This window comes from Phytophthora cinnamomi (genome assembly GCF_018691715.1).
Source record: "Phytophthora cinnamomi strain GKB4 chromosome Unknown Contig99, whole genome shotgun sequence".
Lineage (NCBI taxonomy): Eukaryota > Oomycota > Peronosporomycetes > Peronosporales > Peronosporaceae > Phytophthora > Phytophthora cinnamomi.
This window is the reverse complement of record NW_027151032.1, coordinates 585,652-856,682: the sequence shown is the minus strand read 5'-3', so window position 1 is coordinate 856,682 and position 271,031 is coordinate 585,652. Positions and strand designations below refer to the sequence as shown.

At 54.8% G+C, this 271,031-nt stretch overlaps 73 protein-coding genes across 76 annotated transcripts; 38 read left to right on the top strand and 35 right to left on the bottom strand.

The window, feature by feature from the left end:
• Positions 1-64,417: 64,417 nt before the first annotated feature.
• IUM83_08557 (Glycoside-Pentoside-Hexuronide (GPH):Cation Symporter Family) lies at positions 64,418-65,851 on the bottom strand (the record flags this gene model as incomplete). Its single annotated transcript, XM_067932937.1, has 1 exon — positions 64,418-65,851. The coding sequence occupies one exon, from the start codon at positions 65,849-65,851 to the stop codon at positions 64,418-64,420; it is 1,434 nt and encodes a 477-aa protein (XP_067783335.1).
• Positions 65,852-67,230: 1,379 nt separating this feature from the next.
• On the bottom strand, positions 67,231-68,775 carry IUM83_08556 (Glycoside-Pentoside-Hexuronide (GPH):Cation Symporter Family; the record flags this gene model as incomplete). Its single annotated transcript, XM_067932936.1, has 1 exon — positions 67,231-68,775. The coding sequence occupies one exon, from the start codon at positions 68,773-68,775 to the stop codon at positions 67,231-67,233; it is 1,545 nt and encodes a 514-aa protein (XP_067783311.1).
• Positions 68,776-69,299: 524 nt separating this feature from the next.
• Positions 69,300-72,777, top strand: IUM83_08555 (Ankyrin repeat-containing domain; the record flags this gene model as incomplete). The annotated part of the gene is made up of 10 exons (XM_067932935.1): positions 69,300-69,473; positions 69,541-69,876; positions 69,958-69,997; positions 70,834-70,892; positions 70,954-71,007; positions 71,087-71,207; positions 71,271-71,830; positions 71,909-72,022; positions 72,088-72,657; positions 72,733-72,777. The coding sequence occupies 10 exons, from the start codon at positions 69,300-69,302 to the stop codon at positions 72,775-72,777; spliced, it is 2,073 nt and encodes a 690-aa protein (XP_067783334.1).
• Positions 72,778-73,085: 308 nt separating this feature from the next.
• Positions 73,086-73,565, top strand: IUM83_08554 (nuclear transcription factor Y subunit C-9-like; the record flags this gene model as incomplete). The annotated part of the gene is made up of 2 exons (XM_067932934.1): positions 73,086-73,218; positions 73,312-73,565. 2 exons carry the CDS (start codon positions 73,086-73,088, stop codon positions 73,563-73,565), a joined length of 387 nt encoding a protein of 128 aa, XP_067783333.1.
• A 1,875-nt stretch (positions 73,566-75,440) lies between these two features.
• On the top strand, positions 75,441-76,587 carry IUM83_08553 (3-hydroxyisobutyrate dehydrogenase; the record flags this gene model as incomplete). Its single annotated transcript, XM_067932933.1, has 3 exons — positions 75,441-76,008; positions 76,105-76,264; positions 76,350-76,587. The coding sequence occupies 3 exons, from the start codon at positions 75,441-75,443 to the stop codon at positions 76,585-76,587; spliced, it is 966 nt and encodes a 321-aa protein (XP_067783310.1).
• Positions 76,588-76,735: 148 nt separating this feature from the next.
• IUM83_08552 (dynein light chain 1) lies at positions 76,736-77,509 on the bottom strand (the record flags this gene model as incomplete). The annotated part of the gene is made up of 4 exons (XM_067932932.1): positions 76,736-77,159; positions 77,224-77,333; positions 77,407-77,436; positions 77,507-77,509. The coding sequence occupies 4 exons, from the start codon at positions 77,507-77,509 to the stop codon at positions 76,736-76,738; spliced, it is 567 nt and encodes a 188-aa protein (XP_067783332.1).
• Positions 77,510-77,602: 93 nt separating this feature from the next.
• On the bottom strand, positions 77,603-79,732 carry IUM83_08551 (uncharacterized protein; the record flags this gene model as incomplete). Its single annotated transcript, XM_067932931.1, has 1 exon — positions 77,603-79,732. The coding sequence occupies one exon, from the start codon at positions 79,730-79,732 to the stop codon at positions 77,603-77,605; it is 2,130 nt and encodes a 709-aa protein (XP_067783331.1).
• Positions 79,733-82,675: 2,943 nt separating this feature from the next.
• IUM83_08550 (ef-1 guanine nucleotide exchange domain-containing) lies at positions 82,676-83,263 on the bottom strand (the record flags this gene model as incomplete). Its single annotated transcript, XM_067932930.1, has 1 exon — positions 82,676-83,263. One exon carries the CDS (start codon positions 83,261-83,263, stop codon positions 82,676-82,678), a length of 588 nt encoding a protein of 195 aa, XP_067783330.1.
• A 161-nt stretch (positions 83,264-83,424) lies between these two features.
• IUM83_08549 (putative methyltransferase) lies at positions 83,425-87,213 on the top strand (the record flags this gene model as incomplete). Its single annotated transcript, XM_067932929.1, has 4 exons — positions 83,425-83,553; positions 83,628-83,724; positions 83,869-84,597; positions 86,753-87,213. 4 exons carry the CDS (start codon positions 83,425-83,427, stop codon positions 87,211-87,213), a joined length of 1,416 nt encoding a protein of 471 aa, XP_067783343.1.
• A 54-nt stretch (positions 87,214-87,267) lies between these two features.
• Positions 87,268-87,993, bottom strand: IUM83_08548 (Homeobox protein Wariai; the record flags this gene model as incomplete). The annotated part of the gene is made up of 2 exons (XM_067932928.1): positions 87,268-87,335; positions 87,408-87,993. 2 exons carry the CDS (start codon positions 87,991-87,993, stop codon positions 87,268-87,270), a joined length of 654 nt encoding a protein of 217 aa, XP_067783443.1.
• Positions 87,994-91,206: 3,213 nt separating this feature from the next.
• On the bottom strand, positions 91,207-92,105 carry IUM83_08547 (Prefoldin subunit 3; the record flags this gene model as incomplete). The annotated part of the gene is made up of 3 exons (XM_067932927.1): positions 91,207-91,350; positions 91,432-91,806; positions 91,989-92,105. The coding sequence occupies 3 exons, from the start codon at positions 92,103-92,105 to the stop codon at positions 91,207-91,209; spliced, it is 636 nt and encodes a 211-aa protein (XP_067783563.1).
• Positions 92,106-93,296: 1,191 nt separating this feature from the next.
• IUM83_08546 (Carbohydrate-binding protein) lies at positions 93,297-94,564 on the top strand (the record flags this gene model as incomplete). The annotated part of the gene is made up of 2 exons (XM_067932926.1): positions 93,297-93,513; positions 93,627-94,564. 2 exons carry the CDS (start codon positions 93,297-93,299, stop codon positions 94,562-94,564), a joined length of 1,155 nt encoding a protein of 384 aa, XP_067783564.1.
• A 291-nt stretch (positions 94,565-94,855) lies between these two features.
• IUM83_08545 (Protein phosphatase 1, regulatory subunit) lies at positions 94,856-96,327 on the top strand (the record flags this gene model as incomplete). The annotated part of the gene is made up of 4 exons (XM_067932925.1): positions 94,856-95,116; positions 95,191-95,718; positions 95,807-96,120; positions 96,219-96,327. 4 exons carry the CDS (start codon positions 94,856-94,858, stop codon positions 96,325-96,327), a joined length of 1,212 nt encoding a protein of 403 aa, XP_067783445.1.
• Positions 96,328-97,559: 1,232 nt separating this feature from the next.
• On the top strand, positions 97,560-99,471 carry IUM83_08544 (putative phosphatidylinositol4phosphate5kinase (PiPIPKD2); the record flags this gene model as incomplete). Its single annotated transcript, XM_067932924.1, has 2 exons — positions 97,560-99,161; positions 99,370-99,471. 2 exons carry the CDS (start codon positions 97,560-97,562, stop codon positions 99,469-99,471), a joined length of 1,704 nt encoding a protein of 567 aa, XP_067783565.1.
• An 860-nt stretch (positions 99,472-100,331) lies between these two features.
• On the top strand, positions 100,332-101,294 carry IUM83_08543 (Phosphatidylinositol-4-phosphate-5-Kinase (Pi-PIPK-D2); the record flags this gene model as incomplete). The annotated part of the gene is made up of 1 exon (XM_067932923.1): positions 100,332-101,294. The coding sequence occupies one exon, from the start codon at positions 100,332-100,334 to the stop codon at positions 101,292-101,294; it is 963 nt and encodes a 320-aa protein (XP_067783444.1).
• Positions 101,295-101,696: 402 nt separating this feature from the next.
• IUM83_08542 (uncharacterized protein) lies at positions 101,697-103,185 on the bottom strand (the record flags this gene model as incomplete). The annotated part of the gene is made up of 3 exons (XM_067932922.1): positions 101,697-102,713; positions 102,803-102,873; positions 102,966-103,185. The coding sequence occupies 3 exons, from the start codon at positions 103,183-103,185 to the stop codon at positions 101,697-101,699; spliced, it is 1,308 nt and encodes a 435-aa protein (XP_067783560.1).
• A 1,979-nt stretch (positions 103,186-105,164) lies between these two features.
• IUM83_08541 (Thaumatin protein) lies at positions 105,165-106,455 on the top strand (the record flags this gene model as incomplete). Its single annotated transcript, XM_067932921.1, has 3 exons — positions 105,165-105,375; positions 105,451-105,521; positions 105,601-106,455. The coding sequence occupies 3 exons, from the start codon at positions 105,165-105,167 to the stop codon at positions 106,453-106,455; spliced, it is 1,137 nt and encodes a 378-aa protein (XP_067783561.1).
• Positions 106,456-106,870: 415 nt separating this feature from the next.
• On the top strand, positions 106,871-108,558 carry IUM83_08540 (Thaumatin protein; the record flags this gene model as incomplete). Its single annotated transcript, XM_067932920.1, has 3 exons — positions 106,871-107,081; positions 107,156-107,226; positions 107,302-108,558. The coding sequence occupies 3 exons, from the start codon at positions 106,871-106,873 to the stop codon at positions 108,556-108,558; spliced, it is 1,539 nt and encodes a 512-aa protein (XP_067783562.1).
• Positions 108,559-109,012: 454 nt separating this feature from the next.
• IUM83_08539 (Carbohydrate-binding protein) lies at positions 109,013-112,461 on the top strand (the record flags this gene model as incomplete). Its single annotated transcript, XM_067932919.1, has 6 exons — positions 109,013-109,223; positions 109,289-109,359; positions 109,426-109,633; positions 111,405-111,572; positions 111,666-111,736; positions 111,814-112,461. The coding sequence occupies 6 exons, from the start codon at positions 109,013-109,015 to the stop codon at positions 112,459-112,461; spliced, it is 1,377 nt and encodes a 458-aa protein (XP_067783397.1).
• Positions 112,462-114,398: 1,937 nt separating this feature from the next.
• IUM83_08538 (uncharacterized protein) lies at positions 114,399-117,149 on the bottom strand (the record flags this gene model as incomplete). Its single annotated transcript, XM_067932918.1, has 5 exons — positions 114,399-114,566; positions 114,632-114,673; positions 114,740-114,967; positions 115,050-115,323; positions 116,581-117,149. 5 exons carry the CDS (start codon positions 117,147-117,149, stop codon positions 114,399-114,401), a joined length of 1,281 nt encoding a protein of 426 aa, XP_067783475.1.
• A 429-nt stretch (positions 117,150-117,578) lies between these two features.
• On the top strand, positions 117,579-121,173 carry IUM83_08537 (PIH1D3 protein; the record flags this gene model as incomplete). The annotated part of the gene is made up of 7 exons (XM_067932917.1): positions 117,579-117,659; positions 117,744-117,807; positions 117,900-118,014; positions 118,089-118,271; positions 118,348-118,458; positions 118,557-118,721; positions 118,818-121,173. 7 exons carry the CDS (start codon positions 117,579-117,581, stop codon positions 121,171-121,173), a joined length of 3,075 nt encoding a protein of 1,024 aa, XP_067783398.1.
• Positions 121,174-121,328: 155 nt separating this feature from the next.
• On the bottom strand, positions 121,329-121,775 carry IUM83_08536 (cell division topological specificity factor MinE; the record flags this gene model as incomplete). Its single annotated transcript, XM_067932916.1, has 2 exons — positions 121,329-121,417; positions 121,523-121,775. 2 exons carry the CDS (start codon positions 121,773-121,775, stop codon positions 121,329-121,331), a joined length of 342 nt encoding a protein of 113 aa, XP_067783476.1.
• Positions 121,776-123,133: 1,358 nt separating this feature from the next.
• IUM83_08535 (RxLR-like protein) lies at positions 123,134-123,765 on the bottom strand (the record flags this gene model as incomplete). The annotated part of the gene is made up of 3 exons (XM_067932915.1): positions 123,134-123,376; positions 123,443-123,513; positions 123,579-123,765. 3 exons carry the CDS (start codon positions 123,763-123,765, stop codon positions 123,134-123,136), a joined length of 501 nt encoding a protein of 166 aa, XP_067783345.1.
• A 4,424-nt stretch (positions 123,766-128,189) lies between these two features.
• IUM83_08534 (ABC transporter A family member 4) lies at positions 128,190-134,304 on the bottom strand (the record flags this gene model as incomplete). Its single annotated transcript, XM_067932914.1, has 2 exons — positions 128,190-133,740; positions 133,832-134,304. The coding sequence occupies 2 exons, from the start codon at positions 134,302-134,304 to the stop codon at positions 128,190-128,192; spliced, it is 6,024 nt and encodes a 2,007-aa protein (XP_067783344.1).
• Positions 134,305-134,669: 365 nt separating this feature from the next.
• Positions 134,670-135,711, top strand: IUM83_08533 (2OG-Fe(II) oxygenase superfamily protein; the record flags this gene model as incomplete). Its single annotated transcript, XM_067932913.1, has 2 exons — positions 134,670-135,230; positions 135,355-135,711. The coding sequence occupies 2 exons, from the start codon at positions 134,670-134,672 to the stop codon at positions 135,709-135,711; spliced, it is 918 nt and encodes a 305-aa protein (XP_067783400.1).
• Positions 135,712-135,870: 159 nt separating this feature from the next.
• On the bottom strand, positions 135,871-136,917 carry IUM83_08532 (2OG-Fe(II) oxygenase superfamily protein; the record flags this gene model as incomplete). The annotated part of the gene is made up of 1 exon (XM_067932912.1): positions 135,871-136,917. One exon carries the CDS (start codon positions 136,915-136,917, stop codon positions 135,871-135,873), a length of 1,047 nt encoding a protein of 348 aa, XP_067783346.1.
• A 385-nt stretch (positions 136,918-137,302) lies between these two features.
• On the bottom strand, positions 137,303-138,349 carry IUM83_08531 (2OG-Fe(II) oxygenase superfamily protein; the record flags this gene model as incomplete). The annotated part of the gene is made up of 1 exon (XM_067932911.1): positions 137,303-138,349. The coding sequence occupies one exon, from the start codon at positions 138,347-138,349 to the stop codon at positions 137,303-137,305; it is 1,047 nt and encodes a 348-aa protein (XP_067783477.1).
• Positions 138,350-138,528: 179 nt separating this feature from the next.
• On the bottom strand, positions 138,529-139,572 carry IUM83_08530 (2OG-Fe(II) oxygenase superfamily protein; the record flags this gene model as incomplete). The annotated part of the gene is made up of 1 exon (XM_067932910.1): positions 138,529-139,572. The coding sequence occupies one exon, from the start codon at positions 139,570-139,572 to the stop codon at positions 138,529-138,531; it is 1,044 nt and encodes a 347-aa protein (XP_067783399.1).
• A 5,297-nt stretch (positions 139,573-144,869) lies between these two features.
• Positions 144,870-146,654, bottom strand: IUM83_08529 (putative GPI anchor protein; the record flags this gene model as incomplete). The annotated part of the gene is made up of 1 exon (XM_067932909.1): positions 144,870-146,654. One exon carries the CDS (start codon positions 146,652-146,654, stop codon positions 144,870-144,872), a length of 1,785 nt encoding a protein of 594 aa, XP_067783464.1.
• A 2,073-nt stretch (positions 146,655-148,727) lies between these two features.
• Positions 148,728-150,593, bottom strand: IUM83_08528 (putative GPI anchor protein; the record flags this gene model as incomplete). Its single annotated transcript, XM_067932908.1, has 1 exon — positions 148,728-150,593. The coding sequence occupies one exon, from the start codon at positions 150,591-150,593 to the stop codon at positions 148,728-148,730; it is 1,866 nt and encodes a 621-aa protein (XP_067783465.1).
• Positions 150,594-153,183: 2,590 nt separating this feature from the next.
• IUM83_08527 (2OG-Fe(II) oxygenase superfamily protein) lies at positions 153,184-154,227 on the bottom strand (the record flags this gene model as incomplete). Its single annotated transcript, XM_067932907.1, has 1 exon — positions 153,184-154,227. The coding sequence occupies one exon, from the start codon at positions 154,225-154,227 to the stop codon at positions 153,184-153,186; it is 1,044 nt and encodes a 347-aa protein (XP_067783525.1).
• Positions 154,228-154,483: 256 nt separating this feature from the next.
• On the bottom strand, positions 154,484-155,502 carry IUM83_08526 (2OG-Fe(II) oxygenase superfamily protein; the record flags this gene model as incomplete). The annotated part of the gene is made up of 3 exons (XM_067932906.1): positions 154,484-154,491; positions 154,725-155,361; positions 155,422-155,502. 3 exons carry the CDS (start codon positions 155,500-155,502, stop codon positions 154,484-154,486), a joined length of 726 nt encoding a protein of 241 aa, XP_067783526.1.
• A 235-nt stretch (positions 155,503-155,737) lies between these two features.
• On the bottom strand, positions 155,738-156,926 carry IUM83_08525 (2OG-Fe(II) oxygenase superfamily protein; the record flags this gene model as incomplete). The annotated part of the gene is made up of 2 exons (XM_067932905.1): positions 155,738-155,786; positions 155,887-156,926. The coding sequence occupies 2 exons, from the start codon at positions 156,924-156,926 to the stop codon at positions 155,738-155,740; spliced, it is 1,089 nt and encodes a 362-aa protein (XP_067783524.1).
• Positions 156,927-157,165: 239 nt separating this feature from the next.
• On the bottom strand, positions 157,166-159,583 carry IUM83_08524 (uncharacterized protein; the record flags this gene model as incomplete). Of its 2 annotated transcripts, none has more annotated exons than XM_067932903.1 (1): positions 157,166-159,583. In XM_067932903.1, the coding sequence occupies one exon, from the start codon at positions 159,581-159,583 to the stop codon at positions 157,166-157,168; it is 2,418 nt and encodes an 805-aa protein (XP_067783536.1). The 2 variants fall into 2 exon arrangements, with proteins under 2 accessions (XP_067783536.1, XP_067783535.1); XM_067932904.1 differs by having other exon boundaries at positions 157,166-158,893.
• Positions 159,584-160,090: 507 nt separating this feature from the next.
• IUM83_08523 (Coiled-coil domain-containing protein 42) lies at positions 160,091-161,418 on the top strand (the record flags this gene model as incomplete). Of its 2 annotated transcripts, XM_067932901.1 has the most annotated exons (3): positions 160,091-160,170; positions 160,255-161,163; positions 161,268-161,418. In XM_067932901.1, the coding sequence occupies 3 exons, from the start codon at positions 160,091-160,093 to the stop codon at positions 161,416-161,418; spliced, it is 1,140 nt and encodes a 379-aa protein (XP_067783468.1). The 2 variants fall into 2 exon arrangements, with proteins under 2 accessions (XP_067783468.1, XP_067783467.1); XM_067932902.1 differs by lacking the exon at positions 161,268-161,418 and having other exon boundaries at positions 160,255-161,185.
• Positions 161,419-162,352: 934 nt separating this feature from the next.
• Positions 162,353-164,624, top strand: IUM83_08522 (la-related protein 6-like; the record flags this gene model as incomplete). Its single annotated transcript, XM_067932900.1, has 3 exons — positions 162,353-162,380; positions 162,528-162,549; positions 162,647-164,624. The coding sequence occupies 3 exons, from the start codon at positions 162,353-162,355 to the stop codon at positions 164,622-164,624; spliced, it is 2,028 nt and encodes a 675-aa protein (XP_067783463.1).
• Positions 164,625-165,349: 725 nt separating this feature from the next.
• Positions 165,350-166,609, top strand: IUM83_08521 (DEAD-box ATP-dependent RNA helicase 8; the record flags this gene model as incomplete). Its single annotated transcript, XM_067932899.1, has 1 exon — positions 165,350-166,609. The coding sequence occupies one exon, from the start codon at positions 165,350-165,352 to the stop codon at positions 166,607-166,609; it is 1,260 nt and encodes a 419-aa protein (XP_067783523.1).
• Positions 166,610-168,224: 1,615 nt separating this feature from the next.
• On the bottom strand, positions 168,225-168,905 carry IUM83_08520 (uncharacterized protein; the record flags this gene model as incomplete). The annotated part of the gene is made up of 1 exon (XM_067932898.1): positions 168,225-168,905. One exon carries the CDS (start codon positions 168,903-168,905, stop codon positions 168,225-168,227), a length of 681 nt encoding a protein of 226 aa, XP_067783466.1.
• Positions 168,906-170,786: 1,881 nt separating this feature from the next.
• On the top strand, positions 170,787-187,818 carry IUM83_08519 (uncharacterized protein; the record flags this gene model as incomplete). The annotated part of the gene is made up of 3 exons (XM_067932897.1): positions 170,787-170,867; positions 171,018-171,138; positions 187,373-187,818. 3 exons carry the CDS (start codon positions 170,787-170,789, stop codon positions 187,816-187,818), a joined length of 648 nt encoding a protein of 215 aa, XP_067783446.1.
• Positions 187,819-188,235: 417 nt separating this feature from the next.
• IUM83_08518 (uncharacterized protein) lies at positions 188,236-188,517 on the top strand (the record flags this gene model as incomplete). The annotated part of the gene is made up of 1 exon (XM_067932896.1): positions 188,236-188,517. The coding sequence occupies one exon, from the start codon at positions 188,236-188,238 to the stop codon at positions 188,515-188,517; it is 282 nt and encodes a 93-aa protein (XP_067783364.1).
• Positions 188,518-188,538: 21 nt separating this feature from the next.
• IUM83_08517 (uncharacterized protein) lies at positions 188,539-188,971 on the bottom strand (the record flags this gene model as incomplete). Its single annotated transcript, XM_067932895.1, has 2 exons — positions 188,539-188,770; positions 188,880-188,971. 2 exons carry the CDS (start codon positions 188,969-188,971, stop codon positions 188,539-188,541), a joined length of 324 nt encoding a protein of 107 aa, XP_067783338.1.
• Positions 188,972-189,072: 101 nt separating this feature from the next.
• On the top strand, positions 189,073-191,316 carry IUM83_08516 (Kinesin protein KIF6; the record flags this gene model as incomplete). Its single annotated transcript, XM_067932894.1, has 2 exons — positions 189,073-189,460; positions 190,382-191,316. The coding sequence occupies 2 exons, from the start codon at positions 189,073-189,075 to the stop codon at positions 191,314-191,316; spliced, it is 1,323 nt and encodes a 440-aa protein (XP_067783337.1).
• Positions 191,317-191,733: 417 nt separating this feature from the next.
• IUM83_08515 (uncharacterized protein) lies at positions 191,734-192,015 on the top strand (the record flags this gene model as incomplete). Its single annotated transcript, XM_067932893.1, has 1 exon — positions 191,734-192,015. The coding sequence occupies one exon, from the start codon at positions 191,734-191,736 to the stop codon at positions 192,013-192,015; it is 282 nt and encodes a 93-aa protein (XP_067783441.1).
• A 21-nt stretch (positions 192,016-192,036) lies between these two features.
• Positions 192,037-192,349, bottom strand: IUM83_08514 (uncharacterized protein; the record flags this gene model as incomplete). Its single annotated transcript, XM_067932892.1, has 2 exons — positions 192,037-192,128; positions 192,187-192,349. The coding sequence occupies 2 exons, from the start codon at positions 192,347-192,349 to the stop codon at positions 192,037-192,039; spliced, it is 255 nt and encodes an 84-aa protein (XP_067783336.1).
• A 357-nt stretch (positions 192,350-192,706) lies between these two features.
• Positions 192,707-194,932, top strand: IUM83_08513 (uncharacterized protein; the record flags this gene model as incomplete). The annotated part of the gene is made up of 2 exons (XM_067932891.1): positions 192,707-193,067; positions 193,152-194,932. The coding sequence occupies 2 exons, from the start codon at positions 192,707-192,709 to the stop codon at positions 194,930-194,932; spliced, it is 2,142 nt and encodes a 713-aa protein (XP_067783340.1).
• A 417-nt stretch (positions 194,933-195,349) lies between these two features.
• IUM83_08512 (uncharacterized protein) lies at positions 195,350-195,631 on the top strand (the record flags this gene model as incomplete). The annotated part of the gene is made up of 1 exon (XM_067932890.1): positions 195,350-195,631. One exon carries the CDS (start codon positions 195,350-195,352, stop codon positions 195,629-195,631), a length of 282 nt encoding a protein of 93 aa, XP_067783442.1.
• Positions 195,632-195,652: 21 nt separating this feature from the next.
• Positions 195,653-195,965, bottom strand: IUM83_08511 (uncharacterized protein; the record flags this gene model as incomplete). The annotated part of the gene is made up of 2 exons (XM_067932889.1): positions 195,653-195,744; positions 195,803-195,965. 2 exons carry the CDS (start codon positions 195,963-195,965, stop codon positions 195,653-195,655), a joined length of 255 nt encoding a protein of 84 aa, XP_067783339.1.
• Positions 195,966-196,322: 357 nt separating this feature from the next.
• Positions 196,323-207,200, top strand: IUM83_08510 (uncharacterized protein; the record flags this gene model as incomplete). Its single annotated transcript, XM_067932888.1, has 3 exons — positions 196,323-196,710; positions 196,768-198,446; positions 206,913-207,200. The coding sequence occupies 3 exons, from the start codon at positions 196,323-196,325 to the stop codon at positions 207,198-207,200; spliced, it is 2,355 nt and encodes a 784-aa protein (XP_067783412.1).
• Positions 207,201-207,226: 26 nt separating this feature from the next.
• On the bottom strand, positions 207,227-207,644 carry IUM83_08509 (uncharacterized protein; the record flags this gene model as incomplete). Its single annotated transcript, XM_067932887.1, has 2 exons — positions 207,227-207,443; positions 207,523-207,644. 2 exons carry the CDS (start codon positions 207,642-207,644, stop codon positions 207,227-207,229), a joined length of 339 nt encoding a protein of 112 aa, XP_067783458.1.
• A 101-nt stretch (positions 207,645-207,745) lies between these two features.
• On the top strand, positions 207,746-209,960 carry IUM83_08508 (Kinesin protein KIF6; the record flags this gene model as incomplete). Its single annotated transcript, XM_067932886.1, has 2 exons — positions 207,746-208,133; positions 209,056-209,960. The coding sequence occupies 2 exons, from the start codon at positions 207,746-207,748 to the stop codon at positions 209,958-209,960; spliced, it is 1,293 nt and encodes a 430-aa protein (XP_067783418.1).
• A 704-nt stretch (positions 209,961-210,664) lies between these two features.
• On the bottom strand, positions 210,665-211,061 carry IUM83_08507 (uncharacterized protein; the record flags this gene model as incomplete). The annotated part of the gene is made up of 2 exons (XM_067932885.1): positions 210,665-210,881; positions 210,961-211,061. 2 exons carry the CDS (start codon positions 211,059-211,061, stop codon positions 210,665-210,667), a joined length of 318 nt encoding a protein of 105 aa, XP_067783456.1.
• A 30-nt stretch (positions 211,062-211,091) lies between these two features.
• On the top strand, positions 211,092-213,241 carry IUM83_08506 (Kinesin protein KIF6; the record flags this gene model as incomplete). The annotated part of the gene is made up of 2 exons (XM_067932884.1): positions 211,092-211,425; positions 212,343-213,241. The coding sequence occupies 2 exons, from the start codon at positions 211,092-211,094 to the stop codon at positions 213,239-213,241; spliced, it is 1,233 nt and encodes a 410-aa protein (XP_067783312.1).
• A 721-nt stretch (positions 213,242-213,962) lies between these two features.
• On the bottom strand, positions 213,963-214,380 carry IUM83_08505 (uncharacterized protein; the record flags this gene model as incomplete). The annotated part of the gene is made up of 2 exons (XM_067932883.1): positions 213,963-214,179; positions 214,259-214,380. The coding sequence occupies 2 exons, from the start codon at positions 214,378-214,380 to the stop codon at positions 213,963-213,965; spliced, it is 339 nt and encodes a 112-aa protein (XP_067783413.1).
• Positions 214,381-215,846: 1,466 nt separating this feature from the next.
• On the top strand, positions 215,847-216,548 carry IUM83_08504 (Kinesin protein KIF6; the record flags this gene model as incomplete). The annotated part of the gene is made up of 1 exon (XM_067932882.1): positions 215,847-216,548. One exon carries the CDS (start codon positions 215,847-215,849, stop codon positions 216,546-216,548), a length of 702 nt encoding a protein of 233 aa, XP_067783414.1.
• A 704-nt stretch (positions 216,549-217,252) lies between these two features.
• IUM83_08503 (uncharacterized protein) lies at positions 217,253-217,649 on the bottom strand (the record flags this gene model as incomplete). The annotated part of the gene is made up of 2 exons (XM_067932881.1): positions 217,253-217,469; positions 217,549-217,649. 2 exons carry the CDS (start codon positions 217,647-217,649, stop codon positions 217,253-217,255), a joined length of 318 nt encoding a protein of 105 aa, XP_067783457.1.
• Positions 217,650-217,679: 30 nt separating this feature from the next.
• Positions 217,680-219,806, top strand: IUM83_08502 (uncharacterized protein; the record flags this gene model as incomplete). Its single annotated transcript, XM_067932880.1, has 2 exons — positions 217,680-217,987; positions 219,386-219,806. 2 exons carry the CDS (start codon positions 217,680-217,682, stop codon positions 219,804-219,806), a joined length of 729 nt encoding a protein of 242 aa, XP_067783415.1.
• Positions 219,807-220,222: 416 nt separating this feature from the next.
• Positions 220,223-223,810, top strand: IUM83_08501 (uncharacterized protein; the record flags this gene model as incomplete). The annotated part of the gene is made up of 5 exons (XM_067932879.1): positions 220,223-220,450; positions 220,856-220,933; positions 221,001-221,292; positions 222,664-223,112; positions 223,523-223,810. The coding sequence occupies 5 exons, from the start codon at positions 220,223-220,225 to the stop codon at positions 223,808-223,810; spliced, it is 1,335 nt and encodes a 444-aa protein (XP_067783416.1).
• Positions 223,811-223,836: 26 nt separating this feature from the next.
• IUM83_08500 (uncharacterized protein) lies at positions 223,837-224,254 on the bottom strand (the record flags this gene model as incomplete). Its single annotated transcript, XM_067932878.1, has 2 exons — positions 223,837-224,053; positions 224,133-224,254. 2 exons carry the CDS (start codon positions 224,252-224,254, stop codon positions 223,837-223,839), a joined length of 339 nt encoding a protein of 112 aa, XP_067783417.1.
• A 101-nt stretch (positions 224,255-224,355) lies between these two features.
• Positions 224,356-226,543, top strand: IUM83_08499 (Kinesin protein KIF6; the record flags this gene model as incomplete). The annotated part of the gene is made up of 2 exons (XM_067932877.1): positions 224,356-224,743; positions 225,657-226,543. 2 exons carry the CDS (start codon positions 224,356-224,358, stop codon positions 226,541-226,543), a joined length of 1,275 nt encoding a protein of 424 aa, XP_067783432.1.
• A 416-nt stretch (positions 226,544-226,959) lies between these two features.
• Positions 226,960-227,241, top strand: IUM83_08498 (uncharacterized protein; the record flags this gene model as incomplete). The annotated part of the gene is made up of 1 exon (XM_067932876.1): positions 226,960-227,241. One exon carries the CDS (start codon positions 226,960-226,962, stop codon positions 227,239-227,241), a length of 282 nt encoding a protein of 93 aa, XP_067783353.1.
• A 26-nt stretch (positions 227,242-227,267) lies between these two features.
• IUM83_08497 (uncharacterized protein) lies at positions 227,268-227,685 on the bottom strand (the record flags this gene model as incomplete). The annotated part of the gene is made up of 2 exons (XM_067932875.1): positions 227,268-227,484; positions 227,564-227,685. The coding sequence occupies 2 exons, from the start codon at positions 227,683-227,685 to the stop codon at positions 227,268-227,270; spliced, it is 339 nt and encodes a 112-aa protein (XP_067783430.1).
• Positions 227,686-227,786: 101 nt separating this feature from the next.
• Positions 227,787-230,008, top strand: IUM83_08496 (uncharacterized protein; the record flags this gene model as incomplete). Its single annotated transcript, XM_067932874.1, has 3 exons — positions 227,787-228,174; positions 229,089-229,822; positions 229,928-230,008. The coding sequence occupies 3 exons, from the start codon at positions 227,787-227,789 to the stop codon at positions 230,006-230,008; spliced, it is 1,203 nt and encodes a 400-aa protein (XP_067783431.1).
• A 460-nt stretch (positions 230,009-230,468) lies between these two features.
• IUM83_08495 (Kinesin-like protein) lies at positions 230,469-232,520 on the top strand (the record flags this gene model as incomplete). The annotated part of the gene is made up of 3 exons (XM_067932873.1): positions 230,469-232,292; positions 232,358-232,429; positions 232,491-232,520. 3 exons carry the CDS (start codon positions 230,469-230,471, stop codon positions 232,518-232,520), a joined length of 1,926 nt encoding a protein of 641 aa, XP_067783427.1.
• Positions 232,521-233,603: 1,083 nt separating this feature from the next.
• On the bottom strand, positions 233,604-236,595 carry IUM83_08494 (CAMK/CAMKL protein kinase; the record flags this gene model as incomplete). 2 transcript variants are annotated; one of them, XM_067932872.1, is made up of 3 exons in its annotated part: positions 233,604-233,735; positions 233,805-236,370; positions 236,468-236,595. In XM_067932872.1, the coding sequence occupies 3 exons, from the start codon at positions 236,593-236,595 to the stop codon at positions 233,604-233,606; spliced, it is 2,826 nt and encodes a 941-aa protein (XP_067783429.1). The 2 variants fall into 2 exon arrangements, with proteins under 2 accessions (XP_067783429.1, XP_067783428.1); XM_067932871.1 differs by lacking the exon at positions 233,604-233,735 and having other exon boundaries at positions 235,228-235,235; positions 235,298-236,370.
• A 965-nt stretch (positions 236,596-237,560) lies between these two features.
• Positions 237,561-238,031, top strand: IUM83_08493 (Nucleoredoxin protein 1; the record flags this gene model as incomplete). The annotated part of the gene is made up of 1 exon (XM_067932870.1): positions 237,561-238,031. One exon carries the CDS (start codon positions 237,561-237,563, stop codon positions 238,029-238,031), a length of 471 nt encoding a protein of 156 aa, XP_067783425.1.
• Positions 238,032-238,219: 188 nt separating this feature from the next.
• IUM83_08492 (Nucleoredoxin protein 2) lies at positions 238,220-238,854 on the top strand (the record flags this gene model as incomplete). The annotated part of the gene is made up of 3 exons (XM_067932869.1): positions 238,220-238,324; positions 238,404-238,610; positions 238,675-238,854. 3 exons carry the CDS (start codon positions 238,220-238,222, stop codon positions 238,852-238,854), a joined length of 492 nt encoding a protein of 163 aa, XP_067783426.1.
• Positions 238,855-238,997: 143 nt separating this feature from the next.
• IUM83_08491 (uncharacterized protein) lies at positions 238,998-239,708 on the bottom strand (the record flags this gene model as incomplete). The annotated part of the gene is made up of 1 exon (XM_067932868.1): positions 238,998-239,708. One exon carries the CDS (start codon positions 239,706-239,708, stop codon positions 238,998-239,000), a length of 711 nt encoding a protein of 236 aa, XP_067783423.1.
• Positions 239,709-240,221: 513 nt separating this feature from the next.
• Positions 240,222-240,500, top strand: IUM83_08490 (uncharacterized protein; the record flags this gene model as incomplete). The annotated part of the gene is made up of 1 exon (XM_067932867.1): positions 240,222-240,500. The coding sequence occupies one exon, from the start codon at positions 240,222-240,224 to the stop codon at positions 240,498-240,500; it is 279 nt and encodes a 92-aa protein (XP_067783424.1).
• Positions 240,501-240,946: 446 nt separating this feature from the next.
• IUM83_08489 (Vacuolar protein sorting-associated protein 27) lies at positions 240,947-243,166 on the top strand (the record flags this gene model as incomplete). Its single annotated transcript, XM_067932866.1, has 1 exon — positions 240,947-243,166. One exon carries the CDS (start codon positions 240,947-240,949, stop codon positions 243,164-243,166), a length of 2,220 nt encoding a protein of 739 aa, XP_067783474.1.
• A 301-nt stretch (positions 243,167-243,467) lies between these two features.
• Positions 243,468-243,713, bottom strand: IUM83_08488 (NADH dehydrogenase [ubiquinone] 1 beta subcomplex subunit 3-B-like; the record flags this gene model as incomplete). The annotated part of the gene is made up of 1 exon (XM_067932865.1): positions 243,468-243,713. One exon carries the CDS (start codon positions 243,711-243,713, stop codon positions 243,468-243,470), a length of 246 nt encoding a protein of 81 aa, XP_067783556.1.
• Positions 243,714-243,900: 187 nt separating this feature from the next.
• Positions 243,901-244,969, top strand: IUM83_08487 (zinc finger matrin-type protein 2; the record flags this gene model as incomplete). Its single annotated transcript, XM_067932864.1, has 5 exons — positions 243,901-243,906; positions 243,988-244,101; positions 244,192-244,441; positions 244,525-244,653; positions 244,725-244,969. 5 exons carry the CDS (start codon positions 243,901-243,903, stop codon positions 244,967-244,969), a joined length of 744 nt encoding a protein of 247 aa, XP_067783549.1.
• A 143-nt stretch (positions 244,970-245,112) lies between these two features.
• On the top strand, positions 245,113-248,220 carry IUM83_08486 (RNA-binding protein 10; the record flags this gene model as incomplete). Its single annotated transcript, XM_067932863.1, has 9 exons — positions 245,113-245,250; positions 245,383-245,439; positions 245,535-245,613; positions 245,705-245,898; positions 245,968-246,228; positions 246,299-246,409; positions 246,511-246,732; positions 246,873-247,637; positions 247,708-248,220. The coding sequence occupies 9 exons, from the start codon at positions 245,113-245,115 to the stop codon at positions 248,218-248,220; spliced, it is 2,340 nt and encodes a 779-aa protein (XP_067783548.1).
• Positions 248,221-248,382: 162 nt separating this feature from the next.
• IUM83_08485 (Thioredoxin-dependent peroxide reductase) lies at positions 248,383-249,534 on the bottom strand (the record flags this gene model as incomplete). Its single annotated transcript, XM_067932862.1, has 1 exon — positions 248,383-249,534. One exon carries the CDS (start codon positions 249,532-249,534, stop codon positions 248,383-248,385), a length of 1,152 nt encoding a protein of 383 aa, XP_067783551.1.
• Positions 249,535-271,031: the final 21,497 nt, after the last annotated feature.

Below are 271,031 nucleotides of genomic sequence, written 5' to 3'. Positions count from 1 at the left end.
TATCCGAATGGCCTGGACAGCCCAGTGGTCCGCTCTCGGTCCGTACCTTGGCACCATGATGCCCAAGTACGCGGTTCAACTCGCGCAGATCATCGGTCCGGTCACGGGTATCCTCGTAGCCCCGATTGTTGGTGCCTTCAGTGATCATAGCACCAACAAGTGGGGTCGCCGTCGACCGTTCCTGCTGTATGGTGCTGTCGCCAGTGCTATTTGCTGGACTGCCATGGGATACACTCGACAGATTGGCGACGCGCTCGGCGACTATGGGACTGGCAAGAAGGGCGAGCCAACCGACCGAACGTGGACGGTGTTCTTCACGATCTTCTTCTACATGTGGATGGACATCACTGTCAACGTCGTGCAGACCCCCCTTAACCTCTTGGTCGCGGATTTCGCTGGCGAACGCCAGACGCTCGGTGCTGCGCTCGGGCAAGGATGGTCAGCCTTGGGCGCTGTGATGGTATCAAGTTACATCTACGCATTTGGCGCAGCCCATTTGACGCTACGCTGGTTTCTCTTCATGCTGTCAGTTGTCATGGTAGTGTCCGTCTCGGTTGCCTGCTTCTTCAGTCAGGAGAAACCACGTGAAAAGCTTGAACAGCAAAGTGAGTCGGCGAGGGTGTTTGTCAAGAAGGCCTTTGAGTCCATCTACATTGGCTTCAAGACGTTGCCAGGAGAACTACTCAAGTACTGCATCGTGATCTTCTGCGTCATGTACGGCTACACAGCCTACAATGGCAACAAAGGACAGTTCTTCGGAATTGAAGTGTATGGTGGAAGTGCCGAAGGCGCCAACATTTGCAAACCTGATTGCACAGAGGCTCAAGACGCGTATAACCATGGCGTTCGCGTCGCGGGGGGATACACGGACCTCATTTTCAGCCTCCTAGGCTACGTCTACTCGTGGGCTTTGCCGTGGCTGGTCAAGCGATTTGGCGCCAAGTGGGTGCTTGTGGGCTCTCTAGTTCCTCTGTCGCTGCTGATGGTCATGGCTTATTCCACAAATGTGGAGCTTAACGTGGGCATTATAATCTTCACTGCAGTCAGCCTCACAACCATCATGGCACTAAATGTGCCGGTAATTGTCCATGTGGTTGGCGGCAACGCTGATATCGGTGTTCTTGTGGGAGTATTCAACGCGGCCAATTGCCTCGGCCAGCTACTCAACTTTTCGATTGGGGCAGGAATCGTCGGTACCTCGATGGGCTACAAGTTACCTGTCTTCTTAGGTGGTGTCATGAGTTTCGTCGGCATGATCTTCACAATTATCTTTTCAAAGTCAAGTTGTATTCCCTGTAAATAATGATAGTAGCTTTGGAGTCTCGATCGTGAAGCTGCTTCTGGTAGTGTAGCCCTGTGTATTGAATAATAATAAATCGAAACATGACACAAAGCTTGGTATTTGCTTGAGTCTATTTGTTCTGGTGATGCAGCCACTTGCTCCTCTTTCTACGAGCTTTTCGTTGAGCACCGATCAAGTTTCGCATAGAACAAGTCAAGCAAGGCAGGGTGGAAAAGGCGGTACTGTTCGAGTAAACTCCGCTTTCGCAGCCAATACTCGAGATCTTGTCGAGCCATGGGCTCCTGATTGCAGATAGCAGTTGTTCCAACAGGATCAAAATCCTGAGGACCAGGAGCTTCATGTCCGAGTTGCATGCGTATACGTCATCCCAGAAACGTACCAACACGTATTGTTTAGTTCGTGGGTCTCGAAATGCCCATTTCTGTCGGCGGTACAACGCGTCCAGTTCGTCGCTGTGTGTTTCCGGCAAACTTCTCGGCAATGGGTTTGTCTCGCGCGTACGTAGATACTCCTCGAGGTCGTCTCGGGAAAGACGCGCGTTGTTATACACATAGTACCAGAATTCATCACTCAGAGGTGCATTTTGATTCTCGTGAACTTCAGCAAGGCCGTGGCGGTAATCTTGATGTCGCTTGTATAACTTCCCCAGACCAGGTTCCCACACCGAACGTGTGCTATCGATGATATCATGCAATTGGCTGTTTTCCTCCAGCGACGGTTTGAGGCCAATATGATCAGCATTCACTGCAGCCTTGCGAGGATCATTAACCCTCTTGGTTGGAAGATGCCAAGAGGCTTTAATTTGCAAGCTGTAGGCTGTTTCTAGTATCGACGATATGTGGTTTATGTCAGGTGCTCCTAGCCTCTAACAGTCCTCGCCTCGCAGCACTTCAGTGGTTCGAATCAAGCGTTCAGTGAATACGTACCGCTGCTAGATGAACGCGGTCATTTCACCCCAGTACCCGAGGTAGCGGAGTCATTTCTACGGTTACGCACTCGTGTGCTGCCAGCATCTCTGATCGAGTGTGTTGAGGCTCGGCGCAGGGCTGTTCCGGCCAGAGCACAGTGATAACTCGATGGCCTGTCCCTTAGGGGCCTGGGCGCTGAACTAATTGCAGCGAACGGCAGGCTCTCGTCGCCAACGATCCCGTTGAAACGGCGGGTAAGGGGCAAGAGCATCGCAAAGACGTTAGTTATCGCCGATCGCCAAACAGGTCCGCTTGATTTCACGGTCGGCATCGGCGGTAGTGTATTGAACGCGGACGGATTCTCTTTCCCATGTGTTTCGTGACTTCCGTTCCTCATTGCGCAGCACCAGCAAAACTCTAGGGTGGAAGAGCACCTTACCTGCCACTGGCCTCAATGCCGCTTCCCGTTTTGCAGACGCTCGTCCTTCTTCGTTTTTCTCTCCCTTCACGATGCAACTGTTTGCTTGAAGCACCTTGTTACGACACGAAGCCTTCCGGTCTCCTTGATGCGCCGTCATGATGGACAACACCCCCAAGGAGCCCGAGGCTGGAAACTACGACAACCACGTTTCGCCAACTTTGAAAGGCGAACGCAAGTCCATCGTCGGTGCCTCGATCCCTCACCTCCTCATGATCTCCATGCCTCGGATGGCTATCCGAATGGCCTGGACAGCCCAGTGGTCCGCTCTCGGTCCGTACCTTGGCACCATGATGCCCAAGTACGCGGTTCAACTCGCGCAGATCATCGGTCCGGTCACGGGTATCCTCGTAGCCCCGATTGTTGGTGCCTTCAGTGATCATAGCACCAGCAAGTGGGGTCGCCGTCGACCGTTCCTGCTGTATGGTGCTGTCGCCAGTGCTATTTGCTGGACTGCCATGGGATACACTCGACAGATTGGCGACGCGCTCGGCGACTATGGGACTGGCAAGAAGGGCGAGCCAACCGACCGAACGTGGACGGTGTTCTTCACGATCTTCTTCTACATGTGGATGGACATCACTGTCAACGTCGTGCAGACCCCCCTTAACCTCTTGGTCGCGGATTTCGCTGGCGAACGCCAGACGCTCGGTGCTGCGCTCGGGCAAGGATGGTCAGCCTTGGGCGCTGTGATGGTATCAAGTTACATCTACGCATTTGGCGCAGCCCATTTGACGCTACGCTGGTTTCTCTTCATGCTGTCAGTTGTCATGGTAGTGTCCGTCTCGGTTGCCTGCTTCTTCAGTCAGGAGAAACCACGTGAAAAGCTTGAACAGCAAAGTGAGTCGGCGAGGGTGTTTGTCAAGAAGGCCTTTGAGTCCATCTACATTGGCTTCAAGACGTTGCCAGGAGAACTACTCAAGTACTGCATCGTGATCTTCTGCGTCATGTACGGCTACACAGCCTACAATGGCAACAAAGGACAGTTCTTCGGAATTGAAGTGTATGGTGGAAGTGCCGAAGGCGCCAACATTTGCAAACCTGATTGCACAGAGGCTCAAGACGCGTATAACCATGGCGTTCGCGTCGCGGGGGGATACACGGACCTCATTTTCAGCCTCCTAGGCTACGTCTACTCGTGGGCTTTGCCGTGGCTGGTCAAGCGATTTGGCGCCAAGTGGGTGCTTGTGGGCTCTCTAGTTCCTCTGTCGCTGCTGATGGTCATGGCTTATTCCACAAATGTGGAGCTTAACGTGGGCATTATAATCTTCACTGCAGTCAGCCTCACAACCATCATGGCACTAAATGTGCCGGTAATTGTCCATGTGGTTGGCGGCAACGCTGATATCGGTGTTCTTGTGGGAGTATTCAACGCGGCCAATTGCCTCGGCCAGCTACTCAACTTTTCGATTGGGGCAGGAATCGTCGGTACCTCGATGGGCTACAAGTTACCTGTCTTCTTAGGTGGTGTCATGAGTTTCGTCGGCATGATCTTCACAATTATCTTTTTCAAAGTCAAGTTGTATTCCCTGTAAATAATGATAGTAGCTTTGGAGTCTCGATCGTGAAGCTGCTTCTGGTAGTGTAGCCCTGTGTATTGAATAATAATAAATCGAAACATGACACAAAGCTTGGTATTTGCTTGAGTCTATTTGTTCTGGTGATGCAGCCACTTGCTCCTCTTTCTACGAGCTTTTCGTTGAGCACCGATCAAGTTTCGCATAGAACAAGTCAAGCAAGGCAGGGTGGAAAAGGCGGTACTGTTCGAGTAAACTCCGCTTTCGCAGCCAATACTCGAGATCTTGTCGAGCCATGGGCTCCTGATTGCAGATAGCAGTTGTTCCAACAGGATCAAAATCCTGAGGACCAGGAGCTTCATGTCCGAGTTGCATGCGTATACGTCATCCCAGAAACGTACCAACACGTATTGTTTAGTTCGTGGGTCTCGAAATGCCCATTTCTGTCGGCGGTACAACGCGTCCAGTTCGTCGCTGTGTGTTTCCGGCAAACTTCTCGGCAATGGGTTTGTCTCGCGCGTACGTAGATACTCCTCGAGGTCGTCTCGGGAAAGGCGCGCGTTGTTATACACATAGTACCAGAATTCATCACTCAGAGGTGCATTTTGATTCTCGTGAACTTCAGCAAGGCCGTGGCGGTAATCTTGATGTCGCTTGTATAACTTCCCCAGACCAGGTTCCCACACCGAACGTGTGCTATCGATGATATCATGCAATTGGCTGTTTTCCTCCAGCGACGGTTTGAGGCCAATATGATCAGCATTCACTGCAGCCTTGCGAGGATCATTAACCCTCTTGGTTGGAAGATGTCAAGAGGCTTTAATTTGCAAGCTGTAGGCTGTTTCTAGTATCGACGATATGTGGTTTATGTCAGGTGCTCCTAGCCTCTAACAGTCCTCGCCTCGCAGCACTTCAGTGGTTCGAATCAAGCGTTCAGTGAATACGTACCGCTGCTAGATGAACGCGGTCATTTCACCCCAGTACCCGAGGTAGCGGAGTCATTTCTACGGTTACGCACTCGTGTGCTGCCAGCATCTCTGATCGAGTGTGTTGAGGCTCGGCGCAGGGCTGTTCCGGCCAGAGCACAGTGATAACTCGATGGCCTGTCCCTTAGGGGCCTGGGCGCTGAACTAATTGCAGCGAACGGCAGGCTCTCGTCGCACACGATCCCGTTGAAACGACGGGCAAAGGGGCAAGAGCACCGCAAAGACGTTAGTTAGTGCCGATCGCCAAGCAGGTCCGTCTTGGTTTCACGGTCGGCATCGGCGGTAGTGTATTGAACGCGGACGGATTCTCTTTCCCATGCGTTTCGTGACGCATTGGCCCTTCCGTTCCTCATTGCGCAGCACCGGCAAAGCGCTAGGGTGGAAGAGTACCTGCCACTGGCCTCAGAGCCGCTTCCCGTTTTGCAGACTCTCGGCTTTCTTCGTTTTTCTCTCACTTCTCGATTCGACTGCTCGCCCCAAGCACCTTGTTCCGACACGAAGCCTTCCGGTCTCCTTGACGCGTGCCGTCATGATGGACAACACCCCCAAAGAGCTCGAGGCTGGCAACTACGACAATCAGGTTTCGCCAACTTTGAAAGGCGAACGCAAGTCCATCGTCGGTGCCTCGATCCCTCACCTCCTCATGATCTCCATGCCTCGGATGGCTATCCGAATGGCCTGGACAGCCCAGTGGTCCGCTCTCGGTCCGTACCTTGGCACCATGATGCCCAAGTACGCGGTTCAACTCGCGCAGATCATCGGTCCGGTCACGGGTATCCTCGTAGCCCCGATTGTTGGTGCCTTCAGTGATCATAGCACCAGCAAGTGGGGTCGCCGTCGACCATTCCTGCTGTATGGTGCTGTCGCCAGTGCTATTTGCTGGACTGCCATGGGATACACTCGACAGATTGGCGACGCGCTCGGCGACTATGGGACTGGCAAGAAGGGCGAGCCAACCGACCGAACGTGGACGGTGTTCTTCACGATCTTCTTCTACATGTGGATGGACATCACTGTCAACGTCGTGCAGACCCCCCTTAACCTCTTGGTCGCGGATTTCGCTGGCGAACGCCAGACGCTCGGTGCTGCGCTCGGGCAAGGATGGTCAGCCTTGGGCGCTGTGATGGTATCAAGTTACATCTACGCATTTGGCGCAGCCCATTTGACGCTACGCTGGTTTCTCTTCATGCTGTCAGTTGTCATGGTAGTGTCCGTCTCGGTTGCCTGCTTCTTCAGTCAGGAGAAACCACGTGAAAAGCTTGAACAGCAAAGTGAGTCGGCGAGGGTGTTTGTCAAGAAGGCCTTTGAGTCCATCTACATTGGCTTCAAGACGTTGCCAGGAGAACTACTCAAGTACTGCATCGTGATCTTCTGCGTCATGTACGGCTACACAGCCTACAATGGCAACAAAGGACAGTTCTTCGGAATTGAAGTGTATGGTGGAAGTGCCGAAGGCGCCAACATTTGCAAACCTGATTGCACAGAGGCTCAAGACGCGTATAACCATGGCGTTCGCGTCGCGGGGGGATACACGGACCTCATTTTCAGCCTCCTAGGCTACGTCTACTCGTGGGCTTTGCCGTGGCTGGTCAAGCGATTTGGCGCCAAGTGGGTGCTTGTGGGCTCTCTAGTTCCTCTGTCGCTGCTGATGGTCATGGCTTATTCCACGAATGTGGAGCTTAACGTGGGCATTATAATCTTCACTGCAGTCAGCCTCACAACCATCATGGCACTAAATGTGCCGGTAATTGTCCATGTGGTTGGCGGCAACGCTGATATCGGTGTTCTTGTGGGAGTATTCAACGCGGCCAATTGCCTCGGCCAGCTACTCAACTTTTCGATTGGGGCAGGAATCGTCGGTACCTCGATGGGCTACAAGTTACCTGTCTTCTTAGGTGGTGTCATGAGTTTCGTCGGCATGATCTTCACAATTATCTTTTTCAAAGTCAAGTTGTATTCCCTGTAAATAATGATAGTAGCTTTGGAGTCTCGATCGTGAAGCTGCTTCTGGTAGTGTAGCCCTGTGTATTGAATAATAATAAATCGAAACATGACACAAAGCTTGGTATTTGCTTGAGTCTATTTGTTCTGGTGATGCAGCCACTTGCTCCTCTTTTCTACGAGCTTTTCGTTGAGCACCGATCAAGTTTCGCATAGAACAAGTCAAGCAAGGCAGGGTGGAAAAGGCGGTACTGTTCGAGTAAACTCCGCTTTCGCAGCCAATACTCGAGATCTTGTCGAGCCATGGGCTCCTGATTGCAGATAGCAGTTGTTCCAACAGGATCAAAATCCTGAGGACCAGGAGCTTCATGTCCGAGTTGCATGCGTATACGTCATCCCAGAAACGTACCAACACGTATTGTTTAGTTCGTGGGTCTCGAAATGCCCATTTCTGTCGGCGGTACAACGCGTCCAGTTCGTCGCTGTGTGTTTCCGGCAAACTTCTCGGCAATGGGTTTGTCTCGCGCGTACGTAGATACTCCTCGAGGTCGTCTCGGGAAAGACGCGCGTTGTTATACACATAGTACCAGAATTCATCACTCAGAGGTGCATTTTGATTCTCGTGAACTTCAGCAAGGCCGTGGCGGTAATCTTGATGTCGCTTGTATAACTTCCCCAGACCAGGTTCCCACACCGAACGTGTGCTATCGATGATATCATGCAATTGGCTGTTTTCCTCCAGCGACGGTTTGAGACCAATATGATCAGCCTTCGTTACGGCCTTGCGTGGATGATTAACCGGGAATTCATGGATAAGGTCTTAATCACCCTCTTCACCACTAACTAAAACCACACAACGGTCTCCGTGTACTCCATAGTCACATTAAAGCCATCCGCCATGATACGTTCTGTGCCCGTAGTTCGACTAGGCGAATCCAGATCTTCCATGTCGGCCAGTCTTAATACCTGATTCTTCACGCGTTCCACATTCTTGCTTTGGAAAACCTTTTTTTTTTGTTTTTTCATCTTTACCACCACTTTCTCGCACACAGATGTGAACGGTTCAGCGAACCGCGGTCCGCAAGGGCGCGGGGGAGGAACCGGCTGTTTCAGGCTTGGAGAAGAAACCACGGCATTCGTGGTTTCGCCGGAGAACAGGACAAGCGCTACGAGTACAGTGCTCAGGACTCGGAGTCCCCGCGCTCCGGAGAAGAAAAGGCCGTGCCTTCATGTCTGCTAACCCTCCGATGGCGCTCACGCGCGCCGAGAGCCTGCGCAACAACGTCATGCGCCTTGAATGCTCTTCCGAACTGGACGATGGCGTGTGGGACGGTCCCATATACCCACGGCTCCTGGAGCCCCGCCACATCCAGCCAGGCCACCCCAGTATGTTCGTGGTCGATGACTCGTTGCGCCGCCCCCGGGTTGCTGTCTGCTAATTTTCTACACGTCCGACTACGACGAGGAGCTGTCACGACTCGGCCCCCTGGCTACTCTGGCCCAGATGCCCGTGGTTATCCCGTACGCACGACTAACGCGGCCGTCCGAGGATCTCAGCAGCGAGCTGCGCGACCGCCCACTGCTGACGCTGCTTCGTTTTGTGCGCTTTTGCGCACGTTTTCTTACGTGTGGACCCCGAGCTTACATGGAAGTACAGCTCGATGTGTTTCTCGTCGGCCAAGTCGCGGCATATTTCCCCAGTCGTGAGGCATCCTTTCGTACCGAGACCGGCGCCATGTTACAGCCAGCCTGCGACCACGTATGCGTCGTGGCGATTCGAGCGTCCATAGACTCACATCCCCGGCATGTCGTCATCCCGAGCGCCACCGCGTGGTCCCAACAAATTTCCCACGACGAATTTATGATGGGGTGGTGCCATGGCGTTGCGGCCTCGTCTCAGCCCGTTCTGCGTATTTCTCGCTTCCGTTCACGGTGGACGGGGCTCGTGCTTCCTGTCAGCTCGGACAGCGACATCGGTAAGCTGTTGCAGGACACATTCGTCCCGCCGGGCTCGGACTCAACTATCGATCCAGCACCTAATTCAATTCACGTAGTATCAGAGTACGGACGTATCCTTAACGTCATTCCCCTTACGTACGTACGCACTTGCATTGGTCCTGCGTGACCTACTACTCGAATGGGCTCCGATATCGATAGTGACCTTGAGTCACCTTCTGATTTAGTGGCGATTGGGTTTTCACGTGGTCGTCCATTGCCACCGCGAATTCCTGGTGTTATTCGCTACGAGGATCGACTGTCCACAGCGCAGTTGTTATGGAGAATTCCGAACCAAGCCATCGCCCGACACGCGACGGAACTTCCTCCGGACACAGATCCAAGGGACCGCGTCGTGGCGTCGCACGACGCTCCAACCACCGCGTTTTCCCAAGCAGTTGCGCAGCCGCCGTTGGCCACACAGCTCCCAGCGACAACGGCTCCAGCTACTACACCACCACCAACATCTTCCGCCATGCCAGATAACGAGCTCGCGGTGATCGCTGAACTGGCCCGGTCAACGCAAGCAACGCTTGCTCAACAAGCAGCAGCGCAGCAGTCCTTCCAAGAACAACTACTGCTACGTTTAGCGCCGCCAACACCAGCGTTTCGGCGTGACTTGCACGAGCGCGCCTCTCGGGAGGTCCGGCACGGCGCCGAGGGCAATACCACCAGCCACGTCGATATTGAACGCAGACCTCGGCGAGATCGGAGCGCCAGCCCACCTCCTCGCCCACGTGGCACGGACCGTAGATCGCACAGCCGTACCCGTCCTGATCAACGTGACCAAAATCGCAGTCGATCTCGAGGCCGGGGCCGCAGTAGATGTCGTGGCGGGGATCGCAGCCGATCGAGCGGCTGAGGCGAGCCAAGAGGCAGCGAGCTTCTTACGCCTCGACGACAATCGCAACATTCACCGGGACCCCGACACCGTTACGCCGGGCACGGTGTCGCCTCAAGAGATCCAAGTGCTTCGGTGGCCCCACGGACTCGCGCGACCATTGCCAGCGGTGGCGTTGAACGAGAACTCCTCAGCCCTCGCGGACACGAGCGACACCGTACTGACTATGGCTACGGTAGCCCATGGTCCACCATCCACGGCAGTCGTCAAGGCACCCGTAGGACTCAGCAGCATCACCACGCTCACGGAACCCGACAATCAGCAAGTGGTTATCCATATTTTCTCGACAAGAGTCAGCATCAAGAACTACCGTTGGACTTAACCGGAGCGGTTCAGGCTATCGCCAGCAGAGGTACGCGTGCACCAAACCGCGCGGGTCGCACCCCGCCCGAACGGTGAGTTTGTTGATTCGAACCTGTTTTCGTTCTGGCAGTTGTCTTTGCTCGACCGGGTCTCATTCATCCTCCACGAGAGGATGCGTCGCAGTCAATACCGCGTGACAAAAGTGACCTCAAAGATGATCTTCGCCATTGATTTCGGCACAAGACCTATTGATCACTTTCTAACGCCATCCGCACAGAGCGATGGCGGCCGTACAGTAGTGCCTGGTTCATCGACGTGGACGTCCGGCGATACGGTCCCCGGTGGAACCATAGCACCAATTGCTTATCTTTGGGCGACACTGCAATGCATCCGTGAAGTAGCCACCGAGTGGTACCCCGTCGAAGCCGTGAACGTGTTTGCCGAGGTGTATGCCGATGCATCAGCCAGCGCGCTCAACGACGCACCACTGAGTCTTGTCCATGCAATGGTCAACTTGTACACGCACGTGTTCTCAAGGCGCTTCATGTCCATCAACCAGAACACTATTCCGGCCTCTCTAGTAGACCGGGCACGAGCGATCCTGGCCCAAGATTCGCCTGACTACACCCGAATCGTGTGTCAGGTGATTAACCGCGGGTTGTTCTCTACCTGGGCGCAGGTCCAGGCCGTGGACACTCGCCGTTCAGAACCGTTTCATGGCCGACCTATTCAGAGCCGTTCCCGCACAGGCGTGCAGTCGACTCCTCGCCAACGTCGCAAGCAGCGGTCTCCAGTGCCGGACCACATTGCACGACAGATTCCCACGCGCGAGAGCAAAACCGTGTGCCTCAAGTTTCAAACGCCGGCCAGCTGCACCTTTCGCAGTTGCAAGTTTCTTCCGGGCTCGAGCGACTTCCGAGCGAGGTGGTGACATACACCACGGACAAGTATGGGCCACTGGCAACCGGCCATCCCAACGTTTCTGCGTGACACCCCGGAGGCGAACCCCAGGCAGTTAGCATGGTTACCAACACGACATCTGCATTTGAGCCTCGTTCGCATCTGTATCTTTACGGCCAACCGACATCGGACGTTGGTCGCTCATCGCCGGACACAGAATCCACAGCGATACCGCGCGTTCCGGCCGAGCCGAAGATGCTCACTCTATCATTTGACGGAGGAGCTCGAAGTTCTCCCTCGCTTAGCGCATTAGCGTGGTGCGTCTGGCACAAGCCCGGGAAGCCACTGTGGTGGGCGGCAACTTCGTTGGCTCGAGGAGGCACGAACAACGAAATGGAGGCCCACGCACTATTAGCAGGCCTTCCGTGGATTCTTGCTTATCATCGGTCATGTCCAGTACGTAACGCTGGCGACTCAGCCATCATTGTCGGAATGGCCTCGGCTTCGATGCGCGTAGGATCGCCTAATTTGGTGCCTCTACTCCGCGAGATTCGACACACCATCAACCGACTCCACCGCGTCGCCATTGTGGCTGTTCCGCGAGCCTTTAATGTTGCATCAGACGGTCTGTAACGGGGTTACACGCACAAGTGGCTTGTAGCCACTTGTGATTTTTAACCCTTTCGTTCTAATAACAATACATTAAGTCCCATTTAGCAAAAGTGGGTAGGCGACCGGGAGAGCTCATACTGAAGCCAATATTATCTGCTTCAACCCACCAGCTTTTGCTAAGTTGGATTTCTTTGCGACAACAGCCTTTTGTTTAAATTTTCAACCAATCAAAATGCAACCAAGTATCAAGTGGTGGTACAGGTAGTACTACCACTTCCGACACCTCCTAGAAAAAATATCCTTAATAATACGTTATCAGCTTAAACAGGGATGCTTAGCGCGCGTCCACCACTCGCCGCAGACTGGCTTCTGAGCGCTGTGGCCCCCTTCCGAGGGAGCAATGGGCTGACGATCGAGAACAAGCGCGAGCTGATTGACAAGAGCGCAGCGGAGCCTGGCATGACCCATTCAGAGCTAGCGCGGTGGTCCAAGCGAGCATTCCGCTTGCGCAAAGCCCCAGCCCGCAACACAGTATCTGACATACTAAAGAACGCAAGCACTATCAAGAAACCAGAGTACGGTGATGGCAAACGGCGTAAGCCGCTAAAGGTAAAGGCGCCTGCTTTAGAAAAGAATTTAGAGGAGGGGGTGGGTAGCGTAGAAGCGAGGGGGCTCTCGGCGACATGGTGCTGACGAACATCAAAGTTCAGAAGCTGCCGGCCAATACTACCACCTATCTGCAGCCTCTGGACGCCGGTGTTATTGCGTCCTTCAAGGCACGCTTTAGGTCGTTACAGATTGACCACGGGATCGAAAGGTTTGAGGCTGATGCAAATGTTAATGGGCAGTCTGCATACAAAATAGACCAGCTTCAGGCGACGCAATGGAGCTCGCTGTTGTGGTCGTCTACGGAGGCCAAGACGGTGGCGCACTGTTAGCAAAAGACTGGTCTTGCGACTCCCCTTCGTGGAAACGACGAGCCGGACGAAGACGGCGAGGACGAGGGCGTTGAAGAGGGCGATGCCGACGGCGAGATTGTCGATCTGATGCTCAAAGTGGCGTCAATTAGTCTGTAGTGGCTAAATCCTGCAATAATTTTTCATGTACATGAAAAATACACAACAGCTGGTGTCGGAAGTGGTAGTACTACCTGTACATCTATTGTGTCTCGGCGCCTCCAGTCTAGCAGGAGCTAGCACGAGCGTCATCCCAGACAAGTTGCGAGCAGCGCAGCGCACCTCCGTGAAGGTCTGGCCGATGGTGACCCACAACTCGCTCACGATGGCGGACTGGTGGGAAGGGAGAGACGGAGAAGGAGAACTGCTCGTCCGCGAGGGACGCAGAGAACTAGCAGACGCACGTGCAGGATGGGGTAGACGACAGCCATCGAGATGCTGAAGACGCCCTGGACACCGGCGAACAGAACGTCGTGAGCGAGCTTGGCGTTGTCGCGGAGCTTGGCATTGTCGTGGAGCTTGGTGAAGAGCTCCGGCTCGGTCTTCATGATACGGATGGCCTCCGAACAGCAAGCGGCTGGGATGAGGCAGAGAACAGGTCGACAGCGCTGTTGATACGCTGGTAGTCCACAACCTCCTGCGTGCCCGTGCTGAAGCCGCCCACACTGGCGGTGGATCAGGCCAGGGAGCTACAGATGATGGCCACCTCCGAGTCGTCCATGCTAGCCAAGGGTGCCTTGTGGTCGCAGCGTGTGGGGGATCTCCCCGAACTCCCAAGCAGCGGTGTGGTTTAGCGTGCTTGCACCGATGCCCCGACAGGCGTCGAAGTGGTGCCTTCGTCTCCTTCCTGCAGCTGGTTCACACTAACGACAAATCCCTCGAACACGTCCGCCGACTGCCAATGTGCTCCGTGAGCGCACGACCAGCCTTGCCGAGCACACCGAACGATAATCTCTCGTCCAGGAAGATGCGGAAGAAGTACTTGTTGCACAATTCCACCACCTTGAGCAGCTCGACCATGTCGCCGTGGTTGCGAACAGAGCCTTTGTCACGGCGCTGGCAGTCCGAACCGCGGTTCTTGTGCTTGTCCTCGTCGCGCACGCGCTTCAGCACGTGCTCCAGGTCCTCCATGTCGTTGTGCTCGTGGTAAATCACCATGCAGCGGGCCAGGATGGCGCCCACCAGGACCGAGTCGTTACAGCCCTCATCCATGACAATGTGGTCGCCACGTTTGGCAAACGCCGCCAGAGGACGAAGTGGCCTCCGTGCCCGAGAAGGTGATCGAGTCGGTGGTCCCCATCACCTGCGCGATGGCCTACTCGAGGATCTCGTGCGTGTCATCGACCTCGTACGTGTATTCAGCGTCCTTGTCGGTGAGCGCCAGCGCATCAAGGCGCGGGGGAGAGACCTGCGAGGACGACTCGGAAGTCATTGACGTCGCTCCCGTGGATTTGCGGCGAACCCCCTAGGGGGACGGCGGGGGTGTCTCGCACGGCGATTCTGACGCAGGGCTGGCCGGGCCAGGAGAGCCAATGACGTCTCCGCTGGAGCTCGTCGGGGACATGTCCGACTCGGTGTCCTCGTCCTTGAGACCCTCCTTCATGGCGAAGGGGGACTTCTGATCCTTGTCAGTGGCCACCCAGATACGGGTGGTCTCCATCTGGAGCTGCACACCGGGCATGTCCATGTTGTCGGCGTCCTAGTTCATCGTCAATACACCGGCAACCGCACAACAAATCAGTCACAAGATTCTGAGAACAATACGAGAAGCACGAAATAAAAAACTCCGGACGTACGGGGCAGAACCACTCCACGCACACCTCCAGGTCCGTGCGGTCAGCCAGCATGGGGGTCAGCAGCTGCACGAGCGTGCCGCGTGTCTCGGCGTCCAGGTGCGGGATCTCGATGCCGCGCACCTCGAGCGTGTTGATGGGCTGGAATAGCACGACGGCCGCGATCCACTTGGCCAGGAAGTTGAACTAGTCCACCTCGCCGCGGCACACCGTCTTGAGCAGCACCGTGAAGACTTCCTCGGGCACCTTGTTCTTGGACACGTCCATGACCTTGCGCAGCGCGAAGTCCTCGCACACCTCGAGCAGCAGCTTGGACTCCTCGAAGCCGTGGATGCCCAGCTGGTAGCAGCTCTCGCACTGGTGGTAGTTGACGCACTTGGAGCACGAGTACATGTTCCCCACGATGGGGTCCATGCCGCAGTCGTCGCAGAACGAGTCCTCGTTCACGTGCGAGGGCGGGAACTTCATCGACTGTAGACGCCGCGTGGGAATTGGACTTGTAGAAGATGGAGGTAGAGCACTGATGTTCATTGGGTTCTCGTATACCGTTCTCAAAAACTTAGTGAAGAATTGCCAGCACCAACCATTTAGCACGTTGCATGTCGCTGGAAACTATCATTCTTCATGTATGCAATAGTATGAGTCGCAGTTATGACCAAAGACGAGCCTAACAGTCGTCGTCAGGGATCATTCTTATTGGTCATAATTTTGCATGCACATCCCTTGCAAAATCGCTCAGTCAGATTTTGTAAATCGACAAAACCGCCAGGCCGAAACTTGTTTTTTGCGTTTCTGGCGCTTCCAGAGAGCCTACGGCTAATCCGAGACCGGATTTGAGCTCTCCTCGTGAGGGGGGTCAGCTGGTCGGTTTGCCGATCGGGCCAAGTGTGTACGACTCGGCAAATTCTCAAATGAGGCCGTTTGCAAAAAATCTATTAGTTCTTAGAGTCATTAGTTTTTGGAGTGGATGTCCCGTCAATTCATGGGTACCCAGACGGGATACTTTCTGTGATCTGCAAGGGATTGGTTCGGGCCGCACGGTGCGGTCCGCTTTTGATCGTTACTGGCTCATTTAGCAACTTGCCACCCAGAGCTTAAGCAGAAATATACTGTTTTTGCTTACTTCTTGCTTTTGATGCGTGTCCTAGTTGTTTTTGACTAAGAATTTTGGTAGCTCTCTGCAAAATGGCTCGCACGAAGCAGACAGCAAAGATATCCGTGGGTGGCAGGCCTCCGAAGCGGCAGCTGGCAGTGCGAGCTGGCTATGCCGAGGCAAGTATGGCCAGGGCCATGGCGAGGAAGTGGAAGGTTGCATACCTCCGCGACCGTGTCGGAACAGGCCCCGATATCAAGTACACCGTGGTGTGGAAGACTCGTGTGGGAGGACAGCGCCCCGAAACGGATGAACCTGCCGCCAAGCTTCGTGAGGATGGGTTTGGCGACGCCATGGCCATCGTGGACGAGTGGGTCGATGCCGGGCGTGAGGGCGACTTTCTCGTCTCGGCACGAACGCATCACGAAGCTGTGCTGGGCGCCAACATCAATGGCACGTGCATGTTTGAAGCTTTGGCGAAGGCTGTCGTCCTTGAGGGTTCTCCGTCGGCAGTGCCAAGTGAAGAAGTTGAGCGTTTCCAGGAGGGTGCTGCGGCTCGCGGCGTGGACATTTCGCGTGGCATCAGCTGGAAACAGACGTGTGCCTTCCTCAACCAGCTACAACGTGCCGGTTCACCCTTATCGGTTCCCGACTTCAAGTTCAATTAACAGCAGTCCGGGCACCGAGGTGTTGCAGCAATCCGGCGTCTCAAGCTCAAGAATGGGGTCTACGTCGTTGGAGCTCAAAGTACTATGGGCGTCGGACATGCATTTGCTCTTCACGTAAGCGGACGGAAGCTAACTGTGCACGACGGCGATGCCAAGAAGACCTTGGGACGTAATGGCGAGTGGATTGACGCGGTGATGTTCGTGCGCAAGGTTGTCATTCAGGCTTAAGCAGATAATAAATTTGCTTCATTGACTCTGTCACTCATGTTCACTATTTATTGTTGTATATTCGGTGGGTGTGTGCCAGAGAAACCTCGATGAGGGTAAAACCTTATAGGACGCTACGAGTAAATCTATTGTTAGGGGAAACCTCAAGCTGTCCTGTGACTCATAAAATAATTGTCGTGAAATGATGAATTCACTTGTGTTAGTGTGTTGACCTATCTATTTGCAAGCGAATTAATGGATCTCATTCCTAGCTTATTGTTTACCGTTCTGAAATGATTCTAGTCAAGTGATTTGGTAAAAGAACATAACTTATTGCATGCAATGGCATAAAGCAATGTATTCAGCTTCTGTAGTCGAGAGCACTGCGGTGTGGTGCTTTCTCGACAGCCACGACACTGGACTTGTTCTGCTCGTCGTAACGTATCCGCCAATCGACCTTCTAGTGTCAGGACAATTAGCATAGTCTGAGTCTTGTATGCTGTCAGATGATCAGCAAAGTTGTTGGTATCAGCAGATAGTGATCCACCGAGTAGTAGACCTTGCTCTATTGTACCCGAAAGGTTTTTAAGACCTCTTACCGCTGCCTTCCAGTGTTTCTTTCCAGGATTGGACAAGAATTGGCTGACTCGCGCATATATAAAATACCAGATCGGGGCGAATGCCAACCATCAGGTACATGATACGACCAACGACGTCTTGGTAGGGAACTTCTTTCATCGCTTCCCTCTATTCTTGAGTGGTAGGCGCTATGGCTTTCGTGTGTTTAGCGCTGCGGTCTGATGGCGTCGCAGTTGGGTATGTGACAAGGTGTTTGAATTTGTTGAGGACATTAGTTGTATATTTGTGTTGATGAATGAATATCGTTCTGACCTAACGATGGGAAATTGTTTTCATTAAAAAACACGTCGCAACTGTAGACAATTGCATGGGAGTTAACATTCATCAGGCGATAACGTTTCTTGTGCTCGGGGACGACCAGATATATGATACTAGCAACAGACAGGGGTCCATAAATGTCAGAATGAACTTAATGTAAAGGCGTCGTAGTCCGTTCAACGTGTCAATAAGACGGAAATGCATTGCAGTGTGACTTCTCGTAAATGCATACAGAGCAAAAGATATTGTCTCGGGGAAATACGGTGTGACATCGAGTCCCGTCAACGCTTGGCTTTATTAAGAGCCTGTTAAACACGGATACAGCAGTCTTTAGCGCTTGGGAAAAGGACTTGTAGAGGAAGGAGGTAAAAAGAAAAGGTAAGCTTAATAAGCTTAGGAGAACTTAGGTTCATTGGGTTCTAGTATACCATTCTCAACAACTTAGTGAAGAATTGCCAGGCACCCACGATTTAGCATGTTGCCTGCCAATTGGAACTATCATTCTTCATATATGCAATAGTATGAGTCACATTTATGTCCAAAGACGAGCCTAAATCCAACAACGCCCACCACGGCGCTGGGCGGGATGATGGTCTCGGGCGTCCACTCGTCGCACACGGCGTCGATCTCGCGCTCCGAGAGCTTGATGGCTGTGCCCTTGGGCTTGTCGCGCTTGACAAACGTGATGTAGATGACGAAGACGGTGAGGGGCGTCTCGCTGAGCACATGCTCAACGCTGCGCTCGTAGATGGAGCGGATATATGTGTAGTACGAGCAGGGTGCGTTGGCAAACGCCGCCCTGATCTTGACGGTGTCCAGACTCAGCAGGGTCGCCATCGTATTACAAAGATCGATGCTGGACAAGGCGTGCGTCAACGCCGTTGTGCTCTCAAGTAGAAGGTCGCCATCGTGCCGTCAAGATCAATACCACCGTGGCGAATACTACGCAGACATCAAGAACAAGCGTTGTGCGCAGCAGTACCGGATACTGCTGCAGCTTTGAAAGAGCTGGAAGAGGAAGGCAGTGACCAGTTCGATGTGGACAGTTGGGTGAGGCAAGTGTAGGGATTTTGTGCAGCTCTCGAGTTCGAGCGGCGGCGCTATTCGAGTAAGTATGCAGATGAAGAGATCCAAATGATTGAAGGTGCGGTGTCCGGAGTCGAATATACAATTTCAGGTCCTACAAGGACGCCACTGATTCTACCTGTGTGGTTATTACATCCGCATGAAGTAGAGTTGCGAACCAGCGATACGGTTCTAGGCCGTGGCGCCTTCGGGCCGGCGCATCGAGGGACCTGGCTCGACTCATCACTGGTGATCAAGAGGGTGCTCCGACCTGGCTCAAGTCGAGACGATAAAAAAGTTTCGAGTTGAGGCGAGGCCATCTTTAAACATGAGACGGATGGCTGGTTTCGTCTGAATCACTCTCACGTGGTAGCTCTGTACGGCGCCTGCCACGTGGGGTTGTCATTTTGTTGTTTGAGAATACGCTGCCAGGGGCACACTGACCAATTTCCGGAATGCTACGGTGGCTTCCACAAACGCAGGGAATCCGAGTAAACATATCTTGGCATGGGTAAAGCTTTACGAGGCTGCGCTTGGGCTCGGATTGCTTTATGAATACACGCGCATCTAATATTTTTAATTGGAGGCGACAGCCGTGCAAAGATCGCTGATTTTTGGTCGTAGTTCTGTCGTATCTAACTGGAGCACCTCATCATCTGACAGCCCTGTCAGAGCTCTTCGCTGGAAAGCCCCCGAGTGCATGGAAGTAAATGGATAACCTTCTACTTTTGCCTCGGAAAATTTCTCGCTGGGGATGTGCGTCATAGAAGCCGTAACTAGTGATTTTCCTTGGGGCCCCAATTGCCTGATGCTGCAGTGAGCTTTCACGTTCAGCACGGTTCGCTGCTACGTTGTTCGCGTGCGTTTACGTCTAGCCTTTGGGCTCTCGTGCTACATATGTGCCGTCTCCACCCTGACGATCGACCAGATATTTGATTCGTCGTTCGTGCCCTTCGGTTTGCAGCATGGCACCAAGAGCTAAAGAAACTCGTTGCCAGGAAATCAAATCATTTCACGTAACAACGATCCTTTTTAGCGGTGAGAGAAAGCATACTTCTTCGTCATAGGCAAATCTTCGCGAATTCGAAACTCATCTTGAAAAGACGCAATCGTTGTCAGGAGATAAGGTGCCCGCGAGTTTGAATCTATCATTTCGTCTGGGACGTTTGTGTCAGAAAACTCAGCAAGAAGTGCTGGCAGCAAATACTGGAGCAAATCGGCTCCGTTTGCTCCCATGAAATGTTTGTTTGCTCCTGGACTAGTTTGCTCCTTGCGGTGGAGAGAGTTGGAGGTAATTTATTCGAAATTCTCTGCTGTTATAGCAATTTGCTCCCGCGGTGGAGATGCTCTTATCCATCTTAGAGATGAAACAAACAAAAAATATCACAGCACAACCGTATCAACATGTATTGCAGCGCCATTACCAACGGCTTACCAGTTTGTAAACTTGGTTGAGCGGTAGAGCTTCGTACGCCAGTTCCGACGGTTGCTCTTGCTGCCATGCAGGTGTGCGATAATACGTGCACTTTGTGCATGAACACGGCCCCCAAGTCAATTCAAACCGCCACTGATCCGCGATGATGTCCACTTCGTTCGTCGCCGTCCATAGGTGTTGTATGCCATTGAACTTGTTCTCATAAATAAGGCCTTGAAGCCGGTACTTTGACATAACGTTCTCGCCATTCGAAGGGTTTAGCGCCATCTTGATTCCACGCTCAATACGCGCATCAGGAAACTTTCCTTTGCGCACAAGAAAATCTTTGAGAAATTCGAGGCGGTCACGAATCATCTGGCGAGTTATCTGTAACACGAAAGGGCTTTATGAGCGTTCTTGTTTCTGAAAGTGCGATCCATACTAAAACGCTTACCTCTGAAACATCCATGGATAATTGAAGCCAGTGCATCATCCACAAGAAGTCATGCAAGCGCTTCTCGTTTCCTGAGCAGACTGCTTTATAGACAGAGTGCATCTCTTTCACCGGTAACATGTCGATAAAGTCGTCAATGTCTTCAGTGGATCCGAACGCTGATTCGAAAACTTACAACAGACATCTTCTGTTAGTCTACAAGCGTTTACAACCCATTCAATTGTACGGATTCGGCTATACTCGATCTTTAGCCGGCACAAACACAGGGAGCAACGAGTCGAAGTTCACTTTGGTTGGACTGCAATAGTAGAAAAGCGCTACCGAGAGTGTTGAGTTTACGTAGATTCGCCGTCCATTGGATGCTGAGGCGCCTGCTATAAAAGGTAACTGCGACATTGCCCATCAGAAATCTAGATATACCAACACAACCACACTGGAGTGACTAACGCGAATCTTGTCCATTCGGTCGTCCATGGTTGATCTCAGAATTCAGGTGGAGTATGTCGCTCTTGATGTTGATCTGACGTCGACGGGGTAAATTGCAGAATGAGTGGCTCCTGCGGTCGCTCCGATCATGAACAGTCAGGGGAGGACTACATATCTCGTATTTTGTGTGTCAGCCTTCGTGCGGTGGGCTGAGGGCTTCCGAAGATCTTCATGGGTTCATGAAGATGGTTCATGGAAAGAAACCCACTCAACCCCACGGAACTGAATATGGCTCGTTACATGAATTCAACTATGAGTACGTTTATTTACGTGATTGCCTAAAGGCTCAAAATCGAGCTGGCGTGCAAGGCGACCGGCTTCGTCTTTACCTCGGAACGACTTACATGGCGTCACGCCTTGCCACCAGCACCTCTTGTCGGCGCGCCTTGACGTCGCTATCGAGGAGCAAGTGCTGCATGGGCAAGCTTGAAGTCGAGCAACTCCCCATCAGCCCCCGAACCCGGTGAGGAACATCTTCAGATAATCACACGCCTCAAGTGTGAAAACGACTCCCAGCGCTTGTCCAACCGCCACAAAGGCCGCATGTGACGAATCTCGTCCAGCGAAGGCACCAATCGAGTCGGAAACCCGACGGCGTACCCTCATCCCCGAAGTCCAATCGTTGGATAATGGCAGCGAACGCGATCAGACCCGGGTGGGATGAAAGCCATCGCAGCACGAGAAACGGCGTCCGGCGCTGGGTAAACATGGCCGCTTGGTCCACGCGCGGTGTCATGTAGCGCGGCAGCGCGGTCGGTCCAGTGTGGCGCTCCTTCCCTGGGTTATGGCACTCGTTGTCACGCGGCGTCGTCCAACCCAGTCGTCAGTGTGTTGTGGTGGATAGGATCCAATGTGCGGGTGGGCGTAGGAACCAGCATTGTGAGTTTTAGGAACCGGCACGTCGATCGGAGTCTAGCATGTCGCCATCCAACCTGCGTAGGCTTGGTGTAGAGCATCGCAACGTTAGCAACCCAAGTGTAGTGCTTACAACGCCATCGCGGATCCGTCATCCGGGCACTCACCATCGAGTACGGGGCTGTCCACGTAGATGTATCCAGCAAAAGGCACCACAAACGACGGAATCTGGGGCACGGCGCTCGTCGCTGAGTGTGGAATCGCCTAAGAAGATAATGCTCGGTGTCGTGCAGTACGACACGACAGAGCGAGCAATCCGGAGTAGTGTTGGTAGATTCGCCGTTGGTCCGACATCCGGGTCACTGTACACAGCTTCGAGCACGGCGCTGTCCAGTACAGCGACCTCGGCGTCGAGTATGACGTCGTCAAGGGGCGCTTGCATAGTCCGCAAATGATGTACGGGATCAGCATACGCGGACCGACAGCGTGGGAGTGGCGAAGTCGTACGAGCGCATGATGCAGGCGTGCCGCATCAGCCGTATGGAGTCGACGCGGCAGCATACGGGCACCATGCTTGGTACAGCTTGGAGGCGACACGGATGTTGTGGAGTTGTGGGTGAAGCCGCACGGTAAAGAGCGTTCGTTGCAGCGGTCTCTTGGACAATGTGTGCAGGCCGAGGTAAATTGGAAACTGAGAGTCGATTAGCAATTGGAAATCTTTTCGCGCCACAGAGCATCAGGGCCATCGAGTGCCCGTTTAGATCTGGCGCGCGTGGTTCCGTCAATCACAGTCTTTCATTCAAATATGAAAGATGTTGATTGGCGGAATCGGACCAAAGCGAACCCAAGGAAAAACTTGTGGCAAGATGATTGGTGGAATTTGCCAACGCAAACCCCAAGACGAAACTCAGCACCGATCTTTTGTCAACTTCAACTTCGCGTCACAGCTTTACTGCGTGCGCTAGTATAGATAGGGCCGATACGCTAATTGTTAGACTTCCGGTAGTAATTTCACCCTATATTTCCTAACTCATTTCATACAATGAAATATACAAATGGTCTGAAAGTATAGGGTCTTGGTAAATTACATCGTGCGGAACGTCTACACTAACCACAACTGCCTCCGGCCCGCGATCCGCAGTTGACACTGCTATCGGAACAAGCTGGGGAAATAGTTACGCAGTTGACACTGCTATCGGAACCAGCTGGAGAAATAGTTACCCAAGGAGGAAACGCTACTCAGATGCTCGTACAACTACAGTAGTCGTCGGTTGGCAATACCACCAAACCGACCTCGCACTGAGCTACATCAACAGCTGCCGCAGCTCGCACACCTAATTGAATATTGTAATATCGGCATAGAGAAGGTTTACTGAACGACCTATGTTTAATGAAAACGAAGCGGAATCTATTCACACTGAACAATTGAAATGGAGGAGACGGCGATACACATGTGGCGATGCGGGCTCCAAAATCAGGGAATAGCCTCGCGGCTAGACCTCGATCTCAGACCACTCAACTCAGAATCTGAGATTAGATCTCAGATCCCAAGCTGGGTGAGGCGTGTGTTCCTCACTCTTGCAATCCCTTGACTTGGTTCTTCCTAAGGCTACGCTGTGGGCCCAGACTTGCGTCGGCCACACCAGCTGCCTCCGAACTCGACAGTTCCCAGATGCCCCCAGACGAAGCTTGCTCCTTGCTTGGAAGGCCCTTGTACGCACGTGCTGAGTCCGCTGTGCCCCGTTTTCTTGAATATAAACACGTTCACTCCACACACACTTAGTCCACTTCTCTTCTCAGGCCCTTGGACTCTGGGCCTTAACAGCCTCCTCCTTGCTCAGCGACTCCGGCTTCGAGTCGCTTCCAGTCACAACACTTCCTCCGGCGGCTCAGACTGAGAGCCGCACAACGGTCTTCACTCGCCCCTCAGACCAGAGTGGCCCCGAGAGTTGGCTCGGTCTGAGCCTGCCTTGATCCAGGGTTCTCGCTCTGCACCCTGGGACTTCCGCGCACCACGCCTTGATGTAGGCGACACAGCGAAGCTGGGAACCACTATCCCAGACTATTCGCGCCACACGGATACCACCAGCAACCCCAGAAACCACTATCCCAGGTGTTGCTCTGCCGAAACCTCAGAGCGGAGCACCTTCCGCCCGAAAATATGAAGCACCGCCAGGAAACCAGCCAACCAGCACGAAAAACCAGCAAAACCAATGTCCCGCGTGTGGAAATACAACAACGAAGGCAAACCGGGCCGAAACACGAAAAGGCTTGGTTGTTGAACTTGAATTTATTTGGAGTTAGCTGAGCTTGACCGTAGAACACTCGTAGCGACTCCACTTGACCTTGCGCGCGCCACCGGGGGCAGGGACTTGGTCCCTGTGTAGCAACACGCCCGTTGGCGCAAGACGAACTCCGCAGCTTGCGGTCTTCGGGGCAAAACAAACTCTGATTATTATCATGCACATGCACATACAAAGGGCCTATCAAGTAAGGGTGCAAACATCTCCTGGGTACACCTTGAACAAGGGTGAGACACCCACTAAACTACTGGCTTGGCGGCGCCCGTGAATGCGTGTCGCTGCCTTGGCGTCCTTCCGCTGGCCTGTCTGGGTCAGTCATCACTTGATTACACTGATTACACCTGGGTGCAAATCAGTGATATCCTGATTACGCCAGGATCTTGTGGCCGGGATTGGGTGGACTTGGTCTGTCATCACCTGATTACACTGATTACTCTGGGTACAAATCAGTGTGTAATCAGGATGACGCCAAGATTCTGCGGCTCCCGTCGACCCAAATCCATAGGCGACTGGTCAGGCCGAATCTTATGTGCCCGACACCAGGGGCCGAAAAGCCACAACGGGGCGACCCTTCAGAGCGACCTTCCAAGCGGCAACCGCCAACTCCGAGGAGCAACTACCGCAGCTCCCAGACCGGCAATGTAGCCATCGCTGTGTACCCACTTCATAGGCGAGACCACGAAGTCGCACTTCAGGCCCTGCAGGCACGCCGTAGGCTTTTAGTCACGTCCTAAGCTTGGAGCGTCAGCTGTCTTTCACCAGTTGCCACTTATCCTCACGAACATCGTGCATCTTGACACCAACTTGCGCCCACAATCACCGTGTCTCAGTTTTGGCACAAGTGGAGGGACTGCCGGGCTGAAAACCTGAGCTGGGGGCAAAAATACGATGTTGATTCCATACCCCGGCTGTCCAACCGATTTGACATGTCTCAATTCTGGCTCGAATTCTGGGACTCTGAGGCCGGGAATCTGAGCTGGGGGCAAAAATACGATGTTGATTCCATACCCCGGCTGTCCAACCAATTTGACGAGTCTCAGTTTTGGTGCAACTTCTGGGACTCTGAGTCTGGGAATCTGAGCTGGGGGCAAAATTACGATGTTGACTCCATATCTCAGTTGTGGCACCCCAAAGCCGAGATGAAATCAGACGCCGCACGCCACGCCCTCTTCCCAGACCCCAGACTGCATATCTCAGGGTCTGGTCCACAGGCAAACCTCAGACCGAACTCCAAATCACCATGTCTCAGACTTTTGCCACCACTCTCAGGTCTCAGAACTCCGGGCATTCCAAACTGTGAGATCACCAATCTGAGACCTGAGGTCTGAGACTTAAGCAACCATGGGACTTCAAATCACAGACCCAGAAGGCCAGGGCTCAATTCGTCACCCAGAGCCCGATCCAAGGCCTGGAACCTCAGATCTGTGGCCTCTAGAGCGATTCTCAGACCTCAGACTCCAGACCGAATTCAAATCTCAGACCTGGGGATCTGGGGTCGCCGCAACTCAACGTTCGCAGAGCTCAGTTTCCAGAGGTAGCCAGCACAACTTGAAGTATGTACAAAAACCAGACTTGGGTCAAGAAATATCCACGTTTCAAGTGACATGTGGCCGGTACGTGGTAGGGTTTGGGCTTCTGACTGATGGGTCCTGGCCAAGAATTGGCTCGGACCTCGTCACAACCGTCCCTTATGTGCGCTGGGTCCAAAGAGATCATTCTCGAGTTGGCCCCAGCGCACATAACCGGAAGATGCCCACACTCGCCCCGTCCCGGCCGCGAAATCTCTTGCCGCGGCTCCCGGGTCTCGGGCCCAGCCATTTCGTGAACAGTCCGGAGTCACAGAACTTCACATTGCAGCGCTGGCACGCGCAGCACATTTTTCGGATGGCCGACGACCACGCGGACGACCAGCGGCTCCCCGCGCCATCGCAAGGTGGCGGCGGACAAGACGCGGGGTCGCGGGGCGCTCCTGCGGCTCCCACAACCTCCGGCAGCGTGTCCACGTCCACAAGCAGCACGTTCACGGCCTCTGGCAGCACTCCCACGGCTTCCGCCTCCGTGTTCACGGCGACGGCGACCTCCACAAGCGCGTTTGCGTCGTCGGCGACCTCCACGAGGGCGCACACGGGCTCCACGACATCTTCGGCAGCTTCCAGCATGTCTCCAGTGACTCCAGCATCCGCCTCGACGGTCCCGCGCTCTGCACCGGCACTGCCAGCTTCGCAGCCACCGTCCGGCAGCACCACGAGCTCCTGCACGTCGATCACACCGCCATCCGCATCCACGACGCTCGCATCAGTGAGCACGGCAGCTTTGACGCCACCGCCAGCGTTGCAAACGCCTTCGGCGACGTCTCCGGCGGGTCCACGGCGGTCGTTCACGCTCTTCAGTCCCTCGCAACGACACCCGTCGCCCGTGCCGTCCACCATTCGGGTCCCCGCGACGCTTGACGACGTGGAGGACCGCGCAAACCTCGTTGATGGGTTGGATGGGGTCGCGCGCATTGAAGACGTCGCGCGCTTCTCGAGCAACGAGTTGGCATGGTTGAGCAGGATGGCACACGTCACCGCTTCGCAGGACGTGATCCAGCCAGTCGCTTCCGTGCCGCTGAACTTCTCGGATCCAAGATCGCGTATCCGCTTCGAGCGAGAGACCGTCCCTCTGGTGCAATGTTTCGGCGTGGAGCACTTCGCGCGCCGCGTTGTCGGCACGGCCCAGTGCTTGCAGCGCGTGCTGAACTACGCTCAAGCACTCGAGCGTCCCAGTCCCGGTGGTGCGGCCCACATTCAAGTCGGGCAGCTCTCGGCCGAGATCAATCGGCTGACCGTGGAGCTGAAGCGCGAGCGCGAGCGCCACGCTCAGGAAATGCGCGACTATCAAGGCTCTCACCAGTACGACGCTGCCGCAGCCGGGCGAGAACAGGTGGTCCGTGGTGAGCTCCAGGCCGCTGAGGCTCAGCTCAATTTCCAGCTGTCCGAGAACAAGAAGCTTCGGGCTCAGCTCAGGGCACAGCCACCAGCCCCACCTCCGGCCAGCAGTCCGGATCGGCTACTTCGAGCTGAAGTTCAAGCGCTAACCAAGAGGCTGGACGACGTGCAAGCTGAGAACCAAGCGCTTTGCGGGCAGCTGAAGAAGTGCGGCAGCGACCTCGCCGCCTGCCAGAGCACCCTGCACGCCAGCGACGTCTACACCACGCAACTCAAGCACCAGCTACTGAGCGCGGTCCCGTTCTCAGCTGAGGCGCTGATGAACTTCCTGATGGCGAACTGCAGCGCTTCGGGGCACTGGGCGCGCCTGTATGAGCTGTTTCAGCGTTTCCAGAGCCAGACGGACGTCCCAGCCAGCTTCAGGACGACGCTTCAAATCTCGGCGCGGGACCAGACTTCGGATGACTGTGGGCCCTACGTTCCGCTCAACACCGCCGACCCAGTTCCAAGCCCAGCGTCCGCGATCGTTCTCAGCGCTGCGGCTTCGACGTTGACGTCTCTCCTGGGTTCGGCTGTGCCTCCGGCGGCGTCAGCGACATCGGCTCAGGTTCCCACTTCGGTCCCGGTCCAAGCTCAAGCCTCAGCTCAGCCCAGCAGCACGTTAGCTCAGCCCAAGGCCACGTCGACAGCAAAGCCGAGCAAGAAGAAGAACAAGAAGCCAAGCTCCGCCCGGACTCCTTCGCTGAGCAGCGCTCGAAAGGCTGGTGGCAAGGTAGCCAAAGCTCCAGCCCAGCCAAGCAAGTCTTCAGGTCTTCTCGCCGCTTCCAGCACAAGTCCATCCAAGCACCTCAGGATCAAGCGTATCAACGATCGGATGAGTCTGCCCGGCTATCCTTCGTCCCATTCGCCCCAGAAGGTTCGCGCCTCCAAGGAATCTCCGTCCCGGGTCTCAGATCGTCTGGCAGCGCTCAAACTCCCCCGACATCTGCCGTGGGAGCATGTCCGTGGTGACGTCAGGGAGTTGATGCGCGCCGGCGTCGACTTCTGGGACGCCGTGGACCAAGCCGGGAAGTCGCAACTCCTGCATGACCAATTTGGGAAGAAGGCCCTCGTGAGCATGCTGGTCTCGGCGATCTACTGGGAGCAATTGGACTCCACGCCTTGGCTGGCGTACGTGCCGTCAGCGTACTACGAGGCAGCGATCAAGCGGGTCCGCGACGTGCACTTGAGTCAACGGCCGCCCAACTGGGATCCCTTGCCTGAGAAGCCCAGCCCGGAGGACGAGGACGACGACTCTTCAATCGACACTGACTTCTCAGATGTCGACGACGATGCCGATGACGATGATGATGAGCTGGGCAGTGGCGGGCACTACCAAGTCAAGAGCTCCAAGTCAGGTGCCGCTTCAGGGAGAAGCTCCAGTGGGGGCAAAAGGATACGCGACCCAACTTCGTCCGCCGTTGGCTCAACTTCCAAGCGCGGCAAGACTTCGTCCCGTACAACTTCGCATGGTAGGTCCAGTCCTGTTGATCTGCAGGTTCCAGTGTCTGACCAAGCGATTGACCCAGCTCGTACATTGGCTCCGCAGCAGATCTCAGCTCGCTCGAGTGGACGCTCTAAGGCAGGACTCGCAGCGCGCCCAGATGATGGAGTCATCGAAGAACCGCAACCGGGCCAAGGTAGCTGGCTGCATTATGGCATCAGAGTCCAAGACCTTCCCCGGGAGACGTTTGGCTTCCCCAGATACGCGCCGTGCAAGAGCCATATTCAGCACCTGCACCAGCGCTGGGAACCGGTCGAGTACTTGGAACTTCTCAAGACAAAGCCCTGGGATGCCATGTGGAATCAGCGAATCCAGACTCTGGTATTCTTTCGATGTCGCGACTTGGGCCCGGTTATGGTTCGCGCTCTGAAGCGCGTGGTCAACTTCATGAGCCTCTGGCGGCGAGCTTACTGGGAACGCTTGCACTGGGTCACGATGGATACACGTTTTGATTATGAAGCCATGGCTGCACTTTTGGGCATTCCTGAGCTTGTGGATCTCTACCGTGACCGCAAGGAGCGCAGTGCCGAGTTCGAGGTTCGACGTCGGGAGCTCATGGATGATCTGGGACGCGTCAAAGGCTACACGGATGATATCTGGTACGAGCCTGGACTCTGGGTCGTCCCTCACGATCCTTGTCATTGGATCCTTCGCGACCCAAGTCGCCAGATCTCGCTCCCGGATCAGCTCGAGACTTTGGACGATGCTGAGCCGGCTCGCACACAATTCGCCACTCGCAGCTCGGACGACGCGTTTCTGGACCTGGCCCCGGCCGAGCTCCAAAGAGACCTACTGGACGATGAAAAGCGAGCCCAGAATCCGATCGACCCAAGCATCATTTACGATCAAGCTGAGTTGGAGAGAGTTTTGGAGAGCCTTCGGCGCCACCGAGGAGAGGAGGATGAGTAGTTCACAGAGATGTAGCGTTTTTAACTTAATATGACGTCCTCACAATTTTGCATTGCGTGTGTCACTTGAGTTCTTATCCCTCTCAGCTTGTTTTCACTTCCTCAGCTAGGAACCGCTTCGGCTCACTCCAGGCATCTTCAGAATAGGGTAAACATGTAAAACTTCAACAAATTTCAAACACGAAGCAACACTAACACATGCACGGTTTAGGCTGAATACCTCTACTGAGCCTCAGGCTCAGGAGGTTCATCGCCACCCTGCATAGCTTTAAACCGTGCCTGCGCTCGCGTGCTCTTGTTGAATTCGTAAAGTAAAGCTCCACAATTCAGCTGCGACATCGACAGCCACTCCAACTCCGAATAACCCTTCCACTTTACCAAATACTCTCGGACTTTTCTCGCCGTCCGGGTTCTCTTGACCCAGCGGACATCTCGGATGGCCTCAACCTCATAAACATCCTGAGTTTCATCGGGCTCGTCAATATCCTCGGGCAGTAAGGCTGAATCTAGATCATCTTCCTCAGAAACTTCAATCTCAGCTGTGGGTCGGTCTGGGAACAGCGCTCGTGGCTTGAGTCGACTCAGGTGGACCCACGGGTAGAGCTTGTACCCAGTCCCCTCGATTTTCAGCTTGCACCGATAGTCATCTGAGACTTCCAAGATCCGGAACGGCCCATGCCAGAGATGAGCAAATTTCTTGCTCAGTCCAGGTTGCACTCGGGCCAGGTATAACCAAACAGCATCACCGACAGCAAACCCTGACTTCAGCCTCTCAGAGAGTTCAGCCCAGACCTTAGTCTGAGCTTTCGAACGTTTCTCTTTGGCTTTAGCTTGGAGGTCCTTAGCCCAAGCTTGGGCGTACTCATATTGCCTCTGCACGTTCCGTCGCCACTCATAAGCGGTCCTTTGATCCAGCCCAGTTGGGGGAGATCCCAGCATGGCTGAGACTGTGCTTTTCGGGTCCCAACCGTGAACCAAATAAAATGGAGTGTCGAGACGAGTAGCGTCGAAGGACGTGTTCAGAGCCCGCATCAACTTCTCCACTTGGTCGTCCCAGTCGCTTTGGCCAGGCTCGGAGACGTAAGCTCGGATAGCTCGGACTGCGGTTTGCACAGAGCGTTCTTGCTGGCCATTGGCCTGAGGGCGGTAGGCTAGGGTCGCACGCTGTCGACTTCCCAGCATTTCCCGGAACTTGGTGAAAACCTCACTCATAAACCGAGGATCTCGGTCATGACGCAGCATTTCACTCGCTCCAAACCTCTGAAAGTCATATTGCATGTAAACCTCAGCCACATCCTGAGCTGTAGTAGAACTCATAGGCCGCCCAATAACATACCCTGAGAAAGCACACTGGAAAAGCAGCAGGAATACATTGCCACGGTCTGGCTTAGGAAGATGTGTCACAAAGTCCATAGAGACCACCTCAAAGGGCCGAGACGCCAGAATATTTCCGGGTGAAGGCCCTGGATTGGGCGGAGCTCCTTTAGCAGTGACACAATCCACACATTCCTTGACATAGCGTTCCATATCTGCATACATCCCAGGCCAATAGTATTCTTGGCGAAGTCTCTCGAAGGTGCGAGTAATTCCCTGATGGCCGCCTTGATAATCTTCATGGCTCAGCTGCAACAGATCGTCCCTGAGAGCGGAAGGTACTACCAATCTCAGATTCCCAGCAGCGTCCCTGGGTCGACCTGGGGTAGGACGGCTCAGATAATACAGGATATCCCGAGAGTCTAGCACGTAACGATCCACAACCTTCGCCACATCTTTAGCTTCGGCCGCGGACATGTCTTCAAGTTCACCTTTAAGATAAGCTCTGAGCTGTTTTGTCCAGGGCTCAGCTTCTTGCTGCACGAGGATTCGTCGCCACCTTTCGGCTATTGATGCGGCGGGTGTCGTCGTCTCAGGTACATACCTGGGCTCTGTTTCAGCCTGGATTTCTGAAGTCTCAGTTGGGGGTTCCTTGTCTGCATCAGCGCCCGCTTCTTGGCGCCGGGCTTGATTACGAGTGACCACAAAAATCTTTGCGTCGAGAGTCAATGGTTCAGCCGCAGCTTCGAGAGAAGTTGGTTCTGTCTTGGGTCCGGGCGCAGTTTTTGTGACAACTGAGTGTTCTGCCGAGGTGTTAGCAGGTTCAGGTGCCTCAGATTTCACCAATTTCTCAGGGATCCGATTCATCTGTCTGAGCTGACTCAGCTCCACCGGGTCATCAACCACTACTGGACACTTAGCAAGGAGTGTCTTTGAGGTCAAATAATCTGCGGCAGCATTGAATTCTCGCTTGACATGTACTAGTCTCAGCGATTTAAACTTGAGGCGGGTAGACTCGAACTGAGCCAGCAATAATTGAAGCCCAGGGTTCAAACATTGAATCAAACCCTGTGCCTGCTGAATAGCAATTCGAGAATCTCCAACTACAACCAAATCTGAGATTCCACGTTCCAAAGCCATGCGAGTGCCCTCGATTAGACCATGATACTCGGCTTCATTCACCGTGACACCTTCGAAATGAAAACCTCGAGCTTCTACAACGTCCCAGGACGGCAACTTCCACAGGATGCACCCAGAACTGCCTTGCCGATCTGAAAGTTTAGCTGCTCCGTCAAAACTAAGCAGCCATCCCTCGTAATCAGCTTCAAGCATCTCCAGACTGATGGGTGGAGCTCGGACTACACGTCCCTTAGCCGGGATCAGGTTCTCAGCGATTTTATCAAGCTGCTCCCGGGGGGTAATCCCAGCTCCTAGAATTGCAGCGAGTCCGTCTTCATCACGCTGTACTCTGTGAACCTCCAAGGGCCATGGAGCCAAGCGAGCAGCCCACTGCTCACAGCGACCTTCCAGGGACTGAGACCTGAACAACCACTTCAGAACTGAATACCGGGTGTAGACTTTCAGCAATTTGCATCCAACCAGCATTGTGTAGAAAACTCTGAGAACCCTGAGTAGGGCTACGACCTCTTTCTCAGCTGGGTGGTATCTGAGCTCCTGATCGTGAAGCACCCTTCCGGTGTAACGCACCGGATGAATTACTCCATCGTACTCTTGTCCCAGCACGGCACAGACAGCCCAGGGATTAGCGTGAACTATGATCACAAACGGCTTTTCCCTGTCTGGGTGTCTGAGCAACGGCGTCGAAACAATTTTCTCTTTCGGGATCCCAAACGCCTCCTTAGCTCGACTGAGATCTCGGCCTTCCCGGACTTGATCGTCGGTCAACTCGTAGAGGACAGAGGCTACAACTGGGAGGTCTTCAATAAACTTGTTGTAATAATTGAGACTTCCCAGAAAAGACTGAACTCCCTTCAAAGTCGACGGGAACGGCAAATCTCGGACTCCCTTGGCGATTTTCGGCTTAGCTCGGATCCCCTCAGCCCCAATTTCGTGGGACAAGTACGAGATCGTCTTTTTACCGAATTCACTCTTGGGTAGGCTCACAGAAATTCCCCAGTATCGCAGTCGGTACAACAATCGATTCAGGTCGACACACAGTTGATCCCAGGTCTCAGCTCCATAAGCGATGTCATCGATGTACGAACTTCGTCCCAGAACTGGGTTCAGCTGAGGAGGGGCTGGTATGTTTCTCCGAAACACCGTCAGCTCTGCACACAACACCGGCAATTCATTCTCAACTCCATCTGAGCCCTTTGGCTTAATCCCCAGAAACCTCAGCACATCTGGGTCCACCTGAGCCTCTTCCGAGGCTGGAAGGCGGACAAATCCCCACAGACTATTGTCCGACATTTGTTGGTAGATCAGCGGGGCATTTTTCAAGCCAAACGGCATGCGGGTCCACTGGTAATGGCCTAACGGGAAAATAAAAGCTGATATGAGCTTAGCTCTGATCGTCATAGGCACAGCCCAGAATCCACTAGCCATGTCCAAGCTGAGAAACCACATCGCACTCTCAAACCCGATCAATAAGTCATCGATCAAAGGCAGAGGGTAATGCATTAGCTTGATCAGCTGGTTCACCAGTCTGTAGTCAATGCAAAGTCGAATATCAACTCCATTCTTCTTCATCACAATGACAATGGGTGATGCCCAATCTGACTGTGAAGTCTCGATCAGTCCAGTTTCCAGTAACTTCTTGAGAAGATCGTACACCTTCGGCAACAGATGCGGAGGAATCGATCTCGAGCGCTGAGCTATAGGCTTGGCGTCACCAACATCTAAGTCACAGACAACACCTCGCGCAGGGGCTGGGACTGCATTCCCATCTCCCAGAAAACTTGCGTGATGTCTTTCCAAGATCTCCCGGATCTGGGAGTCCATCTCAGGTGTAGTTTCACCAACTTCGCCGATGTCAGCTGAGTTCAGGTCCGCTTTGGGGTTCAAGTCCTTCAGTTCAGGGAGAGCCGCTAGTTGATCTCGGAGATCGCTCAGCAGCGCGCTTCCTTCGTGATAAAACACCGTAGCTTCTTCATCTATTTCAGCCTCCATTCTCAGACATCGAGAAAACGTCTCGTCCAACTGAGATCTGGGGTTGCTCACAAAAGTCTCCGATTGTCTCGAAAAAACTCTCTTCAGTTCCTGATCAGCATTCTCAGAGGTCTCTGGCTCAGATTTTCGCGCAAATCTCGGGTTCGTTAGGATCTTCTGAGGCCAAGGATAAGAATGCTTCTCAACGGCAGGGGGTTCGTTCAACTCCCGAAGTTTCTCAGCTTCTTCTTCTCGCCTCAGAAAATCCTCAGAGGGCTCAGCTTCAAAAATCAACTGTGCCCATTCTCGATACTTCCGAGATCGCGGCCGCACAAAAAGGTCTCCATGTGGCAGGTAATCCTTCTCCACCAAACAAGCAACCACAGTGTGTTGATATACTGGGGTCAACCGGTCTGAGATATTGACAGTCTTGACTGCTTTCGGTTTCCGCCCAGCTCCATAGATGAATTGTGTCACCCATTGCTTGCCCCTCCCAGCCCATTCCTGGACTTTCTGAGGGTCGGCACGGTCATACTTCACAGGGCGAATCACAGATTCTCCTGGTTGTAGCCAGGCGGTCTCCAACATTCTGACTCCGATTTCCAAACCAATATGATCCACCTCAGGTCCTCCAACTAAGAAAAGACTTTCCTCATCTGGGAGTTGAACCATGCCTTCGCGTGCACAGAGGCGAACCCCAGCAGCAATCATGAAGTCCATTCCCAGAAGACAGTCGACACCTTCTCCAACATTACCAACCCAGATATCCATGATGTAAACAACCCGAGTTCCGAGCGTCAACTTGATCCTAGCTTGAGCTGAAACATAGGTGGGAACGTCCCCGACCCCAGTTACTTTGAGTCTGTAACCACGTCTGAGCTTGAGCCTTAACCTGCGTGCAAGGTCTAAGCTCATAAAACTCGTAGTAGCCCCAGAATCCAACATAATCTGTAATCTGTGATCGAAAATCGCTCCATGCACCTTTGCCACCGCCCGTTTTTCACCAAGTAAAGTGTGATTGCTCCACCAGCCATATCTCTGACCTGGGACTAGGGCAAACTCGAGATGGTTCTCAAGCTCAGCCTCAGAGTCTGGGTCTTCGAGGTCAGCTCCAACGGAATAGACACATCCTTGCTCAGATGAAGACATACATTTGGGGTTATTACTGCGCCAACATGGAAGGGCAGAGCCCACATATGCATATGCGCAGCATGCTTGGGACTTCGGCTCGTCACGCACTGGTTCCCAGACCAGCGAGCCTAGTGGTTTAACGGCATCCCAGACTCCGGGCCATCCAATAGAGTTTGGACTACCTCAGGAGCGAGGCCCTCGATGGAACCCCCAGCACGGATGACATCCTGTACTGCTTTTAGAGCCGACCACATGTCGCATAAACCCCGGCGATGGTATTCGCCGCACTTGGAACATGGTTGGCGTCGACAGAACTGAGTCGGGTGACCCTCTTCGTGACAACGTCCACAGATGAGCTTGCTCCAGCATTTCTCCGTAGTATGGCGGCTGCTGCCGCATTCTCCACAAGTCTCAGCATGCTGGTACTCATCACTTCTGGGCTGGGATCTGGGCTTCCAAGCCAATTTCTCAGCAACTCGGTAAATCTCCTCATCCAGCAGGGCTGTTGTACAGCTTAGCTCAGATGGTTCTGTGATCTCCTTCCCGGACATCTGTGCCTCTTTGGGGCTCAGATTCTCAGCTCCGGTCTCAGCTTTATTATCTGAGGGAATCTCCGAGTCATCCTTGAAATGGACATGTCGTCTCAGATCTGAGTCGAAATTTCCTCCATCAGCCAAGAACGCCCGGCCCTCAGCTCGTCGTTGCTGAGGCTTAAACCTGCCAAACTGCACAGTCTGGGATGGGCTTCGCTTTTGCTGAGCATCCCGGCTTTCATCTCGCTGCAGAGCTTCAGTACGTTTCAAAGTCTCCTCCAACTCGCTCAGCGTGTCAAACTTCTGACCTTGCAGAGTGGTTCTCAGCCTAGAATCACCCACAGCTTTGATGAAGCGCCTAATATGCGCTTCACGGTCTGGGGTTGGCTTCAGATAAGCGATGTTGGCCTTCTTTGCAGCACGGTTGAGGCGGTAGAAGAACATTCTGGGGGTCTCTCGGTCTCTGATCCTCATCTCGTAGTACCGCTCAGCCTTGGAACCAATGCTTCGGCACCATTCCTTCTTGAAAACGTGTGAAAGCTGTTTCCAGTCTGAGCGGACATCATCTGAGAGCTGAGTACACCAGTCTTTCAGAGAACCTGAGAGTCTCATACGAAGCTGGACAATCCGAGTTCGTTCATCCCAGGGTGCCATGGTAGCATAGTACATGAAACGCTCCCACCAGTTGACTCGGTCCTCCAGGGGTGCATATTCATTGAACTTTTCCAGAGCATCATGGGGAATCATCGCTTGGACTACCACTCGAGTCCCAGAGCTGGGATCAGCACTCTTGGACTGGGCCACAGCTCCAAACTGATTTTCGAGCTCATCCTGAGAAGAGTCACTTGAGCTGGAATCATCTGACTCAGATCCGCTATCATCTGGGCCTTCTGGCGGCGACGTCCGCGATTTCTGACTTCGGCGAGACGCTGAGCCTGACTTCATCTCAGACCTGGTCTCAGATTTGGTCTCAGAAGTCTTGGTCCTGGTTGAAGCCTGGGCTTTCCCAGCTGAACTTGGCTTGCTTTGACTGGCTTTTACCAATTGTTGCACAATACTCGTCAGCTGAGCAAGCTGGGCCGTCACAGAGTCTCCAGGAGTCTGAGATGTAACCGGGATGGCTGGGATAATCTGAGCTGGGGTCTCAGGCTGAGATCGAGAAACAGCAGTTTGGCGAAGTTGGTCTTGAGCCGCTTGGAAGCGGCGGAGTTTCTCTTCTTGGATCGCCACTGCCTTCTTGTGGTCGATCTGAGCTTGGGCATATTTCTCATTCATCATTCTCAGCTCAGATTCGTATTCGGCTCGAATGCGGCTCGCTTCAGCTTCCTCAGCTTTCTTCCGCTCAGCCTGCCGAGCTCGATCCTCAGCTTCTCTGAGACTTTTTGCACACCCAAGAGATACCGAGCTCGGGTTTCGTCTTCCTTGCGTTTTTGAGACTCCTCCTCAGCCCTCTGCTTGGCCAACCGCTCGAGTGCTTCCAACTGAAGTTGTTGCTCTGACTTCTGAGATCTGGGAGCTGAGTTTAAACTTGTTTGGGGAATGTACTGCTGAGAGCGGTGATCAATCGTCTCGGCTCCTTGCTCCACAAGTAAAGTTCTAGCTCAGCCTCGAGCTCAGCTCGTCTTGCCTGAGCCGCAGCAATTCTGGCTTCCGCCTCAGCTCGGACTCGGGCTATCTCGCGTTGATACACACTCTCCAGTTCAGTGTCAGTCACAGGAGGCTGAGAAATTTTCGGAAAAACATATTGCGGGGTCTGACGAATTTCCCAGGTCGGCTTCACAGATGGGGTCACAGTTCTCTGAGGTTCCGCATCATTCATGCCGCTGAGAGCGTCCTTCTCAGATTCTGGTGTGCCAGGCAATGGCACTTGCGAGGGGTTCACGTCCCTGGCCGTCCCAGTCTCAGACCGAGCTGAGGCTGAAGTAGTCTGGGGTGTAACTGAGACCATTACAGCTGGGAAATTACTCCGCGCGGCTGAGGTCACAGATCCCATCATCACCGTTGCACTTGAAGTGGGTCCAAACGTTCCAGCTCCAACACCATAATCTGAGAAAGACATCAGAGACGATCCCGAGGAACTTAATCCAGACAGGTCCGTCCCTTGGTCATTCCCAGCCATGGAGGCATCAGAACCAGCTTTTGCACCAACCACACTTGGAACTGTGCCCGATCTTGCACTTCGCATAGCATCCGAATCACTCCCAGACCCGTGCCAGGATAGCAGAGATGTTGAGGGGATCGAAGGATCTGAGCGTAACGAGGGCAGCGGAATCTCAGCCGGTTCATGGCTCAGCTGGGGTTTCTTGCGAATTGGTTCTTCATCCAAGCTCGAAGCTGGGCTTCTCGGCCGAAGACCAGTCAGCTGAAGACGCATTACCACTTCTGGGCCAAGGAAAAGCTGGGCATCCTCACCCATAGCCACATCTCCATCTCGATCAACTGGAAATCCGAGTTGGGTCTCAGATCTCTGAGCGGCAGACTGGGTCTGAAGAGAATCTGAGGTTTGTCGAACATAGTATGCTGTAGTACCAACCACAGATTTCCAAGTTGCCAGCTCAATGCCGAGGAAATGAGCGATTCGCTCGATCTCAACTCGGACCCGAGAATCTGGGACCCCAGACACTTCATTCAAGCTGGGCCAAGCTGGGACTCGGTTCACAAATTCATACCCAGCTTCCCAGAGCATAGTCTGCAACAGCGCCACGCAGGCAATCGGTGGAAGCAATTTCAGCGAAACTTTCACAGCTCTCAGGTCTGAGATGACCGGGAGTCGACGTCGCTCAGCTCGAAACACGTTCAACCACCTAGCGGCAGGCGACCGGGTCACAGAAAACAAGTGTCGACCGGTCGACTCAGCAGCTTTGATGAATCCCCACAGGTCGTAACCACCGTGACACGGGTTGTACGCGATGTCGACCGGGTGAACAGTCTCAGCTGGGACTCCCATCCACATCTCAAACTGGGATCGTGCATAGCTCAGCATTTCTTCGTCAGTCATCTTTGGGAGTGGGGCTAGAGCCCAAGTCTCAGCTTCTCCCTCAGGCACACCTTGCAATCTGCGAGTGGTTCTCTGCTCAGGCCACAGAGTACTTGACCAAGCACCGCCACCACTTGCATAGCTGGGAAGTGTGACACCAGGCGCATAACTCAGCCTTGTAGGGGTCGTCCCAGCCCCAGAAACACTTTTCGTTCTCAGATGTAGCTCGCGCTTACCCAAAAGGCTGAGCGCACCACCCTCGGCTTGGATACCAGGATTACTCTCAGTAGTTGGCTCTGGGCTGAGACTCGGCGCTTGAGCAGTGGTCATCTCAGCTGAGAAACTTCCTCGATGTGTCGAACTGTGACTCGCTGGTGGTAATCCCAGACTCGGACCATCATTTCTCGGAACATCTTGTCTTGGATCCGAATCTCGACCAGTCTCAGCTTCCTTCTTCACAGGCGAGCTGGGCGGCGGCTCGGCATCCTCAGTTTTGGGCGCAGCTTCAGGTTCAGCACTCATTTCAGCTTCTTCCTCAGCAGATACGCTCAGATCATCACTTTCTGGGACCCTTTCCGACTTCCTAGACTTGGGCGTCCCAGCATTTTCCGTCATCACTTCAGCCGGCAAACCAGCAACTCTGAGACTTCGCCGAAGCGAAGACTCAGACATCTCACCACTTGTCTTCGAAACTTTCGAGTCGGGAGCAGTCGACATGACTTGCACACGTCCGTCACCAAAGTCGTTTCCTGATCCGGGCACGCGCACCAGCTGTGGCGATGCGGGCTCCAAAATCAGGGAATAGCCTCGCGGCTAGACCTCGATCTCAGACCACTCAACTCAGAATCTGAGATTAGATCTCAGATCCCAAGCTGGGTGAGGCGTGTGTTCCTCACTCTTGCAATCCCTTGACTTGGTTCTTCCTAAGGCTACGCTGTGGGCCCAGACTTGCGTCGGCCACACCAGCTGCCTCCGAACTCGACAGTTCCCAGATGCCCCCAGACGAAGCTTGCTCCTTGCTTGGAAGGCCCTTGTACGCACGTGCTGAGTCCGCTGTGCCCCGTTTTCTTGAATATAAACACGTTCACTCCACACACACTTAGTCCACTTCTCTTCTCAGGCCCTTGGACTCTGGGCCTTAACAGCCTCCTCCTTGCTCAGCGACTCCGGCTTCGAGTCGCTTCCAGTCACAACACTTCCTCCGGCGGCTCAGACTGAGAGCCGCACAACGGTCTTCACTCGCCCCTCAGACCAGAGTGGCCCCGAGAGTTGGCTCGGTCTGAGCCTGCCTTGATCCAGGGTTCTCGCTCTGCACCCTGGGACTTCCGCGCACCACGCCTTGATGTAGGTGACACAGCGAAGCTGGGAACCACTATCCCAGACTATTCGCGCCACACGGATACCACCAGCAACCCCAGAAACCACTATCCCAGGTGTTGCTCTGCCGAAACCTCAGAGCGGAGCACCTTCCGCCCGAAAATATGAAGCACCGCCAGGAAACCAGCCAACCAGCACGAAAAACCAGCAAAACCAATGTCCCGCGTGTGGAAATACAACAACGAAGGCAAACCGGCCGAAACACGAAAAGGCTTGGTTGTTGAACTTGAATTTATTTGGAGTTAGCTGAGCTTGACCGTAGAACACTCGTAGCGACTCCACTTGACCTTGCGCGCGCCACCGGGGGCAGGGACTTGGTCCCTGTGTAGCAACACGCCCGTTGGCGCAAGACGAACTCCGCAGCTTGCGGTCTTCGGGGCAAAACAAACTCTGATTATTATCATGCACATGCACATACAAAGGGCCTATCAAGTAAGGGTGCAAACATCTCCTGGGTACACCTTGAACAAGGGTGAGACACCCACTAAACTACTGGCTTGGCGGCGCCCGTGAATGCGTGTCGCTGCCTTGGCGTCCTTCCGCTGGCCTGTCTGGGTCAGTCATCACTTGATTACACTGATTACACCTGGGTGCAAATCAGTGATATCCTGATTACGCCAGGATCTTGTGGCCGGGATTGGGCGGACTTGGTCTGTCATCACCTGATTACACTGATTACTCTGGGTACAAATCAGTGTGTAATCAGGATGACGCCAAGATTCTGCGGCTCCCGTCGACCCAAATCCATAGGCGACTGGTCAGGCCGAATCTTATGTGCCCGACACCAGGGGCCGAAAAGCCACAACGGGGCGACCCTTCAGAGCGACCTTCCAAGCGGCAACCGCCAACTCCAAGGAGCAACTACCGCAGCTCCCAGACCGGCAATGTAGCCATCGCTGTGTACCCACTTCATAGGCGAGACCACGAAGTCGCACTTCAGGCCCTGCAGGCACGCCGTAGGCTTTTAGTCACGTCCTAAGCTTGGAGCGTCAGCTGTCTTTCACCAGTTGCCACTTATCCTCACGAACATCGTGCATCTTGACACCAACTTGCGCCCACAATCACCGTGTCTCAGTTTTGGCACAAGTGGAGGGACTGCCGGGCTGAAAACCTGAGCTGGGGGCAAAAATACGATGTTGATTCCATACCCCGGCTGTCCAACCGATTTGACATGTCTCAATTCTGGCTCGAATTCTGGGACTCTGAGGCCGGGAATCTGAGCTGGGGGCAAAAATACGATGTTGATTCCATACCCCGGCTGTCCAACCAATTTGACGAGTCTCAGTTTTGGTGCAACTTCTGGGACTCTGAGTCTGGGAATCTGAGCTGGGGGCAAAATTACGATGTTGACTCCATATCTCAGTTGTGGCACCCCAAAGCCGAGATGAAATCAGACGCCGCACGCCACGCCCTCTTCCCAGACCCCAGACTGCACATCTCAGGGTCTGGTCCACAGGCAAACCTCAGACCGAACTCCAAATCACCATGTCTCAGACTTTTGCCACCACTCTCAGGTCTCAGAACTCCGGGCATTCCAAACTGTGAGATCACCAATCTGAGACTTAAGCAACCATGGGACTTCAAATCACAGACCCAGAAGGCCAGGGCTCAATTCGTCACCCAGAGCCCGATCCAAGGCCTGGAACCTCAGATCTGTGGCCTCTAGAGCGATTCTCAGACCTCAGACTCCAGACCGAATTCAAATCTCAGACCTGGGGATCTGGGGTCGCCGCAACTCAACGTTCGCAGAGCTCAGTTTCCAGATGTAGCCAGCACAACTTGAAGTATGTACAAAAACCAGACTTGGGTCAAGAAATATCCACGTTTCAAGTGACATGTGGCCGGTACGTGGTAGGGTTTGGGCTTCTGACTGATGGGTCCTGGCCAAGAATTGGCTCGGACCTCGTCACACACATACGCCCTATGAGGTTCAGTAGACTATGATACTGTTACCGAAGTGACTTGTTCCAGCATTCACATTGAGCAGAAACCCCGCCGGCATGCTGGTTGGTGTCTTGGGCGCGTTCTGCATCAAATTCGCTTCCAGCCAATTTTGGGACCTTCGTCCTGCTGGGCTATCGCAAGGCAAAATAATGCTTGGATTCCTCGTCGGAGAAGTCAGTCTTTACGAATTGAATAATACCGATTCAAACAGAAGCCACACAGTTCCTGTATTCTAACTTCACATATCATCAATTTATTTAATAGTGTAAAATGTACATTAGGGTCAACTACGCCAACGAATGGCGTTGGTACGAAGTTGAAGTTGATAAAAGATCGGTGCTGAGTTTCGTCTTGGGGTTCGCGTTGGCAAATTCCGCCAATCATCTTGCCACAAGTTTTTCCTTGGGTTCGCTTTGGTCCGATTCCGCCCATCAACATCTTTCATATTTGAATGAAAGACTGTGATTGACGGAACCACGCGCGCCAGATCTAAACGGGCACTCGATGGCCCTGATGCTCTGTGGCGCGAAAAGATTTCCAGTTGCTAATCGACTCTTAGTTTCCAATTTACCTCGGCCTGCACACATTGTCCAAGAGACCGCTGCAACGAACGCTCTTTACCGTGCGGCTTCACCCACAACTCCACAACATCCGTGTCGCCTCCAAGCTGTACCAAGCATGGTGCCCGTATGCTGCCGCGTCGACTCCATACGGCTGATGCGGCACGCCTGCATCATGCGCTCGTACGACTTCGCCACTCCCACGCTGTCGGTCCGCGTATGCTGATCCCGTACATCATTTGCGGACTATGCAAGCGCCCCTTGACGACGTCATACTCGACGCCGAGGTCGCTGTACTGGACAGCGCCGTGCTCGAAGCTGTGTGCAGTGACCCGGATGTCGGACCAACGGCGAATCTACCAACACTACTCCGGATTGCTCGCTCTGTCGTGTCGTACTGCACGACACCGAGCATTATCTTCTTAGGCGATTCCACACTCAGCGACGAGCGCCGTGCCCCAGATTCCGTCGTTTGTGGTGCCTTTTGCTGGATACATCTACGTGGACAGCCCCGTACTCGATGGTGAGTGCCCGGATGACGGATCCGCGATGGCGTTGTAAGCACTACACTTGGGTTGCTAACGTTGCGATGCTCTACACCAAGCCTACGCAGGTTGGATGGCGACATGCTAGACTCCGATCGACGTGCCGGTTCCTGAAACTCACAATGCTGGTTCCTACGCCCACCCGCACATTGGATCCTATCCACCACAACACACTGACGACTGGGTTGGACGACGCCGCGTGACAACGAGTGCCATAACCCAGGGAAGGAGCGCCACACTGGACCGACCGCGCTGCCGCGCTACATGACACCGCGCGTGGACCAAGCGGCCATGTTTACCCAGCGCCGGACGCCGTTTCTCGTGCTGCGATGGCTTTCATCCCACCCGGGTCTGATCGCGTTCGCTGCCATTATCCAACGATTGGACTTCGGGGATGAGGGTACGCCGTCGGGTTTCCGACTCGATTGGTGCCTTCGCTGGACGAGATTCGTCACATGCGGCCTTTGTGGCGGTTGGACAAGCGCTGGGAGTCGTTTTCACACTTGAGGCGTGTGATTATCTGAAGATGTTCCTCACCGGGTTCGGGGGCTGATGGGGAGTTGCTCGACTTCAAGCTTGCCCATGCAGCACTTGCTCCTCGATAGCGACGTCAAGGCGCGCCGACAAGAGGTGCTGGTGGCAAGGCGTGACGCCATGTAAGTCGTTCCGAGGTAAAGACGAAGCCGGTCGCCTTGCACGCCAGCTCGATTTTGAGCCTTTAGGCAATCACGTAAATAAACGTACTCATAGTTGAATTCATGTAACGAGCCATATTCAGTTCCGTGGGGTTGAGTGGGTTTCTTTCCATGAACCATCTTCATGAACCCATGAAGATCTTCGGAAGCCCTCAGCCCACCACACGAAGGCTGACATACAAAATACGAGATATGTAGTTCTCCCCTGACTGTTCATGATCGGAGCGACCGCAGGAGCCACTCATATCTCAACAAACCGTCTAGACAGCGTATATTGTACACGGATTGGCCTTCGCCAAACGATGGAGAATGATACGTCTCGTCGAATTACTCGAGGTCAATCGCAACCTGTCGTTATATCGGGCAGACGAGGTATTGCGACATATCCTGACGACGACTAAGTTGGTGTCTCCTAATCTACATTCGTGCTCTTTTAAATGTAGTCGATGCAGCGAGGTTCAAGGACGTGTGGCGAATTTTACATCGCGCGGGATGGGATTCGAAGCCACCTCAACGTCGGAGCCTAGACAACCGTTACAGATATATTCCTCCCGGTGGAAATGTCAATGGCAAAGAAGGCCAGGATTTTTTTTCTTGGCGAGGAGAGCCTTGTCGAGCACTACGAATCGTTGAGTGGAGAAAAGCCGCCACGTGATGGAGACACGGAGGCTATGGATATCGCGACAGCTGGTGCTACACGTGAACGCGACCAATCTACCAATCTGAGTGTGCCTAAATCGCAAGTCAGTGATAATCGAAGTCTCTTTGCGTGTGCAGCTAGTGGGTCGATTCCAGCTCCGTGTAATACGCGCGAAGCGATTCCACAGAGCGAACATGATTTGGAGGAACAAAAGGATGCTGAAGTTCATAGTGACGCGTGGAGTAACGTTTAACGCAGTGTAGCGCAAAGTATTTCTGCTACAGTATGCGTTGTTTGTCAGATGGAGTGCTATATCGAGCGTTCGTGTTCAAATTGTGGTGCATTCATGCACCACCTCTGCTCGCATGATGTGTGCGCTAGACTTGATCTTCACGACAGCAACGGTGAAGCGATTGTTGACGTTGGAGAGTCATGCTATTGTAGTGAAACATGTTACATGGCGGCTACAGCAAACCGAAGCGAAGTTATTTGGACCCATCATTCGTATACTGCAAGGAGGGACTCACAACCGAGTTTGGATGGTCATGCGGCAGACCTAGTTCCTGTGTCGGCGCTAAGCAATACAACAGTACCGATGCCACTCACGAAATGCAAGACAACTTCGATTGCGGTGGTCAAAGCGTGTGATCGCGCAGCAACGATAACAGAGCATACCAAGCGAAAACGGCAAAAAACAAAGCCCTCTCCGTTGATGAGGACAAGAGCTACGTCTTCAGAGAAAACTTCGTCACCCACTAAGAAAAATACAAGAAAGCCTGGCTCAAATTCATCTGTGTTCAAGGCAAAAAAGAAAGGAAAGAAATCCACCAGCAACGTGGATGCCACTTTCAGATCCGAGCTCCTGCGCAGAATCCAAATTTCAGCGGATCGGTTTATCAACGCAAAGGTTTCGTTTTCGCCTGCCGAAGAATCGTGGATGCCAGCTAAATCCTACCGTGATGTAGGAGCAGCATATCTCACCGGTATCATAACTCGTTATGTAATTGAAGAAATGGAAAGTGGTGAACGTGTTAAGGTTCCAACACCAATGTTCAAATTGCAATGGACAAACACAGCCTTCCAATCGAAAGACCACGTTCAAGGAATATCTGAAGACGTTGTAGTTCGTGGCGTCGCCCAGTTCGTTCGTTTGCATCGAGGTCAGATAGAGTTTATGGAGTCGTGGAGTTCACTGTGCAGTATGGTGCCCAAGTACTCCAACATTCCGGCTCTTACCGAGGAGTATGAGGAACTAGATGAAGCAGGCTACCGAGAATTGAGTGCATTTCGCGGTAGGAAAGAACTTCAAATCGCGCTGAGCCCCGATGAAGTTGAAGCTATCGAATCTATGACATTTGTACCAACTGGATCACTCGAACAGCCAGTGGGCTTGTTTACCCATGCCGACGGGTCTACTAAGACTAAGGTGCATGAAAGTAGTCGCAAGTACTTTGGTCACTCAGCGACCTCAAGTTTTTTTGCGTTTCTTCCGATTTCGTTCTGGAAACAAGTTGTCGAATTCAGTAATGCTTATGCAGTTGAACGAGGCGATGCTTCCCGTCAGCCCATTACATTGGATGAGCTCATGATTTTTTTGGGTATCCTTTGGTACATGTCTCTTCACGATAAAGGCGAAATGAAGAACTATTGGAGAGACAACGAAGAATCAAGAATATTTCCCGGGTCGGGTTCAACCAATATGGCGGGTGTTATGGTGTGGAATCGATTCATATACATCAGAAAAAATTTGGCTTTTCGCGCAGAGGTGACGCCGCGAGAAATGGAGCGGGATCCGGCTGCTAGAATCCGCCCCCTACTTACAATCCTGAAAACACGTTGCAAGCGCCACGTTGTTGTGGGCCGTAACGTGGCGGTCGATGAGGCCAGCGTGGCTTGCAGATCCAAGTATGCAGGCATATAATTGTGTATAATCCACGAAAACCAACAGGTAAGTACCACTTCAAATTTTACATGTGCTGCTGTTCGACGACCTGGTTTGTGGTAGACTTCAAGCTACATTGTGACAGTGAGCTTCACGACCGTCTGGAAGGTGTACTAGAGACTTCTGAAATTGTTCGGTTGGCAGAGGCTACAAAACAATCGTCAGAAATACGACGACACGTACTGGAAGTAACGAATTCACTGAAGGGGTCACGTCGAATTGTAAACACGGACAATTTTTATACTTCTTGTTTGCTTCTCGAGAGTTTGCGTTCAGTTGGGTTACATGGTCGGGGAACAGTTCGCTCGTCCAGTAAGCATTTCCCGCACTTCACCATGCTCGACCCAAAAGTGGATAAGGACCGAGGGAGTATGAAACAAGGTGTGTGTTTGGACAAGCATATTGTAGTGGCAAGTTGGATGAACGGGTCGATAGTCAACATTATATCGAACGCGGATGACTCCAGCACTACTACCGTTCTGCGTAGAATCAAACAGGATCGTGTGGGCTTTGAAGCTCCAACGTGTGTCAGCGAATATAACGCTGCCATGCAGGGTGCTGATCGCCACGACCAGCTTCGTGGTAGATTTTCTATCGCTGACGGGCATTCATTAAAAAAATGGCACAAAAAGGTGGCCATGTCTGCTATCGATATTGCACGCTGCAACGCGTACACTTGTCACGCACTTGCAGCTGGTGGGTTGAACAATGATGGTGGTAGTGATAGCACGCATTGCGAAGACAGTAACGTGCCCCAAGGACGTGATCCACATCGTGTGTTTGTCGCTGAGCTCGTTCGCCTACTTTTTGATGGATCTTGGAAAAAGTGGTTGAGTCCTGCAGAGGGTATTGCATACGCCGGAGAAGATCCCACATCTACTCAAGTCATTCAGTCACTCAGCGAAAGCAATAGAAGCAGCGTAACGGAAAGCGCAGTACCTATTTGTGTCGCTAAAAAATCTTCAGTGATTTTGAAGAACAGGAGCAGGGCGAAGCGTGAGTGCACCGTGTGTAGATTTGAGGGGAGAGTCCCTACTCAAAAAACCGATTTTTGCGAGACCCACCACGTCGCGCTATGTAAGCGCTCCTATTCGGTTGATAGAACGAAATCACACCTGTGTCAAGAAGTATCTTGGACTTGCTGGCAAAAGTTTCATCACTACTACTTGCCTCGAAAAGTATACAGTCTTGGTGGGAATTTGCTTCGAAGTTCAGCGATTTATAAAGCCCAAGCTCAATTTATCAGAAGGCGGAACAAGGATTGTTCCCGATGTGCTACCAACGAAACCAGCTGCCCGGAGAGCACAGAGGAAACTGATAGCTTTGCTACATCGTGTACCTGTTAGAATATGCACTCATAAAATAATTCATGCTTTGAAAACTCATCCATTTGGCGTCAAAAGTATTCACAAAAACTCATGCACTGACGTGTTCCTACATACGGGCATCACTCATATTCAAAGGCCATTACCGACTGAATCTGAATGTACAGGCTGAGAGCTAGTAGTGAGACTATAGAGTAGAGGGCTAACGTTGTGAACTACCGCATCGACAGTTAGATTCTCCTGTGGAATCGAATTGCACCAGTGCCGTACCAAACGCCACTGGCCGCTGATAAAGTTCTGGGGCTGTTGCAGGCAGCACTTTTTTCCACTGCACTTCGTGGCCGTCCACCAGCTCCACAATACACAAACCCAACGCGAAAATATCGATGGCAAACCATTCATCGCCACGTCCATCCTCCCGCGGAACCCCAGTGTCACCAAACCCAGCATGTTTTACAATGCTGTTCCATCCACCAGCATATTTTTAATTTTCAGATTTCCGCGCTCGAGTCCGCGTTCGGGAAGATAATGCAATCCTTGGGTCACTTCGAGTAGTTTTCTCCACACCAGTTTCAAGGGGTCGCCCACAGATCCGTTCCATTGATGGTTGAGATAGCTACTCAATTGACCGTGAGCCGCGTATTCGTAGACATAGTAGCGATCGGCACCAAAGTCGCAGACGCCGTAGAGTTTGAGGAGGTTGGGGTGGAAATTAGAAGCACATTGACATTACCGGGTCTCTCATTCAAGGCCGCTCTCCTGGGAGATGTAGCTTTAGTGAAAATGCACGTGTCCAGCAGAATTCCTATCACTCGATGTAAACGCGAAGCGGTGAATAGCTTTGACGTGTCTTCTATATGTTCCAGCTGCGATAATTTGTTTGTTGAATCGTCCTCTCGTTAGGTTCAAGCTACAGCCTGTAGTCACAGCAGCAACGGCTCACACACTAGCAGCATAAAGAATCCAGCAGAAAATTGTCCCTCCAGTCTTCTTTGATACATATCACATGAACATACATTGGGTGCTCTTGATAGGGCACCTCTTTCTGGGCACGAAATGCGCGAATCCAATCCGTCAATTCAGGTACTAGCAGAAAGCTGACAAATTGATGGTGTAAAACACACGTAGTCATTGACACGTATGAGAACGATACCCCCAGCCAACACGTTACGATTTAGTACACAGTCGCAGCGATATATCTTGAGTTGAAACACCCGTATGGTAGATGCACCCTGGTGTAGTGAAATACCCCACACTTAGTAAGTACAATAAACAAACGATTTAGTAGATGGGAACAAGCTTGGGCACATACCGCTACCAGATTAGAATCGCACCCAACGAACAAGTGTTGTGCTGATTTAGGTTCGAATTACAGTAGCATGTTACATCTCTTGATGCCGAAGCAGTTTTTTTCTTTTCGAGATTGCTCTCGAAGTGTAACTGCACACGAAGCCCGTGCGGTTGTCGCCCTTGGTGTTCAAGAGGGCGGCGCTGTGTTCGCGATCATGACCGCCTGTAACGTGGTCTTGAAGCTGCTATAACGGCACACCGACACCGAGAATGACGGACAGCGAGTCGCGTCCAGAGAACTGGTGCTGAAGACCAGCAGCTGTATGTTCGAAGGCGGCTGCATCACTGCGTCGAGGCGAGAAGGCAGATAGCTCCAATCCTGGCTATCACCGTGGAGCTCACCACGAGGATGGCACGCCGCTTGTGTTTCTGCTACGCGATTGGCGGTAGGAAAGCAGTTTTCTCGTTCTGAATGTTGGCGTTCCGCACGGTACTACCAAAACGGTGAGATGTGCTTGGTTTTTGACGAATAGCAATCATGCTAGCCTTATTTCGGCAAATCGATGCGTCGTATGCAGAACCATAGTCAATGCCCCATTTTGTTGAAGGGTCGCCAAAACACTTGCACTTCTTATAAGGAATCCTGTTATAACTCGATTTACTTAGCAAAACCTCTACGAATAGATTAGTAAGAACCAGACATAATGTCCCTTTTTACAGATTTGACTTGATTTCACTATAGATCAGCTTAATATAGAAGTGTATGGCCGAACGAAAGGGTTAACAGATAGGATATCTGTTAAAAGTTTTAGATACTTCCTCACGTTGGTGTAAGTCACACCAATGGATACATTGAAGTGGGCCACCACAATGAGTGGTCCACACCTACCCAAAGATCCTATTGGTAGAAAGCAGCATCTTTCTACCAATTAGTGACGTGCATATTAGCGGGGCTCTGACAGCCAGCCGCTGTCAACCCCTTTCATAGATGATAAACAGTTTTAGCATATTTAGGAGGAAGATCAATTTACAAACAATACACTTCTCATTTTACCAACTCTAAGTCACTTGGAGTCTTTATTTGATTTATATTATACTTGTGTACTCAAGTTATTACTAATACCTACGCTTCCTCCTACACGTAGCGCAACGTGTAAGCTAAAGTAGTGAGTCAAGTTAGACCCACTACACCTGGTAGCACTTAGTAGTCCGTCCAACGACCGACTGCTTGACGTTCGTACGCGGTGTACGAACGCGGAGCCGAGAACCACATGAGCACGGAGGTGCCCATGGAGAGCTCCAACACGCCTGCAACGCATGTTGCACGCGCTGACTGCCCCCACCTGTCTGATCCAAAGTGGGAGGCCCTCCAACGACTGTCAACAGTCAGTGGGGGGGGGGCGATAGCTACGATGCTGCGTACGCTATCGCCGACAGAGCGACATGGTGTTGCTCTAGGATTCATCATGTAGGAGCAGCGTGGTGCAGCTTCCTCAGTGACGGCGTCGTCAGGGACGACACCGCGTGCTCAATCATTGAAATTGAGCGTAAGCAATTACGTGGGAAGTGAGGGCGTGCCTCTCCTCCGGTGGCTTGTCGAACTCGACACAGCCATAGCGGCTCGACGCATCGTCGACCCGCTGTCGAAGGTCGCATTCGCCATGTCCTGCCTTGGCGGACGCGCAAGGAGTTGGGCGTATGGGCGCCGACTCTCCGATCCTACGTGCTTCAGCACGTACGAGATATTCAAAGAGGAGCTCAGACAAGCGTTTGAGCCCCCGCAAAACGAGTTCCGGTCGAGAGCGGAGTTCCTCGACCTTCAGCAGGGTAAGCATGACGTCCATGCTTACGCGCAGCGCGCACGATATTTGGTATCAAATATCGTGACTAACCCGATTGACGAGGCGACCAAGGTCGTCACGTTCATGAAAGGACTTAGAGATGGGCCCGTGAAGACCTATCTCTTCCGAGAGTACCAGAGTACTCTCGAAGGTGCAATCGCCCTTGCCAACCTCCATGCAAACGTACCAAGGCTGCAACCGCGCCCGGTAGTGAGCACGGGAGGTCCGGAACCAATGGGCCTCTCGAATGCAACGGCTGCTGGTCACCAGTAGCACGGAAGTAATGTGGGATGCTTCCGTTGCAGAAGGATCGGTCACTTTGCCAGAGAGTGCACGGCTCCCATGCCCCCTGGAGATTCCGTCGTGGCGATGCTAGGCATCGCCGCGGACCAACGAAAACGCGAACATCCAGTAGGCGCGGGGCGCCCTACTGGTAAAGCAGTCACGCGTGCCGACATCGAGCACGCGACACTGAGGACTGCAGCCCTCAGTGAGACTAGCTCTCGCTGCAAGAAACAAGATGACAGGCCGAACCTAGTCATCCTGAAGGTTTACTCGAAGAGAGCGAGTGACTCTCTTCGAGATTTGGTAGATTCAGGCGCGGCGAACAACTTTGTTCGACTACGGAGCCTACCGAGACTTGACTTCGAGGAGGTAAATGTACCTCGAAGTCTTCTGGAGGTACGATTGGCAACAGGTGCCATCGTGAAGACCGAGAAGCGCGTCGTGAACGTGCGCTTCTCGTACAAACAACAAGTGTTTGTCGAACACTTTATCGTCCTGGACCTGGACGATAAGTTCGACGTAGTAATGGGCATGCCGTGGCTTGCATGGCATGATCCGGTAATAGACTGAAAGAAGCGCACGCACCAGCAGGTGCGCGCGGCTCACCAGTCGAGACAGCGCTTAATGCCGCTGTCCCGGAGTGCCCAAGTGGTGCGCGAGGGCGGGCACAAGCGAGACCAACGTCGGCAATGCTGCCGACGTCAGAAGAAAAAGATGTGTTGGTTCCGGGAACCAACACCCACGTTCAAGTGTGTAAGGGACAGTCCCTGACCCGAAGAGGTCAGGTCGACGTCGACGCGTCAGCTCTGGGGAGCCGACGCACCCTCGGTCATGAGGGGCTCCGCCAATGAATGGCGTCGAGGCGACAAAGGCGTGTCAACTCGGGGAGTTGACGCTGCAACAGTGCGGACGGTTGCAAACGTACCGCACTGACGCAATTTGCATGCTGTCGTGCAGCCGGGCTGCACGACGAAGCGCCATGCGATCAAGCCGGGCTTGATATCGCGCGCCCGCAGGCAGGGTCTGCCGGCGAAGAGACACATTCCCGTGCAACCGGGCTGCACGAAGGAACATGCGGTCAGGCCGGGTTTGATACCGCGCACCCGCGGACAGGGTCCGCCGGCGAACAACTGTCCACGGCCGGGCCTGTACCAGAAGAACAACTGTGTGGAGCCGGGCTCCGCACAACAAGAAGACGGCGCATGCAAAGAACGCTGCGCAAGTCTCGGTCCGGGACCGAGACGCCACGAGAACCGTAGGTTGGGCAGACTGAGGCGGTGACGCCGAATGTCGAGACACTAAGCGTCTTGACGCGCACCGATACTGGATTCCAGTATCGTGAAATGGAACTCGCTAGTCCTCCGACGACGGTGTCGGAGTTGACGTCGCTTCCAGTCATCAGCTGGAAGCGCTTCACGCGCGACTTGCACGATGGACGCATCGAGCACGTCTGCGTTCTTTCGAACAGCGAAAGAACGGAGAGCGAGAGCGAAGAGCTGAGACAGCTCTTCATGGGAAGTACCACTGAGAGTGAAGACACTCTCAGTGCGAAGACGAAGCGAGAGCACTTCGAGGAACAAGGTTCGGACTCGCTGAAGTCGAGTCCCTATTACGAATTATTGAGGGAGTACAAAGACGTACTCCCGGAAGAAATTCCTGCGGAGCTTCCGCAGATAAGGGCATTCAGTACGAGATTGATCTCGTGCCGGGCACGAAGTACTGTGTCACGCGGCAGTGGCCACTGCCGCGAGAGCAAGTAAAAGCGATCGACGACTTCTTGAAAGTCGTCGCAAAGCAGGACAAGTGCGGGAATCAAAGTCCCCGCACAGTGATCCGACGTTCTGTGTCAAAAAGCCACAGGGCGCATCGTTCATGCCTACAACAAGCTGAACGATGCGACGGTACCGGCGCAGACGCCGATACCACGAAAAAATGTTATCATCGATTCGATGGCCGGGAGCACCGTTTACAGTGCTCTCGACTTGCGAGATGGATTCTATCAGATCCTGATGCGTGAGAGTGATATCCCTCTCACGGCAGTGAGCACGCCAAGCGGCATGCTCTGGGAGTGGCTAGTGATGCAGCAGGGACTCCAGAACGCCCCTGCAACCTTCAACAGGTGCGTGACGCACTTGTTGCGCTCGGTGCGCGACTTCGCACCGAGCTACTTCGACGATGTGTTCATCCACAGCCGAGCTGTGGACGGGAAGACCGACGTAGAGATGCACAGGGTGCATCTCCGAAAGCTACTTGAGCTTATACGAAAGCATAAGCTCTACGCGAACCTGAAGAAGTGTGTCTTCGGGGCGAGCGAGATACCCATCCTCGGGTGTCTCGTAGGGAAAAATGGTGTTCGCCCTGACCCGGAAAAGGTCAGAGTGATTAACGAATGGCCAACGCCTTCAAGTGTCAAGGAACTGAGGCAGTTCCTTGGCTTGGCCACGTACTTGTGCAAGTACGTGAAGGATTGCGCGGGCAAGATCCGCCCGCTGTCACAACTTCTTAAGAAAGAAGCTGTGTGGAATTAGACAGCCGATTGCCAAAAGGCATTCGATGCAGTCAAGCGGGGCTTGACTGAGGCGCCGATCTTGGCAGTGGCCGACTAAGATCGCCCATTTCACGTAGTGTGTGACGCATCCGATTTCGTGATCGGATGCGCGTTGATGCAGCACGATCACGAGGGCCGTGATCGTGTCGTCTACTACCAATCGCGTCAGCTGAAGCCAGCTGAGCGCAACTATCCGGTACGTGACAAGGAACTCCTTGCCATGAAATACGCACTCGCAAAATTCCGAGTGTATTTGCTTGGAAGTAGACCGTTTGTGGTCTACACCGACGATGCATCACTGCGCACTGCAGTGAAGTCACCACACATATCACAAAGAATGGCGAGATGGCTGTCATTCTTTGCGGAGTATAACTTCCGGGTCGAATAGAAACCCGGAAGATAGAATGTGGTGGCCGACGCGTTATCACGTCGGCCGGACTACGCAGAAGCTGCTGACGTCAATGCCATTGACGCCATGCGATCGAGCAAACCCACATCGTGTCTGTTGGACGACGTGAAAGCCGCGTACGCGCACGACGCGGACACGAAACGCTTGCTGGTCTATGGCACAACACCTTCGTGCGCGTGCACACCGCTTTCAAGTGCACGACGGAATACTGCTTTATAATGTAGTCGACAACAACGCGGACCGCGTTGTCGTACCGAATGACCATGACCTGCGACTCAGGATCATGTACGAATACCATGGTGCCCCGACTGCGGGACATCTCGGACGTGAGAAGACATACGTCCTTCTCACGCGCGACTTCTACTGGCACCACCAGTATAAGTGGGTGCGCAAGTACATCCGTGCTTGCGAAGTATGCCAACGCGTAAAGCCTGCGCCATTCGCGCAGGCTCCTTTGCAATCACTACCGACTCCGTCGGAGTGCTGGAAGTCCATGTCTTTGGACTTCATCTTTGGTCTTCCCCTGGACAGCGGAGGGAATACCGGTGTTGTGGTCTTCGTCGACCGCTTCAGCTAGATGGTACATCTTGCCGCAGTGCCGGCAGAGGTGACCGCGAAACAGACGGCCCGTCTGTTCGTCGACATGGTGTTCAAACACCATGGCATGCCGACCGACATCGTGTCGGACAGAGACCCGCACTTCACAGCGCACCTGTGGCAAGAAGTGTTCACACTTCTTGGGAGCCAGCTTTCAATGTCGACTGCAGATCATCCGCAGACGGACGGCCAAACCGACGGTGTGAATCGCGTGCTTGTCGACATTTTGAAGAGCTACGCTCGCTCGTTCCAATACTGGAGCGAGTGCTTGTCGATGGCGGAGTTCGCCACCAACTACTCGATACATGCCTCAACCGGGCATACACCGTTCTGCATGAATGCCATGTGGTATACACGCCTGCCGAGCTTGCTCGAAGTGATGGCTCCCATTTTAAGTGGGGGAGGACCTACGTCTGCAACATAACAGCCAAAGACGCTGACACTTGCAGTGCGTCAGCCGCAATGACAAGAGGACAAGCAGCGACTCGCTCGAAACCCCCGATCGCGACTGAAGACAACGTGTCTGCGCAGATCGCAGGCACCGCAAGGAACAAGGCGCACAGGTCTGTGCAGGGCATAGACCTCACCTTGGCGAAGACCAATGAATCTACACAGGGTGCAGACGCCTTAAGCAACAAGACAACGAGGGTCTACAACCCTCGCAGACCTCGGAAGGAAGACCCAACGGTCGGCGCAAGGCGCCGACACCAAGAACAAGAAGGACGAGTCTGTGAAGGACACAGACTTCATACAGAACAAGAATCACGGGTCTGCGCAGGGGCAGACATCGTAAAGAACCGCACAGATACCGGCCCTCTGTCGCAGAGCGAGCTGAATGACTTCAGCTCAGATGCGATCGATTTCATCCATCGCAGACCAGACAGGCCACGCTTCGGTTTGGCCAGGACGGAATAGCAGCCAATGTGGGCAGAGGCAACACAAATGAATTCAAAGTTAGTTCATTGGTTTTGTTAGCTACTCAAAACCTGCCTAAACATGCAGGTTCGGATTTCGGAGCAAGTAAGCTTGTTCCGCGCTTAATCGGGCCGTTCACTGTGTTGGCACGGCACGGGAACGCTTACACGCTAGACATACCGTCTAGCATGCGCCCCCATCCGACCTTTTACGCCGGGCAGCTGAAGCCGTACCTGCAGCACGAGCCACCTAGCTCGGCTGACCCGAAGCCGAGGCAGAAGCGGAAGCATTTGCCTCGGCGACGAGCAGCCCCTCCTCCAGCGCGTCCGCGGGCTGGAGCAACTCCTTCATCCGGGTCCCCAACTCGACCTGGATATTCGAGGCGGTGTGCGAGTCCACCGCGACCGGAGCCTTCTGGTTCGCCAGTTCTTGTTTCAGGGCGGCGAACTCAGCGCCCTGCAGACGCTCCACGGCGGTCACCCGGTCGTGGAGAGGCGCGAATTGATCAGCCCGGGGCTGATCGTACCCGGGACGTGTACCCACCCCCGCCACCGCCGATCCGTGACGCCCGCGACTCAACCCGCTCGATTGTTGAGCGGATTGTTGACCATAGTATCCCGAAAACGAACCCTCACGGGGCTCGTTTTCGTATTCGTTGGAGAGGATTTCCTCCCCCATCAAGATACATGGGAGCTGCGGAACGTCTTGCTGGAGGACCTTCCGGAAATGGTGAGGGCGTACGAAGAGCAGTACGCGCTGGCGCAGCGGAAGTAACACGAGCGCTGCGGTCATCACCAGCGCCCGAACCCTCACGTGCTAAGAACTTAGCACGGAGCTCTTTGAGACTCTCGGGCACACAGAATGACATGTAACAGTTCAGGTTGCGGTCGCTCAAGCGACCGCGCCTGGTAAGCACTTCGCGCACTGAAAGCCCTCGGGCACAGCGCACGGCACGTTAGCCTCCTCCGCAGCAACGTGGAGTTGCTTCAACTTTCCACGCTTCGAGTACGTCTCGAAACGATCACGCGCTTGCTTAATCCGATCACGGTAAGCATTCGGCTTCTTGTTGAAGTTCTCAACAAAAGCATTCCACCTTTGACAAAGTGCCTGCCACCCGGGCACTTTGCTGCGAGAAGATGTCTTCTTGCTTTGAAACCATCGGAGCTCATGGAAGAGTCCGTTGTAATAATCGCGCCTTTGATGCGTTTCCGCATCAAAGTGCAGCTCGGCAGCCACGGCGTCATCTTTGATGGCGCTGCATACGTATAGCGGCACCTCATTCGGAGGTACCGAGTTCCCATACCGGTCCGAGATCTCGGACGCGGACGGCATCCACGGATCGCGCGCTGCAGGCGCACCGCGCGGAGAGCCTTGAGCTTTGGAATCACGCGCTGCAGTTGCAGCGCGCGGAGAACTGAGAGCCCCAGCGGAAGCGAGTGGGGTATCACTCTCAGTTCGCGAACGCTTCGAACTCGAAGCGTCCGATTCGTCCCCTTCACGCGGGCGAATGTTCTTAGCGTGGGGGTCGAGCAACTCGCTCGACACTGAGTCTTTGCGCTTTGAGGACGAATCCTTCTCGTAGTCCATGTCTTCATCGTCGTCGACTTCGGCGACGACGTCGCCATACTTCGCCTTCTGGCGCTCGAAGTCATACATGGAGAGATGACTCTCCACCGGCTTCGGGTTCTTCGTCTCTTGGGACGCGCTCATCGCTGAATGAGCGCGGGTTTCTTCTCCAAACGCGGAGAATTGACGAATGGTCAATTCAGAGATTGACGTGCAGGGACCTCGCGCGTCTAACCTTAAGGGGGGATGGTGTAACGGGGTTACAGGCACAAGTGGCTTGTAGCCACTTGTGATTTTTAACAGATAGGATATCTGTTAAAAGTTTTAAATACTTCCTCACGTTGGTGTAAGTCACACCAATGGATACATTGAAGTGGGCCACCACAATGAGTGGTCCACACCTACCCAAAGATCCTATTGGTAGAAAGCAGTATCTTTCTACCAATTAGTGACGTGCATATTAGCGGGGCTCTGACAGCCAGCCGCTGTCAACCCCTTTCATAGATGATAAACAGTTTTAGCATATTTAGGAGGAAGATCAATTTACAAACAATACACTTCTCATTTTACCAACTCTAAGTCACTTGGAGTCTTTATTTGATTTATATTATACTTGTGTACTCAATTATAATTAACTCAAATAATTACTAAGTACTTACGCTTTTTCATACACGTAGCGCAACGTGTAAGCTAAAGTAGTGAGTCAAGTTAGACCCACTACACGGTCGCTGCCACTGGATTATGGACAGGGGTGCTCCGGCATGGCACATGAGCGCAGTTGACACCGAGTGGCCTGTGCCCGAACTTCTTTGGACCTTCACCCGAGGCTGTAAGCCAGTGACTTGAGAATCCCCATCCGCCTGTGACCGTGTTCAGTTGCAAGCGCAGTGGTCACTGGTGTTGTTGGATTTTGCAAGAGTAAAACATCTCGAGGAGAATCGTTTTCTCCGGCGCCACATTACCGTGGTCCCACGCCCCCTATCGTCCGATGGGGCCGATCCACGGTGGATACCCCGGCCAGAGCTGAAGCTTCTCCGTTTGACACCTCCATTCAGAGAGAGTGTAGTATCAACGGTATTGCACGGTGCGTTCCGTTGAGTGTGTTTCGTTCGTTCCAAGCCGTGGCAGCCTCGTACCATCTACCGTTCCCTATCGACCGATTATTCCGGAAGCCTACTGAGGATCGACTCACACTCCCGTTCGAGGATGTTCGCTTTCTAATGGCGGTCGTTCGGCTGCCACATATGGGTATCGAAGGCACTCTACGAATATTTCAAGGCCAAACCTCACGCGACGGTCGCCCCAACAAAGCTCTTCGGTCTCGGTTGTATCGGCGCCACCTCGTTTCCTACGCGGAGCTCGAGCTCCTCTGCCGCACTGCAGATCACGGGGTGGTCCCACCTTGGCATCACTCGGAAATGAGACTTGGCGTGCGGTCCGTGCCGCACAACTACCCCAGCGCGATAACCGGTGCCGACATCGTTACTCATCGTTTGCTGAAGTACTACTACGCAGGGCGTTGTATTCTTGTCACGGTGGTCGCTCTGTCGACGGATCCTGCGTTCCATTCGAGCGCGTTCGCTCTAGTTCCCAAGCAGGACATTCCTTTGTCACTCGACGGGAAAATTATCCACGATCTGTCCGCACCCCGAGGGATCTCCGTCAACGATGCGACCGACTCGACACAGACACCTGACGCCAGGTGTTATCAATTCTCCTGTATAGCGCTCCGCATCTTGGAGCTGCGTACTCGGTACCCGGGATGCCGTATATTTGCCCTCGTTGCGGATATTGCGGAAGGCTTCCATCACGTGCCGGTGCACGCCCGTCACTCTTCCGCGTTTGGGGGGACATTCCCGCGATCGCATATCGGCATCGTATCCGGGATGGCGGTGTTCGGCTGGACAGCCTCGCCAGGTTTCTTCGCCATTGTGGGTAAGGCGACAAGGCACTACCGACGTACGGGTGTATCGTATATCCACGGATATCCAGAACCGTTTTGGATATTCGAGTGGGTGGACGACATAGTTCTTATCGAAGTCGATCTCGGAGACCGACTCCTTCAAGCCGAGCGACGACTGCGAGACGCCGTCAAGCTCGTATTTGGTTCCGACGGATGGCATGAAGGGAAGTTCAGCACGTGGTCTCAGGGCGTTCATGGTGTTGGCATCGATTGGAATATCCCGGACTGCACTGTAACCATCCCACAGAGGAAGATCGACAAGATCAAACGCGTGGTGTCCGAGGAACTGACCATGTTCTTCGTGCCCCAAAAGGGCCTGGACAGCATCATCGGTGTACTACGTCACATTCTCACGTTTATACCAATCGCTAAACCGTTTATACAACGATTGGTATCCGTACAGCTGGCAACCAAATGGTCCGGTCGCACAGGCACACCGATGGCGGCAGAACTGAAAGCTGACTTGCTGTGGTGGAAAGACCTGGTTTTCGAAAATCAATTCGCAGGAATCCCGATGAGCATGTTCGACCCCGAACCTACGGGTGGGTGATCCGCCACAACAGTAACCAGATCACAGTGTTCGGAATCACTCCAAGACGCAGACAGCAGTTCCACATCGGAAAGCCTGCACGGGAATCGGATATCGCTTGGACGGTGCTACAGCTAGTTGAACTTTGGGTGGCCACCGGAACGGAACAACAGTGCTGGAGTCACATCAAGCTATACGTGGAAAACGGATGGGAGATCAGACTCCTTGACACGATGAATAGTAGAGACCCGGAGGCGTAACAACACCTAAGAAGCCTAGCTTTCGCACAGGCGAGAAGAACGCTGAAGCTCACTGTCAACCGGGCTCTGGCTCGGTCAACCGAGACGAAATCTTGCGATGTTCATCAACCGTCCCACACCTGTGACTGCCTTTGTTTCCGGACAGAATAGACCAGATCGTGGAATCAACATCAAGACTCAAGCGAGCTTCCATCAACACCGGATCCCTGTATACGAAAAGCGATTCCGGCACTGGGAAGACTTCTGCAACGAGTTTAACTTTCCAATATGGATTGATACCCTCTCACAAGAGAGGCAAGCGAGAATCGTCGGCTTGTTCTCCGGGCTCTGTGCCCTCGAAGGGCACAACAGCCGAAGACAAGGAAACAAGTACCAGACGTTTGATGGGAAAATGGCCGCCGTTGCCTTTGCCCACAAGAGTGTGCGAAATGCAAGGATCAATTACAAGACTCCGGAATTTGAGCTCATTGTTCGCGGCTTTAAGCGCACCAACAGTAGTGTGGTCAGGAAACAGACATCACCGCACCCTTGCTGCTCGAGGTGCATCGACAACTTCAGAGTCAACGATATCAAGATCAAGATGCAGCCGACCTGCTATGGGGATCAATCGTTATCGGGTTCTTCTTTCTTGACCGAAGCTTGGAGCTTTGGGGACCCATCACGAAGGACGAGCGTGACGGAGGAACCTCACACTGCCGAAAGGCATCTGATGTCATACTTCGTAACAGATACGGATATCGAATGGAGCCGGGCTCCGAATTCGCGGCCTCAGTGGACATCATATACAGGTCTCACAAAGGTGATCCGACACGTCAAGGCAGCACAATACGTCATTACCGTTCTTGATTACGTGGCCTCTACCCCGTTGAGGCAGCCGAATTATGTCTGATCACAAGGAGGAAGTGGCTAGATCGCCGGAAGCCGTTGGGCGACTATTTGACATCAGTGAATAGATCAAAGACAATCAGCAAGGCAACCGTAGCCAAGGCAATCAAGAATGCGGCAAAGGCAACAGACGCCGACCCGAAGGAATACTCATCGCACTCACTACGTATCGGAGGGGCTTGCGCTTTGTTGGCAGCTGGAAAGAGCGAGCTTGTCATCAAACTCATGGGCAGGTGGTCAAGTTAGTGCTTTTCCGTCAATACGAGGCTAAAACCCGGCATGCTGAAGGATGTTGCAAAGCAGATGATTCATGGATCGGCTTGGAGTGCTCCGATCAAATTGACGAAGCACAGGGGGGCTCAGGAAGCCAAATCTCTCTAACAAATCAAGCACTTGCCCCGACACAACTGCCGTGATCGTATGCAAGTAAGGAAAGTGAACGGTTCAGCGAACCGGTTGTTTCCGGCTTGGAGAAGAAACCATGGCATTCTTGGTTTCGCCGGAGAACAGGACAAGGGCTACGAGCACAGTGCTCGGGACTCGGAGACCCCGCGCTCCGGAGAAGAAAAGGCCGTGCCTTCATTTTTTTTTTCTTCTCAAAGTGGGCTTGCGCCAGATTGGAATTAGTATTTTGTCCCAAGTTGGGTTGGGTGAAAATCCCACAAAACCTTTGGTTTCCCAGCGGGTTTATAGACTGTTTTCCAAGGGCCAAGTCTACTCGAAATACTAGGTAGGAAAAGAGGAGTTGATTAGTTAGATCAGGAAGCCAAGCCTCTCTAACAAATCAAGCACTTACCCCGACTCAACTGCCGTGATCGTATGCAACTAAGGAAATTGCCATCTACAGCTTAGTGGTTACTATTTACCACTCCTAGCCATACCCCGGATATATCACTATCTCATATGCACCGAATCATTCCTTGTGTGTATTTGCAGTCGAATTTGTAGTTTCCGAGCATCAAAAGCACAGGCCTGTATAACCAACTTCACATTCTTTTCCACCCTCGAAACTTGAACCCAAGAAACACTTTCTCGGTCCGCCAAAACGGAAGATTCACTTTCGTTTCGGTGTCACTTAGCACGTGCAATTTTTGCCTTAGTTCCTATTTGGCCAAGATTTCATGCGAAAAATTGATGGAGAGGAATTTATATGGCTACCCGAAAGGGTCGAGCACCACATAAATACCGGCAATGCAGCGCCAATCATGCTCCGACGTCGGCGGCAAGCTGTAGTTGAGAATGAAACTATTGACAAAGAAGTGGACGACGCGCTGCAAGCATGGCGTTATCGAAGAAAGGCAAGATGCATGGGATTCCCGGTCGTGCTGGTTAAGAAGAAAGATGGAACTGTACGACTTTGTGTTGACTATCGGGCGCCACATGCTGTTACGGTCAAGGACGTATACCCGTTACCCCGAATAGATGAAAAACTCGAAGCTTTGCATGGCAGCGAGCGCTATACGTAACTTGATTTGTACTCTGGGTATTGGTAGCTAGCCGTTGCAGCTGAAAGACAGGATTTATCACGAGGCGGAGTTTTCGTCGCAGCTATCCCTCACAACGGCTTCGTCGTCTGCATCATCATAGGCAACAACGCACTGAAAGGATACAGCACAACGTACACGACCCAATCCAGAAGCGTTGACACTGAGTCTTCTAACTGTGCAAGTCGCTCAGTACTTTTGACTCTTTCTGTTTCGTCCATTCGAGCGTCGGTCTCTTCGTGATCCTCCTCAGCCATGCTTTCATCTTGTGCAGCCATCTCTAGGAGAGAAGAACGACAAAACGTCTGCCATACACGATGCTTTGCTTCATTTTCAACATTCCATTTCATGATCACGTCTTCCGCAGGAACCTCTGCTATCCCACGTGTTGTATCGCTGAACGAGAGCCGTCCAAGTGTTTGTTTAGTGCGAATCCGGAACGACTCGTCTCCACGAAGCCCCATCAGTATCGCTAGCGCCATGACAAGTACTAGAAGTAAGTTCGTACCGTGGACAACAACGACAAATCCCATGAAACGAAGAGAGCGGTCTGGATTCAATATCCAGTTGTTCTTTTTCGCGTAGTCAACCGCGTTATCAACGCTGTGAATTTCGACAACAGCTCCATTTTGTCGTTAAATGCACTAATAAAGGGCTGGTTGTATTGTGATAGTATCACAACTCCAAAGTAAAAGTACTTATACCCACCTTCCACGGACTGTCCTGCGGAAAACGACAGTTGTGGCTATCACGATCTTCGCGACTATCTGCATTACCTTGTAAGTGCTCCAATTTCGCTCAAAGCCTGTGTAGAGATCGGTATGGGCAGTCAAGCAGGTTTGGATCATTTGAGATAAGCTTGATGTAAATAAATGGTGTAAATTTTATCGTCGAACTTGACCGGGTCACCGTCCAAATTGTCCGTAACATCCTCGTTCTCGATCTATCCAGTAGGCTGATTCTTTCGAATTGACCAAACTAATAGCACCGGCAGTGAAAGTGAAAAAGTTGTGAGGATCAATACGGCCTCAAACGGGAACAAGAACCACCAAGGACTATCGCAGAATTGCTGCACAAACTTGGTCAACTTGACCCCGTCTTCATCACTTTGCTTGTTGGCCACCACCAGCACCTTATAGGCTAGCTGAGTCAGTGGTAGGTACACAGCGAGGCAGTACGTGATAAATAGAGTCGCCATTTTGGCTGCTCGAGGGCTTTGCGTAGCTAACATCGACCAAGTATTGTCCACCAATATCTGACGACCACCATGCTGAAGAGCCCGTGCACAAGCAGTATACCTCCAAGGAAAAATCCCGTGCCTACCATCGCCACTTCATCGCTGAGGTAGTGTAATAGCTCTGAGGCTTCCAGCGCCACAATGTTGTAGATGTTTTTTTTTTTAGCCATGTCAGAGTCGCCAATATCCAATTTGACGGACGAAAACGGTGAATAGATTCGAAAACAGGGCGTACATGTCGGAGAAGAATAAGCCCGTGATTTGGAGAAAGCTACGCAGCAGCAGAGGTGGGAGGTACCATCGCGGCAATGGCGCAACCACCAGCGAGAATGCTTTGGCAATCCCGCATCGCTTATAACGCCGCATCCACTTTACGCCGGTCCATTCTCACTCTCTTCAGCACACCTCTCAACTCTTTACTCGCAAGGTTTCGCGAGGTAATCTTGGCTTTCGATGCATCAACGCTGTCACCACCGTCGCTGTCGTTGTCTCCATCTTCATCACCGCTTTCATTTTGTTTGACATTCCCGGTTGCCAAAAGTAAAGGGGGTATCACTGCTGTGTTCGTCTGCGAAAAGAATGTTTTTCGCTGCATGGAATTGTTCACTCAACTGTATCTGCTGGACCTTGACAACTTATGAAATTGTGAATCTATTCCGACAAAGGTAGTCATTCGTGCACAGTTGATAACTCTGAGTTTGCGAGCGTACAATCGATTATCGCAGCTCGGACGAGCGTCGATAATTGTGCTACAGATGTGGTGTAGTCTTGGTAGTTGACTGGGGGGTTGAGCAGAACTCCAGGGTTCGCGACATTTCGAGTTCCTTCAGTATATTCATAACACGTGATGCGGCATCAAGCACACTTCAAGGCGAGGACGAACTCGGTGCGTTGATACCTTGACCCCACATAGCCGTTGAACCTTCCTGCTCGTAAACGATAATTGGGAGTGCCCTCCCGCAAGGTCTCCGTCCGTTTCTCCATCAGTTGAGAGTACGTCGTGAGCCTTCCAACTCCGTCGTGGTAGTACAGAGGATGTATTTACACAAGGTGATATTTAATAAGGAAAGAGGTGGGCATTGGGATAGTCGCGTCTGGACGCAACTACATCGAGTACATCTTCATCTTGAAGAAGAGTAGCGCGGTGATGAAACCAAGAGCGCTCATGACGCCGCCGAGGAACACCGGGAGCTTGTAGCCCAGCGACGTCTCCACCAGGCCGGACCCGATCGCAAAGTTCAGCAGCTGGCCGAAGCAATTGGCCGAGTTGAGTGCGCCGACGTAGATGCCGATCTCTCCTTCGTCGCCGAAGACGTGGATGATGACCGGCACAATGAGCGCGAACCAGACGGACTGGGTGATGCTGGTGATGGCGACGACGAACACGTTGAAGCTGACGCTGCTGGTCCAGGCCATGATCATCAGGAACATCTGCGGGATCGTCGAAAGGGTCAGGACCCACTTGACACCGAACTGGTGCACCAGGTACGGCAGCGTCCACGAGTAAATGTAGCCCACGATGTTGAACAGCAAGTCCGCTCGTCCGCCAGCGACGCCGACTCCGTCATTGTACGCGTTCTGCGCGGCGGTGCACGGGCTGCAAGTGTCGGCGTTTTCAGCCGAGCCGTTGTATACCTCAAGGCCGAAGAACTGACCCTTGTTGCCATTGTACGCCGTGTAGCCGTACTCGACGAAGAACAAGCACACGCCGTAGATTGCGAGCACACCGGGCAGCGTGCGGATGCCGCGGTAGACGGAGGCGAAGGCGTGGCCGATACGCTTCCAGGTCGAGACGGCGTCCACCTTGCTGGGGTCCAGCGGGGTCTCCTGGGCGAACACCACGGCGACGGCGATGCAGGTGAACATGGTGCCTGACAGCATCCACATGAACTCGTGCAGAGTCTTGTGGGCGGCTCCGAAGAACTCGATGTAGCCGGCGACGAGGATCGATCCGAGCGTGGACCAGGCCTGGCCGAGAGCAGCGCCGGTGGTCTGGCGATCTCCGGCAAAGTCGGCGACGAGCAGCATGGCCGGAGTCTGCACGACGTTGACGGTGATGTCCATCCAGAGGTAGAAGAACACGGTGAAGACCGACGTCCATGTGCGGTCAGTCTTCTGGCCGTCGGTGCCGTCGCCGTGGTCGCCCAGAGCTTCGCCCATGTTTCGGGTGTAGCTCATGGCGATCCAGCAAATGATGCTGAGGATGCCGGCGACGATGAGAAAAGGTCTGCGGCGACCCATTTTGGCGGTGCTGCGGTCACTGAGCACGCCAATGCTGGGGCCGACCAGGACGCCGACAATGGGGCCGATGAACTGCGTCACTTGCACGGCGAAGTTGGGCAGCATCGTCGACAGGTACGGGCCCAGCGCAGCCCATTGGGCCGACCAGGCCATGTTGATCGCCATGCGCGGCATCGAGACCGCGAGCAGCAGCCAGATCGGCGGGTGCGACAGCGAGGTCTGGTCACTGCCGCCTTCTTTCATGGTCCCGGGTTTGGGGGAGTTCTGCAGGTCGTAGCCTTTCTCAACGTCTGCCATCTCTCGAGTTGGAACCTTGAGATGTGGGGTCGAGTCGATCCAAGAGAGCGAATTGGAGAATGACGACGAGCTGGACAGACGCTGCGGGTTGCTGTAATGTAGCAGCGCCAGTCCCTGCAGTGGTGCCTGTTGTTGACTATTCTGCGTCGATAGCCACCCACGGTGTATTAGCAGCACACGCACAACCCCACAAACTGCAAAGCCTCTGCTGTTGTGCGCAAGCAGATGGGAAACTGGGTCGTCATTACCGCCGCACCTGGAACTTGCGGCGGGAGGAACGGATTGAACAAGTGGAACGGCGGTGGCAGGGGTGGATGACCAGCCAGCTTGTACTGCGCAGTAACTCGGTTAACGCTCGTGCCTGCTTGCGCTGCCGAGGACGTGTTGCCAGCGTCTCGATGGACAAGAAACATTACATGTACCTATAGTACCACCAACACATTGCAATGATGCTCCGTCAAATCGACGGAGGCCACGGGTGGAACTTCCACCACTAGAAACGGTGCCCTCCCGATAAACTTGCAGCTGGTGATGACCTGCGCACTGTCCGGACAGGAAGTAATCCCAGCCGATTTGATCACTTCGCCCCCTCTGTCCCCGTTCAGTGAACTGTGCGGCGGCACGCGGCCAGGTGTCTCGTTGTACAATACATTTTTGAGCCAATACGTTCGTTTGGCTAGCTGACGGAGCTTTTACTTTTACCACCCGCAATTTTTCGGGGTCGAAAAGCTATGCGGGAGCTGAATATGCATCATCGCTGTAGTGGTCACATGTACATGTAGTTAGCCTCGAGTGTGCACGTGCTCACGTGTAGATACATACATGTGCATGTATCATCTGATTCGTCTCGATTGAAGTCGAAAGTTGGAAGAGATTAAAATCGCGGTGGTGCACCTTCGGGATTGCGTTTCCTTGCGGCTGGCATGAGAATCCCGTGGTGTGAATCGCGCAAAACCCCAGGTCTCTCTGTTCAGGCTTGTCCTCGTGCGAACAACTTAAGGACTCGTTCCATTGGCCCCTGTGTGCGTATGGCGCGGCGCCAAAGGCTTTCGATAGTCCGCTTGCGTTGGGTCAGCTGAAGGCTTCCACCTCCGCCTGAAGCAGGTGCCGACTATGGCTTCTTTCGCGCGTCGAGAGCGGTAGAAACTTCACCGGCAACAACATACATTACCAACCACACATCAATGATGTGCTTGATTAAAAGGCTGTTGAAGCATCACGACGGCATCACCAAGGTGAAAGGTGATTCAGTTTACCTATCGATAGTCTCAAGAAACTACCCAACCTTGGCTAGATCAACACCTGCAACATCAACTGATTGAATATTCTTTTTACAGTGCATACCCTGGGCAAGAAGTCGCGCTTCTCGGTGGCAATTACTACATGCTGTACATTTTCATCTTTAAGAAGATCAAGATGGTCAAGATACTCATGACACTCGCAATGCCTCCGACAAAAACCGGTAGCTTGTATCCGAGAGACGTTTGGACCAGCCCTGTGCCGATCGCAAAGTTGAGCAATTGACCAAAGCAGTTGGCAGAACTTAGGGATCCAACGAAGATTCCGATATCTTTCTCCTCGCCGAAGACGTGAATGATGACGGGTACAACAAGTGCAAACCAAGCTGTGTGCGTGACGCCTGCCATGGCGACAAGGAAGATGTCGAACCCTGCATTGTCGACCCACGCCATGACCGAGAACAACACTTGGGGCACTGTGGAAATCGTAAGAACCCACTTCACACCAATCTTGTGAACCATGAACGGCATGGCCCATGCGCACACGTACCCCACGACGTTGTAAAGAAGGTCGGCGCGACCTCCGGCGACACTAACGCCATGGTTGTACGCCTCCTGCTCGGCGCTGCATGGATCGCAGCTATCGGCGTTTTCAGACTCGCCGCCGTAGACCTCCAAGCCGAAGAACTGTCCCTTATTGCCATTGTAAGCTGCGTATCCGTACTGCGTGAAGAAGAATGCCACCCAGTAGACTGCAAGTACTGCGGGGAGTGTTCGGATGCCGTAGTATACTGAGGCAAACGCGTGCTTGGCTCGAGCACACGACGACACAGCATTCACTGCGTTTGGTGATAGCGTGGTCTCTTTCGCGAAAACCACGGCGACGCTAACGCAAATGAACATGGTCACCGACATCATCCCCATAAACGAATGAAGCGTCTTGTAGGCAGCTCCGAAGAATTCAATGTAAGCTGCAATGAGAATCGAACCCAGGGTTGCCCACGCCTGCCCCAGAGCTGCACCCGTGGTCTGGCGATCGCCCGCAAAATCGGCGACGAGGAGCATGGCAGGAGTTTGAACGGTGTTCACGGTGATGTCCATCCAAAGGTAGCACAACACCGTGAAGATTATCGTCCATGTGCGATCAGTCTCCTCGCCGTCGGTTCCGTCGCCGTGGTCACCAAGAGCTTCGCCCAATTCACGCGTGTAGCCCATCGTGATCCAGCAAATAATGCTGAGGGCCCCGGCAACGATCAGAAAAGGTCGACGTCTGCCCATTTTCATGGAGCACTGGTCGCTGAAAGCGCCAGCGCTTGGTCCAACGATCACACCAACGGTAGGTCCGATGAACTGCGTGACCTGGACGGCATATCGCGGTAGCATAGTTGACAGGTAGGGTCCAAGTGCGGCCCATTGCGCCGACCACGTCATTTGAATCACCATTCGAGGCATGGAGATCGCCAGAAGCAGCCACAACGAAGGGTGCCGCTTGTCATCACCGCCTTGAACACTACCCGGCTTGGGTGAATTGTATGAGTCGTAACCTTGCTCGTAGTCCTTCATCCTTGTTGAAGCTGGCAGTGGCGCTTGCGCTGACCAAAGGGAAAACGAAAATGGCTCCGACCATCCTTCCACCTGCTCTCCGTCCTTGGATGGTAGCAGGACGATGTTGAAGTTGACGAGCATTTCCCGGGGGTACCGCTCGAATCTATGGACTCTTCACGTCGCGAATCGCGGAACTCAACACCGTTGCGACCATGTGCTGTACATGGTGTAGCATGGTGTCCCCTGTCGGCGAGAGGGACCACGGGCTAACCGATCACCAACACCCGTCGAATCGACGGCGTCGATGAGGCAGCCCAAGAGAGCTAGCGAGCGAGCGCAGGCGCTCGACAAACCAGTTGCAGAACTGTACAATTGGTTTTTACAAACCTGGTTTAACCACATGGAAGACACCGGACCAGTGCTCCACCCACAGCAGTTCAACAAGCCGGGCGGTTCTAGTGGAACCACTCATCAACATGATGCATTTAACACGAATCCTCGTCTGAGGTGTCAAAAAAAAATACTACAGTTTGGCCAAACCTTGGCTGAGTTCACGACGACTACATGTACCAGGCCTAGTTCAAGTCCAGACGACTTATCATGCATCGCTCCAACCTGTGTCAGCGACTGCTTGAACAGACGCTTCACAGAATCCAAGCTTTGCCATGACATTCCGCTGCGTCGGAAGCCCGCTGGACGAGATGAAGCGGCTGGAGACGTTGCGGGAGCGAGACCCCGAGTCTGCTATCAACCTGGTGGCCAACGGGAAGCTGCTCGTCGATTTTGTGCGTGATGGGAATTTACGTGCTCTGCAGTGTGCAGCTGAGCACCTCGAGGAGGTTTGTTGCTCATTATTCCATCGCTAGATCAACGGAGGGGGTCAAACGATGTTCTGGCTGTTGGCAGGGTCAGATGCTGATCTTTTATGCCGTGCGGATGTTCCGGGAGGCCTGCGCTTCGAGGCGACTAGATATCCTGCGCTTCGTGTTGCTCAACGGCTTCGATCTTCAGCAAAACTACATGCGAGATGTACTGCACGGGGTCATTGAGAGCATTGACAGCCCTCAGAGTGCTGATGCAGTGCAGCCACTTGTTCGTTTCCTACTGGATGCTGGGGTCGATGTGAATTGGCAACGGAAGTCGGATCTGTACACCGCTCTCCACGTGGCTTGCTGCAAGAACTTGTATCCCATCGTGTACTTGCTCGTTCTATTTGGTGCCGACGTGAATGCCATTGCTGCGGTGGGTTTCGTAATCCCGAGACCAAGTGCATATATTATTCTGTTTGTATTGACACCACCACTCTGCTTTGCTATTTTGCAGGATGATTCCATGCCGCTTTCATGCGCAAATGATGTCGGGCGTTCAAATGCCTTGTCGAAAGCTGAGCAGACACAGAAGGAACTACTCGTGTCATTTCTGCTGGAAAATCGAGCTCGGGCAACGTGGAGAAGACAGCCACATCGAGAACCCATCCATACTGCGGATACAACTGCCTCAACGAAACTCGCCGACGCATCGAGCCTGGGGGGCGAGGAAACTCCAGCAAAGCAATCGAAAGGACCGATCCTGAGCTTCTCAAGCACATTCGGAATTCACTGCAGCATTGACGGGTCAACGGACAACCAGCACCACGAAGGCATCATGTTCAACACGTCAGATCCTTCAGAGTATTGAGGTGGGTCGCTTATTGAAATCGGGGAGGTGTTTTCACGCCAGTGATGTGGGATCGAACAGGAACAAAAATACCGATCTGGTTCGTTCAGCACGTTTTCCTTGGCGTTTCTGCATATATAGATTATCTTCTTGTACCTACGCAGCTTCATCATCAGAATTTCTTACAAGACGAGGCATCCAACATGTCGTGCAGCTTGATCGAGGCGAAGTTTCAAGCGTTGGATCGCACCATCAAGATGATGTCGAGGTCGAAAAGCCTTCGCACTTCTCGTGTGGCGTCATCCGAACATCTTCGTGAGATTGTGGAAACGCAGAAGCCAACCGCTCTTTTGCCTACACTGAAGCCAGCCGGGGGAGCTGTGGTAACGGGACCCCACCAAAGCCATGCCCATTCTACCAAGACAAGTCGATCGCAGCCAAACACTTCTCGCGAAGAGAAGGGTCTCAAAGCAGAGCAGTCTCCACCGCGTCCTAGCACTGGGCGAAGAGACTATTACGATAGATCAACAGAGTACCTTCCAGAGAAATGGGTCGATCCGAAACAGCAGCGAGCAGAAGAGCTTTTACAAGACACGTGGCATGTAAGTTTTCGTTGCATTTGTGCTTCCAAAGTGATCGGTAGTCAAAGAGTCTGCATTACAGGAGATCGGAGCCGCAACAAATTGGAGCAGAGCTTTAGATTCTCCTACTCGAGAGGTATTCGCGCAGACGGATAGATTATTTGGTTTGTAGTTTTGAGGTACTGACATGGTCGATCTAATGTCTGATCTCACAGGTGCTTCGATCCAAGTTGCTCGACGAACGCCTGCCGTACGAACGTCTGGAGTGTCACCTGATATCAAGCAACATCGAAGAGCAAGCTCAATTTGAGGATAACCAAGCGTACGAAGATCCAGGTAATCCACATTGGCTGTTACAACGCACCGTTTGTTTTCTCACTTTGTTGGCATTGCTCGCAGACCCGTCCGGCACTGCCGTACACGATGCTATGCCTCCGCCAAAACGGCCATTGACCTCAGCAAGCTTGCAGCCAAAGAAAAGCAAGGCGCACTTGAGCGTTCGGTGCCGTTCCGCGTCGTTCAACAATTCCGACTACCAGTCGAAAAATTGGTTTGTTCGTTCCGCACTTGAGTTGAACGAACATTCGCAACGAGCTCCAAAACCGAGGCGGAAGGCCCCTCGTCAACACTCAGTGATAACGAGCAGGAACCACCTAAACCGGCAAGCAAGGAAGAACAAGCCGTCCCCACCTGCGCGAGTAAAAGAGCAACCCAAAGCGAAACCACACGAGGTTGAAATTGCTGGCGAGTCAATAACGAAGCGGCAAGCTCGCGCACCAAAACTCGAAGAACCAGTAAGCGAGTGCCCACTTCCCGTGCCAAAAGTCAATGATCTGTCTTTCTACATGTTGGAGCTTCGATTAGTGCACCCGGAACCTCTGGCGGAGTGGCGATTTCAAGCATCTTTTTCCGACATGTCTGTTGTCCCCTCCAAGACAGTCATCCTCGACGACCTCACCGTGAGACTTGAACGCGAACTAGTTTGACCATCCATTCTCGACACTAACGATATCTTACATCTTGGGGTCACTTTCCAGGTGGATGACGACAACTTTTTGCTGTTCGACTCATCGCAAGCAACAGACGTCCCGGTCTCATCCCGATATTTTAACCCGTTCTTGTATTTCCCGGGACTAAGGCGACCTAGTGATGTGCGTGCTGGTTGATAGTTGATTTTTTTTATACAGCGCATTGCTAACTTTTTGCTTTTGTATAGCTGTACGGGCACGTGTTGCGTATCATCGTGACGTCAATCAGCCCTGTCACGCGCATCGTGATCAACACCTCGGTGCAGTTCACCCGTTCTCCCGACGAAGCTGTGGTGGAGCCATCCGCCGAATCCATCCGCAGACACTCGGAGGCCGTCGCGAGGCAAGAAGCCAGTCTCTTGAGAGTTTTGGCCCGACGCAACAGCTCAACCACCTCAATCCAGATCGCACGGAGGAAGAAGAAGACGCATACGGCAAGGCTCCAGGAAGTCCCCTGGAGGAAGCCGTCGGGGACAGACCTCGAAGCTGACAACGTCGCGAGCACCGCCAGCCTCGCGATAGACCAGTGCAGTCCCTGGAGCGCCGGCGACCAGGACGACCCCACCAGCAACGATATTCCCACGTCAATGCTAGAGAAAATGTTCGCCCTGCAATTAGAGGAGCCTCGGTATCCATCGCCCGTTGCATCTCCTCGAAAGGGGCCAACAGCGGAGCACCTCGGGAAATCTCCTCGACCGCCCATGACCACCATCGACAAAAAGAAGATGCAGCTGCAGCACCTGCGCGCCAATATGCGAGTACGTCACCAGCTTTTGTATTGCCTTATTGCATGGGTCTGCTAACTACACTCGACTGGTCCGCTGTCTGCGCAGAGGGGAATGCGTGAGGAGAACTGCAACATGGAAGACCCGGTGTAGCCATGTAGTACATGGCTACATGGCACGTCCGATAGTCCGAACAACACACCTCGTTTAACTATACTATATGTCTTCTCTAAGTATTCATCGAATGCTTCTACCCTTCCTAAGTATCCTCTAAAACCGCCCCATAGTTGCCACAACACTATCGGAAGAGTCGAGTAGAGTCGAGCTGTCCCAGTCGTCGCTGCCTCTCCGCTCCGCCCGCCCGCAGCTCGCCTCCTTCGCTGCGCTCGCTCTAGCCCAGACACCGGCCGACCTCTCCTCGCTGCCAGAAGCCGCTCTTCGACGCCGTTGCGCCTAGAACCATGGAGGGCCAAGTGGTGGAACTCACGGAGGCCGAGCAGGCCCAGCACCAGCTGCAGATGGAGCAGCAGCTCAAGTCTTTCTGGGCCAAGCAGCTCCTGGAGATGGAGCAGCTCGAGGTCGGCAGCGAACAAGGTGCCGTGCCGCGCCGCGCCGTGGAGAGAGATGAGATAGTTGAGGGTGAGAGGTGCACTGACTAGTTGGATGTTGTTGCTTGCTGTTGTGTAGACTTCAAGAACCACAACGACCTGCCGCTGGCGCGCATCAAGCGCATCATGAAGTCGGACGAGGACGTGCGCATGATCAGCGCCGAGGCGCCCGTGCTGTTCGCCAAGGCCTGCGAGATGTTCATCCTGGAGCTGACGCTGCGCTCGTGGGGCTACTCGGAGAAGAACAAGCGGCGGACGCTGCAGAAGGAGGACATCCAGACGGCCATCCGGAACACGGACATCTTCGACTTCCTCGTGGACGTCATCAACTAAGAGAAGCACCGCCGACTGACTGGCTGGCTGGGTGACTTGCTTGACTGGTTCTGTCACGGCGAGTCGAGTCGAGTCGAGTGCACGATCGTTGTTTTTAGACGGGTCCACACAGACAGAGAAGGGAGGGATTTGTGCGCGTACGAGGCCGAGAGAGCTGCCAACGCGCTAGCAAGGCTCGTGAAGGCGCAGGTAGGCTTCAATGGAACTTCATGTTCAGACCTAGTGAATGTTACGCGAAGGTTGTGTCTACTGTTTCACATTCGCGCAACCTTCCTGCCACGTCACCAAATGTAGCCATTCCCACATTGAAGTTGGGTGAGGAGCTCCTGTCATTCCCTGCTTGCCGTCATTGCGCGTCCCGCTTGCTGCACTCTGGCCCCGCTCCTACAGCGGCCTCGATCATCACATGAAATGCATCAGCTGCGTGCATTGTCTAGCCGTGCCAAAGCACACGTGGGCGTCATTGGCGTGGGCGTCATTGGCCTGGGCCAAATGGGCGGCCGCATGGCCGACAACCTCCGCAAGAACGGACACAAGCTCGTCGTGTGCGACCCCGTGCCCGCCAACGTGCAGAAGCAGGTGGACCAGGGCGGAGCCGTCGCCGTCGCCACGCCCGCAGAGGTTGCCGAGCAGTGCGACACCATCATCACCATGCTGCCGTCCACCGCCATCGTCGAGAGCGTCTACCTGGGCGACAGCGGCGTGCACGAGGCGCTGCGCAGCGAGCACCTGCTGCTGGACTCGAGCACCATCGACCCCATCTTCACCAAGAAGCTGTCCACGGAGCTGCACGCTCGCGGGGCCACGTTCGTGGACGCGCCGGTGTCTGGCGGCGTGGCGGGCGCTCAGAACGGCACGCTGACGTTCATGGTGGGCGGCGAGCCGGAGGAGTTCGAGCGCGTCAAGCCGCTGCTCAAGGCCATGGGCAGGAACTTGGTTTATTGTGGAAGGAGCAGTATGATTTCAACGCTTATTGACGGTTTGAGTGGCTATGAGCTAATTGGTGCGTCCGTCTTTGATCATAGCTACTGGCCAGGTCGCCAAGCTGTGCAACAACCTCGCTGCTGCAATTCAGCTCACGTCGGTAGCGGAAGCCACAAACCTGGGAGTGGCATTGGGCATCGATCCGAAGGTGCTGGCTAGGTAAATTACGTTGGATTCATGGATTCTTGCTCGGATTTGGGGTGTCTGCGTGTGACTGACTGAAGTCCTTGAACGTATCGGTCTGCTGCTTCACTTCAAGCGTCATGAACGCGTCAACCTCTCGCTGCTGGTCCTCAGTAGCGTACGTTGTGTGTGGACTAATCGTCAGCTCCCGATCAATGTCAAGTTGACCTAACTATCGTGTATGTTGACCTAAACTACGGCGTGTGCAGGAACCACCCTTACCCAGGCGTAATGCCGAGCGTGCCCGCGTCAAACGGATACGAAGGAGGCTTCGCGGTGCAGCTCATGCGCAAGGACCTCGGTCTCGCCTCCTCCTGCGCAATGCAGGCTGAAGTGTCGGTGCCGCTTACGAACTCCGTCCTGCAGCTGTTCAACATGATGGTGAACCAAGGCAACGGCCGCAAGGACTTCGCCTACATCCTGCCCTTCCTCAAAGGAGGCAACGCCGACCCATAGCACCGGAACAACTACAATACACAACAACATGCCCAATGCAAACCCAGCAATAATACATGTACAAGTATGCGGTTCTGCCCATCAGCGAGACGAGCGTCCTGCATCAAGCCGAGCGCGCTGATGCAGTCGTACTTAGCGGCGCGGTCCCCAACTTGAAGTTGCGAGGAGCTCCATCGATCGAGTCAACTGCCCTGCGCCATTCCCCATTCCGTCCGCTGTCCTCCAAGCCTCCCGGTACATATCCCATTGCCAATGCTGCGCACGACCTTCCTCCGCTCCTCGCAGGCGCTTCGCTGCTCGCGCGCGCTGTCCACCGTGGCGTCCAAGGACCAGGTGGGCGTCATCGGCCTGGGCCAAATGGGCGGCCGCATGGCCGACAACCTCCGCAAGAACGGACACAAGCTCGTCGTGTGCGACCCCGTGCCCGCCAACGTGCAGAAGCAGGTGGACCAGGGCGGAGCCGTCGCCGCCGCCACGCCCGCAGAGGTCGCCGAGCAGTGCGACACCATCATCACCATGCTGCCGTCCACCGCCATCGTCGAGAGCGTCTACCTGGGCGACAGCGGCGTGCACGAGGCGCTGCGCAGCGAGCACCTGCTGCTGGACTCGAGCACCATCGACCCCATCTTCACCAAGAAGCTGTCCACGGAGCTGCATGCTCGCGGGGCCACGTTCGTGGACGCGCCGGTGTCTGGCGGCGTGGCGGGCGCTCAGAACGGCACGCTGACGTTCATGGTGGGCGGCGAGCCGGAGGAGTTCGAGCGCGTCAAGCCGCTGCTCAAGGCCATGGGCAAGAACTTGGTGTACTGCGGTGGCAGCTGTGAGTACTCGGAGTAGTGGTTTTCATTGTGAATTGGTGAGGTTTGATGTACTTACGTGGTTTGGTGGTGTGGTCGTTGTTTTGGTAACTGTGCAGCTACTGGACAGGTCGCCAAGCTGTGCAACAACCTGGCGCTGGCCATTCAGATGGCGTCGGTGGCGGAGGCCATGAACCTCGGCACGACGCTGGGCATTGACCCCAAGATCCTCAAGAACATCATGGACACGTCGACGTCCTCGTGCTGGTCCACTCTTGTGTAAGTTGAAGTGAGGTGTGGATTTGGTGCAAATCTCCATTGGGGTAAAGCTGACTTGTCTGTGTGTGTTGCTTGTATATGATAGCAACCACCCGTACCCGGGCATGATGGAGAACGTGCCGTCGTCGAACAACTACGAGGGAGGCTTTGCTGTCGCACTGCACCGGAAGGACCTGGGACTGGCCATGGACTGCGCCAAGCAGGCCGAAGTGTCCATCCCGCTGACGTGCCAGGTGCACCAGATCTACAACATGATGGTCTCGAGCGGTCACGGCAAGAAGGACTTCAGCTACCTGCTCCCGTACCTCAAGAACGGCAAGTAAGATGGGAGTAGCTAGGCAGTACTTGGCTGCCGGAGTCTGTGTGGTGTCGACACGTGCAGTTGATCCTTCACGAGAAAGAAAAAAGCACAATGAATTACGCCGTGAAGGTCATACCCGCGAAAGTAGTTCATTCTTGGCGCGGTCTTAGTTACTGTCCTAGAGCAGCATCACGCTCGGTTTGCTTCACCATATCACCATCGATCTTGGCCACCTTGGGGATCCGCTTGAGCACGTTGAGTCGTGCATCTTCCTTGCTCAGGGTCTCGTAGATGGGGTTGCCAGTGAACAGCACATCGCGTAGCTTGGGAAGGCTGGCCAGCTTGTCGAGCTCGTCCCAGCTCTTGATCAGGTTGTTGGACAGATAGAGAGTGGTGAGATTGGTGAGCCCTGAAAGTCCGTCCAGCGTTGCGATGACGTTGTAGGACAGCCAGAGTTCCTCTAACGTGTCGGACACATCATCCAGCTTCTCGATTTTCTTGATCTGGTTCCGACCAAGTGACAGGATCCGCAGCTTCTTCATCCCGGACAGCGGAATGAGACGATCAATACCGTTCGTGGACAGCGACAACTGCCTGCAACGAATCCAACAACTTTAGATGCTTTGCAAAGCCGTCAAACCTACAAAGTCAGTCGTACTCGCAGTTCTTGAGGGTGTTGAGCGAGTTATCAAGCTTTGCGATCGGGGGCATCTGACAGTACAGCTTGATCACAGCCGATTCTTCTGCCGAAGCCGAGTTCTTGGCTTCCTGCATTAATTAACCCAGAGCAACAGTCAGCATTTACAATCACATAAAGCCAAGGAGTTGCGGTGCTACTTACCCACGCCTTGATCGCTTGCGCACACGTAGTCTACAACGCACACCAGTCAGAACGCTAGCGTGCTTACTGTACGTTCTCAAGCAGAGTCATCTAGTCGTACCATTGTTGTCTGGTTAAAAAAATAGGTGGAGCTTTCTATCTTGTCTTGTGCAGGAGGATCGTGACTTGCGGGTCGCGACGCTTCAAGAGCAGCGCTTCATTCGTCTTCACCTCCATCCTGGGACTCGTCCTTAATTGGATCCATCAAGGAGACGTCGATGACTGTGGGGGCAGGCGCCGGAGCAGGAGGCTTCCGGGCATCCAACCATTTCTGGCGCTCTTCTCGAAGAAAGTTGGAGTGGACTTCCGATCGCTGGAAGTGGTAGATCAAGCTCCGCATGCGTCTGTCAAGCTCATGCACCACTACCAGTACGAGAGCAATTGGCGCGTTGATCTTTCGGCATAGCAGTTCCAGCACGTGCTCGTACGCTGGATGCAATGCAGTGCGAAGAGAGTGGTGGCGGAAAGATGGGTAGAAGAACGTGTCCTGATCGCTTCCATTGTTGGCGCTGGGGGGCGAGTAGGGATTGGCTTCTTGAGATCGCAATAGCTGCATCCGCTTCTCAATATCCTCGTCAGTCTCAGCTAGAATCCCGTCGGCGTGAATGGCAGGGTAGGCGTAGAGGTCATTCGGCTTGAGTTTACCCTGACCAGGCTCCGTTAGCTCGTCTGTTTTCTCGATCTTCCTTAAATGGTCGATGTGCTCCAGGAGTTCTTCGGGGATACCAGGACGATCAAGGTCCACAAAAACTTGTCTAGCGAATTGAGTGAATGCCTCTAGTTCTCGTCGAGGAAGGGACTGAGCATCGTGAACGGAGGCAACCGGTGGGGTCCTGCGCTTTGTTTCTTCATCGTCATCGTCATCGTCACCCTTTTCTTCTTCCTCGACTTCGTTGTGTTGCCGCTCGTAGATCCACTCGTGCCAATTCGCGCACATCTTGATCGCCACCACCAGGTGTGCTGCGATGCCGACCTCAGAGTGGATAATCGCCTCTACTCTCACTTTGTCTTGCTCTGTTGGACTACTGAATTTGGGTTTGCCCGTGGGCTCGGCCTGAAGCAAAAGCGGCGGCTCAGGCAGGTCCCCGTTCACTGTCATGTAGCCCGTGATCCACTGGAAGTTGCGGAAGACTTCTCCCGGAAACCCAAACGTAGCGCAAATGCGGTGAGCAGCTAACGGCACATTCAGTGGCGGGAGGCGCAACCCCATGTGATACTGCAGGTGGTGAGCGGAGTAGGCGATCCGAGGGGCTTGTGCGTTGTGGCGCTTCATCAACGACTGGAAGAAGTAGGAGACAAACTTCACCGAGGCGCGCACATCCGGTGCGTCGGCACAGCAAGTGGCTAACGCGTTGTGATACGGGATCACTCCGGTCTTGACCCAGTCTGCAAAGTCGCTCGGCAGCACGCCGAGGTTAAGCACGCGGGAGGCGAGCATCAGTATCCCCAGGAAATCCGTGATCGAGAACTTGTTCAGCAAGTCCTGCCTCCGCTCACGTATCCAAACATGGAATTCACTCCTCACCTTCGGCTTCTTCTCTCCGTCGTCGTCGGAGTCCTCTTCCTCCTCCTCCTCGTTCTTCTTCTTCTTTGTCTTCTTGCTTTTGCCCTTCCTCCTCTTCGTCTTCCTCGTACCTTTCTCTTCCTGCTCCTCCTTCTGCTGCTCCTGCGCCTGCTTCGGCTCTTGTTCCTCAGCCTCCTCCTCCACCTCTTTCTTCTTCTCCCACTCGGCGTCCCACTGCGCCAGCAAGTCGAAGGTCACCGCGGGGTCCACCTTCTCAGCGTCCTCCTTGCTCACGTACAGGAAGAACTCGTTGTAGCAGCGCAGCAGCGGCTTGGAGCCCTTGACGCCCCACGTGTGCAGGAACTTGAACCAGAGCTCCTTCACCGCCCGCGGGTACTCGTCCGCGGGGAACACGTGCGCGCCCACGCGCTGCACGAGCGCGCGCGCCATGGCGTCCAGCACCATCTGCGAGGCCACGACGCAGTCCAGCAGCGGCGGCAGCGTCGGGTTCTCGCGCGTCTTGGGCGGCTGCTTTGACGCGCGCGTGCGGCGCGGCTGCTCGATGACGTTGCCGTCCGCGTCACGCTTCTTGCGGCGCACCACGCGGCGCTTGAGCGTCTTGAGGACGGTGGAGAAGTCGATGCCCATGTCCTCCACGTCCTGAGTCTCGTTGCGCGCCTGCAGGAAGCTCTGCGTGCCGCACAGCTCGCACACCATCTCGCCGAAGTAGTTCTCGCTGAAGAACGAGTCGCCCACGGCGCCGCAGTTCTGGCACTCCAGCATGGCTGCAGCCAGAGAGAGAGAGAGAGAGAGAGATGCACACGCAGAGGCAGCAGCAGGCTTGAGCCTTGGGTCGTTGACTGTTGGCTCGGGAGGTGCGCTGTTATTGTAACGGGGAAGGTTAAATAGCGTTCGAATCTGAGTCTCTGATCCAGCGGTCTGATTCTAGGCTGAGTCTGTCGCCGAATAGTAGTTCATACTGGGTCGCTCCTGAAAACCCAAATTGCTAGTACCAAATTTAGTGCATAGCTTGGGCGGTTTTGCTCTTACCAAATCTGCGTTGTCTCCTGAAAACCCAATTGCGTACTTCCCACTCGCGGTCCAAGGACACAATGATCGCTCCCGCATTGCTGCTTCTCTCCATCATTCAGCGCCGCCACCGGTCTCACCGCCGCCAGTCGTATCGCTCGACGCGAGCGCGACCGTCGCATTGCTCGTATTGCACTTCAGCCGCCAGCAACTTCGTCTTTCTCCGTGCTGTTTGGCTCTGGTGACGATCCAGCGTTGATCACAGTCACGGGGTTAGACCACCCCGCGTTTCACTACGTGCTACAGCATGTTGAGGTGCTCTACGAACGATTTACTCCCTACGGACCGGCTGGCTCAGCAATTGCATCGCTAAGTGGCTCAAGGCATGGTCGGCCTCGAAGCTTGGACGCATATCAATGCCTCGCCCTCGTCTTGGCATGGACACGGACAAGAGGCTCTGAATTTACTCTCTGCATGATGTTTGGTATAACGGCATCCGTCTGCTCCTTGTACATTCGGTTTGGACGAAGAATTTTAATCCGCGTACTTGCTTCGGATCAGCGTGCTGCTATCAAGATGCCTAGTCTACCCGATGTTCGGCGTTATCAACGAGCAATCCACAAAAAGTATCCCCAGGTGAACGATGTATTCGGGGTCGCCGATAGTCTCAAACTATATCTACAGCAGAGCGGTGATTGCATCATGCAAACATGTTCTACAACGGCTGGAAGCATGACCACTACGTCGGAAATGTATTTGTCTTTGTCCCCGATGGAACGATTGCAGCGTGCGCGCTAAATGCACCTGGATCGCTTCATGACTCTCAGATAGCTGAGTGGGATGGCATATACCACCAGCTTCAGAGAATCTATGAGCAGTGTGGAGCAAGATGTGTTGTAGATCCCGCGTTTTCTGCAGGAGACTATCCCTTTTTAATTAAATCGAGCCAAGATTATCATTGAGTGGCAGCGACACCTGCAGATGTCGTCATGCTGCGCCAAGCAACTTCGGCAAGACAAGCGGCTGAATGGGGAATGAGGGCCTTCCAGAGTTCTTTTCCGAGACTGAAGGATCGAATGGAATATGAAGAGCGAGGTGAACGACGACTTATCCTGGACACATGTGCGCTGCTTTTTAACCTTCGAGCTAGATTAGTAGGCTTTAACCAACTCCGATCTGTTTACATGCCCGACTTGCAAAGAGACGTAGAAGACTTACTGTGATAATCTACTTTTTTCTTGCAGGGATTTTGCTGCACCTACCAGGGCAATAGTCAACAACTCGAACAGACGATTGCTTCTCTCTCTTTCGTCGGCACGATCCGCGTCACGTTGACAGCGGTCCTCTTCACGCTGGCGGCGGTCTTCTTCGCGCCACAAACGCTGTTGTTCACGATCAACTTCGCGTTGATGTTGCTCTTGCAGCATCATCGCTCGAGCTACGGTTAATAAGTCATCGTCACCGTCGTGGGTACCTGCACGTTGTACACGAGGAAGCACTAAAGGGCGCGCAGTAGGAACGCCTGCTGAAGTCTCAGCTTCGGGATGCACGCCCTCAATCTCGGCGCCTTCATCGTCTACGTTGTCATTGTCAAATAGACCGTTAGCATCATCCTCAATGTCATCATCCTGAGCGATATCCGCACGGTCCGTGATGGCAGCAGCTAGTGCAATAGCTCTCTCAACTTCCTCGGGGATATAAGGGTTGCCTGTGCCCATATTCGTCCTGTATAACTTGGCAAACTTCCTACGAAGACTTTCTGTGGTGCGGCGAACGCCAGGAAAGTTTGCATTGTGCTCCCGCGTAACGGTGTCCCATTCATCTCGCCCAATTGGCTTGTAGTGATCAATAAGATCGAGAAGATCACGGACTTCAGCTGGCGAGAAGCCAGCACCACGGGTCGCAGTTGGTGCTGTGCGGCGACGTCTTCCACGGCGGCCCTCACTTCTTGTCGATGCAGTTGCAGGCGGTGCTGAGTCAGGCGCTTGTTGATCAGATGCTGGTGGAGTGCTAGTAGTAGTAGGGGCTGTTGGTGGCGAGGCATTACCGATCGGAGCTTCTGCGGGCGAAACTTCTGGCGGCGTCACTTGCGATAAAGCGAAATCGAAGCTAGCTGCAGGCGTGGGAACAGGAGTAGACGCTTGAGTCGCTGCAGACGGTGTTTGTTGCGTTAACGGGAAGTCATAGCTAGGGGGCGGCGGCGCATCTTCACTAGATGAGTTAGGCAAGACCATGCTAAACCAAGTTCGAGAATGAAAGGCATTTGACATGCGTATCTTTGACGCATGGTACGGGCACCCAATTTGTACGCCCGTGACACGACCCCGTACAAATCGACCCTCCTTGGGCCAAAATGGTACGATCAGCAAGCACGCGACGAACCTTCTAGGTCTGGTTTAGTACACGCAAAATGGGTTTTGAGTTTTCAGGAGCGACCCAGTAGTTCATACTAATCTGCCAAATACTAACGGTACTACAGTACTAAACAAATATTATTTGAGTCTCCAAATCTATGAACGTCCCCACCTAACAATACAGCATTGGAAGCAAGAGGAAATGATGCAACACGGCGGTGTACAATGTAATTTAGTGGGCGGCGTTGCGCGCCGCTGGGGCGAGCGAGGCGCAGGTCACCGCCGAGTGTTTTCATTGATGGGCAAGGTCTGTATTGAACCACATTGACACGGCGCGGCGTGCTTAGAGCTTGTTCATGGAGGCGATGTCCACCGACTGCACGTAGTCCTCGAAGCCCTCGATGGCCTCCGTGATGTCGTCCAGCAGCACGAGGTCGTCCACGATGACGCACTGCACCAGCAGCTTCTTGATGCCGAAGGCCACGGGCACCAGCTTGTGGCCCTCGCCCCAGGTCAGGCCCTCCACGGGCAGCGCCTTGATCTTGGCGGCCAGCTCCTCCAGGTCCGTCTCGGCCTCCCAGGGCTTCACCTCGATCACCACCTGCGAGCGCTCCACGGGCTTCTTCTTCTCCTTCTTGGCGGCCTTGGCGGCCTCGGCGCGCTTGGCAGCGAGGGCCTTGGCGGCCTCGTCCTCCTCCTCGTCGTCGTCGCCGAACAGGTCGTCGTCATCGTCGTCGTCCTCCTCCTCGACCTTCTTGGGGGCGGGGGCGGCCTTCTTGGGGGCCTCCTTCTTGGGCGTGGCGGCCTTCTTGGCCGGGGCGGCCTTCTTGGGGGCGGCGATGGCCTTCATGGGCTTGGCGCCCTTGGTCGGGTGCAGCACCGAGAACTTGGCGGTCTTCACCAGCTGGAACTTGCTCATGTCGGTCGGCATCTTGACGTACGTGGGGTGGGAGGTAGAGAGTCGATTCGCTACTGAGCCGACAGGAGGGGATGGATGGATTGCTTGGATCGCGGGCCATCCGTTTCTATTGCGAAATTTCGGGTGGGAATGTTGCGGTTGGGGGAATGTGACAGTAGAAAACATTGACAAGCATGGAGCTCGAGCTCGAGCTGCGGCGCGTGCTGGAGGCCTACCGCGCGATGGAGCCCGTGCGGGACGTCGTGGCCATGATCAAGACGCAGTTCGAGGACGATCAGCGCTGGGCGTCGCTGGAGCTGCAGGTGCGCAGCGAAAACGTTCATATGTTGGGTGGTGGTGACAGTGGTCGCTGATGTGTCAATCGACTGCTGCCCAGGCTCAAGTGATGCGGACGGTGGTGAACGACCCCGTGTGCGACGAGTTCGCGCCACAGAGGAAGTACACGTACAGGTTCCTCAAGAGCTACGTGGACGGTAGGCCGTTACTGCCTCACTTGTGCTGTTGACTTTCGGGAACTCGCCATTTGAGCGGAAACCGTGGATCGATCGTGTCGACTACCGGTTCGACTTCAGGTTGTGCAATGCGCTGACAAATGACGACGCTGTGGGTGTTGGCAGAGATTGAGGCAGTTTGTGCGGATGTGGACGACGGGCTCGTGGAAGCGTTGATGGAGTTTGTGCTGAACGCCAAACTGGTCGACGACTCGCTCAACTCGGAGGCCATGCACCACGTGTCGTACACGGTGCCTACAGCCGACTCGTCCGTCGTCGTGACCTGCCGCGTGGCGTCGGTGTTCAACGAGGTGGGGCTCAAGCTCTGGGAGGCGGGCTGGTTGCTGGCGGAGTACGCCATCGCCCACGAAAGCGACTTCCGCGGCAGGACAGTGTTGGAGCTGGGTGCTGGCGTTGGCTTTTCGGGGATGGTGCTGGCCTGCGTGTGCCGCTCAAGCCGCATTGTCTTGACGGATTATGCGCCCAATGTGATGCAAAATCTGCGTTACAACGTCGAGATCAACGCGAGCAAGTTCCTTTGCCCGGTTGAGGTGCAGACGCTGGACTGGGAAACCTGGCAACCTACAGACCATGAAGACGAACGGCCGGATGTCTTGCTAGCAGGAGACTGCGTCTACGACGTCGCAGCGTTCCCGCCTTTGATGCACGTGCTTCAGTCATTCCTTGGCCACGACCAAGGCTATACAGCGCAGCATCCACAGCGCGTGGCGATCTTCGCGGCGACAATTCGCAACCAGAAGACTTTTCAGACATTTCTGGATCAACTCGCAGCTCACCGCATCGACTACGTCGATATCACAGCTTCGTCGCTCGAAAAGATGGGCGAGCCAATCTGTTCGTACCCGAACCGAGACCAAATCCGCCTTTGTCGGCTGTCGAGATCTGTCCTAGCTGCGTCTGCCGAAACGAAATAGAAGCTGAGAAGCTATTCATACTGCTGTGCATTTCGTGTTACATGGAGTTCATCTTGATTCTAAAGAAGAAAACGCAGACTAGGAACGCTAGCAGGCTGACTACACCACCAACAAAGACCGGTAATCTGTAGCCCATCGACGTCTCCACCAGCGCCGAACCAACGATGAAGTTGAGCAGTTGGCCGAAAGAGTTTGCAGAGTTCACAACGCCAACGTACACGCCGATCTCAGCGGTGTGGCCAAATACGTGCACAATAAGAGGAACAACGAGCGCGAAGAATGTGCTGATAGTGATCGATGTGAGAGCCACGATGATCACGTCCAAGGCTACGACGTCGCAGAATGCCATGATCATCAGCAGCACCTGAGGAATCGTTGAGAGCGTTGCAATGTTTTGCGCTCCAAATCGGCGCACCAATGGCGGGAGTATCCACGCATACAGGTACCCGACAACACAGAACATCATGTCAGCGAGACCGCCAGCAAGCCGTACACCACGTGTGTAGTCTAGCTGAGCCTCCGAGCACGCGTTGCCGCACGTCGCTGAATTGGTGGCATCTCCGTCGAAAACCTCGAGACCGAAGAACATTCCCTTGTTGCCGTTGTACGCTGCGAAAGCGTACTGGTTGAGAAAAATGACGAAACAGTACACCGTCAGCACCCCAGGGAGAGTTCTGACAGCCGAGAAAATTGATCCAAACGCGTACGTCACGTTCTGGCAGCAAGTTTTCTTCTCCATCATCCTCCAGTCCAGTGGCGTCTCCTTCGCCACGTAGCAAGCTGCTCCGATACAAACTGCCATGAAGATAGACAGCATTCCCAGAAACCAATGCATCGAGTTGTAAGCCGCACCGAAAAACTCCGTGTACGCTGCTACGACAATCGCTCCTAGAGTCGACCATCCTTGCCCCATTGCAGCACCGATAGTCTGTCGGCTACCAGCGAAGTCCGAGATCAGCAGCTGCGCTGGAGTTTGTGCGACGTTGACGGTGATGTCCATCCAGAGGTAGAAGAAGATCGTTAGCAGTGCTGTCCATTTCCGGTCAGTAATTTCTCCATGCTTTCCGGAGCCCACATCACCTAGGGCGTCTCCAAGCTCTCGTGTGTATCCCATGAGCACCCAGCAGATAATGCTCCCCACTGCAGCTACTACGAGGAACGGCCGACGGCGACCAAACCGCGAATAGTGCTGGTCTGAATACACGCCGACAATAGGCGCCATCAAGACACCACAAAGTGGCCCGGAGAGCTGGGTCAACTGCACAGCATAGCTTGGTAGCATAGTCTGCAGATACGGCCCCAATGCCGCCCATTGCGCTGCCCACGCCATTCGGATGGCCATCCGAGGCATCGAAATGACAAGCAAAACCCCGAACGAAGCGCTCTCCGGGACTGTCTCTTCTTCGAGCATCGGAGACTTGAAACCATCCTTCGGCGTCTCCGGAGTCGCGAGCGAGTCGAAATCGACGCGCGACGCCCTGATCTCGATGCCTTCGAGCAACTTAGTGCTCATTCCTGTGGCCCGTCAGACTTGCGGTCGAAGGTGGAATGCCAATCACGTTGTGGCGGAGCTCTATTCCCGTGAGCGCTATCTCGAGCGTCGATCGTCGTGTGGATGCCCGAGTGATTGATTACAAGTCTCTCGTTGCATGAAAAGTAAAGGTAGGGCACGAAAACACAAACTCGGCAGATGTCTGCACATCAGGGCGTGGCTTGCACACCGACTCCATTATTGATTAATTAATGAAAAGTGCTGCATCTCGGATTAAAATACAACGCAAAGCTGCGAAGAAAGCATTGTGACGATGCTTTCTTCGTACATACGACGTAGGTGGCTTCATCGAGCGCAAGCACCCACGCAGTTTCTCCGTCACCGTCCTAACGATGGGGGTTGTCGAGCGCGCGGTATGTTAAAGAGCACGGGGTCTGTAAGAATGTGCTGTTGATCAGCTCCGCTAAAAGCACGTGAGTCCGCTGGTACACAGCTGTGGAACTGTTCACGGTTGCTATGTAATTCATATCATCCCTACGTTATCCAGTGTCCCGTGGTACATCATCATCCTCCCTTGATGTAGTGAGAGTGCCACGAGCACCACCACAGCTTTCAGTCTTCAATTTCATCCGTCGAGACGAGAACAAGAGACTACCGGCTTCAACCAGTGATAGCGACGACGATCGAGCTCCAGCCGACACGACTAGATGCAGCATCTCGCTGGCCATCGACAGGCAGTTCTTCGCACTCGACGCGTTCGGCGCCCGAGCCAATGTGCTCTCCGACGCAGCCCCGTCCTGGTTGACGTCGGCGCCGCCCAACATCACGGGGGGATCTCTCGCCAGGGATGTCATCGCGCACCTGGAGCTGACTGATCACGTCGGCAAAGCCCTGCTGATCGCCCACGACACCGTCCAATACGGCAACATCGTGTCGCGCCTCAGCACCGTGGAGGTCCACCCGTTCCTCCAGCCGGCTGCATCGGAAGCTGGCCCCACCGCCAAGCTCTCCTGGGGGTCGAGGACGACAGCCACGTCTCTGTGAGGCGGCCGCCCACCGACATGCACCAGTTCTTCGCCTAAGAGGACGCCGGTTTCTTCAACTCCTGCCGTGTTTGTGCTTGCCTCCATTACTCTGCTGAGCTCCGTTCAACTGGTAGTCGTAGTCTAAAGACACACACACAACGCAGTCTTCAGTCAGCAGTGGTGCCACTAACCCCACAACCACGAGCCACTCACTCTCGAGCTCCTCCACCAGCGACGGCAGCGTCGCCACCTCCATCGCGCGCCGCCCTTTGCCGTTGCGGAGGTTAAAGAAGTCCTCCAGAGTCAGCGAGTGCTGATCAGCATCGTCCCCGAGGTCGTTTGCGGCCATGAGCAAGATGCGCACGACGCGAGTCCAGCCTCCTCGACACGCGACGTGCAGCGGCGAGTCACCACTGACGTCCACCGCGCTCAGACGAGCGCCGGAACGAAGCAGCAGCTCCACGACCCGCGCGTGTCCAGCTCGACAGGCTTCGTGCAGTGGCGTCCTGTGACTAGCGCTCGAGTCCACCGCGTTGACGTCTGCGCCTTCGTCAGCGAGCAGGCGAACGTGCTCCTCCCAGCCATTCCACGCTGCTACGTGCAACAACGAGTCGCCACCGACTGCTCCGCGCCACGCGCTCAACACGTAGTGGCGTCGGGTTTCCTCGTCCGTGAAGGCTGCCGAGGACGGATCATATCGGGACTTGATGGCGTCCCAGTACCTGCTCGTAGAACCATTTTCCTTGCTGGCCTCCCACTCATCGAGTACGCGCTGCCACGACTGCACCATGTTGATCATGCTTTCGAGACGGCGACGGAGGTTCGCAGCGTATTTCGCTTGCAATGGACGTTGGTGGCTAGTGAGGGGGTGCAGTTCGGAGAGCAGTCCGAGCTCGACGGACTCCAGTTGCGAATCCAGCGCCCAACTTGTTCGATGCAACCGATCAATGCGCTCGTGCAGCTCTCGAGCTCGCTCAGCGCACATTTTGTTTGGGAATTCCGCGGCATCGAGCGCTTGTGATAGCGCGCTGCGGAACTGAGCCACGCGCTGCTCAGTTGGACGACCTTGAGTCTTCAGGTGTTCCCATACCAGCCGATCTCCTTCGCTACCTGGTATGTTGCCGCGTGAGCGTTTGGCGTCTCGTTCACGTTGAGCCTGAATCCGTGTACGCTTCTCCTCTGCGATGTTGTGGTTGCGCTGATTATCACGCTCCAGCTTTTCGGCCAGCAAACGCTGCTTCTCCGCTTCGAAGGCTCTCCTACTTTCTTGCCAAATCCGTTGATACTCGACGACCTGGGCGCGCTGAACGCGCTCTTCCTCCTTGCGTCGAGCCTCCAACTCCGCTTGCAATTTTTCTGCTTCTTGGTGAGATGATCGGCGACGTCGAGGTGGCGATCCATGCTCGACCTTCTTTCGGGTAATTGCTACGGGTTCTGTCGGGTCCGCTGAATTACCCGCTGGGGTGCGAGAGGAAGGATGATTGCATCGTGGAGGAAAATACCTCGCCACATCCAGCACGGAAGGCAATCGCGTCGATATTGATGCTGGATCTCGGCGGGGGCGTTGCTCTTGAGCTGGAGAAGTAATGTTTTTCCTACTGCTTTGCACAGACATCACCGTGGAGCGAGCACTAGCTTGCGGCTCGAAAGAACCTCCGAATTCTCGACCTTCGGTTGGTAGAGTTGGGAGTGGGGCCTCCCGATCAGCGTTCAGTGAGGGCACTATTGGGGAGTTATCAACCTTGCGTAGTGTTTTCTCTGCTTTAAGTGGCGGACTTGGATCAGCATCTTTAGGGGGGTCCTTCTCTTCTGCTTGCGCACGGGATGTGAGGGGCACTAGTGCGTTCTCATGTTCCTCTTCTAACATCGGACCGACAACTACACCATCCATAGTTGTCTCTGGAAGAAGCCCTAGCGTATCAGGCGGGGCAGGATTATGCTGTTCTGCTCGTCTGCGTTTAACCCGCTGTCGCGCGATAAAGCACCGTGCCATGCACTGAAGCGTCAATGCAGCAAACTCTGTGGCGTTTACCTTTTGTGAATACGCGTCCATAGCTTCTTCTTCGGCTGCTTCGGTATCCACCGCGACTCCAGTAGTCGAGTTTACTTCTTCTGTCACGTCACTCAAAGCTTGGGAGTCAGCAGCGGGGTCATTTGCTGCTTCAAAACCTCCAGCTTCATTGTCCAAGGTAATCTCTGCGGTCACAGGTTCGGGTTGGTTGTCAGATTCATTGTCGAAGGGGGCTTCCATAGCCGCTAGTGATCCGTCCGGGGGATCATCAGCCTCATTGCCCAAGGCGACTTCCGCCTCCGCTGTCTCAAGTTGGACACCAAGTTCAGTTATGAGGACTGTTTTCTCACTAAACAGAGATCTGCTGTCAGCTTCAATGGTGATTGTTTCAGCCTCATCCGTGATCCACGTGCTGACAGTTGGCTGCTCGTAATTGTCGACTTCTGCACCATATTCTTCAGCAGGGACTTCGGTGCCGTGGCGAAATTGGTCCTCAGTGGCGTCTTCTTCGTTTGCAAAAGGTGAGTTCTCCCCAGGGCCCACTGCAAGATCGTACTGAGGATCATCTTCAGCAGTACTCGCCGAGACTTCCTCTTGGTATGTGGATAACACGTCTTCTGCGGGTGGATTTGAATAAACTCTCGACGAGGCTCCACCCCCACCTGGAGTTCGAGGTCGGCTAACTATTCCACCAGACGACGGACGGGAATCTCCACTACGAGGACGCCCAGAGTTCGGGATACTTCGAGCTGATGTACTGCCCCCTGTTGAGCGTCCCGTTCGTGGTGCGAGCTGCTGTGGAGTTGGTGTGTGGACGAGCGTAAGTCTACTGGTCCCCACGGGTGTATTGGAAGCGGCTGCAATAGCCTGTCGAACCTTTTCTTCGAATTCAGGAGTAATGTCAACTTGCACCGTGGCACTATTCGGACGAGCACTATTCGCCCTCGACCCTGACTTGCTTCTAGAGTTACTGGGCTCTTCTTGTGCTTGAGTGTCTTCCGTCTTCGCATTTGCAGTTAGGATATTACTGTCACCTCCAATGGCACCTGTTTCATCCATTTTTCCAAGCTGCGGTTGTTCTTGTACTTGATCCTCCTGATGCTCTTGATGGAAGCGTAAGAATTCCTCCGGTGGATCCCACAGACATTCGCCAGTGAAGTGGTTGTAGTAGTAGGGCACCCCATCGTCTTCATTGACGAACATCATCCACGGACAAGACTCGCCATCCTTCTCCTTATTCGACGGCGCCGCTTGATTCGAGACTGTAGATGGCATTTCACTAGCGGCGCCAAGATCAGCCGTACTGCCATCGCCCTCTGGGGGGTCCTCCTCCTCTTCGCCCCCTTCATCTCCATCCTCACCGCTGAGCAATTTGTTCAGCTCATCCATTTGTTCCGCGGTCGATGGTCTTCTGCCTCGACCTCCAGTCATCGCTAACACGTCAGAGTTCGAGGTAATAACGCCTTCTTCCTCTTCTCTAGGTTCGCCTGCGGATGGAGGTGATGTCCACCGCGTCTCCATGGTTTCCGTGTTCAGATAGTAAACCCGGCCGCTGTCGTCATAAGCTTGTGTCCATGGAGGAGCAATACCTCCAATAGTCGAAACCTCTCGAGCTAGATGCGGCGGGGGCTCCCACGACGTCTCTCCTGTGATGGAGTTCCAATAGTACACCTGGCCGCTAGTTTCGTCTTGCCGTACCTCCCATCCAGCCTCCGCCGTAGCGTGATCGAGCGTCTGCGCTTCGTTCATTGCTGTGCCTGCCAAGAGACGCTTTGAAAAGTCTCACTTGGCCGCCTCTTCCTTCGGATGGTCTTGTTTCCCTGTAAACTTCTTCCCCAGCAACAACCCCACATCCTCCATCAAACAAACAAACAACAGCAACAGTGAGCGCCAAGGGAACACCATACGTGCTTTTGGAAACAGCTAGCGGTCGAACTACTCCCTGCGGCCTAGAGGCGTGAGCACGCCTCTATTCGCCGCAGATCGCGCCACCCGAGCTCCTCACTTGGCCTCGAGCTCCGCGACCAGCTTGTCGTCCTTCTCCTGGCGGCGGCGGCGCACGTCGTGGTTAAATATGCGCGCGATGTTGACCTCGGTCGTGATGATCTGGTCGCGCAGGAACGACAGATCCTCCTCAATTTGGCCCTGAAACACAAAACCCACCATATCTCCGTCAAAACTCCACTGTCAGGCCCCCCAAGCCCCTCAATCGACAGCTCCGCGCACCAGCTTCTCCGTGGCCGTGGCCACGTTCTGCTCCAGCAGCTCCTGCGCCTCCTCGTACGGGTACTCGACCATGACCTGCGCGCCCAGCCAGATGCAGACCTTGCCCACGGAGCAGTCCACCGCCGCTTTGGCGTACACGTTGTCGGCCAGGTTGAACTGCGTGTGCAGCGTCTCGCCCTCGTCGCGCTTGGCCAGCAGGTGCCGCACCATGTCCAGGTCCTTCTGCGTGTCCGGGATCTTGCGCTTGAACGTGTCGCGGTTCTTCTGCAGACTCGTCTCCATGAACTTGTACTTGCTGTACATCTGCTGCAGCGCGCCCACGAGCGGCTCGATGTTTTTGACGCCGCACGCGTCCATGAAGGTGTCCACGGAGTCCTGATCGATGTCGAAAATGGAAATTCCATACCGGTAGTGTCGAAAATGGCGATTTACAGTGTCGAAAATGGCGATTTACAGTGTCGAAAATGCGTTTGTGTTAGTGGCGAGGGAAAAACCGGTTTTGGCAGAGGTTTTTTTGTTGTGTTGTTTTCTTTCCGGCCGGTTGGTTGTTTACGCACCACGAAGACGGCGGACGGGATGCCGCGCGGGTTGCGCTCGCCCATGATGGCGGCGTTCAGGCGCGCGAGCGCCTCGGGGCTCTCGAGGCCCGTGGTCGTGGGGGCGGAGCTGGCCATGATGATACGCTGGTTCGGGGTAATGGCTGGCGGTCTGCGTCAATGGTGTCGTACTTACGGTGGTGTGTCACTAAAGCGGGGCTCTATCGTAAATTACAGAATTGGTCTGGTAATTTACACGCGCGTGGTCGTGATGTGGTGCTGCGACGAGCGCTGGCGTTGGTGTTCGACGTGCACGGGCTCGCCAAGTCGCTGCCGGTCGCAGAGGAGAGCGAAGGTCTGTGTCGTGAGCGTGGCGTCTACAGTAGATGTCGATTGTGCATTTGAAGTACAGCTCAGCCTCGCCAAAAGGTGTGTGAGCGTGTGAAACCTCGTCGATCGAACCACCCTCCACCTTGAACTATGAGCTGCCACGCCTGACACCCGCAGTCTAAGCTGGCGACGGTGATTTCCAGTGCGGCGCGTAACGTTCCGCGCAAGCACATTACATGCATTTTCCGCATCAGCCATCGTCGACGATTAAAGAGCTCCTCCACCTTCGGACAGAATGCTCAGGGTTCACTTGCGCCTCCGCCTGTTGCGTTCTTATTAGCATGCGACTGCAGCAATCCACACAAATTCAATAACGAAAGTTGAGACGGACGCTGTCGTCCCGACAGCGTCGGGGCTATCCCCACAGCAACTCTACCTTGTCATCATCTCAGGTCACGGATGCCAGGACGATCGTCGCGCAGGCGACTAGAGTACATTTAAGTGTCCTCGGGTCAGCGTCGGCAGCGCAAGCTGCCGCAGCACCTCCTCCTCCTTGTCCTTCGCCGAGGGCAGAGGCGCTGCTGATCTTGTCCAGCTTTGCCAGCCGCACCAAGTTGCAGTGGTCCGATCATGTGTAACTTGACCGACTAGACGATCCGTCTTCAGGGCAAGGGGAGGTCGGAACGGCGCGCTCCGATTGGCTCGCGTCCTTTCGGCAGCCAATGAGCCACCTTGTATTAGTCTCCGCCGCACCAAGCTCCCCACCTATCACTTGGCTCGCCTTTTGCAATTGATACACTTCTAGCACCTGGCGCACGGCCTGCACGCTTGCGGCCAACACTCGGCGGCGCGGGACCAATGGGCGCTGTCAACAACACTACGCGCGCTCACTTTGCTTTTCTCCCCTCTACCGAGAGAAACAGCTTGCCCCCATCAAGCGCCCCAGTTCGCTAGGTCGCTGATATTCGCGCACTGTGTTGGTGTAGCTGCTACTCGATAATGTCCCGCTTCGCTCTGGCCGCGGCCGGCCTCTCGGCCTACCTGGCCGCCGTGCAGGCGTCGGTCTCGGTGACCATCTCCAACAGTTGCTCCGAGTCCGTCGCGCTGTATGACAACAGCGCCACCACCACGCTTGCCTCGGGCAGCTCCACCACGCGCACGCTTGCTAACGGCTACGTGGGCATGTTCCGCAACGGCGTGTCCGACGAGGCCACTCGTAAGTCTCTCTTTGTTTCTGGGTTGAAGCGTCATCCGGATGAGCTTCAGCCGTTACGGATCCGCGTCGGATATTGATGCTGACTCTTTCGACCCTGCCCTCTGTTGTTGCAGTGGCCGAGATCTCGGTGGACTCGGATGGAACCCCCTGGTACGACATCAGCATCATCCCGCCCGACTCCGGTAGCTGCACGAGCCTCAGCGCCTGCCAGTCGCAGACGGGCAAGACCGGCTTCAACACGGCCATGCAAATCACCCCGCAAGACAATGTCGGAGACGACACGTGCAAGGTGCTCACGTGCGAGGCGGACGGATGTTCGGATGCCTACCAGTATCCAAGCGATGATACCAAGACCCACACGTGCCCGGAGGGTACGAGTTTCGAGGTGACCTTCTGCCCCGGCGGCAGCGGCACCAGCACTAGCAGTGCAACCACAACCTCCACGTCGAGCACGCCAACGCCCACGACGGCAACTCCCACGCCAACTACGGCGACACCAACACCGACAACTGCCGCGCCAACTGCAACCCCCACGCCGACTCCGACTCCGACGCCAACGGAAGCGCCGGTGACGACTTCGGCTTCAGCCTCGGCTTCGAGCAGCACGGGAATTCAGGTCCAGAGTCAGAATTATGCCAGCAACTTTACGCTGAGCGGCAAGAGCGCTAGTGCCAGCGCCGGATCTGCCGGACAGAACAACGCCGGCGTTGCGAACGCTGGCGATGCGACCAAGACTACTAAGGTCTCCACAGACTCGGCTACTAGTACACAGACAACGGGCACGTCCACGACGGCCAACTCGAGCGGCTCAGGCGGCGCCGTGGAGGTGACGACCAAGTCTTCGGATGACAGCACCTCCTCGCTGCCCTACATTGTCGTGATTGGCGGGTGCGTGGTCGGCATCGCCGCGGGTGGCTTCATCTACGCGGTGCAGCAGAAGAAGAAGGCTCTGAACATGGAGGCTAAGAGTCCGTTTGATACCGGGGACCGCTCGTGCCGCGATGTGTCTGTGCTGGTGTCCACGCCAGCCTCGCTCGGCGCCAGTTTGTAACCAAGCTACTAGAGCCATGACATTGTTGCGCGCGCTCTATCCCCATAAGCGTTCGACTCGCTACCTTCATGACGTGGACCATCTCACTCGTTGTATCGCCTCGACATTCGATTTGTGTGTAGTGTGCTTGCATCTCCACGTCAGAGCACACGCAGTTGTTCGCAGTAATAATGAGCAGGCTGGCTTGGCGTGTCGTATTGTGCTCCTCGTTCCTTGCTTTGCTGTTGTTTTGGTTTGTCCCCATGCATTCGAAACGACGCCTGGCGCTTCATTCACGGTTGTCGATCCAAAATGGAAGAAGACTTATCGACCTCGGGAGGGGTGCTTCCGCAGCAAGGTGACTGCGAGGCAGACACACAACAGTGCGAAGCCGATGAACTCGCCAATGCCGAGAGTAGTCTGCCAGGGCCTCTCACACGTGAGCACGTGACCAAGCGACTGAGTATTCTGGGACGCAACCCATTCACACAGGCGCACATTTACACCACCGCGACGCTCACAGGCTTGCATCTCACGGACATCGAAGCGATCCATGAGTTTTCACATATTCAGGTGCGATAACCCGACCTATGCGGTGTTTGATCCATCTATTGACCTTCTCTTCATCCATGTTTTGCTGTTCGAAGCATGTGATCTGCAACCAAAACCAACTGCGGTCGCTGGCACCACTGCAACATATTCGATTGTTGCTGACGTTGGACGCTGCCGAGAACCATCTCACGGAGGTACTCGACTTTGAGGTGCCCAAATGTTGCCCAGGTAATGCGTGGGTAGATGGAGCTCGGTGGATCGGCTCGCTGCTGCGCAAAGCCACACTTGACAAGAACCAGATTGCCTCGATGCCTCGCCACGAGCTCGCCACAACGCACCCCTTCCTGTTGGAGCTTCGCTTGGCCCACAACGCCATCGAGGAGATCTCGGGCGTAAGCCAGCTTCGTTTCTTGCGTCTGCTGGACCTCTCGCACAACCGCTTGGCGTCCATGCGTGGTTTGGTGGCTGGTGGAGAAGAAGCACCAAGAGGACTGCAGGCTCTGGAGACGCTATTGCTGAACCACAACCAGCTCACGGCTATTGACCCGGGGGTGGCGCTGCTTCCACGACTAACACATCTGGATGTAGCGCACAACCAGCTCCAGACACTGTCGAGTCTCGGGGTTCGAACACGCAGTTTTTCATTCATGACCCAGAAACAAATATCGACGAGTCTAACACTCGCGCTGGCTGATACGTATGCGAAAGCAGGACTGCATCCGTCTACAGCGACTGGAGCTCGCGCACAACCGCGTGGCGGACATCAACGAGCTCAACTGTTTGGCCGGTCTGCGCTACCTCGGACACCTCTCGCTTGACGGTTGTCCGCTCGTGGAGGCACAAGTTTCCCGAGTGTTTTACCGCGCGCGGGTGCTACGGCGGCTGCTGCAACTCCAGAAGCTGGACGACGAGCAGGTGACGTCCAAGGAGAAAGTGAAGGCGCTCGTCATGCACGGCAGCGACCTCGAAGCTCGTCGACGAGTGGCAGCCAAACACCTCCCAGGGCACGAGTTCGCCGACTTCCTGTATGTCGCTCGGCATTACTGCCTACTGCAAATTGAAGCGAGCTTTGCTAACAGCCGGTGACACTACTCGTGCGTGTGAATGCAATGCTCTGCTCTAGGCCCCCGCTCGACTTCGAGGACGACGAGCAGCTCGAGCTCCCGCTGCGCAGAACGCCGTCCAGCGTTGCAGTCGACGACGCGACACCGAACCAAGCCAGCGAGCGGTAACCACAAAGACGGAGGCGTTCGGAGATGGCTGCAGGGCGGCGACGACCGCAACCTCGAGCTGAGGGGCGCAGCGACCCTGCGCCCACACGAAAGTTTCTGTATGATCTCAATGCAAGCCGTTTGCTAACGAAGCAGAAGCGGCAAAGGGATCAGACCCAGCGTTTCGCCAGTCCTGGCATCGTCTTAGTCGCCGCGTTTTCGTGCGGCGAGGATGACCTCATGCCATCATCCTCAGCACTAGCCAAATTACAGCGTTTGCAACGGCAACCGCCGCGAAACGGACGGCTGCTTCAGTTTCGGACCGAATCTGGCAGACAACTTGAGAAGCTCGCTGACAGGGCTGCACCAAACAGCCCTCTGTTGTTGTTTGTCGTGGGGATTGGTTGTGCCGGTGGTACAGGTGGTGCAGTCGGAAAAAGCGCTGCCCTGTGACGCCACCATGACGCAGTCCAGCATCTCCGGCGTGAATCAAGTCACGATACCGGTCGTGTTGCACACTAACGGGTGCCGTCAGCAGTCGCAGCGGCCCGCACAGCGAGCGCGCACCCATCGCTTGTCCAAACGGCTAACTTGCCAGACCCGCGGACTTTACATGCGCACGCGCGGCAACAACGGCGGCGCTGGATTCCATCCATAGAGAGCGGCTGACGTGACAATATAACGGCCTAAAGCAGGCCGTAGAGGCTCACGGATACCCCAGATGCTAGCCCTCCCTTGCATAATCCCCATCTTGCCTTCAACTCGAAGTTGCCGGCAACTTCGAGTTGGCCACTGTTACAACTATGCTTTGCGCGTGGCTGATTGGCGCAGCGCGGAAATGTAGCCACGTTCGTCGGCCAATCCGCAGGCGAAAGTCCGAACTCTTCATAGAGAGTGGAAAGCCGTTGGAAAAGGTGCAGAAAGCTCGAGCCCTGTGTGTGGGGTGTGGGCAGTCACTTGCGCACTGGACGTCCAAGGCGCTGTCGCGTGGACTGGGTTTCTCCAGTATTTATATCAACCCAGCCGTGGGGTGCTGCAATTGGGCAGAGAGCGTCTGGGGCCGTGACGGCATTAGGTGAGCCAGCAGCTGGTTCACCCTCAGCGCACCCCTTAAACTTCAGTTTCCCCTCAAACGCGGTTAGCACTAACTTAAAGTTGCGTCCTAGAACCCGCGCTCCTTACTTGGCGTCAACAGGATGCCAGCGCCGCGACGAGCGCTGCCTCCTCCAAGTCCCGACCGCTCGTGCCCGGCCATGCAGCTGGACGACGAGGCCCCGCAGTACCAGGCCGTGTCCACGCCCACGCGCAGCAGCCAGGAGCTCGCCCAGGACGCAGGCGTCGCCCGCACGCGTAGCCACTCACACGCGCTCTCGGCCATCCTGGGGGCCAATGGACGTGTCTCAGCTTCAGCTTCAGTCGGCAACTCTGTAGATTGGCGCTCCTCCAGCCAGCAGCAACTTCAAGTTGCCGCGGGCTCCACCTCGCAGTTGCAGTTGCCGACGCCGGAGCCCGCCGAGCCAAAGACCGAGTTGCCCGTGCGACTGGCGAGGTGGCGCAAAAAGAGGCGGCGCTGGCGGCGAGCCCTCTTCTGGCTCGGGTCCGTGGCGGTGTTTTGCAGCTGCTTCGCCGTGACGTTCGCCGCGCCGCAGCAAACGCAACGGTTAGCACCAGTGGTGTTAGGATCGGGGCTGAGTCTCTTAGCCACATTGCTGGTGCTCGTGTCGTTCCTGCGGAGGAGAAGATTACGTCGACGGCCCAACGAGTTGCTGGCATTTGTGGCTCTAAGCGAGTTCAGCCTCGCGCTGTTGACGCTCGTCCACGCGCTGGCAAAGTGCAGCATGGGGGACGGGACCTGTCGCCCCATGGGGATGGCGACGTGTAGCGTGGCGGTGGGGTTGGAGATGTTCCTGCTCCTGGCGGGTGTGGGCTGGTTCGGCGCCGCCATTCTGCACGTGTTCGTGTCGGTGTCGAACCCGTTCGCGAGCTACAAGCGGCAACTCGTGCTCTACCACTTGGTCGTGTGGGGTTTTTCACTCGTGGCAAGTGTCGCAACGCCTTTTGCCGTTTTTTCACAACATTTTAGAGGCACGTTCCAACTTTCACAAGTCGAGGTGTGTCGAGCGGTGGCGTTGATTATGCCGTTGTTGCCTTCCGATGCCGGCCAGACGGTGATGCTGAGGACGGAGAGGTTGGCCCAGTGGCAGGAGCTGAATTTGGAGTTCTGGGGCGTCCTGGTGGCCGTCGTGGTGCTTGTCGTGGTTTCGGCGCAGTTGTGTCTGGTGGTGGGCTGGTGGAGGTCCAACAGCGGCACTATCATCGCACTCAAGGCGCGGCGGCGTCTCATGAAGCGCATGACGATTTACGTCCATGCGCTCAATGCGACGTGGCTCGTGCTGCTGGTGGTGTTTTTCATCTACCGGTCGAACGCCAGTGCGCTGGCTTATGTTCAAGTGGAGGGGGAGCAGCAGCGCACCGACAGGGGAATTAACTTCCTGGATGCGCTTTTCCACTTCGTACTGACCGCGAAGGGATTCGTGACAGCTGTGGTGTGGCTAAGTGTGAACAAGCCTTGCTGCGTGCTCGGACTGGTGTTTTGTGGCATTCATCAGTGCAAAGAGGACGACGACGGGCCTTCGCTCGGAGCGTCGGCGTCAGCTTCGTCTCAGTCGGTGTCGTTGTCGGGCTCGTCAAATGGCGATATCAGTGCCCCAAGGGCGAACCACGTGGCACTTCTCTCTGCTACAGTGATTTCTATGGAGGCGGGTATTCTGGCGCCGCAAGATATGCCGATGATGTCCCCGACATCGACAGTTTTGGCTTTTGAAGCGCACGAGAGTGTGCGTGAAAGTGGAGCGGTGAGACCGCAGGAGCGACAGTCGTTACCGGCGCTGTCAACAGTAATGGGCCCTCCATCGACGGCAAGATCAAGCCGTTCATCATCATCTTCGTACGACACGTCTACTGTGGAATCGTACGAAGCCTCGCAGAACAACGAAACTCTCCAACGGGAGATTATTTATTATACGGTGTGTGGGATCACCAAGGCTATTATTCGTTCGGCAGAGCGTGCTAGGACATCAAGTATCACTACGGGTGACGGCGGCGCTGTGCTCGGAGAAGACGGTGTCGCAACTTCAGCCGTCTGGAATCGCGATGGTGGATTAGTAGAAACAACACTATTCGTAGGCGCTGAGCGGGATTCAACGCTGGTTAACAGCACATTCATCTCCCACGTACAGAGCGTCACTATCCTCTCGTCGCCTCGGGCATATTGCGAACCACGAACGCGACTACCTGTCGCTACTCTTCACCGTTCGCTGGTCGGGTTTGACGACGAGGAACATCGTCGTGGGGACAGAGTACAGCACCCGCGACCGACTTCTTTTACAGCGACTTCGAGTTTAGATTTGCCAGGAAATTGGCGTCAGCCACTGGCGCTCCAGCACAGCCGTAGTCAAGACAGTCAAAGCCCTCGAAGCTCAAGAATCGGCCTGACGGCGAGCAACATCATGTTCCGCTCGTTTCACCAAACTCCGGGAAGGTTTTCGCTGTATCCAGTGTCCCAGGTACCTTTTGAACTCTTCGAGCAGGAGATTGAGCTGCAAAGCACGAGGTCCTCCGTCGACACTGAGCAACCTGTGGAGGGCAAATCGACACGCTCGGCGGTTTTTGCTGGCCTTCGTCGAACAGCCTCGTCAGCGTTCAGTCAGGGGCGAGGCGTCTTCCGGAATCGAAGTGGTAGTTCTGAAGCTGGAGCAGGGGCTCCTAGCACGAGCAGTGCAATTGGACGCGAGTTCTTGCCAGACGACCCCAAACCCAAGGTATTTGTCGATTACGCTCCCCGTGAATTCCGTGCGATTAGACTTGCGTTTGGTCTTTCAGACGAAAAGTATCTGGCGAGCTTCCGTACAACAGCGAAGGAACGAGTGAGTTCGGGATCGAGTGGTGCTTTCATGTTTTTCTCGGGAGACAATTCGCTGCTGGTGAAGAGTCTGAAGGAGAAGGAATGCCGAGCTCTTGTAGACATGGCCCCGGAGTATGCTCGTTACCTTACAGCATACCCGCACTCACGACTCATTCGGTTCTTTGGATGTCATCGCGTTCGGCTCTACGGTCGCAACTTCTACTTCGCGGTCATGTCGAACGTGCTGCACAGCGAGCAGCACACTGCCACGATCACGGAAAAGTACGACGTGAAGGGCTCATGGGTGGATCGTCGTGCACGTCGGCCGCAACGCGGTGACCGAGTTACCTGCGCCGAGTGCGATGCGACTTACATTTTCGGTGGAAGCAACGAAGATGGCATGTCGGATGCTGCCGTCGACACCGACGATGGTCGCACCTCAGTACTGGATGGTTCAGTGCCGCAGTTCCCGTTCCATGTCCACCGACCCGACATCGTTTTCAAAGATCTGGACTTGGCTCGCTCGCTCAATTTACCTCGGCACGTGGCTGATCATCTGAACAAGCAGTTGATTTCCGACTGCGAGTTTCTCCGAGACGTGGGAATCATGGACTACTCGCTGCTCATCGGCATCCACAAGTGCCATTTGCGTGCCCCTCGCCCTAGTAACGCTGCTGGTTTCGGTACAGCGTCAGACTTTGACGAAGCGTTCGACCGCGAAGTCAACCTTGAGGGATCCAACAGTGGCGTCAATCTCTCACCACTCGGAGACGATGAAGTCTACTTCGTCGGCATCATCGATATCCTGCAGCAATGGGACTGGGAGAAACAACTGGAGAAAGCTGGAAAGGTGCTGCTGGGAAAATCTGCTCGTGGCATCTCGGCTGTCGCGCCAGCCCCGTACTGCCGTCGGTTTCAAGCTCGCTGCTCGCAGATCCTGCTCGGTGGTCCAGCCCCTGAAGACATGGACCTGGATTGGGAAGCCGACCCCAACACTGCAAACGTCAAAGAGACCAAGTCGCGTCCGAACTCGAAAAAGATCAAGGAGATGGCCCTGGCCAGCCTTGTTGACGACAAAGCATAAAGCTTACTGGAAGTGGAGTGGGTCGAACGGAAGTCCCCGCTTCGTGCTACCTAGGTGTTTATTTTATTTGAAACAATCCGAAGTGATTTCTGCCTTGAAGTATTCGCCTGCTCAGTGAGCACATGCCTCCTTCCAGCACGCACCGGCCCACTCCTCATCGAATTTGAAGGCAAGACAAGAACGACACCAACACGTCTTTCAAAAATAAGGGGATCATGTTCAGATTCAAAATACACAATTCCACCACTGCCACAGCGATCCGCGGACACCGCTCGTATCAACACTTGATACCTTTGTCAAAACTGTCTAGCCGGGCGAGCACCGAGAAATTTTCCGTGGTGTACGCACTACGGAGTACGGCTGGGGTGTACACGACCTCAGTCGGGTAAACGCACGACTGACTTACAGCACGTTGATCTGTGTCACGGGGGTCATGAGGCCGTCCTGGGTGTACTCCTTGTCGTCCACGGCGTCCAGCTCCTGCTTTTTCTTGCGGGCCACGGCCACCACCGCCACCGCAGCAACGACGGCCACGCCGCCCAGTCCCGTCGCCACGTACGTACCAGCACCAGTCTTCGTGGAGCTCTCGCTCTGCGTGTTGGCGCTCTCGGCGTTGTTGCCCGAAGACTGGGCCTCGGTAGTAGTGCTGCCGGTAGACTTGGTGGCCGTCGTGGCGGTCGGCGAAGCGACCTGCGCAGCCGGAGACGTCGTGTCCGTCGTGTCAGAAGTGGTCGAGTCCTGCGTGGCAGGAGAAGGGGTCTTGCCCGTCTTGCCCGACTTGCCCGTCTTGGTCTCCTTCTTGGGCGCCACGGTCGCCTGCTGCTCGGTCTCATCCGACGACGTCGAGTTCGAAGACGCGTACGTCGGCGCTTCCGTAGGCGGCTGGGTATCCGGGGCCTCCGTGGGCGGCTGGGTAGTGGGCGCCTCCGTCGGTTCCGGCGTAGGAGCTGGTGTCGGTTCCGGGGTAGGAGCTGGCGTAGGAGCAGGAGTCGGAGCTGGTGTCGGTGCCGGCGTAGGAGCGGGAGTCGGCGCCGGTGTAGGAGCGGGAGTCGGCGCCGGCGTAGGAGCTGGTGTCGGTGCCGGCGTAGGAGCTGGTGTCGGTGCCGGCGTAGGGGCGGGAGTCGGAGCGGGTGTCGGCGCGGCCGTGGTGGGCGCTGGGGCACTCTGCTGCACGTAGCTGTTCTGCGACGTCTGGGTAGCGCCGCCCGAGCCGCCGGGGCAGAAGGTCAGCACGACGCTGGTGGTGTCCGAGCAGGCGTGGGTCTTGGTGTCGTCCTTGGGGTACTGGTAGGCGTCGGCGCAGCCGTCCTCGAGGCACGTGACGGTCTGGCATCCGGACGGAGCGATCTGCATGGGTGTGTTGTAGCCCGTGCCGCCCGTCACCGCCTTGCACTCCGCGAGCGAGCCGCAGTAGCCAGGCTGCAACAATCAACGACGACGACAACGCCATGCACATCAAACCGTCAGCCCCCGAAAGTCAACCAAGTAAAGGTTATCAATGCACTTACGCCGACGGAGCCCGTGGGGATGATACTGATGTCGTACCACAAGAAGCCGCCAGTCACGGCGAACTCGGCCACTGCAACGCAACGACAAGAAACACGGACGTTAGACACCTACTCGTCCCCCGTTGCAACGCATGGCAGCATAGCATGATTGCAGCCGACGTACAGGTGGCCTGAGAGCTGACGCCGTTGCGGAACATGCCGCTGAAGCCCTCGGCGAGCGTGCGGTACGTGGAGCCGCCGGGCGCGACGGTCTCGGTGGCCGAGTTGTCGTACAGCTCGATGCTCTCGCTGCACTGGTTGACCACGGTCACGGGCACGGAGGCCTCGGCGGCGAAGGCGGCCAGCGCCAGCGAGAGCGCCGCGACGGACGCCTGGATGTGCATGCTGGAGGAGGAGGACGGTGTACTGTACAGTGCGAAGCTGGTCTGGAGCTCGGGCAGCTAACCGCGTTTGTCGATGTGTCGGACCTGCCCCCGTGCCGGAGATGCCCGGATCGGCCCGACACCTGGCCGCACAAATCCATTCAGACCGAGCTCTGCAACTCCACGCCATGCAAAGGGTGCAACAGGTGGCAGCTCGCACTGATCGGTGTGGACTAGGCTTTTGTATGAGGCGAAGTGCGTCAGGTGGTATCTGCCATGAGGTTGGGACTATCAGTGACGAAACCGGAGCGATTTGTTGCCCAAGATCGCTGTTGACGTGGACGGCAACTACTGTACCTGGCAAGATCGCACAAGCGGTATTTCCACTGAGCTGTCCAAGAATGCAGATATTGTACTAGGTTGTCCTAAATTCGGTTAGGATACTGATTACTACTGCAGATGACTGCCGGGAGATAGCTCTCAATCACGAGGCTCGTGATCGAGAGTTATCACCCGCCGGTCCCTGTTGGACCGAATCTGGGATAGCAGTGACCCTGTTCTCCTACGCACCGACCAGTGTACATGTAGCTGGTCGCTGACACGAGCCGCAGTTCCACCTAAAAGACAAGCTCCAGCTGATGCCAGTGCAGCTGCTGACGCAGGTGCATGTATTGCGACGCGAACACGGGCTCATCGTCCGCGCTGGAGCAAGGATTCTGTAGGCGCGTCCAGAAGCTCCAAATAAATTATGCCACCGAGCACCTCTGCAGACAGCCTGGCTGCAGCTTGAACCTGGGATCGTGGTTGCCTGTCGGGCGTTTCGATCGGACAGGTTTCATTCGCGTAGGTTGTCCACCCTGCGAAGTTCAACCGCCGACCGCCAAGTCGTGTGCGAGCAAAGGAGAGCGCTCTGCATGTGCTGCGCGGCAGCGCGTTGTGGCCACGCAATGCTGTTGAACAGCAATGCAAGACTGGTCGACAGAAGATCTGCATGCGCATCTGGTCGGATACAGTTGTAGTTTTCAATAGTACCAACTATTGTCAATCCTAGGATGATGTTTTCGTCTGGTCGACGAAGAGAGCCAGTCCACGACTTGAAACGAGCGAAGCGTCCATCTGCCAATAAGCAGTCTCTGATATTGTCCACAACTGACAGATGGACGCTCTGCATTACTGGTAAGTTCGAGCAACGTTAAGTGTGCGAATCGTACGCACTGGCTTGTGCGCTTCTTCGGTGCTTCTTGCAGATGTCTCGGACAGCGAATGCGATGCAAGCACGTGGGTGAGCGTTTGGGGTGCGGCACCGGCTGGATGGATGGTTATTGGCGCTGGGCGTTTTCGCTCGCCTTCGCCTGCCGCCGCGTCTTTGCCTGTCAAAAGCGCTGTCGTGCCATCTTGGAAGCCGCTGGCGAGTCGGCGACGGCTTGACGCGCACGGCGCTGCAACACTCTAGCCTCACGACTCGTGAGTCACGAGCCCGATCGTCCTGCCGCACTCTGCGCTGCAGAGTCTACAGACCTGGCTTCGAGCAAGACAAAAACGGACGGACCGAACTGAAGTTGTGGTCCACACAGGTCCTGTCTCAGCTTTAATCCGCAGACGTGAAAGAAAGATCGAACGCACTGTCGAGCGTCCAGCAATCCGCTCGATTCCGACGTGCGTCCCACAGATTGCCTAGGGGGTCTAGTCCAGGTTGCACCTTGCACCTCGACGCCGCTGCGCGATCGCAAGCCTGCATTTTTTGAGCGGGAAACCGGTGACTTAGGAAACGCCCCGGGGGTGAACATTCCGCCCGCCTTCCTCGCACAAGGCGGTTCCACTTAGGATGCGACACCGGGTGCAGGACCAGTGCGAGTAGTCTTGTGTGGTGCCGCTGCAGCATGATGCTGCTGTCACGACAGTCGTGCGTGGCTGCGACTTGCCGCCTAGTAGTCTAGTCACCAGATAGCCACACTTTTCCAATTTCGCTCAAGACCACAGACATACTTCACCATTGCACCATGCAGCTCGTGACTGTAGCGAGTTCGATTGCCTTGAGCGTGGCGATCGCACAGGCCACACCGCTCAACATCTACAACCACTGCGGCGAGAGCATCCAGCTCTACGACAACTCGGCGATTCAGACCGTCGCGCCGGGCGGCAGTACGACCCGCACGCTCTCGTCAGGCTTCAATGGGATGTTTCGCAACGGCGTCGGCTCGCAGGCTACACGTACGTGGGCTTTCGCTTGAGAATCCTAACTCCGACGATTACTATTTGCCCTGACCAACTCGTGCTTAAAAACAGTGGCAGAGTTCTCCATCACGGGTGGAAAAACTTGGTATGACATCAGCATTATCCCCACGGGATCGACTGGGGTAAGTGGCGTTTTCATACTGCTAGAGATTGCAGTTAACAATTCATTCACAAACTCCTGCTCTCATTTAACGTTCGCAGCCTGGCAACTGCGGGTCATTGGAAGCCTGCAAGGCCGCCACGGGAGGCACCGGTTTCAACACAGCGATGCAGATCGCTGCCTCGGGGTGCGCCACCGTCACGTGCATGGCGGACGGCTGCGCCGACGCCTATCAGTATCCGAGCGACGACGGAAAGACGCACTCGTGTGCCGACACTGCCAGCATCAACCTGATCTTCTGCCCCGGTGGATCCGGCATCATTGCCTCCACCACGTCCATCACGTCTGCTCCAACCACAGCTACTCCGACCATCGCGCCGACTGCCGCTCCGACCGCCGCTCCTACCGCTTCGCCAACTGCTTCTCCTACACCGGAGCCGACGACCGCCACTCCAGTGTCGACAACTGTCGCTCCGACGCCAGAGCCAACCACTTCAACGCCGCAGCCTACAACTGCGACTCCGCAGCCAACGATCGCCACTCCAGTGCCTACTACTACGACTTCAACGCCGCAGCCTACTACGGCGACTCCAGAGACACCCGTGACGGCCTCCTCGGCATCATTTTCGAGCCCCGTGGCCCAAAACTCCTCCAGCTCTTCCACTGTCACAATTACGGTGGCCCCCGAGTTAAAGGCTACCGCGACACCATTAGCGCGCGAAAGCTCGGGAGTTGACAACACGCAGAGTGTATCGACACAAAACGAGGACTCGGGCACGTCGCCCGGAACCTACCTGGTGTCCATCTGTGGCGCCAGCGTGTTTGTTGCTGCGATCGCCGCCGTGGTCGTAGCGAGGAGGAAAAAGCAGCAGCTGGATGCCATGGAGTCCAAGGACTCGTTCTCCTCATACGTAGGCATTCTCACGCCCCGTGGGGATATCAACGTGATGCAGTAAGGTCTGCGACTCGCAGTGCGAAACCGCTATGTAGGATAGGGCAAGATGAATAGAAAGTGTAGCTTTTGACGTCAAAGTGCGTTAGAACCGCGGCGCGAGCAGCGAAACAGGACCATGGCGTCCACCCATCACGGATCTTGTCAAGCGTATCGCCCCGGGTGCCACGCTATGGCGGACTGACGTACGTGGCTGAACTTTCCAGATCCCTTCTCGCCCATGGGTGCTTTGTGCCTGTGCGTGACTGACCGCTGACCGGAGCGCACGCAAGCGAACTGTTGCCGCGAGCCGAGACAGCGACTCTGTTGGCCTTGGTCCACCTCGGCCAGCGTCTCTGCATTCGACTCACTTTCAAATTCGCCTCTGACCACACGCACTCCCTCGGATTCCAACTCGTACATTTGCCACTTCCAACGAAATGCAACTGCAGTTCTTAATCCCGGGGCTTGCTGCGTTGGCGACGGCGGTGCATGCCACTCCGCTGACAATCCGAAACCAGTGTGATGAAAGCATTGCGCTCTACGACAATTCCGCCACGGAAACCATTGCCTCCGGTGGTAGCACGACCCGAACGTTGTCCTCGGGCTTCAGCGGCATGTTCCGCAACGGCGCCAGTGCCCAGGCGACATGTGAGAAGGCCCAAAACCATTTTAATCAACTTGTTGTGACCGGATGCACTAATTTTGATGGAATTTCACTCTAGTGGCCGAGTTCTCCATCACTGACGGCTACACTTGGTACGACATCAGCATTATCCCTACTGGGTCGTCCGGGGTAAGTTTGCAGTGTATGGTATCTACCATAGATATCAAACTCACCATACCTGCGCGTTTTCATTTTTCGGTGCAGCCTGGCAATTGTGCGTCGCTGGAGGAGTGCAAGGAGGTGACTGGCGGCACGGGTTTCAACACCCCCATGCAGATCGCACCGTCCGGGTGCACCACGGTCACTTGTCTTGAAGACGGCTGTGCTGATGCCTACCAGTACCCGAGTGACGATGGCAAGACCCACTCGTGTGTCGACACAGCCAGTGTCACCTTGACCTTCTGCCCCGGTGGAAGCAGCAGCTCCACATCGACGACCACTGCTACATCGGCCCCCTCTACTGCAGCTCCAACGACGACGGCGCCGACTTCCGCCCCCACAACGGCAGCACCAACATCGGCCCCCACTACTGCAGCTCCAATTACGGCGGCGCCGACTTCCGCCCCCACGACGGAAGCACCAACATCGACACTGACAACTGCGGCGCCGACGCCGGTGCCCACGACTCAAATGCCATCCCCCACGACGGCAGCTCCGACATCAGCTCCAACGACGCAGGCACCAACCACCGAGCCCCCTACATCCGCACCAGTCACCCAGGCCCCCGTTGCGACGACATCAACTCCGACCACGCAGCCACCCGCTACCACGGCTCCCGTTACGGATGCATCAACCACCGCCCCAGTGACGACAAAACCTGAGACCGAAGCACCAGCAACGGTGGCTCCTGTCACCAAGGCTCCCACCTCGCAACCGACTGTTACATCGGTGCCAACCACTGAAGCGCCTACGGCGGCGCCGACACCGGACTCGACCATCGCTCCGCCTACGCCGACTCCAACCACCGATCAAGTTTTCATGATCACCATTCCCACCGAAGTTCCGAGTACGGAAGAGTCTCAGGAGATCCCAACGTCTCCAAGCGAAAATCCTTATTCATCCTGGGAGGGCAGCGAGGCGTCCTTCTCCTCTTCCTCGGCTTCGTCGTTCCGGGGCTCCCTGAGTGGAAGCACGATCACGTTCCCCCCGGAGAACAACACTACCGAACAAGCCGCAGCGGCCACCACCACTTCCACCAAGTCTACCGCGAGTAACCCCACTTCAGCCGGTTCCAAGGATCAAACCGCAACTACCGAGTCGGCTTCATCCTCGAACACTCCAGTGGGTACCATTGTGGCGGCGACGGTGGGTGTTGTTGCGGCCGTCGGCGTGATCGCTGTGATCGTCGTGGTGCGCCGCAAAAAGCAGCAGATGGAGGCTGCTTCCCCGAAGGATGACCTCGAGTGGCTTGAGAACTTCTCGGGCATGGTGACTCCCGTGCAGAGAATCCCTACAATGTAGGCGAGTTCACTATTCAATGCTAAAAGCTGGCATTCCAAGTCTTAACTTACACGTCAATACACCCTTGTCTTGCCGACTGTTTGAACAACCCTTGCTGTGAATCCCAGTGTGATGGGAAGGTGGCCGCGTCAGGTACCTGAAGCGTATGTGGTCCATGCGGGAATGACGCACGAGTGTATGGGCAACGGCAACGGGGCGAACGTTCTCAACAGCTTCGCATCCGATGTCCTTAGCTGTGAAGGGAGATCAGAATTGGCCCAGCGCTTGAAGCACTTGGGGAATCCATCGACTGCCATATTTTTAGGAAAACATTCGAGGACGAGATACATGCTGCAGAATGCAGCACCTTGTGCTTCTAGTCTTGTCAACAGCAAATGATGCTGGTGCTGCGTGACCTGCAGACGCTGGTACATTTCTAAACTTCCGGCCCTCGCAACTTCGTGCGTCTTTCGCAATGCAGCCCTACACGTTCGGTGCGACGTTCTTCGGTGCGGTAGCTGTGGCAAGTGCGATCCCAGTCAACTTCTACAATCACTGCAGCACCACCGTCGAGCTGTACAACAATACCTACACGGAGAACATCGATCCTGGCTGCAGTACGACTCGGGACCTCGAAGAAGGCTTCAGCGGCATGTTCCGCAACGGATGGCACCCTCAAGCTACGCGTAAGTCGGCTGATTGAGAATGGTTGGTAAACCTGGTACTAACAACATTGTGTATGTCGCTGCAGTGGCCGAATTCTCGGTGTCGTGGGGGTTTCTGTGGTACGACATCAGCATCATCCCAACAGGGATTCAGGGGGTAAGCAAGTTGCTCTCCACGGCTTTCAGCAGCAATAAGATACTAACATCTCCACTTTACTTGCAGCCCGGTAATTGCTCGTCTCTGGAGAACTGCAAGATGGTCACAGGTGGCGTTGGCTTCAACACGCCCATGCAGATCGCGCCGTCTGGATGCACGACAATCACTTGCCTTGCTGACGGCTGCGACGATGCCTACCAGTACCCGACGGACGACTTCAAGACGCACGCGTGCCCCGACACCACGCCGAATGTCGACGTGACCTTCTGCCCTGGTGGGTCGAATGTCGTGGCGACGCCGGCACCTACCAAGGCGAATTGCCCGCGCCGGTGCACTGCTTCCTTGCGTCGTGATTGAACGCAACCAAAGTTGAACTAGAGACTAACGTATGAGCTAGAACACGCTTCCACTTTGCATTGCCACACCTCACTTGCGAAGCCTGTGATAGCATGCATCGTCTCCATAAATCACCCCACGCATGTAGCCTTTAAGTGCCCGCAGATCACGTCGATGGAGGAGTGTTCTGCCAAAAGTTGTGCGGTACACTGATGTTTCACCGAGCCACGATACGGCATACGAGCAATCTTTCTGCACGTGCATGTAGAGGACTGTAGCTGTACGTGGAGGTCGGCCCGAATCGCCACGTGCGCGGCGATCAGCACGCAAAATGGAACCAAACTCGGGATCAGCAGCGGCGGACCTCAACGCGAAAGATACTGTACCGCCACGTCAGCCGTGCGCCCCAAGCAGCACGACGTTCGAATTCGAAGCCATCGATCGTCCAGTCGAGGAATCTGTCCACCTTGGTGGACAGTATCATGGATTCGCAAGAATGGTCCACCGTGCGTGAGGTTGCACTGAGCAACTCACACAGCCATGTCTCTGGACGAGGCGTTCGCATCGTCACGGCGCGCAAGTCGCGCGTCGTCTTCAGCGGGGAACCCTGCGCGACCAGCGCGCACTATTTACACTTAGGACTGCAGCTACATGTATGAGGCCGCTCGTCGGATATGTACTGGAGTTGGTTGGATTACTTGTCTCCAATGCAGTCGAAGAGCTAATGGTACCCATCGACCAAAAATGCCAATTGATGGCAGTCCTGGTGCGCCACCATCCTGCCCTGATGCTGGCTCTGGGCGGCAGGAAGAGTGTCACGGCAACAGCGGCGCTGCAGTTCTGTGAAATGCGAGTCAAGCAGTCCACCAGTCGTGGCTGCCTCGATCCAGTCTTTGGTAGCTAAAATCTTTGTTGAAGCTCCCATCATTTCGGTGATCCTTCACAGCTAACGTAGAGTACTTCGCTATCATGGCACGGCCGCCGGGAAGCTCCCGCGCTGGAGTTTGCTTTTGAAACGCAGGGAACGAGCGCGGCAGTGCTCGGCAGGAAGTGCGATGCCACAACTCGGCTACTTGACCGCGTTGCAGTTCCGGGCGTACGGTTGTCAACGCTCGGAAAGCCTGGTGAAACGCGCCGCGCAACAAGGGGCCAAACCGAATTGAAACCGAATTGATGAAAGAAGCAAGTCACGGTTCTCTTCGACGGGCTCACGTCAGATCCTAGCACCACGGCCACAAGATGTGGCCTCTGCACGACCTGTCCAATATGTTGCACTCTCCATCAGCTGCAGGAGGCACTACAACGCCTGTAATGGCCGGCACCACGGACGACTTACTTTCGTCTGACAGCAACAATGTGCACTTGTGCGGGCATATGCAATCCGATAAGGGAGTTTTCAGAACATATGACCTGTTATACTAAATAATTACAGTACAGTTCACGATGTCATAATGTCTTCCTACAACCCTTATAAATTGAAGGTCTCCCCAATCAAATGTTCGCTGGGTTGTTGAAGCGTGTTTTTGGCAGCTGCAACCCTACCCTCCCATTACACATTTGAAGCGATGCAGCGCCGGGAGCGCCACCTGCACGCGGCAACAAGCGGGTCTTGCCAGCACAACGCAAAAGGTTGAGCGGCGCTATTGCAGTGAAAAGCATGGCGAGACGCGCGTTGCCGTTGCCGTTGCTGTTGGCGCTGGCTGCGACAGTCTCCGCCACCAAAATCCAGGTGGTGAACCTCTGCGAGGGCAGCATGGAGCTCTACGCCGGCAGCCACGGCTCCGCGACCCCCATCCGGCAGGGCGCCGGGCTCAGCTTGGAACTCGCGGACGGCAACAACGTCGCCTACAGATACGGCGCCGCTTACCAGGCCACTCGTACGTATTTGCATCGGGTTAGCACTAGCCTAACTTGCGGTTAACACTACATATCCTAACCTTTTTTTTTTTGCTGTTGCTTTGCCTTATCAGAGGCGGAACTTGCCAACGTCGACTCCAGTACATGGTACGACATTTCCATCATCCCGGCAGGAAACACCGGCGTAAGTGAAAAAAAAAGAAATCACCAACAAAAATCCACAGATAAAAGGCAACTAAAGTCTAAGATTTTTTCTTTCAGCCAGGCTCATGTTCCAGCCTCGCGGACTGCAAAGCGGTGACTGGAGGCACTGGATTCAATGTAGCCATGCAGATAATCCCCAGTACTGGGGGCGGTCTCAGCTCCTCCGAGTCCTGCAGAGTTCTGAGCTGCCTGGCGGACGGCTGCGACGACGCCTACCAGTTCCCGGGCCAGGACGCGCGCACTCACAGCTGCGGCGCCGACGTCGAGTTCCAAGTGGTTTTCTGCCCCAGCAACTCCACGCAGGTGTCGTCCGACTCTGCAGCAGACTATTGGGTCGACGTGAGCAGCTCCGACGCCTCCGGCAGCTCTTCCAACTCGACTGGGGGCAGCTCCGCCGCCTCGGACCAGTCAACCGACGACGCAGCTCAGGTCCAGTCCCAGTCGGACACGACTCCAGCCCCCGCGAGCAACAACGACAAGTCCACGGCCGACACAGGGTCGGAGGATTCGTCGAGCTCGACGACAGCAATTTACGTGTCGGCGGGCGTCGCAGCGGCCGTTGTCGTGGTCATGGCTGCTGCTTTTGTGTTCAAGCGGAGACACGCCATCGCCTTTTGGTGGGAGACGAGGAACTACAGCCCGGAGGAGCTGAGGAGCTCGGACGAGCTGGGGTTCGTGCGGGTGTCCGACGCTGCAGTCATTTAGAGCGCGGTGGTGTGGTTTGGTTCGAGCTGTCAAGTTAGAGAAAGTTGTAAGTTAGCGTGAGGCGGATAGTTAGTTAGTTATAAATGGGAGCGACGGCGCTGCGAGATCCGGCCGCTGGGTTTGTCTGCGTCGTTTCACGTCCACGTTCAGTCCCGGTCTTCTCGAGTTATGGGGAACGGCCAATCTCGGGACGGCTTCGCGGGCGTGCTTCCCTCCGGTTCGGCGGCGAAAGTGTCGGGGACGTCGAAGTCCGACCCACCACGGATTTCTGAAGCGTGGACGGCTGGGTCCACGGCAGAAGATGGCGTGCAGCAAACCGGTGCAGAGTCTGTTGCCAACGCTCCGCCGGTGGTTGGAAAAATTGTCCCGCCTGGTCACGCGTTGCAACTTGAAGAGAAGACTTCGCGTCTAAGTCTCGAAGCTAGAGAAGTTGTTCATGCTTTCAACAAGGTGCAGCGTGTCGAAGAAGATCGGTTTGTGATACCTGAGAGTGTGCGAAAGTCTCGGACTTTGGATGCGTACGTCGACGTGTGCTCGGAGATCCTGCCGGGATTTCTATACGTGAGCAATCTTCAGGTAGCTCGGGATTCTGCCAAACTACGCGCGCTGGGTATCACGCACGTGGTTAATTGCTGCGGAGAGTTGAAACACTATGAAGATGGAGTTGAGCAGCCAGCAGCATCCAGGGACTCGAATTTTCAAGTGCTAAAGCTGCTGCTGCGAGATGATGCCAGCGAAGATCTGACACCGTTCCTACCCCAAGTAATGGGGTATATCGCCGCCTGCAGACAGAGCGACCCGCCCGCCCTGAGTGAGAAAAGTGATAAAGAATGCAAGGTGTTAGTCCACTGTCACCAGGGAGTCTCTCGCTCATGTGCTTTTGCAATTGCCTACGTGATGCTGGAGCAAGGACTATCGTACCACGAAGCCGCGGCCATGGTAAAACGCCAACGAGCAATCTCGAGCCCAAACGCGGCCTTTATTTGCCAGCTTCTTGAGTGGGAGAAGGACCTACAGGCGATGAAATCACGAGGAAATGGTTTGGCCCCGTTTGCACTGGATGGCTTGTATCGCTTAGCACCACATTCCAGTTACGATCCCGAGTGCTTCGTGCTGAAGCGCTGCTACGATCCGAGTGCTGGTTCAGCTCGGCAACGACAAAATATTGCCCAAGTTCGAACACCAGGAGATGAACGACGCCTACTCTGGTCTCATGGCACTTTCGTATTTGAAAGCCCCTCGAGTTCCATCGAGCTTATAATCTGGCACGGCGCAAAATGCGTGATACCGGATGCCTTATCGATTGCAAAAGAGCTTGTTAGCCAGTTGATTCAGATGCAAACGCTGGTTCAGTGTCCCGATTCCGAGGCGAAGCAAATACAAGTCATTGATGTTCAAGAAGACACTGAGAACCACGAAGGAACAGATAGCGATCATTTCGGCTATACTGCTGAACTACAGTGGAGTCGGGAACCGATACCTAAAATGCCAGTAATGTTTCTCCCGACGAATGGAGACACGAGCAACTCCGATGAGCCTGTTCCACCGCAATTGTATATTTTGGAGGCTGTTGGTGAAGAAGATGGTGGCCAAGATGAGTGGGAGCAGCTAACAAATTACGATTCAGAGGACCTTACCCCTGGCAGCGCCTTCTTGCTTTGCTACATACAGCCCCAGGGACTAATTGAAGGTTACGTGTGGCTTGGTGCCAACTGCAGCCTTACACCGGAGCAGGTTGCCATTGCCGCACAGAAGCAGATTCACAGTCTTCAAAACCTACCAGCCTTGTCACCTAGTGTATCACTAGTCCTTGAGCGTCAGAGTCAGGAAAGTGACGCGTTTTGGCAGCTCTTCGAGGCCGGATACTAGAGTAGATGAAGGTAAATACCGCGTAATATCGTTTCACATTTCTAGTTATCATTCACGGAGGATCTATGTCACATAGCTTTTTTCTTAGGCTTCGGTTGTGACGTGGAGGTTGGATTGGCTTTTGCGCTGGCGCGCCGGATGTCCGGTAATAAGGCGTTTGCAGCATCTGAGAATGTGATCACATCGTGGTTGAATGGGTCTATCGTCTCTACAAGTGTCGTCACTGCGCTCTCGGGCTGTCCACAATAAATCGTAAGCCACTGTCTTTTATGCAGATTTCAAAAAGCAAAACAAATCTCACCTTTGTTGGCGCTATTCGTCGAGCAAGTGTGACGAAGCGAGGCTGCACACCAATACTTCTCCGTTAGAGCCGTCAGACTAGCACACTCGTCCTGAGACCTTTACGTACCCTGTTGACTACACCAACGCGTTCGGTGTCAAGTTCTTCAAAAGCTCTGCGGAAACCATCCAGCAACTCCAGACGACCTTGTAATTGGTAACCGTAGAGCACTTGCTCGAAGTCTACAAAAGGCAAAGACAAACTTGGTTTTTCGTTTGCTAATGGCTTTTTCCCCTGGGCTTGAGCTGCCTGGTACTTTTCCGCTTTTTGCTGGACCAGACGCTTCAGCGTCGCACTCTATAGTCGCGAATATAGGAACATACAGCATTTTGAATCACAAGTGTAGAGGAATAAACGACATCTCGCAACCAGAACGTACATCTTGAGGCTCATAGAGATATGTGAGCAGATTTCTCCACTCCTCTTCTTGAAGGAAGCCATCCAACCGACTTTGCACGAGTGCAGCGATGGCTTTGCCTTGTTTCAGCGGATGCCTCGCTGAAAAGAAAGCTCGCAACAATTCCACCAGCGCTAACTGCAGCTTCCGTTTAATTTCCAGAAAACCTTCGTCAAGTCGGTTCCTTAGAAGCGCTACAAACACTGCCGCGTCATTTTCGCGGCGAGCGAAATGCTCGGCAGCTTTCCACACTGCGCTGGCGTAGTCGACGATAAGCTTAGGTAAACCAAAACGAGTGTTCAAGTAAGTGTACAAGTGTTGCTCCATGGTCTCACGTGGTGCTCCAGCGGAGGTGGCACGAGTGTCGTATTTAGCTTTGGACGCATACACGCAGTTGATGAGGTCCACAAGCTGTTTGAGGGATAGATTTCGCACTGACACTGTCATCTGCGGGGCAGGTGGCGCGATAATTTGCGCGGATGTAGATGCGGGTACCTCTGGTACTCGAGCATCTTCAATGGTGTCCGTCTTTGAACTTACTGATCCAGCATGTTCGCTGTTGCATCTTCGAAACCTCCGAGATGTCTGTGCTGCCGTACCGAGGTTGTCTGTGGTGCTTGCACTGCGTACGGCTGTGGGTTTCGAGGCCCCGGTCTTTAAAATCCCTTTCCCGCCGCTGCGTACGCGCTTCAACTCTAAATTTTCCTGTTCAACCAGCTCCCGACGAGCTGTTTCTTGTTGAAGCTGCAGTTGTACGGCCTCTAAATCGCTCTCAAGACCTTCAGCGACATCGAGCAATAGTTTAAGCTGTTGTTGGTTTTGTGCCGGTGCAGCTTCCTCTGAAGTAGCCGCTTGAGCCTGGATCTGAGCCTGAGCATTGCGTTGCTGAGCTTGCATGGCCGCTAAGAGCTGCTTCTGCATCGCGAGGAGCATACCAAACCCATTTCCAAGACCAGCATCTGCCTGTGCTACTTTTTGCGATCCAAACATTGCACAAACCTCCAGTAAACTCCAACGTGTCTGCAGCATGGCCTCAGATAGCTCTGCTTTACCGTCTGCTGGCTCCTGGTGCTTCAATTGTTGCGCTAACAACTCCACATGCCGATCGAGTTGAGCAAACAACTTAGCCTTGGATCCACTGTTAGCCTTACCAAGAGAATCGCACTCGTGGAAGGCTTTGACGACAGCCTTCAGCTGCTGGAGAAAAGTCTCGGTAGATACGACAGTGCTTGACGTCGAGTTTGAACGTAATGCTGATGTTGAGGTACTTACTTGAGCTACTTGAGATCGATTGACTTTAAGCAGCTTGCACCAATCTGTACGATCGTCAGAAATACTGGTAGGCAGCTCCGTGGGGCGGATGCTGTTTTTCACGTTCCGTCGCGGTCCCTTAGCACTAGATTTTGGTGCAAGTGTAGTTACAGCAGCCGCAGCAGCAACATCAGGGTCTACGGAAGCCAGCTTCTTTGATTGTGTTGGGGCTGTCGAGGAGCTAATGGGAACCTTGACTGACGGTGAAGCGCAGAACTGCTGCAGCTCCTGTATTGTTGGGCTGGATGGATTTCCTTCACTACCATTACGCGTAGAAGGTAGCGGCGTCCCATTCAAAATCCGCAGCCTCGGCAGCATGGCAAGCAGCACTTGCTCCTCGGCAGGACTGGAAAGCGACAGACTCAGGCTCTTCAGGCAAGGACAGTGCTGCAGCGTCTCTCCAAGCGTGCGCAGTGCTCCCATCCGGAAGCGAAAATTGTTGTTCAAGAGATTCAGTGCCACGAGCTTGGGCAACCGAGCACCAAAGTCTTGGGGTAGTTCATGTATGTCATTGTCGCGTAGGTCCAGGTGCCGTAGTCTCGGAAAATATTTCTGCAGGAAGGCGAATACGGCCTCGGCGTCTTCCTGTGAGAGGTGTCGTCCGCGAAGACTCACCCGTTCTGTGCTTGGATCGGCTGTGTAGAGTTCTTGGAGTTCCTCCATCGCTGTCATAGCAGTCGAGTTGCCGCTGCTGCTTGTGCAGCTGTTGTCTTCATTGTCGTTCGGGGTCGTGGGGTCAACACACGAATTCTGCAGCACTTGGCTCTCCATTTGCTGCAACTTCTACTGTCCCTGGCCTCTCCGTGACCCCGTCTCCAGGTCGCCGGACATCGAGGGGATAAGGCCAAGAGTGAGGAGAGTGCTAACTCCGCTGCCAATGAGGCACCTTAGCGCAGAAAATAGCGTTTGTCCAGATTTGGCCCAAGCTCGAGCCCTCAAAGACGTGAAACCCACCACCAGCTCGACGAAATGTTCTGACAACGGTGACACACTGGCTAAGCTTGCTGAGGTTGGCTTGGTGTTTCCATATACTACCATGTTATTCGAGCTATTTGGTTTTAAAAAAATGTTGACGAGCTCATTCCATCAGATCAAAGAAGGCAAACAACGCGGTGGAGACACCAATGAAAAGTCGCACGCGACGCGGCGCTCCAGATCCATTTGAAGCTCAGTCGACGTCGCATTGAAGTGCTGGTGAAGATGGAAGTCGTGGGGAACGAGCTGCTGGCACTGAACGATCTCCTCACCGGGTGCCAGGATGCACAAGACGACTATGAAGAGGTACAGTCACTCCTTGGTAGAATGTTGGCTTCGAAGCGATCAAACGCATCGTAACTTGGGCTGTTTGGATGTCGTTCGAGCCAGAATCAAGCGAGCCAAGTCACGCCGTACACGCTCAATGGAGCAGCCACAGCCAAGTTACCCGAAGGTGTCAATCGTCTCGTCATTTGCTTCCTGTTCAAGCCTGAAAAGTGAGACTCTAACTTGTCACCACTCGGGGAATAATTTGCTGAGCTCCAGTGACGCGCCCCATCGGGCAGATCCGCCAAGAGGACCCCAAGGCGATCTGGTCGATAGATGAAGTCCCAAGCGACGACGAAGACGACGACGCCTTCGAGACTCGATCGCGCCCCAAGTACGAACGTCCACCCATCCTACCTCTTGTCTGCACTCCATCGTGACTGTCTCCAATGTGTTTGGCCCCTGCAGGTTCGAGATCCTCTACAAGCAGAGCGTGATGACCGAGGACGTTTTCCTCGGACTCAGCGACAAGGACCCGTCGTCGGCCCATTGCGAGGCCATGGTGGTGCGAGTGGAATGCCCCGCCCACCGCCTCGAAGACATCGAACTCGACGTGAAGAGGCAGAAACTGCTGCTACTGTCCTCCACCTTGTACGTGCAGCTTGCCACAACTGTGCCATTACTCAACACTCGAAACCATTCGTTCACACACTTCAACTTGCTGCAGGAAGCTCGTGCTACATCTGCCCTACCCGGTGCGCCACCTCGAAGGCCAAGCCAAATGGGACCACAAGACCCACTCTCTCTCCGTCTCGCTGCCCATAGTCCGAGACGAATGGTGAGCGTCTACAGCACGTAGTAGACGCTGCACTTGTCCTCCAAATGTAGCCATGCCACTATTCCCATTTCTCTCAACTATGCTCTTATTTCGTATAGTTACGGTACGACCCCGTCATTTTCGCTAGTTTTTAGCCAGTCAAAACTCAACACCAACTCCATCAGCCTTGGCGCTTGCGGCTTCTTCCTTGCGATGTCGCTGCTGTCGGCTTCGCGGCTCGAGGCCGTCCGCCTCATCCGCGAGCAGCTGCGCTGCACTTTGTGGTGGGTGACTCTTTTTCCCCTTGGCTTTCCTTTCCTCTATCTCTCTCTATCTCAACCTCTCCCGAACTAAACCGTCGCGTTGCTCTTCAACTGTAGCGGCGACATCTTCCAGGACCCGCAGTGCCTGGACTGCAAGCACAACTTCTGCCACTCGTGCATCCTGCTGCACCTCAAGCAGAACAACTCGCACTGCCCGAGTTGCCGCCTGCCCACGCGGCCCAGCGAGGTGACGCGGAACCAGTTCCTGGAGAGCATCCTGGTGGCGTGGAAGGCGGTGGAGGCCGAGCTCGCGGCTCTGGACGGGGACAGCTCGCTGCATGCCACGGCAATCACAGTGCAAGACACTGACAGAGCGCTGCACCGAGCGGCCAATGGGGCGGGCGCAACTCACGACACCGAGGACAGTCAGCACGAGGAGAGGCAAAGTACGAGCAGAGGGCGAGTGGCCAATCACAAGTGGAATATCGATACGCAGGAAATCCGCCAGGAACTTAAACTGGAACAGCCTTATTTGCCTCAGAGTTACGGGGCGCGGTCCGGGAGCACCGCGCATTGGAAGAAAACCAGCAGCAGCGACTTGCCCGATGATTACGGAGGCAGTGCACGTGCCAGTAGTGTTGAGACGGGAAATGGGCATAGGAGGGAAAGTGACAAGAAGCCGGCGGCCGTGTCGCTGGGTGAAGCCTCGGCGGTGGAAATCGAGGAGATGAAGAGGGTGGAGGAAGAGGAGGAGGTGGAGGAGAATGAGTTCTTGTCTCCGCGACCGAACAGTTTGATGGCGACGCAGGAGGTGGAGAGTTATTTGGATCGAATTACCAAGCAGAGAGAGGCCTTGAGTCAGTGGGAACGGGACCATCAGGGAAATGGAGAGGGCAAGTCGCTTTTGGAGCTGGAACGCTCGCTGCACAGCAGTGCGGGGTTTAATGAACTGCTGCAGGAAAGAAGGAGAGAGTCGCAGCACCAGGATGACGACGGGGACTTGTTGACGCAAATGACGCAGATGCCACCTGCCACGAGCGCGTTGGAGTCGCCTGATCTACTAGCCTCTTTCCGACGGCGACACAGTGATAACCATGATGATCGACGGCCAGGTGTGAAAGCTAAGCGACAAATGCTACTATCGCCGCTGCCGCTGCATCCCCAACGGCGACTATCGTCGCCGTCGCGGAAGAGACTTCGAATGCCAAGCCTACAGAGCAATTTTGCGGCTGATGGTCACAGCACAGCGTCGGCTATTGATCTCTCACGTACTGATTCAGACGATGAAGAATCTGAGGTGCCAGACAGTCAACCAGCAACCATGTTACCAGATGAACATGCGGTAAAGGAAGAGTCAGATGAGGATGATGACGACGAAGTAGAAGAAGAAGAGTACGAGATGAAACCTGCGGCGCCATTGCCACCCACACCTGAGCCTAAAAATCCACCGCCTAGTCAGCACTGTGAACGGCTAAGCAATTTGTTCTCAAGGAAGAAAGACCGCGCCAGTGATGATTTCCGGAGCGCCATCACGGCGTTCAAGTCAGAAGAGAAGCACGTGAGTGACAGTCACAAGTCACAAGCAGCAAAACAATTGACAAGCTCTGCATTTAGCATCAAGACTGAAGCTGCTGCCGTCGTGGCTAGCATACCAAGAGACATTGTCCGACCAAACTCAGCTGGAAGCTCAACAAAGCCACCCATCCACTCGTCGAACGGCATTGCAAAAGCTACAGCAAGTAGTGACGGCGGCGCCAGTTTCGTGTTCGTGAGCTCCGATCTGACACGAGAGGAGGTAAAGCGCGTGCTGGAAGCGACTCAGCGGCTAGGCGGCAAGTTCGGACACGATTTTGACCTAAAGCGCGACCCTGTCTCCGGTCACTTTTGTACATCCGTGACGCATTTGGTCACCAAGGCGGTTGCGCCAATCGGTGCCCCCAGTGGAACCGAGCCGGATGAGTTGCGATGCAAGCGCACCGCCAAGTACATGCGCGCTTTGGCTGAAGGAAGCTTCATCATGGATTTCTCATGGGTCACAGGCAGTCTGTCTGCAGGCCGGTGGTTAACTGAAGAACCGTTCGAGATGATCGGCGACATCTACAGCGACGCTGTTGGAAAACCGCACGAAGGTCGAATCCGCCGCGTGCAAACGGGGAGACGCAACAGCATCTTCAGCATGTTCTGCTTCGTGCTGCTCGTGTCCGAGAAGGAGTTCGACTTCCAGTTCGCGTCGGTGAAAGCTCTCGTGAACAACTTTGGGGGAACGGTGGTGCAGGGCCAGAATTTCGCCAAGCTCAACCCAAAGCAGCGCACACGGCGTACTCCCGTTGGGGTGGTGTCCAAGACCACGTCGCCCTGGGACGCCAAGGCCAAGTGGCAGAAGTTCCAGATCCCCATCGTGCGCATAACGTGGATCTTCGACAGCGTGAGTCACCTCGAAGTCCTGCCATTTGACGACTACTACCCGTACTGAGGTGCAGGTGGATAACACCACCAGTAGTTTTTTCGCTATCGTATCGTATTCCTATCTACAGTAGAAAAAGTTTTTGAAACGTGACTTTTGTGTGTTTGTTTCTCTTTAGAACTAGCTGACTGGGTTCGAGACACATCGACGTCTTCAACGTCAGTTTACCGCTTGATTTCCCTCCCCTCGGGCGCCTTGTCTCCATCCACTGGCACTTGCATCTCGAAGATGTCCAAGTGGCCCTCGTTTTTTACTGTGGAATACGCAAACCGAGAGAAAGAGATGGAGAGCGGTTAACACTAGCCTAAAGTTTAACACTAGTCTAAACCAACAGCAAAACATTTAGGTGCATACTAACCCGCAATGTTGATGTTGGCGCCGTTGGCCACCTTGATGTGGCGCTGCACGCACTCGAGCAGCTCCTTCTGCAACGCCGCCAGGTCCACGCCCGCCAGCACCTGGCTGCCGCGCTGGTGCGCCAGGATGATCTGCAGCCGCTCCTTGGCCACCGACTTGGACGAGGCCGCCGACGCGTGCTCCGCCTCCCCGAAGAGCGACGCCAGCCACTTCTTGGCCCCGTGGCGAGAGCTCGCTCCGACCCGCGCCGCCATCTCCCCACTGTGTTGCTGGATCTGCACTAAATGACGAGAGTGAGGCTGCGGTTGCGGTTAAGTGCATTTAACGACGCGTTTCAGCCAATCATAGAGCTCAAGTCGACTTCTTATGGCGAATCGGACGGCGAGTTGCATTCTATAGAACGACAAGTGAATCACTATTGCTGACGCGAACGAGAGTTGCTCCGAGTGCAAGACGATGTTGCCATCTCGGTGTTGCATCTGAATCATTAGCGAATGCTGGTGTTGATGAAAGTGCTGATGCTAGCGATGAAAAGCAAGTGCTAATGTATTTGGAGGGATTGGTCAGATAACTATGAAGTCAACTGGATCCTTTAATTGTGAGCGCAGCCTTCCAAAACGGAGACCGCGCTCTCACCTGTAGTGTTCCTCATTCCAATCCCGCTGCAATCGAAGCAGCAAGCATAAATGCAAAGTGGAGCTGCGAGCGCGGAGTAGTATTCAGCTGAAAATTGAAAAGTTACGCTTGGTTCTCGTCACGTTCGGAGGAATGCGTTCCAGCCGTCGGACAGGGATAAGTTTGAGTCATCACCATACTCTCGCTCTCGCGCTCCGCTCCAGCAGCTTTAGAAGGCTGCAGCCTTTCACTTCCATCCAGGCGCCTCGCTTCCAAGCCCGCAACACACACACAAAGCGGTTAGTTAACCACTAAACTGGTATATCGAGTGATCAGTCAAGAGGGAGTGACCCCTCGGAATCAGTTCTCTTCATCCATAATGAGTCGAAGCGAGCTGGGTTAATTTCTTGTCATCATTACACTCAGCACGTGCAAATAAATAAATACACACAAGCAGAAATACACTGGGGAGGAGGAATGTTCATGCACAAAGCTGTTAATCAATGTGCGTTGAAGTGCTCGACACGTAGTTTTCAGCCTGGGGCGGCGACATTCATGATTTTCGAATCATCACATTCCTGGTCAACGAGACACACACGCAACAGATGCAACTCTGACCGGCAAACAAATGGCGACGCTCCTGAGGTCGAGGCGAGGAATGTCCGAGTGTGTGACGCTTGACGCTGTGGGTTCCAGGTCGACTTGTCTAAAATGGATGGCTGGATTGGGACGGGACCGGTTACGGTGAACCGTCCGGGCGGTTCCGATTTTCAGACATACTATTGGCCAATATTAAGTTCAGTATTTATGGATCGAGACCCGTAAATAAGGTGGTTAAAGCTACTCAGTGAGTATTACTCATAATATGACATAGTCTGTGAGGCTTATGTGAAGTGCATTTTCCCAGCTCATGGGTTACAGTCAGCAGTTTAACCCGGATTACTTAGTATTCAATCACGACGCAAGGAAGCAGTGAACCGGCGCGGGCAATTCGCCTTCATGGGTGCTGGCATCGCCACGACATTCGACCACCAGGGCAGAAGGTCACGTCGACATTCGGCGTGGTGTCGCAGCACGCATGCGTCTTGAAGTTGTCCGTCGGGTACTGGTAGGCATCGTCGCAGCCGGCAGCAAGGCAAGTGATTGTAGTGCATCCAGACGGCGCGATCCGCATGGGCGTGTTGAAGCCGACGCCACCTGTGACCATCTTGCAGTTCTCCAGAGACGAGCAATTACCGGGCTGCAAGTAAAGTGGAGATGTTAGTATCTTATTGCTGCTGAAAGCCGTGGAGAGCAACTTGCTTACCCCCTGAATCCCTGTTGGGATGATGCTGATGTCGTACCACAGAAACCCCCACGACACCGAGAATTCGGCCACTGCAGCGACATACACAATGTTGTTAGTACCAGGTTTACCAACCATTCTCAATCAGCCGGCTTACGTGTAGCTTGAGGGTGCCATCCGTTGCGGTACATTCTGCTGAAGCCTTCTTCGAGGTCTCGAGTCGCACTGCAGCCAGGATCGATATTCTCCGCGTAGGTATTGTTGTACAGCTCGACGGTGGTGCTGCAGTGATTGTAGAAGTTGACTGGGGTCGCACTTGTCACTGTTACCGCATCGAAGAACATCGCACCGAACGCATACAGCTGCACTGCGAAAGACGCACGAAGTTGCGAGGGCCGGAAGTTTAGAACTGTACCAGCGTCTGCAGGTCACGCAGCACCAGCATCATTTGCTGTTGACAAGACTAGAAGCACAAGGTGCTGCATTCTGCAACATGTATCTGGTCCTTGAATTATTTCCTAAAACTATTGCAATCAATCTCGCACCAGTGAGTAAACTTGTCGACGGTCTTGCCAATATGCCACCATTTTTAGTCAACTCAGATTGAAGTCAATGCTAAAAGTACACGCAGTCTTTCCCTGGCCTTCCTACTGATCCAGTCTGGGGGAGAACCCGCAATCCGGAGTAAGGCGAGCGTTCTCAAATACTCGAGACACGCCCTCTAAACTGCCTACGATACGTAGGAGAGGCGTCAGTAGATCAGTCTTGTAGGATATACCACGCACGCGGTTGCTCGAATGGTCCCATTCGAAGACTATCAAACCGTCCAGCATAAACTGCTGTCCAAGAAGCGTGCTCACGAGATGGAAGTCTAGCTTCGTGAATACATTTGGGAAGACGAGGAGCAGCATGTCCTGGGTGATGGTAACGTTTTGCTTGACCGCCGCTATCAGTTTGTTTCCTGGACCATTTTCCAGCCGTTCGAGCTCGATAGCCAAGTTGGGGAAATAGATGGACATCTGAATCCATCTCTGCATGAACGGCTCGACGCCACACACCGTACCGTCAGTCATGGTTGGTGTCGTTGTAGCTTCCAGAAAACTCTGCTGCACCTGAGCATCGTGCACAGGGTGCGCTCCTGTTTGAACATTTGGGGAATCCGAAGCCTGGACACCAAAGCGGAAGAGGCGAAAATACTCCACCGCAGCAGCTTGCGCGTTGGCCTCATGCTCGTCTGTGTCCATTAATGCCGTGTGACGCGTGTGAGCCCCAGTGAGTTCTGTTGATCCGATGGAGAGTTGATGAACGACAGCTGGACGTTTGGGAGTTCCGAGTGACTGCGGTTGAACCAGTTGACTTGTGCGAAGAGGAGAAGCGAAGAATCTTGGCTCACTCGTGTGGCTGCAGACAGATCGGTTTGCACGTTGAACAACGTCGCCGATGACGTTCTCACTCAACTGCTGGTTGTTTGGGGGATGCAGCGCACTGGTGTTCATCGTTCTTGGTCATTGTCACGGTAAATTGTGTTATGAGGTGCTCTGAGTGACGATATCCGCACGGAAACGGAAGCACGTAGGTGAGAATACCATGCGCCCGCAATCACTGGAAGCAAACGCTTGGGATTCCGGCCGAAAATATGGACCTATCTAGATTACTTCAGTAGAGTGTAACCGGTAGTTGACGTTGTCAGATCGACACGTGCTCACATTAGCCCGTGATAAGTGGATATCATTTGCTGGCTTGGGTAAGACCAAACAGCAGAGGAGAGACAGTTGAAATAGTTGGTCGTTGATAGCGTCAACTTGACGTAGATTCCAAGTGGGGGCCAGCATAAGGTGCATTGAATGCTGCGTGAGATGTAGGTATGGGATGAGAAAGCCCGGCTCACGGACATTTTTTTGCGAAAGTATGCAAATTATTTTGGTACACCACTTCACGGTCAAAGTGAGAAAATCTTCTTTCAGGCACCAAAAATCGGTGCTCCAGTACTGGCACATTTGTTCGGGCATTGGCGAGGCAAAAGCCTCCTCTTCGATGTCAATGGTTGGCAACGTACGGTCGTTGCATGTGCCGTCTCCAAGGTAATTTATGCGTGTTTATAATAGACATGGACGTCTAGGTAGATCTGGGGGTAGGTTAACCGTTGAGTTGCCCCTTATTCGCGAGCTATCATCGTGACAGTAGCGTAGGGCGTTTACGTGACAGTAGCGTAGGAAACTTACGTGACAGTAGCGTAGGGAGCTTACATGACAGTAGCGTAGGGAGCTTACGTGACATTGCGGCGACGACGTGCCATCATTTTGGTCGCGCGCAAAACGAACGGGTTTTCAACATACCAATCTCTTCTGAAGTACTTAGACATGCACCAGCACGCGTTCTGAAATTCTCAGTCTGAAATTACTCGAGTCTTCAACTGAAACCCTACCCTGGGCAATATATTCATTACTTCAAAGGCCATTGCAAATAGCTAAAATCAAAGCAAAAACGATCAAAATCAAAACATGAGGGAAAAGAGGCGCTGTCCCGGTTAAAAATTTCTGGAAGTGGTGGACAAGAGCTTGTGCTGCCTGAGCAAAGCCCGCTAAAAATACCAAATTGCGTGCTCCTCATCCCACATCCTGGTCTCACGAAACATTAGAACACTTTCCATGTTCGGCATTTTCTGGTCAAAGACTGGGTCTTTTACTGGGACCTATAAACCCACCGGGATACCCGGTAGATGGTGAAATATCCCTAACTGCAGGAATAAGTGTTGGTTCTCTGAGGAGGCACATCTTTCTCGAGACAGCAAGCATATCGTGATTAAATCGATCTCCCAGCAAATAACGTTTTTTTTAGCGTGTAGCTGTGTGTTATGCCGATTTACGTAGACTTTTCCATGCCCACATACAAGACAAAGTCAAATTACCAGTGTAAGTTTATCCAGGGCTGTCTGTAGCCTGACGAACCACAGTTAATGATCTCGACCGGTACGCTGATGACTGGACAGATGCCGAGACGTGTTCTTGCATGCTTCGAACCACTCAATACCGTGTCTGTGCATTACCACACCGAGCATAGCAGTAAGCCCCCTCATACGTAGCTCAGAACCCGCGCCTCTACGTGTTGATCTCACTCCCGATCGAACAAGCGCATGCTCGAGTCGATGTACTTGGATAAGATCAAAGGGTAGCGAGCGTAAGCGCGTCATAGATGTCGTGGGAGCGCACAAATGCAGGAATTCGTGAAAAGCTTGATATTCAAACAATTGCATTGCCTCGCTTGAGCGAGTGATTTGCACACGAAAAACCATAGGTTATCCCGAATTACCTAGTCTTTTGCAGGTTTATAGGTACCCCATGAGATTTGGCATGGTCTCGGGAGGATCTATACGTTATCACCAAAGATGCGATATTTGTCGAGGTGCCGACCAACTCCCTAGATGACCTATTGATGGATACAGAAATTCTTGATTTTGGCTTGCGAAGAAAAAGTACCGAACAGCATAATATGCCGTATTACTGTCTGTCGGTGCCCGTAATACTGACATGTCGAATTGAGTTACAGTAACGCGGACTTTTACTAACCTGAGTCTAGTGTTCATGTACTCCGCAATTATGTGTGATTTTTACCGCACTCTAACTTACTGCAAGTGCTGTTTGCACCCGGGAATATAGCCTCTAACCAGCTACCTCGAGGCCACTACAGTGCCTACAGTAATTAGTCTGGGCTCAAAATTAGTCTGTCTTCAAAATTAGTCGGGACCAGACTAATTCATGTGCTACAGAAATCAGGATGTTCATATTTAGTCTGGGCACAAATATTCATAATTAGTCTGTCTGAACTGGGCTCGTCTTTGTGAAGTGGTATGGTTCATGACCCCGCACATGAAGATTATTCGGCATAGATGTTGAAGCGCAACCGCACCGAGGACAGACGTTTCTTTCTTTCTTAGATGTGGGGTAGATATGTGTCGCTAAATGAGCAGGCGGTACACAATTATGTATTTATTTCTTCCCAAATTGGTACCCATTTCTATTTACTTTCCAAAATTAGTACCAATTTCTTTTTTCTTCCCAATTATTGTGTCTGTTCAGTCTTTTATTTTGGGGCACTTGTGGATAGCTCACAGACCATATTTTTGGGGGCTACGAAGTGTGTTGCTCTATGTGCAGGGTGTTGATGGTACATTGTCAACATCGCTATGTTTCCTTCACTTACAGGAGGTCATCCAGAAGTACCGAGACAGCAGATGAACAAGCGCCGAGTGAAGCTAGATGCCGCATAGAGCGAGCAGGAACCCACATCCTCGACGAAGCCATCGTTTGATGTTTACCTAGAACACTAAAAGCGACAGTCTTAATTACATAAATACACGTTCTCCTTACCACCAGCAGACTATTTAGATATTCAAAATTAGTCTATGTTCAAAATTAGTCTGTCCCTTTGAAGACAGACTAATTGTAGTGAGTGAAAAAAAATCGATGTTCAATTTTAGTCTGGGCCAGACTAATTACTGTAAGTACTGTAGTTGTCAACCGAAATCCATCCTCATGGAAGACGATGCACGCAGCCAACAAAAATACCAGCATAAAGCGCAACAAGATTGTCAAGAGGAAACACCACCCTCTAGCGACTTGAACTGCCATCACTCAAGTCTTGGAGGAACTACACGTATGTTACGTAGGTATTGTGTAATTTGTGCTGTTTCGCACGTCAAAGTACGAGACTATAGATGAAACCATTTTGTATTATCTAGCAGGTTAGCGGCTCTATTTCCATGCTTCACTCACGTGAACTGCTCGAACACGCGCTCAAGAGACAATTCGCTAATGCTATAATGCGAAATCTTGAAACGCGACTTATTCTCTTCCATGGTCCCAAAGACGTCTGCCAGTCCGAATGCGTCCGTACATGAGGTTTCATAAACACCACTAGTGTTGCTACCAGTGCCACGAGCTGTGTCCTGATCAACGGGAACCACAGGCTCGCCGGATCGACCAGTAATTCCATCCTTAAAAAGCTGCGTCTCCAGGCGAACAAACGCTTCTTGCACGAGCCACTCCTGCACGAACTCAACAATCGGAATCACTGGATCATCAGATCCTATCGAACGAGTTGGTAGCCCACTGTCTGCTGATTCTAAGCGGGACAGCACACCTTGTAACCAAGCATTACCGTGCTGCCGAGAGGCCGCCACCGTGACAGCATCGGCGTCCTTGTGCAAAAGACCGTGGCAAAGCTCCCACGCTTCTTCCAACTCTGGTAAAGGAATGCTGCCCCGTTCCAAACCTGCTCGGCGAGTAGCAGTTGTCGCCTTCAGCTTGAGCGAGCTCCGGATTTGCTCCGTGTAGAAGTGCAGCTCCTCTGGGTCCCAGATTGCTGTGCTGTCGAGACGCACGCCGATGGAGATCCCTCGCGAGACGCGCTGCTTCAAGTCCGGGATGCTGCCGCACCAAACCAGTTTTCCTTTGAAGAGCACGACGGCGTTTGCACACACCGCTTCAGCTTCCTCCATACTGTGTGTGGTGAACAAACAGCTCGTCTTGTTTTGGCTTTGCCGCTTCTCATGCAGCACACGCCACATCAAGCGTCGAGCAACTACGTCCACACCAGCTGAAGGCTCATCCAGAAGCAAGAGCGACGTATGGTCACTCAAGAGGGCCAGCGCTAGCATAAGCCGACGCTTGTTTCCGCCGCTCAAGTGCTCCGCTGCAGTGTGCTCCACCGGGAACAAATCCAACTGGTTCATCAGACCGTCGATAACTGCACCTTCAGACAGCAGTCCGTTGCGTCGACTGCACCGCAAGCGATAAAACAGTTCCAGGTGTTCGCGAACGCTTAGATCGTTAAAGAAAATATTGCCCTGAGGACAGTAGCCATATCTCGTACTCGCCGCCTGAGGCTCTGCAGTCACGTCACACGAGTCGATCAGCGCCTTGCCACTGGTTGGCGACGTTCCTGCCGTCAATATCTCAAACATTGTCGATTTGCCCGATCCATTGACGCCCAACAATGCCACGCAATCCCTCTTTTCCACCGAGAAACTAACATTGTTCAAGGCCACCACTTGACCGCTTTCGTTCACCACAGCAGCGGCTTCTTCACCATTGGCAGCATCGGCACCATTGTTGCCTGGGCCGCCCGACGAAGTCTTCTTGCGGGGGTTAAACACTTTCGAGACTCGAATTGCACGTACCATATCTGTCTCGTCCTCGAATGTGACAGCAGTTTGCTCGGCCTCCTCATACCCTTGACCATAACTGCGCCAACACGGCAGTAAACGTCGAATCCGGCGCAGCGTGCGTCGCATCTTGTATTCGACCACCGTAGGGTACATTTGATATTGATCTAGCACTAGGAGCAGTAGTGTGTATACGATAGAAGAGGTCACAAGCGCAAACCAATTACTTCCGGTGACATCCCAATCCCACACCGAAGACTTTCCATCGACATCGATAAGAGCGAAGGCGTTCATTGCATCGAGGGTTCCACCAAAGTTGAGGCACTTCTGGCGCATGGGAGCCCATGACAGCGTCACAATATTTAATACAGTGATGCCGAACGTATAAAGTGGAAACACCTGCAAGAAGTACGCAATCGTGTTCACCTTGTCGCACAAGCCCGGGATATTTGAAAGTGCAAACACGATCGACGCCGCCATAATCTGAAACATCGAAACGTACGACATAATCGACTGCGCCGACGACTGAGACGAGAAGATCAGCGAGCTCAGATACAGGAACGGGATCACCGCTATGCCGAACAAAACCATGGAGATCATCAACGCAGTGAGCATATTCTCGGTCAGCGAAGCGGAGAACACTGCAAGTATGATAAGCATGAGAGTAATCGCCATGAAGTACGCCGTGAAGTCGAACATGAAGTTTGACAGCCAATACAAGAACGACGCATTCGCCGACTCAATATGCTGGAACAGGAGGCGCTTCAAGCCCTTTTCTTTCTCCCTTACGACCGATGAAATGTAAAATGACACAACGGAACTCATTGTCATCAGGAGATAAAATGCCACCATAATTCGTCGAACAACGTTGATGGCTTCATCAGGGTCTAACAACAGGCTGCCGTCGTCATCAGCGGTTACTGCGTCATCGATCTTGATATCAATCGGGAAAATGCCTTTCTTCGCAACCAAGTCGCATTTATCGATATCAGGGGAATTTTCCTGCTTCGAACGCGTCTTGCAGTAGGCTTGAGACATCCATTGAAGCGTCACCGGCAAAGAACGACGCACTGTTTCGTTGTAGTAGAGTGAGTACGCCATCACCGGAGAGAAAGCAGTGTTGTCTGATGTCCAATTGACAGCCGACACGAACACACCAGCGAAAAAAGTTGTGTCGTTTTCGCGCGCGATTGCATCCAGCATAGCCTGCTCGGTCGTTGCACTCTTGTCGAACACAATCGGTTGGGAACTTTGCTCGAAATGCGCAACAATATCTGCGACCGAATTCGTGATCTCAGAAGCTGATGAAACAAACAATGAGGCGTCCCTTGCAGTCGGGGGTAAAGTTGTCACGATCTCAATGGATCCACCAGCAGAAATCAAGTTTTGAAGCACAGCCAGGATAATCGCTAAAAAGCCAATCGGCCACACATACTGTGCAAAGAGAGACTTTTTGTCGCGAGAAGTCATCTTCACACGCTTGATGATGAGCGCGCGAAGCTGTGACATCGAGTGTTTCCAGCCAGGTAACTTCGTGTCGAGTCCACTGGTTTGCCAGTGCATCTTTTCCCTGGATTTCTCGGCGTCAATTTTCGCCAGTACTGGGTCGGCCATAACAGATGGCCCCGAACTCTCCACATCATCCTTCACATGGTAGTAGACGTCTTCGCCCTCAGTCACCTTCACAAACACATCCTCTAGATCAGTAGCTGCGATAGCGTAGCGCTTAATAACACCATTCTGCTTCATCGTATCCAGGTCCCTGAACAACTCGGCAAAGCGCCGCTCATCTCCATCGTTCAGCTGCACACGTGTTTCCCACTTGTTGTCACTGACGATGCGGGCATTAGGCACATACTTTCTTAGCGTGGTCATTAGAAGTTCCGTCCACGCTTGTCGTCCCCCGCCTAGGTTATCACTTCTATCCAGGTCGTCATCGCCATGGTGCACAATCGTGAGTTTATACCCTACGCCAAACTGGTTCCTGAGAAACAAGCTAGAACCGCAACACTTCAACTTGCCTTCAGCGACAATGCCAATGTTCTCGCACAAAGCCTGCGCTTCCTGCATCGAATGGGTCGTCAGGATCACAGCACGGTGGGTAACAGCACGTTTTAACGCGTCCCAGGTATCCAGTCGTGCCTTCATGTCCATCCCAGCGGTTGGCTCGTCAAGTAAGACGACACGAGATGAATCCAATAGTGCTAGAACAAGTGACAGTTTGCGCTTTTGGCCACCTGATAGAGTTTTCGATAACGCATCCCGCTTCTCCTCAAGTCCAAACTGTTGCAGCTTAGTGACCCAAGCATGCTCGGAGACGGTTTTGATTCCCAGGCTTGACTTCAATGCGCACACCAATGACAAGTGCTCCCAGACAGTCAAATCATCGTATAGGATGTTTTGCTGGAAGCATACACTGAGGCTTTGCCTCACTGCTTGTGGATTATTAGCCACACTGATGGACCCGCCGACGTAGGCATCTCCACTCGATGGCGACAACATACCGCACAGAATCGACAACGTCGTGCTCTTTCCAGCGCCATTCGGTCCCAAAAGGCCGAAAATCTCGCCCTTCCTCACTCCAAACGACACATTCTTCAACGCCTTCTTACCGTTCGGGTATGTCTTCGACAGCGACTGCACAAAAAGCGTGGGGTTGAAATGCTGCAAGTAGTCGGGAATAGACTGCTCACGAAGAGTGTCATCCATCCGTTCATCAAAGTTGTCAGGGCTCATCTCGGTAAGCCGAACAGACTCACCGTCAGGGTCAATCCGTTGGGGGAACCAATATGAAGGTTGAAATATGAAATACCACTTTTGTTGCACTCCATACGTCCGCGGAAACACGTTCTCAAGGTACCATCCAAGCAGCAAATATCCAGCACTTTGCATAGCCATCAAGGTGCAAGGTATTTCTACTGTTCTCCACGTGATGGACCTCTGGGCCGCGGTCACGGCATCGAATGACAAAATATCGTGCAAGGAAGCCATAAATGCAACAGGTGAGCTGATTGCGTCGAGAATTGTCAGGAGCAACGCCAGTGACTCGGACGACGCGACCGCATCTTCACCAGCCAACGATCGAATCAAGGTTCCAGCACTCAGGATGAAGTACATCAACGGAGCACACGCAGCCGCCGTCCTGGTCTGATTGAAAATCGGAGTGACAGCGAGACCGAAAAAGAGCATGCTCGTGATGAACACCATCAGCAGTAGGAAAAAGTACCAGCCGCCCATCGTCGAAGCCGCGAACATGCTACCGTTGAGCAACCACATAGCGAGCAGCGACACCACCGCCGAGGCCAAAAAGTATAGCATGAACCAACTGATCAGCAGCGACATCGCCGGCAGACCCATGATCATCAAATACTCCTTCAGCTGCTTCTCCTTTTCAGCCACAACGTCTCGAACCAAACGCACGTACGGCCACAGGAACAAGTATGCCATGTAGAACACAATGTTGCTCTCAAGCGGACCAGACACAGTGCTAGCAGGACGACCGGGCAGCGCGGCCACACTCAGATTGTCCAGCTGGTCGCTCGACGCCGCCTTGTTCACGAGGTTTGACAGGAAGCGCTGCAGTTCCGTCGACAGCCCTCCTTTCTTTACTGCAATTTCGCAGGCCTTCTCACTTCTCCCGAGCGGTGATGTCTGTGGGAAGTCGGACCATCGGAGACCGCCGCGATCCAGCATGCTGCCCACCAACTGACATACAAGTTCCGGGGCTAAATCACTCAGCTCCATCAAGTGGGTATTCGTAAAGCTGGTCGCGTTTTCTCGCATGAACATGTTCAGCGCCATCTGAAACGGTAGCACCGTCGGGAAATGAATCGGTCCACCGGAAACATTAAACGTCAGGTCCTGCGCGAAGAACTGCTCGATCTGGCTCTCCGCAGCCACTTCAGAAGGGTCCTTCATGCGGTCTTGGTAGAACAGCGCCAGCAGCTCCAGCGGGCGGGAAAGCTCTTCTTCTTCGTCTCCTCCAGTCGTCGTCCTCCTCACATCCAGCCCGGCGTAGATATTCCACCCGCTTTTCTTCGGGTACTCGAGCAAAACCTGGTCCGCCTCTGCGTTCGACAGCGACGTATCAATCGGAACCATTTTCGTCTTCTGCGCGTAGCTGGAAATCCCCAGCTCCTCCGCTGGCGGATAGTGTCTACAGTACATCAACAAGAATGGTCCATTTTAGGACACACTACGCCGAATTTCCAAGCAAAACAAAAACAATTACAGAATGGTCCACTTACCGGTCGAGGTACTGCAGGAACGCCTCCGTCTCTCTGCGCTGCAGCACAGCCAGGCTCTGGTTGCTCTTGGCCAGCATGAGCGGCAGCGCCGCCAGCAGCAGCGCCCCCGACTCGACCTTCACCTCCAGTTGCTGTTCGTCATGTTCCTCTCCCGCGGCCGTCGTGGCGTCGACGGCGCCTGATATATCGGTCAGCGTGCGTGTGCGCTCGGGCTCCATCATGATGGCGTCCTTGTGGCGCTCCAGGAACGCGTCCAGCGCGTCCACGCCCGAGGGCGCCACCAGCTGCGCGTTGTACTCGCAGAGCTTCTGGATGAGCAGCAGCAGCAGCCCCAGCGGCACGATGATGTCCGTCAGCAGCGCCGGGTACAGCCAGCGCCGGCCGCTGCGGCCGCGGTTCAGGCGGCTCTCGCGCTGCTTGACGCGCCAGTTCTTCCACAGCAGCACGCGCACGCTGCGCCACAGGCCCGCCATGTTCGAGGCACGCGTCCGATGGGATTCTGAGCGGGATGGGCTACCGTCGCTGACTCCGACGGCATGAAATGGGTACACATCTGATGAGAGTCTGAGTCGGATGGTGGTATCAGATCTGAGGATGTGGACGCTTTTTGGTGGACGGATTACGTCTGCGGGCGGCCATACGAATCGTTCGAGCCACTTCACCGCGGCAGATTGGACGGAATTGATGAGTTGATCCGGCAGCGGCGACAACATCGCAGGTGGGGAAGGTAGAACGAGGTTTCGGATGAATTCGAGCGCCTTCTCCCTTGGTGCTGCTGGCCGATGGTTCATTCTTCAATTTGATAGCAAGTACCAAGACCCAAGCAGCTGAGACCGAGATGGAAGTGCGCCAAGTTCCAGTCGTGGATATTGAAGCGCTCATGGCCCTGCCAACTGATGTTGAAGTGGATGCTGCGCTGCGTGATGTCAAGGACAGCGCGCTGCGCAAGACCATTGAGGAAGTCCGAGCTGCTGCCAGCGAGTGGGGCTTCTTCTACATCGCCAACCACGGACTGCCGGAGCAGGAGGTGCATAAGTTTCAAGGGGTCATGAGGTCGTTCTTCCGTCTGTCCAAGGACGTCAAGCGCACCATCCGACGCACTCCTACCAACTCGCGTGGGTACGTGGAGCATGAACTTACCAAGAACAAGAAGGACTGCAAAGAGTGCTTCGACTTTGCTGGCACTAATGAAGACGGCCCAGTCAACGACAAACATCTACGACTGGGAGACGATGAGAACCAGTGGGTCGAGGAGAAGACACTGCCTGGCTTCCGACAAGAAATGGGGACGTATTTCAACAAGATGGAGTACATCGCCCGTCGGCTGCTGAAGGTCTTCGCTGTCGCGTTAGGTGAAGAACCTGCGTTCTTCGACCAGTTCTTCCACGGTGACACTCGAGTCACATGCGACTAAACCACTACCCCGCGACTGAAGACCCGGAGGAGACCATGGGCGTCTACCACCACACCGATGCTGGTGCGCTCACGATTCTGCTGCAAGATGACGAAGTCGCTTCTCTCAGGCTTTTCACCGCGAGTCGCAGACGTGGAACAACGTGCCCCCGCGCAAGGGCACGTACACGATCAACATTGGCGACATGGTGCAGGTGTGGTCCAACGATAAGTTCGTGGCACCGCTACACCGCGTGCTCGCTAATGGTGGAGCCGACCGGTTTTCAGCCCCGTTCTTCTATAACCCGTCGTACAGGGCTCAAGTCGAGTCTATCGTAGTCAAGGAGGGCGATGTAGCCAACTACCGTCCGCTGAGTTGGGGTGAATTCCGTTTGACGCGCTACCAGGGCAACGTTGCCGACAAGGGTAAGGAAATCCAGATCGGAGATTTCAAGATCCACGGCCCTATTGACGTCGCGAACTCGTAGCTGGTAGTAATGCGCGAGTTCGAGAGGAATAGGAAAGGTGTGTTTTTCAAACCTAGCAAGATGAACAAGAGGTGCAGCATTGATTCATAACGTTGACCAATTTCTTGGCAAGAAAAAAAAATGTAGCGACCATCGTAGCTCCTTCGTGAACTGCCACACTTACGCATTAGCAATATCGATGGATCCATGAATTTTGAAATTGCCGATCTGGTTCTCCTTGCCCAGGTCGGCATAGTTGCCTTGGTAACGCTCCAGGAGGAACTGACGCCAATTTATCGGGCGGTAGTTGGGCACGTCCCCGGGCTTGACCACCACAATGGGCTCCACCTTGGCATTGTACGAAGGGAGATAGAAGAATGGAGCCGAGAACCGGCCAGTCTTGCTGCTCGCCAGCACACGGTGCAGAGGGGCCACGAATTGGTCATTCGACCACACCTGAACCATGTCGCCGATGTTGATCGTGTACGTGCCCTTGCGAGGAGGGACATCCACCCACGTTTGCGACTCGCGATGGAGCACCTGCAGCGATGCCACCTCATCGTCCTGCAGCAGGATGGTCAGCGCGCCAGAGTCCGTGTGGTGGTAAACCCCCATCGTTTTCTCTGGTTCGGGGGCCACTGGATAATGGTTCAGTCGCATCATGCTGGAGGCGTTCGACCTGAAGAACTGGTCGAAGAACGCAGGCTTCTCGCCCAACGCCACAGCAAACACCTTCAGAAGGCGGCGAGCGATGTGCTCCATCTTGTCGTAGTAGGCCCTCATCTCGCCACGAAACCCTGGCAGCGTCGACTCGTCAAGCCACTGGTTTTGATCTTCTCCCAGCCTCTCCAGCTTGTCGGTGGCAGGTCCGTCCTCCCCAGCGCCAGCGAAGTCGAAACACTCTTTCCAGTCGGTCTTGTTCTTGGTGAGTTCTCCCTCGACGTAGCCGCGGTTGTTGGTGGCGTGACGTCGAATGGTGCGCTTGATCTCCGCTGGCAAACGAAAGAACGACCTCATGACCTCTTGGAAGTTCTGCACCTCCTGCTCCGGCAGCCCGTGGTTGGCGATGTAGAAGAATCCCCACTCGCTCGCAGCAGCGCGGACGCTGGTAGTAATTTCACGCAGCCCAAGATTGTTGATATCTTGCAACGCGGCGTCCACTTCAGCGTCAGAACGGAACGCCACGAGGGCTGCGATATCGATAACTGGCACTTGGAGCACGTCCATCTGGTCTCGATCTCGCAGATTCAGAAGTGATCGAGAAGCCCATGTGTCGGTGCGAAGATCGACCTTCGACCCGCTATCGACACTGTCGCGAACGGCATCGTGATTGGCTGGTGATCTTGAAGTGATGAGGCTGGTCTGCGTGATCAAACTCGTCAAATTCCCCCGAAGAATTCGGCATTATAATAGTTTCCAATTGATCAAGTGACTATCGCAACCCCCAAAAAGCGCGTACTTGAGTGAGATCTGCAGGGATAAGATTGACTAATATGCTGAATCGACAATAAAAATGGTGGCATCTCGCAGGCTGCGTAGTTGCCTAAATCATTAAATGAAATACGGCCAGTCCATAGCTATTCCAGACATCCTGCCCAACTCTCATCGATTTTTACGAGTTTGCAACATCGATCGGTCCGTTGATCTTGAAGTCGCCGATCTGGTTTTCCTTTCCCAGGTCGGCATAGTTGCCACGAGCTCGTGCCACAATGTACTCAGTCCAGCTGAACGGACGGTAGTTGGGCACCTCGCCTTTCTTAACTATGATAGGCTCCACCTGGGCGTTGTATGTCGGCAAGTAGAAGAACGGGGCCGAGAAGCGACTAGCCTTGTCCGTCGCCAAAACACGGTGAATTGGCGCCACGAACCTGTCGTTCGACCACACTTGCATCATGTCGCCAAGGTTGATCGTGTACGTGCCTTTCCGCGCCGGCACATTCACCCACGTCTCGGACTTCCGGTGAAACACCTGGAGCGAAGCTACTTCGTCATCTTGCAGCAAGATGGTAAGAGCGCCAGGGTCCGTGTGGTTGTAGACTCCCATGGTCTTCTCGGGCTCCTTGGACACCGGGTAGTGGTTCAGCCTCATGACACTGGGGCTGTTGCCTCGGAAGAACTGGTCGAAGAACGCAGGCTGCTGCCCCAGCGAAACAGCCAGGATCTTCAAAAGACGGCGGGAGATGCTCTCCATCTTGTCGTAGTACGTCTGCATCTCGTGGCGGAAGCCCGGTAGGGTATCCTCCGGGAGCCACTGATTTTGCGACGTCCCCAGCCGCCCGTCGCCCTCTGGAGGCGGGGGGCAGTCCTCGTAGGCGCCAGTGAAGTCGAAGCACTCCTTCCAGTCCGTTTTGTTCTTGGTGAGCTCCCCCTCCACGTAGCCACGGGCGTTCGTGGCCAGGCGGGAGATGGAGCGTTTGGTTCCTACTGGCAGGTGGAAGAAGGAGCGCATGACCTCCTGGAAGCGGGCCACCTCCTGCTCGGGCAGTCCGTGGTTGGCGATGTAGAAGAAGCCCCACTCGCTCGACGCAGCGCGTATCGCCTCGATGATCTCGCTGATCGACGCGTTGCTGGGTTCACGAAGCGCGGCGTCCACTTCCGCGTCCGTGGTGAGAGCCGTGAAGGCCCCGACGTCGATGACGGGGACCTGGTGCACCTCCATCCTTGGTCTTCCGTTGATCTTGAAGCGGAGAATTGGGAAATGACCAGTAAAGCTGATAGGTTTCAATCTCCGAAGGGGCGTGGTGTCCGTTACATGAACTCCGCAATGTAACCAACCACTTGACAGTTAAGTAGTTTCATTTTTTTCCTTTACAAGAACAGTTCGCCGAGCTTCGTTGTCTACGAGTTGGCGACGTCGATGGGTCCATTGATCTTGAAGTCTCCGATCTGGATCTCCTTGCCGCTGTCGGCGTAGTCGCCCTTGAAACGCGCCAGTCGGAACTCGCGCCAGCTCAGCGGGCGGTAGTTAGCTTCCTCGCCCTCCTTCACCACAATGGGCCCCACCTGGGCCCTGTACGACGGGTTGTAGAAGAACGGGGCCGAGAACCGGTCGGCGCCGCCGTTCGCGAGCACGCGGTGCAGTGGCGCCACGAACTTGTCGTTGGACCAGACTTGCACCATATCTCCGATGTTGATCGTGTACGTTCCCTTACGGGGCGGCACCAGCGTCCATGTCTGCGAGTCTCGGTGGAATGCCTGCAGCGAGGCGACCTCGTCGTCCTGTAGTAGAACCGTCAGTGCGCCAGCATCGGTGTGGTGGTAGACGCCCATGGTCTTCTCCGGCTCGGGGGCCACGGGGTAGTGGTTCAGCCTCAAGAAGCTCGAGTTGTCGCCGTGGAAGAACTGGTCGAAGAAGGCCGGCTCCTCGCCCAACGCGACCGCGAAGACCTTGAGCAGGCGACGCGAGATGTACTCCATCTTACTGTAGTATTCGACCATCTCCTGGCGGAAGCCGGGCAGCTCCTTCTCGTCGAGCCACTGGTTCCGGTCGTCTCCGAGGCGTTCGTGGTTGTCGTTGGGCGGGCCGTCCTCGTCGACTCCGGCAAAGTCGAGGCACTCCTTCCAGTCGGTCTTGTTCTTGGTGAGCTCGTCGTCGAAATAGCCGCGCGAGTTGGTGGCGCTGCGGCGGATGGTGCGCTTGACCTGCATGGGCAGGTTGAAGAAGGAGCGCATTGCCGCCTGGAAGCTGTCCACGTCCTGGTCCGGCAGCCCGTGGTTGGCGATGTAGAAGAAGCCCCACTCGCTGGCGGCGGCGCGGACCTCCTCGATGGTCTTGTGCAGCGCGCCGTGCTGGGCCTCGCGCAGCGCGGCGTCCACTTCGGCGTCCGAGCGGAACGCCATGAGGGCTTCAATGTCAACGACGGGGACTTGGCGCACGTCCATGGCGGCGTCGGGGGTGCAAGTTGCGGAGTGGCTCATGGCTGGGCAGGGCGTGAGGTGCAAGGCGAGAGGCTCAACGTACGTGTGCGGCCAGTGGCAGCCCTTAGAACAAGGCTGACGTAGCGGAAATGGGCCGCGGGATTGGCCCAAATCTGCGCGCTATAAAAATGGGCTTGCCCGTGGTCTGATGAGTACTGATGCATTACAGTATCTTAGTGATCTGATAAGTTACGTCACTAAAATAGGATATTTTACAAATCTCCATATTTTGTATCAAAAATACCGGTTTTGGACAGATCTCCTTAGAGACCTATCCTCCAGTATGGTCGGTTTGAAGTTTGAACCGGTTTTGTTCACAAAACATCGGTTTGAAAGTTCGGGTTACGGACAGCAAAACATTCCACCACAATTAGTGATGGCCTGACTAATAAGGGTGGACAGTGTTATTAGCTTGATCATAGTACATGTATTAGTGATTGTATAGTCTAATATTATTTTGGCACCAGTTTGCAACTTGCTGATGTTGTTGGTGTTGGTGACACAAAAGCCAGGAGCTGTCGAGGAGCTCGCGGCATGCTGAGGAGACGACGATGCTTGTGTTGTCCCATCCAAGATGAAAACTCGACCGTTTCGGCGCAATTGCAGTCCAAGAGCCCGATATGACCACTGTTCGTGGTGCGATACCCGTGCACAGATATCTCGAGTACCAAAAAGTATGTTCTCGAGAAAAACAGCGTTGACTCCCTGGAGACTTACATCGTCATCACGAATATTCACATTGCAGTGCGAAATGCCGACTAACACGCTGGATCAGTACCGACGATGAAGTTTCCACAACCATACCAAAAACTAAAATGATGTGTTTTCAACAGGGCCGACATAACTATTAGGTTTTAACGTAGGTTTTATAGTAAAACCTGTCAACCCCTCAGAAGTGCCAACAGATTTATCAGAAGTTCTGATTCAGAACTCGTTGTATGGTATCCGCTTCCTTCCTAACACGGCCTACGATTGTTCAGTTTGCTTGTAAATACCATAGTAGATAAGGCAATGAATACAAGTGTGTTCGTATTGTCAACACTCCCTCAGGCGGCGGCAAAACATGGGGGCGAGGATAAACCCAGGACCGCCGCGACAATACCGACAAGCAGACTTCGTGTGTACCCATGCTCATGGCGTCACGTACATTATTCTCGCTATGTTGGATGTGGAATATTTCCCGACACAAGGATATTATCGTTAATTTTTCTGCGTGACACCAACTCCAATATCGCACGAAGCAAACATTTGAGGATTGAAATGACTGCCATCCAGGTGTAGTATAATGAAAGCGAATCCAGATCGACGATACACGGAGCTCAAAGAGAAGGTCAAGACGCTTTATAACTTCTGGGATCACGGTGGCTGACGCTAAAAGTGCTCGCATTGAGTGTGTTCAGCTTAGTCGCTTCAAGTTCCGCATCCGAACGCGCTTTCTCGGCTTCCATAGAAGCTTAGATTGCCCCGAAGATCGAAAAGCTGCTTTAAATCAACAACCAATAAAAAACTTGGTTATATTGATTTAACCCATGCCGAAAACCTAATTGCGTTTTTAAAAATCGGCAGGTTTTACCAGCCCTGGTTTTCAACGTTGAACTTCTGCAGCTGTAATTCTAACGTTATATATTTTCAAGAACTCATCCGGCGCAAGATCAGTTGAAAAAGAATCAGGCTGTGAGTAAACCCGCTATTAAATATTGCCCATGCTGTCTCAGTTTACCACCATATGCAATCGAGATTCCGATTATTCGAACTTGCACACTCAATTTTACCAGCAGCAACTACAGCGAAGCACCCATTTCTTGCTAAGACTAACACTACCTCGCGCCAGCACGATACTTTCGCTGGCGGTGATCGCTCAGCTTAACGTATTGCAACAGGCATAACGGAGATAGATAGTATTGACGAACCAATCGAAGCTTACCAACAAAAACCCACTCGTCACCAAGGTAAATGCTGCGCTGTACCGGGCAAGCTAGCGGACTCTAGCGCTGCTTAATGAGGGCAGCCCATATTACAGCTGTACGTTCGGAATCTCTACGCACAAAATAGGATTGCTATTGTAATATTGCCAAGATTGTCAATCACAACAATTGATAGAGCGGAGATTTCAATCGGCAATCACAATCTCCAGGGTGCCCCCATTCTACTTTTCACCCCTGCGCACGGCTTCAGTTGCAATCTGGCAGAGAAATAACCAGTCGCAAGTCCAGAGAACCGACGTTAGCTACCAGTTGATTTTCTGGCTGCTTCAGAATGCGAGACGAGGAAAAAGTTGGTTTATTATAATACCGTAATAATCGGGCCCAGTGCGACAAACGGTTTGAGTGCGACACTGGCAGACGTACAGGTGACAACCCCTCCCCTCCTAAAAATATTAAGAAAAAAGACTTGAAAAAAAACTTGCGTTTAACGTCTATTGATCGTTATCTTCCTCCTCGTCAGTGATGGTCATCTCTGGCAGTGGTTTTAGAGGCCTCAGCCCCCTGTACACGAGCATCATCAGCAAAATGTAAAAAAACGAGTATCGAGCATGACTTCCGAGAGACCGCACCGTCAGCTTCGTCTTGTTATTGTTCTTCGGCCTCTTCTTCATTTTCTTTTGTGACTGCGATGGCGCGAGGGAGGTACCGCAACCAACCGTGCCGGACGGACGTCATCCGAGCGAACTCTTTGAAAAACCTTACGAGGTTTTTCGCTTCACTTGATTATGACTGGGAAACTGTGTCGCACTGGGCCCGATTATTACGGTAGTTGTTGGGATACAAGCTAACACGATGAGTACAAAGACCAAAACATCTCAAAATTTCTATTTTTTAAGCTTCGCAGCTCTGTGATGGAGAAGATAGATGCGTTAGGACGATTACTAGACCAAACGAATTGAAATGCACCTCGCCAGAGGAAATGTAAGCGAGCTTATAGATTTCAATATTTTGTATTTAAGATTGTTGAGACTGCAATAAAACGTGCGCTCAATCAATAAGTTCCACAACCCGATCTCTATGTGACGATTACGAGCAACAACTGGACAAATAACTTGTTCCCCCAGTACTGCTGGCAGTAGGTAAACTACTAGTAGGTAAACTACATCTGACGTTAGAACTTACATGTACAGTACCGGTAGTAAAAACAGCCGATGACAAAGCGAGAATCCAGAAGCGTGGCTTTACTCTGCTCCGTGAGCTGCGGCACTGTAGTTTCGATGATGAAATTCTCCGAACTACGATAAATGTCTACCAAGGACATGAAGGCGACCCATTAAACAGCCCGGTTTCTCTAACGCGCGTGGCAACACGCCAAGAACGCTGGACGACTGGTTGGTGGTTGCCAAAGTGCCATTCAGTTTATATATCCAAAATGCATTACAGGGGTCTATGAAAGAGAACCATTATACATGTGTTTTAGAACTGCCTGTTTACGAGGTTTGAATGTAATCCTGCCTATACCAAGCAGTATTGTAATCGAATATTCTTCGTCATCACGATAATAGAAGGTTTTGTAATGTATACGTTGCGTCGTGTAGAATTACATGCTTGAACAAAATTCAGGTGGGCGCACCGATCACTTTTCATTTTTCCGGAAGCCCCGGAAATCAAGTTTGATTGGTGCAGTTTCTTCCAGCCCAAAAGCATGAAAGCATACGGAGTGATCGCTCAGACGACAGTGTTCACGGCACTACTGATTGCCCGGTCGATCGCGGATGTTATCCATACGGGCCAAGCTCTCGGGTTCGCCGCCGGCACCACCGGTGGTGGCAGCGCTACACCAGATTACCCCGCCACCATCGAAGAGCTCAAACACCTCCTCAGTGACGATCAGCCACGCGTCATCGTGCTCGACAAGGAGTTCAACTTCGTCGGCACCGAAGGAACCATCACTGAGACGGGATGCAGACCTAGAGCCCACACGGAGTGTCTGGCCAAGAACAACGGCTTCAAGGGCCAAGACGTGATACTGTTCCCAGGAGACACCACGCTGACCCACACTGGTGGTTGCGACCAGCAGGTAAAAGTGCAGGTGACGTACGACAAGGCCACCAAGGACGCCCTCTTCGTCTCGAGCAACAAAACGTTGCGTGGAATCGACCAGAAGGGAATCCTCAGAGGAAAAGGTCTCTGGCTCGACGGAGACAACATCATTATTCAGAACATCCATATCACGGAACTGAATCCGCAGTATGTATGGGGCGGAGATGCCATCTATCTCCAGGGCATGGAAGACCGGGCGATGAAGAATATCTGGCTGGATCACATCAAAATTTCGCGTGTTGGTCGGCAAATGTTCGTTAGTGGGTTTGCCGGCGTCGACAGTCTCACGATCAGCAACTCGGATTTCGACGGCCGTACGGAGTTTTCTACCTCATGTGATGGCCGTCATTACTGGGGCTTCATCCTGGACGGCACCACCACGCGCGTGAGTTTCCTCAACAACTATATCCACGAAACGTCGGGTCGGTCGCCGAAGATCGTCGGGGCGTCGAGCCCTAATGCCAATGTGGTCGCCCACATCGCCAACAACTACTGGGCTGACAATTCCGGTCACTCGTTCGAGCCCGGGGCCAACGCGTTCGTTCTCGCCGAGGGCAACTACTTCGACGATACAGTGGAGCCCGTCCTCGCCGATGAAAGTAAATCGAGCATTTCCACGGCGGACGACTGTCGTGCAGCTCTGGGTCGCGCGTGCTCCGCCAATGTGCTGGAGAAGTGCGGTGCGTTTGACTCGGTGAATGGTGGTCGTGCCTTGGACGCATTGAAGCAGTACAAGGCAATCGCGGGGTACATTCCAGCAAAGGCATCACAGCTGGCGAAATCCTCCACTAACTTCGGCGTGGGCGACCTTGGTGATTCACCGATTCAGGGGAACGTAAAGCAGGGTAATGGTTCACCATCCCCAAAAACTACTGCCCGTAAAGGTGGCAACAAAACCAAAAAGAAAAGTGGAGAGGACAACAGCGCCGATGCTGTGCAACAAGAGAACTCGGCCAAGAACCATTCATGATCCATGTAGCACGGCAAAAGCTGTCAGTAGCAATGCGTAGACAACAAATTGCGTAGACAACAAATTGATGTGAATCGAAGAAGACCGCGGGGCGTAGCTTCAAAATCGTTGTATAGATATCAAGTTACTACGCGGTTTTTAGGGAAGGAGGGACACAGCTATGGCCGCCCCATCTATTAGCCGAAACTTGCGGCTCAGAGGCCACGCCACGACACTGCAACACACAGCTCAACTAAGGCCGCTACGAATCGACTCGTAGCTGCTTAGCTAATGAGGTTCTCGACCGAAGCCGAGATCCACGACGTCACCTGGGCAGCCGACACGGCGTCCACGTCGAAGTCGAAGTCGTCGCCGCCCAGCTCAATGATCTTGATGGTGCCCGAACTCGAGTTGTCGATGATCGTCACGTACGTCACGGCCGAGTCGGTGGGGCGCGCGGCGTAGTTGTCACCGCCCGGAGACACACTGCCGTCGAAGAAGTAGTAGTGGGTCGACACCTTGTCCTTGTCCGTGTTGGTCTCAATGACCTCGGCAATGTCGAGTTCACCGCATCCGCCCTCGGATCCCTCGCCGCGGCAGTTGCAACCGTACTGGTTGGCGCGAACCACCTGGGCGTTGAGCATCCAAATGGCGGGGCGGTTGACAGAGGCGCCCGTCGGCATCTGCACCTTGGTCACGAACATCTTCATGCCGCCGTCCCAGCCGTGGAAGCCCATGTCGTCGTAGTAGCCAATGCAGCCGTCCTCGTCGGCGCAGTTCGTCGACGTCATGATGTTGACCTCGCAGCCCGTGGACACGCACGGGCCGCCGCCAGTCACTGACGAGTCCGAGGCATCAGCAAGGGAACCACCGAACGTCGTGCTCTTGGAGGCAGTTCCAGAGCCGTCGGCTGTCGCGTAACCCTGCGGGCTCGAGTCGGCGCCGGTGTAGTCGATGTTGAGGTTATTCATGAAGACCATGTTCTCCTGGGTGCCGTTCTGGCTGTAGGACGACACCTTGGTCCAGTCGCTGCCCGAGGTGGCGTTGAACACGGCGATGTTGTAGATGTTGAGCGGCCCGCGGAAGACCATGGACACCTCCTCGCTGAACGGACCCACGGGGTCGCTCACCGACACCTCCTCGGTGGTGCACGAGGACATGGCCGTCACCTTGCCGTAGGTGCCGGTGGCCGAGCCGGCGTTCGTGCCGTTGTACACGAAGCTGGAGCTGATCGTAGCGCTCGAGAAGGACGCGGCGCTGCCGGTCGTCGTCGTTGAAGTGGTCGACGTAGTTGAAGTTGAAGTGGACGTCGAAGTCTGAGTCTGCGCCGAGGTAGACGTCGAGCTGCTGGCCGTGGACGTCAGCGAGACCGTGCCGGACTCGTAGTCGTTGGCGACCTCGGGGGCGGCCGTGGTCGCCGTCGGGGCCGACGTCGACTGCGACTGGGACTGCTGGCCGGTCGTCGACTGCTGGTAGTTCGACTGCTGCTGCGTGGACGACGAGGACGTCGTGGTGGTGCTGCTGCCGGTGGTCGTCGTGGTGCTGGAGCTGGATCCACCGGGGCAGAAGGTGACCGTGAAGGGCAGCGTGTCCGGGCAGCTGTGCGTCTTGGTGTCGTCCGACGGGTACAGGTAGGCGTCGGAGCAGTCCGCGCTCTCGCAGGTGAGCGTGGCGCAGGAGCTGGAGACGGACGTGGCCGAGCTCGTGTCGGGCGCGATGCTCATGGCCACGTTGTAGCCGGTCTTGCCCGTGAGCTCCTTGCACGCCTCGTAGGACGAGCAGCTGCCGCTTCCGGGCGGGATCACGCTGATATCGTACCAGGTGTAGCCGCCCGAGATAGTGAACTCGGCCAGCGTGGCCTCGTCGTCGGTGCCGTCGCGGAACATGCCGTGGTAGCCGCTGGCCAGCTCGCGTGACGTGGAGCTGCCGGCCGCGATGGTCTCGCTCTTGCTGTTGTCGTAGAGGCTGATGGAGTTCGAGCACGAGTTGACAAAGGTGACCGACACGGAAGCGGCCACAGGCGCGGCCATCACCAGCGCGGCGCTCAAGGCGAGGAAGACCTTAACCATTGTGTGCGGATGAGCTGAGCTGTCGAGGAGTGAGCCCAAGCCGGCAAATTGCGGAATGAGGCACAGCGGGGCACGCGCGTACAGGTAGTAGCGCTCACTTATCACCCACGCGGGTAAAGCCGATCAGCGCTTTCGGAGACGCTCGGACGACAGACGGGTGCCAGACACATCGTGGCGATGGCGCGGTGTGGGCAGCCTCGCGCTCATCTCAGGCGCTAGTCGCAGCGCCCCATGGTTCATGGCATGGACGCCAGCGCCATCTGGCGGCCGCGGTGGAGCACGACGACGTCAGCACCGGCAGCGGTGGACCAGGCCTTTCGTCTGCACTTGGCCGCCCGTGACTCGGAGGTCCACTCTCTGGGGCGCAGGGCCGGGGCGCGAACCGGCCTCCGATCATTTAGGTTTTGTATGCGGGATCTGACTATTAACGCAAGTGAGTAGGCACCGTTATAAAGCGTTAAGTCGGCTCAGCGCGGTCTGGTGGCGGTTTGGAGATGATTTTCGAGCGTACGAGCGCGTGCTCGCCGCGCGAAGGGCGATCGGCTGGCAGGGAAGGGGGCGAGAGGTTTCGGTGCTGCGTCTGCAGCGGTGGCGGATTTGGCGGCGAGGATCGGCTGGAGGCTCTTGGCAACCTTTTTGCGATCTACTGACTTAGTTCGATTAGCCGCTCGTCGCGTCGCGTGCCCAGCCGATCGACACTCGATGGTCGAGTGCTGCCAGGCACTTTACGCCTGAGTCACACGGCGAGTTGCAACACCAAAATGCCAGGTGGCCTGCGGATTCTTTGCCCCTGCCGCGCAGGAATCGGCACTGCGGCTGGCCGAAAGGACTGCGCGTAACGAGCGGCTAACGCGGTGGCGTCTGCGAGTGTCGCGCGCTTTCTAAATCGGCTGACGTCTCTGTGATCACTCGCCCTCGGCCGCGCGTCACCAAGGTGGCTTCGCTCACTGATGCTGCAGACTCCGCTGGCGTGGGAAACGCGGATCCGTTCGGAGTGATGGGCTTGCTTGTCATGCTTGGCGCTGTGTGGCTGCCAGTCGGCCTCGCTGTACGAAGGCGATCCCGTCGGAGCTGACTGATTTGCCAACGTGCACTGCTGCACGGTCGGCACGCCATGCTGCAGCGGTGTTGTTGTTCGTACGACGTTGGCCTACGTGTCCCCAGTGGCGACAGATCCTTCACGTTGATGACAGTCCGCGTCGGCGAGCTTTCTACAAACAGGAATGAGTACCGCTCCTTGATCGGCCAGGCCATCGTTGGCGTGCGCTACGCCAACGGTATGTTCATGGTTTGGCCAGGGCACGCCACCATACTCGCTGTAGTTAGGATGAGCTTGCAAAATGGAGGAAGAGTTGGCGGACGATGTAGCGAATATGGTGCGTTTGCTTCACTGCCATTTCGCGGGCCAATATTTCGCGCTATGGAGCATTGTCCGCCCTCATCGTCTCGTTGCCGACCGCTTCAACTCGCGGCTTTGCTCTCGTCTTCTACTTCCTCCTCCTCTTGCACCGCACTTGCACCGCAGCATATCGATGGATGGGCTTCAGTGACGCATCGTCGTTGCCTTCACTGGTATCACACTGCGCTGACACCACGACTACAACTCAGTGTACATGCACTGATTGAATGCCCGTCATGTGGCGTTAGTTGCAGCGCCTTCCTCACCGATACGATGGCTTACACATTTAATTGACGCAGCTCGCGCGCGATCCCTGCAAGATATGTACTGTGCAGTATCAACGATCATCATTCCCAATACATTGTTCTACGTGTTGTGCACAAGGATGCAGGGGTTCGCTCAATCATTTGTACGTACACAAAGAAAGCAAATGTGGATACAGCTACTACGTAGTAGAAAAGTTCATCATTGCGCATTATCCCGAGTAAAATCATTCAGACTACATTCTTATCGAGCCAACACCATCAAAGAGCAATACTGCTATCGTATTATCTCCAGCGCGCGCAGGGAGCGACAATACTTAGTCTAATGTAGGAGTCATACAGAATCCTCTGGTGGTCCTGCCAAACGATTCCAACATCCAATGTAAAACAAGAGGTCCAACGACAAACCGCTTAGCTGATGAGGTTCTCCACCGAGGCGGACAGCCACGTCGACACAGTGTCAGCGGAGACCGAGTCCACCGAAAAGTCGAAGTCGTCGCCGCCGATCTCAATGATCTTTACGACGCCCTCGCCGGAGTTGTCGTAGATGGTCACGTACGTCACGGCCGAGTCGGTGGGGCGCGCGGCGTAGTTGTCACCGCCCGGGGACACGCTGCCGTCATAGAAGTAGTAGTGGGTCGACACCTTGTCTTGGGCCGTGTTGGTCTCAATGACCTCGGCGACATCAAGCTCACCGCAGCCACCCACGGAGCCCGATCCACGGCAGTTGCAGCCGTACTGACTAGCACGCACAACCTGGGCATTCAGCATCCAGATAGCAGGCAGGTTCGCCGTCGAACCCGTCGGCATCTGCACCTTGGTCACGAACATCTTCATGCCGCCGTCCCAGCCATGGAAGCCCATGTCGTCGTAGTAGCCAATGCAGCCGTCCTCGTCGGCGCAGTTCGTCGACGTCATGATGTTGACTTCACAGCCTGTGGACACGCACGGGCCGCCGCCAGTCACCGATGTGTCGGAGGCATCCGCCAGCGAGCCGCCGAAGATGGTCGACTCCGTAGCCGTGGCGGAGCCGTCAGCCGTCGAGTAGCCCTGCGGGCTCGAGTCCGCGCCAGTGTAGTCGATGTTCATGTTGTTCATGAAGACCATGTTGTCCTGCGTGCCGGCGCTAGCGTCGTAGGACGACACCTTTGTCCAGGCGTTGCCGGACGAGCCGCTGAAAACGGCGATGTTGTAGATGTTCATGGGGCCACGGAAGACCATGGTCACTTCCTCGCTCATGGGGCCGACGGGGTCCGTCACCGAAACATCCTCCGTCGAGCACGAAGACATCGCCGTCACCTTGCCGTAGGTGCCGGTGGCCGAGCCAGCGTTGGTGCCGCTGTACTCGAAGCTGGAGCTGATCGTGGCGCTCGAGAAGTCTCCCGTGGAGCCGCTCGAGGTGGTCTTCGTGGTGCTAGTCGAAGTCGTCGAAGAGCTGGACGTGGTGGAGCTGGTACTAGCAGTGCTAGTCGAAGTAGTCGAGCTGGTGCTGGTCGAGGATGGCGAGTCCGTCGAGACAACACCGGCCGAGTAATCGGCGTCCGAGGCAACCGGAGCCGCAGTCGTTGACTCGGGGGTCGCCGTGGTTGCAACCGGGGCCGCAGTTGTGGCAACTGGAGCCGCGGTAGTGGCGACAGGGGCCGCCGTGGTTGCAACCGGAGCCTCGGTAGTGGCAACGGGGGCATCCGTAGCGACAACGGTCGTAGTAGTAGTGGTGGTAGAAGTTGTCGACGTCGATGTCGATGTCGAGTTGGAGGATCCGTCCGGGCAGAAGGCCACCTCGATGGCGAGGCTGTCGGGGCAGTTGCGCAGCTTGGAGGTGTCGGTCGGGTACAGGTAGGCGCCGTCGCAGTCGGCGCTCGAGCAGGTCACGGCGGCGCACTCGGCGTTCACGCTGGTGCTGCCGACGTCTGGGGTGATGGCCATGGCCACGTTGAAACCGGTCTTGCCCGAGGTCGCGGCGCAGTCCGCGTAGCTCGTGCAGTTGCCCGCTCCGGGCGGCACGGCGCTGAGCGCGTACCAGGCCTTGCCGCCGCTGATGGCGAACTCGGCCAGCGTGGCCTCGCTGCTGGTACCGTTGCGGAACATGCCGCTGAAGCCGTCGGCCAGCTCGCGCGACGTGGAGCCGCCCACGGCGATAGTCTCGGTGGCGTTGTTGTCGTAGAGGCTGATGTCGAAGGCGCAGTCGTTCACGAAGGACACGCTGGTGGCCACCGTCACGGCCACCTGGGCCGCCACGGCCAGTGAGCCGCCGAGAGCCAGGAACACGCGCACCATCGTGGAGTTCTGTAGTGGTTGGAGTTGGTAGGGTAGTTTAGTCGGGCAGGCCGATGTCGGGCGGCGTATTCACAGCTGGGCGTGAATGAAGCAAGTTGGGAAGTGAGGGTGAGTGCCATGCCAGACGCGCCAGGTAAGTCTCCGCTATTGATAGGCATGAATGGGGCTCCGCTAAAGTCTTGGCCCACATCTTTTTAGATCCTGAGCGTGCTGCCGGTATCAAAAATACCCGCCGCAGAGACGAGCCCAACTTGGGCGTTGGAATGCTCCGGCGCCCGAGGCTGTTGGCCGACCACTTTTATCTCAGGGCCAGATGGAGAGCGCGCTCGCATGAACTACTTCATCGATATCAACGCTCGACGCGTTGTAGCAGCACTTCGCCGAGTTGTTGGCAGACTTTGAGTGGTACCTTAGAATATAGGAGATATAAACTCGGACCTGGTGGATAGAACAAAGTAATCCTGATTATGAACCGGCGCTTTAGATCTCAAGTGCCAATCTCTTGAGGCAACTCGAACTTGTCCAGCGCAACGTCGAGCAAGTCTAACGTTTTGTCGCGGCATCGCAGCAGTCGACAGCGATAGTCGCGCCTCGATCGCGGTTTGCTTGGACTGCGTTGCCCGACTCGGCCCGAAAGAGATTGTCGGAAGTGAGTGACGTGATACCCGAAACCCGCTCGGATGGGGAGGCACTCCTGCATTTCATCCATGACGATATTGGTGCTCTCTGCATCGGCATAGGTTTGGATCCAAGCAACCACTTGTGTATGCTGACGCAGATTGTATCCGAGATTAATTGCGACTTCGAGCTTTAGTCGTTGCGTTTCCAACAGACGCAGTGTCCTTGTAAGCTCGAGCACAGAATATAAACTAAGTGAGCCTCTGCTTTGCGGATTCTGCGCCCACGAAAATGGCAGCTAAGACGAGCATCCAACCTTGATCTCAGTTTGGCGAATACTTGTGTGGCAAGTTTCGATCTGGCGGCTGCCATGCAGGAGAATGACGAATGTGTCTCCATTGCATTGAGGCGGGCTTATTTTCGAGGACCCATGGATGCTCATCGAGGAATGTTGCAAAAAATACGATTTGCAGCATTCAATCAGATTAGGGGTCAATGTGGTTCATTTGGTTAAGGTCAAAGGCATGAAGGTGTCTTGCCTTGTTTGAGAGGCAAGGTGCCGAGTGGCAACCCCTATCAGGGATGGTGGGTGGGTTGAATGCCAACAACTACACCGATATGGCAGGCGTGGTGCAGGACGCAACGCTGGTGAAACGTCCACAGCACTTGTACGGCGGCGCGGTCGTGAGGGCTTGATTCCCGCGGCGACGTAACTCCAAATGAACCACGACAGGAAGGGGGGCCAAGATTCCTGGTCCAGGATCGGCATTGGCTAGCCCACCTACCCATTTTCTGCACAACTAGATTTTGGGTCTTCAATTTGAGGTCTTGGTCGTAATGTCTTCCTTCTGCTTCAAAACATTTCCCCCCAGCTTCGTCCGCTTGCTCATTCCGCCTTGCTCCAACGCTGCACTCACTTCGCGTGGAAAACTACCTAATCGAGGAATACCGCTTAAAATGGTTGTTCGGCGAGGAATCATCGCCTCGTACGATAAATGCTGCATAGCGGAGTCTATACGGATGCTACAGGTTGCCCACAGTTGTTCCGTGTTACTCCTGACCCATCCTTGCCGACATCGACTGGAGCAAGTTGTCGCTTGCGAATAATGCCTGTGCAGCGTAGTGTTTCAGTAGTATGACTAATTGACTGAGGGCTATTGCTACTGCAGCAGTAACCTGGCCAACAATGCCTACGCGATGCTCTTGCTACGGCGGCACTAACGGGTGGTCTCATGTTCTTTCCGCCGCTGGCGGTTGGTTGCGCTGGACACGAGCACGTTCTGCCGTCGCGACTACCAGATACGTTCCCAGCCGGTGTTCTTGGTGGCCCCCCCCCCCCCCCCCCCCTCCCCCTCCCGGTGCTACTGAGTCGATACGCACAGGTTTTAGGTTGCGCTATCTTGTCCTGCGACAGGGTTTTGTCGTGGATTACATTGTTGAACGTTCCGAGATGAAAAACTCACACTACTAATGCGAGGACCTCGCTGACATCGCGCCGATCGACGCTGGCGTCAAACATGACAACTGCTGCCTTGGCCACACCGAGTGTGCTGAACGGCGTTGCGAACTGAAATGTTCGGTATCTCAAGGGCATTGCTCTTCCTAGTTTGAGTTACAGAACAGTCATCTAGCCTAGCTAATAACTTTCTTCTTCTTCGGACAACACAAAATTTGAAGGCGCTGCAAACACCAATACATAGATTGTCATTGCGCTGGTAATCCTAACAGCTTTTACTTCCTCTGATTTTAGTACTTTTCAAAGTTTCCTCGATGAACAGGCATCGTTTCCTCGATAAAAAGGTACACCCCATTGAAATGGCAATACGAAGCCTTTCGAATACGACCAGTTCTACAACCAACATCAATGCACTCGATTTGAAAAACAACGACAAATGTACCAGTACCTTGCATGATAAAATCCATGAACTCCATGATCAGGGTGTGACTACAAACTTGCAACTATTGACAAGTACTACGAGTTAGCAACGTCGATAGCGCCATGGATCTTAAAGTCTCCAATCTGGTTCTCCTTGCCGTTGTCGGCGTAATTCCCTGTAACACGCTTCAAGAGGAATTCGCGCCAGCTAAACGGACGATAGTTGGCCACTTCACCTTCGTTCACCACGATAGGTTCCACCTGGACGCTGTACGCCGGGAGGTAGAAGAACGGAGCCGAGAACCGGTCAACCTTGTCGGTAGCCAGAACGCGATGAATTGGCGCCTTGAACTTGTCGTTCGACCACACTTGCACCAGGTCTCCGATGTTGATGGTGTACGTGCCCTTACGCGGAGGCACATTCACCCATGCCTGTGACTTCCGGTGGAATACCTGCAGTGTTGCAACGTCATCATCCTGCAGCAGCACTGCGAGTGCACCAGGGTCCGTGTGGTGGTAAACGCCCATGGTTTTCGCCGGATCAGGGGCCACCGGGTAGTAGTTAAGCCGCATCAAGCTCGAGTGGTCATCGTGGAAGAACTTGTCGAAGAACGCAGGCTCTTCGCCAAGCGCAACCGCGAATACCTTCAGCAGACGACGCGATATGAACTCCATTTTGTTGTAGTACGTTCTCATTTCGTTGCGGAATCCAGGTAGTACGTTTTCGTCGAGCCACTGGTTGTGGTCATCGCCCATTCGATTGTGATTGTCATTCACAGGGCCGTCTTCGCTCGGCACCGAAAAGTCAAAGCACTGCTTCCAGTCCGTCTTGTTCTTGGTGAGCTCGCCCTCGACGAATCCGCGCGCGTTTGTAGCAGTGCGTGGGATAGTGCGCTTGGTTTCCGCCGGCAGATGGAAGAAGGAGCGCATGGTCTCCTGGAACTTGTCAACTTCTTCTTGCGACAACCCGTGGTTCGCGATGTAGAAGAAGCCCCACTCGCTGGCAGCAGCGCGCACTTGCTCAATGATGAGGCGAAGGGCATCGTCCTTGGCGTCACTTAATGCGGCGTTCACGTCGGCGTTGGTGGAGACCCCCGTGAGGGCTCCAATGTCGACAACTGGAACTTCAGGTACGGTCATCTTGGTCTCGAAGATGCAAATTCAGGAATGGATCGAGATTTTAACTAGGGTCCTCGGAGTCCGAGAGGTCCGAGTCGGGCCTAGATCAATTGAGACGTTGCACCAGGGCATTGACGTTGTCGAAGTGGGCATAGTGATTGGGCGCATGAATAGAGGCCTAGGGTGTTTTACGTTATCAGATCCTATGCATCGACAAATATGGTGTTGAAAACCCCGTAGACAGTGGTTGCTGGTCTTTATAAAGACGATTGATCACTTATCGGCCTAACCTACTTACGCGTTAGCGACGTCAATAGGCCCGTGGATTTTGAAGTCGCCGATCTGGTTCTCCTTGCCCACGTCGGCGTAGTTGCCCTGGTACCGAGCCAACTGGAACTGACGCCAGTTGAACGGACGGTAGTTGGCCACGTCCCCCTCCTTCACCACGATGGGCTCCACCGTCACGTGGTTAGACGGGTTGTAGAAGAACGGGGCCGAGAATCGCCCAGCCTTGTCACTAGCCACCACGCGGTGCAATGGGGCCACAAACTTGTCGTTCGACCACACTTGAACCATGTCGCCGATGTTGATGGTGTAGGTGCCCTTGCGTGGGGGAACGTTGACCCAAGTTTGCGACTTGCGGTGAAGCACCTGCAGCGACGCCACTTCGTCGTCTTGCAACAAGACGGTGAGTGCACCGAAGTCGGTGTGGTGATACACGCCCATGGTCTTCTCCGGTTCAGGAGCCACCGGGTAGTGGTTCAGTCTGAGCAGGCTCGAGTGGTTGCCAGCGTAGAACTTGTCGAAGAACGCAGGCTCCTCGCCCAGCGCGACTGCAAACACCTTCAGCAAGCGACGCGAGATGTACTCCATCTTCTTGTAGTAGGTTTGCATCTCGCTACGGAATCCAGGCAGGACGTCCTCGTCAAGCCACTGGTTTTGGTCGTCGCCCAGCCGTTCGATCTTGTCAGTAAGAGGGCTGTCTTCATGGGCCCCAGCGAAGTCGAAGCACTCCTTCCAGTCCGTCTTGTTCTTGGTGAGCTCATCGACGACGTATCCGCGGTTGTTGTTGGCGGTGCGGAGGATGGTACGCTTCGTCTCAACGGGCAGGCGGAAGAAGGAGCGCATGGCCTCTTGGAACTCATCCACCTCTTGCTGCGGTAGTCCATGGTTTGCAATGTAGAAGAACCCCCACTCGCTCGCGGCGGCTCGCACCTTGTCAACGATCCGACGCAGAGCATCGTCCTCGAGGTCGCGCAGAGCGGAGTCGACTTCAGCGTCGGTGGGAAATACCATAAGGGCTCCGATGTCGATAACTGGTACTTGACGCACGTCCATCTTGGTCTTGACTTGCTTAGGCAATTTTCGGAATGAACGCTGCCTCACCGGAGCTCTTCTTCGTCGCGAACTTCGAGCACAAGGCCAAACGTGCGGCCAACGGAGACCATGAAAGCACCGATCGCGTTGACGCTGGCACCATGGGGATAGTGATTGGCCGCTCAACTCGAAGTGCTTCAGGTTCGCGCTTACGCTATCGAATTGTACTCGTATTCAAGGTTTCAATTTCAAGCCCGGCTGTCCTGCTAGGCAGTGCCAGCCCAAGTTGGCACCTCAGATACATGCTTTGTCATCTTCTGCGACTACCCAATTATACGCTACGCTGCTCGTATCCGAACCTACCCGTTCGCGACGTCGATGGGGCCGTGGATCTTGTAGTCTCCGATCTGGTTCTCCTGGCCCAGATCGGCGTAGTTGCCTTTAAACCGCGCTAAGCGGAACGTGCGCCAGCTTATCGGACGGTAGTTGGGCACGTCCCCGGGCTTGACGACAATGGGTTCCACTTGCACGTTGTACGAAGGGCTATAGAAGAACGGAGCCGAGAACCGGCCAGCCTTGCTGCTCGCCAGCACTCGGTGCAGGGGGGCCACGAATTGGTCATTCGACCACACCTGAACCATGTCACCGATGTTGATCGTGTACGTGCCCTTGCGAGGAGGGACATCCACCCACGTTTGCGACTCGCGATGGAGCACCTGCAACGACGCCACCTCATCGTCCTGCAGCAGGATGGTCAGCGCGCCAGAGTCCGTATGGTGGTAAACCCCCATCGTTTTCTCTGGTTCGGGGGCCACTGGATAATGATTCAGTCTCATCGTGCTGGAGGCGTTCGACCTGAAAAACTGGTCGAAGAACGCAGGTTTCTCGCCCAACGCCACAGCAAACACCTTCAGAAGTCGGCGAGCGATGTGCTCCATCTTGTCGTAGTAGGCCCTCATCTCGCCACGAAACCCTGGCAGCGTTGACTCGTCGAGCCACTGGTTTTGATCTTCTCCCAGCCTCTCCAGCTTGTCGGTGGCAGGGCCATCCTCCCCAGCGCCAGCGAAGTCGAAACACTCTTTCCAGTCGGTCTTGTTCTTGGTGAGTTCTCCCTCGACATAGCCGCGGTTGTTGGTGGCGTGACGTCGAATGGTGCGCTTGATCTCCGCTGGCAAACGAAAGAACGACCTCATGACCTCTTGGAAGTTCTGCACCTCCTGCTCCGGCAGCCCGTGGTTGGCGATGTAGAAGAACCCCCACTCACTCGCAGCAGCGCGAACGCTGGTTGTAATTTCACGCAGCCTAAGATTGTTGATATCTTGCAACGCGGCGTCCACTTCAGCGTCGGAACGGATCGCCACGAGGGCTCCGATGTCGATAACTGGCACTTGGCGCACGTCCATCTTGGTCTCGATCTCGTAGATTCAGAAGTGATCGAGAAGCTACATGTAATGTGCGGTGGCGAAGAGAGACCTTCGACCCGAGCATTGACACTACTACGAACGAAGTGATGATTGGCCGGCCATCTTGAAGCGATGCACATCATGTAGCTCGGAGGAGGGTGGGGGTTAAAGCTGATCGGAGTCCAAGTAGAAGGCAATGAACGTCTATTCTGTGTTGGGGTCGTCCTAGGTGAGATTGATTACAGGCGCAGCTCCTCGATGCTGTAGTCGGGGATGCCGGGCGCTTTCGGCAGGCTCACACCCGACAGGAAGTTGGTCAGCACGGCGTGTACCGTTTCGTACTGCGCGCTCGCGCGGAGCTGCAGCTGTACGAGGTCCTCCAGCTGGTGCAGGGTACGCGCAACCTTGGCGTTCTGTGAGGCGCGCTGGACCAGAGCCGACAGGTGCGCATCCAGCAGCGCGCAGATCCACGCACAGCAGCGCGAGGCCGAGGGCAGCGGAGTGAAGCGCCGCTCCTCCTTCATGACGTCCAGACTGTTGTCCTTCTTGGCCTTCTTCTTCTTCGACTTGGTTTTCTGCTCGTCGTCGCTAGCATCGTCGCCCGTGGTGTGCACCAACAGCAGCTTCTTGCAGATGGCGAGCACAAGCAGCACCTCCTCCAGCTCCAGCTCACGAATGGCGCGGTGCAGGAACACACTGTTCGTCGGAAGACCCAGAAGGGCGACAGCGAATCGCTCGCAGGCCGCGGTGCCGTCAATGTTCTCGGCCTCTCTGTTTTTACTCTTGATCTGCTTCGTCGTGAACCTGATCAAAGCTGGGTTGCTGCTCTTGCGAATAAAATACTTCAACAGGCGCACGATGGAGCGCTCGTCGATATCAATAAGGTGCACAATAGCGCACTGCAGCAGAGCAAACTGGTTGTGCTGCATCAGTGTAGGCAGAAGCGTTGGCTCGGTGCGAGCAGACAGCCGGTTCGTGCGCAGCATGATCTCCAGAGGATTCCACAGCTTCAGGTCCGTCGAGTCCAAACAGCGCCGAGTCACAGTCTGCAGCAAACGGAACGACAGCTCCTCTCCCTCTTCACGGTCAGCCTTGCGCTTCTTCTGCTTCTTCAAGGCTTCATGCAGACGGCTCGAGAACTCGGCCGCGGTGGGGGTAACCTTAGGATCGGAAAGGTCCGCGATGAGCTGACGCTCCCGGTCGTCGTCACTGCACATGTTGGTCTTCCAGGTCTCGGAATCGAGCGTGTCGTTGTTCACGCTGCTCGTAGCCGTCACAGTTTCCCACTGCACCGAGCTGTTCGGCAGCGCAGGGACCGACGCCGTCTCAGAAGAAGCAGTCGATGCTGCCGTGGCCCCCAGCACGCTCGCCAGCGTGGAGTTCTTGTTGTGCACGTGGATGAGGAAAATGCCGCGCTCGAAAACGGCGATCACGCCTTCGCCCGTTCCGACGCTCAGCAGCTGCACGATCTTGCCAACGCCGTCCTTGGCGCTGCGGCCCACCACCACGTCACTGTCCGCGTCCTTCTCCGCCGTCAAGCTCAGCTCCACGTTGGCCACGGGCACGGCGAACTTGGCGTCCCAGCCGGTGTACTTGGTGGGGGCGTCCTTGGGCACGCTCACCAGGTAGGCGTATCCGCCCACGCCCGTGACGAGGTAGCCCGTCTGGAGCTTCCGCTTCTTGTGCACGGGGACGGCGGCGTCCGTCTCCGCCGAGCTCAAGCTGGGCAGCTGCTGGGCCGTGACCAGCGTCAGCGCGTTGCTGAGCGCGTCGCGCGCGAAGCGCAGCGTGAGCCACGCGCCGGCGCGGCCGACGAACGAGTACGAGAAGGTGATGGGGTGGAAGGCGCAGGACGCCAGCTCCTCCTTTGCCGGCAGCTGCACGCGGCGGCGCGCGCGCAGCACGGCGGCCAGCGCGCCTCCCTGGCGCCGCGGCTTGCTGGGCACGTCCACCTGGTACACCAGCAGCTCGTGCTGCTGCGTCGCGGTCTTGTGCATGAGCAGCGACAGGAAGAGCCCGCCCTTCACGGGGCTCACGTGGTCCGACTCGAGGCAGGCCCAGACCACGCGCTCGTCCGCGTCGTCGTCCTCGTCGTCCTCGTCCTCCTGGGCGGCCGCGGCGTCCGTGGCGTCGTCGCTGTGCAGCCCGCGGCGGGCGTCCTCGTCGTACGAGGCGAAGGAGCCGTCCTGGAACACCACGAGCACCTCCTCCTTGAGCCGCGCGTGCGCCAGCAGCGCGAAGGCCTTGGCGCTCGCCTGCAGCGGCGCGCGCCGCCACTTGGCGGCGTCCAGCTCCGTCTCGCGCCAGACCGCGAGCGCCTCGTTGGCGGGCGGCGGCGCGCTCGTCTTGTGCTGCTCCTGGCGCCGCGCCTGGCGCGCCTTCTTGCTGGCGCCCACGCCCGGCGCCCCGCACACGCCGAAGAACGCGCGCGAGTGCGGGTGGCGCACCGCAGGCACGTGCAGCGCCTGCGCGCTGCCGGCGCGGAACGTCCAGTGGTTCACGCACTTGCGCGTCTGCGCGCACAGCTCGCGCACGTCGGCGCTGGACGTCACCAGCACCAGGCGCGTGTTGTCCTTGGCCAGCGACGACGACGCGCCCAGCAGCGCCGCGTCGGCGGCGCGCCCGCGCCAGAGCGAGATGGGCTGGTCCAGCTGCATGGCGGCCGGTCACTCACTTGGCTAATGGCGCATGCTGTTGGTCTGTTGGTTGGGCGGGAGCGCCTGGACGGTTATTCCGGGACGCAGCGGCGGCGGTTCATAGATGCACTGGGGCGTGTTGGACCGTATTAACTGGGAGAAGATTGGTCATTGGAGGAAAAGAACGCGATTTCCTTTTGGCGAATCAGGAGCGGCTGGGGATGGAGGTGATGGCGTTGCAGTTGTTGAAGTGCGTTTAGCAATGGTGCAGGGTGAATTGGTTGCTGTTTACTTATCCGAGTTGGTGAGTATTGCGACGAGCGATTGGTGTTGTGTGGCGGTTCTGGCGGTATTTTTACCGGGCAACCGCTCGTTTTGTGTTTTGTCCACTGAGGCGGCAAGTCGCCGAACTCGGAGGTGGCGGCGACGGAGGCGATACACTCCACTGCCGATCGAGCAGTTCATGATCCAGCACCTCCGAGCACTGTGGATTAGTTGCGACTAGGAGTTGACGCATAAAAGGCAGCGATGGAGGACACGAACCCAGGCGCCGGCAGCACGCTGGACGATGTGTCGGGCGTCTTCTTGACGGAGGCGCGGATTGCCAAGTGAGTGTGCTTCATCTAACTTCAAAAGGTTTGTTGTCGATGTTGGTGAGGCCTACTGAAGAGTTTGTGCGACTGTCATTGCAGCGGCAAGTTCCCGTTGCGCGAGATCAATGACATGGAGCCCGTGGTGTCGGGCATCTCGCAGATGTCCCAGTCCACGCTGCTGCTCAAAAAGCGGAAGGAGATGCGCGAAATCGACGACGCATTGGACTTTATGAAGGAGGAGTATGCGCAGCGCATGGAAGCTTGCGACGCCCGACAACGTGAGCTGGAGCGCAAGCAGGCCGAGATGAAGGAGCAGGTGACTCGCTTTGAGAAGTTCATCAAGGAAAACGACTCGAAGCGCACACGAGCCGAGCTCAAGTGCAAGAGCGAACACCGATTAGGAGAGATCAATGAAGCTCGAAAGAGACAACTCGTCACGCAGCTCGAGAAGGACGGGCGCGAACGCGAGGCTCTGGAGCGCAAGCGCGACCAATTGCTGAAATATCGCCTTTATCTCGAGGCCGCAGTGGAAGCGTCCGACGGAGAGTACGAGGAAATCGGCGACATTCTCAACCGTCATGCAACTCTGGTCGACACCAACAACGATCTGAAGGCTCAGGTGCGCGCCGCCGAGGTCGAGACGGACCAACTGCGCCAGCGGATCCGCGCATTGAAAGTCGAGATGCAGAACCTGGTGCTGGTGCAAAATAGTAGTATTCACGGACAGCAGCAGCAGCTCGAGACGCTGCGCTCGGAAGCTCTGCGACTGGATCTGGACAGGCAGCGCAACGATCGCGTTGCAAACGACCGGAGTCGCGAGTCCGGCCAGATCGTGCTCACCGTGACCAATCTGTACAGTCGACTGAACCTCGGCGACAAATTGCCGGTGCTACGAGAGCAGGACATGGACGTCGCCCAGTACATCCAAAGCCTGCTCAAGGTCATCGCCGCGCGCATCGTCGACTTGGACTACATCGTCTCCAACTACAAAGACCAGGTACCGGTAACGTTGCACCAACTTCCGTGGTAGTGTTGTGTTCGTGAGCTTGTCTCCCTGACGATGTGTTGCATTCATGTATTCGCCAGAACGCCAAGGCGGGGAACAACAATAGTACTAGCAACAACAACAACAACAACAACAACCCGAGTCCGAGCAGCGGTAACCCCGGCACGAGCGAAGGTTCTTCAGGTCAAGCTGGTACCACTCGAACCGGAAAGATGGCGTCGTCAGGAAACACTACAAAACTGCCTCCGATCTCATGAACCGCGTAGCGAAATCGATCATGTTTCAGTGCGTTGCGCCAAAAAAGTTTATACTGTATATCTTGACAACAGGAAGACCGGGGCAGCCAAACCATGTTGCCCTGCTTCAGAAACCAGCGACATGGCTTCACGACGCAGACCACCCAGGGCGGACCATCGCAATCGGCCATGGCGTCGTCAGCCGCCACCTCGTCGGCGGCGGCAGCACTGCCGCTTGCAACGAAAGAAAAAAAAACAAAAACAAGCTCGCAAACGCCATCTCAATGCAGAATGCAGACAAGGCGCCACAATGGCATCCAGGCCGCCTCGGCCGCACGTTTCCCAACTTTCGAATCCAATTGCAGTTTGGGATGTATAATACATTGGACACTCCCACTATGGGACCGATCGGACAACAATGCGGCACTTATCATCGCTGGATGGCCGAAAGGATGACGGGCACGTTTTAGGGCGCTAAGAGGTGCGAGCGCGGTGGCGACCGCATTAGCCGGAGCCAGCGCTGGGTGCTTTGCTCCACCGTCAGAGAAAACACGTGTTGAAGCTGCATGTCCAACGCGGAGTTGTCTCAAAAAACCTCGCGAGGTTTTTCCCGCTTTGGGAGATCGCGGAAGGGGGAGAGCCCACACGCAAAGGAACGCCGTGCCGAGTGTCGGACCACCGCGCGCAGCAGCAGCACCAGCAACAGCAACAGAGCCCTCGCCCCCTCTTCGCCGAAGAGACTCGCCACGCGTTGGGCCTCAACCGTCCGCCGCCAACTCCGCAGTTACCCCCACGGTCACAGAGCGACCTCCGCTGCCCTTACCCTCGTCGAGAGAAGAGAGAGAGGGAGGTGAAGTGAAGTGCCGACTGAATAAAACCCTTCGACCCGAAAGAAGGAGGACAAAAGGAGACCCTTTTGCCTAACCGCAGCCACCCCACACAACGCAGACCGGAGTTGCTGTTGCCGTTGCCGTATCTGAAAGGTAAGGCGCGGCCCGGTCGCTTTAGCACTGTCATAACCTGGTGACAGGGTTGATTGACCCCGAGTATCTTTTCACTCGCGTGTCTAACCTTCACAAAAACCCACCACTCTGTGTGCGTGTGTGTCTATTTTCTGCTGTCTTATCTAGGCAAAACCCAGCAACGAGACAGGTACGGACGCCACTGTATTCCTCCCCACTCTGTAGCTCTATCTGTGGCTCCAGGCGCTGATATCTTTATCTATCCATTTGGGTCTTTGGTCTTCCAGCGCCGTAGCCCCAGTCCTCCAATTCCCTTCCAGGCCCCAAGTGTCTATTCCAGCCCAAGGCAAAGCCATGTCGACCAATCCGGACGGAAACCCGCCGCCGCCCCCGCCGCTGCCGTCCTTCGCGGCCGACGGCTTCCTCTCCTCGGCCGGGTCGCCCCCTTACAACCGCAGCGCCGGCCGCTCGCCGGGCCGCCGCAGCGGCGACCGCTCGGACGAGATGGACGTGATGGCCCAGCTGGCCTCGCAGTACTACGCGTCCAGCCGCAACCGCTCGTTCTCGGCGCCCATCCAGCCGTCGGCGCTGGGCTCGGCCTGGAACTCGTTCGCTGACGACACGTCGGTGTCGGCTGCGGCCGCGGCAGCCGCCACGCAGCGCCACCAGATGCAGATGCAGATGCAGAACCAGAGCTTGCGGCCTCCTCAGCCGCCGCTGCCGCAGGGCCCGCCGCCGCCCGTGCTCAACATTATGGTGCCCCCACCGCCCAGCGACGACGTGGCCGTGGGGGCCATTGGCCAGGCCGTGCAGTCGCTGCAGCTGGCGAGCGACGAGAACGCCGAGGCCGGCCACATTGGAGACGAGCTCACGGGCGCGCCGCTGCCGGCCACCTTCTTGCGCACGATCTGTGACCAGCTCGAGTACTACTTCTGCGACGAGAACTTGCTGGGCGACCTGTTCCTGCTGAAGAACATGAACATGGACGGATACGTCAAGCTGGACCTGCTGGCCTCGTTCGGCCGCGTGAAGAAGCTCACGACGGACATGGAGCAGATCAAGAAGGCGCTGGAGCTGTCGACCAAGCTGCTGCTGAACGAGGACGAGACCATGGTCTGTCGGAAGGAGCCGCTGGCCCCCAACCAGACGTACCACGGCAAGCTGGCCCGCACGGCCATTGCGTACAACCTGCCCGAGGACGCGTCGGTCGCGTCGCTGCGTGAAACTTTCCAGGGATGCGGCGAGATCTCGTACCTGCGGCTGCTGAAGAAGAACACGACCACGGGACGCAACGCTGTGCTGAAGCCCCCCATCGCGGCCGGCGAGACGTACGCCATCATCGAGTTCGTGGACGACGAGATGACCAAGCACGCCGTGCTGACGCTGTCGGACCAGTACAACTGGCGCACGGGCATGCAGGTGGTGCTCTTTGACGGCACGAACTGCGACAAGCTGAAGCAGAAGATGTTCCCCGTGGAGCTGGGTGGAGACCGTCGTCGCGCCAAATCGGCGTCGGCACTTACGCGCCCTGTGCACGTGGAATCAGTAGGAGAAGGCCTGGACGACCTCCGTGAAGGCAAGGTGAACACGGGTACGGTATACTCGATTCGTGGCGCAGGCGGACTCATTACGCCGACGCGACAGGATTCGGCCTGTATTTCGTTCCGCCTCATCCCGGATGAGGACGGCAATGTGGATATCAGACAGGGTGACTACGTGTCTTTCACAGTGGGCAAGAACAAGAAGAGTGGCCGCAAGTACGCCAGCAAGGTCAAGCTGGAGTTCCGCCCGCCCGCAAGTTTGACGGGCGATGCCAACAATAACGGTGGCATGGGTGGTCTATCGGGACTGGGTGGAGGCTCATCGAGTGGAAATGGGCAGAAGGACTACTTCGCACCGTCGCCGAGTCGATGGGAGTCGCGCAGCCGCGCAGCAACGGTGGGTGCTCCGCCCCAGCCGGGGGCTTTCCGTGCTCGCTCGTCATCGTCGGGCACGCGCCCGAAGCTGAACCTGTCGTCTCCGCGGATGGCGCAGTCACCTGTACACAACAACAGCAGCAACAGCCTCGGGGGCAACGTGTTGGCGCCTCCTCCTGGAATGGGACTGAACGGCAGCAACCAGCTGTACCGCCAGGCGATTGGGCCGGACGGCACGCGGGGCTTTGGCTTCCGTCGTACCGGTGGTGAGCCACCGGAGATGGCACCGGAACTTAAGTTTCCGGTGATGGAGCGTCGGAGATCGCGCTCGTCGGGCGGTGCCTGGTAGAGATGACTGACGGACGGCACTGACACTGAACATTGAAGCGAGAGAGGGCCACGCAAGCTCTCTCATGTTGACACACCACGCTGGCCAGCGTGATATGCCGGAAAATGAAGAAAGACGAGAAACACACCAAGAATTAGGCGCTAGCACACACGAAGAAGCGATTCGACGCGACACAAAAATCAAAAAGAGCACACGAAATGCACAGTTGATAGGAAGAAGAAACACGAGATAGGGGAAACACCAAGAAACACCAACGAAAATGTATTTGAGTGCGAGAACCCCTTCAATCACCGTCTTCTCTCCTCTCATCGTTAGCGTGCAGGCAAGGGAGGCAACCTTGCTTCAACATGGACAAGCTGTTAAACTGTCAGTCCATACCCGCTCGCCAACTGCATGTCGCTCTTCTTACCGCACAACACTTAAATGCCACATGTTCTCATCTTGCAACCATCTCCCTTACAAATACAAAGACGTTGCTCCCCTCAACGAGCAACCGCAGTGTTTTTGGAGGGGGAGCCTCAAAACCGAAAAACGCCCGGAAGATCCGAAGCAACAAGCAGCAAGCAGCGCCGCCCTTCGCGCTGCACGAGAACCAGCCAGCCAGCAAGAGAACCAGCCACGCCACCGCGCTCTCTGCATCTTTTTATCTTTGTAGCCACTTTAGCACCTTTGTATCGCATAAGAGAGAGCCGACAGCAGCAACAGCAGCAGCAGCAACAACAGCCATGGCCCACCAACAGCAACAGCAGCAGCAGCAGCAGCAGGCGCCCGCCGACGAGGAGAACTGGAAGGCCTCCCTCAAGCGGCCGGAGAAGGACACGCGCGTGCAGACCGAGGACGTGACCAACGTCAAGGGCAACGAGTTCGAGGACTACTTCCTCAAGCGCGAGCTGCTCATGGGCATCTTCGAGAAGGGCTTCGAGCGGCCGTCCCCCATCCAGGAGGAGGCCGTCCCCATCATCCTGGCGGGCCGCAACGTGATGGCCCGCGCCAAGAACGGCACGGGCAAGACGGCCGCCTTCATCATCCCGTGCCTCGAGAAGACGGACACGAGCAAGAAGCACATCCAGGTGCTGATCCTCGTCCCCACGCGCGAGCTGGCGCTGCAGACGTCGGCCATCGTCAAGGAGATCGGCAAGCACATGGGCGTCGAGTGCATGGTGTCCACGGGCGGCACGAGTCTCAAGGACGACATCATGCGTCTCTACCAGACGGTGCACATTCTAGTGGGCACCCCGGGCCGCGTCATGGACCTGGCCAACAAGGGAGTGGCCGACCTCAGCCAGTGCTCCACGGTCATCATGGACGAGGCCGACAAGCTGCTGTCCCCCGAGTTCCAGCCGCTGCTGGAGCAGCTCCTGAACCACACGGCCAAGCAGCGCCAGATCTGCCTCTTCTCGGCCACGTTCCCCGTCACAGTCAAGGCGTTCAAGGACCGGTTCGTGGAGAACCCGTACGAGATCAACCTCATGGACGAGCTCACGCTCAAGGGCGTCTCCCAGTTCTACGCCTTCGTGGAGGAGCGGCAGAAGGTGCACTGCCTCAACACGCTCTTCTCCAAGCTCGACATCAACCAGTCCATCATCTTCTGCAACTCGGTGAACCGCGTCGAGCTGCTGGCCAAGAAGGTGACGGAGCTCGGCTACTCGTGCTTCTACATCCACGCCAAGATGAACCAGGCGCACCGCAACCGCGTGTTCCACGAGTTCCGCAACGGCGCCACGCGCCACCTCGTGTGCTCAGACCTGTTCACGCGCGGTATCGACATCCAGACGGTGAACGTCGTGATCAACTTCGACTTCCCGAAAAACTCAGAGACGTACCTGCACCGCATCGGTCGCTCCGGTCGGTACGGCCACCTCGGTCTGGCCATCAATATGATCACGTACGAGGACCGATTCAACCTGTACCGCATCGAGCAGGAGCTCGGCACGGAGATCCGACCGATCCCGCCGGTCATCGACCGCAACCTGTACTGCAAGTAAGTCGTCGGTCTCGTAATGTGTTACTAGTGACGTGGAGGAGAGTGCGTGCGAGGGGAAGACTGTCAAGAACAAGGTGAAAACGAAGGCAAATGAGCGTGAACGTGAAGGTGGAAAGTCGAGAAAACATTGGTGATATGCGAGGTGGAGGACTGAAGTGGAGGGGGGGGGGGGCAAAGAGTGAAGCAAGCTTCGGCCCGTGCGGCCGAAGGGCGGACGAGCAGGAGGCCTGCAACAATCAACAGGCTTTGGCTGCCACAAACTCACCTACCTGTGCGTGGGTTGTGGATGCAGCGCAAATATTGATAGCCATGCTTGGTGTCTTACGCACGCCAAGGTGCGCACCCGAGCAACGAGCGCAAACAGGGAACGCACGCAAATGCGTGTGACAGTGAAGGAATGGAGGAGTGAAGCAGCGGCGCGCAGCAGTCGAGTTGTGGTGGAGTGCGCGGAGGGCGCGTCAAGGAAAGAGGGAGGATGATATCCATCAGCAGCAATGCAACTGGGTGGCAATCAGAGAGGATTGTTGACCGATGCGGTGCAGGTGCAAGACAAACCATTATGCTCAGAGTAGAGAGACCGAAAATCAGCGCCGCCTGGGCGGTACCATACCATGCTGCTGGGCGGCGGCAACAGAGATCGTAGGGTATTGTAGTACGGTGACGTGGAGCGAGCTGGTAAGGTTTGTCATAAAGCTGAAGTTGAGCGCCCTCGTGCGACAGCGTTGCCTGCAGCTGCCGGGCGTGTTCCCAGGGATGGCAACGCTCAATTGCGGCCGATCTGATCGGGCTGCGGCCGGCGTCTGCCCGACGGCGGCGGCGCGCGGCTGGGCTTCAACCGCGCGGTGCCGCGGGCTGGCGGACCAGCCTCGGCCACTGCTGTCACCAAGCTGTCGGCGCACTGCGGAGACCGATGACTGACAGCTTGCTGAGCGCAGGCATTTTTACATGTATCCTCGAGGATGTTCGGACAGCAGAGCTCGGCGGCGAGCCTCGGGCCTCGAGCCCGCGCCGCGCGCCGACCAGCCCCGCAGCGTACCCACAGACAGCCCAGCCTGGCCGCACAGCGTGCGGAGAGTTGGAGGCGGCGGGAGCCGCGCAAATGCCACTCGGTGCCTGCCAGCGCAGAAGATCTGCGACGCCCGCTGTCGCTATCGCCGTTGACAGCGCGGCGCATACGAGACCTGGGATCCCATTCGGCTCTTCCTTCCGAAGCCGGAGCCCCCATCCTGGCCGATGTCGTAGAGAAGATGACGACGACGGCCGTTCCAACCGAGAAATTCCATCCGGGGATCGGCTGCTTGAGTCTGGGCAGCGCGAGCCGCTCGCTTGGTCACCGCGCTGACAGCTCGAGCCCGTTGCTCACGGCCGCTGCTCTCAGCCACCTGGTGCGCGGGGGCTGACCTGAACTGGTCAACTCAGCGTGTGCTATCTATCATCCGATGCGGCCAAGCCTAACGGCGTCTCCACCAAAAACGCAACGTGTCCTGCACGACATGTCCTGGGAAAAAGCTGCTCGTGGCTTATAGTTTAAATACGGGGCCTGCGTCGGCCTACTATACGATCTATGGCGGTGTTGTTCCTGTGATAAATAGCTCCCTCTCTCCTCCCTCTCTGCTTCAAAACTCCACCTCGGCGAACACGCGCCGACGGGACGCCACGGGCGCCACCAGGCCCAGCTTGCCCACGGGGGGCACGGCCCACTCGCGCATGCCGCAGAGCTTCTGCGTCTTGGCGGCGCGCTCGCCGCCGCTACGCGAGGGGAACAGGCTGCTGCGCTGCTGCACGCCGTCCTCGGGGCGCATCTCCTCGAACGAGCGCTTGCGCCCGTCCTTGAGAGGCTTACTCAGCCCGACGACCGGCTTGGCGGCCGCGGGCTGCTGCAGGAACTCGCGCACGAGCTTGACGAGCTGGCGGCCGACCTGGCACGAGGCGCAGTGCAGCAGACTGCGCTCCACGAAGAGCGCGGACACGCGCGCCACGAGGAACTGCAGCAGCACGTTGAGCGTGCTCATGGTCTCCTTCTCCTGCGCGCGCAGGTCGCGGATGATGCGGCGGAAGGCGTAGTGGTCCACCACGCCCGCGAGCCACTTGGCCAGCAGGCTGGGCTGCTTCTTGTCCTGGGCGGGGCGCTTGGCGTCGCGCGCGAGGGCTTCCAGCGACCCCCAGAGCGCGTCGAACTCGCCCATGGTCTTGTACACGAAGTAGACGCTCTCGGGCGCCGCGGGGCGCACCTGCACCGCGAACTTCTCGTCCTTGCCGCCGATGCAGGACGTGACGGTCGCTGCCATGCCGCGCATGTTCATCGGGCGGCGGCCTGTGTGCGTGCGTTTGTGTGGTGTGTGCCTTTGTGAGCTCTCGTCGCGCTGCGGGGCACGACGACGACGGCGACGACGGACCTGCTTGTTCTTGCGCTGGCAAATCGCCGACTGGCCTGACAGCGCGGGCGGCGCAGGCGGCGACAGAGAGAGCGTGCGAGAAACAGTCCACCGCGCGACCCCTAGCCGCCGGGGGCGCTGACCACATGGGGGACAGGGCACCCGGCTCTTCAGGCGTCAAGCGGTGATTTTTCGCTCGCTCTGCGACGAGATCGGCTTGGCTTCCCGGCGGCGGCGAGCAGCTTCAGCGCGGCTTCCGGTCTCTGCGTGTGGCCGCGTTTGACAGGGATCGGCGCTGCTGCTGGAGCTGCGAGGCGGGGCTGATTTTGATGAGCTGCTGCGGCGCGTGCCGACCGGGCTCGCAGGCGGGGGATCTGGTCGGATCGCGGGGACTGCTCGAGCCAGCCCCGCTGTTGCCGTTTTGGCTGGCTGGGCTGCCGGCTGCGGCCGCGTTGCGCCGCTGCGAGGCAACCGCAGGGGCTCCAGCTGGAAGCAGCGAAGCAGTGGGTCTCGGCGCCCCCCACAAAGCCAGCAACAGGCGCCTGCTGGTTGGGTGCCAGTTGTCGCCACCGCCGCGCTGCGACCCAGGCCGCGCTAGCTTGATTGCCACCCTCCGTCACCTGCACCTGCAGGTGCGCCCTCGCGGACACCGAGCTGCCGATGCCGCCGTCATGGGATCTATCAAGCCCTCGGTGGATTTTCAAGCCCTAGGCTGCAGTCTCCGGCGCAGCACAATCTCCGGCAGCGGTGGACCGGGCAGAGCCACATATTCCATCAGAGCAAAGACGCGACGGGGCCCACTCTGGTGACAGCTCCCGAACAGCTGGTTGTCGCACGCAACTTGCGTTCTGTATGGGGCGGTCACGCGAGTTGACTCAAGCGCGTAGGTAACGCCTATCCATCTGGGCCTGCCAAGTGGGCCGTGTCGAGGCTGGCGGTGACGTTGGGGCAAAGCGCTTCATGTGCAGCGAGCGCCGGTCGCCATGTGGCTCGCCGCGGCCACCATCGCGCTGAAAAATACATAGCATCCATCTGCTTGCAGCGCGCAGGCGCCGCCGCCACGACTGCAGGCGTTACTGCTGGGCGCTGCGCCAGTCGCGCCGCGAGCCTTGGGGCGCCCGAACCGCCGAGCCGGGGGCGTCCCACCTGCAGCCGCGGCGCGGATGGCTGCACGCCGCTCGCCTCGTTTCTTGCTGGGCGCGGCTCCTGTTTCTGCCGGCAACGCCATGAGTGGGTCGTTTCATTGTGGTGCCGCAGACACATCCGCGAGATCGGGCCGAAAAGGAGGACTTCGCCCCAGTGCAGAGACCGCGGGGCCGGAGGGAAAGCCCCGATGACGAGGTGGCGCCGTGACCCGCTGCCGATCCCGGGGTCAAGTCTCCGCGGGCTGTAGGCGCTGGAAGGGCCGATTGACTTGAGCCGAGTATGTCCCGCGAAATTTGTCAAACGCCTGCATTGTCCACGCAAGACCATCGCCGTGATGGCAAGCGGCCCCACCTCTGCGAGCTCGCTTCAACGTTCGCCACGCCATTTCTCAGCGTGCAGACGCTCGGGAATCGGCGGCCCCGTTTCAGGTGTACCCCGGTTACTCGATCGGTATTAGGCTCGTTTCGGCCTCAGCATCAGCGTGAACGTGAAATCCAGCTTCAACAGTGCGAACAACGTTCACGTAAGCGGTGCTTCTTCTCCCGTCGATTGCATATTGCACCGCAGTCGACCACCGCACAGATCACACCATTGTCGTTTGGCTGGCCGGAGTTGAGTTGATGATCAACTTGATCCCATGACGATCCGCCGCTGCTCTTGAAAGTGCCAGTCGCCAGCGCCACGGTGGACGCTGCAGCCGAAGGTGCCAGTTTGGTGCAAGCCGGCCTCAGCGGCAAGGTGAGCTTGTCACCTACTTCGCCCGCCAGGCGCTGGACAGCGCGCTGGCGCCTGCCTTACGCTTTTCGCGCGTCGTTCCAACTATCAGGCCGGAGTAGCTAACGGCAGTGAATCCTGCGTCAATAACATGCCGACAACAACTCATGCCAGCCCCGGACCCATTGGACTCGCCTGGCAGCGCTGATTTACGGCGACTCACTCACAAACGGGGTCGCCAACCTCAGTAGCTGGGCGCTGCTACGTAATGGCGGCTACACCAGTAACGATGCAGGTATGTGGACAAAAGTCGTCACTGCCACCCGCCAAGCGCAGCAAGATCGCACTACGACCACGCGCAATTACAAACCCGCATTGGTCATTCCTGCCTGATGGCCCGCAGAAATATCAGCGCGGAATGGACTCGAAACCAGATTAGTGCTCGTCATTTCGCCACTAGCGCAGCCCAAAGACCTCGCTACAGTAGTGCGTGGGCCCAGCCTTCGTGTCATTACACGTACCAGCGACAGAAGCGAACCGCCCATTCGTACCCTGTCGATCCGTAGAGCGCGCAACGTCTTCCACGCCATGGAAAATGACGCTCATGCGATCTGGTCCATGCGTTTCTATCAGAGTCCTTCTCGTCGTTCAGCACCACGAACCAAGGGCAATGTTGCATTGTACGCTCACCGCTCGCCATTCCTATGCTGAGACGGACAGCGTGAAGATCGTCCGTCTCCAAAATGCAACTTCATCTATGCCTTTGACGGAGTGATGGTCACTGTAGTTATTGACGCCATTGTACAAGGGCATTTTCCCGTTCAACTCGTCGCACCTCATGGCTCCAGCGATGGCAGTGGCTGCATTGTGGAGCCCAAGGAACCGAGCACCGTCTGGGTGCGATAAGAGCTGTACGATCGATCTGTGGGCGATTCGGCACGTTGGCAACATATCGTCTTGGAGATTTCTCGGTATGAGGACTTGTCTTTGGATAGAGGAGGTGGACTGCTTGCAGTCGAGAACCAGCTCGGTGGAAGTCACTTCTCGCTGCTCTTGACGAACACATTTCGAATACAATCACGGCCGCGAGAAGTGGAGGCTCTGCCACATAGCAGTGTCGTGGAGGGTGACGACACCCTGAAGAGGGCACAAGAAAGACAAAAATAACTACCGGTAGTACCGAATTTGGCTCGCTATCATTCGTAGACCATAAGAGGCCTGAGTCTCGCGCCACTGACATCTGCTGCTCCTTCTCCAAAGCCTGAGCCTCACAGCAATAGCAGCGCGCTTAGCGTCTGGCAGGGCCAGCGACGAAGATAATACTCGCCAGCCTCAAACTGATGCATCTGCTCGATAATCACTGCACCTTGGTAGAGACCGCAAAGGTCGACAGGTGCGCGTTGAGCAACGACACCACGCACTTCGAACAGCCTCGGGCTGCTTACTCCCCTGCTTCGCCACGGCATCCACAAGCGCCTCGAACACTTCCTGCTGGTGCAGCTTGAACTTGACGAGGAGAAAGAGGAGAACTTGGCTGTTGCAGAGATCGCCCCGAGAACCACCGCCGATGTGAATGCCAAATGCAAGATGCCTAGTGATCTACCGTTTGCGGTTCCGTACGAAGGTGGCGACTACTTTTTCGTGCGCAAGTGCTACGATGTTTATTACGTGCTCGTGAAAAAACTACTGCTGGAGGGGAAACGGTGCGTGACGGTGACGGGAACTCCAGGTAAGCTACTCGCCAGGGCCTCCCAATTGAACGACCGACTGACTGCTTCTTGCCGCAGGAATCTGCACGTCCATCTTCTATGCCTACTTCTTTGATCGTTTCCATATGGAGCACCCGGAATGGAGCATTGTCGCGTCGACCTATACCCGCACGGGACAAGTTAAACAGTTGGCTGTCTTTGAGCACGACAAACGTACAAGAAGAGTTGACGAGGCATCTCCAACACTTGCAAACACTATCGCGCTACAATTGAAAGGCGTGGATCGGATAGATTTGGCGACGTTGGAAAATTATAATCCGGGGAAGAAAGTGTTGTGGCTGTGTGATGGCCCGCCGGAGGTTAACTACCCGCAAGCAGTGGTTTTTACGAGCCCGAACGACAGATGGTTACGCGAAGTCAGAAAACTTAGGTGCACCTACTACATGCCACCATGGACACTGAAAGAGCTCCACTTGGCTGCTGCAGTGCTGGACTACCCCATGAGCGAAGATGAACTCGACGAGCGGTTCTGGAATTTTGGCGGCGTGGCGAGACATTGCCTCAGCCTTAACGCTCGAGCTATCCGCTTAGCTATTGCCGAGCTGATGGAGCCCATTTCACGTATTACTGGTCGTGGCGATCTCAAGAACCTGCTGTCATCGTTTGGGCATCGAAACAATGACACACTCGCCACCGTTTCCTGCACTACGAGCCAATTAACGACGCCAGTGAAATGAAGACAAAACTTGTTTCGGACATGGTATGTGTAAAGCTATCGGAGCGACTGTTGCACATAACTAAACGCCGCATGAACGATATCAAACTTATGCTGAATGGGGTACCTGAGGCCGCTTCACTTCGTGGATGGAGTTTTGAACGCAATGCACATGCAATACTGCAAGGTGGACTTCGACTGTGTGCACGGCCGCTATCAGGAGCCGCAGGACAGACGACGGAGTTTACTATTTCAGAGACTGATGATATCGATGTCTTCAAGACGGATGCCATGTCCCCTTCGCTTCTCAGCAACGGACCATACCACGAGCCCAAGTCGAGAAATCTGGAATCAATCGACGGGTTTTATTTTTCTATGGAGGCTGCGGAGCTCACAGGAGAGCTGAGAAGCAAGTGCATGGAGAGCAAACCTGTTCTCTTGTTCCAGATGACCGTCTCGGAGAAGCACCCTGTACGCGCGTCGGGGATCATTTACGTACTTCGGAAGCTTGGCCTGCTGGAGACTGTCGAGGAGAACCCCAATCGAGCTGCAATTATCTTTTTGCTTCCTGCAATCGATGCGAAGGACTTCAAACGCCAGAATATTATCTCAAGTGGCGGGTCTCCCCAATCTATCCAAGAACTTAACGGCATTGGACCATTGACTATGAAAACACTAGCGAAGTACGGGGTCGAAACGGTCGAGCAGTTGAAGGAGGGGATTCGCCTCTTCAAGCAAGGCAACCTCACTATGAAAGATTCGCAGTTGGAGGAGCAAGGCAAGAGCAAGAGCAAGAGCAAGAGCAAGAGCAAGAGCAAGAGCAAGAGCAAGTCTGAAGGCTCGAAGCATCGCACAGCTTGGGCGCGTGCCGTGAAGAGCTGGGAGACGCAAGTGGAGTCCTTGAGCGAGCCGAAGTACATCACCATGGTGGAAAATATCCCTCAATATGTAAGTGATGCTACCGATACCGACAAGAAGAGGAAGAGAAAGAACAGCAAGAAGAGCGAGGAGAGCGATGACAGCGAAGAGAGCGATGACAGCGAGGAGAGCGATGACAGCGAAGAGAGCGAACACAAAGAGAGCAAGTCGGGCACGGTGGGCAAGAAGGCGAAGGAGGGCAAGATGGGCAAGAAGCGCTAAAAGCGCCGTGACGACGACTAAGTAGCTGCCGAGTCGATGCATTGGTGATTCTTTTCTTCGTGTTCTATTCCTCAGTTTCTTCCTCCTTTTCGCCTTCTAGTTGACAGCGTTCGTATCCACTGCATCCTACTGATATGTGGAAAGCCACTGTCAAACTCCTTGAGTCGATTGGTAATGAAACTCATATCCCAAGTACAGATGAGAGCGCTTTGAACAGCGGGGGACCTACGAATCGATACGCAGGGAGATTTGGTTAAGCTTTAGAACTTGCTTACAGTTAATGCACACGTAGACATTATCTATCCACGATCTTGAGCAGCGTCAGCGCTTGGCAAGGTGTCGTCGTCCGTGGCCTCAGCACCACACTCGCGCGTTTACCGTTGCTCTGGGATGCCTCGGTCTGCTTCTGCATGCGTGCGTTCCTTCTTGTAGGGAGACTTGGGTGCCTCTCTGACGCCGCCAGCGCCACCCTGCATCGGCGTGGGCTTCTTCTGCGTGGCGGGCGTGGTCGACGGCACGCGCACTTTTGCAGGCAGCGCCTACTCGGCTGCTGGTTCAGCTGCTGGCGCTGGTTCACGTGCTGCTGGAGCTGCTTACACGGACACCTGCACGGGTGAGGTGCTGATTCAGGTGCCGGTCGAGCTGCAGGTGCCGGTCGAGCTGCAGGTGCTGTTTGAGCTGGTGATGCGGGCTCCTGCACGAACTGCATGGTGGCCGTAGGTGTCGGCACTGATTCAGGTGCTACGCTTCATGCTGGGCGACGCGGGTGGATCGCGGCGAGGCAGCAGCTTCTCGATGTAGTCCACCACTGAGTCGAACAGGTTCTTCGCCAGCATTTGTAGCTTGCCGTCCATCATAGCCTCCGTTACGAGCGCATTGGCCACTTGCCCCATGCAGGAGCCCAACATGTCGAGCAGCGCTTCTTGGCTACTCCACCAACACTTGCTGTTGGTCTGAATAGCCCTGAGACGGACAGCAAGAAGATGGTCCGTATCCAAAAGGCAACTTCAACTATACCTTTGACGGAGTGGTGGTCGCTGACGTTTTATCTTCGTCGCTGGCCCTGCCAGACGCCGAGCGAGCTGTCATCCAGTCCCGAGCGCAGTATGAACGTGATCCACTTCCTTCCACCTCCTTGACCATGGCGGTGATAGCGTCACTCATGGGCGGAATATGTCCTTCTCCAAGAAGTTCCTGCGCTTCTTCTATGAAAAGGGTGTGGGCGACAGCAGCGAGGACGACAGCAGCGAGGACGTAGCGATGGCGGAGGAGAACGACGGCGAGAGGGACGAGGAGGAAGAGGAGAACTTGGCACTTGCAGAGATCGCCCCGAGAAGCACCGCCGATGTGAATGTCAAATGCAAGATGCCTAGTGATCTACCGTTTGCGGTTCCGTACAGAGGTGGCGACTACTTTTTCGTGCGCAAGTGCTACGATGTTTATTACGTACTCGTGGAAAAACTACTGCTGGAGGGGAAACGGTGCGTGACGGTGACGGGAACTCCAGGTAAGCTACTCGCCAGGGCCTCCCAATTGAACGACCGACTGACTGCTTCTTGCCGCAGGAATCGGCACGTCCATCTTCTATGCCTACTTCTTTGATCGTTTCCATAGGGAGCACCCGGAATGGAGCATTGTCGCGTCGACCTATACCCGCACGGGACAAGTTAAACAGTTGGCTGTCTTTGAGCACGACAAACGTACAAGAAGAGTTGACGAGGCATCTCCAACACTTGCAAACACTATCGCGCTACAATTGAAAGGCGTGGATCGGATAGATTTGGCGACGTTGGAAAATTATAATCCGGGGAAGAAAGTGTTGTGGCTGTGTGATGGCCCGCCGGAGGTTAACTACCCGCAAGCAGTGGTTTTTACGAGCCCGAACGACAGATGGTTACGCGAAGTCAGAAAACTTAGGTGCACCTACTACATGCCACCATGGACACTGAAAGAGCTCCACTTGGCTGCTGCAGTGCTGGACTACCCCATGAGCGAAGATGAACTCGACGAGCGGTTCTGGAATTTTGGCGGCGTGGCGAGACATTGCCTCAGCCTTAACGCTCGAGCTATCCGCTTAGCTATTGCCGAGCTGATGGAGCCCATTTCACGTATTACTGGTCGTGGCGATCTCGAGAACCTGCTGTCATCGTTTGGGCATCGAAACAATGACACACTCGCCACCGTTTCCTGCACTACGAGCCAATTAACGACGCCAGTGAAATGAAGACAAAACTTGTTTCGGACATGGTATGTGTAAAGCTATCGGAGCGACTGTTGCACATAACTAAACGCCGCATGAACGATATCAAACTTATGCTGAATGGGGTACCTGAGGCCGCTTCACTTCGTGGATGGAGTTTTGAACGCAATGCACATGCAATACTGCAAGGTGGACTTCGACTGTGTGCACGGCCGCTATCAGGAGCCGCAGGACAGACGACGGAGTTTACTATTTCAGAGACTGATGATATCGATGTCTTCAAGACGGATGCCATGTCCCCTTCGCTTCTCAGCAACGGACCATACCACGAGCCCAAGTCGAGAAATCTGGAATCAATCGACGGGTTTTATTTTTCTATGGAGGCTGCGGAGCTCACAGGAGAGCTGAGAAGCAAGTGCATGGAGAGCAAACCTGTTCTCTTGTTCCAGATGACCGTCTCGGAGAAGCACCCTGTACGCGCGTCGGGGATCATTTACGTACTTCGGAAGCTTGGCCTGCTGGAGACTGTCGAGGAGAACCCCAATCGAGCTGCAATTATCTTTTTGCTTCCTGCAATCGATGCGAAGGACTTCAAACGCCAGAATATTATCTCAAGTGGCGGGTCTCCCCAATCTATCCAAGAACTTAACGGCATTGGACCATTGACTATGAAAACACTAGCGAAGTACGGGGTCGAAACGGTCGAGCAGTTGAAGGAGGGGATTCGCCTCTTCAAGCAAGGCAACCTCACTATGAAAGATTCGCAGTTGGAGGAGCAAGGCACGAGCAAGAGCAAGAGCAAGAGCAAGAGCAAGAGCAAGTCTGAAGGCTCGAAGCATCGCACAGCTTGGGCGCGTGCCGTGAAGAGCTGGGAGACGCAAGTGGAGTCCTTGAGCGAGCCGAAGTACATCACCATGGTGGAAAATATCCCGCAATATGTAAGTGATGCTACCGATACCGACAAGAAGAGGAAGAGAAAGAACAGCAAGAAGAGCGAGGAGAGCGATGACAGCGATGACAGCGATAACAGCGAAGAGAGCGAGCACAAAGAGAGCAAGTCGGGCACGGTGGGCAAGAAGGCGAAGGAGGGCAAGATGGGCAAGAAGCGCTAAAAGCGCCGTGACGACGACTAAGTAGCTGCCGAGTCGATGCATTGGTGATTCTTTTCTTCGTGTTCTATTCCTCAGTTTCTTCCTCCTTTTCGCCTTCTAGTTGACAGCGTTCGTATCCACTGCATCCTACTGATATGTGGAAAGCCACTGTCAAACTCCTTGAGTCGATTGGTAATGAAATTCATATCCCAAGTACAGATGAGAGCGCTTTGAACAGCGGGGGACCTACGAATCGATACGCAGGGAGATTTGGTTAAGCTTTAGAACTTGCTTACAGTTAATACACACGTAGACATTATCTATCCACGATCTTGAGCAGCGTCAGCGCTTGGCAAGGTGTCATCGTCCGTGGCCTCAGCACCACACTCGCGCGTTTACCATTGCTCTGGGATGCCTCGGTCTGCTTCTGCATGCGTGCGTTCCTTCTTGTAGGGAGACTTGGGTGCCTCTCTGACGCCGCCAGCGCCAACCTGCGTCGGCGTGGGCTTCTTTTGCGTGACGGGCGTGGTCGACGGCACGCGCACTTTTGCAGGCAGCGCCTACTCGGCTGCTGGTTCAGCTGCTGGCGCTGGTTCACGTGCTGCTGGAGCTGCTTACACGGACACCTGCACGGGTGAGGTGCTGATTCAGGTGCCGGTCGAGCTGCAGGTGCCGGTCGAGCTGCAGGTGCTGTTTGAGCTGGTGATGCGGGCTCCTGCACGAACTGCATGGTGGCCGTAGGTGTCGGCACTGGTTCAGGTGCTACGCTAAATGCTAGGCGACGCGGGTGGATCGCGGCGAGGCAGCAGCTTCTCGGTGTAGTCCACCACTGAGTCGAACAGGTTCTTCGCCAGCATTTGTAGCTTGCCGTCCATCATAGCCTCCGTTACGAGCGCATTGGCCACTTGCTCCATGCAGGAGCCCAACATGTCGAGCAGCGCTTCTTGGCTACTCCACCAACACTTGCTGTTGGTCTGAATAGCCCTGAGACGGACAGCGAGAAGATGGTCCGTATCCAAAAGGCAACTTCAACTATACCTTTGACGGAGTGGTGGTCGCTGACGTTTTATCTTCGTCGCTGGCCCTGCCAGACGCCGAGCGAGCTGTCATCCAGTCCCGAGCGCAGTATGAACGTGATCCACTTCCTTCCACCTCCTTGACCATGGCGGTGATAGCGTCACTCATGGGCGGAATATGTCCTTCTCCAAGAAGTTCCTGCGCTTCTTCTATGAAAAGGGTGTGGGCGACAGCAGCGAGGACGACAGCAGCGAGGACGTAGCGATGGCGGAGGAGAACGACGACAAGAGGGACGAGGAGGAAGAGGAGGACTTGGCACTTGCAGAGATCGCCCCGAGAAGCACCGCCGATGTGAATGTCAAATGCAAGATGCCTAGTGATCTACCGTTTGCGGTTCCGTACAGAGGTGGCGACTACTTTTCGTGCGCAAGTGCTACGATGTTTATTACGTACTCGTGGAAAAACTACTGCTGGAGGGGAAACGGTGCGTGACGGTGACGGGAACTCCAGGTAAGCTACTCGCCAGGGCCTCCCAATTGAACGACCGACTGACTGCTTCTTGCCGCAGGAATCGGCACGTCCATCTTCTATGCCTACTTCTTTGATCGTTTCCATAGGGAGCACCCGGAATGGAGCATTGTCGCGTCGACCTATACCCGCACGGGACAAGTTAAACAGTTGGCTGTCTTTGAGCACGACAAACGTACAAGAAGAGTTGACGAGGCATCTCCAACACTTGCAAACACTATCGCGCTACAATTGAAAGGCGTGGATCGGATAGATTTGGCGACGTTGGAAAATTATAATCCGGGGAAGAAAGTGTTGTGGCTGTGTGATGGCCCGCCGGAGGTTAACTACCCGCAAGCAGTGGTTTTTACGAGCCCGAACGACAGATGGTTACGCGAAGTCAGAAAACTTAGGTGCACCTACTACATGCCACCATGGACACTGAAAGAGCTCCACTTGGCTGCTGCAGTGCTGGACTACCCCATGAGCGAAGATGAACTCGACGAGCGGTTCTGGAATTTTGGCGGCGTGGCGAGACATTGCCTCAGCCTTAACGCTCGAGCTATCCGCTTAGCTATTGCCGAGCTGATGGAGCCCATTTCACGTATTACTGGTCGTGGCGATCTCGAGAACCTGCTGTCATCGTTTGGGCATCGAAACAATGACACACTCGCCACCGTTTCCTGCACTACGAGCCAATTAACGACGCCAGTGAAATGAAGACAAAACTTGTTTCGGACATGGTATGTGTAAAGCTATCGGAGCGACTGTTGCACATAACTAAACGCCGCATGAACGATATCAAACTTATGCTGAATGGGGTACCTGAGGCCGCTTCACTTCGTGGATGGAGTTTTGAACGCAATGCACATGCAATACTGCAAGGTGGACTTCGACTGTGTGCACGGCCGCTATCAGGAGCCGCAGGACAGACGACGGAGTTTACTATTTCAGAGACTGATGATATCGATGTCTTCAAGACGGATGCCATGTCCCCTTCGCTTCTCAGCAACGGACCATACCACGAGCCCAAGTCGAGAAATCTGGAATCAATCGACGGGTTTTATTTTTCTATGGAGGCTGCGGAGCTCACAGGAGAGCTGAGAAGCAAGTGCATGGAGAGCAAACCTGTTCTCTTGTTCCAGATGACCGTCTCGGAGAAGCACCCTGTACGCGCGTCGGGGATCATTTACGTACTTCGGAAGCTTGGCCTGCTGGAGACTGTCGAGGAGAACCCCAATCGAGCTGCAATTATCTTTTTGCTTCCTGCAATCGATGCGAAGGACTTCAAACGCCAGAATATTATCTCAAGTGGCGGGTCTCCCCAATCTATCCAAGAACTTAACGGCATTGGACCATTGACTATGAAAACACTAGCGAAGTACGGGGTCGAAACGGTCGAGCAGTTGAAGGAGGGGATTCGCCTCTTCAAGCAAGGCAACCTCACTATGAAAGATTCGCAGTTGGAGGAGCAAGGCAAGAGCAAGAGCAAGAGCAAGAGCAAGAGCAAGAGCAAGTCTGAAAGCTCGAAGCATCGCACAGCTTGGGCGCGTGCCGTGAAAAGCTGGGAGACGCAAGTGGAGTCCTTGAGCGAGCCGAAGTACATCACCATGGTGGAAAATATCCCGCAATATGTAAGTGATGCTACCGGTACCGACAAGAAGAGGAAGAGAAAGAACAGCAAGAAGAGCGAGGAGAGCGATGACAGCGAAGAGAGCGATAACAGCGAAGAGAGCGAGCACAAAGAGAGCAAGTCGGGCACGGTGGGCAAGAAGGCGAAGGTGGGCAAGATGGGCAAGAAGCGCAAAAAGCGCCGTGACGACGACTAAGTAGCTGCCGAGTCGATGCATTGGTGATTCTTTTCTTCGTGTTCTATTCCTCAGTTTCTTCCTCCTTTTCGCCTTCTAGTTGACAGCGTTCGTATTCATTGCATCCTACTGACGTGTGGAAAGCCACTGTCAAACTCCTTGAGTCGATTGGTAATGAAATTCATATCCCAAGTACAGATGAGAGCGCTTTGAACAGCGGGGGACCTACGAATCGATACGCAGGGAGATTTGGTTAAGCTTTAGAACTTGCTTACAGTTAATGCACACGTAGACATTATCTATCCACGATCTTGAGCAGCGTCAGCGCTTGGCAAGGTGTCATCGTCCGTGGCCTCAGCACCACACTCGCGCGTTTACCATTGCTCTGGGATGCCTCGGTCTGCTTCTGCATGCGTGCGTTCCTTCTTGTAGGGAGACTTGGGTGCCTCTCTGACGCCGCCAGCGCCACCCTGCATCGGCGTGGACTTCTTCTGCGTGACGGGCGTGGTCGACGGCACGCGCACTTTTGCAGGCAGCGCCTACTCGGCTGCTGGTTCAGCTGCTGGCGCTGGTTCACGTGCTGCTGGAGCTGCTTACACGGACACCTGCACGGGTGAGGTGCTGATTCAGGTGCCGGTCGAGCTGCAGGTGCCGGTCGAGCTGCAGGTGCTGTTTGAGCTGGTGATGCGGGCTCCTGCACGAACTGCATGGTGGCCGTAGGTGTCGGCACTGGTTCAGGTGCTACGCTAAATGCTAGGCGACGCGGGTGGATCGCGGCGAGGCAGCAGCTTCTCGGTGTAGTCCACCACTGAGTCGAACAGGTTCTTCGCCAGCATTTGTAGCTTGCCGTCCATCATAGCCTCCGTTACGAGCGCATTGGCCACTTGCTCCATGCAGGAGCCCAACATGTCGAGCAGCGCTTCTTGGCTACTCCACCAACACTTGCTGTTGGTCTGAATAGCCCTGAGACGGACAGCGAGAAGATGGTCCGTATCCAAAAGGCAACTTCAACTATACCTTTGACGGAGTGGTGGTCGCTGACGTTTTATCTTCGTCGCTGGCCCTGCCAGACGCCGAGCGAGCTGTCATCCAGTCCCGAGCGCAGTATGAACGTGATCCACTTCCTTCCACCTCCTTGACCATGGCGGTGATAGCGTCACTCATGGGCGGAATATGTCCTTCTCCAAGAAGTTCCTGCGCTTCTTCTATGAAAAGGGTGTGGGCGACAGCAGCGAGGACGACAGCAGCGAGGACGTAGCGATGGCGGAGGAGAACGACGACAAGAGGGACGAGGAGGAAGAGGAGGACTTGGCACTTGCAGAGATCGCCCCGAGAAGCACCGCCGATGTGAATGTCAAATGCAAGATGCCTAGTGATCTACCGTTTGCGGTTCCGTACAGAGGTGGCGACTACTTTTTCGTGCGCAAGTGCTACGATGTTTATTACGTACTCGTGGAAAAACTACTGCTGGAGGGGAAACGGTGCGTGGCGGTGACGGGAACTCCAGGTAAGCTACTCGCCAGGGCCTCCCAATTGAACGGCCGACTGACTGCTTCTTGCCGCAGGAATCGGCAAGTCCATCTTCTATGCCTACTTCTTTGATCGTTTCCGCAGGAAACACAAAGGCGAAGGATGGGTCATTGTTGCGTCGACCTATACGGAAGCTGGAAAAGTCCGCAATATCACTATCTTTGAGGAGGGCAAGGACCCAACTATTCTCTCGCGGCCACACCTGAAATGCTAGTCAATTTGGTGTTACGTTTGGCAGGTGTGAATCGGACGGATGCGGGGGACTGGTACGGTGATCCCAAGAAGAACAAGAAAGTGTTGTGGCTGTGTGATGGCCCGCCGGAGGTTAACTACCCGCAAGCAGTGGTTTTTACGAGCCCGAACGACAGATGGTTACGCGAAGTCAGAAAACTTAGGTGCACCTACTACATGCCACCATGGACACTGAAAGAGCTCCAATTGGCTGCTGCAGTGCTGGACTACCCCATGAGCGAAGATGAACTCGACGAGCGGTTCTGGAATTTTGGCGGCGTGGCGAGACATTGCCTCAGCCTTAACGCTCGAGCTATCCGCTTAGCTATTGCCGAGCTGATGGAGCCCATTTCACGTATTACTGGTCGTGGCGATCTCAAGAACCTGCTGACATCGTTTGAGCATCGAAACAATGACACACTCGCCATCGTTTCCTGCACTACGAGCCAATTAACGACGCCAGTGAAATGAAGACAAAACTTGTTTCGGACATGGTATGTGTAAAGCTATCGGAGCGACTGTTGCACATAACTAAACGCCGCATGAACGATATCAAACTTATGCTGAATGGGGTACCTGAGGCCGCCTCACTTCGTGGATGGAGTTTTGAACGCAATGCACATGCAATACTGCAAGGTGGACTTCGACTGTGTGCACGGCCGCTATCAGGAGCCGCAGGACAGATGACGGAGTTTACTATTTCAGAGACTGATGATATCGATGTCTTCAAGACGGATGCCATGTCCCCTTCGCTTCTCAGCAACGGACCATACCACGAGCCCAAGTCGAGAAATCTGGAATCAATCGACGGGTTTTATTTTTCTATGGAGGCTGCGGAGCTCACAGGAGAGCTGAGAAGCAAGTGCATGGAGAGCAACCCTATTCTCTTGTTCCAGATGACCGTCTCGGAGAAGCACCCTGTACGCGCGTCGGGGATCATTTACGTACTTCGGAAGCTTGGCCTGCTGGAGACTGTCGAGGAGAACCCCAATCGAGCTGCAATTATCTTTTTGCTTCCTGCAATCGATGCGAAGGACTTCAAACGCCAGAATATTATCTCAAGTGGCGGGTCTCCCCAATCTATCCAAGAACTTAACGGCATTGGACCATTGACTATGAAAACACTAGCGAAGTACGGGGTCGAAACGGTCGAGCAGTTGAAGGAGGGGATTCGCCTCTTCAAGCAAGGCAACCTCACTATGAAAGATTCGCAGTTGGAGGAGCAAGGCAAGAGCAAGAGCAAGAGCAAGAGCAAGAGCAAGTCTGAAGGCTCGAAGCATCGCACAGCTTGGGCGCGTGCCGTGAAAAGCTGGGAGACGCAAGTGGAGTCCTTGAGCGAGCCGAAGTACATCACCATGGTGGAAAATATCCCGCAATATGTAAGTGATGCTACCGGTACCGACAAGAAGAGGAAGAGAAAGAACAGCAAGAAGAGCGAGGAGAGCGATGACAGCGAAGAGAGCGATAACAGCGAAGAGAGCGAGCACAAAGAGAGCAAGTCGGGCACGGTGGGCAAGAAGACGAAGGAGGGCAAGATGGGCAAGAAGCGCAAAAAGCGCCGTGACGACGACTAAGTAGCTGCCGAGTCGATGCATTGGTGATTCTTTTCTTCGTGTTCTATTCCTCAGTTTCTTCCTCCTTTTCGCCTTCTAGTTGACAGCGTTCGTATCCACTGCATCCTACTGATATGTGGAAAGCCACTGTCAAACTCCTTGAGTCGATTGGTAATGAAATTCATATCCCAAGTACAGATGAGAGCGCTTTGAACAGCGGGGGACCTACGAATCGATACGCAGGGAGATTTGGTTAAGCTTTAGAACTTGCTTACAGTTAATGCACACGTAGACATTATCTATCCACGATCTTGAGCAGCGTCAGCGCTTGGCAAGGTGTCATCGTCCGTGGCCTCAGCACCACACTCGCGCGTTTACCGTTGCTCTGGGATGCCTCGGTCTGCTTCTGCGTGCGTGCGTTCCTTCTTGTAGGGAGACTTGGGTGCCTCTCTGACGCCGCCAGCGCCACCCTGCATCGGCGTGGGCTTCTTTTGCGTGGCGGGCGTGGTCGACGGCACGCGCACTTTTGCAGGCAGCGCCTACTCGGCTGCTGGTTCAACTGCTGGCGCTGGTTCACGTGCTGCTGGAGCTGCTTACACGGACACCTGCACGGGTGAGGTGCTGATTCAGGTGCCGGTCGAGCTGCAGGTGCCGGTCGAGCTGCAGGTGCTGTTTGAGCTGGTGATGCGGGCTCCTGCACGAACTGCATGGTGGCCGTAGGTGTCGGCACTGGTTTAGGTGCTACGCTAAATGCTAGGCGACGCGGGTGGATCGCGGCGAGGCAGCAGCTTCTCGATGTAGTCCACCACTGAGTCGAACAGGTTCTTCGCCAGCATTTGTAGCTTGCCGTCCATCATAGCCTCCGTTACGAGCGCATTGGCCACTTGCTCCATGCGGGAGCCCAACATGTCGAGCAGCGCTTCTTGGCTACTCCACCAACACTTGCTGTTGGTCTGAATAGCCCTGAGACGGACAGCGAGAAGATGGTCCGTATCCAAAAGGCAACTTCAACTATACCTTTGACGGAGTGGTGGTCGCTGACGTTTTATCTTCGTCGCTGGCCCTGCCAGACGCCGAGCGAGCTGTCATCCAGTCCCGAGCGCAGTATGAACGTGATCCACTTCCTTCCACCTCCTTGACCATGGCGGTGATAGCGTCACTCATGGGCGGAATATGTCCTTCTCCAAGAAGTTCCTGCGCTTCTTCTATGAAAAGGGTGTGGGCGACTACAAGAACAAGCCTGTCCCCAAAGCGACACAACTCAAAATGGCGACTATAGGAACGAGCAGACGAAAGCGCTCGGCTGCTTTCGTGGACGAGGAAGAAGAGAAGGAGAAGGGTGTTGAGAGTTTGAAGGAGGAGGGCGCAGACGACAGCAGCGAGGACGACAGCAGCGAGGACGTAGCGATGGCGGAGGAGAACGACGACAAGAGGGACGAGGAGGAAGAGGAGGACTTGGCACTTGCAGAGATCGCCCCGAGAAGCACCGCCGATGTGAATCTCAGATACAAGATGCCGAGTGATCTACCGTTTGCGGTTCCGTACGAAGGTGGCGCCTACTTTTTCGTGCGCAAGTGCTACGATGTTTACTACGTACTCGTGAAAAAGCTGCTGCTGGAGGGGGAAGAGTGCGTGACGGTGACGGGAACTCCAGGTAAGCTACTCGCCAGGGCCTCCCAATTGAACGATCGACTGACTGCTTCTTGCCGCAGGAATCGGCAAGTCCATCTTCTATGCCTACTTCTTTGATCGTTTCCATAGGGAGCACCCGGAATGGAGCATTGTCGCGTCGACCTATACCCGCACGGGACAAGTTAAACAGTTGGCTGTCTTTGAGCACGACAAACGTACAAGAAGAGTTGACGAGGCATCTCCAACACTTGCAAGCACTATCGCGCTACAATTGAAAGGCGTGGATCGGATAGATTTGGCGACGTTGGAAAATTATAATCCGGGGAAGAAAGTGTTGTGGCTGTGTGATGGCCCGCCGGAGGTTAACTACCCGCAAGCAGTGGTTTTTACGAGCCCGAACGACAGATGGTTACGCGAAGTCAGAAAACTTAGGTGCACCTACTACATGCCACCATGGACACTGAAAGAGCTCCAATTGGCTGCTGCAGTGCTGGACTACCCCATGAGCGAAGATGAACTCGACGAGCGGTTCTGGAATTTTGGCGGCGTGGCGAGACATTGCCTCAGCCTTAACGCTCGAGCTATCCGCTTAGCTATTGCCGAGCTGATGGAGCCCATTTCACGTATTACTGGTCGTGGCGATCTCGATAACCTGCTGACATCGTTTGGGCATCGAAACAATGATACTCGCCACCGTTTCCTGCACTACGAGCCAATTAACGACGCCAGTGAAATGAAGACAAAACTTGTTTCGGACATGGTATGTGTAAAGCTATCGGAGCGACTGTTGCACATAACTAAACGCCGCATGAACGATATCAAACTTATGCTGAATGGGGTACCTGAGGCCGCCTCACTTCGTGGATGGAGTTTTGAACGCAATGCACATGCAATACTGCAAGGTGGACTTCGACTGTGTGCACGGCCGCTATCAGGAGCCGCAGGACAGACGACGGAGTTTACTATTTCGGAGACTGATGATATCGATGTCTTCAAGACGGATGCCATGTCCCCTTCGCTTCTCAGCAACGGACCATACCACGAGCCCCAGTCAAGAAATCTGGAATCAATCGACGGGTTTTATTTTTCTATGGAGGCTGCGGAGCTCACAGGAGAGCTGAGAAGCAAGTGCATGGAGAGCAACCCTATTCTCTTGTTCCAGATGACCGTCTCGGAGAAGCACCCTGTACGCGCGTCGGGGATCATTTACGTACTTCGGAAGCTTGGCCTGCTGGAGACTGTCGAGGAGAACCCCAATCGAGCTGCAATTATCTTTTGCTTCCTGCAATCGTTGATGCGAAGGACTTCAAACGCCAGAATATTATCTCAAGTGGCGGGTCTCCCCAATCTATCCAAGAACTTAACGGCATTGGACCATTGACTATGAAAACACTAGCGAAGTACGGGGTCGAAACGGTCGAGCAGTTGAAGGAGGGGATTCGCCTCTTCAAGCAAGGCAACCTCACTATGAAAGATTCGCAGTTGGAGGAGCAAGGCAAGAGCAAGAGCAAGAGCAAGAGCAAGAGCAAGTCTGAAAGCTCGAAGCATCGCACAGCTTGGGCGCGTGCCGTGAAAAGCTGGGAGACGCAAGTGGAGTCCTTGAGCGAGCCGAAGTACATCACCATGGTGGAAAATATCCCGCAATATGTAAGTGATGCTACCGATACCGACAAGAAGAGGAAGAGAAAGAACAGCAAGAAGAGCGAGGAGAGCGATGACAGCGAAGAGAGCGATAACAGCGAAGAGAGCGAGCACAAAGAGAGCAAGTCGGGCACGGTGGGCAAGAAGACGAAGGAGGGCAAGATGGGCAAGAAGCGCAAAAAGCCCCGTGACGACGACTAAGTAGCTGCCGAGTCGATGCATTGGTGATTCTTTTCTTCGTGTTCTATTCCTCAGTTTCTTCCTCCTTTTCGCCTTCTAGTTGACAGCGTTCGTATCCACTGCATCCTACTGATATGTGGAAAGCCACTGTCAAACTCCTTGAGTCGATTGGTAATGAAATTCATATCCCAAGTACAGATGAGAGCGCTTTGAACAGCGGGGGACCTACGAATCGATACGCAGGGAGATTTGGTTAAGCTTTAGAACTTGCTTACAGTTAATACACACGTAGACATTATCTATCCACGATCTTGAGCAGCGTCAGCGCTTGGCAAGGTGTCATCGTCCGTGGCCTCAGCACCACACTCGCGCGTTTACCGTTGCTCTGGGATGCCTCGGTCTGCTTCTGCGTGCGTGCGTTCCTTCTTGTAGGGAGACTTGGGTGCCTCTCTGACGCCGCCAGCGCCACCCTGCGTCGGCGTGGGCTTCTTCTGCGTGGCGGGCGTGGTCGACGGCACGCGCACTTTTGCAGGCAGCGCCTACTCGGCTGCTGGTTCAGCTGCTGGCGCTGGTTCACGTGCTGCTGGAGCTGCTTACACGGACACCTGCACGGGTGAGGTGCTGATTCAGGTGCCGGTCGAGCTGCAGGTGCCGGTCGAGCTGCAGGTGCTGTTTGAGCTGGTGATGCGGGCTCCTGCACGAACTGCATGGTGGCCGTAGGTGTCGGCACTGGTTCAGGTGCTACGCTGATGCTGCGTCGACGCCGAGTCGTGGATCGCGGCTGGGCGAGAGCAGCAGCTTCTCGGTGTAGTCCACCACTGAGTCGAACAGGTTCTTCGCCAGCATTTGTAGCTTGCCGTCCATCATAGCCTCCGTTACGAGCGCATTGGCCACTTGCTCCATGCGGGAGCCCAACATGTCGAGCAGCGCTTCTTGGCTACTCCACCAACACTTGCTGTTGGTCTGACTAACCCTGAGACGGACAGCGAGAAGATGGTCCGTATCCAAAAGGCAACTTCAACTATACCTTTGACGGAGTGGTGGTCGCTGAAGTTTTATCTTCGTCGCTGGCCCTGCCAGACGCTGAGCGAGCTGTCATCCAGTCCCGAGCGCAGTATGAACGTGATCCACTTCCTTCCACCTCCTTGACCATGGCGGTGATAGCGTCACTCATGGGCGGAATATGTCCTTCTCCAAGAAGTTCCTGCGCTTCTTCGATGAAATGGTGTGGGCGACTACAAGAACAAGCCTGTCCCCAACGCGACACAACTCAAAATGGCGACTATAGGAAAGAGCAGACGAAAGCGCTCGGCTGCTTTCGAGGACGAGGAAGAAGAGAAGGAGAAGGGTGTTGAGAGTTTGAAGGAGGAGGGCGCAGACGACAGCAGCGAGGACGACAGCAGCGAGGACGTAGCGATGGCGGAGGAGAACGACGACAAGAGGGACGAGGAGGAAGAGGAGGACTTGGCACTTGCAGAGATCGCCCCGAGAAGCACCGCCGATGTGAATCTCAGATACAAGATGCCGAGTGATCTACCGTTTGCGGTTCCGTACGAAGGTGGCGCCTACTTTTTCGTGCGCAAGTGCTACGATGTTTACTACGTACTCGTGAAAAAGCTGCTGCTGGAGGGGGAAGAGTGCGTGACGGTGACGGGAACTCCAGGTAAGCTACTCGCCAGGGCCTCCCAATTGAACGATCGACTGACTGCTTCTTGCCGCAGGAATCGGCAAGTCCATCTTCTATGCCTACTTCTTTGATCGTTTCCGCAGGAAACACAAAGGCGAAGGATGGGTCATTGTTGCGTCGACCTATACGGAAGCTGGAAAAGTCCGCAATATCACTATTTTTGAGGAGGGCAAGGACCCAACTATTTTTCGGCGGCCACACCTGAAATGCTAGCCAATTTGGTGTTACGTTTGGCGGGTGTGGATCGGACGGGTGCGGGGGACTGGTACGGTGATCCCAAGAAGAACAAGAAAGTGTTGTACTTGTGTGATGGCCCGCCGGAGGTTAACTACCCGCAAGCAGTGGTTTTTACGAGCCCGAACGACAGATGGTTACGCGAAGTCAGAAAACTTAGGTGCACCTACTACATGCCACCATGGACACTGAAAGAGCTCCAATTGGCTGCTGCAGTGCTGGACTACCCCATGAGCGAAGATGAACTCGACGAGCGGTTCTGGAATTTTGGCGGCGTGGCGAGACATTGCCTCAGCCTTAACGCTCGAGCTATCCGCTTAGCTATTGCCGAGCTGATGGAGCCCATTTCACGTATTACTGGTCGTGGCGATCTCGATAACCTGCTGTCATCGTTTGGGCATCGAAACAATGACACTCGCCACCGTTTCCTGCACTACGAGCCAATTAACGACGCCAGTGAAATGAAGACAAAACTTGTTTCGGACATGGTATGTGTAAAGCTATCGGAGCGACTGTTGCACATAACTAAACGCCGCATGAACGATATCAAACTTATGCTGAATGGGGTACCTGAGGCCGCCTCACTTCGTGGATGGAGTTTTGAACGCAATGCACATGCAATACTGCAAGGTGGACTTCGACTGTGTGCACGGCCGCTATCAGGAGCCGCAGGACAGACGACGGAGTTTACTATTTCGGAGACTGATGATATCGATGTCTTCAAGACGGATGCCATGTCCCCTTCGCTTCTCAGCAACGGACCATACCACGAGCCCCAGTCAAGAAATCTGGAATCAATCGACGGGTTTTATTTTTCTATGGAGGCTGCGGAGCTCACAGGAGAGCTGAGAAGCAAGTGCATGGAGAGCAAACCTGTTCTCTTGTTCCAGATGACCGTCTCGAAGAAGCACCCTGTACGCGCGTCGGGGATCATTTACGTACTTCGGAAGCTTGGCCTGCTGGAGACTGTCGAGGAGAACCCCAATCGAGCTGCAATTATCTTTTTGCTTCCTGCAATCGATGCGAAGGACTTCAAACGCCAGAATATTATCTCAAGTGGCGGGTCTCCCCAATCTATCCAAGAACTTAACGGCATTGGACCATTGACTATGAAAACACTAGCGAAGTACGGGGTCGAAACGGTCGAGCAGTTGAAGGAGGGGATTCGCCTCTTCAAGCAAGGCAACCTCACTATGAAAGATTCGCAGTTGGAGGAGCAAGGCACGAGCAAGAGCAAGAGCAAGAGCAAGAGCAAGAGCAAGAGCAAGAGCAAGAGCAAGAGCAAGTCTGAAAGCTCGAAGCATCGCACAGCTTGGGCGCGTGCCGTGAAGAGCTGGGAGACGCAAGTGGAGTCCTTGAGCGAGCCGAAGTACATCACCATGGTGGAAAATATCCCGCAATATGTAAGTGATGCTACCGATACCGATAAGAAGAGGAAGAGAAAGAACAGCAAGAAGAGCGAGGAGAGCGATGACAGCGAAGAGAGCGATAACAGCGAAGAGAGCGAGCACAAAGAGAGCAAGTCGGGCACGGTGGGCAAGAAGACGAAGGAGGGCAAGATGGGCAAGAAGCGCAAAAAGCGCCGTAACGACGACTAAGTAGCTGCCGAGTCGATGCATTGGTGATTCTTTTCTTCGTGTTCTATTCCTCAGTTTCTTCCTCCTTTTCGCCTTCTAGTTGACAGCGTTCGTATCCACTGCATCCTACTGATATGTGGAAAGCCACTGTCAAACTCCTTGAGTCGATTGGTAATGAAATTCATATCCCAAGTACAGATGAGAGCGCTTTGAACAGCGGGGGACCTACGAATCGATACGCAGGGAGATTTGGTTAAGCTTTAGAACTTGCTTACAGTTAATACACACGTAGACATTATCTATCCACGATCTTGAGCAGCGTCAGCGCTTGGCAAGGTGTCATCGTCCGTGGCCTCAGCACCACACTCGCGCGTTTACCGTTGCTCTGGGATGCCTCGGTCTGCTTCTGCATGCGTGCGTTCCTTCTTGTAGGGAGACTTGGGTGCCTCTCTGACGCCGCCAGCGCCAACCTGCATCGGCGTGGACTTCTTCTGCGTGGCGGGCGTGGTCGACGGCACGCGCACTTTTGCAGGCAGCGCCTACTCGGCTGCTGGTTCAGCTGCTGGCGCTGGTTCACGTGCTGCTGGAGCTGCTTACACGGACACCTGCACGGGTGAGGTGCTGATTCAGGTGCCGGTCGAGCTGCAGGTGCCGGTCGAGCTGCAGGTGCTGTTTGAGCTGGTGATGCGGGCTCCTGCACGAACTGCATGGTGGCCGTAGGTGTCGGCACTGGTTCAGGTGCTAGTTGAGCTGGTCCTGCTCGGGTGTCGTCGACAGCGCGTCGTCCTGTTCGTCGCCGCTGATGCCGAACTCCTGCATCACCGCGTCGTCACCTGCCGAGTCGTGTCACTCTCGCTTCCCCCCGACTGCAGCATCATCTTCACAGGGGACGCTTCATGCTGGGCGACGCGGGTGGATCGCGGCGAGGCAGCAGCTTCTCGGTGTAGTCCACCACTGAGTCGAACAGGTTCTTCGCCAGCATTTGTAGCTTGCCGTCCATCATAGCCTCCGTTACGAGCGCATTGGCCACTTGCTCCATGCGGGAGCCCAACATGTCGAGCAGCGCTTCTTGGCTACTCCACCAACACTTGCTGTTGGTCTGACTAACCCTGAGACGGACAGCGAGAAGATGGTCCGTATCCAAAAGGCAACTTCAACTATACCTTTGACGGAGTGGTGGTCGCTGAAATTTTATCTTCGTCGCTGGCCCTGCCAGACGCTGAGCGAGCTGTCATCCAGTCCCGAGCGCAGTATGAACGTGATCCACTTCCTTCCACCTCCTTGACCATGGCGGTGATAGCGTCACTCATGGGCGGAATATGTCCTTCTCCAAGAAGTTCCTGCGCTTCTTCGATGAAATGGTGTGGGCGACTACAAGAACAAGCGTGTCCCCAACGCGACACAACTCAAAATGGCGACTATAGGAAAGAGCAGACGAAAGCGCTCGACTGCTTTCGTGGACGAGGAAGAAGAGAAGGAGAAGGGTGTTGAGAGTTTGAAGGAGGAGGGCGCAGACGACAGCAGCGAGGACGACAGCAGCGAGGACGTAGCGATGGTGGAGGAGAACGACGACAAGAGGGACGAGGAGGAAGAGGAGGACTTGGCACTTGCAGAGATCGCCCCGAGAAGCACCGCCGATGTGAATCTCAGATACAAGATGCCGAGTGATCTACCGTTTGCGGTTCCGTACGAAGGTGGCGACTACTTTTTCGTGCACAAGTGCTACGATGTTTATTACGTGCTCGTGAAAAACTACTGCTGGAGGGGAAACGGTGCGTGACGGTGACGGGAACTCCAGGTAAGCTACTCGCCAGGGCCTCCCAATTGAACGATCGACTGACTGCTTCTTGCCGCAGGAACCGGCAAGTCCATCTTCTATGCCTACTTCTTTGATTCGTTCCGCAGGGAGCACAAAGGCGAAGGATGGGTCATTGTTGCGTCGACCTATACGGAAGCTGGAAAAGTCCGCAATATCACTATCTTTGAGGAGGGCAAGGACCCAACTATTCTCTCGGCGGCCACACCTGAAATGCTAGTCAATTTGGTGTTACGTTTGGCAGGTGTGGATCGGACGGGTGCGGGGGACTGGTACGGTGATCCCAAGAAGAACAAGAAAGTGTTGTGGCTGTGTGATGGCCCGCCGGAGGTTAACTACCCGCAAGCAGTGGTTTTTACGAGCCCGAACGACAGATGGTTACGCGAAGTCAGAAAACTTAGGTGCACCTACTACATGCCACCATGGACACTGAAAGAGCTCCAATTGGCTGCTGCAGTGCTGGACTACCCCATGAGCGAAGATGAACTCGACGAGCGGTTCTGGAATTTTGGCGGCGTGGCGAGACATTGCCTCAGCCTTAACGCTCGAGCTATCCGCTTAGCTATTGCCGAGCTGATGGAGCCCATTTCACGTATTACTGGTCGTGGCGATCTCAAGAACCTGCTGACATCGTTTGGGCATCGAAACAATGATACTCGCCACCGTTTCCTGCACTACGAGCCAATTAACGACGCCAGTGAAATGAAGACAAAACTTGTTTCGGACATGGTATGTGTAAAGCTATCGGAGCGACTGCTGCACATAACTAAACGCCGCATGAACGATATCAAACTTATGCTGAATGGGGTACCTGAGGCCGCTTCACTTCGTGGATGGAGTTTTGAACGCAATGCACATGCAATACTGCAAGGTGGACTTCGACTGTGTGCACGGCCGCTATCAGGAGCCGCAGGACAGACGACGGAGTTTACTATTTCGGAGACTGATGATATCGATGTCTTCAAGACGGATGCCATGTCCCCTTCGCTTCTCAGCAACGGACCATACCACGAGCCCCAGTCAAGAAATCTGGAATCAATCGACGGGTTTTATTTTTCTATGGAGGCTGCGAAGCTCACAGGAGAGCTGAGAAGCAAGTGCATGGAGAGCAAACCTGTTCTCTTGTTCCAGATGACCGTCTCGAAGAAGCACCCTGTACGCGCGTCGGGGATCATTTACGTACTTCGGAAGCTTGGCCTGCTGGAGACTGTCGAGGAGAACCCCAATCGAGCTGCAATTATCTTTTTGCTTCCTGCCGTTGATGCGAAGGACTTCAAACGCCAGGATGTTATCTCAAGTGGCGGGTCTCCCCAATCTATCCAAGAACTTAACGGCATTGGACCATTGACTATGAAAACACTAGCGAAGTACGGGGTCGAAACGGTCGAGCAGTTGAAGGAGGGGATTCGCCTCTTCAAGCAAGGCAACCTCATTATGAAAGATTCGCAGTTGGAGGAGCAAGGCAAGAGCAAGAGCAAGAGCAAGAGCAAGAGCAAGAGCAAGAGCAAGTCTGAAAGCTCGAAGCATCGCACAGCTTGGGCGCGTGCCGTGAAGAGCTGGGAGACGCAAGTGGAGTCCTTGAGCGAGCCGAAGTACATCACCATGGTGGAAAATATCCCGCAATATGTAAGTGATGCTACCGATACCGACAAGAAGAGGAAGAGAAAGAACAGCAAGAAGAGCGAGGAGAGCGATGACAGCGAAGAGAGCGATAACAGCGAAGAGAGCGAGCACAAAGAGAGCAAGTCGGGCACGGTGGGCAAGAAGACGAAGGAGGGCAAGATGGGCAAGAAGCGCAAAAAGCGCCGTGACGACGACTAAGTAGCTGCCGAGTCGATGCATTGGTGATTCTTTTCTTCGTGTTCTATTCCTCAGTTTCTTCCTCCTTTTCGCCTTCTAGTTGACAGCGTTCGTATCCACTGCATCCTACTGATATGTGGAAAGCCACTGTCAAACTCCTTGAGTCGATTGGTAATGAAATTCATATCCCAAGTACAGATGAGAGCGCTTTGAACAGCGGGGGACCTACGAATCGATACGCAGGGAGATTTGGTTAAGCCTTAGAACTTGCTTACAGTTAATACACACGTAGACATTATCTATCCACGATCTTGAGCAGCGTCAGCGCTTGGCAAGGTGTCATCGTCCGTGGCCTCAGCACCACACTAGCGCGTTTACCGTTGCTCTGGGATGCCTCGGTCTGCTTCTGCATGCGTGCGTTCCTTCTTGTAGGGAGACTTGGGTGCCTCTCTGACGCCGCCAGCGCCACCCTGCGTCGGCGTGGGCTTCTTCTGCGTGGCGGGCGTGGTCGACGGCACGCGCACTTTTGCAGGCAGCGCCTACTCGGCTGCTGGTTCAGCTGCTGGCGCTGGTTCACGTGCTGCTGGAGCTGCTTACACGGACACCTGCACGGGTGAGGTGCTGATTCAGGTGCCGGTCGAGCTGCAGGTGCCGGTCGAGCTGCAGGTGCTGTTTGAGCTGGTGATGCGGGCTCCTGCACGAACTGCATGGTGGCCGTAGGTGTCGGCACTGGTTCAGGTGCTAGTTGAGCTGGTCCTGCACGGGTGTCGTCGACAGCGCGTCGTCCTGTTCGTCGCCGCTGATGCCGAACTCCTGCATCACCGCGTCGTCACCTGCCGAGTCGTGTCACTCTCGCTTCCCCCCGACTGCAGCATCATCTTCACAGGGGACGCTTCATGCTGGGCGACGCGGGTGGATCGCGGCGAGGCAGCAGCTTCTCGATGTAGTCCACCACTGAGTCGAACAGGTTCTTCGCCAGTGTTTGTAGCTTGCCGTCCATCATAGCCTCCGTTACGAGCACATTGGCCACTTGCCCCATGCAGGAGCCCAACATGTCGAGCAGTGCTTCTTGGCTACTCCACCAACACTTGCTGTTGGTCTGAATAACCCTGAGACGGACAGCGAGAAGATGGTCCGTATCCAAAAGGCAACTTCAACTATACCTTTGACGGAGTGGTGGTCGCTGAAATTTTATCTTCGTCGCTGGCCCTGCCAGACGCTGAGCGAGCTGTCATCCAGTCCCGAGCGCAGTATGAACGTGATCCACTTCCTTCCACCTCCTTGACCATGGCGGTGATAGCGTCACTCATGGGCGGAATATGTCCTTCTCCAAGAAGTTCCTGCGCTTCTTCGATGAAATGGTGTGGGCGACTACAAGAACAAGCCTGTCCCCAACGCGACACAACTCAAAATGGCGACTATAGGAAAGAGCAGACGAAAGCGCTCGGCTGCTTTCGTGGACGAGGAAGAAGAGAAGGAGAAGGGTGTTGAGAGTTTGAAGGAGGAGGGCGCAGACGACAGCAGCGAGGACGACAGCAGCGAGGACGTAGCGATGGCGGAGGAGAACGACGACAAGAGGGACGAGGAGGAAGATGAGGACTTGGCACTTGCAGAGATCGCCCCGAGAAGCACCGCCGATGTGAATCTCAGATACAAGATGCCGAGTGATCTACCGTTTGCGGTTCCGTACGAAGGTGGCGACTACTTTTTCGTGCACAAGTGCTACGATGTTTATTACGTGCTCGTAGAAAAACTACTGCTGGAGGGGAAACGGTGCGTGGCGGTGACGGGAACTCCAGGTAGCTACTCGCCAGGGCCTCCCAATTGAACGATCGACTGACTGCTTCTTGCCGCAGGAATCGGCAAGTCCATCTTCTATGCCTACTTCTTTGATTCGTTCCGCAGGGAGCACAAAGGCGAAGGATGGGTCATTGTTGCGTCGACCTATACGGAAGCTGGAAAAGTCCGCAATATCACTATCTTTGAGGAGGGCAAGGACCCAACTATTCTCTCGGCGGCCACACCTGAAATGCTAGTCAATTTGGTGTTACGTTTGGCAGGTGTGAATCTGACGGATGCGGGGGACTGGTACGGTGATCACAAGAAGAAGAAGAAAGTGTTGTACTTGTGTGATGGCCCACCGGAGGTTAACTACCCGCAAGCAGTGGTTTTTACGAGCCCGAACGACAGATGGTTACGCGAAGTCAGAAAACTTAGGCGCACCTACTACATGCCACCATGGACACTGAAAGAGCTCCACTTGGCTGCTGCAGTGCTGGACTACCCCATGAGCGAAGATGAACTCGACGAGCGGTTCTGGAATTTTGGCGGCGTGGCGAGACATTGCCTCAGCCTTAACGCTCGAGCTATCCGCTTAGCTATTGCCGAGCTGATGGAGCCCATTTCACGTATTACTGGTCGTGGCGATCTCAAGAACCTGCTGACATCGTTTGGGCATCGAAACAATGATACTCGCCACCGTTTCCTGCACTACGAGCCAATTAACGACGCCAGTGAAATGAAGACAAAACTTGTTTCGGACATGGTATGTGTAAAGCTATCGGAGCGACTGCTGCACATAACTAAACGCCGCATGAACGATATCAAACTTATGCTGAATGGGGTACCTGAGGCCGCTTCACTTCGTGGATGGAGTTTTGAACGCAATGCACATGCAATACTGCAAGGTGGACTTCGACTGTGTGCACGGCCGCTATCAGGAGCCGCAGGACAGACGACGGAGTTTACTATTTCGGAGACTGATGATATCGATGTCTTCAAGACGGATGCCATGTCCCCTTCGCTTCTCAGCAACGGACCATACCACGAGCCCAAGCCAAGAAATCTGGAATCAATCGACGGGTTTTATTTTTCTATGGAGGCTGCGGAGCTCACAGGAGAGCTGAGAAGCAAGTGCATGGAGAGCAACCCTATTCTCTTGTTCCAGATGACCGTCTCGGAGAAGCACCCTGCACGCGCGTCGGGGATCATTTACGTACTTCGGAAGCTTGGCCTGCTGGAGACTGTCGAGGAGAACCCCAATCGAGCTGCAATTATCTTTTTGCTTCCTGCCGTTGATGCGAAGGACTTCAAACGCCAGGATGTTATCTCAAGTGGCGGGTCTCCCCAATCTATCCAAGAACTTAACGGCATTGGACCATTGACTATGAAAACACTAGCGAAGTACGGGGTCGAAACGGTCGAGCAGTTGAAGGAGGGGATTCGCCTCTTCAAGCAAGGCAACCTCACTATGAAAGATTCGCAGTTGGAGGAGCAAGGCAAGAGCAAGAGCAAGAGCAAGAGCAAGAGCAAGAGCAAGAGCAAGTCTGAAGGCTCGAAGCATCGCACAGCTTGGGCGCGTGCCGTGAAAAGCTGGGAGACGCAAGTGGAGTCCTTGAGCGAGCCGAAGTACATCACCATGGTGGAAAATATCCCGCAATATGTAAGTGATGCTACCGATACCGACAAGAAGAGGAAGAGAAAGAACAGCAAGAAGAGCGAGGAGAGCGATGACAGCGAAGAGAGCGGGGACCCCGTGCGTATAACCTTAAGGGGGGGATGGTGTAACGGGGTTACACGTACAAGTGGCTGCAAGCCACTTGTGAATTTAACAGATAGGTTATCTGTTAAACGTTTTGGATACTTCCTCACATTGGTGTAAGACACACCGATGGATACATTGAAGTGGACCACCACAGTGAGTGGTCCACACATACCCAAAAGATCTTATTGGTAGAAAGCAGCATCTTTCTACCAATCAGAGACATGCATATTAGCGGGGCTCTGACAGCCAGCCGCTGCCAACCCTTTCATAGATGATAAACAGTTTTTAGCAGATTTTAGAGGAAGATCAATTTACAAACAATATAGTTCTCATTTCACCTAATCTAAGTCACTTGGAATCCTCTTCTTACTTAACTTATATTTGTGTATTCAAATATAATTAACCTAAGTAATTACTAAGTACTTACGCTTCCTCATACACGTTGCGCAACGTGTAAGCTAAAGTAGTGAGTCAAGTTAGACCCACTACACCTGGTAGCACTTTGTAGTCCGTCCAACGACCGACTGCTTGACGTTCGTACGCGGTGTACGAACGCGGAGCCGAGAACCACATGAGCACGGAGGTGCCCATGGAGAGCTCCAACACGCCTGCAACGCATGTTGCACGCGCTGACTGCCCCCACCTGTCTGACCCAGAGTGGGAGGCCCTCCAACGACTGTCAACAGTCATTGGAGAAGCGGCGATAGCTTCAATGCTGCGTACGCTATCGCCGACGGAGCAACATGGTGTTGCTCTGGGATTCATCATGAAGGAGCAGCGTGACGCTGCTTCCTCAGTGACGGCGTCGTCAGGGACGACACCGCGTGCTCAACCATTAAAGTTGAGCGTAAGCAATTACGTGGGAAGCGAGGGCGAGCCTCTCCTCCGATGGCTTGTCGAACTCGACACAGCCATAGCGGCTCGACGCATCGTCGATCCGCTGTCGAAGGTCGCGTTCGCCATGTCCTGCCTTGGCGGACGCGCAAGGAGTTGGGCGTATGGACGCCGACTCTCCGATCCTACGTGCTTCAGCACGTACGAAGCGTTCAAAGAGGAGCTCAAACAAGCGTTTGAGCCCCCGCAAAACGAGTTCCGGTCGAGGGCGGAGTTCCTCGACCTTCAGCAGGGTAAGCATGACGTCCATGCTTACGCGCAGCGCGCACGATACTTGGTCTCCAATATCGTGACTAATCCAATTGACGAGGCGACCAAGGTCGTCACGTTCATGAAAGGACTTAGAGATGGGCCCGTGAAGACCTATCTCTTCCGAGAGTACCCGAGTACTCTCGAAGCTGCGATCACTCTTGCCATGCAAGAAGAGTTTAGCCTGCGGCAGGCTAAACTGCATGTGAACGTGCCGAGGCCGCAACCGCGCCCGGTAGCGAGGCCGGGAGGTCCGGAACCAATGGACCTCTCGAACGCAACAACTGCTGGTTATCAGCAGCAGGGAGGTAACGTGCGATGCTTCCGTTGCGGAAGGATCGGTCACTTTGCACGGGAGTGCACAGCTCCCATGCCCCCTGGAGGTGGCCGTCGTGGCGATGCTAGGCATCGCCGCGGACCAACAAAAAACGCGAACATCCAGTAGGCGCGGGGCGCCCTACTGGTAATGCAGTCGTGCGTGCCGACATCGGGCACGCGACACTGAGGACTGCAGCCCCCAGTGAGACCAGCTCTCACTGCAAGAAACAAGATGACAGGCCGAACCTAGTCATCTTGAAGGTTTACTCGAAGAGAGCGAGTGACTCTCTTCGAGCTTTGGTAGATTCAGGCGCGTCGAACAACTTGACTTCGAGGAGGTAGATACACCTCGAAGTCTTCTGGAGGTACGACTGGCAACAGGTGCCATCGTGAAGACCGAGAAGCGCGTCGTGAACGTGCGCTTCTCGTACAAACAACGAGTGTTTGTCGAACACTTTATCGTCCTGGACCTGGACGATAAGTTCGACGTGGTAATGGGCATGCCGTGGCTTGCACGGCATGATCCAGTAATAGACTGGAAGAAGCGCACGCTCGTGCGCTTCGGACGCGACAGCGAAACAGAGAGCGATGGCCCTGTTACCGCAGCGCGCGCACCAGCAGGTGCGCGCGGCTCACCAGTCGAGACAGCGCTTCATGCTGCTGTCCCTGAGTGCCCAGGAAGTGCGCGAGGGCGCGCACAAGTGAGATCCACGTCAGCAATGCTGCCGACGTCGGAAGAAAAAGATGTGTTGGTTCCGGGAACCAACACCCACGTTCAAGCGTGTAAGGGACAGTCCCTGACCCGAAGCGGTCAGGTCGACAACGACGCGTCGGCTCCGGGAGCCGACGCACCCTCGGTCATGAGGGGCTCCGCCAATGATTGGCGTCGAGGTGACGAAGGCGTATCAACTCCGGGAGTTGACGCTGCAAACAGTGCGGACGGTTGCAAACGTACCGCACTGACGCAATTACATGCTGTCGTGCAGCCGGGCTGCACGACGAAGCGCCATGCGATCAAGCCGGGCTTGATATCGCGCGCCCGCAGACAGGGTCTGCCGGCGAAGGACACATTACCGTGCAGCCGGGCTGCACGAAGGAAAATGCGGTCAAGCCGGGCTTGATACCGCGCGCCCGCGGACAGGGTCCGCCGGCGAACGACTGTCCACGGCCGGGCCTGGACAAGAAGAACAACTGTGCGGAGCCGGGCTCCGCACAACAAGAAGACGGCGCAAGCGGAAAACGCTGCGCAAGTCTCGGTCCGGGACCGAGACGCAACAAGAGCAGTCTGCTGGGCAGACTGCGGTGGTGACGCCGAATGTCAAGACGCTAAGCGTCTTGACGCGCACCGATACTGGATTCCAGTATCGTGACATGGAACTCGCTAGTCCTCCGACGACGGCGTCGGAGTTGACTTCGCTTCCAGCCATGAGCTGGAAGCGCTTCACGCGCGACTTGCACGATGGACGCATCGAGCAAGTCTGCGTTCTTTCGGACAGCGAAAGAACGGCGAGCGAGAGCGAAGAGCTGAGGCAGCTCTTCATGGGAAGTACCACTGAGAGTGAAGACACTCTCAGTGCGAAGACGAAGCGAGAGCGCTTCGAGGAACAAGGTTGGGACTCGCTGAAGTCGAGTCCCTATTACGAATTGCTGAGGGAGTACAAAGACGTACTCCTGGAAGACATTCCTGCGGAGCTTCCGCAGGATAAGGGCATTCAGCACGAGATTGATCTCGTGCCGGGCACGAAGCACTGTGTCACGCGGCAGTGGCCACTGCCGCGAGAGCAAGTGAAACCGATCGACGACTTCTTTGAAAGTCGTCGTAAAGCAGGACAAGTGCGGGAATCAAAGTCCCCGCACAGTGCTCCGACGTTCTGTGTCAAGAAGCCACAGGGCGGATGGCGCATCGTTCATGCCTACAACAAGCTGAACGATGCGACGGTACCGGCGCAGACGCCGATACCACGAAAAGATGTTATCATCGATTCGATGGCCGGGAGCACCGTTTACAGTGCTCTCGACTTGCGAGATGGATTTTATCAAATCCTAATGCGTGAGAGCGATATCCCTCTCACGGCAGTGAGCACGCCAAGCGGCATGCTCTGGGAATGGCTAGTAATGCCACAGGGGCTTAAGAACGCCCCTGCGACTTTCAACAGGTGCGTGACGCACTTGTTGCGCTCGGTGCGCGAATTCGCACCGAGCTACATCGATGATGTATTCATCCACAGCCAAGCTGTGGACGGAAAGACCGACGTAGAGATGCACAGGGTGCATCTCCGGAAACTACTTGAGCTTATGAGAACACATAAGCTCTACGCGAACCTGAAGAAGTGTATCTTCGGGGCGAGCGAGATACCCGTCCTCGGGTGTCTCGTAGGGAAGAATGGTGTTCGCCCTGACCCGGAAAAGGTCAGAGTGATCAACGAATGACCAACGCCTTCAAGTGTCAAGGAACTGAGGCAGTTCCTTGGCCAGCCACGTACTTGTGCAAGTACGTGGAGGACTATGCGGGCAAGATCCGCCCGCTGTCACAGCTTCTTAAGAAAGAAGCTGTGTGGAATTGGACACCCGATTGCCAAAAGGCATTCGATGCAGTCAAGCGGGGCTTGACTGAGGCGCCGATCTTGGCAGTGGCTGACCAAGATCGTCCATTTCACGTAGGGTGTGACGCATCCGATTTCGCGATCGGATGCGTGTTAATGCAGCACGATCACGAGGGCCGTGATCGTGTCGTCTACTACCAATCGCGTCAGCTGAAGCCAGCTGAGCGCAACTATCCAGTGCATGACAAGGAGCTCCTTGCCATGAAGTATGCACTCGCAAAGTTCCGAGTGTATTTGCTTGGGAGTAGACCATTCGTGGTCTACACCGACCATGCTTCACTGCGTACCGCAGTGAAGTCGCCACACATTTCACAAAGAATGGCGAGATGGCTCTCATTCTTTGCGGAGTATAACTTCCGGGTCGAATACAAACCCGGAAGATTGAACGTGGTGGCCGACGCGTTATCACGTCGGCCGGACTATGCAGAAGCTGTTGACGTCAATGCCATTGACGCCATGCGATCGAGCAAACCCACATCATCTCTGTTGGATGACGTGAAGGCCGCGTACGCGCACGACGCGGACGCGAAGCTCTAGCTGGCCTATGGCACAGCGCCTTCTGACAAGTCCCGTCAGAAGCTGCCCAAGCACCTTCGAGCGCGTGCACACCGCTTTCGTGTGCACGACGGACTGCTACTCTACAACGCAGTCGACGACAACGCGGATCGCGTTGTCGTGCCAAATGACCATGACCTGCGACTCAGGATCATGTACGAGTATCATGATGCCCCGACTGCGGGACATCTCGGACGTGAGAAGACTTACGTCCTTCTCACGCGCGACTTCTACTGGCACCACCAGTATAAGTGGGTGCGCAAGTACATCCGTGCTTGCGAGGTATGCCAACGCGTGAAGCCTGCGCCATTCGCGCAGGCTCCACTGCAATCACTACCGACTCCGTCGGAGTGTTGGAAGTCCATGTCTTTGGACTTCATCTTTGGTCTTCCCCCGGATAGCGGAGGGAACACCGGTGTTGTGGTCTTTGTAGACCGTCTCAGCAAAATGGTACATCTTGCTGCGGTGCCAGCAGAGGTGACCGCGAAGCAGACGGCCCGTCTGCTCGTCGACATGGTGTTCAAACACCATGGCATGCCGTCCGACATCGTGTCGGACAGAGACCCGCGCTTCACAGCGCACCTGTGGCAAGAAGTGTTTACACTTCTTGGGAGCCAGCTTTCAATGTCGACTGCGGATCATCCGCAGACGGACGGCCAAACCGAGCGCGTAAACCGCGTGCTCGTCGATATGTTGAAGAGCTACGCTCACTCGTTCCAATACTGGAGCGAGTGCTTATCGATGGCAGAGTTTGCCATCAATAACTCAGTGCATGCCTCGACCGGGCATACACCGTTCTACGTGAATGCCATGCGGCATCCACGTCTACCGAGTTTACTCGGAGTGATGGCTCCCACTTTAAGTGGGGGAGGATCTACGCCTGCAATACAGCAGCCGCAGAAAACCGCTGACACTTGCACAGTGTCAGCTGCAACAATGGACAAACCACATGAGTCTGCGCAGGGCGCAGGCTCCCCCAACAACATGGCCAACGACCACGGGTCTGCGCAGGGCGCAGACACCGCAAAGAATCACGCAGAGGCCGGGCCTCTAGCGGAGAGCGAGCTGAATGACTTCAGCTCGGATGCAATCAGTTTCATCACCAAAAGGCAAGCCGTAATTCGGTTTGTCCAAGACACAATAGCAGCTTCTGTTGATCAACAGAAGCTGAACGCAGACAATGTGGGCAGAGGCAACACAAATGAATTCAAAGTTGGTTCATTGGTTTTGTTAGCTACGCAAAACCTGCCTAGACATGCAGTTTCGGATTTCGGAGCAAGCAAGCTTGCTCCGCGCTTCATCGGGCCGTTCACTGTGTTGGCACGGCACGGCAACGCATACACGCTAGACATACCGTCTAGCATGCGCCTCCATCCGACCTTTTACGTCGGACGGCTGAAGCCATACCTGCAGCACGAGCCATCTAGCTCGGCTGACCCGAAGCCTCGGCAGGAGCCGAGGCAGAAGCGGAGGACTTGGCCTCGGCGACGAGCAACCTCTCCTCCAGCGCGCGGACGCGCTGGAGCAACCCCTTCATCTGGGTCCCCAGCTCGACCTGGATATTCGAGGCGGTCTGCGAGACCGCCGCGACTTGGGCCTTCTGGTTCGCCAGCTCCTGTTTCAGGGCGGCGAACTCAGCGCCCTGCAGACGCTCCACGACGGTCACCCGGTCGTGGAGAGGCGCATACTGATCAGCCCGGGCTGATCATACCCGGGCGTGTTCCCACCCCGCCACCGCCGATCCGTGACGCCCGCGGCTCAACCCGCTGGATTGTTGAGCGGATTGTTGACCATAGTATCCCGAAAACGAACCCTCAAGGGGCTCGTTTTCGTATTCGTTGGAGAGGATTTCCTCCCCATCGAGATACATGGGAGCCGCGGAACGTCTTGCTGGAGGACGTTCCGGAAATGGTGAGGGCGTACGAAGAGCAGTACGCGCTGGCGCAGCGGAAGTAACACGAGCGCTGCGATCATCGCTAGCGCCCGAACCCTCACGTGCTAAGAACTTAGCACGGAGCTCTTGAGACTCTCGGGCACACGGAACGACGTGTACCCGTTCAGGTCGCGGTCGCTCAAGCGGACCGCGCCTGAAAGCACTTCGTGCACTGAAAGCCCTCGGGCACAGCGCACGGCACATTCGCCTCCTCAGCAGCAACATGAAGTTGCTCCAGCTTTCCACGCTTCGAGTACGTCTCGAAGCGATCACGCGCTTGCTTAATCCGATCACGGTAAGCACTCGGCCTCTTGTTGAAGTTCTCAACAAAGGCATTCCAGCTTTGACAAAGTGCCTGCCATTCAGGCACTTTGCTGCGAGAAGAGGTCTTCTTGCTTTGAAACCATCGGAGCTCATGAAAGAGTCCGATGTAATAATCGCGCCTTTGATGCGTTTCCGCATCAAAGTGCAGCTCGGCAGCCACAGCGTCATCTTTGATGGCGCTGCATACGTACAGCGGCACCTCATTCGGAGGTACCGAGTTCCCAAATCGGTCCGCGATCTCGGTCGCGGACGGCATCCATGGATCGCGCGCTGCAGGCGCAGCGCGCGGAAACCTTGAGCTTTAACATCACGCGCTGCAGCAGCAGCGCGGAGTACTGAGAGCCCCAGCTGAAGCGAGTGGGGTATCACTCTCAGTACGCGAACGCTTCGAACTCGAAGCGTCCGATTCGTCCCCCTTCACGCGGGCGAACGTTCTTGGCGTGAGGGTCGAGCGATTCGCTCGACACTGAGTCTTTACGCTTTGAGGGCGAGTCCTCCTCGCCCTCCATGTCTTCATCGTCGTCGTCGAAGTCGACGACGTCGCCGTACTTCGCCTTCTGGCGTTCGAAGTAGTCATCGATGGAGAGATGACTCCCCACCGACTTTGCGGACTTCTTCTGAGGCGCGCTCATCGTTGAATGAGCGCGGGTTTCTTCTCCAAACGCGGAGAATTGACGAATGGTCAATTCCAAAAGATTGACGTGCGGGGACCCCGCGCGTCTAACCTTAAGGGGGGATGGTGTAACGGGGTTACACACACAAGTGGCTGCAAGCCACTTGTGAATTTAACAGATAGGTTATCTGTTAAACGTTTTGGATACTTCCTCACATTGGTGTAAGACACACCGATGGATACATTGAAGTGGACCACCACAGTGAGTGGTCCACACATACCCAAAAGATCTTATTGGTAGAAAGCAGCATCTTTCTACCAATCAGAGACATGCATATTAGCGGGGCTCTGACAGCCAGCCGCTGCCAACCCTTTCATAGATGATAAACAGTTTTTAGCAGATTTTTAGAGGAAGATCAAATTACAAACAATATAGTTTTCATTTCACCTAATCTAAGTCACTTGGAATCCTCTTCTTACTTAACTTATATTTGTGTATTCAAATATAATTAACCTAAGTAATTACTAAGTACTTACGCTTCCTCCTACACGTTGCGCAACGTGTAAGCTAAAGTAGTGAGTCAAGTTAGACCCACTACACTATTCGTCAGTTTCTTCCTCCTTTTCGCCTTCTAGTTGACAGCGTTCGTATCCACTGCATCCTACTGACGTGTGGAAAGCCACTGTCAAACTCCTTGAGTCGATTGGTAATGAAATTCATATCCCAAGTACAGATGAGAGCGCTTTGAACAGCGGGGGACCTACGAATCGATACGCAGGGAGATTTGGTTAAGCTTTAGAACTTGCTTACAGTTAATACACACGTAGACATTATCTATCCACGATCTTGAGCAGCGTCAGCGCTTGGCAAGGTGTCATCGTCCGTGGCCTCAGCACCACACTCGCGCGTTTACCGTTGCTCTGGGATGCCTCGGTCTGCTTCTGCGTGCGTGCGTTCCTTCTTGTAGGGAGACTTGGGTGCCTCTCTGACGCCGCCAGCGCCACCCTGCATCGGCGTGGGCTTCTTCTGCGTGGCGGGCGTGGTCGACGGCACGCGCACTTTTGCAGGCAGTGCCTACTCGGCTGCTGGTTCAGCTACTGGCGCTGGTTCACGTGCTGCTGGAGCTGCTTACACGGACACCTGCACGGGTGAGGTGCTGATTCAGGTGCCGGTCGAGCTGCAGGTGCCGGTCGAGCTGCAGGTGCTGTTTGAGCTGGTGATGCGGGCTCCTGCACGAACTGCATGGTGGCCGTAGGTGTCGGCACTGGTTCAGGTGCTACGCTAAATGCTAGGCGACGCGGGTGGATCGCGGCGAGGCAGCAGCTTCTCGATGTAGTCCACCACTGAGTCGAACAGGTTCTTCGCCAGCATTTGTAGCTTGCCGTCCATCATAGCCTCCGTTACGAGCGCATTGGCCACTTGCTCCATGCGGGAGCCCAACATGTCGAGCAGCGCTTCTTGGCTACTCCACCAACACTTGCTGTTGGTCAGAATAGCCCTGAGACGGACAGCGAGAAGATGGTCCGTATCCAAAAGGCAACTTCAACTATACCTTTGACGGAGTGGTGGTCGCTGACGTTTTATCTTCGTCGCTGGCCCTGCCAGACGCTGAGCGAGCTGTCATCCAGTCCCGAGCGCAGTATGAACGTGATCCACTTCCTTCCACCTCCTTGACCATGGCGGTGATAGCGTCACTCATGGGCGGAATATGTCCTTCTCCAAGAAGTTCCTGCGCTTCTTCTATGAAATGGTGTGGGCGACTACAAGAACAAGCGTGTCCCCAAAGCGACACAACTCAAAATGGCGGCTAAAGGAAAGAGCAGACGAAAGCGCTCGGCTGCTTTCGTGGACGAGGAAGAAGAGAAGGAGAAGGGTGTTGAGAGTTTGAAGGAGGAGGGCGCAGACGACAGCAGCGAGGACGACAGCAGCGAGGACGTAGCGATGGTGGAGGAGAACGACGGCGAGAGGGACGAGGAGGAAGAGGAGAACTTGGCACTTGCAGAGATCGCCCCGAGAAGCACCGCCGATGTGAATGTCAAATGCAAGATGCCTAGTGATCTACCGTTTGCGGTTCCGTACAGAGGTGGCGACTACTTTTTCGTGCGCAAGTGCTACGATGTTTATTACGTGCTCGTAGAAAAACTACTGCTGGAGGGGAAACGATGCGTGACGGTGACGGGAACTCCAGGTAAGCTACTCGCCAGGGCCTCCCAATTGAACGGCCGACTGACTGCTTCTTGCCGCAGGAATCGGCACGTCCATCTTCTATGCCTACTTTTTTTGATCGTTTCCGCAGGGAGCACAAAGGCGAAGGATGGGTCATTGTTGCGTCGACCTATACGGAAGCTGGAAAAGTCCGCAATATCACTATCTTTGAGGAGGGCAAGGACCCAACTATTCTCTCGGCGGCAACACCTGAAATGCTAGTCAATTTGGTGTTACGTTTGGCAGGTGTGAATCGGACGGGTGCGGGGGACTGGTACGGTGATCCCAAGAAGAAGAAGAAAGTGTTGTACTTGTGTGATGGCCCACCGGAGGTTAACTACCCGCAAGCAGTGGTTTTTACGAGCCCGAACGACAGATGGTTACGCGAAGTCAGAAAACTTAGGTGCACCTACTACATGCCACCATGGACACTGAAAGAGCTCCACTTGGCTGCTGCAGTGCTGGACTACCCCATGAGCGAAGATGAACTCGACGAGCGGTTCTGGAATTTTGGCGGCGTGGCGAGACATTGCCTCAGCCTTAACGCTCGAGCTATCCGCTTAGCTATTGCCGAGCTGATGGAGCCCATTTCACGTATTACTGGTCGTGGCGATCTCGATAACCTGCTGACATCGTTTGGGCATCGAAACAATGATACTCGCCACCGTTTCCTGCACTACGAGCCAATTAACGACGCCAGTGAAATGAAGACAAAACTTGTTTCGGACATGGTATGTGTAAAGCTATCGGAGCGACTGTTGCACATAACTAAACGCCGCATGAACGATATCAAACTTATGCTGAATGGGGTACCTGAGGCCGCCTCACTTCGTGGATGGAGTTTTGAACGCAATGCACATGCAATACTGCAAGGTGGACTTCGACTGTGTGCACGGCCGCTACAGGAGCCGCAGGACAGACGACGGAGTTTACTATTTCAGAGACTGATGATATCGATGTCTTCAAGACGGATGCCATGTCCCCTTCGCTTCTCAGCAACGGACCATACCACGAGCCCAAGTCAAGAGATCTGGAATCAATCGACGGGTTTTATTTTTCTATGGAGGCTGCGAAGCTCACAGGAGAGCAGAGAAGCAAGTGCATGGAGAGCAAACCTGTTCTCTTGTTCCAGATGACCGTCTCGAAGAAGCACCCTGTACGCGCGTCGGGGATCATTTACGTACTTCGGAAGCTTGGCCTGCTGGAGACTGTCGAGGAGAACCCCAATCGAGCTGCAATTATCTTTTTGCTTCCTGCAATCGATGCGAAGGACTTCAAACGCCAGAATATTATCTCAAGTGGCGGGTCTCCCCAATCTATCCAAGAACTTAACGGCATTGGACCATTGACTATGAAAACACTAGCGAAGTACGGGGTCGAAACGGTCGAGCAGTTGAAGGAGGGGATTCGCCTCTTCAAGCAAGGCAACCTCACTATGAAAGATTCGCAGTTGGAGGAGCAAGGCAAGAGCAAGAGCAAGAGCAAGAGCAAGAGCAAGTCTGAAAGCTCGAAGCATCGCACAGCTTGGGCGCGTGCCGTGAAAAGCTGGGAGACGCAAGTGGAGTCCTTGAGCGAGCCGAAGTACATCACCATGGTGGAAAATATCCCGCAATATGTAAGTGATGCTACCGATACCGACAAGAAGAGGAAGAGAAAGAACAGCAAGAAGAGCGAGGAGAGCGATGACAGCGAAGAGAGCGATAACAGCGAAGAGAGCGAGCACAAAGAGAGCAAGTCGGGCACGGTGGGCAAGAAGACGAAGGTGGGCAAGATGGGCAAGAAGCGCAAAAAGCGCCGTGACGACGACTAAGTAGCTGCCGAGTCGATGCATTGGTGATTCTTTTCTTCGTGTTCTATTCCTCAGTTTCTTCCTCCTTTTCGCCTTCTAGTTGACAGCGTTCGTATTCATTGCATCCTACTGACGTGTGGAAAGCCACTGTCAAACTCCTTGAGTCGATTGGTAATGAAATTCATATCCCAAGTACAGATGAGAGCGCTTTGAACAGCGGGGGACCTACGAATCGATACGCAGGGAGATTTGGTTAAGCTTTAGAACTTGCTTACAGTTAATGCACACGTAGACATTATCTATCCACGATCTTGAGCAGCGTCAGCGCTTGGCAAGGTGTCATCGTCCGTGGCCTTAGCACCACCCTCGTGTGTTTACCGTTGCTCTGGGATGCCTCGGTCTGCTTCTGCGTGCGTGCGTTCCTTCTTGTAGGGAGACTTGGGTGCCTCTCTGACGCCGCCAGCGCCACCCTGCATCGGCGTGGGCTTCTTTTGCGTGGCGGGCGTGGTCGACGGCACGCGCACTTTGCAGGCAGCGCCTACTCGGCTGCTGGTTCAGCTGCTGGCGCTGGTTCACGTGCTGCTGGAGCTGCTTACACGGACACGCACGGGTGAGGTGCTGATTCAGGTGCCGGTCGAGCTGCAGGTGCTGTTTGAGCTGGTGATGCGGGCTCCTGCACGAACTGCATGGTGGCCGTAGGTGTCGGCACTGGTTCAGGTGCTACGCTAAATGCTAGGCGACGCGGGTGGATCGCGGCGAGGCAGCAGCTTCTCGGTGTAGTCCACCACTGAGTCGAACAGGTTCTTCGCCAGCATTTGTAGCTTGCCGTCCATCATAGCCTCCGTTACGAGCGCATTGGCCACTTGCTCCATGCAGGAGCCCAACATGTCGAGCAGCGCTTCTTGGCTACTCCACCAACACTTGCTGTTGGTCTGAATAGCCCTGAGACGGACAGCGAGAAGATGGTCCGTATCCAAAAGGCAACTTCAACTATACCTTTGACGGAGTGGTGGTCGCTGACGTTTTATCTTCGTCGCTGGCCCTGCCAGACGCTGAGCGAGCTGTCATCCAGTCCCGAGCGCAGTATGAACGTGATCCACTTCCTTCCACCTCCTTGACCATGGCGGTGATAGCGTCACTCATGGGCGGAATATGTCCTTCTCCAAGAAGTTCCTGCGCTTCTTCTATGAAAAGGGTGTGGGCGACAGCAGCGAGGCCGACAGCAGCGAGGACGTAGCGATGGTGGAGGAGAACGACGGCGAGAGGGACGAGGAGGAAGAGGAGGACTTGGCACTTGCAGAGATCGCCCCGAGAAGCACCGCCGATGTGAATGTCAAATGCAAGATGCCTAGTGATCTACCGTTTGCGGTTCCGTACAGAGGTGGCGACTACTTTTTCGTGCGCAAGTGCTACGATGTTTACTACGTGCTCGTGGAAAAACTACTGCTGGAGGGGAAACGGTGCGTGACGGTGACGGGAACTCCAGGTAAGCTACTCGCCAGGGCCTCCCAATTGAACGGCCGACTGACTGCTTCTTGCCGCAGGAATCGGCAAGTCCATCTTCTATGCCTACTTCTTTGATCGTTTCCGCAGGAAACACAAAGGCGAAGGATGGGTCATTGTTGCGTCGACCTATACGGAAGCTGGAAAAGTCCGCAATATCAGTTGGCTATCTTTGAGCACGAGTACAAGGCAAGGTTGACCCAACTATTGGCGGCCACACCTGAAATGCTAGTCAATTTGACGGCGTGGATCGGACGTGCGGGGACTGGTACGGTGATCCCAAGAAGAACAAGAAAGTGTTGTGGCTGTGTGATGGCCCGCCGGAGGTTAACTACCCGCAAGCAGTGGTTTTTACGAGCCCGAACGACAGATGGTTACGCGAAGTCAGAAAACTTAGGTGCACCTACTACATGCCACCATGGACACTGAAAGAGCTCCAATTGGCTGCTGCAGTGCTGGACTACCCCATGAGCGAAGATGAACTCGACGAGCGGTTCTGGAATTTTGGCGGCGTGGCGAGACATTGCCTCAGCCTTAACGCTCGAGCTATCCGCTTAGCTATTGCCGAGCTGATGGAGCCCATTTCACGTATTACTGGTCGTGGCGATCTCGATAACCTGCTGACATCGTTTGGGCATCGAAACAATGATACTCGCCACCGTTTCCTGCACTACGAGCCAATTAACGACGCCAGTGAAATGAAGACAAAACTTGTTTCGGACATGGTATGTGTAAAGCTATCGGAGCGACTGTTGCACATAACTAAACGCCGCATGAACGATATCAAACTTATGCTGAATGGGGTACCTGAGGCCGCTTCACTTCGTGGATGGAGTTTTGAACGCAATGCACATGCAATACTGCAAGGTGGACTTCGACTGTGTGCACGGCCGCTATCAGGAGCCGCAGGACAGACGACGGAGTTTACTATTTCAGAGACTGATGATATCGATGTCTTCAAGACGGATGCCATGTCCCCTTCGCTTCTCAGCAACGGACCATACCACGAGCCCAAGTCAAGAAATCTGGAATCAATCGACGGGTTTTATTTTTCTATGGAGGCTGCGGAGCTCACAGGAGAGCTGAGAAGCAAGTGCATGGAGAGCAAACCTGTTCTCTTGGTCCAGATGACCGTCTCGAAGAAGCACCCTGTACGCGCGTCGGGGATCATTTACGTACTTCGGAAGCTTGGCCTGCTGGAGACTGTCGAGGAGAACCCCAATCGAGCTGCAATTATCTTTTTGCTTCCTGCAATCGATGCGAAGGACTTCAAACGCCAGAATATTATCTCAAGTGGCGGGTCTCCCCAATCTATCCAAGAACTTAACGGCATTGGACCATTGACTATGAAAACACTAGCGAAGTACGGGGTCGAAACGGTCGAGCAGTTGAAGGAGGGGATTCGCCTCTTCAAGCAAGGCAACCTCACTATGAAAGATTCGCAGTTGGAGGAGCAAGGCAAGAGCAAGAGCAAGAGCAAGAGCAAGTCTGAAAGCTCGAAGCATCGCACAGCTTGGGCGCGTGCCGTGAAAAGCTGGGAGACGCAAGTGGAGTCCTTGAGCGAGCCGAAGTACATCACCATGGTGGAAAATATCCCGCAATATGTAAGTGATGCTACCGATACCGACAAGAAGAGGAAGAGAAAGAACAGCAAGAAGAGCGAGGAGAGCGATGACAGCGAAGAGAGCGATAACAGCGAAGAGAGCGAGCACAAAGAGAGCAAGTCGGGCACGGTGGGCAAGAAGACGAAGGAGGGCAAGATGGGCAAGAAGCGCAAAAAGCGCCGTGACGACGACTAAGTAGCTGCCGAGTCGATGCATTGGTGATTCTTTTCTTCGTGTTCTATTCCTCAATTTCTTCCTCCTTTTCGCCTTCTAGTTGAGAGCATTCGTATTCATTGCATCCTACTGATATGTGGAAGCCACTGTCAAACTCCTTGAGTCGATTGGTAATGAAATTCATATCCCAAGTACAGATGAGAGCGCTTTGAACAGCGGGGAACCTACGAATCGATACGCAGGGAGATTTGGTTAAGCTTTAGAACTTGCTTACAGTTAATGCACACGTAGACATTATCTATCCACGATCTTGAGCAGCGTCAGCGCTTGGCAAGGTGTCGTCGTCCGTGGCCTCAGCACCACACTCGCGCGTTTACCGTTGCTCTAGGATGCCTCGGTCTGCTTCTGCGTGCGTGCGTTCCTTCTTGTAGGGAGACTTGCGTTTCTCTGACGCCGCCAGCGCCACCCTGCATCGGCGTGGGCTTCTTTGCGTGACGGGCGTGGTCGACGGCACGCGCATCTTTGCAGGCAGCGCCTACTCGGCTGCTGGTTCAGCTGCTGGCGCTGGTTCACGTGCTGCTGGAGCTGCTTACACGGACACCTGCACGGGTGAGGTGCTGATTCAGGTGCCGGTCGAGCTGCAGGTGCCGGTCGAGCTGCAGGTGCTGTTTGAGCTGGTGATGCGGGCTCCTGCACGAACTGCATGGTGGCCGTAGGTGTCGGCACTGGTTCAGGTGCTACGCTAAATGCTAGGCGACGCGGGTGGATCGCGGCGAGGCAGCAGCTTCTCGGTGTAGTCCACCACTGAGTCGAACAGGTTCTTCGCCAGCATTTGTAGCTTGCCGTCCATCATAGCCTCTGTTACGAGCGCATTGGCCACTTGCTCCATGCGGGAGCCCAACATGTCGAGCAGCGCTTCTTGGCTACTCCACCAACACTTGCTGTTGGTCAGAATAGCCCTGAGACGGACAGCGAGAAGATGGTCCGTATCCAAAAGGCAACTTCAACTATACCTTTGACGGAGTGGTGGTCGCTGACGTTTTATCTTCGTCGCTGGCCCTGCCAGACGCTGAGCGAGCTGTCATCCAGTCCCGAGCGCAGTATGAACGTGATCCACTTCCTTCCACCTCCTTGACCATGGCGGTGATAGCGTCACTCATGGGCGGAATATGTCCTTCTCCAAGAAGTTCCTGCGCTTCTTCTATGAAAAGGGTGTGGGCGACAGCAGCGCTCGGCTGCTTTCGAGGACGACAGCAGCGAGGACGTAGCGATGGTGGAGGAGAACGACGGCGAGAGGGACGAGGAGGAAGAGGAGAACTTGGCACTTGCAGAGATCGCCCCGAGAACCACCGCCGATGTGAATGTCAAATGCAAGATGCCTAGTGATCTACCGTTTGCGGTTCCGTACAGAGGTGGCGACTACTTTTCGTGCGCAAGTGCTACGATGTTTATTACGTACTCGTGGAAAAACTACTGCTGGAGGGGAAACGGTGCGTGACGGTGACGGGAACTCCAGGTAAGCTACTCGCCAGGGCCTCCCAATTGAACGGCCGACTGACTGCTTCTTGCCGCAGGAATCGGCAAGTCCATCTTCTATGCCTACTTCTTTGATCGTTTCCATAGGGAGCACCCGGAATGGAGCATTGTCGCGTCGACCTATACCCGCACGGGACAAGTTAAACAGTTGGCTGTCTTTGAGCACGACAAACGTACAAGAAGAGTTGACGAGGCATCTCCAACACTTGCAAACACTATCGCGCTACAATTGAAAGGCGTGGATCGGATAGATTTGGCGACGTTGGAAAATTATAATCCGGGGAAGAAAGTGTTGTGGCTGTGTGATGGCCCGCCGGAGGTTAACTACCCGCAAGCAGTGGTTTTTACGAGCCCGAACGACAGATGGTTACGCGAAGTCAGAAAACTTAGGTGCACCTACTACATGCCACCATGGACACTGAAAGAGCTCCACTTGGCTGCTGCAGTGCTGGACTACCCCATGAGCGAAGATGAACTCGACGAGCGGTTCTGGAATTTTGGCGGCGTGGCGAGACATTGCCTCAGCCTTAACGCTCGAGCTATCCGCTTAGCTATTGCCGAGCTGATGGAGCCCATTTCACGTATTACTGGTCGTGGCGATCTCGATAACCTGCTGTCATCGTTTGGGCATCGAAACAATGACACTCGCCACCGTTTCCTGCACTACGAGCCAATTAACGACGCCAGTGAAATGAAGACAAAACTTGTTTCGGACATGGTATGTGTAAAGCTATCGGAGCGACTGTTGCACATAACTAAACGCCGCATGAACGATATCAAACTTATGCTGAATGGGGTACCTGAGGCCGCTTCACTTCGTGGATGGAGTTTTGAACGCAATGCACATGCAATACTGCAAGGTGGACTTCGACTGTGTGCACGGCCGCTATCAGGAGCCGCAGGACAGACGACGGAGTTTACTATTTCAGAGACTGATGATATCGATGTCTTCAAGACGGATGCCATGTCCCCTTCGCTTCTCAGCAACGGACCATACCACGAGCCCAAGTCAAGAAATCTGGAATCAATCGACGGGTTTTATTTTTCTATGGAGGCTGCGGAGCTCACAGGAGAGCTGAGAAGCAAGTGCATGGAGAGCAAACCTGTTCTCTTGTTCCAGATGACCGTCTCGAAGAAGCACCCTGTACGCGCGTCGGGGATCATTTACGTACTTCGGAAGCTTGGCCTGCTGGAGACTGTCGAGGAGAACCCCAATCGAGCTGCAATTATCTTTTTGCTTCCTGCCGTTGATGCGAAGGACTTCAAACGCCAGAATATTATCTCAAGTGGCGGGTCTCCCCAATCTATCCAAGAACTTAACGGCATTGGACCATTGACTATGAAAACACTAGCGAAGTACGGGGTCGAAACGGTCGAGCAGTTGAAGGAGGGGATTCGCCTCTTCAAGCAAGGCAACCTCACTATGAAAGATTCGCAGTTGGAGGAGCAAGGCAAGAGCAAGAGCAAGAGCAAGAGCAAGTCTGAACGCTCGAAGCATCGCACAGCTTGGGCGCGTGCCGTGAAAAGCTGGGAGACGCAAGTGGAGTCCTTGAGCGAGCCGAAGTACATCACCATGGTGGAAAATATCCCGCAATATGTAAGTGATGCTACCGATACCGACAAGAAGAGGAAGAGAAAGAACAGCAAGAAGAGCGAGGAGAGCGATGACAGCGAAGAGAGCGATAACAGCGAAGAGAGCGAGCACAAAGAGAGCAAGTCGGGCACGGTGGGCAAGAAGACGAAGGAGGGCAAGATGGGCAAGAAGCGCAAAAAGCGCCGTGACGACGACTAAGTAGCTGCCGAGTCGATGCATTGGTGATTCTTGTCTTCGTGTTCTATTCCTCAATTTCTTCCTCCTTTTCGCCTTCTAGTTGAGAGCGTTCGTATTCATTGCATCCTACTGATATGTGGAAGCCACTGTCAAACTCCTTGAGTCGATTGGTAATGAAATTCATATCCCAAGTACAGATGAGAGCGCTTTGAACAGCGGGGGACCTACGAATCGATACGCAGGGAGATTTGGTTAAGCTTTAGAACTTGCTTACAGTTAATGCACACGTAGACATTATCTATCCACGATCTTGAGCAGCGTCAGCGCTTGGCAAGGTGTCGTCGTCCGTGGCCTCAGCACCACACTCGCGCGTTTACCGTTGCTCTAGGATGCCTCGGTCTGCTTCTGCATGCGTGCGTTCCTTCTTGTAGGGAGACTTGGGTGCCTCTCTGACGCCGCCAGCGCCACCCTGCATCCGCGTGGGCTTCTTTTGCGTGACGGGCGTGGTCGACGGCACGCGCACTTTTGCAGGCAGCGCCTACTCGGCTGCTGGTTCAGCTGCTGGCGCTGGTTCACGTGCTGCTGGAGCTGCTTACACGGACACGCACGGGTGAGGTGCTGATTCAGGTGCCGGTCGAGCTGCAGGTGCTGTTTGAGCTGGTGATGCGGGCTCCTGCACGAACTGCATGGTGGCCGTAGGTGTCGGCACTGGTTCAGGTGCTACGCTAAATGCTAGGCGACGCGGGTGGATCGCGGCGAGGCAGCAGCTTCTCGGTGTAGTCCACCACTGAGTCGAACAGGTTCTTCGCCAGCATTTGTAGCTTGCCGTCCATCATAGCCTCTGTTACGAGCGCATTGGCCACTTGCTCCATGCGGGAGCCCAACATGTCGAGCAGCGCTTCTTGGCTACTCCACCAACACTTGCTGTTGGTCAGAATAGCCCTGAGACGGACAGCGAGAAGATGGTCCGTATCCAAAAGGCAACTTCAACTATACCTTTGACGGAGTGGTGGTCGCTGACGTTTTATCTTCGTCGCTGGCCCTGCCAGACGCTGAGCGAGCTGTCATCCAGTCCCGAGCGCAGTATGAACGTGATCCACTTCCTTCCACCTCCTTGACCATGGCGGTGATAGCGTCACTCATGGGCGGAATATGTCCTTCTCCAAGAAGTTCCTGCGCTTCTTCTATGAAAAGGGTGTGGGCGACAGCAGCGAGGCCGACAGCAGCGAGGACGTAGCGATGGTGGAGGAGAACGACGGCGAGAGGGACGAGGAGGAAGAGGAGAACTTGGCACTTGCAGAGATCGCCCCGAGAACCACCGCCGATGTGAATGTCAAATGCAAGATGCCTAGTGATCTACCGTTTGCGGTTCCGTACAGAGGTGGCGACTACTTTTTCGTGCGCAAGTGCTACGATGTTTATTACGTACTCGTGGAAAAACTACTGCTGGAGGGGAAACGGTGCGTGACGGTGACGGGAACTCCAGGTAAGCTACTCGCCAGGGCCTCCCAATTGAACGACCGACTGACTGCTTCTTGCCGCAGGAATCGGCACGTCCATCTTCTATGCCTACTTCTTTGATCGTTTCCATAGGGAGCACCCGGAATGGAGCATTGTCGCGTCGACCTATACCCGCACGGGACAAGTTAAACAGTTGGCTGTCTTTGAGCACGACAAACGTACAAGAAGAGTTGACGAGGCATCTCCAACACTTGCAAACACTATCGCGCTACAATTGAAAGGCGTGGATCGGATAGATTTGGCGACGTTGGAAAATTATAATCCGGGGAAGAAAGTGTTGTGGCTGTGTGATGGCCCGCCGGAGGTTAACTACCCGCAAGCAGTGGTTTTTACGAGCCCGAACGACAGATGGTTACGCGAAGTCAGAAAACTTAGGTGCACCTACTACATGCCACCATGGACACTGAAAGAGCTCCACTTGGCTGCTGCAGTGCTGGACTACCCCATGAGCGAAGATGAACTCGACGAGCGGTTCTGGAATTTTGGCGGCGTGGCGAGACATTGCCTCAGCCTTAACGCTCGAGCTATCCGCTTAGCTATTGCCGAGCTGATGGAGCCCATTTCACGTATTACTGGTCGTGGCGATCTCGATAACCTGCTGTCATCGTTTGGGCATCGAAACAATGACACTCGCCACCGTTTCCTGCACTACGAGCCAATTAACGACGCCAGTGAAATGAAGACAAAACTTGTTTCGGACATGGTATGTGTAAAGCTATCGGAGCGACTGTTGCACATAACTAAACGCCGCATGAACGATATCAAACTTATGCTGAATGGGGTACCTGAGGCCGCTTCACTTCGTGGATGGAGTTTTGAACGCAATGCACATGCAATACTGCAAGGTGGACTTCGACTGTGTGCACGGCCGCTATCAGGAGCCGCAGGACAGACGACGGAGTTTACTATTTCAGAGACTGATGATATCGATGTCTTCAAGACGGATGCCATGTCCCCTTCGCTTCTCAGCAACGGACCATACCACGAGCCCAAGTCAAGAAATCTGGAATCAATCGACGGGTTTTATTTTTCTATGGAGGCTGCGGAGCTCACAGGAGAGCTGAGAAGCAAGTGCATGGAGAGCAAACCTGTTCTCTTGTTCCAGATGACCGTCTCGAAGAAGCACCCTGTACGCGCGTCGGGGATCATTTACGTACTTCGGAAGCTTGGCCTGCTGGAGACTGTCGAGGAGAACCCCAATCGAGCTGCAATTATCTTTTTGCTTCCTGCCGTTGATGCGAAGGACTTCAAACGCCAGAATATTATCTCAAGTGGCGGGTCTCCCCAATCTATCCAAGAACTTAACGGCATTGGACCATTGACTATGAAAACACTAGCGAAGTACGGGGTCGAAACGGTCGAGCAGTTGAAGGAGGGATTCGCCTCTTCAAGCAAGGCAACCTCACTATGAAAGATTCGCAGTTGGAGGAGCAAGGCAAGAGCAAGAGCAAGAGCAAGAGCAAGTCTGAACGCTCGAAGCATCGCACAGCTTGGGCGCGTGCCGTGAAAAGCTGGGAGACGCAAGTGGAGTCCTTGAGCGAGCCGAAGTACATCACCATGGTGGAAAATATCCCGCAATATGTAAGTGATGCTACCGATACCGACAAGAAGAGGAAGAGAAAGAACAGCAAGAAGAGCGAAGAGAGCGATAACAGCGAAGAGAGCGAGCACAAAGAGAGCAAGTCGGGCACGGTGGGCAAGAAGACGAAGGAGGGCAAGATGGGCAAGAAGCGCAAAAAGCGCCGTGACGACGACTAAGTAGCTGCCGAGTCGATGCATTGGTGATTCTTGTCTTCGTGTTCTATTCCTCAATTTCTTCCTCCTTTTCGCCTTCTAGTTGAGAGCGTTCGTATTCATTGCATCCTACTGACGTGTGGAAAGCCACTGTCAAACCCCTTGCGACGAGTGGTAATGAAATTCATATCCAAGTACAGATGAGAGCGCTTTGAATAGTGGGGAACCTACGAATCGATACGCAGGGAGATTTGGTTAAGCTTTAGAACTTGCTTACAGTTAATGCACACGTAGACATTATCTATCCACGATCTTGAGCAGCGTCAGCGCTTGGCAAGGTGTCGTCGTCCGTGGCCTCAGCACCACACTCGCGCGTTTACCGTTGCTCTAGGATGCCTCGGTCTGCTTCTGCGTGCGTGCGTTCCTTCTTGTAGGGAGACTTGGGTGCCTCTCTGACGCCGCCAGCGCCACCCTGCATCGGCGTGGGCTTCTTTTGCGTGACGGGCGTGGTCGACGGCACGCGCACTTTTGCAGGCAGCGCCTACTCGGCTGCTGGTTCAGCTGCTGGCGCTGGTTCACGTGCTGCTGGAGCTGCTTACACGGACACCTGCACGGGTGAGGTGCTGATTCAGGTGCCGGTCGAGCTGCAGGTGCCGGTCGAGCTGCAGGTGCTGTTTGAGCTGGTGATGCGGGCTCCTGCACGAACTGCATGGTGGCCGTAGGTGTCGGCACTGGTTCAGGTGCTACGCTAAATGCTAGGCGACGCGGGTGGATCGCGGCGAGGCAGCAGCTTCTCGGTGTAGTCCACCACTGAGTCGAACAGGTTCTTCGCCAGCATTTGTAGCTTGCCGTCCATCATAGCCTCCTGTTACGAGCGCATTGGCCACTTGCTCCATGCGGGAGCCCAACATGTCGAGCAGCGCTTCTTGGCTACTCCACCAACACTTGCTGTTGGTCAGAATAGCCCTGAGACGGACAGCGAGAAGATGGTCCGTATCCAAAAGGCAACTTCAACTATACCTTTGACGGAGTGGTGGTCGCTGACGTTTTATCTTCGTCGCTGGCCCTGCCAGACGCTGAGCGAGCTGTCATCCAGTCCCGAGCGCAGTATGAACGTGATCCACTTCCTTCCACCTCCCTTGACCATGGCGGTGATAGCGTCACTCATGGGCGGAATATGTCCTTCTCCAAGAAGTTCCTGCGCTTCTTCTATGAAAGGGTGTGGGCGACAGCAGCGAGGCCGACAGCAGCGAGGACGTAGCGATGGTGGAGGAGAACGACGGCGAGAGGGACGAGGAGGAAGAGGAGGACTTGGCACTTGCAGAGATCGCCCCGAGAAGCACCGCCGATGTGAATGTCAAATGCAAGATGCCTAGTGATCTACCGTTTGCGGTTCCGTACAGAGGTGGCGACTACTTTTTCGTGCGCAAGTGCTACGATGTTTATTACGTACTCGTGGAAAAACTACTGCTGGAGGGGAAACGGTGCGTGACGGTGACGGGAACTCCAGGTAAGCTACTCGCCAGGGCCTCCCAATTGAACGGCCGACTGACTGCTTCTTGCCGCAGGAATCGGCACGTCCATCTTCTATGCCTACTTCTTTGATCGTTTCCATAGGGAGCACCCGGAATGGAGCATTGTCGCGTCGACCTATACCCGCACGGGACAAGTTAAACAGTTGGCTGTCTTTGAGCACGACAAACGTACAAGAAGAGTTGACGAGGCATCTCCAACACTTGCAAACACTATCGCGCTACAATTGAAAGGCGTGGATCGGATAGATTTGGCGACGTTGGAAAATTATAATCCGGGGAAGAAAGTGTTGTGGCTGTGTGATGGCCCGCCGGAGGTTAACTACCCGCAAGCAGTGGTTTTTACGAGCCCGAACGACAGATGGTTACGCGAAGTCAGAAAACTTAGGTGCACCTACTACATGCCACCATGGACACTGAAAGAGCTCCACTTGGCTGCTGCAGTGCTGGACTACCCCATGAGCGAAGATGAACTCGACGAGCGGTTCTGGAATTTTGGCGGCGTGGCGAGACATTGCCTCAGCCTTAACGCTCGAGCTATCCGCTTAGCTATTGCCGAGCTGATGGAGCCCATTTCACGTATTACTGGTCGTGGCGATCTCGATAACCTGCTGTCATCGTTTGGGCATCGAAACAATGACACTCGCCACCGTTTCCTGCACTACGAGCCAATTAACGACGCCAGTGAAATGAAGACAAAACTTGTTTCGGACATGGTATGTGTAAAGCTATCGGAGCGACTGTTGCACATAACTAAACGCCGCATGAACGATATCAAACTTATGCTGAATGGGGTACCTGAGGCCGCTTCACTTCGTGGATGGAGTTTTGAACGCAATGCACATGCAATACTGCAAGGTGGACTTCGACTGTGTGCACGGCCGCTATCAGGAGCCGCAGGACAGACGACGGAGTTTACTATTTCAGAGACTGATGATATCGATGTCTTCAAGACGGATGCCATGTCCCCTTCGCTTCTCAGCAACGGACCATACCACGAGCCCAAGTCAAGAAATCTGGAATCAATCGACGGGTTTTATTTTTCTATGGAGGCTGCGGAGCTCACAGGAGAGCTGAGAAGCAAGTGCATGGAGAGCAAACCTGTTCTCTTGTTCCAGATGACCGTCTCGAAGAAGCACCCTGTACACGCGTCGGGGATCATTTACGTACTTCGGAAGCTTGGCCTGCTGGAGACTGTCGAGAGAACCCCAATCGAGCTGCAATTATCTTTTTGCTTCCTGCCGTTGATGCGAAGGACTTCAAACGCCAGAATATTATCTCAAGTGGCGGGTCTCCCCAATCTATCCAAGAACTTAACGGCATTGGACCATTGACTATGAAAACACTAGCGAAGTACGGGGTCGAAACGGTCGAGCAGTTGAAGGAGGGGATTCGCCTCTTCAAGCAAGGCAACCTCACTATGAAAGATTCGCAGTTGGAGGAGCAAGGCAAGAGCAAGAGCAAGAGCAAGAGCAAGTCTGAAGGCTCGAAGCATCGCACAGCTTGGGCGCGTGCCGTGAAGAGCTGGGAGACGCAAGTGGAGTCCTTGAGCGAGCCGAAGTACATCACCATGGTGGAAAATATCCCGCAATATGTAAGTGATGCTACCGATACCGACAAGAAGAGGAAGAGAAAGAACAGCAAGGAGAGCGATGACAGCGAGGAGAGCGATGACAGCGAAGAGAGCGATGACAGCGAAGAGAGCGAACACAAAGAGAGCAAGTCGGGCACGGTGGGCAAGAAGACGAAGGAGGGCAAGATGGGCAAGAAGCGCAAAAAGCGCCGTGACGACGACAAAGTAGCTGCCGAGTCGATGCATTGGTGATTCTTGTCTTCGTGTTCTATTCCTCAATTTCTTCCTCCTTTTCGCCTTCTAGTTGAGAGCGTTCGTATTCATTGCATCCTACTGACGTGTGGAAAGCCACTGTCAAACCCCTTGCGACGAGTGGTAATGAAATTCATATCCAAGTACAGATGAGAGCGCTTTGAATAGTGGGGAACCTACGAATCGATACGCAGGGAGATTTGGTTAAGCTTTAGAACTTGCTTACAGTTAATGCACACGTAGACATTATCTATCCACGATCTTGAGCAGCGTCAGCGCTTGGCAAGGTGTCATCGTCCGTGGCCTTAGCACCACCCTCGTGTGTTTACCGTTGCTCTGGGATGCCTCGGTCTGCTTCTGCGTGCGTGCGTTCCTTCTTGTAGGGAGACTTGGGTGCCTCTCTGACGCCGCCAGCGCCAACCTGCGTCGGCGTGGGCTTCTTTTGCGTGACGGGCGTGGTCGACGGCACGCGCACTTTTGCAGGCAGCGCCTACTCGGCTGCTGGTTCAGCTGCTGGCGCTGGTTCACGTGCTGCTGGAGCTGCTTACACGGACACCTGCACGGGTGAGGTGCTGATTCAGGTGCCGGTCGAGCTGCAGGTGCCGGTCGAGCTGCAGGTGCTGTTTGAGCTGGTGATGCGGGCTCCTGCACGAACTGCATGGTGGCCGTAGGTGTCGGCACTGGTTCAGGTGCTACGCTAAATGCTAGGCGACGCGGGTGGATCGCGGCGAGGCAGCAGCTTCTCGGTGTAGTCCACCACTGAGTCGAACAGGTTCTTCGCCAGCATTTGTAGCTTGCCGTCCATCATAGCCTCCGTTACGAGCGCATTGGCCACTTGCTCCATGCGGGAGCCCAACATGTCGAGCAGCGCTTCTTGGCTACTCCACCAACACTTGCTGTTGGTCAGAATAGCCCTGAGACGGACAGCGAGAAGATGGTCCGTATCCAAAAGGCAACTTCAACTATACCTTTGACGGAGTGGTGGTCGCTGACGTTTTATCTTCGTCGCTGGCCCTGCCAGACGCTGAGCGAGCTGTCATCCAGTCCCGAGCGCAGTATGAACGTGATCCACTTCCTTCCACCTCCTTGACCATGGCGGTGATAGCGTCACTCATGGGCGGAATATGTCCTTCTCCAAGAAGTTCCTGCGCTTCTTCTATGAAATGGTGTGGGCGACTACAAGAACAAGCGTGTCCCCAAAGCGACACAACTCAAAATGGCGGCTAAAGGAAAGAGCAGACGAAAGCGCTCGGCTGCTTTCGAGGACGAGGAAGAAGAGAAGGAGAAGGGTGTTGAGAGTTTGAAGGAGGAGGGCGCAGACGACAGCAGCGAGGACGACAGCAGCGAGGACGTAGCGATGGTGGAGGAGAACGACGGCGAGAGGGACGAGGAGGAAGAGGAGAACTTGGCACTTGCAGAGATCGCCCCGAGAAGCACCGCCGATGTGAATGTCAAATGCAAGATGCCTAGTGATCTACCGTTTGCGGTTCCGTACAGAGGTGGCGACTACTTTTTCGTGCGCAAGTGCTACGATGTTTATTACGTACTCGTAGAAAAACTACTGCTGGAGGGGAAACGGTGCGTGACGGTGACGGGAACTCCAGGTAAGCTACTCGCCAGGGCCTCCCAATTGAACGACCGACTGACTGCTTCTTGCCGCAGGAATCGGCAAGTCCATCTTCTATGCCTACTTCTTTGATCGTTTCCATAGGGAGCGCCCGGAATGGAGCATTGTCGCGTCGACCTATACCCGCACGGGACAAGTTAAACAGTTGGCTGTCTTTGAGCACGACAAACGTACAAGAAGAGTTGACGAGGCATCTCCAACACTTGCAAACACTATCGCGCTACAATTGAAAGGCGTGGATCGGATAGATTTGGCGACGTTGGAAAATTGTAATCCGGGGAAGAAAGTGTTGTGGCTGTGTGATGGCCCGCCGGAGGTTAACTACCCGCAAACAGTGGTTTTTACGAGCCCGAACGACAGATGGTTACGCGAAGTCAGAAAACTTAGGTGCACCTACTACATGCCACCATGGACACTGAAAGAGCTCCACTTGGCTGCTGCAGTGCTGGACTACCCCATGAGCGAAGATGAACTCGACGAGCGGTTCTGGAATTTTGGCGGCGTGGCGAGACATTGCCTCAGCCTTAACGCTCGAGCTATCCGCTTAGCTATTGCCGAGCTGATGGAGCCCATTTCACGTATTACTGGTCGTGGCGATCTCGATAACCTGCTGTCATCGTTTGGGCATCGAAACAATGACACTCGCCACCGTTTCCTGCACTACGAGCCAATTAACGACGCCAGTGAAATGAAGACAAAACTTGTTTCGGACATGGTATGTGTAAAGCTATCGGAGCGACTGTTGCACATAACTAAACGCCGCATGAACGATATCAAACTTATGCTGAATGGGGTACCTGAGGCCGCTTCACTTCGTGGATGGAGTTTTGAACGCAATGCACATGCAATACTGCAAGGTGGACTTCGACTGTGTGCACGGCCGCTATCAGGAGCCGCAGGACAGACGACGGAGTTTACTATTTCAGAGACTGATGATATCGATGTCTTCAAGACGGATGCCATGTCCCCTTCGCTTCTCAGCAACGGACCATACCACGAGCCCAAGTCAAGAAATCTGGAATCAATCGACGGGTTTTATTTTTCTATGGAGGCTGCGGAGCTCACAGGAGAGCTGAGAAGCAAGTGCATGGAGAGCAAACCTGTTCTCTTGGTCCAGATGACCGTCTCGAAGAAGCACCCTGTACGCGCGTCGGGGATCATTTACGTACTTCGGAAGCTTGGCCTGCTGGAGACTGTCGAGGAGAACCCCAATCGAGCTGCAATTATCTTTTTGCTTCCTGCCGTTGATGCGAAGGACTTCAAACGCCAGAATATTATCTCAAGTGGCGGGTCTCCCCAATCTATCCAAGAACTTAACGGCATTGGACCATTGACTATGAAAACACTAGCGAAGTACGGGGTCGAAACGGTCGAGCAGTTGAAGGAGGGGATTCGCCTCTTCAAGCAAGGCAACCTCATTATGAAAGATTCGCAGTTGGAGGAGCAAGGCAAGAGCAAGAGCAAGAGCAAGAGCAAGAGCAAGTCTGAAAGCTCGAAGCATCGCACAGCTTGGGCGCGTGCCGTGAAAAGCTGGGAGACGCAAGTGGAGTCCTTGAGCGAGCCGAAATACATCACCATGGTGGAAAATATCCCGCAATATGTAAGTGATGCTACCGATACCGACAAGAAGAGGAAGAGAAAGAACAGCAAGAAGAGGGAAGAGAGCGATGACAGCGATGACAGCGAGCACAAAGAGAGCAAGTCGGGCACGGTGGGCAAGAAGACGAAGGAGGGCAAGACGGGCAAGAAGCGCAAAAAGCCCCGTGACGACGACTAAGTAGCTGCCGAGTCGATGCATTGGTGATTCTTTTCTTCGTGTTCTATTCCTCAATTTCTTCCTCCTTTTCGCCTTCTAGTTGAGAGCGTTCGTATTCATTGCATCCTACTGACGTGTGGAAAGCCACTGTCAAACCCCTTGTGACGATTGGTAATGAAATTCATATCCAAGTACAGATGAGAGCGCTTTGAACAGTGGGGAACCTACGAATCGATACGCAGGGAGATTTGGTTAAGCTTTAGAACTTGCTTACAGTTAATGCACACGTAGACATTATCTATCCACGATCTTGAGCAGCGTCAGCGCTTGGCAAGGTGTCGTCGTCCGTGGCCTCAGCACCACCCTCGTGTGTTTACCGTTGCTCTGGGATGCCTCGGTCTGCTTCTCCATGCGTGCGTTCCTTCTTGTAGGGAGACTTGGGTGCCTCTCTGACGCCGCCAGCGCCACCCTGCATCGGCGTGGGCTTCTTCTGCGTGGCGGGCGTGGTCGACGGCACGCGCACTTTTGCAGGCAGCGCCTACTCGGCTGCTGGTTCAGCTGCTGGCGCTGGTTCACGTGCTGCTGGAGCTGCTTACACGGACACCTGCACGGGTGAGGTGCTGATTCAGGTGCCGGTCGAGCTGCAGGTGCCGGTCGAGCTGCAGGTGCTGTTTGAGCTGGTGATGCGGGCTCCTGCACGAACTGCATGGTGGCCGTAGGTGTCGGCACTGGTTCAGGTGCTACGCTAAATGCTAGGCGACGCGGGTGGATCGCGGCGAGGCAGCAGCTTCTCGGTGTAGTCCACCACTGAGTCGAACAGGTTCTTCGCCAGCATTTGTAGCTTGCCGTCCATCATAGCCTCCGTTACGAGCGCATTGGCCACTTGCTCCATGCGGGAGCCCAACATGTCGAGCAGCGCTTCTTGGCTACTCCACCAACACTTGCTGTTGGTCAGAATAGCCCTGAGACGGACAACGAGAAGATGGTCCGTATCCAAAAGGCAACTTCAACTATACCTTTGACGGAGTGGTGGTCGCTGACGTTTTATCTTCGTCGCTGGCCCTGCCAGACGCTGAGCGAGCTGTCATCCAGTCCCGAGCGCAGTATGAACGTGATCCACTTCCTTCCACCTCCTTGACCATGGCGGTGATAGCGTCACTCATGGGCGGAATATGTCCTTCTCCAAGAAGTTCCTGCGCTTCTTCTATGAAATGGTGTGGGCGACTACAAGAACAAACGTGTCCCCAAAGCGACACAACTCAAAATGGCGGCTAAAGGAAAGAGCAGACGAAAGCGCTCGGCTGCTTTCGTGGACGAGGAAGAAGAGAAGGAGAAGGGTGTTGAGAGTTTGAAGGAGGAGGGCGCAGACGACAGCAGCGAGGACGACAGCAGCGAGGACGTAGCGATGGTGGAGGAGAACGACGGCGAGAGGGACGAGGAGGAAGAGGAGAACTTGGCACTTGCAGAGATCGCCCCGAGAAGCACCGCCGATGTGAATGTCAAATGCAAGATGCCTAGTGATCTACCGTTTGCGGTTCCGTACAGAGGTGGCGACTACTTTTTCGTGCGCAAGTGCTACGATGTTTATTACGTGCTCGTGGAAAAACTACTGCTGGAGGGGAAACGGTGCGTGACGGTGACGGGAACTCCAGGTAAGCTACTCGCCAGGGCCTCCCAATTGAACGATCGACTGACTGCTTCTTGCCGCAGGAATCGGCACGTCCATCTTCTATGCCTACTTCTTTGATCGTTTCCATAGGGAGCACCCGGAATGGAGCATTGTCGCGTCGACCTATACCCGCACGGGACAAGTTAAACAGTTGGCTGTCTTTGAGCACGACAAACGTACAAGAAGGAGTTGACGAGGCATCTCCAACACTTGCAAACACTATCGCGCTACAATTGAAAGGCGTGGATCGGATAGATTTGGCGACGTTGGAAAATTATAATCCGGGGAAGAAAGTGTTGTGGCTGTGTGATGGCCCGCCGGAGGTTAACTACCCGCAAACAGTGGTTTTTACGAGCCCGAACGACAGATGGTTGCGCGAAGTCAGAAATCTGATGCACACCTACTACATGCCACCATGGACACTGAAAGAACTCCAATTGGCTGCTGCAGTGCTGGACTACCCCATGAGCGAAGATGAACTCGACGAGCGGTTCTGGAATTTTGGCGGCGTGGCGAGACATTGCCTCAGTCTTAACGCTCAAGCTATCCGCTTAGCTACTGCCGAGCTGATGGAGCCCATTTCACGTATTACTGGTCGTGGCGATCTCGATAACCTGCTGTCATCGTTTGGGCATCGAAACAATGACACTCGCCACCGTTTCCTGCACTACGAGCCAATTAACGACGCCAGACGAATGAAGACAAAACTTGTTTCGGACATGGTATGTGTAAAGCTATCGGAGCGACTGTTGCACATAACTAAACGCCGCATGAACGATATCAAACTTATGCTGAATGGGGTACCTGAGGCCGCTTCACTTCGTGGATGGAGTTTTGAACGCAATGCACATGCAATACTGCAAGGTGGACTTCGACTGTGTGCACGGCCGCTATCAGGAGCCGCAGGACAGACGACGGAGTTTACTATTTCAGAGACTGATGATATCGATGTCTTCAAGACGGATGCCATGTCCCCTTCGCTTCTCAGCAACGGACCATACCACGAGCCCAAGTCGAGAAATCTGGAATCAATCGACGGGTTTTATTTTTCTATGGAGGCTGCGGAGCTCACAGGAGAGCTGAGAAGCAAGTGCATGGAGAGCAAACCTGTTCTCTTGTTCCAGATGACCGTCTCGGAGAAGCACCCTGTACGCGCGTCGGGGATCATTTACGTACTTCGGAAGCTTGGCCTGCTGGAGACTGTCGAGGAGAACCCCAATCGAGCTGCAATTATCTTTTTGCTTCCTGCCGTTGATGCGAAGGACTTCAAACGCCAGAATATTATCTCAAGTGGCGGGTCTCCCCAATCTATCCAAGAACTTAACGGCATTGGACCATTGACTATGAAAACACTAGCGAAGTACGGGGTCGAAACGGTCGAGCAGTTGAAGGAGGGGATTCGCCTCTTCAAGCAAGGCAACCTCACTATGAAAGATTCGCAGTTGGAGGAGCAAGGCAAGAGCAAGAGCAAGAGCAAGAGCAAGAGCAAGAGCAAGAGCAAGAGCAAGAGCAAGTCTGAAAGCTCGAAGCATCGCACAGCTTGGGCGCGTGCCGTGAAAAGCTGGGAGACGCAAGTGGAGTCCTTGAGCGAGCCAAAATACATCACCATGGTGGAAAATATCCCGCAATATGTAAGTGATGCTACCGATACCGACAAGAAGAGGAAGAGAAAGAACAGCAAGGAGAGCGATGACAGCGAGGAGAGCGATGACAGCGAAGAGAGCGAACACCAATAGAGCAAGTCGGGCACGGTGGGCAAGAAGACGAAGGAGGGCAAGATGGGCAAGAAGCGCAAAAAGCCCCGTGACGACGACTAAGTAGCTGCCGAGTCGATGCATTGGTGATTCTTTTCTTCGTGTTCTATTCCTCAATTTCCTCCTCCTTTTCGCCTTCTAGTTGAGAGCGTCCGTATCTACTGCATACATGTACTACGGACGTGTGCAAGTTACTGCCAACCCCTTGAGTCAATAAGGTCGTAGAATTCATACCCAATTACAGATATGATGGGTCCATTGTCCCAATAAACCCAACACTACGCTCAAAATCTACTCTACCAAAGCTATTGTCGTTAATAACGCCCCTCGAACAGCGAGAAGATTGTCCGTACCAAAAGGCAACTTCAACTATACCTTTGACGGAATGAAGGTCGCTGAAGTTAATGCCTCTATCTTTGGTGGGCTATAAACGGAGGGTGATAGGATTCTCGTCGCTGGCGCTGCCAGACGCTGAGCAAGCTGTCATAGCTGTGAGGCTCAAGCTTTGGAGAGGGAGCAGCAGATGTCGTTGGCGCGAGACTCGGGCCTCTCACAGTCTACGAGTGACAGCGCGCCGCTGTTTCTGCTCTCGCCCGTGGCGCTGCGGCCCATGACCAGCCACGCGCGGATTGAAGGCGGCGCGCTGTATTCGACCGGCGAGCGCCAATCCGCGGGCGTGAGACCGATCCCGCGCAAGAATTTCCTGCCCCAATTGGCCCCCAAGGCCGGCACCGACGATAGCAGTAGCGACAACACCCAGACCGATGAAGACACGGACAGCGACACGTACAGGCAGAAGATGTGGGCGGGGCAGGCAAACATCCTCGTGACAGTGCGTCTACGGCCAATTCTGAGCCACGATCGAGACCGCGAGGAGATTGTCAAAGTGTTGGGGAACAAAGAGGTGGTCGTGCTGACGCGCAGTCCCGGGGGCCTCGTGGAGTCGATTCTCAGCGCGAACTCCCCCGTTCGACGGTATTCCATGCATACGCTTCGTAAACCACGACATGCGTCTGCGTCTCCGTCGGTTTCTAGCGGGCAGACCGGCACACGCAGTCGAGAGAAGCGCTACGCGTTCGACTACGTCTTCTCGCCGCGTGATGACCAGCAAAAAGTTTATCAGCACACCACCAAGTTTTTGATCCACGGAGTGCTCAATGGTTTCAACGCGACAGTATTTGCCTACGGCTGCACTGGTGCTGGGAAGACGTATACGATGCTCGGCACCCCGGAGGAGCCTGGTATCATGGCCAGGACGCTCGAAGACCTGTTCCGAAATATCGAGCGTGTGCACACAGATCCAGCTGGAAGAGTGCAGTACCGAGTATCTGTGTCATTCCTGGAAGTGTACAACGAGAACATCCGCGACCTGTTATCCGCTAGTACGTCCTGTTCGTCGGCGTCCTCGATGCCAACCTCCGAGTTTTTGGACTTGCGGGAAGACCCAGTTCGAGGATCTGTCGTGGCCGGGCTATCGGAAGTAGAAGCGAATAATGCTCAAGATGTGATGAAACTTCTGCGTAGAGGAAACAAATACCGATCACAAGAAAGCACGGCTGCAAATTCGGTTTCGTCGCGGTCACACGCGGTACTGCAGGTTCATATTGAACAGCAAGAGAAAATATACCACTGTGGATCTGCTTCAGACCCGGAAGATATCGACGAGAAGGGATCCGAGAACACAGAAGTGAAGTTTGGCAAGCTGTCACTGGTGGATCTAGCCGGAAGCGAAAGAGCGGCCGTGACGCAAAATCGTGGCCAAAGACTGCTTGAAGGAGCCAACATTAATCGCTCACTGCTGGCACTGGGTAACTGCATCAACGCTCTTGGTGAGAAAGGAGCATCTGCGGCAGGCTCCTTCGTGCCGTACCGAGATAGCAAACTCACCAGACTGCTGAAGGATTCGCTAGGTGGTAATTGTCGGACGGTGATGATTGCCAATGTGAGCTTGGCTGCATCAAGTGTGGAGGAAACGTTGAACACGCTTAAGTATGCAAATCGAGCCAAGAACATTAAAACGACAGTAAAGAAAAACATTGTCGAGTCCGATCAAGGTTCTCTTAACCAAAACGCCCTTGTGGCGAATCTTCAGGAAGAGATAGCGGCACTCAAGAAGGCACTGCAACAGCAGCAACAGCAAGCTGAAGTCAGTCGACATTCTCCCGCAGAATCTGAATTGCGCTGGGTCGATAGCAAAATCTCCGTTGCCAATGACAATACCGGCAACAACAACTCCGAGGAGGAAGACTGGAAATCTGCCAAACTGCGTGAGGCTCGACAGTACATTACCAAGTCTTTCCAAGAGCGTGGTCGACTGCACCACGCGCTGTTGAAACTGGAACATCAGGTACAAAACGTTTTAATTATTGAAAAGCTGGTTCTTGAGGTGCTAACCTGTTATTGTTGTCATAGGTTTGCCTTCACGTGAAGGAGTTGCAGGCAACACAGAATGAACCGCTGCTAGACACTGGACCAAAAGAGCAGGTAAGTTCAGTGTCGCCTACCGTGACAGCTGCTTCCACTGCTACTGAATCGCCACGTCTAGAAGGCGAGACCCCCCAGTCGATATCGATAGCCTCCACGGCAACTACCAGCCCACGAAGCAATGCTCAAGCAAGTGGTACAAGCTCGGAAGTGGTAAAGAAGAACACGGACGACCAGCTTTTGGCCTCGTTCACTAGAGAAAGAGAGGCGTTGATACAGCAGCTTGCAAAAAACGAGCGAGCCATGGACGAGTTCCGTCGAGGAATCGAACAGAGTCCCCTGATGGAACGCAACGAGTTGATCCGGGAAGTTTTGCTGATGGAATACCGGATTGGACACCTAGAAATCGATAAAATGCAGCTGCAAACGCTGCGGGACCTGCAAATTGGCGCGAATCCTCGATTGAACGGTCAACACGGAAACAATGATGACCCGGTCATGGAGTCACTGGACGTGAGGCTTGTCTCCGATCCCGTACGAAATGATCTTCATCTCGACCTACCAGCCCTCATGTCGGGGAGTCCACAGCCACAGAGTTCCGACCGCGATAGCATTCGTGTCCATCTCCCGGACATTAAGCCTACCAAGACCACGAGAGGGCGAGGAGGGTTTCTGGAGGAACTTCGAGAACACCTTTATCCCAGTAAGACGAACAGCCATCGAGATAATCACCAGCAAGTGACAGCAGCGTCTCCAATTTCGTACCACAAGCACTGGGGCCTTCATTTGAATAATGCGTCACTCCCGTACATTCGATTGAAGAAGAAGAACCCTGTACCGCTATATGTTGAACCGACCGGAAGTCTAGCAGCAGTGATCTCGCTGGGGAAATCACCGTCAACGACGTCAGTAGCAGAACCATATCTCAAATCGCTGAAAAATCGTCACAAACCACCACGCTCGAGCAAGAAGCACAATTCATAGCATAACAAAATTTACCAAACCTCGAAAAATCCAGTAACCGCGTTTTGAGAAATGTTGACAAAACTTTTGTTTGCTTGACGGCTTTTACGAAGAAGATCACCACGCTTCTTTATATTGTGGTGCAGCATTATCTACCTAATTGAAATACTTCACTTTGAAGCAAACGGACGTACAGCGTTCGTTGGCTGTGGGTGAAAACGAAAATGTTAGAGTGAATGTGTTGGTGAGGGTAGAGCATCATACTTTCGCCTCAAAAAGCATCGGAGATTGAGTTGTTGCGCTTGCGATATGATGGCGACGGTTGCTCGGAGCCTCCATCCATTCCTTCCGAAATCTGCGCTCGAATCTTCTCGTAGAAGCGCTTGAACTGAAAAATATCGACCTGTTCCAAACACAGCAGTTTGTCAGCATCAAATACTTGCATCGAACTCGAACAAAAACAAGAGCTTACATGGCCGCGTCGGAACTCAACAAGGTAGACACCGCGCTGGAAGATGAACACCTGCACGGTGCAGGTCAAGAGACCAGCATACCGAACCTCAAGCTGGTAATTGTCCCAATCGATGGTCACATTTTGAGGCACTTTGGAGTACTCGTATGGAAGAGGGCATGGATTGGCTTCCAGAGCAGTCTCAATATTGGAGAGCACCAAACGCGCCGGGAGTGCTGTCAGAAAGCGTGTGGAGCGAGCCACAACGTCACTGTACGATGGAGGTGATACCTGACTCTTCGCCTGCGGATCTTCTCCGCCAAGTTGAATTGATTTGGTCTGAGCACCCGCCTCCGTTTTCACTGAGAACGTCAGTGGCTCTGTCAGTGTACGGTTGATAGGAAGACCGGGCTTGTCGTCAAGAGCAACAATCGATTGCGGAACAAGCGGTGGAGACCGGCTTAGGATGTTGATACCGTCGAAAGCCCCGACATTGCCGATGTCGCCGTTGGTGAGTTCCCGAAAATGCCCACGCGCAAAACCACGAAGAAACAATTCCGGGGGTGAGTTGCGGCGGAGTCGAATGGGCATCGTATCGCGCGATCCAGTGACGAGCGGTGGAGACACGAAACGGTGCTGATGTCTTTGAGGGGTAGCTTCCTGTGACGCCAACGGCGTGGGAGTATCTTCGCTGGCACCGTGGATATCATCAGCGCGCCCAGCAACCACACTTTCTACGAGAGACATCGATGTAGTCACAGTAGCTTCGCGCACAAGAGCTTCTTGCTTTAAAAGCGCACCAGCCTCAGAAATATTACAAGCACCCAGCTCTTTGGTGGCCGATGATGCCACGGAGGCATCGTCCTCAAGATCCAGGTCGAAACTCCTGTTGTTCTTTGCATCACGAGGGGAGCTCAACGGTGTTTGGCCCGACATGGACGACGTCTCGTCCACTGATGGCATGTAGCCGACAACACCCGCTAGGTGCTTATTCACACGTAGAGCTTGCTGCGGTGACGGAGGGCATCGGAATGCGTGCCCGTGGGGGCTGGGTGATTTAGCAAGAAGTCTGGTGATTGCCTGCGGTGACACAGATCCGAGTTGGCTTGGGTGCATGTGCTGTCCCAACTCAATTCCATCCTGAAGGGTGTTAACCGCGACATTCATACGATTCTTATACGATGGATGAGGTGACGGCGGAGGTAAACCGGTTGGATTCAGTGGTGCGCCATTACTGGGTAGTTGGTCGTCTTCCAGGATCGACGACGGATTTGGTTTCTTGAGCTTTTCACCGCGAACCCAAACGTGGTGTTGAGCTTCCTGCACCGAGAGACGCATGCACGCATCAGGGTAAAGCAATTGCGCAATAAGCGATTTCAGCTCCAACGAGAAGTGCGCGGGGAAAAACCACGTTGGAAACTCGACCTCGTCGGTTGGGTCGTCGTCACTGTACTTGGTGTTGTACGACCACTTGCGGAACCGGTCGTAGCGGACACACTTTAGGAGGTCCTTACCAAACGGCAAGTTGCCCGCGATCATCGCGTACAGGATGATACCGATGGACCACGCATCAGCCTTTGCCCCGTCGTATCCTTGTCCAGCATCCATCAGTACTTCAGGGGCTACGTAGTGCGGAGAGCCGACCACCGAGCGCAAGCGACGTATAGCTGGCTGGTCAATACCATTTCCGTTCGCGCCACCGCTCGCGTCATTGTCCGTGAACGCGAAAATGGCCGATAATCCGAAATCGGCAATCTTTAGTGTCGAGTGTTCCTCATTGTCCGCGAGAAGCAGGTTTTCAGGCTTCAGGTCGCGGTGGCATACTCCCGAGTTGTGGCAAAAGGCAACTCCAGAAATGAGCTGACGGAAGTACAAACGCGCTGTTTCTTCGTCGGTGCCGCAGTCAAGCTTGATACGGTCGAAAAGTTCACCCCCTCCAGCCAGCTCAAGTACCAAAAACGTTGTGCATTTGCTGTCCTGTACGAGCTCCAGTGCTTCATCCAGACGCAGCACATTCTCGTGATACTCAAGTCCGGACATGTTCGATATCTCGCGGTGGATAGAGCGCCGCGTGTGGGCAAACTTGATGAACTTCTTCGGGATCCGAGGAACCTTGATCGTTTGGTTCTTCACTTGGACTTCCTGGTACGACTCGCCGGGATCCGCCTGTTGTCGCCCGCTGCTTTCACTCTGGTTCATCTGCTCGCCCCAGACTTGAATGCACTGCGGCAGTGTAAGTTCACGAACATGACCCGTGTATGGATCTTCATAGGCTGCAATGGCCTGCTTCGACGTCGGGTGGATCAGCCACCACACATTCTCCACGCGGAGGCGTTCAGTGGCAACTTTGGGCTCTCCGAAGTTGGAGCGCATTCGGTGTTTTCCTCCTGCGACCGCTCGCGGGTCCACGCTCATGGCGCCATCTCCCAGCTCCGTCTCGTCAGAGGGCAGCACCAGCAGGGGCTTGCCCTTCACGGCGACAATGCACCTAGCCAGCAGGGTGCTGGGGAACAGCTTGTAGCCGACTGGGTTGAGTATCTTGATGGCCACGTGCTGCTTGGTGCGCGTGGAGAAGGCCTCGTACACTCTGCCACAGCAGCAGCACAACACAACACAACACACACAACACAGCAGCTCTTCAGTCTACGTCTCTCTCCACCGTCCTCTCCTCAGCGCGGACTCACACGCCGGCCGCGCCGCCGCCGAGGTAGCCTCCGAGCTCGTAGATGAGCTCGTTGCCGCTGTAGATGGCCTGGCCGTCGTAGTGGTCCACCGGGACGGTCTGCAGCTTGCGGCGCCGCTCGTTCATCATGGTCGGCGGCTTGGGCACTGTGAGGGGCTGGCAGACAACGAGGCAGCAGTGGAATCAGACGCGGATCGAGCGCCACGCAGGACAATCGCCAGCAGCCAGGCAGGCAGGGAAAGGGCCGACTGCACTGCCACTTCCGGTTCACTTACATGCGTTGCGAGGCCTCCAGCAGCACGCGCGGGTTGCCAGCGGATGGCGCCAGCGAGCACGTGGATGGAGCGACAACGGGCGGGGCTGCCGCGGGGCTGAGCGCGCTGGCGGCGAGTGCGCGCGGCGTCCTTTGGCGCTGCGTGCGCGGTGTCGACTGAACTGGGCGACTCAGATTGGCGTCGTCCCTTTTTCGGCCAATGCGCGGGCGTGTAGCGGCTTTTGAGCCAATCGGCGGGCGGTTATTTTCGGAGTGTAACGGACAATGTGCACGTCGTCACGGGCTGAGCTTAGCTTGTGCGTTGCGGCCAATAGCGCGAATCAGAGACAACGCCGGCTCACGCGCGTATCGTACAGTACCATGATGGTATGATCGCGAGCGCGGGGCACGCCCGGCCGCTCGCAGGCACGTTTCACCGGGCTGACGCACGCGAGCTGCTTTATGCCCTCCAAGGGGTGCCAAAGTGTAGGTTGCCCGCTCACTTGCGCAGAGAATGGCGCTGGCGTTCTCAGAGCGTTCTGAGCCGGCGATGTTGAAGCTGGCCCGCCCGCGCTGCGATTGGCTGACGAACTGGGTGTGTGGCCCACACCAATGTATCAGAACGCGGTTCGGAAACCCACCGCGTTCTGGAATTTGGGTGTGCCACTCCGATCCTCAGCCTCTTGGCCAATCACAGCGCCGTATCGGGTCGACAATAGTATGGCGCTCTTCGAGCAGCTGAGCAGCTATGATCGGAGCATTGACGAAGCTGCTTCGTCGCCGCTGTGAACCGCTCGCTGCTGCTGCAACTTCTCGCTACTACTTCTCCTCCACTGCCACCATGAGCAAGGCGCTGCTGCAGGACATCACGCTGACGAACGCGCAGGGCGAGACCGTGCAGGGCGAGACGCTGGGCCAGGACGGCAAGGCGCTGGCGCTCTACTTCGCGGCCGACTGGTGCCCGGACTGCCGCGCGTTCCAGCCGGCGCTCAACAGTTTCTACAAGGCAGCGCACGGCCAGATCGACGTGGTCTTCGTGGGCTCGGACGCCTCGGCCAAGGACCAGCGCGCGCACTTCGAGGACAAGCAGGGCCCCTGGTGGATGGTGCCCTTCGAGGGAGAGACGCGCACGCAGCTCAAGCGCCGGTTCGGCGTCTGCGCCGGCGCCGAGGTGCGCGAGCTCAGCCCCATCACGCGCAAGGGCGGCATCCCCACGCTCGTGGTCATCCGCCCCGACGGCGAAGTCGTGGACTTCGGCGCCGCCGACAAGATCGAGCGCGATGGGGCTAAGGCCCTCGCCAAGTGGCTGTGAAAAGAGAGAGAGAGAGAGAGAGAGAGATGACTCGATAGCCTACAAGAACTCACACAATGCATTCACACTCATCACCTTGGTCGCTTGATGATCTTTATTGCGTCGATGGCTGAAGGGAAGGCGGGACCAGCTGTAGACGAACCAAATCCCCCACTCGTTATCCCGACAGAAACACTCATTCTAAGGTCATGGTAAACGCGCTACTCCACGGCACGAAGCTAGTGAACGCCAAGGGCGAGGCGGTCGACGGCAGCGACGTCGGCCAGTCCGGACTGCTCGCGCTATACTTTGCTGTGCGCTGCTTTATCTCTTCACTCTCTCTGCCATCCAAACGCGAGCTCTCACGCCGTCCTGGTGCTTGCTCTGACACAGGCGAACTGGTGCCCGGACTGCCGCGCGTTCCAGCCGAAGCTCAATGACTTCTATGCCGATGTGAACGCCTCCACGCAGCAGCTGGACGTGGTCTTCCTGAGCTCCGACACGTCCGAGGAGGACCAGCAGATGCACTTTTCGACCAAGCACGGCGACTGGTGGATGGTGCCCTTCAAGGCCGACGTCCGCAACGAGCTGCGCCGAAAGGTAAGCTGCCCCTCACCTCGGCATCCCAAGCCGCTGTCTGACAGTTTAATGATTGAATCGGCAGTACGGCATCCGCAACGGCAAGGACGACGCCGAGGTGGGCGTCACCCATCGCAACAGCGGCATCCCAGCGCTCGTTATTATCCGCCCGGACGGGGAAGTGCTCGATTTCCAGGGCGCTCAGCAGGTGGAGAACGAAGGGATCAAGGCGCTGGCCGACTGGCAAAACAAGGTTCAGGATTAAATCTTGCTTCCACGCAGCGTCCAGACTCTTCAGCCATCGACACGAGCACAACATGGTTTTCGTGGCGAAGGGAAATACGATACTTGACACCACGGCAACATCATGAAGAGCGAATAAAATAACGAAATCATAGCAACTCGGCCCTAGGCGGTGGCAGACACGGCGATGCTCGCAGCCTCCGCGTACAAACAGTTGCCCAGGTCTTCGAACGCGTCTGGGCTGATACGATTCTGCTCCGCCGCTGCGAGCATCTCATTGTACATGACGTTGCCCAGGGCCTCAAACATGCCGGCCGTGAACCCTTGGGGCATGGCGTTGTTGTCGTCGTAGCCGTCGGCGGCGATCGACAGCGGCTTCAGGTCGCGTAGGATCACGCCCGGTGGCAGCCGAGCGTCCTGCAGCAGCGAGCGCAGTCCGTCATCTCGTCTGCGTCGCCGCCGCGTCTCCTCCGGCCGCTTCGGCGCCTTCTCCTCGGCGCCCACGCTCTCTGTGTCGCTGTCCTCGACAGCGTCGTCCGCTGTGGCCTCGAGCTTCCTGAACAGCCCGTAGAGCGCCTGCAGACGCGCCCAGGCGTCCGCCGCGCGGCGCTGCTCGTCCGAACTGAGCTCCGCCACGTGGCTCTTGCGCGCCTTCGCGGCCTCCTCCGCCACGATCAAGTGCAGGCCGGAAACGTCCTCCGGCCGCTTGCGGAAGTGGTCGCGCACGGACTCGTCGTCGCGCAGCGTGGTGTGCGCGACGCTGGGGCTCGCGGGCGAGTCCTCGTCGTCGCTGAAGCAGTCGCCCGCGCCGCCGTTGTCGTGGCCGATGGGCGCCGGCAGGTGCAGCCTCGCGCGCTGAATCGCTCGACGCAGCATCGCTTCCCCCTCCTGCGCCGAGCAATTCGCAGTTTGAGACTGTGTGGATTGTACGTGAATCAGAAAAAAATTGATGACGCGCTGTTTCTAAATACCTTGATTAGGAATGTTTGTATTAATATTACTATTTCTGTTTCTAAACTGAAGGAAGACACTGCTGATGGCGGCGACTTAACTCCCGCCTTGCTGGAGCTCTGTCACTGACCGAGATACATGTACTTCCGATCGTCCGAGGTCAACAGTGTCTGCCGCGATGTTAATCCGCGAGCACTGGCGCGAAGTCTCCGTTTGCATCCGTGCAGGAGCTGGATCACCGATGGCAACAAGCGAGATGGAGGCGTTCAAGACGGATATCCTCGCGCTTAGAGTCGCTCGATTTACTCGACGCGGCGCGTGCTGGGAGGCGGAGCGTATCTCAGAGCGTATCGTCAGGGCTTAACGAATCGACCACGCCAGTGGGGATCACGTTGGACGCGAGGACGGGCTACCCATTGTCAACCACGCAAGCCAGCGCTGAAGACGGAGCCAGCGACGCGAATACAGCACTTCAGCTTCCGGTCTACGACTGCGTTCGTCACGACAGCAGCGCCGTCGCGTGCTTCTACGAGTGGACGGCGGCAGCAACAGCAGTTCTTTGCGCTACTTGACGAGTACGACGACGTCTCGGCCTCAGGCCAGGGCGTGATCCCCCGCGGAGAGTGCGACAGCGACGACCCGTCCGGCAACGTTGTGGGCTTCTGGACTATGGCGGGTCGGACCGGAGCAACGACCGCTAAGGGTGCGTCCATGTAGCTCGCATCGTCCGTTTCGTGCTGTGGCGCCACCCAGAGCCACGAATACTAGCGCGGGTGATCTGAAAGTCCTTCTGAACGCTAGCAGCGGCCGCAGCTGGTTTGTGCTCGGATTCGGCGACATGTTTTCACTCGCGCTCACTATGGCTCCCGGCGTGGACCACCCCACAACTCGCGTACTTAGCGCGCCAAATTTCGCAAAGTTGCAGCGTAAAACCGCGCAGTGCGTCCCAACTTCCGTCCGCGGCCTTGAAAAACGAACCCATCCGAGTTTCACAGAAGAAAATAGAGAAGAGAAGCGCCTTCCAGCGCTGCCCACTCGACGGACGCCTCCCAGTTCCGGGCGCGTTCCCAGTCTCTCTCGCGCGCCGCCGCCTGCGTCCGTCGCGCAGTCACTCACTCACTCACGCAGTCACTCGCTCGCTCACTCGGCCATTCCCCGCGAGCATGAGCAACTCGGAGGCCATCCGCCTGGCGCAGGCCTCGGACTGGAAAGGCCTGCAGCGCCTGCTGGAGCGAGAGCCCGGCCTGGCCGAGCAGCGCGGCGACCACGGCATGCTGCCCGTCCACTGGGCCTGCACGGTGCGCCGCGTGCCGCTGTCGCTCGTGGCCAAGCTGCTGCAGGCGCATCCGGACGGCGTGCGCGCCAAGAACGCCGGCGAGCTGCTGCCGCTGCACATCGCCATCCGCGCGGGCGTGCACGCCTCGTGCCTGCGCAAGCTCGTGCGCGCGTACCCGGAGGCGGTGAACGAGCCGACGCCCGACGGCGTCACGGCGCTCGAGCTCGCCGAGGAGATCGGCCTCGACGCCGACAGCTTGAAGGTGCTGCACCGAGCGCAGGAGCGCAGCAGCAGCATCCAGCAGCAGAACGACGACGACCGCAGCTCCATTGGCAACTCAGACGTCGACCCAAAACGGGAGCTCAGTGGCCAGGAAGAAGGAGAAGCGTCCGGGGTCACGAGACCAGAGCAGGACGAGGAGGAAGAAGACAAGGACGGCAAGGACTGGAGCGACGCTGTCGCTCCGGAGCCCTACGTGGGCAACGTGGGATTTCGAGGGTTCCTGCACGTGGGCGACGACGGAGAGCTCGATGCGGCGGCGATGTCGGTGCTAGAGCCGGAGGACAGTATCAGCATGATGAGCGAACAGTCGCTCAGCGACGTGGACGGCCTGGACTCGCCGCACGACCACCTCGTGTCGCCTTCTTCAACCAGCACCTGCAGCCAGGACGACCCACGGACCCCCACGAGCTCCAGATCGTCCTTCGGCGCTCGCATGCGCTCCGGCAGTCGCCGCAGCCTGGGGGGATTTCAAAATCAGAATCAGGAGCCAACTCACCAGCAACAGGCGCGTATGGACCGAACGGCGTCTTTGCTTGCTCAGCTGCAAAGCAATGGCGTTTTCACGGAGCATGAGTTGCGCACCATGGTCTCGGCGATGAGCGCTAGCGCTGCCATGAACAGCGCCGAAGAAGAAACTTCAGCACCTCGAAGCCACACCCGCCAAACGTCGCTGCCGGTGATGCCGAGTTATGAGAACCTTCGTCAGAACTCCAACTTCCAGTTCTACGACGAAGCCGATGACGAGGATGAGAACGAGGAAAATGATAATGGATCGTCAAGAGACAGCACCAGCACGGCAGGTGGCGCTACTAACGCCCAACTTAACCCGCGAGGCCGACTCTTCCAGTCGCTGCAGGAACCGATGCAAACACGCCACTCGACTACTCCTGGCGGGTCTCAGCGAGGCTCGCCACCGTTATTCCGGAGGTCGCACCGTCGTGCTTCGCACGGATCTCACAGTCGTGGCCACTTTGATCCTCCCCCAGAATGGAAGCACGACGGCGAGTGCTCGATCTGCCGTGCAAGTTTCGGTATGTTCAAGCACCGCCACCACTGCCGCAATTGCGGTAAGTCCATCTGCAGCCAGCACAGCGCGGACAAGAAAATATCGATGGAGGCCAAGGGTTTTACTACTCCGCAACGCGTGTGCGTTACCTGCTACGCTATGATCACGCACAGTCGCTCGCTGAAGGAGGGTCAGGAAGCTGAAGAAATGGGTCGTGACGGATCGTTACTAAATTCTTCGGGTTTCCAACAGCAGCACTACGCACACACTGCGGGCAACAACGACCGCCGCACCTCGGCAGTTGCCTCGTTCCCGTCTGCGACGACACCGGGGCCAAGCCGCAACACCGCGCTTGGAGGCTCACGGAGTCCTACCACCAGCGCGGGCGGGAGCCCCACCACGTCGCCGACAACTGGCCGCAAAGCTGCCTCTCGGAAGTCCAGCATGCTCGCTGCGGGCGAAGCAACGGGCGGTGCTGGGGAACGCGCGACGACTTCGAACCACTCGGCGGGACTGAGCGGGGCCCCGTCGTCGCCAGTACACGAGCTGCGCGCTCTGTTGGCGTCGCAGCAGAAGCAGATCGAGCAGCTAGCGCAGAGCAACATGCAGATGCAGCAGCAGCTGCTCGAGCAGGAAGAGCTGAAGGCCGAGACGATGTTGCTCATCACGCAGTTGATGACTCGGGTGTCGGTGCTGGAGCTGCAAAAGGACCGCAGCTTCCGGAACAGCAAGCGCCGCAGCGCCGAGACGGGCGAGAGCGAGGACGACGACGAGGACGAGGAGTTCCCTCAGGACGACGCTACTTCGTTCGAGCGGTAGAGCCCACTACACCTCCTCACGACACCACCACACACCGGCCAACCGAGGTAGCTGGCTGGTATCTACGCTACAACCACCCCCTGTTTTATCAATCCCCTCCCACACACCTGCCTATCTCCGTCGTGAGGACCAAACGCACACACAGCACACAGCCACAAACACCTTAGTGATCTCTTGAGCAGTGAAGAACCAACCGAGCAATAGCGTTTATTTAGAGCCGAGGTCTTGTGTTGCATTTACGCTGCGTCCTCTGCGTCTGCGAAGCGGCTGAGGCGGCGGCGGCTGGCTGAGCCCGCTGCGTCTACTTGAGCGCCGGGGCCTCGCCGATCTCGCTGCGCTCGTACTGGAACTGGCCGCGCGGCACGTAGTCCATCTCCGGGTGCGCGCCGCCCTCCTTGCCGTGCGACGAGAAGCGGCTGTTGATGGAGTCCACCACGAGGTAGACGCCGAAGATGGCGGAGGCCAGGCCCAGGCCCGTGAAGGGCTTCTTGGCGCAGTTGCTGATGAAGGGGTGGCTTCTCCACGCGTCCTGGTGAGCGAGAACCATCGCGACGGGCAGGGGCGATTCCGAGGGTCTAGCTCCTTGTGTCTGGCGCGTCCTTGACCGCAAACTCTCGGCTGACTACGAAACGGCATGGTGTGACGGATGATGGGGACTTTGATAACCCATTTCATGATGCTCGATAGGCTCGCAGTCTGCATCCCCAACAAAATCGCAATTTTTGACGGCAACTATGGCGGTAATGAGGAGCTGCTGGTTGCGTGGCTCGATACTGTAGCACTTACTTATCTACGCCCGCATTGCGCCTATGCTGTTGCAGGACAAGGCCAGGAAAGGCGCGGGTGTGGCCAACGTGACGCGCCAGACGTGGGACCGCGAGCACTACGAGAAGCTCGCCAAGCTGCGCGCCGAGGGCCAGCTGGAGCAGGAGGAGGTGCGAACGCTCGTCTGGCTGCTATGAAGCACTGTTTGCATGGTGCAGTGGACTGAGAGAATGAGGTGAATTGCTGCTGCTGTGGCGCAGACGAAGAAGGTGATCAAGTCGTCGAAGGAGGAGTTCCAGGCGGCCAATGAAGGCGCCGCAGGGCCCGCGGGCTCGGCGCGCGCGTTCCTCAAGGCGCGCACCTCCAAGATGGCGCTGGAGACCAGCGTGGGCACGGTCAAGGTGGTCAAGACTGACGACGCGAGCAAGAGCGGCGGCTACTACTGCGAGGTCTGCGAGTGCGGGCTGAAGGACTCGGTGGCGTACCTCGACCACATCAACGGCAAAAAGCGTGCGTGGCTGGTCTCCTGGCTGCTTGGATGCTCCAAGGAGGTCATTGGACGGTGGCTTATTGTCTGTTTATTGCGGGCGCAGATCTGCGCAAGCTCGGCTACAGCATGCGCGTGGAGCGCTCGACCGTGGACCAGGTAAAGAACAGGCTCCAGAGCGCGTCGAAGCGCAAGTGGGACCCGCTCATGACCAAGAAGCTGGACGCCATGGAAGGTTGGTATCAAGATGCTGTCGCAGTACTTAAAGCAGCTCAGACTCACGGGTTATTGTGTTATTACGGACAGACTACGAGAAGAAACTAAAGGCCGCCGAGGAGGAGGAGGCTCGCGTCAAGCGGCACAAGAAGGAGCAGAAGAAGGCCAAGAAGCTCGGCAAGTCGACACCAGAAGACCAGCCTGCTGCACCACAGGATGGAAATGCTGCAGACAAGAAACCCGAAGCTGCAGAAGAAGAAGGAGCTACCGACGCCGACGCTGAGATGATGGCCATGATGGGCTTCGGCGGCTTCGGCGGATCCAAGAAGTCATAGACATCGTCGTACAATCTGGGAAATATACAAACTTCACTTACATTACGACTGCTTTTCTGTAATTTTCGGAAACTCTTTCCATACAAATTCCAAGTGACATTACTGGTCAAGAGAGAAACTGACACCGATCTCCAGCAGCTCCGATGGCGCACTTCGGCCGCCGCGACGCGGCGTCTCCGCCTCGAGGGCAGCGCTACAGCCCGCACGCGCCGCAGCAGGAGCACGCGCCCAGCTCCACGCTGCTGCTGCGCGGTCTGGCGCCCTCCGTCGACGACGAAATGGTACAATACAAAGGCTGAAACGTTGCAACAGTAGATCTGTAGAGTAGAGCGGCGGGTGGAGCGACGGTAGAACGAGGAGAGAGAGAGACGCCCGCGTTACTCACCGCCGTGTGGCTCCCGTGCCTCGCCCAGATCCTCCGCACGCTGCAGCCGTTCCGGCCCCAGCAGGCCCGAACCATGTACGACAAGGTGCGTACAGTTAGTTATCTATTGGTATAAGGCTGTTAGTTAGTTGATGGATAGATAAGTTAATTAATTGAGAATTGTGTGTGTGTATGCTGTAGACCACGGGGGAACCTCGCGGATTCGCTTTCGTGGATTTTGACCGAGTGGAGGGCGCCGTGGAGGCAGTGCGTGCCTTTGGTAAAACATTTTTTTAGTAGTAGTTCGTATCGTGATACTGGTAGTAATACTGATTTCTTGTGTTGTATTGTGGTTATGTATGTGACTGTAGAGTTGAGGCCTCTTGTGCTGCAGCATCAGAGAGTGACAGTCAGCTATACGGATGGATATCGTCGGCGCTCCCCGGATGGCGACGCTGGTCGCCCGAGAGGGGGAAGTGTGGGGTCTCGCCATGGTGACTCGCACCATGATAGTCAGCGTCCTGGAGAACGGTGGCAGCCTCGACCGGATTGGATTTGTGACGACGTGCGGCTTTGTGTTGCCAACGTTTTGCTGGGCAAAGGCTAACTGTTGTTGGTGCGGCGGGTATTACAGTGCAATGTGACCAACTTCGCACGTCGAACGAATTGTTTTCAGTGCAACGCACCCAGGACTGCTCAGACGAAGGAGGTACCAGTAACTGCAGCTCTTCGAACGGAGCAAATACGCAGCCACAGTGATTCGCATTATGGAGACCCCCCTGCTCATGATGAGCCGTTCAAGAATGCTCAGCGGCGTGATGAAAATGCCCGAAGCGTTCCGCCGTCGCAAGTACTAATGGTGCGCCTTCTTCCACCGGACATTGAAGAGGGAGAGGTATGTGCTCGTGCTGCGATTGAGGGCGCTGGTATTGTTGTTGTACTAAGATTTTTGTCTCCATCTTCAGCTGCAAGTGGTGTTTGCAGAATTTGACGGCGTGCAAGATATCCGACTCATTCGGGATCGTGTAACGAACCTTTCTCGGGGATTTGGCTTTGTTGAATTTCGCGACATCGAAGTACGACGCATTTTCAAACGCTTTACCTGAAATGAGTACTTTCTAACACAGACTATTTCGATATCTATGGTATTTGTGTGCGCATGTGTTGTTATATGTAGGCAGCGACCCAAGCCTTGAAAAAATGTGGCGACTTGGTTGTTCAGAATACTCACGTAGAGGTGTCGTATGCGCGCGATACTCTCTCCACCAGGTCACACTATCCTCCGGATTCGTTCCAAGTTCCACCCCGTACGGGGAGCTCCATGGCGGTCACGGCGTTGGAACAAGCGCAGTGGTCACTCTCACAAGGACGCGGTGCTGATGCTGCGAATACTGATCAGGTGAACGCATGTTGCATTTTTGTTTGCTGAACTGGGCCATCACTACGAGTGCAAAAACGTATCTAATGTTCAAGGATGTCACTCCTCCTGCTCCACCCATGCATTTACGCTGCATCGTCACCAATTGTGATTATCAGCAGAATCTTGTTGCAGCTGACGTGAGTGCACTACTGGATAGCGCTGCGGCAGAAGTAACGCCCCACTTCGAGGAGCCCAAGAAAATGTGGCCACTTCCGTTTGAGACGGCAGGCGGTAGCTACGTCTATGCCAGCGAATATGGACTGTACTGGGATCCAGACAGCATGTTTTACTACGATGCTCAAACAAAGGTATACCATAACTCGTTCACTGGTGTGTACTACCAGTGCGTGAGACCTTCGGAAAGCGGCGCAGCAGCATTTCAAGTTTTTGTGCCACCGGTTCCCGTTGATACTGCCCCGTTTCAAGAGCTTGCGGAGAAGATGCCTACTGCTAACAAGCCTGCTCTAAGTCTGTCGCTGAAGAAAGAGAAGAAGAAAACACCCGGGATTTCGTTCGGCATCAAAACTACCGCCTTTGCCCCCACAACGCCTGCCTTCGAGAAAAAGAACCAGGTTAAAACGATTGGCAGTGTTGTCACGGTGCCAGCTGCAAGTGCTGTCAGCGCGACTAGCGTGGGAATGAAGCGCAAGAGTGCAGATGACATTGCTAAGTGGTCGCAGCGGCAACGGGAAGCGAAAGCGCAGGAACATGAAAGTTCCAACGCGTCAGCACCTATTCCATCTCGCCAAGTTGGCGATACAACACATTTTGTATCGACTACGAGCACAAATGAGGACCATTCGTCACAGCAGAAGGCTGCAACCAGCGCTGACTCAGTGATTGACGCCTTAACAAGTGTTCCCCAAGAAGTGCCGATTTGCCTGGTAGGACTTGCAGATATGCTGATCTGCTTTCTTGGACTAACCTTGTGGACTCGTGTTGGTGGTTATTCAGCTTTGCCGACGTAAGTTCGGATCTCTAGAAATGCTTCATAAACACGAGAAGCTGTCGAAGTTGCACCTGACCAACTTGGCCAAGGCAAAAGAAAACAAGCAGCACATCGCTGCCCAATACCGCGAGCATGAAAAGGAGATGGAACGAGATGCCAAGAAGCAGCGGCAGGAAGAGCGCGCGCCCTCCAACCCAGCACCAGGAAACAATCAGTGGCACGCTCCTACTCCTGCTCCGGTCATCAGTGCTCCGGAGCCTCCTGCAAGCTCATTAGAATCTGGTATCGGTGGGAAAATGCTCAAGATGATGGGATGGAAGAGCGGGGAGGGCCTCGGCAAGCATGGCACAGGCATCACAGCTCCGATCAAGGCAGCTGGACAAGGTGGACGGAGTGACACGGCTGGCCTCGGCTCCAAGGCTCCGCTCTCCGCCTCCATGGATCTATCGGACGTCACCTCCGACAAAGAACGTCGACAGAGGCTAGCTCGTGCTCGTTACGACGCTGACAATGCCTAACTCAGCCTTTCAAACGGATATGTGTGAACTCATGATAAGGAAGAGATGTTTTAAGCATCGCATGGTACTTGCTTGTTACTGAGAATTCGTTGCTGAAAACTGGAAATTCGAGCGTGCGTCGAAAAACCAGCCGTGCAGTGCATCACGGGTAGGGACAGTAAATTAGAGCAGCTCCTGCACGGCCTTCTTGAGCAGGGACTTCTTGTAGCCGGAGACCTTCTCGTGCACCTCCTTGCCGCCCTTGAAAAAGCGGAACTCCGGGTACGCGCCGACCTCGAGCTCGTCCTTGAGCTGCTCCACCTCGGGGATGGACACGTCCAGCTTGGCGAACGTGACCTCCGGGTGGGCCTCGGCCAGGTCCTCCACGAACGGCAGGATCTGCGAGCACTTGCCGCACCACGGGGCCATGAAGTCGGCCACCACGGGCTTGCCGCTCTTGACCAGGGCCTCGAACTGGGCCTTGTCCTTGACCAGCGTGAGCGCGGCGGCGTCGTCGTCGTCGGCGTCCTCCTTGACCGTGGAGAAGTACTCGAAGCTGTCCGTGGGCGTGGCCTTGATGGTCTTGTCGCCGGGCTGCCAGTTGGCGGGGCACACCTCGCCGTGCTCCTCCACGAACTGCAGCGCCTTGATCAGGCGCAGCGTCTCGTCCACGCTGCGGCCGATGGGCATGTTGTTGACGGTGATCTGCTGCAGCACGCCCTCCTTGTCCATGATGAAGAGGCCGCGCAGGGCCACGCCGGCCTCCTCCACGAGCACGCCGTACTTGGCCGAGATGACCTTGGTGATGTCCGAGACGATGGGGATCTGCATCTTGCCCAGGCCGCCCTTGTTGCGCGGCAGGCGCGTCCAGGCCAGGTGGCTCTCGGGCGAGTCGCAGGACACGGCGAGCAGCTGCGTGTTGAGCGCCTGGAACTCGGCGGCGCGGTCGTTGAACGCGATGATCTCGGTGGGGCACACGTACGTGAAGTCCTTGGGGTAGAAGAAGAGCACCACGTACTGGCCGCGGTACGTGTCCAGCGAGACGTCCGCGATGTCGCCGTCCACCACGGCGGGCGCCGTGAACTGCGGCGCCCGGTGCTGCACGCGCGCGCCCACGGGCGGGTACTGCACGTACGAGTCGTCCTCGTCGTCCTCCACGAAGAAGTCGTCGTCGCCCGTGGCGAACGCGCGCACGGGGGCGGACGCCAGCAGGCTGCGGCTGGGCGCCAGCGACGACGACAGGAAGGGCGCGGCAGCACGGGGCGCCAGGCGCAGCGCGGACGCGGAAAGCGCGCGCGAGGCCGCGGCGCGGCGGACGATCTGCATGGCTCGCATGACGATTGCTACAGTAGTAGAGTTCAGATCTTTTGGAAATGAGCTCCTGGGCTCCTCACCCCACGTTGGCCTTGAATAAAACGTTAAACGGAAAGATTCACTGGAGTTGAGTATATGCGACGGATCGGGCGATTTGTATGGACTTCAAGTGAGCGACACTGTTCCAAGTACCCCCGAAAGAGTGACTCTATTCAACCCATCGGCTGCTGTACCCAGTGGTCAACTGGGTACCTGGCGCTTCAAGCTCCACCGGCAGCATGTCATTCTCCATTTTGCCGGGTTCAGAGGAAGATATTAAACCATGAAGCGAATTCAAGACCAAGACGCTTTAAATGATTGCAGCGAAGATAAGGTCCAAGGGGTTGCAGGCGATTCAGTTGGTTGTAATAGCAAGGAGAAGCTCCGGGTCAATGGTTTCTGCATCCTGAACGACGTCGTGTTCGAGCACATCCTTAGCTATTTGGGCAACCAAACACTCACCAAGCTGCAGTCGGTCACGGGAGATTGCTACCCAACCTGTGAAGCTCCGTTGGCGAGGTACTGCTGCCGGTGCGAGAACGACAACCCTGTGATTCTGCGCGGGCTCTGTCGCGAGTGCGAGTCAAAGACTGAAAGTTACTCGCCACTCGCGACAAGGAAGGTGGCGAAAGAGATCTACGGTGTGAGAAATCTCTCGTTAGTTGTGCGCGAAGCTGGCCGGCAAAACTCGCTGTACGATCGCGTCGCGCTGGAAAACTGCGTGCTGCGCTTCTTCGGGTCGAAGCTGGCGTGGGTGAGGGACATCGCACAACGAGACGCGGAGAGAACGATGCTGGCTGAAATAAAGCAGAAAAAGAAGAAAGAACGAGAGGCCTACTTGGAATCACTAGCACCAGGATTCGCGGCGTATGTCGATAATGTTTCCTGGAAGATGGCAAATGAAGCCGAGCTCGAAAGCGCCAGTAGAAGATATCGTAGGTTGGCAAGAGCTCTGGAACAGCGCGGTCTTCAACTCAGGGCTGATTCTTTCATCTGTAAGGAGTTCATCACTTCGGGCTGCCGGATGATTGACGATGTGGTTGATACAATGGAGGAGATGAGCTTCCTCTATGCGCATACTGAGTATGCGAGACTGAGCAAAGACAAGCTTATGGCGTTTCAAGATGAATGGGGTGACTGGTTTCCTCGAGCTACCATGAGCGATGCTGCCTCCGTTTGCCGTGACAAAACAAAAGCCGAATTGTGCGTCCAATTTCTGCGTGATAATCGTGGGCTCACGATCCCCTCGAAATGGGAAAACTGTCGCCCACGCTTTGAAGAAGTGGCAGCTGTGTATGTCGATCTGGGGCGAGAAGTTCGCTACATTTACTTGGGCTATGGGAAGTTGATCTAACACGCGCAAACACAGTATTTTTTGTTAGACTTGAGGCCGTGTCGTCGTCGTTTTTTATTGTAGTTTTTTCATACCATCTGATGACGACTTAAGTAGCGATGGCGGCGACAATGCTGACTAGTGATAAGCGCCAAATACAATATATGTACAGTTCTTCGAAGTACCTGGGCATCTACCGTTGCATTTGTCGAAGATTACTGTTGAACAATGTTTGGACGGCAAAAGCAAAACATGCAGATGCATGTCAGTACCACACTGTAAGGCTTACAGAGTAAGCACATAAGTAATACGGCACATGTATTGTGATCCGCTTCAACAATATTAAATACATGTACGAGCTTCCTAGTACACAGCATGTTATAGACTATAACACTTGCAAAATGTCTTGTTTGATAGGGTGTTGACTATAACTTATAGTCAACACCCTATCAAACAAGACATTTTGCAACGCTAATAGGACAACCGAGCAAACTGAGTCGATGCTACAATACCTGAAACGCAGGTTTAACATCCATCGGTATTGCTCGTGTCTGCAAATATACTTACTGTATGGCTACGTTCTACTTGTAGGCCATAACCAGGTCAATGTTCTTGAAATCCAGGTACATGTACAGTAGATAAAGATAGATACCGGTACGGCAACCAAGCGGTTTACGTGGGTAACGACGAAGAGCGATTATCTTGACACCATTATTATTAGGCGTCAACATCGTTCTCAGCTCTCAGCTGACTGTTGGAAGTCGGTGTGATGACCAGCAAATGAATGGATAGCCTATCTAGCATAGGCGGCTGCGTCTTTTTGACGACCGTGAACAACTTTCATGTGCAGGTCTCGGTTGGTGCTGTCATTTTGGAAGCACCCGCACCGAACCCACTCTCCTGCTGAGCCTCAACACGATTCATTACCGATGCGTCTGCACGTATATGCTGCTCTGGTCTTGGTTACCACTCTCCTCATTTCAAGCGCCAACGCGACCATGATCAACACAGACCCGAGACACGTTCAGTCTCTGAGAGACAACTCCAGCAACGACAACATTGCCAAACCTTCACAAAGAACGAAGTCGGTTTCTGGTGCAAGACTGAACAAAATGTTGGCGCGCGTTCAAGTCCCTCCGATCACAATGGAGAACGAGATGTGGAACAGGATACTAACCCATACGTTCAAGCAGCTTTACGCAAAAGATATTCACCCGTCGCGCGTTTCCAAGTTCCTTTCAGCCATCGCGTCTCCAGAAGTAAAACACGACATTGCTCAGCAATACAAAACTTGGTATCATGTACAACTGACAAAGAGGGTGTATTAAAAAACTGAAAAACCAAATCTGTTTTCCAGCGTATTTTTTTTAAATAAACAGCACGAAAAATTGCATTTACTTCGAAGTACGTTTGGTAAACACAACATGCACTGTACACGGTTGGATAATGGGAACTGGAATGTTCGCTGTCTTATATCAGGGCCCCCGAAAAAAATATTGTCGCTGCAGTAATTTTGATAAATAACAGCAAGTTATTTATTTTCTCGATCATGCCTGGATGTGCACGTTATTTATGTTGGGCCACATTATTTCAGGTAATTTTATGTGTATCAAACCCTAAATTATTTCTTGCAGCGCCCACCCAGTCATTCTGCTGTTCCTTTACAAACTTCTGCAAGACCACTTTCAATTTTTCCTCTTGCTCACCATGGTATTTAGTGCCCAACGCCCCACCCGCACCTGCGTTTGCCGTTCCTCTCTCAACTTTTTTGCTGGATGGAGTGGATCTCAAAAGCAATCTTCTGCTCTCATTTTGTGAAAACGAGGCGGCTAGACGGTAAGAATTACGGATGTATTTTATATTTTATTAATTTCTACTGAGTATTTTCTAATGCGTTCGCAGGTACTCGACTCTCGATCCAATCTGTGTGGAGACACTTGTCTCTGGGATGACCAGCTTGACCAAGGCGGTCGAGCGTTCGATCGCGCTAGAGATACCTGACCGCTTTGGCCTCATCTTTGATGAATGGATGCATTCATCTGAGCACTACATTGCGGTATACGCTTGTTACGAGGTTGAAGGGGAGGTGACGATTCCGTTGCTCTGCATGGCTCCGCTGCTGGAGGAGAAGGAGGATCTCTCGCCGCGCGGCCACATGGAGTTCCTTATAACCATGTTACCCCGAGATTTCGGGAAGCAACTGGATCAGTGCTGCTTCTTGGTAGACGATAACTGCTCGGTGAAAAAGCGCCTAGCGACGCTGGTGGACGTGCCGCTCGTAGGCTGTGCTAGTCACCGCCTTAACCGAGCAGTGCAGGCTGACATGCAAGACTACGAGGAGGAACTGGATACTGTCCAAAAGCTTATGATTCGGCTGCGAACACTGACGCAGTCGGCAAGGCTACGGTGAGTATTTTGTATTTTATCTTAGCGACACCAATCACTAATTTTGCATTTAATTATTGATTTTATTAGGGCGAAAACGCAACTCCGCCCGGTTATTCGGCAGGACACGAGGTGGTCATCCACCTTCGCCATATTGAACCGATATTTCAAGTCGCTCGAGTTTATCAACAGCAGGGACGACGACATCGCCGATTTGATGCCTTCACCTGCGTGCAACCGCCGTCTGCGCGGCTAGCTCAAGGACCTCAAGAATGTGGAGTCAGTGTCAAAGGCCTTGCAAGGTGAAGGCGTCTCGTTACTGGATGCGCGAATCTGGCTGGATGGATTAATTTCCATAAAGCCGCACTACGCACGTTTCATCGATACGTTTTTTTATTATCCATTTAATTTTCTTTTACTAATATTAATACTGCATGTACCTCTGTTACTTAGGACCCCGCGCTGAGATAGTGCATAGTCCTGACTTCGAGGCGGGGTGCGTTAAAGTACTGGGCGGTAACACGTCCCGACTTACACGAGCTGAGAAGTCGATTCTAACACCGTTCGCTGTGAGCAACCAGCCTGCTGAGACCAACGATGACGAGGAGGAGGACTCCTTCGTTGAACAGCTCCAAAAGCGCCGCCGGTTGGCTGCGAAGGAGACGAAGTACAAACTGCTTCACATTATCCCGGCGACATCGAGCAAGGTCGAGCTCGTTTTCAGCGTGGCTCGCATCACGTTCGGACATGAACGTCATGGCCTGATGCCAATCACCTTGGAGATGATTATTTTCTTACGAGAAAACGCTGCCTATTGGGACGCCAAGACGGTTGATGAGGCCATGCACTAGTAACTTCGCTCTTCATTCAATACACTTGAATGTGCGAAAAAACCGTGGCTCTGTGTTCTTATTGACACCAATTACTCAATTATTTATTTACCTTATTGCGCGCAGGTCATAATGTATGTTTGGTGCAGCCAAATGTTGAGTCGCGACCACATTCTGGAGGTTGGGGAGGTACACACTAAATCCTTTCGTCTCGTCCGACTTCCCAACGATGGCCCCGGGTTGTGCGCGCTGCGCGAAAGATTTCTTACGCGGGTCCCGGTGCACAGTAGACGACGAACCGAACGCCGCAATTTCTCTAAGGCTCGGCATCTGACCCGTTAGCACTGCAAGTGGGGATTTCCGCTCGAAGTTTGCACTGATGGGGCTCCTGTTGTGTAGTGGGTCTAACTTGACTCACTACTTTAGCTTACACGTTGCGCAACGTGATTGAGGAAGCGTATGTACTTAGTAATAACTTAGGTTAATTTTATTTGAATACACAAATATAAGTTAACTTAGACAAGGCTCCAAGTAACTAGTTTGAGGTAAAATGAGAACTGTATTGCTTGTAAATTGATCTTCCTCTAAAATCTGCTAAAAACTGTTTATCATCTATGAAAGGGTTGGCAGCGGCTGGCCCGCTAATATGCATGTCTCTGATTGGTAGAAAGATGCTGCTTTCTACCAATAGGATCTTTGGGTATGTGTGGACCACTCACTGTGGTGGTCCACTTCAATGTATCCATCGGTGTGTCTTACACCAATGTGAGGAAGTATCCAAAACGTTTAACAGATAACCTATCTGTTAAATTTACAAGTGGCTTGCAGCCACTTGTACGTGTGACCCCGTTACACCATCCCCCCCTTAAGGTTAGACGCGCGGGGTCTCCGCACGCCAATATTCGGAATTGACCATTCGTCAATTCTCCGCGTTTGGAGAAGAAACCCGCGCTCATTCAACGATGAGCGCGCCACAAAAGAAGACCTCGAAGTCGGTGGGGAGTCATCTCTCCATCGACGACTACTTCGAGCGTCAGAAGGCGAAGTACGGCGACGTCGTCGACTTCGACGACGACGATGAAGACATGGAGGGCGAGGAGGACTCGCCCTCAAAGCGTAAAGACTCAGTGTCGAGCGTATCGCTCGACCCTCACGCCAAGAACGTTCGCCCGCGTGAAGGGGACGAATCGGACGCTTCGAGTTCGAAGCGTTCGCGTACTGAGAGCGATACCCCACTCGCTTCCGCTGGGGCTCTCAGTACTCCGCGCGCTGCTGCTGCAGCGCGTGATGTTAAAGCTCAAGGCTCTCCGCGCGCTGCGCCTGCAGCGCGCGATCCGTGGATGCCGTCCGCGTCTGAGATCGCGGACCGGTATGGGAACTCGGCACCTCCGATCGAGGTGCCGCTGTACGTATGCAGCGCCATCAAAGATGACGCTGTGACTGCCGAGCTGCACTTTGATGCGGGAACGCATCAAAGGCGCGATTGTGACGAGGTCCGAGCCAATTCTTGGCCAGGACCCATCAGTCAGAGGCCCAAACCCTACCACGTACCGGCCACATGTCACTTGGAACGTGGATATTTCTTGATCCAAGTCTGGTTTTTGTACATACTTCAAGTTGTGCTGGCTACATCTGGAAACTGAGCTCTGCGAACGTTGAGTTGCGGCGACCCCAGATCCCCAGGTCTGAGATTTGAATTCGGTCTGGAGTCTGAGGTCTGAGAATCGCTCTAGAGGCCACAGATCTGAGGTTCCAGGCCTTGGATCGGGCTCTGGGTGACGAATTGAGCCCTGGCCTTCTGGGTCTGTGATTTGAAGTCCCATGGTTGCTTAAGTCTCAGACCTCAGGTCTCAGATTGGTGATCTCACAGTTTGGAATGCCCGGAGTTCTGAGACCTGAGAGTGGTGGCAAAAGTCTGAGACTTGGTGATTTGGAGTTCGGTCTGAGGTTTGCCTGTGGACCAGACCATGAGATGTGCAGTCTGGGGTCTGGGAAGAAGGCGTGGCGTGCGGCGTCTGATTTCATCTCGGCTTTGGGGTGCCACGACTGAGATATGGAGTCAACATCGTAATTTTGCCCCCAGCTCAGATTCCCAGACTCAGAGTCCCAGAAGTTGAACCAAAACTGAGACTCGTCAAATTGGTTGGACAGCCGGGGTATGGAATCAACATCGTAATTTTGCCCCCAGCTCAGATTCCCGGCCTCAGAGTCCCAGAATTCGAGCCAGAATTGAGACATGTCAAATCGGTTGGACAGCCGGGGTATGGAATCAACATCGTATTTTTGCCCCCAGCTCAGGTTTTCAGCCCGGCAGTCCCTCAACTTGTGCCAAAACTGAGACACGGTGATTGTGGGCGCAAGTTGGTGTCTGGATGCACGATGTTCGTGAGGATAAGTGGCAACTGGTGAAAGACAGCTGACGCTCCAAGCCTAGGACGTGACTAAAAGCCTACGGCGTGCCTGCAGGGCCTGAAGTGCGACTTCGTGGTCTCGCCTATGAAGTGGGTACACAGCGATGGCTACATTGCCGGTCTGGGAGCTGCGGTAGTTGCTCTTTGGAGTTGGCGGTTGCCGCTTGGAAGGTCACTCTGAAGGGTCGCCCCGTTGTGGCTTTTCGGCCCCTGGTGTCGGGCACACAAGATTCGGCCTGACCAGTCGCCTATGGATTTGGGCCAACGGGAGCCGCAGAATCTTGGCGTCATCCTGATTACACACTGATTTGTACCCAGAGTAATCAGTGTAATCAGGTGATGACAGACCAAGTCCGCCCAATCCCGGCCACAAGATCCTGGCGTAATCAGGATATCACTGATTTGCACCCAGGTGTAATCAGTGTAATCAAGTGATGACTGACACAGACAGGCCAATGGAAGGGCCGACGCGCATTCACGGGCGCCGCCAAGCCAGTAGCTTAGTGGGTGTCTCACCCTTGTTCAAGGTGTACCCAGGAGATGTTTGCACCCTTACTTGATAGGCCCTTTGTATGTGCATGTGCATGATAATAATCAGAGTTTGTTTTGCCCCGAAGACCGCAAGCTGCGGAGTTCGTCTTGCGCCGACGGGCGTGTTGCTACGCAGGGACCAAGTCCCTGCTCCCGGCGGCGCGCGCAAGGTCAAGTGGAGTCGCTACGAGTGTTCTACGGTCAAGCTCAGCTAACTCCAAATAAATTCAAGTTCAACAACCAAGCCTTTTCGTGTTTCGGCCCGGTTTGCCTTCGTTGTTGTATTTCCACACGCGGGACATTGGTTTGGCTGGTTTTTCGTGCTGGTTGGCTGGTTTCCTGGCGGTGCTTCATATTTTCGGGCGGAAGGTGCTCCGCTCTGAGGTTTCGGCAGAGCAACACCTGGGATAGTGGTTTCTGGGGTTGCTGGTGGTATCCGTGTGGCGCGAATAGTCTGGGATAGTGGTTCCCAGCTTCGCTGTGCCGCCTACATCAAGGCGTGGTGCGCGGAAGTCCCAGGGTGCAGAGCGAGAACCCTGGATCAAGGCAGGCTCAGACCGAGCCAACTCTCGGGGCCACTCTGGTCTGAGGGGCGAGTGAAGACCGTTGTGCGGCTCTCAGTCTGAGCCGCCGGAGGAAGTGTCGTGACTGGAAGCGACTCGAAGCCGGAGTCGCTGAGCAAGGAGGAGGCTGTTAAGGCCCAGAGTCCAAGGGCCTGAGAAGAGAAGTGGACTAAGTGTGTGTGGAGTGAACGTGTTTATATTCAAGAAAACGGGGCACAGCGGACTCAGCACGTGCGTACAAGGGCCTTCCAAGCAAGGAGCAAGCTTCGTCTGGGGGCATCTGGGAACTGTCGAGTTCGGAGGCAGCTGGTGTGGCCGACGCAAGTCTGGGCCCACAGCGTAGCCTTAGGAAGAACCAAGTCAAGGGATTGCAAGAGTGAGGAACACACGCCTCACCCAGCTTGGGATCTGAGATCTAATCTCAGATTCTGAGTTGAGTGGTCTGAGATCGAGGTCTAGCCGCGAGGCTATTCCCTGATTTTGGAGCCCGCATCGCCACAGCTGGTGCGCGTGCCCGGATCAGGAAACGACTTTGGTGACGGACGTGTGCAAGTCATGTCGACTGCTCCCGACTCGAAAGTTTCCAAGACAAGTGGTGAGATGTCTGAGTCTTCGCTTCGGCGAAGTCTCAGAGTTGCTGGTTTGCCGGCTGACGTGATGATGGAGAATGCTGGGACGCCCAGGTCCAGGAAGTCGGAAAGGGTCCCAGAAAGTGATGATCTGAGCGTATCTGCTGAGGAAGAAGCTGAGATGAGTGCTGAACCTGAAGCTGCGCCCAAAACTGAGGATGCCGAGCCGCCGCCCAGCTCGCCTGTGAAGAAGCAAGCTGAGACTGGTCGAGATTCGGATCCAAGACAAGATGTTCCGAGAAATGATGGTCCGAGTCAAGGATTACCACCAGCGAGTCACAGTTCGACATATCGAGGAAGTTTCTCAGCTGAGATGACCACTGCTCAAGCGCCGAGTCTCAGCCCAGAGCCAACTACTGGGAGTAATCCCGGTAGCCAAGCCGAGGGTGGTGCGCTCAGCCTTTTGGGTAAGCGCGAGCTACATCTGAGAACGAAAAGTGTTTCTGGGGCTGGGACGACCCCTACAAGGCTGAGTTATGCGCCTGGTGTCACACTTCCCAGCTATGCAAGTGGTGGCGGTGCTTGGTCAAGTACTCTGTGGCCTGAGCAGAGAACCACTCGCAGATTGCAAGGTGTGCCTGAGGGCGAAGCTGAGACTTGGGCTCTAGCCCCACTCCCAGAGATGACTGACGAAGAAATGCTGAGCTATGCACGATCCCAGTTTGAGATGTGGATGGGAGTCCCAGCTGAGACTGTTCACCCGGTCGACATCGCGTACAACCCGTGTCACGGTGGTTACGACCTGTGGGGATTCATCAAAGCTGCTGAGTCGACCGGTCGACACTTGTTTTCTGTGACCCGGTCGCCTGCCGCTAGGTGGTTGAACGTGTTTCGAGCTGAGCGACGGCGACTCCCAGTCATCTCAGACCTGAGAGCTGTGAAAGTTTCGCTGAAATTGCTTCCACCGATTGCCTGCGTGGCGCTCTTGCAGACTATGCTCTGGGAAGCTGGGTATGAATTTGTGAACCGAGTCCCAGCTTGGCCCAGCTTGGATGAAGTGTCTGGGGTCCCAGATTCTCGGGTCCGAGTTGAGATCGAGCGAATCGCTCATTTCCTCGGCATTGAGCTGGCGACTTGGAAATCTGTGGTTGGTACTACAGCATACTATGTTCGACAAACCTCAGATTCTCTTCAGACCCAGTCTGCTGCTCAGGGATCTGATACCCAACTCGGATTCCCAGTTGATCGAGATGGAGATGTGGCTATGGGTGAGGATGCCCAGCTTTTCCTTGGCCCAGAAGTGGTAATGCGTCTTCAGCTGACTGGTCTTCGGCCGAGAAGCCCAGCTTCGAGCTTGGATGAAGAACCAATTCGCAAGAAACCCCAGCTGAGCCATGAACCGGCTGAGATTCCGCTGCCCTCGTTACGCTCAGATCCTTCGATCCCCTCAACATCTCTGCTATCCTGGCACGGGTCTGGGAGTGATTCGGATGCTATGCGAAGTGCAAGATCGGGCACAGTTCCAAGTGTGGTTGGTGCAAAAGCTGGTTCTGATGCCTCCATGGCTGGGAATGACCAAGGGACGGACCTGTCTGGATTAAGTTCCTCGGGATCGTCTCTGATGTCTTTCTCAGATTATGGTGTTGGAGCTGGAACGTTTGGACCCACTTCAAGTGCAACGGTGATGATGGGATCTGTGACCTCAGCCGCGCGGAGTAATTTCCCAGCTGTAATGGTCTCAGTTACACCCCAGACTACTTCGGCCTCAGCTCGGTCTGAGACTGGGACGGCCAGGGACGTGAACCCCTCGCAAGTGCCATTGCCTGGCACACCAGAATCAGAGAAGAACGCTCTCAGCGGCATGAATGACGCGGAACCTCAGAGAACTGTGACCCCAACTGTGAAGCCGACTTGGGAAATTCGTCAGACTCCCGCAATATGTTTTTCCGAAAATTTCTCAGCCTCCTGTGACTGACACTGAACTGGAGAGTGTGTATCTACGCGAGATAGCCCGAGTCCGAGCTGAGGCGGAAGCCAGAATTGCTGCGGCTCAGGCAAGACGAGCTGAGCTCGAGGCTGAGCTGAGAACTTTACTTGCGGAGCAAGGAGCTGAGACGATTGATCACCGCGCTCAGCAGTACATTCCCCAAACAAGTTTAAACTCAGCTCCCAGATCTCAGAAGTCAGAGCAACAACTTCAGTTGGTAGCACTTGAGCGGTTGGCCAAGCAGAGGGCTGAGGAGGAATCTCAGAAACGCAAGGAAGATGAAACCCGAGCTCGGTATCTCTTGGGTGTGCAGCAAAGTCTCAGAGAAGCTGAGGATCGAGCTCGGCAGGCTGAGCGGAAGAGAGCTGAGGAAGCTGAAGCGAGCCGCATTCGAGCCGAATACGAATCTGAGCTGAGAATGATGAATGAGAAATATGCCCAAGCTCAGATCGACCACAAGAAGGCAGTGGCGATCCAAGAAGAGAAAATCCGCCGCTTCCAAGCGGCTCAAGACCAACTTCGCCAAACTGCTGTTTCTCGATCTCAGCCTGAGACCCCAGCTCAGATTATCCCAGCCATCCCGGTTACATCTCAGACTCCTGGAGACTCTGTGACGGCCCAGCTTGCTCAGCTGACGAGTATTGTGCAACAATTGGTAAAAGCCAGTCAAAGCAAGCCAAGTTCAGCTGGGAAAGCCCAGGCTTCAACCAGGACCAAGACTTCTGAGACCAAATCTGAGACCAGGTCTGAGATGAAGTCAGGCTCAGCGTCTCGCCGAAGTCAGAAATCTCGGACGTCGCCGCCAGAAGGCCCAGATGATAGCGGATCTGAGTCAGACGATTCCAGCTCAAGTGACTCTTCTCAGGATGAGCTCGAAAATCAGTTTGGAGCTGTGGCCCAGTCCAAGAGTGCTGATCCCAGCTCTGGGACTCGAGTGGTAGTCCAAGCGATGATTCCCCATGATGCTCTGGAAAAGTTCAATGAATATGCACCCCTGGAGGACCGAGTCAACTGGTGGGAGCGTTTCATGTACTATGCTACCATGGCACCCTGGGATGAACGAACTCGGATTGTCCAGCTTCGTATGAGACTCTCAGGTTCTCTGAAAGACTGGTGTACTCAGCTCTCAGATGATGTCCGCTCAGACTGGAAACAGCTTTCACACGTTTTCAAGAAGGAATGGTGCCGAAGCATTGGTTCCAAGGCTGAGCGGTACTACGAGATGAGGATCCGAGACCGAGAGACCCCCAGAATGTTCTTCTACCGCCTCAACCGTGCTGTAAAGAAGGCCAACATCGCTTATCTGAAGCCAACCCCAGACCGTGAAGCGCATATTAGGCGCTTCATCAAAGCTGTGGGTGATTCTCGGCTGAGAACCACTCTGCAAGGTCAGAAGTTTGACACGCTGAGCGAGTTGGAGGAGACTTTGAAACGTATTGAAGCTCTGCAGCGAGATGAAAGCCGGGATGCTCAGCAAAAGCGAAGCCCATCCCAGACTGTGCAGTTTGGCAGGTTTAAGCCTCAGCAACGACGAGCTGAGGGCCGGGCGTTCTTGGCTGATGGAGGACATTTCGACTCAGATCTGAGACGACATGTCCATTTCAAGGATGACTCGGAGATTCCCTCAGATAATAAAGCTGAGACCGAAACTGAGACCGGAGCTGAGAATCTAAGCCCCAAAGAGGCACAGATGTCCGGGAAGGAGATCACAGAACCATCTGAGCTAAGCTGTACAACAGCCCTGCTGGATGAGGAGATTTACCGAGTTGCTGAGAAATTGGCTTGGAAGCCCAGATCCCAGCCCAGAAGCGATGAGTACCAGCATGCTGAGACTTGTGGAGAATGCGGCAGCAGCCGCCATACTACGGAGAAATGCTGGAGCAAGCTCATCTGTGGACGTTGTCACGAAGAGGGTCACCCGACTCAGTTCTGTCGACGCCAACCATGTTCCAAGTGCGGCGAATACCATCGCCGGGGTTTATGCGACATGTGGTCGGCTCTAAAAGCAGTACAGGATGTCATCCGTGCTGGGGGTTCCATCGAGGGCCTCGCTCCTGAGGTAGTCCAAGCTCTATTGGATGGCCCGGAGTCTGGGATGCCGTTAAACCACTAGGCTCGCTGGTCTGGGAACCAGTGCGTGACGAGCCGAAGTCCCAAGCATGCTGCGCATATGCATATGTGGGCTCTGCCCTTCCATGTTGGCGCAGTAATAACCCCAAATGTATGTCTTCATCTGAGCAAGGATGTGTCTATTCCGTTGGAGCTGACCTCGAAGACCCAGACTCTGAGGCTGAGCTTGAGAACCATCTCGAGTTTGCCCTAGTCCCAGGTCAGAGATATGGCTGGTGGAGCAATCACACTTTACTTGGTGAAAAACGGGCGGTGGCAAAGGTGCATGGAGCGATTTTCGATCACAGATTACAGATTATGTTGGATTCTGGGGCTACTACGAGTTTTATGAGCTTAGACCTTGCACGCAGGTTAAGGCTCAAGCTCAGACGTGGTTACAGACTCAAAGTAACTGGGGTCGGGGACGTTCCCACTTATGTTTCAGCTCAAGCTAAGATCAAGTTGACGCTCGGAACTCGGGTTGTTTACATCATGGATATCTGGGTTGGTAATGTTGGAGAAGGTGTCGACTGTCTTCTGGGAATGGACTTCATGATTGCTGCTGGGGTTCGCCTCTGTGCACGCGAAGGCATGGTTCAACTCCCAGATGAGGAAAGTCTTTTCTTAGTTGGAGGACCTGAGGTGGATCATATTGGTTTGGAAATCGGAGTCAGAATGTTGGAGACCGCCTGGCTACAACCAGGAGAATCTGTGATTCGCCCTGTGAAGTATGACCGTGCCGACCCTCAGAAAGTCCAGGAATGGGCTGGGAGGGGCAAGCAATGGGTGACACAATTCATCTATGGAGCTGGGCGGAAACCGAAAGCAGTCAAGATTGTCAATATCTCAGACCGGTTGACCCCAGTATATCAACACACTGTGGTTGCTTGTTTGGTGGAGAAGGATTACCTGCCACATGGAGACTTTTTTGTGCGGCCGCGATCTCGGAAGTATCGAGAATGGGCACAGTTGATTTTTTGAAGCTGAGCCCTCTGAGGATTTTCTGAGGCGAGAAGAGGAAGCTGAGAAACTTCGGGAGTTGAACGAACCCCCTGCCGTTGAGAAGCATTCTTATCCTTGGCCTCAGAAGATCCTAACGAACCCGAGATTTGCGCGAAAATCTGAGCCAGAGACCTCTGAGAATGCTGATCAGGAACTGAAGAGAGTTTTTTCGAGACAATCGGAGACTTTTGTGAGCAACCCCAGATCTCAGTTGGACGAGACGTTTTCTCGATGTCTGAGAATGGAGGCTGAAATAGATGAAGAAGCTACGGTGTTTTATCACGAAGGAAGCGCGCTGCTGAGCGATCTCCGAGATCAACTAGCGGCTCTCCCTGAACTGAAGGACTTGAACCCCAAAGCGGACCTGAACTCAGCTGACATCGGCGAAGTTGGTGAAACTACACCTGAGATGGACTCCCAGATCCGGGAGATCTTGGAAAGACATCACGCAAGTTTTCTGGGAGATGGGAATGCAGTCCCAGCCCCTGCGCGAGGTGTTGTCTGTGACTTAGATGTTGGTGACGCCAAGCCTATAGCTCAGCGCTCGAGATCGATTCCTCCGCATCTGTTGCCGAAGGTGTACGATCTTCTCAAGAAGTTACTGGAAACTGGACTGATCGAGACTTCACACTCAGATTGGGCATCACCCATTGTCATTGTGATGAAGAAGAATGGAGTTGATATTCGACTTTGCATTGACTACAGACTGGTGAACCAGCTGATCAAGCTAATGCATTACCCTCTGCCTTTGATCGATGACTTATTGATCGGGTTTGAGAGTGCGATGTGGTTTCTCAGCTTGGACATGGCTAGTGGATTCTGGGCTGTGCCTATGACGATCAGGGCTAAGCTCATATCAGCTTTTATTTGCCCGTTAGGCCATTACCAGTGGACCCGCATGCCGTTTGGACTGAAAAATGCCCCGCTGATCTACCAACAAATGCTGGACAACTGTCTGTGGGGTTTGTCCGCCTCCCAGCCTCGGAAGAGGCTCAGGTGGACCCAGATGTGTTGAGGTTTTCTGGGGATTGAGCCAAAGGGCTCAGATGGAGTTGAGAATGAATTGCCGGTGTTGTGTGCAGAGCTGACGGTGTTTCGGAGAAACATACCAGCCCCTCCTCAGCTGAACCCAGTTCTGGGACGAAGTTCGTACATCGATGACATCGCCTATGGTGCTGAAACCTGGGATCAACTGTGTATCGACCTGAATCGATTGTTGTACCGACTGCGATACTGGGGAATTTCTGTGAGCCTACCTAAGAGTGAATTCGGTAAAAAGACGATCTCGTATTTGTCCCACGAAATTGGGGCTGAGGGGATCCGAACTAAGCCGAAGATTGCCAAGGGAGTCCGAGATTTGCCGTTCCCGTCGACTTTAAAGGGAGTTCAGTCTTTTCTGGGAAGTCTCAATTACTACAATAAGTTTATTGAAGACCTCCCAGTTGTAGCCTCTGTCCTCTACGAGTTGACCGACGATCAAGTCCGGGAAGGTCGAGATCTCAGTCGAGCTAAGGAGGCGTTTGGGATCCTGAAAGAGAAAATTGTTTCGACGCCATTGCTCAGACACCCAGACAGGGAAAAGCCGTTTGTGATCATAGTTCACGCTAATCCTTGGGCTGTCTGTGCCGTGCTGGGACAAGAATACGATGGAGTAATTCATCCGGTGCGTTACACCGGAAGGGTTCTTCATGATCAGGAGCTCAGATACCACCCAGCTGAGAAAGAGGTCGTAGCCCTACTCAGGGTTCTCAGAGTTTTCTACACAATGCTGGTTGGATGCAAATTGCTGAAAGTCTACACCCGGTATTCAGTTCTGAAGTGGTTGTTTAGGTCTCAGTCCCTGGAAGGTCGCTGTGAGCAATGGGCTGCTCGCTTGGCTCCATGGCCCTTGGAGATTTACAGAGTAGAGCGTGATGAAGACGGACTCGCTGCAATTCTGGGAGCTGGGATTACCCCCCGGGAGCAGCTTGATAAAATCGCTGAGAACCTGATCCCGGCTAAGGGACGTGTAGTCCGAGCTCCACCCATCAGTCTGGAGATGCTTGAAGCTGATTACGAGGGATGGCTGCTTAGTTTTGACGGAGCAGCTAAACTTTCAGATCGGCGAGGCAGTTCTGGATGCATCCTGTGGAAGTTGCCGTCCTGGGACGTTGTAGAAGCTCGAGGTTTTCATTTCGAAGGTGTCACGGTGAATGAAGCCGAGTATCATGGTCTAATCGAGGGCACTCGCATGGCCTTAGAACGTGGAATATCAAATTTGGTTGTAGTTGGAGATTCTCGAATTGCTATTCAGCAGGCACAAGGTTTGATTCAATGTTTGAACCCTGGGCTTCAATTATTGCTGGCTCAGTTCGAGTCTACCCGCCTCAAGTTTAAATCGCTGAGACTAGTACATGTCAAGCGAGAATTCAATGCTGCCGCAGATTATTTGACCTCAAAGACACTCCTTGCTAAGGGCCCAGTAGTGGTTGATGACCCGGTGGAGCTGAGTCAGCTCAGACAGATGAATCGAATCCCTGAGAAATTGGTGAAATCTGAGGCACCTGAACCTGCTAACTCCGCGGCGGAACACTTAGTTGTCACAAAAACTGCGCCCGGACCCAAGACAGAACCAACCTCTCTCGAAGCTGCGGCTGAACCATTGACTCCTGACGCAAAGATTTTTGTGGTCACTCGTAATCAAGCCCGGCGCCAAGAAGCGGGCGCTGATGCAGACAGGGAACCCCCAACGGAGACTTCAGAAATCCAGGCTGAAGCAGAACCCAGGTATGTACCTGAGATGACGACACCCGCCGCATCAATAGCCGAAAGGTGGCGACGAATCCTCGTGCAGCAAGAAGCTGAGCCCTGGACAAAACAGCTCAGAGCTTATCTTAAAGGTGAACTTGAAGACATGTCCGCGGCCGAAGCTGAAGATGTGGCGAAGGTTGTGGATCGTTACGTGCTAGACTCTCGGGATATCCTGTATTATCTGAGCCGTCCTACCCCAGGTCGACCCAGGGACGCTGCTGGGAATCTGAGATTGGTAGTACCTTCCGCTCTCAGGGACGACCTGTTGCAGCTGAGCCATGAAGATTATCAAGGCGGCCATCAGGGAATTACTCGCACCTTCGAGAGACTTCGCCAAGAATACTATTGGCCTGGGATGTATGCAGATGTGGAACGCTATGTCAAGGAATGTGTGGATTGTGTCACTGCTAAAGGAGCTCCGCCCAACCCAGGGCCTTCACCCGGAAATATTCTGGCGTCTCGGCCCTTTGAGGTGGTCTCTATGGACTTTGTGACACATCTTCCTAAGTCAGACCGTGGCAATGTATTTCTGCTGCTTTTCCAGTGTGCTTTCTCAGGGTATGTTATTGGGCGGCCTATGAGTTCTACTACAGCTCAGGATGTGGCTGAGGTTTACATGGAATATGTCTTTCAGAGGTTTGGAGCGAGTGAAATGCTGCGTCATGACCGAGATCCTCGGTTTATGAGTGAGGTTTTCACCAAGTTCCGGGAAATGCTGGGAAGTCGACAGCGTGCGACCCTAGCCTACCGCCCTCAGGCCAATGGCCAGCAAGAACGCTCTGTGCAAACCGTAGTCCGAGCTATCCGAGCTTACGTCTCCGAACCTGACCAAAGCGACTGGGACGACCAAGTGGAGAAGTTGATGTGGGCTCTGAACACGTCCTTCGACGCTACTCGTCTCGACACTCCATTTTATTTGGTTCACGGTTGGGACCCGAAAAGCACAGTCTCAGCTATGCTGGGATCTCCCCAACTGGGCTGGATCAAAGGACCGCTTATGAGTGGCGACGGAACGTGCAGAGGCAATATGAGTACGCCCAAGCTTGGGCTAAGGACCTCCAAGCTAAAGCCAAAGAGAAACGTTCGAAAGCTCAGACTAAGGTCTGGGCTGAACTCTCTGAGAGGCTGAAGTCAGGGTTTGCTGTCGGTGATGCTGTTTGGTTATACCTGGCCCGAGTGCAACCTGGACTGAGCAAGAAATTTGCTCATCTCTGGCATGGGCCGTTCCGGATCTTGGAAGTCTCAGATGACTATCGGTGCAAGCTGAAAATCGAGGGGACTAGGTACAAGCTCTACCCGTGGGTCCACGTGAGTCGACTCAAGCCACGAGCGCTGTTCCCAGACCGACCCACAGCTGAGATTGAAGTGTCTGAGGAAGATGATCTAGATGCAGCCTTACTGCCCGAGGATATTGACGAGCCCGATGAAACTCAGGATGTCTATGAGGTTGAGGCCATCCGGGATGTCCGCTGGGTCAAGAGAACCCGGACGTCGAGAAGAGTCCGAGAGTATTTGGTAAAGTGGAAGGGTTATTCGGAGTTGGAGTGGCTGCCGATGTCGCAGCTGAACTGTGGAGCTTTACTTTACGAATTCAACAAGAGCACGCGAGCGCAGGCACGGTTTAAAGCTATGCAGGCTGGTGATGAACCTCCTGAGCCTGAGGCTCAGTAGAGGTATTCAGCCTAAACCGTGCATGTGTTAATGTTGCTTTGTGTTTGAAATTTGTTGAAGTTCTACATGTTTACCCTATCCTGAATATGCCTGGAGTGAGCCGAAGCGGTTTCTAACTGAGGAAGTGAAAACGAGCTGAGATGCATAAGAACTCAAGTGACACACGCAATGCAAAATCGTGAGGACGTCATATTAAGTTAAAAACGCTACATCTCTGTGAACTACTCATCCTCCTCTCCTCGGTGGCGCCGAAGGCTCTCCAAAACTCTCTCCAACTCAGCTTGATCGTAGATGATGCTTGGGTCGATTGGATTCTGGGCTCGCTCTTCATCGTCCAGTGGGTCTCTTTGGAGCTCGGCCGGGGCCAGGTCCAGAAACGCGTCGTCCGAGCTGCGAGTGGCGAATTGCGTGCGAGCCGGCTCAGCATCGTCCAAAGTTTCGAGTTGATCCGGGAGCGAGATCTGGCGACTTGGGTCGCGAAGGATCCAATGACAAGGATCGTGAGGGACGACCCAGAGTCCAGGCTCGTACCAGATATCATCCGTGTAGCCCTTGACGCGTCCCAGATCCTCCATGAGCTCCCGACGTCGAACCTCGAACTCGGCACTGCGCTCCTTGCGGTCACGGTAGAGATCCACAAGCTCAGGAATGCCCAGGAGTGCAGCCATGGCTTCGTAATCAAAACGTGTATCCATCGTGACCCAGTGCAAGCGTTCCCAGTAAGCTCGCCGCCAGAGGCTCATGAAGTTGACCACACGCTTCAGAGCGCGAACCATAACCGGGCCCAAGTCGTGACATCGAAAGAACACCAGGGTCTGGATTCGCTGATTCCACATGGCATCCCAGGGCTTTGTCTTGAGAAGTTCCAAGTACTCGACCGGCTCCCAGCGCTGGTGCAGGTGCTGAATATGGCTCTTGCACGGCGCGTATCTGGGGAAACCAAACGTCTGCCGAGGAAGGTCTTGGACTCTGATGCCATAATGCAACCAGCTACCTTGGCCCGGTTGCGGTTCTTCAATAACTCCATCATCTGGGCGCGCTGCGAGCCCTGCCTTAGAGCGTCCACTCGAGCGAGCTGAGATCTGCTGCGGAGCCAATGTACGAGCTGGGTCAATCGCTTGGTCAGACACTGGAACCTGCAGATCAACAGGACTGGACCTACCATGCGAAGTTGTACGGGACGAAGTCTTGCCGCGCTTGGAAGTTGAGCCACCGGCGGACGAAGTTGGGTCGCGTATCCTTTTGCCCCCACTGGAGCTTCTCCCTGAAGCGGCACCTGACTTGGAGCTCTTGACTTGGTAGTGCCCGCCACTGCCCAGCTCATCATCATCGTCATCGGCATCGTCGTCGACATCTGAGAAGTCAGTGTCGATTGAAGAGTCGTCGTCCTCGTCTTCCGGGCTGGGCTTCTCAGGCAATGGATCCCAGTTGGGCGGCCGCTGACTCAAGTGCACGTCGCGGACCCGCTTGATCGCTGCCTCGTAGTACGCTGACGGCACGTACGCCAGCCAAGGCGTGGAGTCCAATTGCTCCCAGTAGATCGCCGAGACCAGCATGCTCACGAGGGCCTTCTTCCCAAATTGGTCATGCAGGAGTTGCGACTTCCCGGCTTGGTCCACGGCGTCCCAGAAGTCGACGCCGGCGCGCATCAACTCCCTGACGTCGCCACGGACATGCTCCCACGGCAGATGTCGGGGGAGTTTGAGCGCTGCCAGACGATCTGAGACCCGGGACGGAGATTCCTTGGAGGCGCGAACCTTCTGGGGCGAATGGGACGAAGGGTAGCCGGGCAGACTCATCCGATCGTTGATACGCTTGATCCTGAGGTGCTTGGATGGACTTGTGCTGGAAGCGGCGAGAAGACCTGAAGACTTGCTTGGCTGGGCTGGCGTTTTGGCTACCTTGCCACCAGCCTTTCGAGCGCTGCTCAGCGAAGGAGTCCGGGCGGAGCTTGGCTTCTTGTTCTTCTTCTTGCTCGGCTTTGCTGTCGACGTGGCCTTGGGCTGAGCTAACGTGCTGCTGGGCTGAGCTGAGGCTTGAGTTTGGATCGGGACCGAAGTGGTAACCTGAGCCGATGTCGCTGACGCCGCCGGAGGCACAGCCGAACCCAGGAGAGACGTCAACGTCGAAGCCGCAGCGCTGAGAACGATCGCGGACGCTGGGCTTGGAACTGGGTCGGCGGTGTTGAGCGGAACGTAGGGCCCACAGTCATCCGAAGTCTGGTCCCGCGCCGAGATTTGGAGCGTCGTCCTGAAGCTGGCTGGGACGTCCGTCTGGCTCTGGAAACGCTGAAGCAGCTCATACAGGCGCGCCCAGTGCCCCGAAGCGCTGCAGTTCGCCATCAGGAAGTTCATCAGCGCCTCAGCTGAGAACGGGACCGCGCTCAGTAGCTGGTGCTTGAGTTGCGTGGTGTAGACGTCGCTGGCGTGCAGGGTGCTCTGGCAGGCGGCGAGGTCGCTGCCGCACTTCTTCAGCTGCCCGCAAAGCGCTTGGTTCTCAGCCTGCACGTCGTCCAGCCTCTTGGTTAGCGCTTGAACTTCAGCTCGAAGTAGCCGATCCGGACTGCTGGCCGGAGGTGGGGCTGGTGGCTGTGCCCTGAGCTGAGCCCGAAGCTTCTTGTTCTCGGACAGCTGGAAATTGAGCTGAGCCTCAGCGGCCTGGAGCTCACCACGGACCACCTGTTCTCGCCCGGCTGCGGCAGCGTCGTACTGGTGAGAGCCTTGATAGTCGCGCATCTCCTGAGCGTGGCGCTCGCGCTCGCGCTTCAGCTCCACGGTCAGCCGATTGATCTCGGCCGAGAGCTGCCCGACTTGAATGTGGGCCGCACCACCGGGACTGGGACGCTCGAGTGCTTGAGCGTAGTTCAGCACGCGCTGCAAGCACTGGGCCGTACCGACAACGCGGCGCGCGAAGTGCTCCACGCCGAAACATTGCACCAGAGGGACGGTCTCTCGCTCGAAGCGGATACGCGATCTTGGATCCGAGAAGTTCAGCGGCACGGAAGCGACTGGCTGGATCACGTCCTGCGAAGCGGTGACGTGTGCCATCCTGCTCAACCACGCCAACTCGGTGCTCGAGAAGCGCGTAACATCTTCGATGCGCGCGACCCCATCCAACCCATCAACGAGGTTTGCGCGGTTCTCCACGTCGTCAAGCGTCGCGGGGACCCGAATGGTGGACGGCACGGGCGACGGGTGGCGTTGCGAGGGACTGAAGAGCGTGAACGACCGCCGTGGACCCGCCGGAGACGTCGCCGAAGGCGTTTGCAACGCTGGCGGTGGCGTCAAAGCTGCCGTGC